This window comes from Anas acuta, chromosome 4 (genome assembly GCF_963932015.1).
Source record: "Anas acuta chromosome 4, bAnaAcu1.1, whole genome shotgun sequence".
NCBI lineage: Eukaryota > Metazoa > Chordata > Aves > Anseriformes > Anatidae > Anas > Anas acuta.
In genome coordinates this window covers 8277886-8566243 of record NC_088982.1, presented here as the reverse complement: position 1 = coordinate 8566243, position 288358 = coordinate 8277886, and the positions used below count along the sequence as shown (strand labels likewise).

Here is a 288358-nt window from a genome sequence, read left to right as displayed (position 1 = left end):
TCAGCTTGAGGAAAGTGATGTTATAGCATCAAAATTCTTTAAAACTCAGCCTAGTGCTGCAGGGACAGGGCACATGGGCTTTACTCTCCCCAGGAAAATCTTTTACATTGCAGTAAGAGGACTGTATGAAATCCACACAGCAGAATAAACACACTGAGTAAACAAAGAACTGTTGGTGTAAAACAGGCCTGAGTCGCCTTTGTGCTTTCCAGTGAGTTCATGAAGAATCCCACGTGGGCATATATGAGTGGAATTTGTGCCACAATGTTGAGGGAACAGCTCTGATAATGATTTCAGCATAAACAGAAACGTAAGGAGTTCAAAGAAAGCATTCACACAAGCCAGACTGAACAAAAAATCCATCATTTACTGGGGACTTACCTGCCAAGAGATATTGCATGGAAAGCCTAAGGATGGATGTAGAGAACTGAAGCTTTAATAATGGGTATTAATGAACATCATCATTGATGGTAATTCTTTTTTATCTACCAGGGACAGGACTGTGTTTACACACAGACCAAGCAACTACTTCTGTTTCCTAATTCTACAAAGCTCCTTCATGGATGGTTGCTCTGTGTTGCAACTGCTCCTTTTGTTGTTGCCTTTCTTCTCCATCATCTTTGAGTTCAGTGAAAAACTGGGCCTGATATTTCAGGGACCCAGTTATTTCTCCTTTGCCACCCACCTTGGGGATGGAGCATGTGATACAGGCTTGAGAAGATTGGGCTCTGGATGGACTGTGGGTGCAGGAACCTCAAAAGAAAGAACTTGTTTTTTTGTTTTCCTGTTATATACAGGTACCTCCTGTCCCACACAAGATATGTTTACCATGTACTTCAGCCCCCTCCCAGGAATAATGACAACAATTAAGTGCTTGTCTTACAGCCTTCTTATGTTTCTCATCCCTCCCCTCTGAAGTTAAGGGAAGAAAGTTCATAACTTCAGCTTCTTCTCTGGACATTTACATTACACAACGCAAGCACCTAAGTTTGTCTGCACTGTGTTAGACCAAAGGTCTTTCCAGGGGAGCAAAAATAAAACTAAATATTTTATACATGTTATACATATATATACTTGCTGCTATTATTTTTCCACCTCTAGATAACTTTTGCCACCAATAACACTCTTTAAGTGGCTGCTGCCTTTTTCCCTTGGCTAATTGAAGCACCTGCAAATGAGTTTCCCCTTAATTTTCAAATTGGCAAGTACCAATTAGCAAAGGATGTTTCTAGACCTTCTGTATTTTCTTTGGAAGGGACACAGCACAAAGCCTGCCTGACATTTCCTATGTTTTGAATAACTCCAGCTGAGGAGCACCGGGGTTACTCACAACCACCTCTTCCACCTGCATTACGCTGCACAGATCTCAAAAGCAGGTTCTGGAAAGCTTGTAATATTCACATGCCATGCTGGATGAGAGTGGGGGGAATAAGCCCTTTTCTTGCACCAATGTGCTCCCCATTCCACTGATTTGCCAGGAGCTCAACCAGGCTGCAGAAGGCAGGTATCTCCTTTCCCCTCCTCCCTTTTCTCTCTCCCACTGAGTTCTTGCCTAGGCAAGGACTAAGCAGAACATTTTTTAGGGGAAGGGTCTCCCTTCTTCTCTGCCAGGAGAAGCAAAGGCAAACTTTCCGTCTTGTGCTACCTCCACAGTAAAAAATAAATAAATACATAAATCCTTTTTTTTTATTATTATTTTATGTTTCTCTCTCTGCCTCAGGAAAGTCACAACAGCCACAGAGATTTTCTTCTTTTAAATTACCTTTGAGCTCTGGAGTTCCTGTATGCCTCCTTCAGCACAGCAAGTGCTTTCTCTCAGCAGGGTGAGATCTGTCTTCTGGTAGCAAACAGCAACACCAGCACCCTGCACAAGTCTCACAGCTGCAGGAAGAGGTCTCCTCTCCGAGCTCCAGCCTGGAGCTGACATGGCTGGTCTTTGGGAAGATACCTACACAGTTTGTGACTATTGCTTAGAAAGTAGGGAATGTGTACTGGATGCTCAGATTACCCAGGAGTTACCTACAGACCAGTTCTGATAGAAGTATGTGATTTCTAAATATGAGATTTCCATCTGGAGGAGGGATTTCATGGGGCTTTCAGAGTATGTCACAGAAATATATGGGCAAGGAACACCAGCCCATATACTCACCAGATTCAGCTAATTGTACTACCTGCCTTTGATGTCACCTAAAAAGGATCTTCGTTACAAGCAGGCTGAATTGTGTTCCTGTTTCTCAGAACAAAATCCAGAGACGTGCCTTCACAGAGTTATCCTGAGACTCGGCTCAAAATGACTACCTTAGAAAACACACGGAAAACACCCAAAGAACATTGTCGCTCAGGTGTGAGAAGCTGTGGAGGTGCGTTGCCAGGTTTTATCCAACATCTTGCCTACCCAGAGACTGCATCGTGTTAACATGATTATATTTCTCCTCTCCCAGGGAGAATTTAACTGTACATCGTTACAGCCTACCATTTTCACTCCACCTTGTGTACAAATACACTGTGCCCAAGGCTACCTGCAGCAGCACTGCACCAAAACAAAAGAAGACACAGCTTGGTTTCGAAAGGTCATGAAAATTGCCTTGGCTCCACAGCAAAATGGTACTTTAAGTCTTATGAAGCAAAGAAGACTTTCTGATTTAAGGCCTACTGCAATTAAATCCTTTGGTAAAATACACAGGTTTTTTCCAGCAAATGGTGAATCCATGGGCTCTGAATTTAAACTAACTTCATGAGCAATAATAAATTAAATCTATCTACCTCAAGTTTTTCTTCATGCTACCATATTAATTACAAGGAGCTTTATCATAACCGTCACGTACAGAGTATGGAGTCCTTAGAAATCTCACAAAAATCATTGCAGTACTTTTAATTTCAAATAAGAGTTCAATTTTATACTTCATTAAAGAGGAATACATTCATAAATTGAGCCCAAATACAAGATTTCTTGATTTTTTAATTCAAAATAGCACTTTGGCCTGATTTTTCCACCTTGTTAAAGAGCTGATATATATTGCTAAATGAGTGCTATCATGTTCCAAATAAGAAACAGAGTACACCAGATAGTGCAATACATCTTGCCTTTTTATTTGTTATAGACAAAGAGGAGTACATATAGTCAGTGCCGAAACTTGCAATGTCACTCTGATCGCCTGGGGAGCCAGAGAACATCCACTCATCACTCATTCCACCATTTTATCATAATAAGCTGCGAATATCAAAAGTTAGCTCCGAGCAAACATTTTTCTAAATGAAAACACAGCCAAAGAAAAGTGTTTGCTAATAGGATTTTGCAAGATTCTTTAAGTGACCAGCAGAATAAGCGTGTTCAGTAGCAACACAAAACTATAGACATGCTGCTGTTCCCAAAAGGTGAGCTGTGCTGGAGTTCTGCCTCCTACAAAAAAAAGTTAACTCATGACCTGTGCATTGCTTATGTTCAAATCTAGGTGGGGATAAAGCAACCTAAGGCTGGTGTTTTGCAAAGCGGTTGTGTTATGCCTATCAATTTATGTGTAAAATGACACAGCCTATGCTGATAACCTCTGTTAGTGCCCATCAGTCAGCTACCAGTGCTGCAGTGGAGTGCAGCAATGCTACAAGAAGCAATGTGTTGCTGTGTCGTGATGTTTCTTTTGTACACGATCTAGGTCCTGGTGACCTATAAAGGGTTTTTCTAGAATACTACAAAGGACAAAGCAAATTTCCTGCTTGAAATGCAGGTGCAAGGAAGCCTTTCCCTGCTGAAAAACACAAGCCTTTCAAACAACTTTGGCAGAGTGTACAGTAATACACTCCTTTGTGTTACGGAGGGTGACTGCACACAAAATAATAAGTTGGCAGTGGCTCACGGTTCCCTATGCCTGCAGTGGTGGGATAAAATGGAAGAGAAGAGGTTTGGAAACATACAGAGGTTACTAGCTACTGTCATAACTTACTGAGCTGCCTGACAGCAAAATATCAGCCACTTAGGGAAGATGAACATGTTAATAAAGGTTGGTAAAATAACTTTGAAAACCAGTGTTGTTGATGCTACTTCCATACTCTTGCTTGTATAAAATTTCTCGTCTGTACACAGATGCTCTGTCTGATCTACCGATCTCTGCTAATTACACTTCGCGGAGGATATTTGAAGTCCTATGAAAAACCTTTTATTATCTACAAGAACTTTCCACTGGGGGCATCTTCTGTTCCCTATCCTCCCAAAAAAGGAAAAATGTAAAACAAGGAGAAAGGGACTGCTATTTTTCCAAGCATAACAAGGCGCAATCTTGTCTACTACTGCTACTACACCACCTAATTTTTTCTGTCCTCTCTCGTCTCCCACTGATTGCAGCAGGCATATTAATAGCATCAGCACTGTAACCCATCCCTACTGAGTGAAATTCATCCCTGTGTAGAGTCCGTGCAAGAGCTGTGGACCATTTTGCTGGAGCTGAAATATTTTTTAAATACCGTTTGCAGGAGGCTCCTGGGTGTGCAGGCGTTCGGCAGGCTGCCTGCCAAAACTCTTTGCAGAGGCCAGCGAGAGTGGTTCAGCCCAGTATGTGATTTGCTTAATGAAAGACACTTCTCCAGAAGATTTTGGCAGACACAATCGGTTCAACTGCCAGGCAGTATTCATGTGATTATAAATGTTAGCGATCACATTAGATACTTAATAAATCCCTCCAAAAAGATCACAGCTACTGGGTGGCTTTGAAGAAATTAACGTTGGGAGGCAGATTACTGTGCTTGCTGTGCACTGGACTATTGATACAATTGGGAACAAATCCCTTCCCTGGGCTGCCAAGCTGTCAGTGACAGCTATTAATTTCTACATAAAACCACAACTACTTGTTTGCAAATTTTTAGCTAAGCATCGTTGTGAAGTAGCTTCCTTTTCATGTTGGGGACACATTCTAACAGAAATCTATGAAAGAATGTGACTCCACTGAGTTTCACAGATCTGTGGTGACTCACATGGACTGAGGGGTTGGCCCGAGAGTCTAAGGACAATTTTTGGCTTGAAATAGCAAAAAAGTGAGATGGTGTGTCCTTGCATAAAACCCATGAGTGAGTCGCTGGCACTGTTTTCTTCTTTTGACATTTCAGCAGATGCAATATCACATAAAGTACTGATAAAACACGTCAAAGCAAAAATGATCTAACTGAGCTGTACCTGTTTGGATAGAAATTGTTTTTCTTGTGGTGGGGCACAACTTGCACTCTGTATCTTCCTGTAATTTATCGAACAGCATTTTAAAAATTAATAAATGTCCATTGGCCAAATCCCAGTGCCCATTTCAGAGTATTGCAGGGAAGCAATCACACAGGCCTCTCTTCTCTGCTCTCAGGAGGAGGGATTCTGTCTGAAAAAAATAAAAATTAAAAAATTAAAATGAATATATCACTTTAAAAGAGTTTATAATTGATTAGACCTAATCCCTCTGCACAGCTGTAGTCAAGGTGCTGTGCTGAGTGAAAAATCATAGTTATTACTGCTGGTTTCCATCCAGAAAAATGTGATATGAAATAAGTATATTCAGAACCAAGAGGCATGGAGAGTGTTTTTGTAATCTGAATGTTTTCGTTTTCATACTTAACTTCCAGGGTCTAGGCTGTCAAAATTATTAAAGCGTCCTTTATAAATGCTGAGCAAAAATTCCACTTTCAGCTGCACTGCTCTTAATTCCTTCCCAGTGATTGATGGCTTCCTGTTGACGATGTCTTCAGTACTGTATAATTTAATTGCGCCAGATAGCATGTGCTAAGGAGCCAGTTGTGCTCTCAGTTACACTGCTGTTTCTCCAGAGTAACTCTGGGTTCAGTCCAGCTGTCAGTCTAACCTCGTTGCCTGCAACTCGCAATCGTTCAGAGCAGACCTTAATTTGTTGCTCTTATTTCATCCTGAGTTAGTTTACTGACAGTTGTAAGTATAAGTACAATGTAAGGATAGTGTAAGTACAGTGTGAGTATGAAAGACTTATTGCCAACTCCATTTGGAGCCATGCCTCCAGAACCCCATCAAAAGCTTAAAAACCATTCCCTATATACATCATTTAAAATTACTTGCTCTTGGTTTTGGAGTGTCTTAGTGGACAAACATTTCCAAGCTTTTTTTTTTTTTTTATCTGTATCCAGGAAAAATGATAATGTCAGATCCTCAAAGATGTTTAAATATCATTTATTGTTATAACTTAGATCTTTTGTGGGTCCTGGGGTCCTGGTCTCACTTTTAGGGAAACAATGGTCGATTTTCCCAAGTGGCACCATCATTTCAGAAGCTGAGTCTCTTGCAAGGCTCAGAATGAAATTGATGGTGCAAGCAACTCACTTTAGCTAGTGCAATCATGACTGCAGAGAAACTTCCTCCTGAGTACAATTTGTGGTTTTCAGCCTGTGGTCTGCGGTCCCTTAAGTATTTTGTAGACTAACTTTGAAGAGTTTCTTGAGAAAAAAATAAAGTAAAATAAAGTAAAGTAAAGTAAAGTAAAGTAAAGTAAAGTAAAGTAAAGTAAAGTAAAGTAAAGTAAAGTAATCAAATCAAATCAAATCCAGGCTTAAATTCACAATGAATGGGTTTTCCATCTGCACTGGAAAAGAAAAAAAAAAAAAAAAGAAGAAAAAATAAGGGAAGAAAAAAATACAAAAGCCTGAAACCTGCTTGTTAACAAAAGATGAAAGAGCTCTGTGAAACATGAGGTCTTCAGTCTGCCAGCATTCCCCTTGCACGACACCTCCTGACAAATTAAAAATGGCAAAGGCCCAGCTAATGAAGACACCCGGTTCCCATAGGAGTCTCTGGGCACTTCTGAAGAGTCAGGCAGAGGCTGTTTTTGAGCTGCTTTTCCCTTCCTCCGCAGCCCTCTGTCCTTTCCATCCCAAACTTTTTGACACCCACCTTTGCATTAAAGAGGAACTTGTTCACTTGCCTTGTCTGCTTTCACTCACCGGCTTGGTGCAATGGCAGGCGTTATTAAACACTGCTCCCCGGGCGTACGGAGCAATCCTGCATGAGTGAATGCTCTCATTGTTGGAGCCCGGTGGAAACAGAATCACCCTAATGTCACGCAGGCTTCCTGGCTTTCACCGTAATGCCAGCAAGCTGTCAGTGTTGCCACAGACCCTGCCTAGGCATCACTCATGCCTGCTTGCAGGCAGGAAGAGCAGCCCTGGGACCACTCAGCTGTGAACTGAAGGACTATGAGAGCGAAGCATCATTTACCAAAATTAATTGTGGCCCTGTTGGCATTGGCTGAGGGAGTCTCGGGTAGAATAGTCCTCTGTGAGGTTTGCCTTTGGAACAAGAAATTTAAAGACTCAGGAGTTGTTAAATGAAGTTATTTTTGTATAAAACTCGAGAAGATAAAGTTGGTCAGCAGCAGCCAAGCAGCAGCAGTTCGGTAAGGATATGGAGGCTGTGCCTTTCAGAGAATGGAAAGCCACAATGTGCCACTTAGAGAGCCTTGGCCACTGCATTTCATTTTAGTATCTCTGCACCATTTAGTAATTTATATTTAAGTATCTCTTCTAGAAAGGTCTTTGGAATCTCAGTAAGGAAAAGATGGAAAATAATACACCCTTTCTGATGCTCCAGGTAACTGGTTATGTTTGGTTTGGGATGGACTGTTCCTGTGCCCCTTGTCTGGTCGTACTGACAGCTGTCTGAACCAGAGCCTTGTCATCTCAGGCCTGTCCAGGTCTTTGCAGAATGAGCAGTTCATGAGTTTATGAGCAGCTCTGGGGCCATCTTCTCCCTCTACGCTTTGACTCTTACAGCACAGCATTGCTCTCAGATGGGTTCTCCTCTCACTCCAACCCCAAATAGCCAACAGAGACATCAACATAGGTCCGAATATCTCTGTCAGTGAGATTAAGGGATTGTGCTGGCTCTGCTGCACTCAGAAAATCTGCCCAGTGCAGCCTCAGCAGTAATTTAGTACCTCCTGGTCATGCATAGGTACCAAACATGTCAGCTGAACCTAATCCAAAGCCCCACTGTGGACCACAGCAGCCCAGCCCAGCTGCAGGGCTAAAGCCCCTCTATTTGCAGCCTGACACCTGACAGTGAGTATTAGGCTAGTGCAGGGGAGACTTTTGCGATGTAACCCACGCTGCACGCAGATCTCTGGCCTAATCAGTTTGCTATTGATAGCTGAAGGAAGCTCCAGTCACTCTGACCTTATCATGCGGGGCCCTACGTGATTGCCCAAGGTCACAAGCACCCAAATGCAAAGCAACGTAATTGCCCTTCGGTGGTATAGTTTGAGACATAATTGATTTACATCTCCTTGGCTGACTCTGCTGTGAATGACAATTGGAGCTGAGCGTGACTTTGAAGGAGCAAGGAGCACTTCCCTGCCACCAACAAACAGCACTGGCTGAAGGCACTGAGCAGTCACCCAAAGGAACTGGCAGATGTGGCTTCACTCTGGTTTCTCTCCCCAGAAGTTGCTTTGCTGTCATGCTGCCAATGTTCATGGAGCTGCTAGGGATGGAGAGGTAGGGCAAGACATATGAAGGGTCTTTATTAGAGGTGAGAGACCTCCCGCCCCTTGCTAACTTCAGACAGCATGGAAACCACTTGTGGGTTTTCATTAAGTCCTATCCCAGTGTTTGTGTATAATTAAGAACTAACATAAGTAGGTATGGCTAAAATCAGGGCACTTAACACACCCCCGTGTTTTGTTCATTGGGACCTCTGCAGCACAACGCAGGCAGGTGCAGCTGCAAAATGCCCTGTGTGCTGTGATAGCTACCCAAGCAAATGAACCTCACCCTTCTTCATGGAGAGCATCAATATATGAGCAAGAAAGATATGTGCTTGCCTTTCCTCTCTGCTAGCCCTGCTTGCAGCCTTCTTGCACTCCCATTCATCTGCTGCTCCTGCCCAGCGGATGAACATCCACAGCTCAGGAGCAACGCTGTGGGATAAAGAATAAATCATCTTTCTCATTCTCCTCCCCTTCATGCATCTTCTTTGCTCTTCTATTTGATGCAGGAACTGTCTGGGGTAATTCTTTAGCCTGTTATGCAAGCAGTTAGGCTAGATGATCTTTCCTGAAGCTCTCCAGCGCGTGGAAAATAATCTGCGCTTGGAACAATCCTATTTGCCGAAATGGAAGTGAGTCAGCAGAGATGTCGTGTCTGCTGTGTGCAGACAAGCAGACCTGGCCACTCGAAGATAAAGGCTCAGTCAAAGCATTTCTAGAGGAGCACATACCCGTGTGTCTAGATTATACGCCGTCTTCTTTAAATCCTGCAACGCCCTCTGCATGAACTCAAACGCATGGCAGTCAACGCAGGGACGGCCTGGGGAAAGGTACAGAAAAAAAAGACATCACTGTCACAGCATGAAATCTGCCGTGTGGCAGTACAAAGAGGGAAGGCTCGGAGACCTTGTAATTCCAGGAGAAAACCCATGTCACCAGGACCCACAACAACATCTGAGCGAAGTTAGGGCCGCCTGTGGACAGGGCTCTGTCTGTTGCTGTGCAAGTGCTCACGTGGGGAGTGAGGACCAGCAAAAGCACAAGAGCATTTTGCTACGTGGGCTTTTCTGAACAGAGCCCAGGCTTGGTTCTGCGGGGTGCTGTGTGCCTGCAGCCCCCAGCCTCTCTCCTTGAAATGGAAATCCTCTCCTCCTCCTTGCACACGGGTTAATCCTCCGCTGACACGCTGAAAATAGCAGCTTGCAGTGGTTCAAAAATCAGACAAGCAGCTCTGTTTTTACAGGAGCTCTTACAGAACAGCTTGGCAAGGGTTGCTGCCAGCTCTGTATTTGCTTCCTTTCACCTGCTGCTGTACTTTTTCTCTGCCAGGAATGCAAAGCGTCCCCCTGGCTCTGCAGCTGATGCCAGTGTGTGTGCACAGAGGGGCAGGGCAGGGAGAAGGCAGAGCGGAGGAGGAGGAAGGGATGTGACAACAACCAGCCTGGCTCGCTGCGTGTCCTGGGCATTTCTACGCTACCAGAATTTGCCCCGCACCGATCTCACACCCTTCGGTTCAGCCACAGAGTTACTGAAGTTTAATGAGTTTAACGGGTTAATGGGGTTTCAGAGGAAGAAATTGCAGACACTGGAGGAGATGCAGGGGGAATGGAAAGAGAGGAAAGTTTTTTACACTGATCCCAGCATTCCCATAGTGGGGGCAGTGCTAAAATCCTGGTCCCCAGGCAGCCACTCGTGCTGCTCTGACAAAGCAAAGTGATACAGCACAGCTCTTCAGGGCCACGTTGCAGCTGTGTATGGTTTCCTGGGCTGTTCTCCTTGATGGAGGGTCCTTCTCCAGGTGCAGCTGTGTCTGGGCCAGGGCAGCACCCCTGCTAGCAGCTTTGGCAGCGGGACAGCTCGTGTCATTCCTCTAACCAGCTGTATCCTGTGTGGGGCCAGGGCCTGGACCCGATATCTCAGGATATTCTACAAATTCTGTGATATCCCAGGATGGCAAAATGCAGCTGTTCAACCCGACCTTTCATTTTGAGTTATTTGACAGGACAGCTATACCTGGGAGGAGGAGGAGGGCAGCTGTGGAGGTGTGAGCTCTTCCCCCCACACAGCCCTGCAGAGCACACATCTGTGCCGAGCTCTGGAGACCAAACTAGGGCAGGGCTGAACTCACAACCAAGCATCTTGCACAAGCACAAAGCAACCTGAATGCAGTTCCGCCAGTAAAACAGCAGCAGCAAATCCCTACTACCTAGAAAGTCTACAGCTACAGTCTGATTTTTACCAGCTGAGCTTTTAAACTATCATACTAGCCAGGCTTTTCCAGTAGGCAATAGCAGGTACTTTGATAATATATAAGAATAAACCTCCAGCAATGTTATTCTAGGCTACCAAGAGGTTTGGAGACATCCTGAGTCTGGCTGATGTTTTTACACCTGATAAGCCCTCCAGGGATTTTTCTCACATAAATTTGCTACAGTGCTCCCTGCAGCCATAGAAACTTTTGGCATCTACAGCACCCAGTGACAAGAGATCCACGGCTCAGCAATTCGTTGTGTGACAAGCATCAGTCCTGTGTGCTCTGAAGTTAACTGGTGTCATTTCCTGCCTCTGATTTTTGCATGGAAAAAGCGGTTATTACATATTTACCATCTTTGTCCCACTTTTGACTTTGCTGGTCTCCATCGCTCCCTGCCTCAGTGTCACTTTTCCAGACTGAAGAGCTGGCCTGGCAAGCTGGCCTATCTAGCCAGACTCAGCCTCTCTTTCTGCTCTCAGTATCTTCAACAGGATAATGTGAACGTTTCCCAAAGTAACAGTTTTTAAGGGTCTGCTTTCACAAGGGGGTTAAACAAACTTAAATACGTGCTGCTGCCACTTGGAGCAACCCCACCGTCCTTTCTGTCCTTGGCTGCACCTTCCCACACCTTCCCCTGCTCACAGCAAGCAGTGACCATGCAGTTGCTTGGTCAGCTGGATTGCTGATTTTGTTTTCTCCACATCAGCTCCCGAATGCACAAGTTCTGGGGCCAGAACAAGGACAAGGGGCCAGGTTCTGGGGACAAGAAGGGTTACAGCAGCTTTAAGCAGTCGTGAAACCAAACCTTCATGTCGTAGCAAAGTACAGCAGAGTGCTATTAATTCCTTGCTGACAGCTGGGAACAGGCTATCATTCATAGGGAGACTTAACAGGTTTGTGGATTAACATAATGAGAATTATCAAGAGTCAGCTATAATTCTTTAAATGGATCCTGTCAGCACGAAGACTGTATGTGTCTTTGTGTGTTTGGGGAGAAGTTGGGGGAGGAGAGCTTAAAATATGCTTCTTGGCTTCTTCTTGGTGAAAAACTGGAACTGAAAGCACTGTGGAAGTCTCATTTACTTTCCCTCTCATGCACATGGCGTTTACTCTTTGTATTTCATGCACCTTGGCTAATGAAACCAGACTGACCAGCTTCTGTTCTTCAAATTCCACGTTTCAGCTTTCGCAGCGGGTGATCTGGGCTGTAAATGCAATGGGAGGTTGGGGAAATCACTTAATTATTTTTTAGTGGATTGCTCTGAACTTTAGAGAAAATACTCTGAAAGCATTAGTAACACCATTTCATACTTGAACAGGCTTTGCAGATGCAAAGTGGTGCGTATAAAGCATCAGGACGTGATTAATCACTCCTAATTAGCATTACTCGTAAAAGTTGGGCCTGGTTCTCTGACTAGCAGAGACTAAGTGAAGTGAAGAGTAGGAGGAGGCAGCCCAGGCCAGAGATCAGTGCCATGCGACAGCACGGGACCTCTCTGAACATCTCCTGCAGCTCCTGCACCTCCCACACCTGCAGAGAGCATTGCTGGCCTCTCACGGTGCCGCAGTGGGAACACATCTCTCCCACCAAGTGGGAGAGAGAGGCAGTAGAGCTGTTTGTTCCTGCTAAAGGCACAGTTCCATGTCCCACACTTGGGAAGAGAGCAAAGCATCAAGCACCACGCTGGTCCGGCCTGCAGAAGGTCACCTAGTAATGTCCATCATCTTATCTCTCCGTCAGGGACCTGTACTAGAGCCCCCTTTTTCTCTCTGGATCACACACGGCCACCAATCTACCTGTGCTGGCAGTATGGACGTAAGCACAGCAGCAGCACTGCCCCCAGATTGGGTCAGGGCCTAGGAGGATCAGCTCCTCGATCAGAAATAGCCAGTGACATCAAGCAGGAAAAGGTTCAGGAACGTCTGTGCTAGATCAAATCAAAGGTCTGTCTAGCCCAGTGTCCCGTTTTCCATGAGCTGCATCTCCTGTAGTACATTAGATGTGTATAGGAGCATTCCTGGACTTTGAGAGCAGCTGGCACTGATGGGCAAAGGAAGGCAGCTGGAGCACTCAGCAGCTGTGCAGCATTTTCTCCACAACTGGATGATGAGGACCACTGCAAGTACCTTGTTTCTTTACACAGTACCTTGTGTCCTTGCAGCAGCACAAAACAATTTACAATTCATGATGAGTCAGGAGCCTTTCTCCTGGCCTGGGCTCAAACACGAATACTGTTCATGCATTCATAGCAATGCTACCAGCCTCCAGGATTCAGGACAGAGCAGCGCATCTCCACAGAAACGCTCAGAGCTGCTCTTCGTTCCTCACTCTCACATACAAGAGCAAGACAAGACAAGGAATCCTTCTCAAGGGCTCATCAGGGGACTCAGCAGCCTGGCCACAGGCTATCAAAAAGATCAGATTGGGGTTGGAGGCAGTGGCCAAGAGATTTGTTCTACAGATAAAACAGGAGTTTCCACCACACAAGAGGAACAAAGAACCACAAAGTACTTTTTCTCCAAAAGGTGTTGACTTACCTACGCTAACATAGACACACAAAGGGTACACATCATTCATTTTTTAAGCACAATAGTCTCTTTGAGAAGACAAAATAGACTACTTGTCACAAAACTTATTAAAGTTAATGAATGTATGCCTAGAAAACATACACACAAAACAGAGATGAGGTCTGTGTTAGGACCAACACTTATCACTAATCAAAAGAGAAGAGATTGGAAAAAGGGAAGAATTCAGCATTCAAGGCCTATAGAGGCAGCCATGCGTGTATTTGGAAATGAATAACACAATTACAGGAGAATAAGATGCAGTGACTAAATCAGATCTTGATATAAATATTTGAGCAGTTAGGTAAAAGGATATCTCGATACAAAGTGTGCCTAAGAACTAGAGATTGGCTTGTATGCAATTACATTCCTTCCTTTTTCTTCTGTAGAATATTTTAAGTTCCCAGTGAGCAGCTACTTCAAACTCACTGTCACCAAACACCCCGAGAACACTGAGTCCATCCCCTAACATCTTTGAACTGTTGCCTCATTTTAGAGCTGAGAAAGTTTAACTGGAAATTTGCACAAAATGATGGAAGAAATTAGTACAGAGCTGTGATCCAAACTCAAGAACTGTCATATTTTGAGGTGGATTTTCTTTTTTTTTTTTTCTTTTCTTTTTTTTTTTTTTTGGTCTGCAGAATAGCAGCAGGATTTCAGAAATCTATATATATTTTACAAATATGCTGTTTGGGACAACTTCACCTGTGTCCACCTGCAGTAATTACAAGAAAGCTGAACTTTTAAATACAAAAAATAAGCCAAATACAATGCCCTAGCAGGAATAAGCACAATTTTCTTTCTAATAATATCCAGATCTGGAAGGATGTTGTGTGCATAGGGGCAAATCTGGAAAAAAAAAGCTCTCAAAAAAGCAAAACTAAAAGACCTCACAACTGAAAAGCTTTAAAAAATCTCGGATGAAAATTACAGTATGCAGTTATTGTGTTTGTTTGTTTGTTTTTCCTAAATAACTATACTTTTTGTTTGCTTGATTGCTGTTTTGATAAGCAGTGTCTTCACGTGCTTTGCTAACAGGTCACAAACTCATCGTTCCTCCCTCCCTGGTCAGGCTGTGCAGGGTACCCCCGGAGCTCACTGTGTCTGCGTGGCCATGGGGGGCTACGAGGAGGAAAGCAAGCAGGACACGGGGCAGCAGGAGGGCATGAGTGCGGCCCGGCGGTACCTACTTTCGGCAGGGATGACACTCCCAGAGTCCTGGCTGGCCCCCACAAGCCTCCCGCTTAGTAGGCCGAGCACCGAGATGAGCGGGATCGCCACCCACATCACGCCGCGGACAGACGGCAACGCCATTGCTCTCGTCAATAATTCAAGCTTTCTTCCCAGCCTGGAATGAGGAGAAAAGAGTGAGAATCAGCAGTTTGCTCCCAGCGCGCTCCGCACAGAGAAGTGGGTGAGATGGGATAAGCACGGACCCGCACGCACAAGCAAACCCACATGCATACACATGGAAACGACACACCACGGGCTTGCCATGACCCCCAAGGAGCAGTTCGCCCAGTACCTGAGCCTTCCCTTCGTCCGTGTGCCAGACCCTTGGAGCAGCTGAAGCGAGCAGGCGAGACTCCAGCACCCGCTCTGAGCATGCGTCCCCCTGCATTCCCCCCTTCCCTGATTAGGGTCATTGCCATGGAGATTTGCCATGGCAACACTGAAAAATTGGAGCTGCCAAGTGGAGGAGAAGATTTAAAGGGACCACAAATCGGGGGATGGCCACTGCTGTGCCCCTCTGCCGCCACCCCTCAAAGGCCACCTCCTTCCCTTGGCGAATGCCGGCTGCTGCCACCCCCACGAGAGGGTCTTGGGGCAATGTCTGTGTTGGTTGCTTTTCTTCCCAAGGGGACTGTGCTGAGAGATGCAGCTCCCGTCCCTTGCTTTAGCTGTAGCTCAGTGTGAGTGAGACTTCATTCTCGGAGGTTTCAGATGAGACGAAAACTCAGAAGTTTGCTTGGAAGATAAAAAGACCCAGTGCCTGCTGCTGGTGTCCTGTGCTCTGGGGCAGGCTCCATTATGGGTTTTGTTTAATTAGAGTGAAAATAAAGCCTTGAGGACATCAGCAAGGTTGGCAGAGGAATCAGACAGCACTATGTGTCCTGCACACCAGGTAGTTGTGGTTACAGCTTGGGCAAAACCTACACACTACAAAATTTTAAGGGTGTTTGCTTCACCCTCAGCTCTTGATGTAGGGTTTTACTGATAGGCTGTGTCCTGACAAAGCTCCAGCATGAACCTGCCCAGACACAGGACCTCAGTAAGCACCTGGATGAAACCAAGCCCTCAGGAAGTGGTGATGCCCTTTGGTAAAGAGAGGGGCTCTCAGTAATTATTTGCCAGGACTTTGCAGGGGGCCAGCCCAGAGCAGTGGAAGGAACTCCTACCAGAATGACACACTGAGATAATTTTTAGCCCCAAATTGAAACTGAAATCCAACTTGCCTTGTGTGGAGGGCCCAAACGAAGGTCTCAGTCAGCGGGGTCTTCATAAGGTGAGTCAGGGCACATATGTCTACCAAAATGGCTCCGCTGACTCTATGAGAAGTCAAGACTTCTCATGTAGGAGGCTGTGTGAGATGGCCCAGTTTAACACTGTCTGTCTCTTCACAGGCCTCAGATGCCTGCAAAAAGAGCAGCTCTGGAAGAGCCAGGATATAACAGAGCAACATTGTACAGTTGGACTATATACTCATCTAGGGCTGGTCACACAGTCTAGCCCTGATCTACAGTTTTAAATAACACCAAATGGAAATGCTGGCACAAAATCTAAGCCTTACACTTCCATTTACCCTGGCATATGTGTTTCTTGAGCATACCCTCGTTATGGTCCCATGGGCCATATAGCACTTTTCATATATGAGTTTAAAGAGGACAGACAATTGCCTACAGATGCAGTGACCTTTATTGAGGTGGAAGACATTGTTTGTCCTAATATTTTTTCAAGGTACCAATATATTCTTTTCTAAGGTTGTAAAGATTTTGTAAAATCATTTTTCATGGTTGCTTGGTCTTTTCAGTACATAGGTGGGACAAGCAACACAACCCACAATGAGGTAAGGAAAGGAATATGACATCTTGGGGAGGAAAGGCAACTGCAGAATTAAGCAGAAGTGTTAGCCATATGAACTGCAAAGAGTATAAAAGGGGATGACAGCAGAGAACTTGGGCAAATTTGGAATAAAGAGAAGCTGAATGTCCTGAAATATGCCATTCCCAGGATGCCAAGACTACAAGGATACCTACACATAGTTAGATACCTGCATAGTTTGACACACCCACACACAGCCAATATCCTGTTAATAAGGTCTAGATATCACAGCTTAGCTTTTCATGGTTGTATATGAAACCTATAAAGCCTATTTGTTAGAGGATGGACTGACTTGTCTTGTTTTCTGAGTGCTCAACCACCCACTATCCAGGCCTAACACTGTGATAGCACCACAGAAGGAGTACTTGCTGAATTGGACTACTGCCATCCAAACAGTACAACACCACTGAACCTGCTCCCACTTCTAGTAGTGGGGGAATCTGCAGTAGGGCCCCTTCAATCCACCTTTTAATGGGATGGAAGATGTTATTTCTGTGTTAAAACACACTACTAAGCTTAAAATAATGTCCTTCTTTAATTGGCTGGTGCCAACATAAAACAATCAGACACTGCGCTTGCAGAGTCTGTCCAGTTTCTGCCTCAAATGTGATGGTCTTTAAAAATCATGAAAAATGTTCCCAACACCTTTTGCTAACACAAGTGTGTGGTCCAAGAGGCAGTTCTCAATTCACAGGGAAAAGAGCCAGTGTGCATGGATAACTTCCAGCAATCTGTGTTGTTCTATCACCTCCAGCAAAGCTGAAGAAGAGAGAAGCATGAAAGTACTTGGATGACTCGCTTTGCTATTGCATTCACTACTGCATACCGCTATGACTAACGGGTATCAGTACTAAATTTACTTTGATGGATGAGAAGACTCCAAGACAAACACAAGAGTCCATTTGCTGTCTGAAGAAGGTCATGGTGAATCCTAGAGGACTATTGGAAGTATTTATACTTCATTTTCTCTTTCTACTGAATCCATACTTGAATATATTTTGCTAACAAAAGCTTAGTTTCCTGCAAAATAATCAGAAACATCCAGACATTTATTGGAAAGATGATTAGTGAGGAAAAACATCTGGTAGCTCCCTAAAAAATCGCTTATTCTTGCCTAAATGTTACAGATATTGAAAGTTATGTCTTTGCAGTGGAAGAAGAAAATGTATACACCTAGTTAAAATCACTAACATTAAAGGCCTGAGTTAAATATATGTGCATAAAATGAAGATTCAGGTAAGTGCTCTAATTTTAGAATTTATAATTATGGTCATGGGAACACATGGCTAAGATAGCAGAGGTTAATTCCAGTCTAGTATGAAGTGCTAAATCATTGCCTGCTAACATGGCCACAAGCCCTTTGTTGAACTCAGAAGAAAGCACAGAGACAGAAGGATCTGGGTCTGGTTACTATTACTTGAATAATGGAGTGGCAGGAGAACACAGGCACAACCCCAGAACGGCCAAGAAACAGAATCAAATGCAAATAGTGAGAAGCATGAAGCAAAAAAGCATTCTCTAAGCACATGGGGAGTAAGGAAGACAAAAGCCAAGTGAGTTTGTTCTCTGTTCAGTGGGATGGGAAAGTTAATGAAGCTGATGCCTAGAAAGTGATGCAGCACCTAGCATCTCTTTTATCTACCAAAACAATAAATAAATAAATAAATAAAACACTAAAGCACTTGTAGTTGTGGTGAGCAGGTAGCTAAGACAAGCAACACCAATGAAAATGATTCATGAAAGAACAGCTTAGCAGAAAATTTCATCAGTTATATACATTTGCAGATTTTTGCCAGGTCATTTTTCTGGGTTTCAATCTGCCTAGTGCTCTTTTTTTGCTCAGTTCTGTCAGTACACCTATCTCAGGCTATTTAAAGAAGCAACTAAAGCAATTGCTATCATCAATTATTGCTGAGAGCTCAGGGAAGATGTGAGTTCTACCAGCCATAGAAAAGGGTAAATGTGGTGAATATCTTTAAAAGGGGAAAGAGAAACTGGAAAATGACACGTGAGCCAGTTTATTTTCAGTCCCTGGAAATATTTTATAAGCAATAATCCTAACAATATTTTGTAAGTGTTTGTAAAACAAGTAGAATTGCCATTAACAGGGTATTTATCAAGAACCAAGTCAAAATATTTTAGAGTCCTTCTGTTATATGGCAACAGGCATTATGGGTAGGGAAAAGCCAAATTTAACCAACTTCTGATAGGTTTCTGAGGCTGTGTCACACAGCATTGTCAGAAGCAAAGCAAGGAAACTTCTCTGGGTCTGGATAACTGCTGTGAGTTAGCAATGGATCACCATCAGCATGGAAAGATGTATCACATGGGGGCTGGAGACGCTCGCTTAGGTCAAGGGTTATGCAGCATTTCATTAGTCACCTGGGTAATGAATAAGCAAAGTGATTATTTGGGATATAATACCAGGTCAGGAGGTTATAAGTAATGCTGGGAGAAAGGACTAGAAACCTAAATCATACAAACAGATTGAAAAAAAAAAAAGGTCTAAAAACAGATTAAAAATTGATAAGGATGAGGACAAGGTGATACACTTCATCAGCAATAATCAACAACTGACATCTAGAATGGGAAACAGCAGGTTAAGTGGCACTTCTAAGGAGGAGCTAGGAAATCATGAGCTGAAATCAGTCTGCAATATTCTGTCACTGCCAAGAAAGGCAATTACACTGGGATGTACAAAAAAAGTGTGCAAAAGCTTAGACTCTTCAGCACAAGGTCTCAGCTGTGGTACTACATCTGTTTTGGTCGCTGCAATACAGGAATGCCAGGAACTAGCAGGGGCACCAACAGCAGCAGAAATGACTTTCTGATGAGGTTTAGGAATTGTGCTCTACCAGAAACAGTTGGAAGAACTGAGGTTGTTTGGTCTAAAGAAGAGAAGCGGACATGAAATTTTCTTCAAGTACATAAAAGGCTGATACAGAGAAAGCATCATTCTGGGCATCACTGGTGGATCAGATGAGGAGTTCCAGGTTAAGCAGCACCAAGGAGGAACCCCCAACATCCCTGGAAAACTTTATGATAGGAATGTCACTGGGATGGATTGCCTGTGAAGACAGGGGGATGTTTAAACCGGTCAATATAAGTTAGATACCATTTAGGAATGGCATATTGGGATAGTTGGCCCTGCATTAAGACAAGGTGATTGTTTCTGGATTGCTTCTTCCCTGTTTGTCATGATTCTTTGATGAGAAAAATCATTTTGTTTCCCCAGTAGTTACTTCCCAGCTCTTTGTGTAGTAACTCCAGCATAAACACAGACACCCCTGGGAGAAATGTATTGCCTTCATGCAGCAGCTGAAATTCAGACTATTTCTCCTTCAGCACTGAACACGGCAAAGGCAATGCTTTTCTGGTCTGAACAGGTTAGGTGGCAAGAGTGCATTCCCATTTTGGGATGAGTCACTGACAAAGGAATTCAGAGATATTTGACTGAAGGGCAGCTGCCAGGGCCTACAGCTTCTTAACACTCCTTTAAATGATTATTTTACAGTCCTGCAGATGAGATGAGGGGTGACAGGCTGGTGCACAGTAGATGTTTCAGAACATAAAGAGAATAAACTGTTTTATTACTTTTCTGACAGGCATCTCGGGCCCTGAGAAGGACTGAAAATCAAAGCATCCTCTACACATCTTGTCTCTTGTGCCATGAGATGATTCACCTTTGCTTGATGACTCAGTATCTTCTTTAAGCACTCAGTCAGAGTTTTGGTGGAGAAAAAATGCCTTCCTCCTGAAATAATGATTTTGCTCTTGGCAACATTGCTTGACAAGTTCCCCTTCTTAGGGCTTCCTGGAAAACCCTTCAAGAAGCCAGCTGAACCCTGGTCAGACTGCAAAGCTTTGAGGCCCTGCAGCTGTCCCAGAAAAGTCCACATGACATTGCAAAACAGGGACATGGCTGCAAACCAGGAGCGTGATTGAAACTCGGCACAAAGATATCCTTTAGTGCAGGAAATAATCAACTCCAAGAGGTCTCACTCACCACAGTGAAAGATGTGGGGAAAGATCCAGGCTTGATCAATTTGCCAAAAATAAATTGAAGCCAAGCGTGACGAGCATCTTTAGATGATCCCTAATGCCTAGAATGCTCTCAGCTATACAGGAGGGGCAGCTGTCAAGCTAGTGTGAAAAGAAAGTCAGCTCATGCTTTTAGTTCCAAGAAAAAGTAAGAACAGCTGGCAAAATATCAGAGTTTTCAGAATTTATATTTGAAGGTTTGCACTGGACTCCTGCAAATTCAGCAATGATTCACTGTGCTGGACAGGGTGTAAGTTTACAGCATAGGCAAGGGCTGTGTATTAATCCTGTACACACAACCTGAATGTCATGAACATGAACAGTAAAGCTGACCTATCTGCCCCGCTATGCCAGTCTTATCCATGTCTAAAATATAAGCATGTCATTTTTTACTTGCTTGAGAACTGTATGTGAAAACTTCTGAATTAATTTGTTCTGAAAGCAGTTATATTCAGGAAGTACCTGGTGGGGTTTTTCTAAGTGCTGGTTTTGGTACATCATTCTGTTGCTATCAAAAGCAGTGGCAGAAGGCACAGACAGTTCTCTGAGCAGCCTGTATGTGCATACAGAAAGAGAAGGTGAGGTCTCATCTTGTTTTAGAAAAGCTTCTAGGACTTGTAGAAGCTTTGTTTCTTTGTTTGTTTGTTGAAGTCTGTATTTCCACCCTCCATGGGTGAAATACAATTTGATTTTCCATTGTATATAAAACAAACCATTCTTCAAATGTGCAATATACCAGCTGTCAAAAGGCATTTAAATATTGTTCAGTTCCTCCTTGAATGCAAGAATAAATTGTGCATTAGTTATATTCAGTGTTGTTGGCTGAAAACAAATACATTTCACAAGCTGGATGCTTTATTACAGTGTACATATAGTCCAAGAAGAATTCAAGAGCTGCTTAGGCAAGGAACCTTGTGTATCAAATTTACTGCATGAATGATTTGAAGGTTTGCCCTTTAATGGGGAAGAAAAACAACCCAAACTGCTCAAAGCTTTGAAATTCAATTTATTGCACTAAAGATGGTTTCCAGTGAAATCCTTGACTATAAGCATTCACAAATGCTGGTAACTTTGATTTTGGTCCCAAAGTTTGTGCCCTATATTTACCTGAAGAGTTCCAGAGTAAAACTATTCGTTACATCTTTCGCAGTTGCTCATCTTTTTAGGTTGGGGTTGAGAGCTCAACAGATACCTCATCAAACCTGGTATCACTAGATTTTCACCAGGCTGTGTCCATAAGCCACAAAAATAACAAATTTTGCCAATGTTGTTAACATAAATGAAGGTTGTTTTGCTCAAAAGTAAGTCCAGATTTGACATAGAAATGTACTTTATATTAGCAGATCTTTCCATTAATTTGGACTCGGCACAACTCTGTTATACAAACAAGCTCCTACACTTTCTGCTCATTTCTTAGAAGAGCCACTTAGATTATCTAATAATCACATCAAATTGGCATGCATTAGCACTGCTTTGCACTTAAAGCTAAATAGAAGCTGTGTTTTGTCTCTGCTTTCTCTAACAACGCAAGACCCAAACTGCTTTAATGCAACAACTAACACTTCACAGAGCAAAAACATTCTGCAGTATTTTCACTGTCCCCGTGGTGTGATTTATTCATTTTTCTGTCTGTGCTATCTGCAGGCTTTATCAAAGTCAAATATTTTATGGAGTGTAGAATTAAAACAAAGGACTAGGATAAAAATAAAGTTATAATCTTAAATATATATATGTGTATATATATATATATATATATATATATATATATATATATATGAAAAGAGCAGCAATGCTTAGAAAATACCTAACAATTATATGAAGCTTGGGGCTTATGTTTGCTTGAGCATGAATATTAAGTGTAAAGTGCAGCTATTAATGCTATTATGTTAATATTCAGAGCCCACCCCACCCCAAAACAATAACCTGCATACTAGCCTCCCTTGAAACCTGTGTCCTGCTTACCCCACGGACCAGTGAGCATTCTTTCCAGTTGTTTCGGACTCTCAAAGAAGAGTGAAGCTATATAAAGTAAAATGAGAACATTTCCAATGCTGTTCCACTTCCAGACTCTATTGACAACAAGAACAAGATTGTTTTGCCACTTAGATGACCTGAAAAGTGCAGTATCACATAATTTGATTTAAACAGCAAGAGGTGCTCAAGGCTAATTAACACAAGCTGATGTGTTAGTGGGTTTTCAGCAAGTGCATGTTCAGAGCAGAAATCATAGGATGACAACTGGAAAACAGAGGATCAAGTTGTTACATCTATTGTGGACACTGCCTCACAGCAAAGAATAATTTAAAAATAAAATTAGTATTGTCAAATTGTTCCCACTGTAGCTCTACAGCCTTGACTACCGGGAAAGGAAGCATGGGCAGACCAACACAAGAAATGGAGTATCTGCAGAAATTTGCATTTCTCTTCTCATGGCAGCCATACCTACAATTCTCTTCTTATGTTTTAAGACATTTCTTAAAATTCAGGATCTTGGGGGCCTTGAAAATACTGTCTCTGCCACTCCCCATGGCTCTATGAAGTTATAGCTCGAATGGCAAGCTGGATTAAGAAGATTAAGGAATATCTACATGGAAATTAAACTGCAAACCTCTGCTAAAAAACAAATACTGTGTTTGAAACTAGAGCAACATGCCAGAATATTTTACATTTTGATTTTTATTTAATAAGTTCACAACACCTGAAGGTGTGGTGGCCACCATCCAGTGCTATTAACAACTTCTTTGTCCCAAACAGCTTTCAGTGCAGTCACAAAACAAAAGACAGACCACATAATGCAGTACAGGGAATTAAATGGGACAAGGTGTACAGTGAGAAGGATGCATGCGTGTTCTGATGACCTTATCAAATACATATAAAACATTTTGGATTTAATGGAGATTGTTGGATTTTGAGTAAAAAAAAATAAAATCAAATAACTTCTTATAGGATACTGAGTGGCAATAGTGAGTTTTAAGTATGATGGGAAGAGGTCAGCCTGTTTGTACGAATTGTTTCCAACCCCAAACTTCCATTTTTATTGTAAGGCCATAGGGCAGGGAATGAATGCTAGATAGGAATGGGTTTGTACAGTACAAAAGGAGACCTTAATATCTGCATAATTATATAGCTTATTCCTGGAAGCAGGCAAATGTGAAGTTCCATTTCTTTTGCTTCATAAAGGAGCCCTTACTCCTGGCTTTGGAGCAGTCTCTGCAGTGTACCAGGCTACAGAAGCAGGGCCACTGGCCTACTTAATGGTGCCTGTCCTTGGACAATGGGGAAACCCAGAATTTGAGGCTTTCTGGAGGTGTTTGTGTTGAAGGGATAAAACGTGTGGCTCTCTGGAGCACTGGGAGAGTGCTTCTTTATGAGTTGAGGAAGCAGTTCATTTCTACACATACACAACCTCACCAGACCACGCCAAAGATCCTTGTAAGGCCAGTGTCTTATCATTGTCACAGACCATTATTAAATGTCAGGAAAAGTATAAAACCAGGGCAACTACAGGGGCTTCCTAAAGTGCTGTTAACCTGTAAGGACTTGTGGTTCAGGAACCTTCTGAATGAAAGTTGTCATTTTTATATTTAACATTTTGCCATAGGATTTTCAGGCATGAGTCTGAACAGCCGCTTTTTAAACACATTTAAATTTTTAGGATGAGCAACATTCTGCAATGAGGACTTCTACAACTTAAACACGCAGTAGGTCAAGAGCATCATCCTTCTATTTGCTCTTATCGTGTCACCAGCTGGTTTCAGTTCACTGTGCCCCACTTCTTGCTTGGGAGGTGACAGCAAACAGTTGTTCTCTGGTCACTCATGATTTTGTAAGTTTATATCATCTCCTTCTTCAGCCATCTCTTGTCCAGATTGAAGACTCAAGAATGTTCTTTGTGAGTATGGGTTATTCTAGTTGCCTTCATCAGCAGTTTGCCTGGTTCTGCTGTTTTCTTTTGCTTTATAAAAATGGCCTTCTCTCTTGTCATTGTGTCATATGAAACCCAAACATACGTATTCAAATCCATTAAAAGTTTCTGTTCACTTGCCCAGAACCAATTCTGGTTGCTGGGTGCAATTCCCAGGCCCCCCTGCCAACCCTTTCTGAGAACTGTGTGCCATGTTGGCTGTGTGGGTTCCTGCCCACACCTAAACCAAGCTGGTGAGTTTACAGCACCATGGTGGGCCACCAACGAGCTGAGCTTTGGGAGCTGGCTTTTTACCATGTGCACTCTTCTGGGACTCCCTCCAGGTTCCACTATGGGAACGCTGGCTTCTCAGGTAAAAGCAGGCCCTTACTCTCAGCACCTTCACCAGACAGGGAATGAGATACCGATGTTGCTCAGCACCACGTGCCCTCACCCCACAGTAGTGGGAACACCACACGTTACTCCTGCAGTGCTATCAGTTGGATCTGAGGGGACTGCAGACCTGAGGAGTATCAGGAGTTCATCAGGAGATTCCTGGGCCTAGAGAGAGGCCAGTGCCAGACTGGGAGGGGGAACGAAGGCTGCACTGAGAGGAAAGCCACAGCAGGTCCAGAGCAAAGCAGAGGAACAAAGTCAAGCTAGAACAAGACAAGGAAGACCCAACTGCTAGAAAAGCCAAGAAACTCTGAGAAAGCATTCTGCTATAACCAGGATCAGCTGAAGCCCTGTAAAGGCAGCCCAGCACCTGGCAGAGCAGTATTTGTGTCACCTCTTTCATCCACTCCCATTAAAGTTACACTGGTTTAGTTAAAGAGTTACGCAGGCAGGAACCTTCTTCCAAATTCAACTGGAGAGGTTTTGGCCTTCTGGAAAGGCTGCCAGCAAGGCTGCAAAGTCATGGTCTTATTCTCCTTTTTTTGCTCTTCCCATTTGATCTGCTAGGCTGGAGTTATTTAGAGATATGGTGGGTTAAGAATGGAGTGTCCAGGGAAGAAGGGTAAGAAATTAAAGGTTTTAATTAAAGAAGACAACACTCTTACATGGCATGTCAGAAATTCAGCACAAAGGTATAAGCTGTTTTGGTCCAAGTACAGCACACGTATACCTCCTCGTAACACATACCTCTTTACAGCTGATATAACTACAAGATGCCTGAACGTGGCCACACCACAGACAACAAACAAAAAGGACTTCCATCATCTTTAATAAACAGGCAAAACCTACAGAGACCACAATTACCTGTCTCAATATAATTGGGGAAGTTGCCACAGAGGTATGCTCATATTAGAGACCAAAACCAGCTGCTGCTGTCTCTAGAGCACCGCTGGCCATATTTATCCTGTGGGTTACACTTGGCCAACTCTGATTTAAAAATCAAAGCATGTAAATTTCCCCCCCCCCCCCCCAGTCTAATGCCAAGTAGCAGATTTACCGAACTGAGCCTTTATTGGCAACCCATTGGATATGAAAAGAGGACTTAAAAATAAATAAATAAATAAATAAATAAAAATAACCAGAACAGACAAATACATTAGACACAACCCCCCAGTATCCCAGTACAGTGGGTTGTACGTGCTTGCAACATGAACCCCATAAAGCTGTATTTTATACAGCTGCATTTTAAAAACCGCTGAACAGGTGATACAGTTGGCCTCCTGGATTCAGTTCAGCAGATTTGCAGCTACACAGTCACACAGATTTCTCTTTTCCACCTGAAGAAGCAGAGTTTCTGTCTGTAAGAGGGGGGGACAAAAGCAACATCAAAAACAAAGTGTCAGCACTATGAAACTAATTAGCTCCCAAAGAAAAACCCATTTTACTTTTGTTCTAAGATTTGGGCTTGGTTTTATGAGATGATGCTTATGGTAACAAATAAGAGCTATTGCTTACTGGTCTGCAAAGCAATTTAACTTCTGCATGATTAATTCTCTTACTGACAAGGCAGTACTTCCTGTGACATGGAGAAATTCAGCCTGGTGCATATTTATGTTTTTCTCATTAGTGCATTCAATATGAGTCTTGAAAGTTACACAGAGAAAGTGAGGCATAATTTAACTCTGTTTTAACTTCTCTTGCTTCACTACTGTTGTGGTTAATATGCTGTTAGGGCATAAAAGAGAAAATTAGTGCTGAGCAAGCATATGGAAATCATAGTTCAAACATGTGATGAGATCACTGGCTTTAAAGAAAGGGGTCCCAAACCTGTAAGAACAGAAGCTTGCCCAGCTGAAATGGGGTTCATCCACACCAAGACTGGTGCCTGCCAGCAACAAGGGTGAATTGGGATCTTTCCCACTGAGAACCTTCCCAAGACAGAGCTGGGTATGATCTGAAAGGTCCACAACTTCTCAGCCTACCTGTGCAAGAGAGGGCTGAAAACAGGGCAGGGACAGCACGACTGCCTAAGGGAAATGTGGGAATCCTTCCCCTCTAGCGCACACATGCTTTGCTTTGCTTGTCTGTTTGGAACACTTCTGATTTCAGTAGATGCATGATGGAGCACGGAGCTGCCTGACACCGACATCGTATCTTCATCTATTATATGCAGTCATCTCTGTCTGTCATGGGCTGGAGCTGTATCTGGGAATCAGTCTGATCAGAGAGAACCTCCTTATTGCTCTGGGACACACCAGCTGGGGGAAGTCTACTTGCCAAATTGATCTCTACTGGTGTAACCAGTTGCATGAAAAAGGACATTACCAAGACTACCAGCTCTAAATCCACCTTTATTCTGCCTGCCTTGTGATTTTGGTATGAGATGGGAAGGCCATGTGATTAAAGGCTGTATCTTAAAAGCTGTGATATCTATGGACCCACATCAACGACAGGTCCTTAGAGCACAGCTGGGCATAAACATCTGCTTATAACCTGCCTTCTTAGTACAAGATGAGGCATTTATTGGTGAGTTTCCTTTCCCAGCTGATAACTCACTAAACATAGCCTTGTCTTACTATATTAAACCAGATATCACTTTTGATTATTTCAGCTGCCCTGCAAGACTGGAAAGATCTGATCAGACTTTGCTAATCACCTAAAAGACACTCAATCACCACCTTCTAACCATCACCTTGACATCATTTGCAGTGGTTTGAATAAGGGAGGTTGACAGCATGCCAACAGCTTTGGAGTTAAGCCCCAGGGCTGCTTACCACCTTATATATCTTTAATAACATTTCCAAGACTTTGTTTTTACTTTCATGGGCACATCTAACTTAATGGGCTTTGAATGTTCCAAATAACCACTGACAGTTTAGGAAGAAATAAAGAACAGAATGAATGGCAGTAAATACAGCTTTACTGACTGTTTTGTGAGCATGATCACAAAACCATTTACACAGAGATTGGTTATTATCCCCCAGTGGGTTAAAGCACATCAAAGGGAAAAAAAAAAAAAAAAATCAGGGCAGGGCTCAGACTCTCAACCTACAAAAAGAGATCTAAGTTCCAGCTAAAAATGCAGTTTCTCAGCTTTTTTAAGGTGTAGCACAATGCCCACTGGTTAACTCTGAAAAATGGATTGGGATTTTGAAAGTGTTTATAGCACAGACATACAGTGAATCGTGTAGCCCACGGACAGGCTTTGTCTTATGGGAGTTGTTTTATCACCTGCTTCCTGCTGGCCTCTGTCTCGAGCAGCTTGCTAATGCAGTAGGGAGCTGGCTGGGGGCTGGTGGAATGGTTTTGATGGTAACAGCTCCCTCCCAACAGTAAAAGAGCCCTCTGCTAGTTCATGATCAGAGCTGCACCTGCCAGGTACTGCGCTTTGGTTACGTGAGTGGAAAATCACAGGTATTCCTGTAAAAGATTGCCTAGAGTTGGTTACTGCTGTTAAAACAACTAATCCATCTGGCAGCCTGCTCCCAGAGGCAGCAGCAACAAAAGCAGTATGCAGAGGTGGCAAATAGATCTGGTATCTGCCCAGGCAGCAGCCAGCCTCTCAGAGGGGCTGGGACCCTTCTCTTACCACATGAGTAAAAGGCAGCCAGTCTGTCAATCAGTAAAGGATCAGCACACCCGTGTAGGTTACAGGCATTTCTAGTCCTGTAAAAGGAAGAGGATATAGCCTATGGCCTACATAAAACACTGCGTGACCTATGGTAGAGTCAGTTTGCTTTGTCAGACACCATGCAGATCAACACAGAGCCAAATTAACTGTGAAACCTCTGAGTTGTGCAATAAAATGATACCGTCTCCACTGTGCTGAATTGCATAGTGAGACTAGCAGGAGGAATTAAGTGGGAATTTTCTCTCTGAGCTTTTGGGAATCCCTCCCCCTCCAACACAGTTAGGAGCTGCTTAGTCATCATCTAAAATTCCTGCCTGCAAACAAAAGGGAGTTTTTCAAGGAAATGAGTGTCTCTAGTGGGAATATTAACAAAGGGCATTGTATTTTCGGGACAGCAACATTTGCCCCACTCAGCAGCAAAGCAGACCAAAATAGTCAAACATAAAATATATATGTGGCTGAAAGTAATTGTCCTAAAACTCCCAGTTTGCATCAAATTGGGCCACAGAAGAATAATAAAACTAAGTACTGAAACAGTGTAGAAGGCAGTTATATGAGCCAAGAAGTCCTCAACTATTAAATATTTCCATGCCTTTTGAAGATGTAGGCAGAATTCCTAGCTTAGTGACTAGAATAGGCCTGTCCTACCCAGAGGCCTTCAAGGATCTCAATATGGCCTCAATTATTTAGATTTTAAAGTGGCAAGGAAGTGATAGATTTGTAATGAGAATTTATCATGGAGCCACATTTTCAGCCTTGTCAAATCTACAGCTGCAAAACTCAGCTATAGGACATTCCTCTCAGCTGAGCATTTTTATATCCTTGTTTCCTCTCCTTGGCTGTCTTTCATTTTTATTTTTACTTTTAGATATTAAAATACAGTTGCTGTTCTGGGGGCTATGCAGCTCAGTCTTCATTGTTACCATCCAGCTTTGGATACCTTTATTTTATAAAGCTTTACGCTTGGTATGAAAGCTGTAGGTGTCACAAAGGTCACTGCCATAGCCAGACAACCAGAGAAGATTTTAGTAGTTGAGATATTTTTGAATCAAGATTTATAAATTCTAGCAAAAAGTTGAAAAGCTTGTAACAGAAGGAAAAGGTGTGCTAGAACCACTTTTCAGCACAATCTGAACATCCTGTTTTGGCTGTATACAGTACTCAGCAGATGTATGCATTAACAGGATTTCTCCATGAAGGAGCCCAAAATACATCTGACCTGTATTTATTGAACAGATTTTGTTTAACTGTAAATCTGCTACATACTAATTTGGTTCTGCTCGAATGTTTGTTTCTTATAGTACATCACAATTCAAGGCATCTTTATTCCTACAGCTGCATTTTCATCCAAATGTCATGGACCCTGCTTGGAGTTACTTCAAACCATTCTTCAAAAATGCCAGTTTGCAGGCTTTGAACTGTGAATGACCTTGTCCATAGATAAGAATAGCAAAAAAGTTTGAGTGCCTTCTGCTGAAAAAATCTGTGCAAGAGTGCAGATATAGCACTTTAGCAAAAGTGTACATGGGAGGTAGGGGAAAAGATACCCTCCCAAGACACTGCTATCTGACAGCAGCTGGGATACAGCTAGTCACAGATTGCAGGCTGCAGTAGCAAGAGACAGATTCAACTTCACTCACAGAAGGAAGATACCAACCTTGGCAAATTCTCCACTCTGACTGCAAGCCAAACAAGTTTCATCCTCAATGCTGCTCTACTTTGTGGTATTTTTCATCATTATGGAATCAGAGCAATGTGAAAAATATCTATGAGATGATGTTTCCTCCCTTAGCCTCTCCCCAGGGGCAGAAGCATGTTATTTTATTTTAGTATGTTTTTTTTTTTGTTTGAGCTGACTCTCATTTTCGGTAATAAATGTAAATGATGCTGTGACCTTACTCCCTCTGACATAAACACAAGGGTGTGCACTCAGCATTTGGAATGAGAACAGCAGTGCTAATGGCTCTAACTTGGCCAAGAGAAGGATAAAGAGCTAAGGACTGTCAGTTCACTTTTATAAACTTCCTAGTTTCTCTGATAACGTGATAACCCAAGTGAGAAGAATTCCACATTACTGACCAGAGAGGTGAGATGTAATTACCCAGCATCACCTTAGAATATAGGACAGTACAGTTCAATGACAGTGTCTTGTGCAAAAATCATACAATTTATCTACTCCTACCCACAGCACTTTCTTTCATATTAAGAAAAAAAAAAAAGTTGAATGTTTCCTTACCCGTGTGTCTAAATTATACGCTGTCTTCTTTAAATCCTGTAGAGCCCTCTGCATGAACTCAAACGCATGGCAATCAACACAGGGGCGGCCTAGGAGAGCATTTAGCAGAGAACATAGCATGAGCTATTAAGAAGGAGTAAACAGTGATCTTGAGCATGATGAAGAACTACAGAAAAAGGTCCACAATGAATACCGATGTATGTACTCTTACACAATCCAGGTTTTTGCAAAATGGACCATCACGATGGACCATCCAACGTCTCAGTGGCAAAAGAATTACATTAACAAATTTGCATTAAAAATATCATGTTTTCTTCCCTTTTCTTCCTCCTTCACTGCTGTTCCCTTCGTCCTCCTATATCTCTTCTCCTCCCCCTTTCCACTATCTTTCTTCTCTTGTCACAGTTCACAGAAGTGTGGAAATGCTAAACCCATAACTCGAGTCCTCCATTTTGTTCCGCTAACCCTGACCACATGCTCAACCTCATCTTCTCTAAAGATGATCTCTACAACCACGGTCCTGTTCCCAGGAAAAATCTGTCTCCTAATCTCACAAATTTGAGCATTAAATAGAAAGCTAATGGAATACAATTGAGATCGTTATCACTAAGACAGATCACTAGGACTCCAACTTTGAATATGATACAGCTTTGTCAAAAGCTAGTGAAGCAAGCAGCAGATAAACACAATGCCCTGTGATTAGAGGGCACTGCTGATAAACAAAACGGCTGCATTTTGGAATAATTGCAGTGTTTAAGATATCTAGATAATCCACACTTAAAGTCACAAGGCTTGCTTTGCTTGATCATCATGTATCACAAAGCTGCTCTGTAACAAATAGCAGTACAGAGACTGAACAAATCCAGACACGATAAAATGTCTCAGAATCATCAGCCTCTACACATGCTCTTATTTGCTTCTCAGTGGCTGTGCCTCTCTGACAACTTCATAGGCAATAACTGCACAAGTGAGGAATTCTGAGCACAGGCTTAGCTTGCTCTTTGAAGTATGGTAAGGAAGAAAGGATAAAACCTAAAGTAAGGGTATCCTGCAGTGTCTGTCAGCCTATTCTGCAAACACTTGATACTTGACTGATTACTACATGCCTCTGATAAGCTGGCCTCCAGCTCATGACCTGTGTGCTAACCAGCAGAGAGGGATCCTGGCTGCGGGAGAGAAGGAGTCTGCCAAATTCTTTAACTGACGAGGGAAAAGAGAAAAAAAAAAAAAAAAAGGAAAAAAAAAAAAAAACACCAAGCAGCACTAAAGACTTCCTCTCCCATCATTATACTACCACCCAGCCTTAGTGTTATCATTTATGCACCAGACAAAAGGAGAGGACAGCACTTTCCACACCAACAACTTGATGCATGGACCTGTCATTATGTTTATGACATAAATTAAACCCAACACAGATTAGCAAAGGAGAATTAGGTGGTTGAAGGCAGCAAGGCTAAGAGCTGACAAGTTGTGCTTTCTTGGCATCTTCACTGTGAAATTTTAAAATAAAAAGTACTGATTTCATCAGACATTACCAAGAATGAAAGATGTAATGAGGGGGCAACATCAGTTGAAAAAAGTAAGTCTCAAGAATGTCTCTGAAAAGCAAAGAGGGTGACTCAAGGCATAGAAAAAGCCAACACAATGAAAGGGCTGCACAAAATACAAGGTGCAGAACATTGCCAGATTTCAGGTTCAGCAAGACAGCACCAGGCAGGAGACAAGAATAAGAAACTAGAGAGCCTTGGATGCAGGAGGAAACCAGTATGAAAGTTCAGGTTGTGGCTTTAAAACAACATAAGTAAGACATTTCCAAAACAGTTTGAATTATTTGGAGAAGCTTCAGTGATGTGGTGTCCTGCAACATTAAAGCTACAGTACAGGTTGCGTGAGAGGACTGTAGGGTGGTACATACTTTCAGCTGGTATGGCTGTTCCTGCTTCTTGATCAGATCTAACAGGCTCCATGAGGAGTAGTGCAGCCACAAGAACGAAAGGAACTGTAAGGACCACTCTTCTCAGAAGGCAGGGTGCCAGCATCTCGGGAACGGGTGCTTCTCCCTTTATCAAGAGACACAAACAAGTCAGGGAGGAACATTATAGATACCAGGGTTTTGTTACAAAGAACTTTATGTTCCTGATAGCTAAAGCATTGTCAGACTTCCTTTAAAAGAAAAAATAATAATTAAAAAATAATAATAATAATTTAAAAAAAAAATAAAAAGGCAATCAGAAGATCTATAGCACAGTCAGCCGTTCTCTGTACTTTTCCAATACTGCACGTAACACACATCTGGGAGAGAATGTCCCTAGACATGGAGGAGAAAATTAGAAGTCCCTAGACAGCTTTTATTTTTGTGTGAAAGCCAGGGTGCCAGAAACTTTACCCACTCTGTGACTCCAGTCTTTTTTTCTAACTGTATGAACAGAGACCAGCACATGAGTTTGGGCAGCTGGTCCACTGTTAGACCTTGAGATCAAGCCTCTAAGGATTATAGAGCTACCTGAAATGGATCTCTCCCTCAAAATGAGTTTTTTACCCACTGGCTTGCTTTATTGGTGTATCATCTATTCACTAGAATAATAACCAAAGCTAACCACTATCATTAACTACACACAACACTGATCATAAAAACTTACTCCATTATGAAAATAGCTGAAGGAAAAGACTTTTGTTAAACTTCTACAAATTCATAGGCAGAGTGGTAAATAATCAAAAAAGTTTCCCTTCCCGATCTGAGTTTCAGATTGTTTGCAGCCATCCATTTGTTCCTGAATATCACAGCCAGCCCACACCATGTCCGGACAACAGGTACAATCTGGTCCCACAACACCCACCCTTTCGCACAGAGGTAACGTGTTTGATAAGTACATAGGCTTCAAATGAAGTGTTTTCTTGATCCAACAAGTAAACTGTTCAGATCAAGAGGAAACACAGAAAACTTGGATTGGTTTAAGCTGCAAATGCCTATTTGAGATTTCAATCACAAGCCTCAAGCATCCTGGCGAACTACTAGGGTGGTCCTTAGTTCAGCCAAGTTTACCTTCCGGTCCTGTTTGTTCAAAGGAAAGAAGAAAAAAAAAATCAAATAGGGTTGTAAAAACACAATAAAATCCACATGAAGATTTTCTTTAGCTAAGTCCAGGAAAGCAGTACAAGAGGCTGTTTCTTCCTGTTTTTGAAGTACATATTAATTGAAAGATGTTGCACAAGAATGTCAAACCCACATGTGCTGAATGCAGGAGTACAGCCTTCTCCAGAACAGCCTGTATTTCACATTTGGAGGTGTAACAGAGGGAGGCAGGAAGGGAAAGGTTTTTCCTTATCTTGCCACAACAGAATGAAACGAGGCTGCTCTTCAATACGTGCAAAGCCACTGTTTCAGACACAGCTAATTTTGCACAAACACTTGCAGCATGTGCAAACCAGCAATTTATCCAGGAAAGGTGAGCATTACACATCTCCTTTCTGTGCACTTCAATCTACATGTAAGGACAGGGATGTTTCAGAAGCAAGAAATACACATGCACAGAGTCACAAACACATTTGGGCCCATAGCAAGTAACACATCTGGTAATGTAATTCCTGGAACACCAGAACTGGGTTTCCTATTCCTCCCACTATTTAGAAGTGATCTGATGTGATGTTTTTTCTTATTCCTTCAATCCTTAAAATAAAGGAATTTAAATCATAACAAGTGGCTTGTTGGTTTGTGTTTTTTGTTTTTTTGTTTTTTTGGTTTTTTTTTTTTTTTTTTCTGTTTTAGTTAATGGTGACCTGTGATCAAAGCAAGTACAATCAAAGGCACGAGGCTTTGCAACAGGATGCAGCAGAGTGTTTCTGAGTAACAGCACGTCAGGATAACACCAGCCTCCTTTGAAAGTACCTAATGCAGAAGCCTGCTGGTCAGTAGGACGGGAGGCTGTTCTCATTGTGGACTACCAGTGCTATAGAGGTTCAGAAAACAAGGCGGATACTGTTAAACTTTTTCAAGGTACCTTACACGTTGCCCACCCCAGCCTCAGCTCAGCTTCACACGTGAGCCCTGCTGCAAAATAATTGCTCCCTGAGTGCAGCCATCACCTCAGGCCACATCTAAGTCCTGCCTCCTAGGAATATTGTGGGAATTTGCTATCTGCAAGGAACAATCACGACAGGCTTCCAGGGTGGTCTCTCGCAGCAATGCATCTGGGAACGGAGACAGATGTGTGCGAGGTCTTCTGTGAAAGAGAAAAGTCACCCCCTCCAACAAAGGAAAAAAAATCGGTACCTGATCTCTCTCTCGCCTTTGTGATGCTCTCTTTGAAATGGCCGCTGCAAACTGCTAACAGAACAAGTGCAGCTTTTCTGAGCATGTGCACTGTCTCTTTTTAACCTTCCCTGAAAGAGGTTATTACTATGGGGAGATTTCTGCCATGGCAACAATGCAGAGCACTGCAGCACACAGCACAGATTTAAAGAGGAACAGGCTGTGTCTCCTACGGCTGGGGAAGGAGGTTTCTGCTTTGACACGGGAGTCTCGGCACTGACTGACCTGCTGTGGGTACGGTTTTTTAAGCTGGGCCATTTGATTCACCTTTCTTCATGTCCACAGAGTGGTTTTCCCCCGGTCTGCTCAGCTGGATGTGGTGTCTGATTCGAGCAACTTGCTCTCTCGTGCCTGAAAATAACCATGACGAATGACACCTGCGTTATGGGAAGCAAGGGAAAGCTATAGGATTGCACTCGGGAACTGCAGGGCATGTCACAGCTGAGGTTTTGGTGAAGGCCAGGAATTGTTCAGCCCGTCTGCCATGGGAGTGGTTCTGGGTTACAGGGGTTGTACCACTTGTGCCTGGATGTTTCCGCGATCCCAGGCTCAGAGCTGTCAGAAACAGCTGCAAGTGTGCAGGCGCTTAAACTCCGTGGGGGGCCCTGAGTCTGAATTCAGAGCACACCTTACCCCCATTTTCCAGCCTGTTCCCCTCCCAAGCCTCACCAGCTCCATCCTAAAGCACACTGATGGCATTCCTGCTGAATGCATACAGGAGCGGAGCACAGATCACAGAGTGCTTCTGTCAAAGCAAAGCTGACTTCAGGGGTCTCATCTCCTCCCCAAAACACACTTCCCACCACAAATGAGGCACTGCCAGTTGGTGTTGAAGAGAGAATGAGCGCAGCTGAGGGCAGGCGCAGTGCTGGGAAGCATGAACAGCCCTTCAAAGGGGCTGTGCCCTCTGTTTGCTTTTAGCCAGTTCAATAGGGACTCGGTCTTAAATGCTCTCAGGGCAAAAGCTGGGGGCACTCAGCCTTGGGAAGGTCAGGCACACAGTCTTTGCCATCAGCAGAATTATGACTAAATTGCTGGCTAACATTTTTTTCTTTTCCATGTGCTCTAAATCCCATCTCTCCTGTACAGCCCTAGGGGAAAGTTTTGTTCCCATTAATTCAACTTTTGAAGTCAGATGCTCAGATTTCCGATTTCTCAGTGTGTAACTCTGGTGTGATGCAAAGTTACTGCATCTGTGAGCAGTGTCAAGGGAGGATTAATGATAGAGCTTCCTTTCTTATACATCACAAAAACAGAAGGAAGGGGAAAATATTTTTTAGAGGCTGTTCTTTTGGGCAAACAAGATCTAGCATTGGTCTTGCAGAGATAACCATATAGGATTTGGTCTGATTAAGTATCTGCCTATACACAAATTACAAATGCAAAACTTTATTCATGATCACTGGCAGCCATCTAATCTCACTTCTTGGCCTGTCTTCCTGATAAATAGCATACATACACACATATATACATACATACGTGCCTTTTCTTAACCTGTGCTCTTGATCATTCCCAGCAAATCTTATTCTCCCAAGTCCCATCCTTTTTCTGTCACAACAGGAACATCTAGCAGTGAGCCACTGGTAGCTTGCTTGTTATCCCTGATTTATTTTTCCAGAGCTTCCGACTACTTACTAAATTTTAAAAAAAAGATAAATCTGCTTTTGTCATTCCTAGCTGCCTTGTCCAAAATCTACTTGTCCTGCTTCCTTTTTGGCGCTTTCACCACATTTGCTCTTTATTCACCTTTCCCCATTCTGTACCAGGTTGAGCACCACGTTCCCTCTTCACAGAAGCTCGTGTTTTCTCAAATGAAAAAATATCAGTTTACCAAAGTGGAAGCTTTCCACAGAGGAAGAAGACACCCCACTTAAGGATATTTTCACTTGAAAAAAAAGTTTAAAAAAAATCATTTGACATTTCAAATTGATCATTTCTGGCTTTCTGCTTCAAAATTATTTCCTTCTTAAACCTACGCTAAACAGAGTAAAAATACATTTCATGCTTGGTTAATGAAACCGAAGAGTGGGAGCAGCTCTTACCTTAAGGGTATTGGAGCCCATCCCCACCAGGACGGTACAACCACGATAAAACCTTTCCTAGTTTTACTTCCCTCTCGCAGGAGGCGTGGGTGGTGCAGATGCAAGCCCTAGGGTACCCAAAACTGCAAGCACACACCAGGACTGGGGTGGCACAGCAGTGCTCAGTGGGGATTTTGCTGGCTGTGCCCGAAGCTGCAGTGATGGTCACGTAGCAGCTCGGGCTGAGTGTGAAAAGTGACATTTGGGTGGAAGCTGGAAGGTCCCAGCTCCCCTGCTGCCCTGCGGGGATCATTCATGAGGTGAGCAGTGAGATTTTATAGTTTCTTTTTATGATGAAGTCGAACGTAATGGATTTCTGTTCGAGATCCCCAGCAGCTAGAAAACATCAAAGCAGTGCTTCTGAGATTTCAATTTTTCATCTTGATAGCACATGTTTTGATACTATAAATATTTCTGTGGGATTGGGAGGAAAGCTTGAGCCTTTTCGTCTAAGCCTCTTCACTGCTTGGTCTCTCCTTGGCTCTTAAATCTAATACTCTGTCATGGCAGAAAACTTTCTTCCCTCACTAAAGATAACAGATTCTGTCACTTCTCCTGCAGACACTTCCATGCTTTCTCACAGCCTGCCCTCTCAATCACGGCAAAAATCTCCCCACGAAGGTACCATCTTGTCCTCCATCAGCCCCCCTTTTCAGCTTTACCTCTGCCATGAATCCTGCGGAGTGCGGCCACCTGGCAGAGCCTGGGGAAAAAGCTGGCTGCGACTGCTGACGGCATGCAAATGTGCTCGTTATACCAATATCACACTGTCTCACACCTCTCCCCGGCTCCCCCCTCGTCGTCCCACCTCAACGCCAGCCTGCGAACGCTGCAGGGCAGGCGCCGTGTTTGCACTTGTTGGCGCAGCACCGCGCGGCTGGAGTGTTGATTGAGGCTCTCGGGCAGATGCGAGGGATAATGATGCCAAACTCCCTCGTGCTGATCGCTCTGTCCCGCTCTGATATCCGAGCTATTTGCAGAGCAAGCCTCTTATTCTTCTTCCAATTTAAAGCTCCTGGGAAGTGTCAGAGTGGCCAGAATGAGAAACAAAGCCTTACTTTGTTCCCTGAACAGGTCTTGCATGTGTTGGTAGCAGCAAATAATTGAAATGGTCCTTACTTCCACTTTCCCCACCAGTAATTTTAGGAATGATCTCCTTGTCAGTGACTGCGATTCCTGCAGTCCCTATCTGTCCAATTATGGCTCATCTGAAATCCCCAAAAGTCTTGAGTCTCAGTGCAGCCCAAGTCTGGGCTCGTGTCCAGTTCTGACTTTTCCATACGGCTCTCGGGGAGTCCTGCCCTGTCAGAACTGCTTACTGCTTTTTGGATGAGATGCTACACTGAGGTCAAATCTTTCAGCTTCTCTCTGGGAGCTGGGAACCATTTAAAGATCTCAAGGTAATTTTCAAGACGGGTTAGCGTTTAGCTGAGCTATCCTTGCCTTGCACCATCCCTATCCACTCATCTTTGGGGAAATAAACTGTGTTCCAAGCTGTACTTGAGCTGTTTGTAGGTACATAATAACTGCAACTTTAAGTAGTTTGCTAAGTCCACAGAGATGTCTCAAGTACTTTGCAGCAACTGTACAAATACCAATGCATGTGAATGGGCTATGCGTTGAACTGGAGGGGAATAAACTGCTATTTTTCCAAGATTCCCATTCTAGAACCAGACTTCACAGTCCAGAGGCCTTTTCTAACACAGGTTACACAGCCTTCTCTTAACTGAGAAGCAGTGCAGCACTAGCCAGTTTCCTTGAAGTGGCTGCTTTGAAAAATAGCAACTGAGGAAACTACAGGAAATGAGATTGGTGAAACTGGAAGGATAAAATGACCCTTTCTGTCCCCAAAATTATTTGTTATCCAAAGTTATCCAAGGATGCTCAAGCTTCAGAATCCAGAAGACCCATAGTCGGGGGCTCCAAATTCATTCCCTGCTCTAGAAACCAACTCATTTGCAGCCAGTCACCTGAGACTGATCCAGGGTGACTTGTGACAGCAATACCCGGATCTCATTAATGGTTGATAATTTTGACATTAAGATCTCTGTGACTCAATGGCTTAAAGATGGATGCATATTTATGTTTGAAAACAGCACAGAATCATAGAATCATAGAATGGATTGGGTTGGAAGGGACATTAAAGATCACCTAATTCCAGCCCCCTGCCATGGGCAGGGACACCTCCCACCAGACCAGGCTGCCCAAAGCCCCATCCAGCCTGGCCTTGAACACCTCCAGGGATGGGGCAGCATCTTTAACTTGTGTTCATTTTTACAAGATATTGTAAGCTGACATATGGCTTCTCCTTTCTACAAATTTTCTCCTCTTTTTTACAATTACAACACTACAAATTGCAAGCTGGTTAGTACAGTATTATTGCAATGTTACACTAACCAGGGCTGCAGTTACCAGCTGAAGGTTTACCCATCTATTCAAAATGTCCTGTGGATGAATTCCTTATTTGTGGATGAGTGATGTTTTTAGACACTGACCGGTAACAAGAGAGCAATTAATATTCCTTAAGTGTCATTACAATGGTCACCATCTTGGCTGAGATGCTGGAGAATAGCCAGAACCACCACTGTTCATTCACTGTCCACTCCCAACGCCAGTTAGAATACAGTGGTAGCTCATGTCCCAGCAACATCAAACTCATCTTAAGAAACACCATGGCAGTCCTGCAGCTCTGAGACTATGCAGAGTACATTCTAAGAGAGCTCAGAACAAATCAATCTTGTCGAAGGCAGCTACAGAAGAAATATGTTGAATCCAAAGTTGGATCAGAATTAGGAAATGCTGCAACAGTTTCCTCTTCATAAATTCAGCAATCTCCTGGGAGGCTGAAATGCTGAAATGCTCCACTAGAATGCTCCCTTTTCTCCTGAACTCTTTCTAATCTTCACATCTACCCACTTTAAAAGCAACAAAAATCCCTGCCACAGGCGAAAACATGTATTGTAAGGGGATGAGGATGTTGAAGGGAAACAAAGATGCCACAATGACAGGGGCATTAGAAAAAAATCCTCTAAACCAGATGGATATACTAATAGAGAGCAGAAAATCTTAGAAAACTGACAAGCCGGGAAAAGCATGAACAAAAAATTATAAGCTGTCCATCCATACAAAGAAAAGGCTTCTTGTACTTCCAGCTTTCCCTACAGAAGGACAGAGATCCATCTATAACTCAGCCACCAACACAAGAAAGAGATAATGATAAATTGAATCTTGCCAAGTAGTTTGAAGGACATGTGGGGAGCAGACGTACAGGTCAGATTGGAGGTAGATCTTTTTTTGTGGAGAAAAGAGCAGGTATGGTCATGGGAGATGCAGACAAAAGTATCCAGGTGAAATTAACATAGCTGCAATGCAACAGTGGCAGAAGATGAGAAAGTGGGTTGGGTAGGGGAGAGACAAAAATGCTATTTTGGCTGGAAAAGTGGAGGAGAGATCCATTTTCTTATATGTTCCAAGTCCTCAGACAAGATTGGTATAGTTGTGTTTGACAAGAATGCTTTATATCTGGTGTTGAACGAGAAATATTTTTTTTTCTAGACTTTCTCAAAAATGTCAACAGTGATATACAGCACTCTGAGGAAGAAGCAGATATCCTGACTTCAAAGGTCTAGAACTGATCCATGGATGACAAAATGCTGCTGCTGTGGGTTAACACTGCTATCCAGCTAAGTGCTACACAGGCGCTTGATCACTTCTTCATGCCCAGGGGGACAGAGGAAAGGAAGACTAAAAGCAAGAAGAACTTGTGGGTTGAGATTAAAATTACACAACAAGTTAAGAAGAAGTAGAAGAGAGAGAGAAAACAAAGCAAGTGATGCCAAGGTGATTGCTCGCCACCTCCCACAGGTAGACCAATGTTCAGCCAGTTCCTGAGCAAAAAGATTGCTAACTCCTAAACCTCACCTCCACCCTCTTAATAGCTGAGCATGATGCCATTTAGCACAGGACATCTCTAGTTTGTTCAGGTGATCTGCCTTGTAGTATCCCCTCCCAACCTCTTGTGCAGCCCCCAATCTATTCACTGGGGAAGCAGAGAGAAACAGGCGGCCTCCACGCTGTGCAGACAGTGCTCAGCCACAGCTAAAATATTAGTGTGATACCAGCGCTGATTTTGGTCACAAATCTACAACACAGCACCACAGGAGCTGCTGTGAAGAAAACTAAATCCAACACAGCCAAACCCAGTACAGTTGCTTAAGGGACATTAGGATAACACATCATAAAGAATTGGATGCCATCATATAACTTTGCTGCATGGGGTATTCTGCAGACATGTCCCCTTACTGTGGCTTCTATGGATTACTGTTTTTAGAAACGTAAACCGCAGTGAATCAGGAGAAACAGGATTTTCACTGTTATGCTGGAACCCAGAACTGTCAGAAAGCCTTAAGCATGTCTGTCTGAGAGGCGAATCTGCCTGCCAAAACAGCTGAACGCTCCTTCCAAAACTCAGCACTGACTGAGTGGGAAGAGGGCAGATGCTTATACAATTTTAATAGCTTGAAAGAGTGCTTATGTTTAAAAGTAGGAGCAGGTTATTTACGGTTCTGCCAAATTTTCAAGGTGAGGAGGAAGAGAAATCATTGAATGGGTTCTTAGAGGTGTGCTCAGGACAGTGTAGCAGTTGAGAGAAACGGAAAGCAGTATTTGTCAGCCAAGCTCTTCCCTTTCTTACTTTGCCCATGCTCCTTTCACCTTTTCCTCATCCCTTACACAGCTTCTGCTGTAATTACTCTTTCTCTTAGCTCTTTGTCCACTGTTAGACACCCTTTGTGTGTCAAGCCCTTGATACTCTCCTGTGAGGCCTAGCTGCAGTGTGCAAACACTGATCCTTGGCTCAGGCCATTGACCGAGTGCAGTGTTGAGAACCAAAGAAAGAGCTGTTTGTGCCCCTCTCCATCACTTTACCCCTCTGCCAAACTGTTATTGCTCTCTAGAAAGATGGGTTGTAGTTGATAGTTTGGCATACTATGCCAGAATGGATTGGAGTGCTTAGTAAAGGCCAACGTGGAGTGTCAGTGAATGACTACGAGCTCATCCCATCTGCCAGAAATAGCATCAGCTCAGCTGGCATTCTGCTCCTAACATGGTTTGCTTCAAGAAGTACAGACCATAAGCAAAAATGTAAATGGATCTAAAAGACAGAGAAAGACTTCTTTAAAGTGCCCTGCAACCACCTTGATAACTTCAAACATGCATGGAAGTCACTTACAACATTGCAGAGACAGCCTGTGGTATGGGTTCCCTCACTGAGATCACTCAATAAATCAAAATGGGTGTTGGGACTGTGCTGAATCAATGTACATTAGATATGTGGGGACAGTAAGACACATACACTTTTCTAAAAAGAAAGGTATAGGCAGTGGAGGGCTGAGAAAAAAACCTGCCCAACTCATCTCCCCCAAAATAACAGCTGGTTCTAAGCCCTAGGAGGCCCTAAATTAGCTGAAAAGGCCTTAATTAGAGGTTCTTCACCTTTTCCACACTCAGGCCTTTCTAGGATTTCTATCTATTTTTAGGGATATGGGAAAGACAGGGTAATAACCACTTGGTTATCCCTTTTCATTGCTTCTGGATGAGGAGCCTGCAAGGAACAGCTTCTTCCTGGGAATGTGGGCACCCCTCAGTACCACCCTGCATTATTTCAAGAGCTGTGTTTGGGTCTGTGATAATGCACAAACTAATTCCCATCTCCCGACCTCAAAACAGGAAATAAAAAAATAAGGCAGAGCTTTCAGTTGCATAAATATTTTTTTCTTGCCAAGAAATCTTCTCTGGGCAGACATCCTGCATTTTTATCCCCAGAGCAGTATTCTCTCCTCAGAAAGCAGGTATCTTAGCTTACTTTCCCACTATGTTCTGGAAATGGCATTAGGAGGGGAAAAATAAAATATGTGAGTGTTTAAAGATCCCATGATTCAAAATTCTTGCAATGTCTATGCTAATGGTGCATTTGTGATATGCTGATTTTGCTAACATGAGTTAAAGTCTAATCTAATACGACCCTGAATCACTGTGGGGCAATGTGCTCACACAAAGAGCAATGTGGCTGTCATAGGGGGAGATATTTTAATAGGCAACTTGAAGCAAATATTTTTCAAGATTAAAAAAAATAATAATAAATTAGTGGATTTATGTCAACTTTACAATACAGTTGAAACAAAAAAGGGTTTTGCAGTAACATTAGATGAATTACCCCTTTAATAAAGAAGTACCAGGGCTCCTCTACAGTGTTTGAAAAAGCATGCACGATACATGGCAGATAAACATGGCTGGAGCATTCTTGGTTGTTAAAGCTAAATTACAACTTTCACTGTGATCCTCACTTAAACTCCCCCATTGCTAATCTTTTCATACACTGTCCTGGCACAGAAGTAAATTTAGGGAAAGCACTTTAAATGTAACTGATGCACTGATGTGAGAATAAAACAAGCCTACCATTCCTCATTGGTTCCAGTGGGTTTTCTGAGCCTGAAACACTCACACTTGGCTCATCTGTTTTTGTATTTAAACATGAATGATTTTGAGTCAAAAACAAAGAACATCTGCTCAGCAATTTTAAAGCTAGAAGTATTTAACATTTTTCCCTTGATGTGCATGATTTGATTCAGTGCCCTATTGCATTGATGTTACTGGAGGGGCTTCACGCGTGATTTAGAAGGAAGATCAACAATGCAGGACACCCAGGATGGCAAGCAGGCAGACAGCATGCTGTTGGGCTGGTGCAGGGCCAGGAGCCACAGCAGCTTCAGAGAAGGATTTGTGAGAGGCAGTAGCTGTCAGCTCCTGGTTCAAACTGAGTTCTGAGCCCAGCAAAAGGAGCTGCTGCCTCCCAGAAAAGTGAGGAACCTCCCCGTAGCCACCAAGATGTGGAACCTTTTTCCCTTGAGAGGTAGAATTTCCTGGTTCCAGCCAGGTTTCTGCAGGAATAAAAACCCTCTTTCCAAGGAGACAAAAATTGAAGCCGTTAATTTTAGGGCTTCAGACTAGCAGTGTAGCCCTCTTTACCCTGGACCTCAGGAGTGCTTTTCCTCATTATAATCACTTAGACCTGCAGACCTGCTTTTCTGCTGCAGGCTTGCTGAAACAAAGCTAAACTAAACTAAAAAGCATGCACATATTCTGAAATGTAAAAAGACTTAAAGAGAGGAAAAAATGTGCTGATTTACCATCAACTATTTTATATTTTGGATTGTTTTTACTTAGCTGTTTACTGGAAAGTGTCAGATATAATTTTATTTATTTATTTATGTATTTATTTAAAGAAAGTCTGTAATTAAGCACAGTCAGGAGTCATCAGCTTATTCAAAAAGCCTGCTGTTTCCCACTAACTAATAGCAACTACCAAAACATTTTATTTTATTTTTTTATTATTTTTTATTTTTATGGGCTAGGCCTAGCTTTAATTGTGAAACTATCTTTGAGGGCAAATGCACTCACTATACTTTGAGATCCCATCTTTGTGCTGTAAGATGTTGTATTGGATAATTAGTTTTCTCCAAGCTGGAGCTGAAAACTGCTTCTTTCCAAACACCTAACTTAACAGAGGATTAGACTGTCACCTTTTGCATGAAAATGAGCTTTGGATATTGACTGTGTCATGAATCACCTTTTAGCTTGAGATCAGCCATTTAAATTTAGCACAGGTTGCACTTTTTTTGCTATCTAGGTGGAAAAGAGACTGGGTATTGTGGTGTGAGATGTTTCTGAATTACTGAATTCTGGCTTTTCTATCTAACCAGTGTTAAACTGCAAATATCACTGCAGAAAAAGAAGAGGTAAAAATGTAGCAGAAATGGTAACTCTCCAGAATAAAGAAAACATAGTCTTAAGACCCCATCTTCACCTAAGACAGCCAAATGATAAAAAATACGTTTGTTGCACCAGCAAAACCAGCCATAAGAAAATGTTTGGGCACTGTTCATGTCACACCATATTATGTTGGCATTTCTATTTGACACACAGACTTGTCAGTTTTGAGTGTAGCTGTGAACTACAGATGCTTTTAAAATAAGGGATAGAGGAAAATAGATTTCCATTCAAAACAGAACCTGTGTTTAATGTCTATCTCAGGTCTAAAAAGGTCTGGGATTTACCGGTCATACAGACAATTTTCCAGCTGCACTAACGCTGAGAGAGAGAGGAGAACATACTGAAGTATCCTCTGTCCATTATTTTTCAAGCTGTTTTTGGAATCTCTGAACAGAAATATTTCCTCTGTTTCTACAGACCAGCTGTTCAACAAGAGGTGGGAAATACAGGGAGCAACAGGCAAGCAGCTTTGAAATCTGCTCATGTTGGCATGGCAGAATTGTATTAACTCATCCTTTGGTTGACATGTAAGAGACAATTCACAGAGGAATTTCCCACCTGTGCACGTGTGAGTACACAGAAGAAAATTAGTCAGTCTCTTTTTGCCATCTATCCAACGGTCAGCATTTAACAAAGTGTGTCTGGAGAGGGGCACACTTCAGGCTGAGGAACAGACTTGCAGTGGCTGCTGCAAGGTGCATGACCTTTATTTTGGTTATCATCTCCCTTGGGAGCAAATGTAGGCGTTGTGGAAAGGTGGCTGAACTGAGGACAGATCAAACGGAAAGGCAAACGGCAGGCACTGACATCCCAGCAGCAGCCGTGTACACAACAGAGAGCTCCAGAGGTTACTGCATAGCAAACCACCCACTGGTGCTGTGCTACTGAGGAGCATCTTGATACAGCCACAACAAAAACCTGCAGCCTCCCTCAGAGGCATCTCTGCTTATGACAAACCCAGGCTGAAGCTTGGAAATCCTTCTCCATAAGTGCTTTTACACAGCCTAGTTGCTGTGTGTATTTTAGTACTTTGCATTCATGGGCTAACATGAACTATAATTTTCCTATAAGCATTATTATTCCTCTACTACTTTTATGAGGGAGAATGTGGTATTTGGGGAGCTTTTTAGTTAAGTGTGTGCTACTTCTGTGTGAGCAGGCCAAAAACTCACTTATCTATTCCAAGGGATGAGTAATAATTCAAGATGATCCTCAACATCTAGAAGATTTTTGTCTTCAGTCTGTGAGCTGCTCCCAAGAAATGCATCTCCATCAGCAGTTATGATTGAGACAAAGGATTGCACATCCTCAGCCACCTCAGTGACCTTCCCTGCATCTGTATCTTGCTTCACAACTCCAGCTTCCACATCTTTCTCCTTAATTCTCCACCCAGCCCTGTCTATGAACTGACTTTCTCCATTAAGTCAAGCCTGTAGTTGTGGACAGCAAAGACAGGCTGTACAGTGCCGCATGGGATTGCTGCTCACCACTACCCATACTTGCAGGCTGCAGCAGACGGATGAACTAAGTATATTGTGTAACTTCAGAAAAGCTCCTGGATTCAGACCGTATGGCTGCTGCGGCTTGTACTTTAGGGCATTTCTTTATAGGCATCTGGTGAGCTGGGGGTTGAAAGTGACCCTGAAGTCTGCCATAATGATTAGACATATTCTTAGTTTCCTGTACATCTGTTCTCCAGCTGACAAATGGGGATAACTGAAGTTCTCACCTCTCTCAAGCACAGATAGGCTTTATTTGCCCTGGTGGTAAAATGCTTCGTGGTGCCTCTCAGAACAGTACTGTTTACTCCAGCCAACAACCCAGAGCAGTGTCTTGTACAGTCCCAAAAGCAGCTGGGAAATCATGACTGAGACCCTGAGTTTGAGTATGGGGAGGCAACACAGAGAGCAAGAATCAGTCTGAAATGCTTGCAGGTGCCTTAAGATGGTAAGGACACACACTGCAGTGTTCTGTAGCAGTTGTGTTTCCTGAGGACTTGTGGCATCATGCCAAGCGTAGAGTATCCCTGCAGATCTGAGAGCAGGTGATGGTTCAGTCTGCCTTCCTCCTCCTCCACATCTCTGCGCCAGCCAAAATGGAAAATGGATGTCTCTGGGTATCTTTCCAGAAGCCTATGCAACTGATGCACTCATGCAGCAAAACTCAGCTGGTACATTCATACCCTTTTCACCTTGGTATTCACACTGTAAAAGTATTCACCCTCCCTTTGCTGCTCCTTTGGATGCCCACCAGCATTTTGTTTAGTTAAGAAAAAAGGAAGTCACTAAATAGGAACAGAACTGAGTTCAAGTCTGACAGATCAATAGGATGTCAGATACCATTGGTACAGGTTTCTCAACTACCATTATCATTGATAAAAGCGTTAGGCTCTATTGCTAGGTGTTCTCCTGAAGTTACACCACTGAGATGAAATTTAACCTCATAATCCCAAAAGTCAATCAGACCGTCATTGAAACAACAGAATAAAATCACCAATCCTTGTTCTATTCCTGTGTCTCTTTAAAGGTGATAAACAGATGAATTCACATTAGATGTCATCAGTGTTCCTTAGTCAGCATGATTGTTCTGGACTTCCTGGCATTCCTACAAACTGAGCATGTAAGGTTATTTAGGGGCTTTGAGCTAGGATGGATGGAAAGGGAAAGCAGACAATATGCTGCCACCTTTTGGTTAGAGAAATGAGAACAGGTACTATCTGGAAAGATCTATCTAGTAAAAAAATTAAAAATCTGTGCTTGTTTTCTGTAATGAAACAATCTGAAAGTCCGTATAGTGCAAGAAGCACTCCATCATGTTCTGAACTCATGCCATAAGCTTAGCACATGTATTTCACATTTGTTCAGCCCTGTTTCAGCTAATTAATACTTATCAATAAATAATGAATAATTTATCATTTTAAATATACAGGGTTCATTTTTTTCACCTGACAATAATGCTTTGAATCGCTAAACTGATTTGAGGAACATAGCTACCAAAACAGGAGGTACAAGATCTCAGGAATTCGTAGCTTGCAAAAGTTACTGCATGCTATAACTCCTGTTTGACTACTTATATAGAAATAAGTATTTAAGGTAGCCAGATATTTTCATTATTAAGCTTATTATCAGAGGCTTGCAACTTTTAACCTCAACTGTCTGAGCAAGACTTTCTGTCCTGGCTGACTGCCAAGGACCTGAAATGTATTTTGCTTGCTTGTTTACTAAAATGTGGTCTGACTGTGAGAAGATGGAAGAATGTCCATCTTAATAAAAGAAATGCAAGACTGTTCTGTCAAAAACTTTATGCACCTTTGGCTTTGACGCAGGGCCGTGAAATTTAAGAGAAGAGCTATTGATATAAGGGATGCACGGCTCGCTGCTCCTGAGAGTCACTGCACAAATGTGGACCAAGCAACAAGCCTTTGAAAATCTCAATTCAAATAAGTTCTGTAAAGACTTATGGGAACTCAAATCCATGAATGTTCTGTTACTCACAGCTCCTATGCACCAGAGGCTCTTTACGTTCACTGTGGACACAAACTCACTGCGCGTGCCCCATGGTGGGGCTCAAAAATCCATCAAACACTCAATCTTCTTTTTTCTCAGTGCTGGCACTGAGTTTTCAATCTCTTCTGCTGGCATATGGGCAGTGTAAAGGAGGAGGATCATGTCTGCCTGTACTGCAGAAAGGACAGGAGTTCTCCAAGCACCACCAAAGAAATTTTGGCAGGTCTGTATTGTCCTGCATTAGTGGCACATTGGTCCTTGAGCCCGGGAACTCTTTACAATCTGCAAGATCTGTAGAGCTCAGGGAACACTTGCCAGAGTTCTCCAAGGGCCTCTCAGGTGGAACAGCAGCACAATAGGCCCTACGGGTATCTATCTGCCCATGAGATCACCCTACACTGCTCATACAATCTGTGCAGATTGCACTTTGATGCATCTCCCCCCAAAGCAGTGCCGGTCAATCAACCACATGCAAAGCTGTGCAGCAGACCTGAACGATGCTTACGCTGCATCATGCTGTCATTGTACTTCACACATGGGTGCTTATGCAAAATGTCCCTGTCTCAAGAAAGATTTGCAGACCTCTGTTACATTAATGGTGCTACCCTACACTGTCTGCTGCGCCACAGTCCAAAATCTGGGAGTCGGAAAGAATTGTAGTGCCTTGAGGAGTTCTGTGCTTTCTTTCCATTTGGAAGAATACCCAGAGAACCACAGACAAAAAAAAAACACTAAGAATTATCTTGTTTGTGCATTGATCACTCGATGACAGTTCCAGTAGAGGCGTTCACAGCTTCACAGTCAATGTCATATAAAGATTAAGAAGCTGAAGGAGCCCTGTTGGTATTTTTTGAGGCAAAAAATTCCTACCAAGGCTGTTGGTAGGAATTTTGAGGCAAAATAGCCCCCACCTATGCTTTATGACTTCTTCAGGGGGGTTAGCTCCATCATCCGTCAGGAAGAGAGGAACTGATTTTATCTTCCTTCTTTAAAGATGAAAGTGGTGCATTGATTTATGGTGCAGTGCCTGGCTTTACCTCTTAGGGTAGAGAGCATCCTGTTATCTTAATTTTTCACAGGCCAAGACCACAACACTAGCTGTCTGAGTCAGTTATGGGAAGTGGCAAGACACATCCTTCTAGGGGTAAATACCAAGGTTCCTTCTCCTACTGGTAAGTTCCCCTAACCCTCTTGGAACCAGAATTCCCCATCTTAGCACACATCTTCCACACACCTTATAAACCTTTTTTTTTGTTTTAAACCATATTCCACTGGTAGGCTTTTAAACCATTTTCCAGCCTCGTTCCACATTGCCTCCACAAAGTTCTGGCAGGGCGTGTTCCTGCTGGCCTAGGTAGGCCACCCCATCTTTCTAGTGAGAAAAAACAATAAATTAATGTCTAAAATAGGTACTTATTGCTGCTGAAGACTTCCAGCCATGTTGGGAAATCTCTTTGAAGGAAATATACCTAGGCCAAACACTATACCACAGATCAACACAAACTAAGGGTGGCCTTGTTGGGGCAACTCTGCTGGCTGTTCGAGGAAGTGGAAGACTGGCAACACACAAGTAATGTCACAAATGGTGGAGGGATAAAAATTCACGTTTGGCTGTTAGCTACCCACAACCCCTGTTGACATGGGCACCATGCCATAGCTGAGGTGCTCCTTGCACCGTTCCAAGCCATCCAAAGCAACTTCCCATTTGGCTTCCTGACTCGTCACCTGCAGCTGGGTGATCCAGGAGAAAGCCGTAGGAAACGGAGGCCCTCTGGGAATGTCTTGGGCACTGCACCCTCAGCATTAGCACAGCACCCTGCTAAAAAGACTCACTTTTTGTTTCCCCTTATTTCTGTCTGCAATTTTCCTGTCATTTTTAGGGCAGTATATCTGGTTTGTTGGTATGGAGCTATATATAGCTACAGAGTATGATAACACTCAGTGGAATGGGCTGTGGTATGGAGATGAGTCAGGACTGTGCAATAAATCAGATGTTGTCCAGAGGATCCCAGCTCTTCTGTTGCAGAAAAGTGAAAAATAGAATCGCTGCAGGAAGAAAAAAGAGTGCTTGCTAGCTATGGCATTTGTACACTGCTTGGAAGGCCTGGATTCTATTTTTGTCTCTAACACAGACTACTAAATTAGCCACTTAAACAAACATTTTTCTTGGGTGGCCATGAACTGGGTGCTAGGTTTTGCTGGAAGCCTGGATTCTATAACCTTGTGCTTTTATGGCTAAAAATGTAGCTGCAGTGTAATGTAATTAGCTGTAATGCTATCTTCTCCTTATTTTATGAGGGTGTTATAAAAATACATTGAATTATGTTTGTGGAACTCTGCAAAGCTCCTGCACTGCTGTATACCACTGAGAAGTCTGTAACAAAATTAGTAACTCTGTCTTCAGAACTGGGTTTGAATGGTAAGTATTAAGGCATGGAGCCAGTCCCAAATTAAACAACAAAGTGCAAACAAAATATTGAATAGCTGCTGCTCATTAAGCAAGGATCGTCGTTTTTGTGCGCTGAATGAATGGGCTCATGTTGTTAATGCCTACCTATTAATCAAACACAAGGGGGGGCAAACCAAAGTTCTGCAAACAACATGGATTCTGGTATTTTCTAACTTCAGAATGCTTGACTTAGCAGCCTTAAAACCTTTAGTATGATTTTCTTTTGTGGGTAATTTAAAGATACATGATGTAGAAAAACATTAAGAAACATAAAAGAAATCCCTGTAAATTAAAAGTGCATTAATTGACATTTCTTAGACACCCAGAAGCATCATCAACATACACAGAGGCTGTAGTGGTGTAACAATTTCATCTCTAAATCTGTTACCACACATACTGTTTTAATCCTGAATATTATGGGTTAGTTTATACCTATACATTTATCAAGGCAAGCCTTATCATAATATTAGGATTGTGAAAGGGTCTAGTTTAACTAAGCTTCTGCCAAAAGGTAACAACACAGTGCAAATTTTTGTGTAAATAGACTTAAAAAAAATAACATGAGACATTTAAAGAAATAGAGAAAATGTAAATGAATATAGAGCATTTTGCTATTTAAGCCAATTATGCCCTCTAGAGCATCACACTGATGTAATTATGCCTGTAGCTAAAATATTTGGGTATCTATGACCCATGCTTCAGTACATAAGGTTGACATACTCAGCCCTGGGTCTGTGGCACTGCATTGAGTTGATGTTAACAACTTCTTCTTTGTATTGATCCACAGAGGATATGGATTGTTTGGGCTCTCAGCAACAGATCGTGCCCCTTTAAGTTCAAACTGTAGGAGGTGAAACACAATCCCAATACTTCAGCCAAGAGGATGTGATCACACTTGTAAATCAGCATATTAGAACACCAAGTATTTTCATGTTTATAGATTTACACAGAAGATCTCTCTCTATGCCTACTTTCATCTGTCCTCATGCCTCACAATGCTGCCAGGAATTTATTTTCCAAAGACCTTTAACTGAGTTTACTCAAAGATCTGCATGTGTAACTGAACTGCCCTCCTCTGAGCTTCCTTCCTGCATTCCTGCAATCTCTTCTGAAAAGTTGGTTCTGGAAACAATTTTGTAAAGGTTTGTATGTGAAACAGCAGGAACTAGCACATAATCCGTGAACATTTTGACAGTGAAAAAGCAAAAGTGAATGTCAGTAAAACAAAAAATCCCTTACATCCACCATTGTTTTCATGTGTATCACCAACCTGTGCTTGCCTGGGATCAGCTTTCTTCTTACTTGCTAATTTCCTGTTCTGCATTTTCCTGCCATATTGTCAAATGTGCAAAGGAATGGTTTATCCCTTCCTCTCCACAATCAGTATTTTAACACCTTATTTCCTCAATTATTGTCGAAAGGTTCTGTGTGGGCTACATGTTGGTACCATGATATTTCTACTTCAATTTCAAGGCTTGCATTTTATGTGTTAGGATAAACAGATATCTTTACAAGGTATCTGGCAGTTTTGCATTTGGCAATTTGCAAAGAAGCTGTTGCCTAGTTCTATGGTAGAGTTATTTTCCTTGTTTTATATCACCTGATATGTAATTAACATCCAATTGCACTACTGGGCTTTCCTCATGTCAGTGCACAAACTATCTATTACATCTAGTCACCGTGTATTACACACTCATAATTACTCACTGAGACAGTGCAGAACCTGAGAGTCAATTATAATTGACGGTCAGATTGCTCTGTGTTTAGAGTCTTCCTGCTATGCTGACTTTCTAGCCATTAAACTCAATGCTGGCACCCCACTGATTGAAACAAACAAAAACAAACAAACAAAAAAGCAAACAAACAAAACAAACAAACAAAACAAACAAACAAAACTAGGATTTTAAGAAATAAGGTGCAAATTGCTATCGTTAACTTTTTGAAAAACATTTACTGAAATCAAAATATTTTGTAATCACCCTTTTTAAATTTTCCTCCTTGTTTTTCTCTTCCATTTTTTGCTCTTCTCCCCTCCTCCATCAGTTTGAAAACCTAAGTCCATAATGGCTCCTTTAACAAAGGCCTTTAGAGCTGTAGATCAAAAACTCTTCTTTGTAAGTGTCAATATAATCCATTTCAAAACATTTTCCTTCAAGCTAATTTATATCACCCGCCAGCAAAAAAGGGATTAACAGATTAAGCTGGATTTAAACATTCCCCTCATTAACGCAATTGCAAATTGGGAAGAGTGCAACATTCTTTTTAACTCCAGCTGTCTCCTCATTGGTTTAGCCCAGTTAAATTTCAGAAGTGGAAAATCATCAATCTGGTGCTGGAAAACTGAGTTAAATCCATTTTAGACTTCCTAAGCTAGACTTCCTACCTAGCACAAAGCACATCATTTCATTTATCCTACATCTTAGCTCTCACTTTGTTAAACAGGGTAACGTGTACAAATTAATAAAAATAAATTAATTTATTAAGTGAGTTTATTAATTTCCAAATAAATTAATTTATTAAGTGAGAATCTAATTTATCGGGTATTATGAGTAAGTAAAATCCAATCAGAATTAGAACTGTACCTACAGATACAAATAGTGCATGTAAACCTTTTTTTTTTTTTTTTTTTACATGAAACACTTCAATATGGTCAATAAATATTAACAAAGAAACAGACATATGAAATGAAATAATAACATATGTTCCTTTGGAACCCTTCCTTCACAAATAAAGCTTAAGATAATTTATAACTGACACAGATTAAAAGATTTATAATCATTTTCACTGCTCTCCACATAGTCGTAAAACTAGCAATTTTTTCCCTGTTTATTTGTTGTTTTTTTTTTTTTTTTTTCTCATGGAAATGAAAAAAATAAAAATACAAAAATTGAAAAAGTGATTGTAAGAACATATAGATGGGTAAAATAAAATATACTGTCATAAAAAAAGAGCTTGAAAATGTTTTAGTCTATTTTCTCTTTAAGTGCCTACAGTTCAAATTCACAGTACCCCTTAAACTAAGAGAGATGCTTTGATTCCATAAGACTCCTCAGTTATGCACATGCTGTCATGCTTTGTTTTCCACTATAATCTGTTTTTCAAAAAGACTCCAGTCCTCAAAACAGTATCTAAACTGACGCTAGATATCTTCATCACTAATTGAGATTGACTATCTGTTTACTCAGACAAGCAGGAAAGCTTGCATGCACTTGAAATTTATTGTGGGTGAATTTGTATAATTAATGATTCACATCAGTTAATTCCCTTTTTAGTGAATTCTCTGGCTTTGTATGCACTATTATTAGATTTTCTTTGGAAAAAGTATTACTCAAACAATGCCCATTAATCCAAGCATGTCTTAATGAATCACTATCCTGAAGCTACTTTTTTGCAATTGCTAAGTGATAAAAAAATAATAATAATTAAAAAATATATACTTTTCTGTCTACCTGGAGCATCCTGGGTACCACACTTACTGATTGCTTCTACAACCCGACCTATTGGTGTTCCAGCTCCCGACATCTTCCCACCGCAGCAGGCCTGTGTTTGTCCAGCCAAGCCTCGAGCGTTGGTGTGGTCAGGTTCTCAGGTCCTGATCTCATTGTCCTCAGAAGAGAAGCACATGCTGTCCCACTGGATTTCTGCCCAGCAAGCTGTACAAATACAAAAGCGAGTATCAACAAATGAATTGAACAGCCTGAGCAAAAGCAAATTCAGCAATAAATGATCTCTCTCTTAATTATAAGAGAAAGAAATATACCAAAAGCAAAACTGGCTGGATAACCACACTCAAATGGAAAAGACCAAAGGCTGACTAGCTAGCAAAGAACACAGCGTTCAACATCTTGATTAGGGGCCCAGACCATGACACAGCGTGCACCGAGCGAATTTATTGTCACCAGATTAGGGAGCGGGTGACGTGAGGACTGGCAGAGCTTCATCCAGAGAGATCTCAATAAATCTGAGAATTAGGCAAACAGATACTGCACAAAACTCAACAGAGCAGAACAACCTCAGGCATCAGGACAGGAAGAAGCTGACTGGTGAGCAAAGGACAGGGATCACGGTGAATGTCAGGCTGGGCATGAGCTGATGGTGGCCAACAGCACACTCACTGCAAATCACGTGCACCACTGAGAAACTGGACCCTATTGAGAGAGGTGTGGCAGGGAAGGTATTTACCCACAGTCATTAAAACAGAGAAATTAGGAGCAACATTTTTCACAGCAGCTGACAAATTCTACTTTAAATGTTTATCTGGTATGCATAGAGAGAAAAAGAGCATGTTTTCATAGTAATGGGTGTCATCTACTTGGGAAATTAAAAGGTAGAAATCCTGGCCAGAGCAGCAAGTTTCTAGAATAGCTTTCTGACTTCAGTGGCAGAGAAAAACAATCAAGCCAGCTGCAAAATGGAGTTGAACAGTTTATAAAAGGACTGGTGCAATAATGTTTCCCGTGACAGCAAGTGGTGTTGCAGGTCTCTTTCAGACCTACATTCCTGAATTTTGCATGCACAAAAAGAGTGATAAAACGTGAAAGAAGAGAAAGAGTAATTTCTGAAACATGAAAAAGGGAAGAAAAAGTGAGAGAAAACTATGGGTTTTGGCAAACAAAGACCCTGGAGGTAATGAAGAGGGAAGCAATGGCCTGATGCTACCTGCCTTTAATACTCCTTATTTTGGAGCACTATTTAATCCTCACAGCTGGCAAGAAGCATTATTGCTTCTAACAAAACAGCAACATGACATTTTATACAGCATAAGGCATGGGAAATCAAGTAACAGATGACCCTGATTCATTCCTTGAACCCCTTATCTACAAAGCAAGGCCTACCATTTGGTCTGATCATTGTATGCAGAGATTTTTTGAGGCACCACACATGCACAAGTAAGCAGCTTTGAAAGAACAAGTTTACTGCATGCAGCACTTTGTGTTTTAGGTCATAGTGGCTTTTAAAACCCCCTAACAGTTATTAATTTTGCAAATTGTTATGTTTGATTTATTATATTTGTACTGCTTATTGTGATTGCATTCTTGTTTATTAAAAAGTAATTGAGGATGTAATTGGGCTCTGCGTTAGTTTTATATTTTAAATGATTATTTTAATACTTCATTTTGTTACAGAAACACACTAAACTACTTACTAAAATCAAGAGTGAAAGAAAGGCAGGGTAGGAGGTAGCAAAGGCAGGTGAGCGACCCTGCTAACACCAGTGGAAGCAGCAGCAGTGGCTAGAGGCAGAGATGCCCCAAAAATCTACAGCAATACTTTTCAGCCAGACCCACCACCCCAACAACAACCAGCCTTTTGAGGACCTCTGAAGTCAAATGCGGGAAGCAAATAAAAGACTCTGGTGAAATTTGGAAGTGCCACTGATCAGGCCCTACCCTAATGACTGACGTGCTAACACCACACTGATTAGCTACTGATGGGGATAAAGGGAAATGGGGAAGGGGGAAAAGCAGAAAGCAGTTTTGAGAGATGGCTGTATTTCCTTGGGATGGGACCTAGGTATGCAGCTTTGCAGACTTCAGGGAAATTGTTTCATCGCTGCTGATAACCTTCAATTTTCAGGCCCCACTACCCACAACTAGAGAGCAGAGCCCAGGAGTGGCAGCATATCAAATAAAACTGCCCTAGAACAGGTTATAAAGGAAATGCCTGCTTTGAGTTCCACCTTTCACTCTTCATAAGCACTTATTATCTTAGGTTTGAAGCCACTACACCGCTTTTAAGTTTATTTGGAAACAAAAGAAAATTGAAAACACAAAGAATTGTGTGACTGAAGTAGTAAGTGAGAGTGTGCAATGACAATTTAAGCATAATCTTAGATACAGATAGCCAGATGGAGCACCTCTGCAATAGTAGCTGCCCAGGGGATATTTCCAGGACACTTTTCAGAACTACAGCAGTACTTTCATCTGTATTTCTACTGGAATAAAGTTATATCTGGTTTAAAAGACTTTGTCTGACAGGGAAGGCAGCTGGCTGTGTCACAGCTGACACAAGAGGTTACCACAAGTACGCTTACCATTTGACTTGAGGAAGTCAGATAATCCTTTTTTTTTTTTTTTTGGCTGAATAAACTCTCAGTGTTGACTTTCAGATCTAGAGCAAAGCTTTAAGATGAGTCAAACAAACTGGCCCCCTAAAATGAAACATCTGCACAGACTGAAAATGTATGACCTCATTAATAAGCAGCATTTTATGAAGTGTTGACAGGTATTAAACTGAGAGCAAATTCCATTTTATAAAATCAACTATGTCTTAATGATAATCTAATCGAATATGTAAAGCGGTGAAATGGTATTTCCTTAAAATGATGGGCACCTTAGACTCACTGGCAGACCTCTGCTGCCAGCTAACATAAGGTCATTTGCCTTTTACTACTATTCACTGCATCAGTGCCTTTGACAGGTTAAACCTCTAAGGGTTTAAAAATTCAAACAAATTGTGTGTCAAATAGATACCACACAATAAAATTTGTCCCTTCATTATGCTTCTAAAACCTGGGAAAATCGCACTTTAAAAACATACTAAAGAATTGAATGAATTAAAAAGTTGCAGTGTTTAGAACTTCAGTTACACACATGGATGTAAAAATAGAACTGCAAATAAACCTAATTTTAGGTTTGAAAAGCTCAGTTATTCAAATGTAGTGGAAACGTTTTCATGGGGAAGGGACAGTGGACTATATAGTAGTACACAACTGCTTTGTCTACTCTCAGGCTGGCTCCTGCCACCCTGGTATGAATCACAGTCTGAACCCTTTCTGGCTCTGAAGCTGCCATGCTTGCCATTGCAGGATGGGATGCCAGTGGGAACTTAGTTCTGCTGCTAATGCTCATGTCATGTTTACTGCACATGCCTCAGTGCCTTCTAAAACACAGCAAAAGCAGCTTCCTGTTCACTGAGAGCTCGATGCCAAGCTGAAACCTCTGCCTGCCAGCGCAACACTCTTGGTGTGCAGCTGAGATGTGCTGCTGCTTCCCCCTCAATGAGGAAAACTCCAGGCACTATCGCTGTAACTTCTTTCTGAGTATACACAATTACTCTGAATCTGATGGGTAACACAGCACTTTTGTCCTAATCCACCCGCTATATATGTTTTTCAACAGCTACCGAGACAAACAGCAGGATGGGAAACTCCTGGAGCACTCATTTTGTTTACTCACCTTTGTCTACATCTGTTTTTATTTGAATATTCTCACAACTGGGAAAGTGAATCTAGTGTGTCTGCCCCCAGTCTCTCCTGCAGCATGCCTCAATTTTTCTCAACAATATGATGTTAAACATCACCAACTTTGAGTACAGAAGTTGCAACTTAGAGGAGAAAACATCTGAAGAAGATTATCTGTGTGATGCAACATCATGTGGGGTGTTAAGGACTTCCAGAGAAATCAACCATATCCTCTCTAGCATCAGGATTCCCTAAGGAATGAGCACTCTCATATTTGCCATACTACTCTGAAAACCACCGTTCACACTAAAAATTTAGATAAAAAAAATATTTAAAGCTTTCTTATATTCAAGCAGAAAGTTGAGGTAGCTAAACAGGATAAAAGTCCGCTCTTACAGCTAGCTGGCACTTTGTCTTAATCTCCACAGCATCTGTATGCCCATTCAGTTAACAGCTGATAGGGACAAATTTGCAGGTCATAGGACTGCAGCCAAATTGACTATGCAAAACCTCATATTCCAGATGCATCTCACATAACAGGCTCCCTTTTCAAATCACTCTTCAGATAAGAACTTAAAGTGATTACACTAGCTCATAAAAAACAGCCATGCAGCCCAGTGCTTTAAGCCTCAACAGTGGCCAAAAATAGATGCTTCAAGGAAAGCATGGGAACAAAATATGGAATAATCAAGCTTCCACCAGTGTGCAACTTCAGCATTGTTCAATTAAGTTGGTACCTAATCCCCCACAAAATTTACCAGAACAAAATTACCCTTTCAAAAACATTCAGTCCGTGTGAACTGGTAGAGCGATGCAGTACAATTCCACACCGTGCACTACGGAGTTGGATTTGTCAAGGTCCGGAGCTTAAAAAACATTTGTGTTAACTACTGCTTGAAGACAACTGTAAAATGGCTGTACTGTCTCTCACAGATTATACATTTTCAAAAAGCTTTTTTTTTTTTTTTTAAAGGCAGAATTAAGGATGAGCTATTGAAATTATGCCTCACTGGCAGATTTGGGGAATTCCGCCACCATTGTGCCACTTTGCAGTTTTTATTTTCAGAATGCTTTCTCACAGCAGAATGTATAACCTTCAGTATAATCAGACCTGATTCTGTGAGACACTACACACACTATAGGAACACACGCTCACCACCCCAGGTAACCTGCACCCCAAAACTCATTCTGCTGTGCAGCAGTGTCAGTGGACTCAATGGGATTTTGCACTATGGTTAAGCAGATGCATAAATTTTAAGAATATTGGTGTCTCCTCTAAACGACTGGGTGTAATTAATGGATAGTAAAGGTTACTAGTGATGGTTACATGTTATTTATATGTCTAAACTAATACTATTACATTAAAGATGTGTTTAAAAAAAAAAAAAAGAAAAGCATGTTATGTGCACACATTTTCAATGATTGGCCCTGAAAGAAAAAAAAAAATCTTATTGTACTCATATATAATTCATTCACATAGAACTTTTTGCTCTAAAACACTTCCACACTGATAAAAATCAGGGTAACATAGACCCTGAGCAGCCAAGACCAAGAGCTGTAATGAGAACAAAGTAACCTATTCTGTAACAGCATTGAGGAAATATAAAAGAGCCCCAGCAACAACTGCTCTGCTTTCCTAGAGAAGTCAGGTTGTAAACAGCCTCCTTTAGAGGAAGAAAGTTGCAAAGAAAACATTTTCATTCACAAGCTTAAAACGGAGAAAAGTGAATTTGCTGTGCACTTCTACAGCTCCTTTGCTTTATCTTCAGCTAGAAAGACACTAAAATGAACCGTTTATGCCACACTCAAATAACTCTTAAGTCTTCTGGGATTTAGGCAATTGATTAATTTTTCATATTTAAATAACAATGAGCTGAACCACAAGGGAATATGAACGTACGCCTAATAACCCCCAATGTGAGTAGCTACCGCTAGTCTATCAGGCGGAGGTAACCTCCTACATCCCAGCACTAAAATCTCCGGGGAAAACGATGAAAAAGGCACTCAGCTCCACTTCTGTCAAATGACAGCCTTACAGGGAAGTTTCATCATCCAGCAATCACGCTGGCACGCTGTGCTAGCCGGCTGAGGTAAAAAGAAAGCCAAAGCGGCTGACAGAAGGAGGGGAGCGATGAGGAAGCCAGAAATGAGGGAGGTGGGTGCGCTTTGAGATGTTATTAACCTTTAATTAGACATTAATAGGAGACGCGGGGTGCCGGGTGGGGGACATGGGGTGTGTTTTCAGTAGGGGCAAAGCAGAAGCACGGCTGATGTGGGCCTTTTGTGAGGCGGGAGGGAGGACATGAGGGAAGGAGACGTGGTGCCACCTCCGCCTCCCCTCGCTGCGCCGGAGGGGCCGGCCCAGCCCAGCCCCAGGGAGCGAAGGGCGGGCTCGCAGCGGGGCCCTCAGCCCTTCTCCCTCCGAGAGAAGGACACCGAGCCGCTGAGGGGCCGGCCTCTGCCTCGGAGCGAGCCGCGGAGATCGGGCACCCCGCTCCCGGCTGCCGGAGCCGCTGAGGAAAACCGCGAGGCGCAACGAGCCGGGGCCGCCCGGCGCCATCTTGCGTTACGGCAGCCATGCCCGTGGCGGGCGCCATTTTGCACCCGAGAGCGAGCCGCGAGCAGCCGCGCTCCGTTCCCCCGCATTGGGCGCCGCCATTTTAGGTTACGGCAGCCCCTCCGCCTATCCCTAGAGCCCGGCCTCGCAGGGCGCCGCCATTTTGGGTTACGAACGCGGCTGCGACCCGCAGGGGTCCTCACCCCCCTGTTCCCTCCCCCTCCCTTTAGGTGTCCCCGTAAGATGCCGGTGGAGAACCCCCTCTTTTTTCGGCCCGCTCCCAAGATGGCGTCGATGCGGGAGAGCGACACCGGCCTGTGGCTGCACAACAAGCTGGGCTCCACGGACGAGCTGTGGGCGCCGCCGAGCATCGCCTCGCTCCTCACGGCCTCCGTCATCGACAACATCCGCCTCTGCTTCCACGGCCTCTCCTCGGCCGTCAAGCTCAAGCTGCTGCTGGGGATGCTGCACCTGCCCCGCCGGGCGGTGGATGAGGTGAGAGCCCCGGGGGGGGCGTGAGGGGAGATAAAAGGAGGGGGGGGGTGGGGCGGCTGTGCCTCTACTGCCTCCCCACTACGCGTCTTCTTCTTCATAAATTTGCGTTAAATGCTTCCTCGAGGGTAGGTGGCCGGGGAGGGGTGCGCGGGGGGGCTCTCCCCGATGTTTTTCTGTGGAGAAAAGAGGAGGGAAAGGAGGCCTCAGTGAGGCCTGCAGGACAGGGGGCTGTGGGGTGAGGAGAAGCGCTCGGGTTTCGCTTGAGCAGGGCGAGAGCGCTCCTCAGGCGTCGCTGCCCCCTGCCCCGCAGCCCTGGGCTCCTGGAAGCAATTTTGTGCCCAAAACCTCGCTCACCCCCACACAGGCTGTGTTTTGGGGCAGTTTGTATGCTTCTGGCGCTGCTTTAGAGGAGAGGGCTTTTCTGAGCCCGTTCCAGAATGAGGGGAAGGAGCAGCGGCGTGTGTTAGGCTTCCTGAACGCCTTCCTTAGGGCTGGCAGCTGTGTAGGTGTCCTGAGCTAAACATCTGGGGTTTAGGAAGGACAGCAGCAAGTGCTGAAACTTTGGGGATGGGAGATTTAGGGTCTGTGATGAGCAGTGTTTTTTTCACCACCTTCTTGCACTCACATCATAGTTGAGGGGAGCACTGCTGTTTTTGCTTTTTTACCTTCCTGAGAACAGCTGGTGCTTTTCCTTTGCTCTCCTACCCCGGCTAATAAGCTGGCTGGCTGAAGCCAGAGCTGGCACTGTAGGTCCAGAAGATCTCTTATTCACTTGGCCCTGGACCATACTTCATCTGCACCTGGCTTGTTCCTACCAGCAGGCAGCTACTGGTGTTTGGGGCAATAGCTGAGGAGTGGCTGAGGAAGCTTAACATGAATCAGTCAGGTTTAAGGAATTCCTATCCTACTTGTGCCATGTGTGTGGTACAGTTTCCCATAACAATTATGGAGATAGTGCACAGTTAATCTGCACCTCAGCTCTGCTTGCACCAGTCTCTTGTGTAGGACACAGATGCTTAGACTTTACATACATCTGTACTAGACAGGGTGTGGAAAGACTACGTAATTCTGCTTATTGCATTTGGTGTACTTCTAAGCTGCAGATGCACAGACATGAAGTGTAAGCAGTAGTTTGTGGCAAGACAGACCCCTACATGCACTGTATGTTTGTGTGGATCTTTGTAGTTATGTGTAAATGCTGTCACTTAAAAAAAAAAAAAAAAAAAAAAAGATGAAACACTGAGCAAAAAAGTTTTTTTTTTTTTTTTTTTAAATACTATATTTATGCTTAGTGCCTGTCCAGAGCACAAGCTGTCTTACTTGTACGTGACAGATGCAGTGGTGTTTTGGACAAACAAAATAACCCAGGGTAGGAAGAGAGGGATAGGGAACTCCATAGGCTCACATGAACTGTTGGATGTGCAAGATTCTTATGAAGTAGTGTGAAAATCCAAGGAGCTTGGAAAAAATAAGTATTGCAGTGTGCAGAAAAAAAGCCAACAAATCAGTGGTGGTTTTTAGGCCTAAGAGAAAGGTCCCTATGCTTTGTAAAATTCCTTCATAAATAAGTCAAATGCCAGCTCTCTGAGGGAGCAACACTGAAGCAAACTAAAATAATTTGTTGAAGTGCCCTGTGTGTTCACTGGATACATAAAAACTGTCTTTAAATTGATTAAAATTAAGGACCAGGTAGCCAGCAGCTGCACTTGATTTGTGCTTTTGTTAACCATGGAGATGAAGTGTATCTAAATAAGAGCAAGTCGGTTGCTGTTCCTTTTTATAGATAATTACAGTGATTAGTTGTGTTCCAAATATAAAGCTCTTGTTACTGCTGAAACAAAAGATGCTGTGAGATTTTCCACTTCTTTGTTTGTGAAGTCAATCACAAATTTAATCTTTTCATGGTAAACAGAGCATGCTTGATCAAGATGTAATCAAGTCAGTCAAGGGATTTACTGTATCTTCAGCCCTTTACAAAGTACCTGTAACGTTTTAATTATTTGGAGGGAACGTGATTCTTTACTAAGAGGAAGAGCTTAAAAAGCCCTCTTTTTAAAAAAGAAAAACCAAGGAGGCAGAAACATTTAACATTGTTAGTAGCTCTGCTATTATCATTATAGTCTTCCTTCTATAAATTACTTTAAAAAAAAAAAAATAATTGCTTGTGGAGCCAAGCTGCTGACTGAAGGGGATGTCTTATCAGACACCCGTGTGATGAGTTTGATAACAAGTCTTCATAAATAAAACCTATTTATGTAGCTTACTGTCAGTGCTTGGGCTATTTTAGCTGGCATACCTGTAGCTGGCTGTCTGGAAGTGGAATTCTTCATTTGGAAATCATTCCCATATCTGAAAGTGATTTAACTTGACTATGAAGTTATTTTACTAGTCCCTTTGGGAAGTAATGTGCGTGTTTTCCATACCATGTGCCCAGTCTATAGATCGCGTGTGAGGAGCACTGAGCTGGCATTTGGAAACTTAAAATAGTATTAGAAAATGTTACATCAGCTTTGTAAAGCTTTGAGGATCTTGATAGAGGATGCAGGATATACTTCTGGTCATGGTAAATGATACTTCCCTCTCTAGATAACAGATTGAACTTAGTTCTCCTCAAAACCTTTTTTTTGTTCTCTTTATAATAGCGTTTTAACTGGCACAGAATAGCATGGAAACCATTTGGAGGCAGACATCTGAGTAAAAATTGATGTGGTAATCAAGAGAAGTGTGGCATTACTTGGTTTAGAAGGGATTTAATTGGCTTCTTGTCCTTTCTAAATCTCTGTGAAGGCTGCAGTCTAGACAAGCAAATCTTCAATGAGCTTTCAGGAGAGCTCAGACCTTTGCTGAAGTGTTATGTTTCTTAAATGCAATACCCTGCAGTTTGGTACTATGTTTTCATTCCCTGCTCTAAATATTGTGTATATATTAGTGACTTAATCCTTGTAATACTCCTGTGGGATAAGTAATAAACCTAAATTTTTATCATGCTGTGAACCTCATTACAGCTTGTTTGTTCCCACTGACTAATAAGGATAATTGGCTCCCATTTTCATTTTAATAGTTAAGTGTGTTTTGTAGGCAGCTATCAAAAACATCCTTTCCTGCTGTAATTCTATGGGCAGAGTTTGTGAACTCCCAAATCTCCCTGCCTCCCAGCTTTTTTCTGCTAAACTGTTTCTAGATGATTATGCTTGTCTGAAATAATGCCTAATGCTCAGCGTAGTGGTGACCAGGGTTTCAGTGGTGATGTTGGCAGCCACTTCTGTTTATTTTGCATATTATATTCCTTTTCGCCCAGTTCACATCCATGACAGCAAGGTTTTTTTTGTTTTGTGCCAGGGTTTCATTTATTTGTTCAGGGTTAGACTGATGTTCCAGTCGGGTCTGGAATGAGGAGTGGGTGCTTCTGTGCTCTGTGAAAGCAGCTTGCAAGTAAGGTACTGCCTGCTCTTCTGTGACTGGAGCTGTGCAGAAGAGAGCAAAAAATCTGTTTTTTGCTTGCTTGTATGAACCAGGAGTCCCCTATCCACGCAAGTGAGAATTGTGGGGCACTAGTGCAAAGGCATAAGCAGGTGCCTGGCACTCACTTTTCCCTGTTCAGAACAGCCAGGCTGCTACGCAGCCTTCTGGCCCACGTTTAAGGTCCATTTTTCTGAGCTGCAGTATGTATTTTAATCTAATATTACTCCTGGCCACTATACACTTTGTCGTCATTAAAATAATACATATACAGGAGTGTGATTTGATCCGTCCTAGTTTTGTAGCACATAAATATTAATGCTGTGCTTCCCATCCAGTGCTTTTAGCTTAATGAAAATGCTCTGTAATTGCACAGGTACTTATTAAATATGACCTGTGGCCCCTGAAAGATTAGAGCTTGATAGGCTTTGTTAGCCAGCTGTTGGTGCAGTTGTTTAAAGGCATAGTCCCGTGTTAATTTAGGCCTAATAGCAAGCAAATTAGTGGGAATGCTTTGCAAGAAGCCTTGCTGGAGCTGTGACTTGGCGCATTTCTAGTAATGTTTCCTCTCTTCACCCATTCCCACAGTGCTGTTCCTATGCTCTTCCTGCACAGCCGTTATTAATCTCCCTTTGTCTCTGTTCCTGGGCTTTTTGCATCCTGCCTGATCCTTTCTTGGTATGTTTCTCCTCATGTCCTATGCCAGCAGGCTGAGAAAAATGCTTAAAATTCCTGAGTTTTAGATGAGAGAAGTGCCAGGACGTGTTGCATCCGATCTTGACATTCATGCCTAACGAGACAGTGGTGGAGCCTATCAGGATCTTCCTGACCTAGTGTTACAATCTTACTCGATTACGACTTCGGGTTTATGGCTGTGCTGAAAAGTAACAGGGGAAAAAAAAACATACCTAGGATTCTCTATTGCTAAACTGCATTTCATGCATTCTCAGACAACAAAAGGGTTTTTTTCTGGCTACCAGTTGAACAGCAAATTGGGAATGTGTATTTAAATTGCAGCTTGGAGGCAAACCTGCAGCAAAGCTCAAATCCAGGCTTGTCAAAAGCAAACCTGTGTTGAGGCAAGGTCTCTGGGTCGCTCACAGTGCACGGTGCAGAGTCCTTCGCTTGCCTGTGCGTGGCAGGGGCTGTTCTCTTACCATCTGCTGCAAGGCTGTGTGATAATGTCACTTGTCCAGTGCTAGGTGAACAAATTCTTCCTGGGCTCCTTCCTTGGAAGAACCAAAATCATGCCTAGCATCAGGTTGTGGCCTCGGACTGTCCCGAGGGCAGTGTGGATGTAACTTGCCTGGACAGCAGTGCCGTAGGAACATGTGTCATACAGGATGGAGCTCTGAATTTTTGGGCTGAGAGTGAGTTCGGTGGAGCAGATATGAAGGCTAAATTAGGAGGGTACAGGAGACATCTTTCTTCCAACTACTGTCTGAGTTTTTGATGGAAAAACTGCATTCTGTGCATTTATCTGCGCATCTGTGGTGCCCAGATAAAAGCTGGTCAGCAAGTTAGAAATTAATCACAGCTTCAGCAGCTGTCCTTGCCTGGTTTGAATTTTCAGGTGTTTTGTGTAAAGCAGCCCTGAATCCCTAGGGGACAGATATGAGAATAGAGGACTTGGGGTAGTATTCACACCCATGTTCATCTGCTGCAGGAGAAACAACTTGTGACAGGCAGTGTAGGCTTAGAACAGAGACCGACAAATCTGTGTGGAGTTGGGAGGGATTTTTATGTTTAATGAGAAAGAAAAGAGCCATGGAGGACACCCAATGCTAGAGCCTTAGAAGTTGATCCTCTCCCTTGGGCAAGCGTTGGCTAAATTTGCCAGCACGCCGACCAGTGTGAGGCCGTGGTTATGCAGTCACTTAAATCCAAAGCAAATCAATTGTGCTGCTGAAAATGGCAAATGACTGTTGTGGTGTCAACTTTCTGCTCTGCTGTTCTCCCGGTTCTAATGTCTGACTAGTGAGCCACGCTGGGGGCTGATTGAGCTGGGAGCCACTAGGTTTGCAGCTGGACAAACTGATCTGCATTTTTTGTGTTAAAGGACAAACTGCCCTCTAAAAGCACTTTTTTTTTTTTTTTTTTTTATACCTGACTAAAGTGAGAGGGCACTAACATTGACATTTCCCAGTTCCCTTCACCCACACAATGTTTGTCTATCTCTGACTGCTGAGGTTTAGGGGGGGGAATGGAGAGCAAAACTTCAGCTTCATTTCTTAGGGTTACATGAGTACAGTAAACTTATTAGATCTCCTCATAGGAGAGAAGGCCAGCTTGAGATAAGGGGAAATAAGTACAGCATTAAGGTGAAGGCAAATCTTTTGCTTGTCTCCCTCTGTTCAGAAACAGGTAGACGTAATAGGCCACAATCAGCTGTGAATAGTCAAAATTCAAGTATTTCCTTATACTTCATCATCAGTTCTGTAATGCTGATACCATACACATAGTCCATATAAACACTTTCAGTGACTTTATTCTGATGTTTGTGGCTTGATAGGTAATGCACTACATCTCGATCATCTTAGTTCTGTGAAGCCAATACTTAGCTTACATGAGCAGTTTTCTGAAGAAAAACAAGTGTTAGGTCTTTATTTCAGAGTTTTAAGCTGAAATTTAATGAATTAAGCAAATTACAGAATTAAACCAGCTAATTTAAGAAATAGCAATTCACTCTGTAAAATTCCAACCACAATCACTAGATTTTATTTCATAATGCTAGCATACGTGTTGATCAGTAATTCAAAAAATTACCATGACTATATATTTCATTAATTTTACATTTCCCCTTTTTCAAGATAGGTGCTCAAAAGGAAAAATTCCCTATAGAAGCTTAGGGTAAATGGAAAATCCAAACTACTCGTGGCATTAGAGGGCTGGGTGTGCTTCTGTAATAGTTTTTGTCAGGTATTACAAATGTTATTAGCATGAAACAATTTTTGACCCAATCTTAACTAAAATTTTGAGGACTTGGCTTACATTTGTGTGATGTGGATACAGCCTGTCTGCTATTTTATTCTGTAGCACAAGAGGGGGTTCATCTGAACTTAGACACCTATTCTTATTTGTGTTCTAGTTGAATATTGTTATTACTGGTAGTAATCTGTGGGTACACTGGGTGTGTAAGTGGGCCGTAGAATGTACAGGGACAATGCTGTAAAGATGTGTCCTGTTTCTAGTGAAAATGTTCTGTGCTGAAGGAAGCTTTGAGCTGCTAAAAGCTCAAAGGACACTTGTTAGATTGACCAAATACAGTATTTACTAAGAAAAATCTTGGTTAATTCTTCGCTTCATTCTGTAATTAACATATAACTGTGTTGAAGCCATCTCCCTCTTCCCTTCCCCTGTAGTAAAACATTGTGCATGTTTATACTAGTGTCTTTAAATATATATGTATATAAAATTAACCCAATGACAACCTGTTTAGAACTGCTTCCAATTGGCTGATTTTCTTTTTCTTTTTTTGTTAGATGAAAGGGGCACTGACTGAAATTATCCAGCTCGCTACCTTGGATTCAGACCCCTGGGTCTTAATGGTAGCTGATATTTTAAAATCCTTTCCAGATACTGGCTCCCTTAACCTTGATCTTGAAGAACAGAATCCCAATGTTCAAGATATTTTAGGAGAGCTTAGAGAAAAAGGTAAGTGTCTGTTGTAGAAAGCTACAGAAATATGATACCTTTTTTCAGGAACAGGCTTTCTCTTCACAGGGAGTGAAGCTACCCTACTGTCTTAACAGTGTTGGTATCGGGACAAGCAGTATGTCTTCTCTCATAACTGCCACAGTTCATGACCTGGCATGATACTGGAACTGTGGCATTTGAGGAATGGTAACCTCTTAAATTATCTCTTAACAAATCATCAGAACTTGCACCGGGTCCCTTGGTGTTTGTGAAGGGCGACATACAAGTTAATGTTGTTTCACCAGTGCTGTAGACAGCCTGTATGTGCGGCCAGGTAATACTGAGTTACTGCAGCTTCATAAGCTAAACTGTTAAACACTGTTCTCTTGTATTTTGTGCTAAGGCCAACAACGAGAAAGGTTTCTGCAACACCTTTGTGGGACAGGTGGGGTGTCTCTGCCCCAAGTTTTCATCTAGCCAACAAATGATAGGTGCTGAGGGAAGGACTGGTCAGAAGGAGCATTAACTTGCTGTCTGACTAGCTGTGGATGGTCCAGTAGCTGGTAATACTGGCCCAGGCACTTGCACATTTTCTGCTTCAAACAACGTTGTAAATGCTGGTGCAAAGCCACTCGTACTTCAGTGGGTTTGATTTAGCAAATCGCCCAGAAAAAGCCCTTAGGCATCAATGATCAGAAATGGGCTTGGAGTTATTATTGGAATATCACAATACTGGAATGCCTTGGAGGTGGAAGCATCGTTTTTTCCACTATAAACAAATGATCATTTGTCTGTTCACATTCTTGGTTTTGACTTCTGTTCAGTAGTTTTCAAAAACTACACAGAAAGGAAGAATCTGGGAATTTCATCATTATCTTTTTGCTCTAACAATGGTAGCTCATTTACAACTGCTATAATTTGTCTAGGCAATTAACATGAGAGCACTTATGAACCTAATGTTAAAAAAAAAACACCTTATTAACTGGCTATATACTGTTTTAATTAGAGCTAAATTACTCCTGGTGTTTAATTGAGTAATCTAAAACTTAAAGCACCTGTAGAGTCAAGTAGTAGAATGTTTTGTAATTAGCTATCAGATGTTTATACCCATGTGTACTGTGTTAACTCTTTATGCAGTAAGTGAATGTGAAACATCAGCTATGTTGCCGTTGGAATGCCAATACTTAAACAAAAATGCCTTGACAACACTAGCTGGGCCACTTACTCCCCCAGTGAAACACTTCCAGCTGAAAAGGAAACCTAAAAGTGCCACTCTCCGAGCTGAACTCTTGCAGAAGTGTAAGTAGTGTTACAGCTAGTTTATAACACTGAGTAACAAGTTAAGCTGTGAAAGGAAAATTCATTCTTAGCTTTACTCTTCAGTAAAGGTATATATGGCAATATTTTCTGTTCTAAGAGCTTTTTCCCCCCCATGCATGCACCCTTGATAAACAGGCATGTGTGGGGGAGCAGGTGCAAGTCATTCTAGCCATGATTATATTAAAATGTTACCCTTGATTGAAATGCTCTTCAGACTTAAAAGGGATACAAAAAGCTGTATCTTTTTAAAGCACAGATATATTCAGTTATGGGTATATTTAAGTCAGTTGTGAAGACTTGTGAGGGATAGCTTTGGTTAAAGCTCCTGAAATGAAACTGGTATGACAGTTTTATTTTGCCATATGTTTCTGCAACAGGGAGCAAGAGCTGCTCTGCTAATTAATGCTTTCTTTTGCTTGGTATGTTTTTATGGAGGGGTGAAAGCCAACAGGGTTTTCACTAACAAAAGACAATGTATGTATGCATGTAGGTAATGGTAGCTGATCTGAGTGATCTTAGTTTATTTCACCTGCTGCTGTATTGCTGCAGTTTGATTCCTGCTTGCTTGTGGCTTGAGTAGTTGTTGTTTTTTAATAATAAAAAAAAAAAGCTACAAATCTTATAGAAAATTTCTTACAACATAATTATTTACATATTTATTGAATTCATTGTATGTTCTCATTTATTTTCAGCTTAGACCATCTTGTCAGTTGTGCAGTCATATTGACTCTGCATTTTGCCAAATACTGTGTAACTTACATGAATGCCCCGTTTAGTTAAAACATGTTTCTTCTTGATATTCCCACCCTTTAAATATATCAGTTAATATTTTATGAGAAGCCAAAAATTGTATTTGTCCAGCACAGATTTTGTAGTAACTGAAGTTTTGGGTTTTGTTTTCTTTTTGTAGCAACAGAAACTGCACAACAGCTCAAGAAGACTGCAGGAGTGCCTTTTCATGCCAAAGGCAGGGGACTGGTCAAAAAGATTGATACAACAAGTATGGCTCACTTGTGTCACTTACCTGAAAGAAAATCTGATAAAATAATGTTTGCTGAAGAGTAAAAATACGAAGTCTATTTTCTACAAAAACTTAACTTACAGAGAAGTAAAACATGTATCTCCTTCCTTTCTTTACAGCTGTTTAATTTTTTAACAAGTTTTCTCAAAAAGAACAAGAGTTGCTATCTAAAAAAAACACCAGAATATCTGTCATGCTTATTTAAAACATGTGCAGATAGATCATGCTTATAGACTTCAGTAAGAACTTGATTTGCATCATTCCAGGAATAACTCCTGACTAAGCCATGTTCTTCCAAAAGGGAGCAGAGTGAGTGGATCACAGTGATCTGCTGTGGTCTCTGAAATATTGTGAAGTAGATTGAGACTAGCTTATACGTATTCATACAATCCCACATAGATAAAGGGAGGGGAAAATACTCTTAACTGTAGAGCATGGAATAACTTGTGATTACTCCCAAGGAGGCTAGGAATAACTTGTGATTACTCCCAAGGAGGCTAGCTTAAATGTAACAGATAAGAAAACCACAGGTAAATCTCAGTCAAACAGATCCAAGCAAGGGCAAGGAACGTTCAGTTAAGAGCCAACCAATCATTGTGATATTCATGTTTTCTGAGCGTTAAGTAACACGGTATTTTAGTGGAACACTGCTTACTGCAGCTAAGCACGCACAATGCCTTCTAATTAACATACATGAAAAAGATGTATAATAATCAATACAAAACTGAAGAAAGAGTTTTAACTGTTCACTAAGTTTTAACTGCCCCATTTTTTTCTATAAGTTTGAGAGCGAGAAGAGGGTTTGAAATTAGTAACACTCTAAATCACTGCACAGCTAGATTTTTTTCTTGTTTCTGGCCACCAGTATGTTGCTGAGGTATAAAACTTGAATAATTTCTCGGTGTGGCATCTAGAAACAACAAGACACCTTCTTGATGCATTTTAATGTATTCAATTTGAGCATCAAAGTGTTTAGCCACGTTTGTACTTCCTACACAAATGCAAGAAGTGCAGTTGAAATTGGACCTAAAAATTGTCCCAGTGTAGAAACTGACCATTAGTTCTATGACACTTTCTATTCTAACTTTTATTTCAGCCATTTAATATTAAAGTGGTCTTTTGGCCTTTAAAGCCGGGTGGTCTCTAGAAATAGCAGTTATGGGACCAGCTGGGGTTTCCACTCCTGTAACTTGCTCATATAGGTCAGAGTTGTCCTGGGCTGAAAATGTTTTCAGTAAAATATGTAGAGGGATTCAGGGTATACAGCATCAAACTAAAATTCTGTTTGACCTAAAATGTTGACCAAATTGTAGGGTATGAGGAGATTGTCAGATGGGTCAAAGACCTGACAAATATTTATTTGACTAGTGGATTTTTTTTTAGCAGTTGATTAAAGATTGCTGGTTTTAGCGCTCATATGAAGTGTGAGATAGAGGGGTAACTGTGAAGTTGAGGGGGGAACAGCTTCTTAAGTGTAGAAACTTTTTGCTTACTACTGAGGCAGCAATTTTTCTGCTTGTGGTATAGAGCCAAGTTGGATCCTCCTGGTGTAAACAGCAGCTCCAGAATTCTAAACCCTTGTGTAAAGCAGTAATTTACACTTCCGTTGGGTTACAAAAGCCTTTAAGTCTGCAGAAGCAATCTAACAGCACCAGCCAAATAGCATCTTACTCTGAGGCAGCATCCAACCTTGTGGTACTTTGAAACTATATATTAGCTTCTCTGAAATCTAAGGTGTTAGGGTTTTTTTTTTTCCTTTGCCTTAAAAGGCAGGGATGGTGGAAATTGGGAGTCTTTGAGGTAAAAAAATAAATAAACAGAATCATAGAATATCCTTCTGGGTTCCTTCCAACTCAGAATTGAATGTAGCTCCTGACTCCAACAAGACCACCCAAAAACACAATTATGTTTGAGAGCATTGTCCAAGTGGTTCTGGATCTCCAGCAGGCTTGGTGCTGTGACTGCTTCCTTGAGGAGCCTGTTCCAGTGCTGCATTTACGCATTTATATTCAGAGGTGCAAAGTGGGAGAACCAAGCATTAACATACGAATGGGACTGATGCCACTTCTAATAAGAGTGGTGATTTGGGACACTGGAAGAAGCCAGGGTGGTTACCCTGCAGCTTATTTAACTCCCCAGGTGTGGCTCTCATGACTGTGCTGTCTTGCACAGTAACTGTGCAGCGTTTGATGGTCAGCCTCTGTGTTCTGCATTGGAGTGGTGGCACCCTTGATGGGGGAGTATTGGTGTCCCCTTCAGCTACAATGTGCTGCTGGAGTTCTCCTGCCTTCTTAGGTGTAAGGGTAGGCGATTAAGTTCTATGGTTTATAGAGGTAGGAAGGTTGGTCATCCTGCAAAAACTGGCTTAGGACCAAAACAGCCAGTATTCAACCAAGGCATTGTGAATCTTGTTTTTTTCATGATGTCCTGTATATCTTAACATCTACAAATGGATCTGATTCTCACAGAATCACCTAGGTTAGAAGAGACCTCCAAGATCACCTAGTCCAACCTCTGGCCTAACACTAACAAGTCTTCTGCTAAACCATATCCCTAAGCTCTACACCTAAATGTCTTTAAAAGACCTCCAGGGATGGTGACTCCACCACTTCCCTGGGCGGCCCATTCCAATGCCTAACAACCCTGTCGGTAAAGAATTTTTTCCATATATCCAACCTAAACCTCCCATGGCACAACTTTAGCCCATTTCCCCTCGTCCTGTCGCCAGGCACGGTGGAGAATAGACCAACCCCCACCTCACTACAGCCTCCTTTAATGTACTTACAAAGAGTGTTAAGGTTGCCTCTGAGCCTCCTCTTCTATGGGTTGAACGATCCCAGCTCCCTCAGCTGCTCCTCATAGGACTTGTTCTCCAGACCCCTTACCAGCTTTGTTGCCCTTCTCTGGACACACTTGGGACACCTCCATGTCCCATGTTCTGACCCCTTTAGTGCCAATACAGCCTGTGCTATGTTGAGACTGCTTAGTGAATGTAAATGGTAAGCTCAATGGAAAGAGAGAAGCTTGCAGGAGCACTTGTTAGTCAGTTACAGGAACTTTAACCACCTCTGGCCAAAATCTTTGATTAGATACAGTCTTACCAAGTAACTATATCTTAATGGTCAAAGACTGACTTTGGCAATAGTCAGACTCAGAACATCGATGCCTAATACTTTTTTTGTGTGTTTGAATTTTGTTCTTTGTAAATAAGGAAAGTATAAATGTATGTTTGGAAAGTGTATTTTGATAGCAGTGAGCCTATTTGATTTACTTCATTTAGAATGTGAAGAAAAACATTCAAGGCATGTAACTGTAATAAAAATTACTTATTAAGCTTTGGGATTGTGAGCATTAGCCTAGGGAGTGACTCTTACTCCTTGTTTGAAGGGTAAAGCCCAATCTGACCTTTGAAAAACATTTAGCAGAGAGTTCCACATTAGCAGCTTTTGAAGTTAAGGGGGTGGAGGGCTATTAAGAAAGGAAAAAAGTTGAAGAACTCTTTATTATTTTCTATGTAACTAATGAAGCAAGTATTACAATTGTTGCCTTTTTTGATCTTCCTTAAGCACCACTCAAAGGAATACCAAAACAAGCTCCCTTCAGGAGTACTTCAGCACCTAGTGTATTTAGCCCTTCTGGAAACAGGACTCCCATTCCTCCTTCACGAACACCTCTGCGCAAAGAAAGAGGAGTAAAGGTAGGTGAGCTCTTCCTCAGTCACTTGCATTCCCCTCAGATCTCCTCCCAATTTGGAAGTGAGTTTGTAATGCTATTTTAAATCAAGTATCAGTACGCTAAAGAAAAAAAAATAAGGATAATGTTTAGATACAAATTGACAAAAATGTAATAACTTACTGTTACTCTGCACTTTTCAGCTTTTAGATATCTCTGAGCTAGATATGGTCGGTGCTGGCCGTGAAGCAAAGAGAAGAAGAAAGACATTAGGTTGGTATAGAACACTGCTAATGTACTTAGAAATCAGATCTAGGTTTATAGTGCTATTTTATTCTTGATTTGTTAAAATTCATTTTTAGGTAAGCTTCCAAGAAAAAAGGGCAACAAAGAGCCTGAAGGGAGGAATTCCACTTTTTTTTTCCCCCCAGTGCCACTAATCATAATGCATGTGCCTTGTTAAAAACTTGTGCTTTGCACAACAAAGATGGGTGTGAGACTAGCTTCAGGTCTGAAATTGCACTCAGATTTTGATATACTAATTTCTGCTGGTTGCACAGCCATGGAAAGAAATTCAGAGTAATCTTGGAAAAAATATCTATTTCCAAAATTGTGGACAGGATTTTAAGAATTGAATATCTCATATACTACTCTTGCTCAAGTGATAGTGCATTAAATATCAGGAAGATAGGGTAGCCAATTTTCTTCTCCCCAGAACAACCTTGTATTTGTTTCCAGAAACATCTAAAATCTCAGAATAAAATCATAACTGCAATTAAAAATATATATATAGTTTTTACTATCAGAAAATAAGCTAGTTCAGCCAAATTGCTTAGCTACTCTATCTTGATGTGTGTTTACATTGTGGTTCTTTCCACTATTGTTTTTTAAATTGTGTATGAAGTTCATGTTCATTGCTGTAACCTTTCAGCATGTACCTCTTAAGAATGATTTAGCAGAATCTGAAAAAAATTGGTTTTATATTCTTGTTTAAATCTAATTCACTATTTAAGAAAACTTCCTTGAACTGACTTCTGTTTCTATGTAATAGATACAGAAGTTGTGGAAAAGCAAGCCAAAGAAGAAACAGTAGTAGAAAATGCTACTCCAGACTATGCTGCTGGCCTTGTGTCTACACAGGTAAAGAAAAAACATCAAAAAAAAATACCCCAAAACCAAATAGCAGTGTAAAGATGAGGAAACCATGGTGCACGTTATTCTAAAACACTAATGGTATTTTTCTAAGCTGTTGAAGGATACCTCAATATTAAAAACAAAATATTTACATAATTATTTCAAAATTCTACTCCACTGTCTTCAAAAACGATTTAAAGCAGGATCGAGGTGAAGCTTTTGATTTTTCTTGTTGCTCTTTTAAGTTTGTGGTGGAGTATGGCACTTACAGTAACTGAGGATTGTTGCCTCTTGTCAGAGATCCCAGATTCAGGGAACTTTCCAATACCTGGTGAGGTAGAGTCACGTTGGGAGCACCTGCGAGTTTTACTCTGCTTCCTTTGTGACCCCAGTGGAATGGTGTGCACAGACACAGTGAGGAGTACTTGTCATTGGGCCATGCCTAGGAGGAGTAACTGAATATCTATAGCTAAGTAAGAAAGACTGGTGCAGCTTTACTTTTCTTTAATTGTATCTCAGGACGTAGCTTTTGCAAGACCGTGAAAGTGTTTAGATAGTATCCATGCAGTTTTTTCAGATACCTGTTCTCCATGTCCATTACTAAGAAACAGGGCAGAGGAACTGAAGGCGGTTTCATTGCTGTGCAGCCTGAACTGTAGTGGCTGCAAGCACTCCCTGGTTTGCAAGTGCAGACTCCATTGACGACACTGTTTGGGAGCTGCTGTCCGTAGAGAGTAGTGTCAGTCAGTGCTAAATATTGCTAAGAATCATGGTCATTGTACAGAACTGAGTACCTGTGAGTCTTTTAAATCTTAGTTTTACTTAGTAAAAATAAAACATATAAGATAGGTCGTTAATTTTAGCATCTCTGACTCCAGCAGCTCAACTCTGCAAAAGTACATATTCCATCACAATAGTACCTTTTTCTGGCTCAGCTGTGTTTTTGAAAGCAACTTTGATCTGAATTATGAGAAATAAAAGCTGCTTTTCTTCCTCCTAAGGTAATTCTAATGTACAGAGTTCATATAGGGAGTTAGGGCAAGTATGACATTTGAACCTTAAGAGAGGAGTCCATAATTAAGTTCCCATAATGAATATTCTAGCAGTACTAATTCTGAAGCTGTATTTAAAATGGAAAAGCTGCACATAAGTACCTGCATTATGGCCATAACACTTTTCTGTTTTACAGAAACTTGGCTCATTGAACAATGAGCCAGCACTACCTTCTACAAGTTATTTACCTGCTACTCCCAGTGTGGTGCCATCTTCCTCATATATCCCAAGCTCTGAAACACAGCCAGGTAAAAGATACTTTTTTTTTTTTTTTTTTTTGCTATTGGAACTTAATACTTCTAACTCTATATAGTTTTACTGTCTAACTTTTCACAAACATACAGTCCCTCAACTCTGACCTTCGTAGTCTAAAAATCCACTGCAGGACCCAGCCTTTAGGTTAAATGACAGGTCTGTACTTAACCAAATAAAGAAAATGCTTGTTCTTTTTATGTCTTAAAATGACTGCTTTGCTTGCTTGACTTAATTTACTGGTTATTTTTTCTTTTCCTATAGTGGGAAATATAATTTTTTCTTTCCCAAAGAAATACCAGTAATGTACACAAAGATAGAGTATATAGTCAATATAGACACAACCATATGCATGCTATTTGCAAGATGGATAGCTGCTTTCAAGAGTTGCGTGTTCCTAGAAGCAGATATACGTGTATGTTTGCTTTCACATAGGCTTTTCCTTTATCCTTCTACTTTGTCTGGTAGCTAATACTTGAGCTCCCTCATACTTGGAGAAGGGCTATGTTTCTTTCAATGTTGGAAAACTGTCAGCAGTAAAAAAAAAAAAAAAAAAAAAAAAGCAAAACTCTTGTACAATACTTTGTTTCTCCATCTTGTATTTTTACACACTTTCCTTTACTTTTCCTTCCCTGCTGGATGTAAAGCCTTAAAGGAACATATCAGTTTGCAGTAACAGATATGCATGACTGGGATTCATTACCCCAGTTTGTAGCTACAGAGAACCGATGTTGCAGTCTAATGCACAATTTTAACAAGTGCTTGTTGATATCTGGTGCTGTAACATTTGCCTTTATGTGAGCTGTGGTGTGTTGGTCACAATAGGAAAAAGTCTATGTAAAAACTGATCGTTTAGCTTGGCTCTGAAACAGTTGAGAATCTCTCTGAAGGTCCATGCAAATCTCCCTGGCAGAAAATTGGCATCTCTGGAAGGAGCGCAGCCAAAAGCGCATCAGTGTTGTCAGCAGTTAGTATTATTTTCCAGAGCGTTGGCAATGTATTCGACAGCAGAAGAAGCCTAGTTTAAAATTCTTTGTTCCTTGTTTTTTTTTTTTTTCTAACTTTTATTTTCTTCTGGAGCGTGGGGTATCTAGCTTTCCATATGGGCATGGAATATGAAACTCTTTTCTTAATGAGAGACACAAGATCCTTGGAGTTGGTTTCATGTGATCTGAGGTTGCATAATTGACATATGTTACTTTATGCAAGTCAATTATTCTGACATGAGAGGAAGCCTATAATAAAACTTAAGAGATTTGTACAAAACTAGTAGGCAGCTAATTGTTACAATGTTTGTACAAGTACCCAGTGTCCTGTTCCACTTCTTACTGGGTAAGAGCTATATTTCTAAGACAGATGCTATATCTGTGCCTAGATGAATAAATGGTAGACCCCTCAAAAATGTCTAAAATTCGATCTGAGTTATCAGCTGAGCTGTGATCTGTATTTGCATTTTAGTCTGTTGTGAATGTGGTAAAAATTGGTTAGCTTAAACCTCATGAGAGTCATGGAAAGTACTAAAGTAGCTGTGTCTCTGTCAGAAAGCTGCAAAAAAAAAAATTGTCCAGAGCATGCGCTGGGTATCAGCTGCCTGCTGGACAATGCAGTAACCTGTGAAATCACAGTGACTTGATCGTATAACTTACCTTCAGCTGCAGTCAGGTTTGGAATAGTAACTCCCCTGGATGGTTAAGTACAGGTGAATAAATGAACTTTGAGGAAAAAAATCAGAATTAGGACTCCTCAATATTGAGGGGCTTGGGCCTTCTTAGCAGTTAGTGTTTAAATGAATTATTTTGGAGACTGCATTTAATTCTCTGATCAGTTGAAGTATTTATGTATTTTCAGTATTTGTTACTGGCTGAGACTTAATTACCACTTTCTTTGGAAGCTACATTAGGTTAAAAAAAAAAATAAATCTGTCTTTGGCTTTTACATAACAGTACAGCAATAATCTTGCTAGGGTCAGCACACAGTTGTTGTAGCAATATAAGTTAAAAGTAGATCAGTTTAATAACTGATATCCATTAAACACAAATGTTGGTACTATACAGAGTAATTCATATTGGAAAGCTACTCACTGTTGTCTAATTATTGAAGACAAATGAGTGGAGGGAACATCAGCTCTTGAGTTTTTCAGATGGGTATTAGGCAGCATATTGAGTCATGGTGCTAAAATGAAAAAATTGGAATTTTTAGATCTCTTTATAAAGTCCACTGGTGTTGCTGATACCTGTTTGTGGATTATAACTTTTTTTGTTGTTGTCCTGATTGTTCTTCACAGCTGGCTCTGCACGAGAGGCCTTGCAGACTAACAGGCAGACTGAAGAGCCTGCAGCTCCAAATGCTACCACAACTCTTCCTGCGCAATTCAAACAAAGAACACCCATGTACAATAGTAACTCTAATCCTCCTGCAACTACACCTACCTCACCCCTAACACCTACCACACCTCCTGCCATTTCCCCTGCAGCACAAGCACCACAAGTGGCCCCTCAAACTCAGCAACAGCCACCACCGAAAAAAAGCCTCTCTCTTACAGTAAGTAAAAAACAAAAGCCATTCTTAACTGCTGCTTTGGATGTAGATCAGAATATGCAAATTGTTATTGTTGGTCTTACGGGATATGTTGACAATTCATGGCCTTAGGTTCATGAAGTGATTGAAGCTGCTTATCTGCAACCAAAGATAATGAAAATATTTTTGTGGCTTCATTAACATGTTAATCGCAGCTTTAGTTGTGCAGCGTCAATGTTACAGATGCCTTTATTTACAGCTGCTTATTATGTGACACAATATTTTGTTCCTTTTTACAAAGAATTTTGGGAGAAAGGCATATTTCCAGCAGAGCTGTTGCATGGCCACTAGTGTATGTTAAGCTGCTAAAAGGGATCATGTTGCAGTGGTAGGAGAGAAGGTCCCAGCAGAATAAAGGCAAAAGCCTTGATTTATTTTCCCACCCCCCCACTGCACATCTTCTGAAGCCTGAGAGCGAGAAGGAAACTAAACAGCAATTACTTATGTGCTGCAGCTTCTTATTGCTGGTATGTTTGTATATTATGAGTGTGCTTCAAGTTAAGCAGGTAATCAATTTAAGATGCAACTGCTTTGAAGCTTTCACTGAGCGTGCCTTTAAGCCTAGCTTGCAGGACCTGCACTTCAAGAAGCTACGTGACTTTTTTTAAAGTAAAGCAGAGCTACTGAAAAAATTCTTTGAAATTACAGCAAGGCTGTTTGGACTGTAGAAGAAACATTAAAAAAAAATAACCTGAGGTCATAATACAGAATGGATAGTGTAAACATCAAGACTCTTAACACTTGTTTCTGTAACTATTTAAAGAATCTTCTTTTCTCAGTTTGTTTCAGAATTCAGTTGCAGCTGCAAGTGCTAGGAGTAAGCATTAAAGAGGGCAAGGTTTGAGGTTAAGGATTTTGTCTATTTTATGCCTACGTACAAATATTTACCTTATTCTTTTTCTTGTCTCTTTGCCAAAAAGGTACTGTATTAATACAGTGTTTTCCCCACTGGAATTCATATTTATTGTATCTGTTACAGAGGGAGCAAATGTATGCTGCACAGGAAATGTTCAAGACTGCAAACAAAGTCACAAGGCCAGAGAAGGCTCTTATACTTGGATTCATGGCAGGATCCAGAGGCATGTATTGAGACTAAATTGCTTTGCTTTTTAATACTCCAATCTGAAATAGAGCGTAGCATTTCTGAATGTACATATGTGAGTGCAAGAGTCTTGCTTTAGCACACTGTGTATGTGCTAGACACTGTTTCACTCTGAACTGTATTTTTAAGTTCTGGCTACCTGGAAACAGGTCTCTGGGCCTTTGGTCCAATAAGAATTGAACTGTCCCAGCAGCCCCTAAACGCAGAACATAGAACAGAACACATGCAGTATCAGTGCTCAGGAGTTGAGGAAAAATAAGCCAGCCAGTCAGAACAATGAACAGACTGTGTCCTCGTCTTCTGTCTAGAAGACTGGTGGATGAACCTTCTTTCGTGGCAACTCAAGGTAACAGTTGCCTTGTAAGAACCTCTTCGTGAACTCCAGAGTGTTAGAAATGTAGTAGCTGTTGTCTCAGGCACTCTGAGTAGCTACAGGTGCTATGAATCACAGATCAGCTGTCTTGTACTATACTGGCCTTGATACACGAAGGCTGTTTTACCCAGCAGACTACTAACTGTAAGATGAGAATGGGTGTAAGAATCCTTAAGTGAACTCTCATCTGCACTAGCTCTGGTTTCTAATCTGGTATTTGATGCATCTTATCACTAGAGTGCTGGAGCCTAAATGTGGCTCGTGCATTTGGATTAATGTAGTTATTAATGTGTTATTCAAGATGGCCAGGATAGAGTTACTGTGGTAATCACTGGGCTTAAAGAAAGTTTTATATATCCTGCATTCATGAGGGTGCTCTTAGTGCAAGATGCTGCTTCAGAATGCAGTGGCAGGATGTACTTTAATACATGCAGTGATCTTTTTGTAATGCAAGGTAGAATATTACTTTTGAAAGTGTGCACCTGTTACCTGTTTATGTGAAATACATAAGTATATAATAATATGAGTTCCTACAGTAGTGGTGTCAACACCTTTTGAAATTTGAATAAATATCTGTCAAGTGTGATATTCTTGAGTTCCCGAGTGCCAGTTCCCAATAGCTTGACATTTACCATTCAATACTCGTGCTGAAATGGAAAATCTTACGAGTGAGTGATTTCAGTGAAGTTATTTGGGCCTCCACAACTGCTGAAAACTGATGAGCTTTTTAGCTGTGAAATGTATCCCAAAGAGAACAACTTCGGTAGTTCAGGTTTACCAAATCCTATCTAAACATAAGCTTCCCTTATATTTCTTAAGGCAGACAGACATGATATTGGCATGCTTCTGACCCCCTTTTGCTGTTTTCTAGTTTGTTCTTCTAGTTACTTTAGCATTGGTTGTTCATCATCTGAGGTTTGTTTTTGTTGTACTTAAAATACAGTCTGTGATGTATGCAATGTAAAAAGTCTGTGTGGCTACATACCGTAGTGTCATTACTTGCTATTAGGTTTGGGTTTGGATTTTTCTGGCATGAGACTTTAAATCTCCATCAGGTGCTCTTTTTCATGTTGCTGCAATGTATAACTTGTTTCTATTCTTGTTTTCACAGAGAATCCTTGCCAAGAGCAAGGTGACATCATTCAAATCAAACTCAGCGAGCATACAGAAGATTTACCAAAGGCAGATGGCACTGGCAGCACCACTATGTTGGTTGATACAGTCTTTGAAATGAACTATGCTACTGGTGAATGGACCAGATTCAAGAAGTACAAACCTATAACTAATGTCTCCTAAGAGATGCAGCAGCAGCAGACTGGACCAAATCAAGCTTAGAGTCAACCAGCTCATAAAGTATGTTAACTGTACAAAATGGCATTCATGTGTACATTTCTTATTACCCTCCAGCATAGAAGTTGTGGCTCTTTGACCTAACTGGGCTCAGTGAATGCAGAAGAAGATGATGTCAAACCTTTTTTTTTTTTTTTAATACGGTAAAAGGAAAGGTGATCTTAGGGGGCAAGTGGTTGGTGGCTTTTTGTTTCGTTTTCCTACAGTTTGAGATGCTGGAGGAGGAGATCACAGCTGAAAGATGACAGGTGGGAGCAGTTTACTTCTGAGTACCACAAGAGAAGACTACTGCACAGTCATTCACAGTTTACCATTTAAACGAGGGCACAGATCTTTATTGTAAAAAAGTATTTTCTCTGGCTACGTGGGTTCCATTGTAAGAACGGACGCTTAAAGCACCACAGGTCAATGCTTGGTTGTTTTGTAATTCGGCTGCAGTATAACTAAATATTGCGAATGTCTAGTGGCTGATGGTACCCACTGTCTGTTTAGCCTCTTTATGCTTGGGTCATAGGATGGGATTGAGCAGCTTTAACTTGCTATATTGTCAGTGTCCATGCCCAGCACGACTTAATCTATATTTGGCATTATTTGAGATCCAGAGAAACTGAGTATCACAACTTTTCTGGGGAAAAAAAATAGCAAAACTAGGCAGAAAAATGAAAAGTAGCCGTGGGTTGTTGCTGTGTGGGAGTGATAGCTCTTTGCCATGGAAGTGAGTGATAGCTCTTTGCCATGGAAGTCTGAGGGTAGAAGTTGGACTGTGGCTCTTGCATGGCAAGCCCTCTGAACAGCCTGGGAGCAAACAAAACTAGTACATCTCAAGACTGATTGCAGCTGCTTTTTTAAATGCCCCTTCAAGTGATTGACATGAATAAGATGGTTAGCAAAACAAAACTTGTCTTGAGGCAGTGTTAATTAATGTATGTTTGTTTGGTTAAGCAGTCATAAGTTGCTTGATTACCAAGCCCTGATCCAAAAAGCTTTGAATGAGTATAGCTGTGGTTCTTACCAGTGCAGTTATCACTATAATCACTAATGTGGCTACAAATATACTGGCGTATAAATGTGCCTTATACTTGTCCCCTCCTAGTAGAAGCACATTTTTATCTTTGACTGTTTTCACACCACTGGTTTAACCTGACTTTGTGTAATTATAGCTTGCATTTATTGAGAGGGTTTGTGTACATAGTTCAAGGTTCATTGTTTGGAGACTTGTTTTCATTCTTTGATGGAGACTTGGATTAAATGCCTCGTTTCTCAGTACTTGTATGTGGAGCTGTGCTTAGTTGGGAATGGTGCTTAGAAGGAAAACATACAACGAGTAGCCTAACGGCTTTCTAATGCTGAGGGGGTACCTTGGGCTGACTTAGAGGTTTCTGTTAAAGTGGAACTCTTAGGACAAAATGAGGCTTTTCTCTTTTCTGAAAAGAAAGCAGACCAAATCCCATAAGTACTTGTATACTAACAACGATGTTTAGGTGATTGTTTAGAATATTTTATATTGGGGAATTTTTATTGCATTCTTATTTTTAGTTTTTCAACCTGTTATCCAACTGAATGTGGAAAGCATAAGTAACAAGAGAATCTGTATTCTACGGCGTTTTAAGATGTGACCAAAATTATAGATTTCTTAACTATATTTGAGCAAATACACAAAATGTTCTAGCTCCTGTAGTGTGCAAGTTATTTGATGGTACCTGCTACCATTATGGAGTGTTGTGCATGTTTTAGGGTGAAAGTTAGGTTCCACATATAACTGTCACAAGGGGGGCTCTCCACATTATTAGCCCGTTTCAGAAGCAGTGTAGATTGTGATTCTGATTGTGTTTTTTTTCTTTAAGCAGCTAGAAACCAGCCTGACAGGTGCGGATGAGTAGTGGGTTTTAGTTTTTAGGATGAGTTCAGTATAAATGCGTTATCATGGCTATAACTTATTTTGTTATGTTACACAGTAAGGGCTAAGAATAGAATATAAAAAGATTCATCTTTTAAAAGAAAGGTTTCAAGGAAAGTGACATTCCTTTTCTTGTCTGCATTCAGATTTTTAAAGTTTTTTTTTGTGATGACCAGTTTCCTGTAAAGTAAATATGTATGATACTTCTGTCTTAACTGTTCCTGCTTGCTAGAGAAGCTGCAAGTACCAAATACAATTAAAAAAAAGACTTTTAGAAAATTGGCTGGCTTGAGGGGCATGTACTGTTGTTATAAATTGCTGTTTCAAGACTCTTTGCAGTTTGGTAGTGACAAAGTGCTGCTGTGTGATGACTCCTTTGGCTTACTTGAGATTAATGGAGGTACCTCACTAAACTTTCAGTCCGCACAAGTCTGCGTTTCAGACCTGTGGCGTTGGGATGGGGAGAGCTGTCCCTCTCCTCTTCAAGAAGTCCTTCTAGGATGCACTTGAGTCATCCAAGTGCGGTAGTGCGTTGAAAGCCTACCATGCTGCTGCCTAATCTTTGCTGCATAACAAAGTTGGTCTCCAGGCCTGTTTGTTTGAAGTCAGTCACGCAATAAATGGGAATTTTAAGTAGAAACACAGTATTTTTAATTCTGTTAGGTCATTAGGATGAAGATGACACTGCAAAATAACTTATTTTTTAAAGTGACTTTATGACCTTCAACACCATAGCATTATTTCAACTTTGATCTGTGAATCTAGAAAGGTTTTTTTAAATGCTTAAAGAAAGGGAAGCTTTTGCAATGTTCTTAAAATGATACGGTAAGAAGTAACTACATGGAGCTCCGGTTCAGAGAATGAAATCATTGAACCCATGGCCTGAAAGTAGCGTGCCAGACAACTCAGAAAGGGCAACATCAACACTTAAATTCCAGTATAATGGAGTTGTTGCATACAAAACAAAATCTGGCCCTGGAACTTGATATTTTTTGTCTTAAATATTCAGTCATTGTTAGCTGGGTTCTGTACAGTGAAGCTCAATGTGTGCTGCAAGACTAAATAAAAACATCTGTTGCCTCTAGAATGATTTGCTGATGTACCAACGAGTTGACCAGAGAAGTAGTTCAGAGTCTTCTTAGAGCTGTTTGTGTCCTTTCCCTCATCCCAAGCATGAAGCTTTAAGAAATAGGAAGCCCAACCTTTAAGTGTTGCTGGACCGCAGCAAGGCAGGATGTCCCAGCTTCTCTTGTCCTTGCTTGTAAAGAAGCACCTACCTGTCTGATGTGCAAGTCAGGGCACAATGAGTGGAAATATGGCTTATAGCAATGGAAGTGGCTTGTGTTTATTTCCTGTCCAAATTTTTAGTTCTTGAAGGGGGGGTGGGGGGAAAGAACACATCTGCATACACAGGCTTCTTGAAGAACTTGCCCTACAGCGAAGTCCGGGTTTCTTTAGGCTCCATTTTTCTTTTATGAGTGCCATGAGGACCAGAAAGAGTGAAATTGTTTTAATGAAGGCGAGCCCAAGGAGGATGCTGAGCAAGAGTCCTGATTACAGATTCCTTCTTCCTTCTAGACAGAACACTTTTCCTGCTCTAGTTCTCTGTAGTTATCTCCATACAAAGCTGTCCAGACTTAGTATGGTTAACACTCTAGTGTTGGGCCAGTATTCTGTGGGTTAACTTGATTTCTCTGTGGGTTAACTTGTTTCCTCACTGGTAGCTTTGCCACTTAACCTTTCAGTTAAATACCATAGGATACTGGATGCAATGGAGAGGAGCCTCTGGTAGTTGCTTGACACCTTTGTGTGAAATTGTAATTTGACTAAGTCATGTCAAAGTGCAGGTTGCTTGTCTAGTTGCAAGGAGTGTGAGACTTTGACATTATACAATTGAAGAGTGAATCATATTTTCATAGTATGATCTGACTGGAAAAAAAAAAAAGACTAAAAAATGTTGAGCCAGAGCCCTCTGGGAATCTGGTGCCTTTAACGAGAAATGTCATTTTGTGAATTGTTACATCTATCGCATAGCCCGTATGTTTTCTATTGTTTTTTTTGTACAGTTGTAAATTCAAAATATTCTGTCTTTGGGTACGTATTTTCAGTGTAATACAGTATGTATAATAAAAATTTAGATTTTCTAAGGAAATGGACTGATTACTCTTTTAATTAACTTCTGCTTATTATGCTGACAGTTGAGCTAATAAGTACCACTAGCCTGAGACCAAATAAATGACATGATGATGATGTGCATCCATTTTAGATTTGTCACATGAAAATGTCAACTTTGAAATGCATCTACCAGAGGCAAAGTTGACATCTGCTAGCTTAGCTGGTTGGGATATTTGTGAGTAGGAGGTGTGATCAAAATACCTGCTCTTGCTTTTTGGGTGGATTCAGTGAAAGCTGATTAACCTTGGGCGATGTGCCCCCGCAGTGTGGGTGTGCATCTACTTGAGCACCCAACCACAGCCTAGACTTGGTGGTCCAAGGAAGAAGAAATGCTATGCATGGATGGCCTGCACGGTAAGAAAGCGTGGAATAAACACTATTTGCTGAACGCCTTCTTTGTCTAATTTATGGCAGTGACTGCTTCTCTCAATTTTAGCGTGCTGTGGAAGATTTTTGTGGGTTTTGTTGCTTTTTCTCCCAGAAACTGTTCATGCTCACAGATGCCATTTCTGTGGTCTAGTTTATTCCGTGATACAGCATGAGGACTTACCTTTCAGTGTTGAGTTATAAGGACACGTGTGGCTGGCCTCGTTCCAGCTTTATGAATGGCCTTGTGACATGGCTCCGCTACACTTTCCTGCGCTTGCACAGTGCCAGGCATAGTCTGAGGTTTTTCTCTCCTGTGTCACTCCGACCTTATCGAATAGCTGGGAAGGAAATTCTGTTCCAGGTCAACTGCTCTGTTAAAACTCTTGTGACAAAGCTTTGAGAGTAGGTTGAGGTGCACATTTTGCCTATTTCATAGGGCATTTGCTTTGTGAAGGATTTCTTGGCACCCAAAAGAGTGACTCACTAATCCATTTTGCATGAGTAAAGATGTGCCAGGTTGCCTTGTCTTCCTGAGAATGGCCTATTCAGAATGAGACCCATCTATTTTCAGTCATCTGTGTCACTAGACATTTTGGAAAGCATAGCTGGCTTAGCCAAGTAGTTGGCTTTTTTAAAACGTCTAGGATTCCGTTCTAATACCAAGTCTCGTGATTTTAAGACCTGGACTAATGACTCAGATACTGTCCTAAAGCTGTCCGGTATTCCTGACAGCTTCTGATTGAGCTCTGACATGTTTGATATTCTCCTCTCACATTTCCATGCACATCTGAGTGTATCTACATGTCTTGAGAGCAGGAAAGGAAAAATAAGACAAGAAACAAAACTTGTGATGGTTCCAAAGCAGAAGAGGTAACTGTTTTCAGAACCTGTTGTGTTTCAGGATACCCACATCATACCAGACCTGGGAAGATTCCTCCAACTGCCTTTAAGAGCTTGGTTTCTGAGTAGCGTTCGCTATTTGCTTCTTCCTGGTATTTATTTGTGCTGTTTTTCATGGAGGAGACAGGTGATGGACATGCCCTAGGAGTTATTGCAGGAGACATCTGACATCTTCACGTTGAATGTTCAGGGGTTTGAATCCCCATGGGACATACAGAAACACGAGCAATGTGCCGAAGAGTCTTCAGTTGCTGTTGAGTGATCGATCCTTCGTGACGCGGTAATGCCATTGGTGTCTCAGCTGTATCTGATCCTTGAGAGCTGCTTGGAAATCGCTTCAGATAACTGCGCTTTCTCCCTTTTTACTGGGAGACTTCCATTTATTTCATTAAATCATTTTTTTCTGTAGATTCTGCTGTAAAGCAGCTGACCAATGTATTATTATTATTATTATTATTATTTTATTTTTTTTTTACCCCAGAGCACTGAGTACATTTAACCTGCATCCTTAACACTGACTATACAGAGGAGACTGACACTGGTCCATTCTGGAGTCCTACACATCGTTTTTTAAGACCCCATTTTTAGCTGATGGGAGCTAATTGAAGAAAATATTTAGTGTCTGGGAGCAGTACTGCTGAATTCAGTTTTTGTACTGTCATGCCTTTGCTTGGATAAACTCAGATCTGCTGCGGTAGCATACCTTTCTTCCGGCTATTGCCACTGTTTCTAATTCCCTCTAAATCCAGAAGATAAATAGCTTTAAAGGAAGAGTTTTGAGGTATTTGATTGTAATAACCCATTACTTGGATTCCTCCAGCCTCTCTTCTGTGGGTTTTGTTCTTCCATCTGCACAACAGATTATGAAGGTTTCTGCTGGTGCAGCTTAAAAATATCACGCTGCTGTTTTGTGGTTAGGATGCTTTTAGTCTTGACGGAAACGTGGTGATGTCTTCACTCTTCAAAGCTGTGGTGCCATCATGTGGCCATTCGGTCAGGCACAGGTTTTAATCTGTGTTAGAGCACAAAAAGCACTTGTGTACGTGCCTTGGGATGTGTTGGTGGTTTTGCCTTGCTTTTCTTTCCTACCAGCGTAGAAGTGTCCTGGCCCTCCTCTAGGCACAAGGTAGGTGTTAAGGTCCATGAGCAGCACATGGCAGAACTGCTTCCCTCCCCCTGAACTGAAGGAAATTCCTGGTGGCTGCCTTTCTGCTCGTCAAGGTCATGGTCTGCCTAGAACTGCTGAGGAGTCTGGTCGTACTCCTTGAGCAAAGGCTGTGCTCCTTGGGAAGCTCATCCACTGCCTATGCTCATAACAATCCTGCAGGTAAGTTACTGAAGAGCTTTCAGAGGATAAATCATATTTATATTGCTGAATCACAGACTTTTGATGGGTCATTGACCTGAAAAGCTCTGAGTTCCTGTGCTGTTGTATGAGAGTTGAATTGTATACCTGGGCCTGGAAGAACCCTGTATCTGAAGGGGGGGTTCTGGATTCCCAGTTGCTTCCCAATCCAGCAGACAGGCATAGAGTTTCCTGTGGGTGTCAGGAACTTCCAAGCGCTTTTTCCTCTATAAAAGAGGGAGCACTGGCCAGAAGGTACCATCTCTGTATGCAGCCACAGTGTAGTATGACTGTAAAATGCCCACAAGGGTGAAGAAAACCAGTTTTCCAAAAAAGCACATATCTGAAGCCAGCTTGCACTTCGTAGCCCCTTATCTGATTATCTTGCTGTTTCCCAGGCAATAGAAGTGGCAGGATGTCCCCAAGGTACCCAAGGCTCAGTGACAGGGTGCAAAGCAGGAATGTGTTGCCACACTTCACTGATGTTTGAGAGATGCTCTCCCTGCTCAGGGTTTCTTATTTAATAAACAAGCAGCCTGCAAACAAATAAGTCACTTGGATATCTAACACCAAAGGGATTTGCGGTCATTTGGTGATGGGTGGCAGTGGGTACAAACTGCTGGTGTGTTTGAGCAGCAGGCCCTGCTCCTGGAGGAATGCCACCACTGTGAGGAGCAGGCAAAGCCTTGAAAACCCCAGGGTGAGGGTAGTACCTGGTGCGTTTGGGGACACGAGGTTCACCACCTCTGGAAGAGCAGCTGAGCTGATGAGAAGAGGGCCCTGCGCCAGCCTCGGGCCTTGCTTTTGATCAGCCACAGCGCTGTTCTTTATTTATCCCCTGCAAAACAACCAGCAGAGGCATTTTGTCTCAGTTGAGACCAGCCAGGGCAGGCCAGAAGTTTGTAAATTAACCAATTTGTACTTCCTTGCCCTGAAGTTGCACCAGCCCCTGCCTGAAGAATGTTTTAAACTTGTCTGGTGATTGAAGCAACTGCGGGAAGCGGCCTGCCTCCCCTCCTGCTGTGCTCGGGGCTTTGTTGAGGAGCACGGGAAGGGTTTGTGGGTGAGGGCAACCCCTTCCAACGCCTGACTGCTCTTTTTGAGCAGAAATGTCTCCTTATTTCCAACATAAACCTCCACTGACACAACTTGAGGCTGTTCCCTTTGGTCCTATCCCTGGTTACAGACCCTGTCAGGAGCTCTGGGTACCACTGAAGTCCCTCTGTGCAGCGGGACTACACCAACAACAACCACCTCCAACACTTCCCTCTCACAACCTCCCAGCCTGCACAAGGTGGGAGAACACCCAGCACGTGGGCTGTGTGTGACAAACTCACCCAGGCCCTTGTGAGGAGTGCTTGGGGTTTGTGTCAGAGCTCACAAAGCTCAGCTTGTGCTTTGCTCTGGGGGGCTGCCACAGCTTGATGGCCCAAATCACGCAGGTTGTGCCTCCTTCAGCCGAGTCTCTGTGGCTGTAAATGAGGCACAAACAGTGAGCAGAATAGCTGCTGGTACACACACACAGGAGATGGGATGGGGCATCACCCCAAACCCATCATGAGGATCGCTGGCTTTGATCCTGACAGCAACAACCTGGCCCGTCACGTTGGGGGGCGAGTGCTGAGCTCACCAGGGCAGGGCTTTGGTTGTGGCGCAGCTCGTCTCAGTTGAAATGGGAGCTGCTTTGAACTGGAGGGTTCTTCCCAGGGTGTTTTTCTTCTTGCAGGAAACCCTGGGTGTCTAAAAATGAAATCATTTCGCTTGAGGGAGATCACGGGGGCCTGGCCAGCCGCCAGGCACAGCTCTGCCTGTTCCTCTTCCCTCAGCCCGCTGCGTTTCTGCACCCCACGAGAAGAGGGGAAGGCCTGCAGCTCTGCTCAATTTTCAGTTTGCATCTCACCTGGAGGAGGCCAGCAGCGCCTCGGCAAGCCCTGCTGCTGCTGTCCCCGAATATTAAACCCCCCCTTTGTTGGGGGGAGGCCGATCTGCCTGAGCCGCATGATCAGCATCAGCTGACGGTGCTGGGCACGGACCCGGGGCGGGATAAGCAGTTAGCTGTGGGAGATCAGCCGCTGGGCCTGCCTCTCGGCCAGCTCCCTCATTCCTCGGGGGAAAAATGGGTGCCTGGCCCTCGCCTCTGCTCTGGAGCTTGGCCACGGCATGTCTGACAGGTGAGGCCTGCTGGGGCTGGGTGACACACGGTGACACTGTGCCACCGCTGGGCTTTGCCACTGAAGGGTGGGCAGAGGGAGGGAGGTGCTGGAAACAGCGTTAAAGATGCACAGGGCTGAAAGCATAATATAAAAACCTACTTTTTAAAGAAAAAAAAGGTGTGTGTGGGGGGGTCTAGTTGCTCTGCAAATTGAGGACTTGCACAAGTGGCCTTTGCACCGCCTTACCTCAAACCCAGAGGAACAGGATGCCCTGGCACGTTCACTTTCATGAGGTGTTTTTGGTAACTCGGACTCCTTAAGAGCCTGAATATTTTTGTAGTTGTGCCTTTGTCAGCCACATTCCTTGCTCTCCTCCTCCTGCACTGCTTTGCTATCAAATAACCGCGTTCTTATAACTGATATTTTGGCAGCATGGGATCTCCAAAACTTGTTGCGCTTGGGGCTTCAGACCAGGTTTCTTTCAGGGCATGTCTGGCCACGTGAAACTTGGAAACTTCTTAGGGTATGGTGCTGCCCTGCGACCTTCCCCTTCCTGCAGTCCACCACTGGTCAGGGACTGGTGGGGGTCCATGGCCACCTGCCTCATTGGGGCAGGGACCCACCAGCTCTGCCAGAACGGTTTGTGCTTCACAGAGCTCCTTGGCTCCTTCCCATCTGACCCCCTGGCAGCCCTTCTCTTGAAATTAAATCGGGGAAACTCACCGTTTCAAAAGCCTGTTATTCAGCTGTTTAATTCACCAAAGTAGTGTTATAGTCACGTAGATAACCACTGGCTTGGTTGCGTATGGCTTGAAGGACTGGTTCCTCCCAAATAGCAGGCAGTGCTGTTGTGCAAGGCTGGGAAGAAAAACTAAGGGGCTGTCCCTCCTATTTCTGCATTTTGTGAGTTCTCAGCCAGTGCCCATGTGTATGCAGGTCGGCGGGGTTGCATGTCCTATAAATCAGGAAGGGTTAGCTCTGCAGTCAAGGGTTCCAATAACCTTCCTTCCGTGACATCCTTGAGGCTTTTTTGAATAAAACACCATGCCAAGCTGTCACAAAAAGACATCCCTCACGTGTCTCTGGAGGTACTTTTGTTGATTCAATGTCTTAAAAAAATTGTCTATAGAAAGCAGAATCCCTGATTCCTGCCGTAAACACGTGAAAACTGTAAGTGAGGAAAGGTGAGAAAACTGTTTGGAGAGCTGAGCAGGTCAGTTGAGTATTGCTTTTTTCATACCTGTGATGCTGTAATTGGTAAAACCAAACATTTAGCTTTTTTTTTTTTTGTCTAGATGCTCAAAATTATTTTTTTCTAGCATCACTACTTTTTTTTTTTCCTCCAAAAGTTGTTTAAACAGCTTTATGAAGTGCTGGCCACTGATGGCTACTGATGTTTTGGAATGATTATTAATTATTTAATATTTTATGATTATTCTAATAACACATTATGAAAGGACAACTTTCACTAAAATAATCCTCCTTAACAGTGCCACCACTTAACAGCAGAACCAACCAAACAGTGAAAGCTTATGAGAAAGTAATATTCAACTAAAATACCTTGCTTTTAAACAACAAAACCAGACGTGGGTTAGCTGTGTGCAATCCAAAATAACAAAATCCACTGCAGAGTCTCTGGCAGATGAGCGTTTGGGACAGGTTGCTGTGCAGGAGATCACATCATGGTCCTTCTGAGAGCTTTTCCTGGGAGGACTTTATGGTGCCCTCAAACTGCTTCTAGTGTTTACTTTGAGATTAGCTTAATGAAGATTAGGGCTGACTCGGCTTGCTGCCAGGCAGGAGAAAAGAGAAGCAGACTGACTTCAGCCCCTAAGGCAGGGGAGGGGAATTGCCTGTCTCTGGTCAAAGCAAGGCCAAGAGCTGCGTAGACCAGTGCTGGTGTCTCTTGGATGTTGATCTTGGACAAACAAGTATGAAGAAAAAAAAACACATCACTGTTAAATTCAGTGGTTCTGTTTTGGGAGATAGAGCCAGAAAACGTGGGCAGTGGCCCAGACAGCTGGGTGTTCATCTGCTGCCTTTCTCAGGAGTTGTAGAAAGACTGGGTCTTCTGAAACGCTGAGTACAAAGCGGTCAGTATATGCTTAGGAGGGAGCACTTTGAAGAGGTTGTTTCCTTGTGATCACAGCTTCATAAGGACTCTTTTATTCACTGACCTCTTTTTGCCATAGAAGCCTAAGTGGTGCTGCTAGCCAGCTTCATCTGCGTGTTGCTGTTTATGCTGGGGTAGCACTAAGCACCAGTACCCGCGGTGCTCAGCATCATGTGGGCAGACACGGCCCAAAGAGTGTGAAATCAAAGGCTTGAGGAGAGCTCAAAGAGCTGGCTTGGGAAGGACCTTGCAGTGACCTGTGTGTCCGCAACCACCACATGGTGTGGCTCCAAGCTCTCATCCCTCACCTGCATCTTGCCGTTGGGTGTCAGCTGCATTCTCTAGTCTCCATCACCCTCCTAAAGCAGCTTCTTAAAATAATCCTTTTGCTTTCCCCTTGGAGGCCACCTGATTTTGGCAGCCCCTCGCCGTGGTGGCTGGAGGAGCCCAAACCTTGTGTGATGGGGAGTGAAAGTTCTGGGAACGCGCTGCTGGGCCCTGAGTCACCCGTTTGGTCCTGAAATAAAACCTGACGTAACTTACAGCTCTGAGGTGACGCACTCCAGAAACAGCTTAATTGCCTGCTGAGTTTGATGCCTTCTTATAATCGCTATTCCTGGCAATTTAACAAATCCTTTACTTTCAGAGCTACTTGTTTTTTCCCAGCTGCCTCTAAGAGAGTAGCTGGGCGTATCTGTGAACCTCTGGCTTCCAATAACTAACAAGTCTTATTAAAAGAATTAAAGGGGGGTGTGTGTGCCCTTGAACTGCTTATACCACACATTAGCACTTTGCCATAAGAGGGCAGGTGAGAGGAAAAAAAGCAACGGGCAGCCATAGCTGCAGATTGATGCTATACAAAGCTGCATGTTTTCAGAAGCTGCAGTTATTTGATGGAGGAAATCCCTGCCCTGAATTCCCGACCCAAGCTGATGTGAGTGCTGTGGTGGCATGAATGGGCTGGTTTTGTTTTGCTTTGTTTGCTTAGTACGGCACTGCTAAATGAAAACCGACCTGCTCCTTCTCTTTTGTTTAGCTCGATGGGCTTTTCCTCCGTTCTGAGACTGGAAAACATCCATCTCCCATGGTCATGTGCTGAGAGATTGCTGTCATCAGCAGATACGAGTTCAGTCTATTATGGATTACAGCAAACAACTTGAACGGCAGTAATACCCCAGTTCTCTGAAGATGATGGCTTTTTGGCTAAGAAGCCACCACTGCTCTTACAGGGGAGGGATTTGGGAATCAAATCAAGTCTCTGCCCACGGGCAGGTTCCCTTTGGGTTGCTGGATGCATCTCCAGAACAGCTTAAAAGAAATCCCAAACCCGTGACTTTTTTTTTTCTTGATCCCTTTAACCAAGATGGGATGAAACAGGCAGCAACTTGACAAGCATCTTAAATCAGATTGCTGTGGGATCTCAGGGTGAGCTGCCTTCAGCGGCTGCCCCTAGCAAAACCAAATGTTTCGGGCAATTCTTACAGCCCCTTATCTAGGAGTGTCAGAGCTCCTCAGCATGGGGCTTGGATGATCTTACAGGTCTTTTCCAGCCTACATGGTTCTAGGACTCTAATGCATGTCCTTTATAAGTCTCTCGTGTGCCAGTGATGTTTCTATATTGCTCTGTAATGGAACATAGAATAAGGCAGTTTCTAGGCATCAAACAGGGACCTGTGGGTTAAGCAGTTGTTAAAAACCTAATGGGATGCCTACATTAATTGGAGAGCAGTAATCTGACCAGTAATTATGTTTTTTCCTGTTCTTAGATATTGCTTTAGGCCAGCTGACCACTACCCAAGCCCCGATTGCATCAACCCCGCTGCCTCCCAGTGCCACCACGACCTCTGCCTCCACACCCCCAGCTGCTGGGGGGGTGGCCACCACCGCAGACCTCGGCACGGCCACAGCCGTGCCATCGGCAGACCCCAGCACAAACACACTTGCTCCAGCTCTGCCCACCACCCTGCCGGTGACTGCGACCATCCCTGGGATCACGACCACCTCTCACGCACCCACAGCCACATCCACCGGTGCCTCGGCCACCCCTCCAGATGTCACCACGTCTCCTGGGGCTCCGCCAACAGCTCCGTCCCTCACCACCACTGCGCCCTCCAACTGCAGCAGAGTGAACGTGACAGCGTGTGCCCCTTGCTCCCCAGGGACGTTTCCCAATGATGGTAAGAGTTTGTGCTTGCCCCAGCTCTTCCGTGCTAGGTGGGAAAGTTGAGAGGTCGGGGGAGGTGAGAGCAGCACATGGTGTTGGGGGCTTGGATAGGGAGCAGACATGGGAGTGAATTTCTTGCATCCTTCTGAAGTGAAAGGCGTGGACGTGGCTGCCTTGTGCTGTTGGTCTTCCTGAGGTTTCCCCAGCAGGATGGAGAAGTGGTGGGATTGCAACCACGAAGTGTAACACAAGTGCAACCTCATTTACCAGCAGGAGGATGTTTTTTTTTGACAGAGGGCCAAAGACAGGAAAAGTCTCAAACTTTTCTCAAAGTCTCAAACTCTCTAGTGGTTGAATGGGAATGAATCCCTGCTACAGAAACAGCTTTTTCCCTTGGGCTTGAGAAACCACCCAGGCAACCTCTGTTGCAGTGAAGAGTTTACTTTATTCAGAAGCTCTTTGCATGTTGCAAAGTATTTGTTTTTTCAATGTCCCCACCCAAAAACCAAAACAAAACAAAAAAATAAAATGCAAGCCATGCACTTCCCCTGCTGCTGGGCTCTTTCCAAGAGAGGCATGAGCAGAGCTGATGCTCTAGGGTAAATCTGCAGAGGACAGGAGGCAATTCCCACCACCCTTGTGTGCTGGATGTGTTACTGCAGGACCTTGTCTTGCCCATGCTTTGTCCCTGCAGTGCCAAGGGCTGGTTGCTGCAAGAAGTGGGACGGTGGATCTGATATGTGCCGTTACAGCAAATCCCACATGATTGTTCTGCGTAGCTCAGATCTGTTTTGTGGAGCAAAGACTGCTGGAGCTTATGTCTGGTGGGAATACTGCCTTGCCTGTGCTCAAAGAAAAGCTGGTTCTACTTATGGCAGATTCTCTGCTCTTGGGGTTTTCTGCTTCAGTTCTGCTTCCTGCAAATGTAAATTTGCTAAGGAATCAAAAGAAGTGTGTTTTTTCTTTTTGCGTGGTGGTGGAAAGTAAGGAAAACCCTCCTCTCCCCTCAAACTGAAAGAGGAAAAAGCAGTCTTGGTCTTCTCACCAGAAGTCCATGTTGACAGAATTGAGCCCATTGTCTTATGGCTGTTCTCCTGCTCACTAATGGAGCACAGCACCATCGCTAGCATTCATATCATCATTTTCCACCCCTTAAGATGGTCTTGCTGGAGGACCTGGATCTCCATTCATTGCCCTGCCCCATGCTGACCAGCCCAGGGGGCGAAGTTCAGTCTCACAGCCCTGTTCCCCCATCTCTGTCCCTTTCAGGTGCCTGGAGCTGCTCGTGCTGCACAGGGGGCTTGTGCACAGACCCTGGTGCCTGCGTTCCCTGCCCAGTGGGGCACTACCAGCCCGCGTGGGGACAGCAGCAGTGCCTGCCGTGTCCGCGGGGACACTACGCCAAGTAGGTGACCCAGGGTGGTGGAGGTGGCTGGTGGCACAGAGCAGGGGCCTTCTCCCTCAAAACCATTCCCGGTCTGCATGGCAGCCCCAGTGGCATTGCTTCCAGTTTTTGTGGTACTGGGACTTCTCCCACTGCCCCTGGGCCATGAGCAGCTCCAGCTGATGCAGAGCCCTGTGTTGGCTTGGTCTAAGCCAAGTATTTGCTTTCTTTTTTTCCTCCACAAATCTTGCTCAGCCCTGGGGTTTCCAAAGGGATTAAAGAGCGTGTCCTTGTTTTCCTCCAAATCATCCCTGCGTGTGTTAACAAATTCTTAAGCCCACATGCTCATTGTTGGGGATTTGGCTCTGTAATGCATGCACCAGATTTCCTCCTTCTCTGCCTTTCCATTTTCTTTCTCATCCTCCCAGAGGCCTGATGTGTTACATCCCCGTTCCCACAGTCCCTGTTGTTTAAGGTCAGGACTCCCACACACCAGTGCCTGTGGCTGAGCTCCCTTTTCGGCTCTGTGACCTCTCAGCAGTGGAGCAGCTCCCCTTAATTCAGACTATGGGAGCTGAACACCATCGAGCACCTTCCCAATGCAGACCAACCTGCCTAGAGTGTGGATTTGAGCCTGACTCTAAACCATGTTTTATTTTAAACCTGTCTAAAATCTATATTTTAAGGCCCAGAACTCAGAATCAGAACCTTTCCCTATAGCTCGTATATATTTCCACATAGCTAATGTTAATAATAGTTAATTTTTTTTATCACTGGCTCCTTACCATTCAGGCAATTTCAGGTTGTTATTTTTCTGCCTGAACTCCCTCATTTAAATTTCCCTGCTTTTAGACTTGTTAGTGGAGAAAAAGAGCTATATTCCACTATCTTAAGCATGGAGGACCCCCGATGAGTGAAAATCACCCTAATCTCTGCTCTGTTCCCCCCAGCACCACGAGGAGCACCGTGTGCTCGCCCTGCCCACCCGGCCATTATGCGAACGAGTCCGGGGCCGCAGCCTGCAGAGCGTGCCAGAAAGGTAAAGTTTGGGTTTGGTTTGTATTCAGCCCAGATGAGCTCGCATCAGACTGGGAAAGGCTCTTTTGTGGGGCCAGATGCAATTACCAGGTAGCTTAAAAACACTGGAGAATAAACAGGTTATTTTTTTCAGGCCAAAAATAGAATAGCAGCTCTCCTCTCTTACTGTTATTGATGTTTTATTAAAAAGGAAAAAAAAACAGGTCTCAGACCAAGTCATGTTCCTGTTTGCAGCTAGCTAATACTAACACCGCAAGGAAAGCCTATTCCTGAAAACCAGGAAATAAATTTAATGAAATTTGGTTATAGCATAAAGGGGTGAGGGGGGTCAAGAAGGGAAAACATTTCTCTTATTTACAACAACAAAAAATAGTCTAAAACATGGTGGTTTTCTATTTTTTTTTTTGTTGTTTTGTTTTGTTAGGCTGCCTCCTGCAGTCTGAATATTAAGTGTAACACTCCCCTTACCTCCCAGACATCGCGAGCTGGGTTTTCAGCAAGCTCCTTTTTGTACCTGGACGTATGCAACATGAGCCTGGTACAGCGTGTTCGCAGACAGCGTGACAACACGTTCAGAAGGGGCCAGCATTTACTTATGCAAAAGCCTAATTAACACATGCAGCGCAGCAGCTATTCTGTATCCAAATTAAGAGCTCCTTCTACACACACAAGTGGTCTCTTGAAAAGCCGTGCTCAGAACTTCTCAGCTCACACCTCAATCTTGGCTATCGTTTGGGGAGTTTGGGAGGCAAAAAGCGTTTTAGGCAGCAGTTGGAGACTGTCACTGGTGACAATGGTGCAGCATGTCACTGCCTTCACTTGGCAAATTTGTTCAGTGTGCTAGACCGCAGGAGGACTCCATGAACGTGGCCCCCATACTATGCAGTTATCGGTTTAAAAAGATGCATTTTCCTTGCAGAGCGTGGGAGGAAGTTTTTCTTTCCTCTTGCTCATCTGTAGTCCGTGGTACTTCTTTCTATGCCTCCTCTCCTCTTCCCTGCCATGCTGGAGGGAGTCCATTTCATAGAATCACAGAATGGTTTGGGTTGGAAGGGACCTTAAAGATCATCTAATTCTGTCCCCCTGCCATGGGCAGGGACACCTCCCAGCAGCCCAGGCTGCCCAAATCCCATCCAGCCTGGCCTTGAGCACTGCCAGGGATGGGGCATCCACAGCTTCTCTGGGCAGCCTGTGCCAGTGCCTCATTTCTTTGTGTGCAAAATGAAGATGAGCAACTGTCTGACAGTGTGGGGACAGGGACGGTGGAGGAAAGATCCTGAAAACTTGCTCGTTTTTTTTTCTTTTCTCTTCCAGGTTATTTTAGCTCCCAGCAAAATGCAGCTGTTTGTCTGCCTTGCCTGCCTGGATCGTTTTGCAAGTAAGAAATCCCTGCGTGACCTTGGGGACAGGATGGGGTGGCATATCTGGTAGCAGCCACTGAGCTGTGAGAGCCAACGTGCTGGCCAGAGAGGTGTCCCCCTGGCTCCCAGCTGGTGCTGAGCTGTGGTGAGAGAGGGGTTGTGTGATGGGGGGAGCATCCTGACAGCTGGGTAACCCCAGAGTGAAGAAAAAGTGGGCTGTTGGCTTGTGTGTCCTGGGATTAGCTGGCTGCAGGCTTTGCAGCCAAAGCAGATGAGCCCGTGTCACTTCGTGCTCACTTGTCCCACGTGCTGCAGCAGATCTTGGCCGAATTTTGAGTAAATTGCCACAGGAATGGACACTGGGGCTTATGTGGCTACGTAGTGGGTCTGCCACTCCTAAATCCCTTCAGCACCCATCGAGCAGCTCCACACGAGTTTGCTAGGGAGCAGCAACAGCTGGGACACTGAGTTCTGACTTGTTTCATGCAAACAAGCAACCAAGGAGAAGCCAGAAATGCCATCATGTGCCTGACCCTTAGACATATGGGGGAAACCACACGGGGGAGAGACACCACAGCTGCCTACAGGATGGCAAAAGCTGGCAGACAGAGGAGAATTCAGCCCCTGGCTGTGAGCTGATATAAAAGCAGGCGTCAGCAGGTCGGCTTGGTCTCAAAGCGTGCTGGTCATATGGTGTTGTCTTGCTCTGCTCCTCTCCCCAGCACCTCCAGCTGCTCAATGTGTCTGGCCTGTCCCGGTGGGCACGAGGCTCTGCATGAGGCAGCCGAGGCGTGCGCGCCGTGCCGGGCAGGTGGGTAGCACTGGGGGGCTGCGGTCACAGGTCACAACAATTTCAGTGCATTGCACAGCTTTGGGCAGTGCAAGGAAGCAGGGTATGTGTGGCTTCAGCAGCAGAAGGGAGGATTTCTTCCCCAAACTTTTGTCTTTTGACCCAAAGGGCATCGCTCCCTGCCATCCTGAGTGCCCCGGCTGATGTCTGTGGGGCAAAATTCTGCTGCTGCACTGATGGAAAGATGCTGGGAGGGTCTCTTTTTGGCCCTTGCTAGTGTGCCAGGATGTGCTGCGCCAAATCTTCCTGCTCCTGTGGTTAATGCTGGGCTGCAGAGCACTGCCACCAGCCTGCACCATGGAGGGAGCACTGGGGATGCTTTAACCATGCAAAGCAGCATTAATCGCTCTGAGACCCGTGACTTTCCTGACCTGTCACTCCCTCAGAGCTTCGGAAACTGAGCTGTGTGTTAAACTTTGCTTGGCAAGTTTTGAGCAGCTGGAAAAGGTGTTTGAATCCCAAATTAGAGGGGATGAAATGCTGCTGACCTCCAGCTCCAACCTTCCCTCTGCTTTAAAGCCGCAGCTCAGCACTGAACCCAGCTCCCACTGTACTCCTCAAACGCACTGCTTCCACATCTGAAGCCAGGTGTCATTTGGTCCCTTTCCCTGCACTTATTCTCCTTTTCCTGCCCCTTTGCCACCCAGCAAGAACCAAAGTCCAGGCTCAGCTTTTGTCATGCACATCAAGTATTTCGTGCTCTTTCTCCTTGCGGCTTTGAAAGCAAACTCATCCATATGCAATTTGCAAAGGCCCCAGGGTCTAGTCCCAGATCTTAATTTTGTGCTTGTTTGCTACTTAGGTATGTTCAAAGGTCCCGGTGACACCGCGTGCAAGCCCTGCGAGCCAGGAGAATACCAATTGCAGCAGGGCCAGGAGAGCTGTGACGTGTGCCCAGAGAACCACTACTGCCCGGTGAGTCTCCTCAGGCCGCTTTGGCAGCCTGGCTTAACAAATACAAACGTCCCGTGACGAGCTAATGCACTTTTAATTAACGCCATTTTTAGCTGAGCCTATTTCCTTTCCTTAAATACCGACAGAGCCCTGACAGAGGGAGCCGCTTGCAATTATGACACCGGGAGCCTGGCTTTGTGCCACCCTTGGAGCTGCCCGGCCTCGGTGGGCTGTCAGGGGACGGGGTATCCATTAACTGGGCTGTTTGGCCTGTGGACTGGCTGGATAATGACACCTTCTCCCTTCACCCTGCTCTAAGTAACACCACAGAGCCTGTCAGGCCGAACTGAACAACTGCAGGTTCATTTTGGGGTTGTTTTCCTCTAGTGCTGACGTGCGCCACCCCTTCACACTCATGATTTGGGGTGGTGTTGGTGTCTCCCAGCTGTTTGCAGCACTGTCTGTCCCCTAATCCCCTTGGTTTCTGCACAGCCCCCAGCCCACACACACAGAGTGGTGCAGTTACCTGCTGGGCGAGCACATGGGTGGCTCCACCTCAGCTCCTGAGGGGGAGGAAAGGAGAAGCAGCAGCACCACCAGCACCTGATGCTGGCGATGCTGCTGTTTCAGGTGGCTGGCTGCTAGTTCTGCCTCTCTGCCCCAGTTTGTGTCCACCAAGGGCTTCATGTGGGGGCTTGAGTCACTTCTAATCTCTCTTCTGAGCCAGCAAGGCAGTGAGTACCTTATAAAGCAGATTTTCACAGTGTGCCCCAGGCCCAGAAGCTCTCATTATGGAGCAGAGGCGATGCTTACACTGCTGCTGAGAACTTGCTTTTTCTCTCAATTAGAGCCCAGACGTGAAACCAACCAAGTGCCCCCCTGATGCCTTCTGCCCCGCGGGCAGCACGGAGCCGCAGTACTGCATGGAGGCCTTCCTCTACAAGGTGGGCAGCTCCTGTCAGCTGGCACCGCTGGCCATCGTCCTCCTGGCCCTTCTCTCAGCAGGTGAGCATTGTCATCTCCAGCCTCGGGTTGTGCCAGCAGTAGGCTCTGGGTGGTGTATGTTACAGTTCCTGAAATCTGGGTTTCTACTAAAGGTCCTTCTGGTTGCTCATCCCTTTAAAAGGAAGCAGCGAGCTGGCGTGCCTTCTGTGGCTATCAAAAGTGGCTGCGGAGCTCAAAGCCATCCCACTGCCCCATATTCCTTAATTTCCCTGTATCTTTACAGCACAGTGACCTATGGTGTCACAAATATGAAGTCAGTGCTGGAACCAGACTGCAGTCACATGGTGAACAGGCTGAGTGTGGTTTAAATGCACGAACCACCCTTTAACACGTGCTTCTCACCCTACACAACTTCTCACTTTCATGTGCTGCTCTCTATGCAAACGCGAGTCCTTTCCCCGTTTATAAGGAGGGGTAGTGCTGAATATTACAGCTCGTGGGATAATGAACGTTTGTTGTCCTTGGGAAGCAGCTCTGTCTGCGTACAGCCTCCAAAACAGGAATATCTTGGCTGCCCAAAGGTAGGAAAATGGGTGATTTCCTCCCATGTATGAGACTTCAGGTTTCCTAAAAGCATCCCCTCTGCCCCTGTGGTATTTTTCCAGTCAAAGACCACCCATTCAGTGCAGTGACTGGGGGAAGCAGGCAGTGGCATGGAAAACAGGCACCTGCTGCACTTAGCTCATTAGAGGGCATCCCACAACCCAATGTGCATCCCACAATGATGAGCAGGCATTTGTAACCTTAGCAAAGGAACAATAAGAGTTGTGTAGTTCTAAATGACTTGCTACCTCTGATTAAACTTTCCCCCAAACTTTATGATGCAAACTGAGCAGCTGTTACTGACTGTGAAAGGATCAGCAGAGCAAGCTGGAAGAGGGGTGTTCAAGCTGAGGCTGATCAGTGTGCAGGGACATGAAAAGAAATCCCATGTTAAATGCCACTTCCTCTACCAGCTTTTTTGCCACAGTGTTTTTATCTCCTCTGGGTAATCTAAGGCATTAAAGCCACCTACCCCTGAGTTTCTGTGCTTGAACCCCACTGTTCCGTGCCTTCTGAACACGTGTCCCCCCGTGTGGCTCACTGCTGTTAAAAGGCAGAGGAGAGATCAAGCAGGTGCATCACTCCCTGCTAGGAACAAAAGAGAGCAGAGCTTCAACACCAAAGCAGCATTAGCTGCTCCCATCAAAGTCCTCTCTTGGCAGATGAAGGCTACATGGATATAAGGAGGAGAAAATCACTTTACACTGGGCAGAGGCTGTGGGGGCTCCTGGGGGATCTCCAGGAGTCGCCTGGACATGGGGCTGGGCCCCCTGCTTGGGGTGGCCCTGCTGGGGCAGGGCTCAGAGCAGAAGGCCCCAGAGGTCTTGGCTATCCCCGTGAGGCTGTGAAAAGGGCAGCAGAGGCCGGAGGAGCTACGGGGCTCCTCCCCAGGAGGAGTGGACGAGGGTCCCTCTCGGCTGGGACTTGGAGCCACGCGACAGCTCCCGCACCTCGGGAGCCTGGATTCCGCTGTGCCAGGCTACGGTCCAAAAATCTGCCCAGACAGATGCCATCTGAAGCAAGTATTAATTAGAAAAAGTAGATTAAAATGAAGCATATGAAAAGCCTACCCATGCAGGAACAACGTCCAATTAACCGGCGTTTCTGACAAACGAGGCTGAGGGGGTCACAGAACAACATTCCTTACTCAAGTCCTGCGTGGCAAAGTGTTTGCTAAGAAAAGGGGCAAAAGAAACAACCCACGCCGGAACCCGCGAGCATTTCACGGCTGGGCTAACAGATCAGTTGTTTGCAGTGAGACTGTCTGCTCACACAACCTAAATTTGGATGTATTTGTCTGGACATATTGCATCACAGCGACAGATTTGTGCTCTGCTGTTAAGATCACTTTTCCTTGATTATGCTTATGCCAGAAACAAACAAAAAAATGTCACAGTACTTGATATTTGCCAATTATTTCCATGTCTATGCCCAACCTAAAAGTAATTTTTTCTGACAGTCCTGATCTCAGTCTAGACTCAAAGTTAATCTAGGTCAGTTACTTCTTGTGCTTCATTATAAGCACTGCACAGAGCAAATGCATCTCTCAACAAGGTCTTTCAGAGGGGTGGCACAAATGCAACAAGTCTGCATTGATAAGATGCCAGGTGGGTAATGACAGTGCCACAGAGCAGAGAGTAATGAGGAACAGAAAAACAAGTAACAGTGATTTCATTAAAACCCGCTGCCATTCTCTGTGGCTTTCAGGGTAAAGCTGAAACTCCAAAGCTGAGCTGTTACAGCTAGCCAACTCTTTTTTGTGCGCAAGCGTAGGAGGAGAAAAAACTTCGTTCCTGTAAGATAATACAGCAGTCAAAAAGCACTAGAACAAACCCCACCTGACTCTTCTCCATTCTCATCTGAAAATCAACCATCGTTCCTTATGTTCCAGGTGGAATCTTTACCATTTTTGTGATAATACTGAAAAGAAGGCACGAATCTAGCAAGAACTCATTGAAGTCCCTGCTGCTGCCCAGGAAATCGGAGTGGCACGCAACGTACGGCGTGATGGAGCACACAGAGCCCGTGTATGCTGGCTGGTAGCAGAGGAATTGCTAACGGCAGGCACATGTCTGCATATGTGAAAATGTTTAACAATCACCAACCCATTTCTACATAGCCAAAATAAGTGCAGAAAAATACAATTCAAACAATTTTCAGCTGTGACTACTTGTGCTAATCAACTCAGCTGAGTGATGTTTGAAAACAGGCTGAACAGCACAAGGCTTCCCCTTTAATTCTGGGTTTCACTTACAGATAAAGTCTCCTTTTCTTTAGAGAGAGAAAAGCCAAACTCCCTCTTTCAGCAGTCAGCTCAACAACTTGGGCAAAGACTGACTGCTCCAGTTATCAAGGTCTCCACAGCACAAGTGTTTCCACCTAAGCAGGACCTAAGATGAATGTATTCCTTTAAAGAATGTGCACATGTATTTACTTACTTACTATTCTCAATGCTTTACCATTACTTTAAACAAGGGTAAAATAAGGAAAAGGATCCCAAAGCATTCCCCTTCCTCTCAGATGTGGGAAAACACATGCAACTGAACTAATGGCTGATTCCTAGACAAATACATCCCTTGTGTTTCCTGCTGCAGTCTCTAACACGGTGCCTCATCCTACAGAAGCAAAGACAAACTTTGGGCAAACCTGGCAGGAATTTTCTTTCTTAGCCAAGCCACACAGGTAAGACATGAAACTGCACGAAGTCCTTTGGGGTGCAGCTCCTGACACAAAACCTTCTCCTGTACAGCCAGCTCCGGTGACAATTCCAGCTGGCTACAGAGATGTGATTTATATTTCACAGCAACAATTTAAAACCTTGTCGGTGTCTGTGTGGCTGGCTACCTCTTTTTAAAACTGCTGTATTTTCCCTATTATGTTCTTTCTCATTACGTTTTGCGTTCTGCACCTTGTCCTCGTTGCCATTTGATCTCAGCAGCCCAGCAGGCAGGCAGAAACGCTCATCAGCTGTAATGGGGTCATCAGTGGGGCCTCTCTTCTTCTAGAGTGAGATTCATTCACAGACCAGGTGCACTGCAAAACCCTGCACGGACCAGCCAGCTGTGACACGTGCACAAAGCCGTGCTTCATTAGCTCCGAGAGCTCCCGTGAAAGCAGCACTTACTATTAAAAGAGCTAGGCTTTGAAACGAGTGTGCGTGGAGGTGGCAGCAGGTGTTACTTCTCACTTCAGTCTTTTCCCTGGACTTAGGCAGCAGCAGTCAGCTGAAGGAATGCAGCTGGCGGGGGGTTAAGTGGCTGCTGCCCTCCCCTGCTCATTCTCCTCACCCCAGGGGAGGTTACTGTGCTTTTTAATAAAAAGGAAAAGGAAAAAAAAAAATCACTTCTCTGCTCTCTTTTGGCTATGTCAGATGAGTAAATGAACTGGAAGAGAGGTGTCATTCTTTGTGGGTGGCAGGAATGCAGGCAGTAGCCTCGTCACCTGGATCAGCAGCAGCAGGGACAGTATCTCTAAACCACACACCAAGCTCAATCCCATCCCACCTCGTTATCCTTCCCCTGAGGATTGCCCCAGCCCCCTTCTGCCCTAGAACCATCCCTCAAACTCGTTTTTGTCCACCTGCTCCCAAGCCCCATTTCTCACTGAAGAGAGAAATGGTTACCCTTTGTTACCTCCTGTCTTCATTCTTCAGTCCCTTCTCCCCCTCTCCTCCTCACCCCCAGCTACCTGCTTGAAAGCTGCTGTCCCTTAGGGCTTCCCCAGCTCTAAGAAATGCCAGCAGCGGCCACTTGGGGACAGGGTGGGGTCTCCTCCTCATGGCTCACGTGCTGCAGTCCACAGGGGCTGCAGGAATGATGCCTGCAACCCTCTTCTGTCCTCCAGAGAGTAGGGGGATGTCCCTGGAGAGCTCAGGGATGGGGTAAGACCCAAACTAAAATCTGGCTGAAAAGGAAAAACGCGGTTGAATTCAAACCTGGCCCAACAGGAGCAGCAGCAGTGACAGCCAGCTGAGCCCAGCCCTGGTGGGAGTGCCTGACTGCAGCTCGAGATGGTGCAAGTCTGCAAAATTAGAAGCAACAGAAAACAGCACCCTAACAGGAAAAACTGGACTGCAAAAAGTGTCAATATTTATGTGATAAGCAATGCCGTGGAAACAAGTCAAAGCACAATCACCACCAGTTCCACATAAGCTTTAAGTGTTATTTCCAGTGAGTCTCTTAGGAAATCCCGGAGTGCAACTTCTCACTAAGAAAGAACAACATCCAGTTCGCTCACTGCCAAGCCATACCTGCAGATCATGTATTTGATTAAAAAATAATTAACACATTTTTTTTAAAGCTGAGATTTTTTTTCCCAAGAAAAAGAATTAGCAACCTCTTAAATAACTAGGAATAAATTTTAATATTTAATAAGACACTGAAGTTTCTCAAGCAGTCAGACATGGAATAATGTGACTCAACAATGTGGAAAAATTGCATTAATGTGTCTCTCAAGGTATTCTGCTTCTCAAAGTAATTCAAATAAAAAAGCCCCTAAAAATTGACCATGAACACAAAGCTACAGAACAAAACAGACATTTAATCTGATTATTCTTCCTAGACTGTAAGCAAATTCATCTAACATATTCAAAAGAAAATTGTTTCCATGCTTGCTCACGTGATGAAGGAACAACAAATTTTGAATTTGCCTATTATGTACCAGCTTGGACAAGTCTGCTGGAAAAGGAAAGACATCTTTCTATTTCTATGGGTGAGACACAAATTACATAATTTAATGCCACATAATATGCCATACTTAGACGTTATTTAGATGAATTTATAACAGAAAATCTTTAAGCTGTTGATGCTAAGAAGCATTGAGTTGCATCATGAGAAAGCTCAATTTTTCCAAGATTGTATTTGAACAGTGGGAGAAAGAAAATAGTGAAACAACTTTTCTTTTGCCATCTTTTTAAAACAATACTTCAGTCTCATTTCCCAGTGCTGCAGAGTAAGGTATAGAAGCCTTCATTAAAAAACACCCTTCCTGAATCAGACGCTAAAATTCTCCCAGATCACCTTCTGAGTGACCGAGCTGAGCTCGCAGGGTCAGTACTTATTAAGGAAGAACATGGTCCACGTTTCTGTTAAAGATCAATTTCCAAAGTATGTAATCAGCAGAAGGAACAAAGTCCTAGCAACTCAAAAGCAAACCTCTAGTCTGGAGTCTTTTTGTCTGCGATGCAAGCCTTCATTGGCCCGAGGAGCTCAGTAACAAAGAGTAGAGAAGAGGTAGAAGGAAGCAGAAAGTCAAACAGCCACTCGCTAAGATCTGTTTGTGTAAATTTAGCATTACGAAGGAGTGCTGAGAGCGATTGCTTTGAACACTGACGTCTTTATTTACCCACAGACAGATACAAAATGGGTGGCTGTACTGCATCCTGCCGTACTAAATGTGCTTGTGACCCCACCTGCAAGGAAGGCGGGGAGTTGTAGGCTCCGCGACCGATCTGAAAACTGATGGTTTTTCTGCAACAGTGCCAATCAATAACTGATCAATGAAGCTGATGGCTTCTGGAAGTGGGTATCTGCCTATTAGGACTTTGGGCATAACTGTTCCAGGGTGCCAGAGCTGTTATACCTATGTATGAAGAGAAAAAGCAATAAAAAGACTAACAATTTAACAAATTATAAAAGCAGTGGAATGTAAAGGTAAGATTTTATAATAACTTATTTAAAGGTATTCTTATAAAGCCTTCCTTACATGGTATAGTATTCAAACAAATAATGGTCCCAATGACATAAAATTCCTTCATTTTGTTTAAAAGTGATGAGGAAAATCTTTCTACTTTACTACCTGATTTCACTTTCCTCCCCTCAAAAAGCAATAGCAATGTACATTACACAATTTTTTTGGTTTTGATTTTAAGCACAGGCCTATGCTTCAGTCTCGGTATTACAAATATCTATAGTAGAGGAAAAGTTTCTCCTCAAACTCAATTAAGAAATCTTCATTTTCTTCCTTGAGTGCAAGGCTTGGTATACCAGTTCTAGAATACAAATATTTAACACTTTCCCCCTACTTCAAACTGTGCTATTTTTTTTCATAATTACTTGGGGAAAATAAAAAACAACATCTTCCAACAGTGTTTATACAATGGATTAAAAGAACAAAGCAGTTGTTTGGTTACAAAATAGAAATTAAAAGAGTTCAGGACAGGGCAAAGCTACATTTAAAACCTGTTTCAGTTAATATCTCCTAATAAAACCAAAGTTTTAAGTGTTGGGAACAAATGGGGATTTCAGTTAATTTCAACTAAATCTGCAGTCAAATCCTGAAAAAATACGTTTGGAAGGAAACATACACTTTTAAGATATAGCAAGGCTTCAATTTCAAAAGGGCTACACAGAGTTTCTGCACTAGTAAAGGCAAACTAAGCTAGAACATACACAAATCCTAAATGGACATGAAGGCGCACATTGTGTTTACATAGGCTAGATAACAATGGCACAAGTCAAAACTTACTTGTAACGCTGCCTAATCACACACCAATGACATGCACGGGGAAGAAAACAGGTAAAGACATTTTTCTCTACCATTTTTTCCTAGTTCTACCATTATTTCCATTAAAACTAAATCTTGTGTATTCATCTCACCGTACTGTGAGAACCTACTGGGAGCAAAGTGTTCAAAACAGCTTTGCTGATAAAACACAGTGGCGATAAGATAGTCAAGAGCAGAGCTCCTAAAAAAAGGAAGGCATGATTTCAAACAGTCTGCCAAGTCAAGTAGCCAGTTTTACATAAACTGCATAAAAACCGAACAGAATTGGGCTATATTTCACACCATAATTTTTCCTTACATGGTTCATCAAAAATCTACTTCACTTTTAATTAGTTGTTTTGATAACTTAGTTTTTGGACTTCAGTAGCTAGTCAAGTTGCACCTTCTGTTTCAGGGTTTCATTCATGATTTTCTCTTTTGTTCCTTGTTGGGCATTTTTTTCATTGCACAAAGTTGCAATGCTTAGAGTTCAAGCATTCCAAAGAAATGTTTGCCTCTGCATTTTACTCGACATTAAGGAAAAAACTTTTTTTTCCAGATAATAGGTTTTCTATGATTTGTTTCTATTAAGACACAAAAATCACAGAGTATTGGGCCTAGAATGCAAGACGATATCCCTTTAAATCCAGACTTGTACAGCTCTGCAAGATCAAGTCAAGTTTTGCTGGAATGAAATACAGGAAAAAACAGTATAGAAAAAAATCTCTTACGATGTAAAATTTCCACTCTCTGGTACAGGGTGTACAGGGTGTGCCTTTCCCACCATGCACTATATTTCTTGGTGGAAGGATATTTAAAAAAAAAAAAGGTTGTTTAGGAATCATTGGAGAGCAGTTTTATAGGAGCACAAACAAATTGTTTTGTGTGTGGTGACAGCGAGATACGCACCTGGATCGTGAATGGCATTCAAGCACTTGCTCTAAAACACACAAGGCAAGCAAATCTCATTGGGACCACGGACCAAGCTATTTCTTACTTAAAAGGACTCAAGCTAATAACTTCTTTCAAGGATATACTATTTTAAACATCTGTTGGTTGACAAATACTATCTTAAAACCTATGTTTACGCCTACCTGGTTTGCTTTTAACCTACCTCCAATCTGAAAGAATATTGGAGGGAACCTTTTACATTCGTAACAATTCAAGTGTAACTGTAATGCTGAGTAATAAGTTTGGTTTGTCCTGAAATTTTCTGAACTATGCAGTTCGTTATCAGTGCAGAAGCAGCAGAAGACTGCTGTGGTTGGCTCAGTGGATTTATAAAAAAAAAAAATAAAACAAAACAAAAAAAATCCCCCCCACGTAACCTTTACAGAATATACGTAAAATTGTGTCCTTCCCTGGTCATATTCACAACTTATCTACAAGATAGTGTTGGCAGTAGAAACTGCAGTCCATGACTATTTGCATTCAGCTCTCATCCATCTGTTCCTCTGCTTTCTCTTAGGCTTCAACTTGTTCAGTTTTTTGCGGGGTTTCTCAGTCTTCTGAGTTTCAACAGAATCCACCCCAAGAACATGTTCAGAGCAGCATAACTGTCCATTCAACGTGGAATTTAGTACTGTCCCGTCTTGGTGTTCCTTGCAGAAAGAATTTGGGCAGAAGTGGCAGAAAGAAACAGAAGGTTTGCCACAAACATCACAGTGGTGCCAAGGACACTCCCACTTTCCTGTGACCAAAACCAAAGAACAAATTACTAGGGAGTAAAAAAATGTCATGGTCTTTCATAGAAGTTTTGTGTTTTAGCATCTAAACAATGCACGACTTCTTTCAAAGCTAGATGAGACAGGATTACTGTGGCTAATCTCAAAAATAAAAATGCTAAATCATAATTCCAAAGCTCAACTGACAACAATAAATAATGGACTCGACATCCTTTCATTTAAATGCAGCAGTGAACTCCAGATAGAAGAAATTATTCAGGCTTTATTCCATAGCATTTTACAGAATTTGCAAGCTGGTAGAATACTCTACATCTAGTCATCTGCTGCCTACCATTACAACGCTCGCCTATTTGTTGCAGGTTTTGCTCAGGGTTGGCCAATGTGCTTCATCTACAGAAATTCTTGTCCCAGCACATTTTAGCAGTCATCCTTTTACTTGTTTCTGGGATAACAGGCTTTGCCTGCAGAACCGGGTACCTCCAGTAGTATCTGGAATTGCAACCTGATGTCTACTGCCCTTAAAGTTTTCCTACTCGTCTTATTCCAGATGCTGCTGGTATTCTTCTGGCTTGAACTCAACTGGCTTGATATGCATTTCTGAGATATAATCAACTTTCCTGTGACAGAGCCACACTGAGTAGGTACATCACCCAATAGGCGCAATTGCCTACGTTCATAAAACCAAAGGTTGATTTTAACAGAGAAGCAGGAGAAAGGCCATCATCGTGCCTCCACATTGAGGAAGAGCTCCTACACTACTCATGAGTGAAGTTCCCACCATCCAAAAAGAATGTTTTCAAAAAAGACACTTGTAAGAAGGTTCCTGTGCAATTAACAGGGTACCTGCGAGTTACTTATTCACACAAGCTTAACAGGGAGGTGACTCACCAAAAGGACGTTTCACCAAACCAAGACAGGAGAGATGATAAGCTTTAGTACAAGATTTCCTGTCACACAGCACCAGTTGGCCTCCATCACCACAACGGAAACAATCATCTTCAGATTCCTTCTTCCCTTCATTTTTCGTTCTGCGTCTCCGTGTTCTCTTTTTGGTCTTTTTGCCTTTTTCTTCTGAGGCATTAGTGGAAGAATTCTGAAAGATTAAGTTGCAAATCTGTAAATGCCAGTTTTGCAAAAGACAAATATTACACAAACAAGCAAAACTGTTGGCATTCCTGGCAGACAGCACACACAGGCAAACGTTTGACTTGATACAGACCTGTCTAGAGCCTCATGGTGCCTATCCATGTTAATAAAACCCACTCTAACTCTTATAAAAAGACAAATAGAAACCACCTCTTGTCCCTACAGTTCCTTCCTATTGGTAAGCTCTTCCACTTTCTTATGACTTAAAAAAAAGTCTTCCAATTTCCAGTCTAATCTACTTATAGCTAATTTGCCTCTATTTTGTAGTTGCACTGCCAATCACTTCAATATTCTTTTTTTTTTTCTCTTCCAGTTATGAATAAATTACACTGGAATTATTAAAACCAGCATCCAATTCTGTTCTTTGAAAAACACACAGCAGCGTTTCAGGAACTGTAACTGTGTACATTACGTGGCGTATTAACTATGTACATGTCCTTCTGCTGGAGGACAGGTTTCAAGTTAACCTGACATGAATCATACAGGCCATTTCGCAACAGTTTTACGTCTCCCCTGCCTCCCCACTTCAAAACTCACAATTTTTTATTCTTTAGTTCAACTTGAACTGGAAGAACTTTAATGCCTTTAGTGCACATTTTAGATTTAAACTGCAAAGTCAGAAAAACCTCACTGGCTATAGTTGAGCTCTGAAGGATAGGGTTTACCCAATAAACACTCAGTTTTGTGCTACCATCTCTCCCTGAATTCACTCTAATGAAGCACTCGAGCACCTGTGGTCAGTTTGTTCTTAGTTCCTAGTTCCTATAACCTTTCCCCTCCTTCATACTTCAGAGGTGACTGGGATTAACCAGAGGTTATTCCCCTCTGCACCCCCTTTTATTGCTTCTGATTCCAAAAGCTAGTGCCAGTAGCTAGCAATGTTTCTTATTCAGGAGCTAAAGTGATTATCCCTTATCATAACATAAAGCTGGTCTACCTAGACATACCCTAAAAGAAAAACCAAGGCGACTAATTTGACAAGACATTGTCAACGTATCTTGATATATTACTTGCCTTTGGTCTGTCCCCAAGAAATCCACTGCAGTTTGGGGCGCCACATTTGCAGACTGTTTTTTCATTGCCCAGACAGTCAAGGTTGTAATTGAAAGTCAGCTCCGTCCCTGAGTGAGATGAGACACACTCTTTTATTATGAAGGACAAGGTAATGAAGCCTATCAAAATTATTACAAACAAATAAAGGTTTTATTATCTGTCTTCTGGTTCTGTACTTGCTTGTCGATTTATTATCGTAAGATATTTTCCCCTTTACTGCTCACAAGCACTGACAATGATTAACTAGGTACCAGTACTGCACGATGTCTTATGCAGTTACATTTTAAAACAAGCTAGTTTGACTTTACAAAACTGCATGTGCATAGTCTGCACATTATAGATATCCATATATATGTAGCTGTTGATATAGATATAGGTAATATAGCTGTATACAGACGTGTGCATGTATGCATTTCAATATTGTAAAAACAAACCAGAACATACATATTTTCAAACATATTTTAAATACTCACTCTAAGTTTATCTTCAGTTGAAGAAAAGATGCAGAAATACTGTTTGAGATCACTGAAACAAAAACTGCTCTACTCTTTTGACAGACAACACAAAGTGACTGCACAGTTACTAACTAGGGGCTCTTTGGTGTATCATTACAAGTAAGCAATAAAAAGCAGACAAAGAATTCACTATTAAGAAACATCACAGTAAAAGGAACACCACAAAACATCTCTTCCATGTTCTATACAAAAATATTTTACTGAATCAGTTAAACCATGACCTCGTACTGATTTAGCATATCCATGTAAATGTTTAGCTTAGTGAATTAAAATAAAACCAACACAAACTGAAATACCTGCAGGAATGTCACACACGGCAAAGAGGCCGACACGAGTGTCTCCATTTACTGTCCATTTTAGAGTTTCACAATTTGGTTGGCAGCTGTGATTCATAAAACGAGAATAGTTTCCTTTGGGGCCAGCATCAATAATACGGTCCTGGAGATCAAACCAGCAACAGAGTGAATGCTTTTCTCCCTCCCATCACAAAAAAAGCATTTCCATAAATTATTTCAGTAGTTACATTCAAAACAAACATGGTTTTGCTACCCAGAAACTTAAAAGCAAACCAATATTACATGTTGTATTGAAAACTGTAGTGTCCCAGGTGGCCTGGAATGAGACACTCCCAAAGCAATACTCATGATCTAGCTCACCTTGTCCCAGAACCCATCTCAGCCACATGGCAGGATAAATGTTCTTGTGAGCACTCTGCTGGTCATGTAAAATTCCCCTCACTCCAAAAAGCTTTAAAACTCAAAATCAGTCCATTTACCCTTTACTTTGCATTCAGAAAGCTGTTATGCATTTACAAGTACTGTACTTTATGGTATTTACCAAGTCACTGCATGGCTACTTGCAGAGATTACCAGATTTCCACCAGCTTTCTTTCCCCAGATCAGCCTATTTTGAACAAAAACAAGTTCTTGGTAAACTAAAGAAGTCCTATCCCTAGACACAATTGCCTTTTAAGTTCTACCTCCGCCAAACATACCAGACACTAAACAAATAAAATAAAACCTTGAAATATCCAGAATTTGAAACCATGTTTCATTGCAGAGCTGTTTGAGAGAACTTTGCTTATTTATGAAAAATATTGCACCATTCTGTCACTGAGGCAGAACTACAGTATTTTAGTTATTAAGGTTTGCTTCCAACTCATTTTTATAATGCACATGCAGAATTTTCATGACTACGTGCACATACATTCAGCCCCCCTAACTGCATTTATAGGTCAACCTACAAATGGCACAGACATTTGTGAAAGGCAGAACCACGATGGTTATTTACTAACTACAGCAAGAGTCAAATGCACATTCAGTTCAGATATTTAACGAGCTGACATTGTGTGCCAGCTTAGTAGAAGGGTGAGTAACTTAAGTGTTTAAAGAAACATGGTTTCATCCTTCTTAGGCTGTGCAATAACTCCTTGGTTAGAGGGCTAACAAAACCTGTATCTGTAGAAATATAAAGCAGTACAATCTTGGGCAAAAGAAATGATTAGGACTGCAAAAATATGAAGCCAACTCTTCTTTGCTTGGGGATACTTTCATATATATGGAACAGCCTTAGAACTATATTCCACAGTACTCACAAGTGAGATTTCTTTTTTAGTTGAAGTTCTGGGAAATGTATTGCTAATTAAGTCTTTCAGCTACAGCATTATTTCCCAAAACTTCACACTTTCTCCTAAAACTAGGCAGATAAATACTTTTGCTATACTTTATTTCAAGCAGCAAAGCACAAAAGGTACAGACCTTAACATGTACTTTATTACATTACCTACTTAGAACCAATGAGATACATTATAGATATGTATAGAGAGAAAAAGGAGCAAGCAGGCACAGAAGATACAACATTGTAAATACATGAAACAGTGGAACATCACAGGTGAGTGTTCAAACACACAGGAACATCAAGTGTCCCGCGAGTTGATCAAAAGTAGGAAGAGAAGTCAAAATAGCATTAGTTAAACAACAGAAGGAGATTTAAAATACTCTACCTTATCGATAGTAAGCATATAGAAGTGAGTAATGTCATTTTCATGTGCATATTTGATTCTTGCCATACATTCCTCTTCATCAATGAGCTCACCAACATACTCATTCACAAACTCTCCCTGAAAGATACCAAGTACCACTGGTAAAGTATATACCAAACCCACAGAGGACATCACAAGTTACCAAATCTTTGCTAGGCAAGAATGATTCATACCTTTTTAATGTCCCTCTTTGCAACCAGACCCCACCCTTTGCCATCCGTTTTGATGATCTTCGTCTCAGGGTATTGACGTTTCGTAAAGCACTGGTTTTGGCATCGTTCTCCTGCTGGGCAAACTTGTGGATGACACTCGTACATCAGCATCCGATTGAGGCACTCGGAATCGAAGCCACAAGGGTTTTCATCTGTGGGTTTGCAGTTGCACTTGGGAATCTCAGAAATGTCAGCAGTGTATATCTGTACTTTACCACAAGGCTTATTCACCTGAATAAGACATTAAAATTGTTCAAATATCACTTCAAAACTTTAAATATATTGTATGAGTTATTACAGCTGTTACTAATTTGCTTTTGCAACATTAGGTGTTTCAACAGAAACAAAATTTCATAATTACTTGGCTCTAAAGAAAGCGCAGTTACCAACGCATCATTACAACCTCTCCTCCCCATCACACCATTCAGCTCTTACTTTCCAGTGCTAGCCTAGACCTCTGAGTATAGAGCAGATCTTCCTCAAATTTTACCTTAATATGCTTGTACGGTGGAGGTTTACGTTCGCTTTCTTGGGTTTCTTTGGCTTCTCGCTGTAACTTTATTTCTCGAAATCGAGCTTCAGCTTCTTGCAAAGCTAAAAGAGATTGTTGTATCAAAAAAAAAAAATTAGAATCACTCCTGTCGAGTTGACCTGCTTAGTACCATGTGTGTTAGAGAAACATGCTCTAATTCCTAGCTAAACCATTAATTGGCTTCCAACCAATGCTTCTGGACTGTTAATGCTCTTAACAAATTTATCAGTTCTACTGCCTGAGTTATATTCATTTGCTTTTCAAAAAGCCTAAGTCATCAGAAATAATTTCAATCAGATGTTATGTTTTTAAAAATCATGATAATAATGCTTTAGTTCAAAGTTAGTAATAGTGACTACTGGTCAAAAAAGTTTTGTACTTCAATATTGTAAAACAAATGCACAGAAACAGTCCTGAGGCTACATGTGAAGAAAGTAAAGCATGCATATCGCAATTTATTTTTCTTTATTTTTAGCTATGTACCATTTTTGAAGACTTTTCCAATTCCTTTAATTCCCTGGTATCTACTCCCTCTGTCTCCCTCCATATAGGGGAACACCCGTGCTTGGTGTGTCCAAAAGTAATCCTTGGAACCAAAGAAAAACACAGGAAATTCTCCGATTTCGTGCTTCATTTTCTGGATATTTGGGGGAACGTTTTTTGGATGGCAAACTTCTGCAGGCCACCATCTAGCACAGAAGTACAAATAGAAAAGCACAGCAATTTAGTAAAGCTTTTTCAGCAAGTTTAACAAAATCACCTTGAGCGGCAGTAACTTATAATTTTTTCCAAATATAGGATGAAAAAAACCCAAAATGCCTCAAACTGAAAACCAAACCAAAACACCCTGAAGTAAACTTTAAATCCCTTCCTCCCCACACTACAACTCACTGGGCAGAAGAAGAAGATTAGGCTAGAAAACAAAAGCCCACACTCAGATCTGTAGGACTTTCACTTGTCTGCAAGATAAGCATACACATAAAGCTCCTCACATCTGGTTAGCAAAAGCATCTTTAACAAAGTCTGCGATCTCTGTAATTGTCAAAGATTAAGAGACAGCTGATAACAGCTATTAATGCTTTCCAGGGTAAACCCCACCCACCTCTATCTCACCCAAATCTCAATGAAGTGTAAAACCTTGACAGCTTGATTGACTTATCTGCCAGTCAGGAAGGTAGCAATTTAGCCAATTACAAGTTATACAAGCTTAATTATTTGAAGAGATCTCTGAAACAAAAGGGGTTGAAGGCATCCTTAGTAGAAGCACACATCAGGAGACTCAGGAGGAGTCCTGTGAAGATACTGCCATGGCAGAGAGCAACAGTAAAGCTTTAAAGTCTTGGGACTGGGGTGCTAAGAACAGCAACAGCTCCACGTGAGATGGGATCCCTCGTTCAGAGAAATGAGAAGTGTGTGTGCAGCAAGGTTGGCCTACAGAAGAAACCAGCTATATGACACTTTATTAAAATACTCTACTATTACTGTAAAAGAAAATAAATTGTTCATCAGACCTGTAATTTCCCAGTTTAACCCAAATAATATCCTGGAAATGGAGTTTCTTCCCTGCCCTGCAGTCGTTGCAGTACCAGCTCCCATCTGGCATTTCAATGTTTAAACAGTCTGGGTGAAACGCTGCAGGACATGACTCGCAGCACAACAAGCTTCCTCCTTCCGAGAAAAAAAAAAAATATATTGAAAAACATCAAGACAAAAAAAAAGTTTTGCATTCCAACCAGATTCAAAGCAGTGCGGTACATATGTGGTAGGTTCAGCCAGAAAAAAATGGTTAAAACCATGCCAGTCTGCAACAAACATATCATTTAGTTGTGTACCGAAACCAAAGGATCCTGACTCATTTGAATGCCTGGCAGACTCGGGTTAGTGATACATACAAATTAACAAGCAAGCTAGTTACAAAAAAGCCAGAATAATGTACCACAAAGTAAAATTACTTCATTTTAATGATTATAATATATTTAACATAGTTTAATATATATTAAGAATTTACTGTATGTAAAATTTGGACAACAAAAATTAAGCCTAATCAGATTTCTCTGATGTTTTTTTTCCTCGGGAGAAGAGGTGGGGAACAAGATTGTTAGTTTGTTCCATGAATTAACAAGTAGAAAGTTAGCTGCTGCTTAGCAAGCTGCTACGCTGCATGTTAATTTGTTAACAAATCAGGTAAACTCTCGTTGCCACAGTTTAATCAGCACTACGCGTTTTGTGGTTCTCAATATGAAATAAATTTATTATACAACATAAAGGAAAACATCCTTAATTAGTGGCCCGCCTGGCAACAACTACTACGGATTCAATTTGCTGTCTGCTATTAAACTGAAAGCAACTCTTAAAATATTTATGTTTTAATATTACATATTAGCAATAAAGAAACACAAAAAGAGCTTCAGTACGTTGCACACAGGAAAGAACAGAGGACTTCTCATTATGCGTCTCTGGCAAAGAATTAAATTAGGCTTCTGGTTGCTGGACAAAGTCCAAGTGAAAACATTCTTTAGTAAATTATATCTGTAAAAAAAAAAGGATACTCAAAAACTTAAAGCAGCACAAGCCAACCTGAAGTTATTTCAATATCTAAGGGAGTCAAACACTTTTCTAATAACTTTGTGTAGACAGATTAGTAAATAAAATGTAAATTGAAGAATAAAGCATTTTGCTGTTACATATACGTAAGAGCTTTGCATCAGTTTACCTTTTGAACACACAAAGCACCAGCTCACATTGACATGCGCATGATGACTTTTCCCTTTCATGGCAGTGAAATGATTCGTACAAACAATGCTGTTGGAAGCGATGACTGCACATCCTGCAGCAATGCAAACGTCTCCAGCATGGTATGCAACAGGACAGCGAACACAACGCATCATCTTTCCTAGCAAAGCAGAATACTGCCATATTATTTTTGAACAACACCCATCTCTTATTTGATCTAAAAAACTCGTATTATTACCCGAGGTAGCCTATATACACAAAAAAATATATCAGCTACATCGTCAACATCTGCATATTTACGTTCAGCAACAATACTGTTTTAACAAAAGGTTTTTAAAGAACATTATACTGAGTTTAAAGCACTACACTATTTAACCGTGAAGGCTTTAGCTGTGAACAACCAAGTAGACAAGCTTTCCTCAGTCATGCAGTTTTGTCTACACATGTTGCCCCAAGCTAAAAATACACATGAAATCACATCTTCACATTCAGCAATGAGCATTTGCAGATTTTGCCCTTGCTCTGTGTGCCCTGTCTCTCACTGACTACCATATATGCATTTCATTCTCTCTTGAGAAGAAAACATGCCTAGCCATAGATAATTTAAAGCTAGTTTAAAAAGACCATAAACAAGGTAAATACTAACATTGACAACAATTATGCAATTATTATTATTTAAAAAAAAATCTGAATCAATGGTACACGTATGCCTGAAATTGCAGGTTGGAGCTACTACGTGAACAAATTCCTTACCTTAACAGACCGTAAACAGACTTAATTTATCAGGCATTAAAATGTAAAAATGAAACTACCTTTTGAAATTCGTGGATGGGAGGGGTTACTAACATGACAACTTAGGCAGCTGTGGAGAGGACATCGAAAACCCCTGTTCTCAAAAACAGTTAGATGGAATTTTTTCACACAGGCTTCATGGTAGAATTTTCCACAGTGAGAGACGACACAGCGTTTCAGATCTGCCTTTCTCTCTTTACACACAAAACAGGTATGCACACCTAGTGGCAAAAGTAATGAAAATAATGTAACTAACTTTTCATCCAAATGTGTATTTAAAATGCTTTTTTTTTTTTTAATCACACATTCACATGTAGGGGAGGTGTTGTGTTTTCTTTTAAAATGAAAGCAAATTATATTATTGGATAGAGCAGTTTATTTGCTTTAACTCTTCAGCATTAAATACTGATCTGTTTAGATACAGGAAACATAAAATCAAACAAAGCAAAAAATAGTTACAATGCAAACCCACTGCAGTTAAAGTGTACGCAACACCCAAAGCCTCACTGATCTGCTTTTATGTTCTTATTCATAAGCAACAGTATGCCAGGACAACTGAATTTTTTGTTAAAGCAATGAAACTGGATGATTGGTTGTCTGTGATCCTGTATAATTCAAAGCAGGTCCACCAACCTAGGACAAATATCTGCCAATCTTTTCTCTGGACTGCTTGGATCAACCTTATTTTGAAGCAGTCTTTTTCCAGCAAGGCTCACCACATGTTCTGAACTGAACTTATGAGCAAGAACACAAATGTTTTATGTAATATTTTTGATTAAAAACTTCCAAGCAGTTATTATAGGATTAAAAGCAAATGAAATTAATAGCAATAAGGTAGTCTTTTAATAGGAAAAGCAAGAGATTGATACAGACACACAAAGAACTGAAAAAGGACTTAATGTTTCACTTGCTGCTTTTTAGGTCTTTTTTAGGATTTCTTAGGTCTTTGTGACAGACATTAATTCTACTCTATAATTGTAGTCAGCAAAGAATCTGCAATTATGAAGGCAGTGGAATTCAGAGCAAATCAGCCAAGTTGCAAGAGAGCTCTCACTGAAAACAGAGTGAGCTTCCTAAAACATGGCAAAGTTACAACAGCAGTAATGAATTCCCACCCTGTCAGGCACCACGGGATAAGTATAGTTTATTCACAGATACATACTCTGTCCAGGATGATTTCCTGTAACAATGTATGAGAAAACTACAACTTTTTTTTTCTTTTATTAATAGAAAGGGACAAACTTGCCTGATGTACATTCACTACAAATGAATTTTCCTGCAGGTCTTCCAGAGAGCCCAAGGCAGCTTACATGAAAAGCTCGATAGCAAAGTCCTTCACACAGTAGGAGATCACCTGTTTTTTCACACAGCTTTTACAACACAAAGGCATTGAATGTTAAAGAAAAGTTCATATGTGGAAAAAACTGTTTTCTTTATTCCTTGTCATATATTGCTCCTCAGAAATTTCTTTTCCCATTGTTGAAATCAAATTTAACAAGTGAAGACAATTCTACAAGCATCATCACATGCCCTTGCTTCCAGTAGAAACAATTATTTGTCATTAAACTGCTTAAACTGCTAGAAACACCACTCATAGAAATATGGTTCATGAGTAAATACAATTTGACAGAAAAAAGGAAAAGAAAAAAGCTCTAAGAATTTTTTCCCTGAGCACACTGATGCATCTGAGTCGTGTTAAAAAGCATCCTCATTTTCCTTTTCTTTGACAAAAAAGAAATTAATCTAGGAGGCACAATTAAACTTCTATGCCCAGGCTGTTAGCAATGACACATGCATAACTAAAAATGAACTCGACAATAATGCTGGCAGAATTTAAGTGATTAGCCAACAATTAAAGATAGATATAACCTCATCATCACTATGTACAAGAAGAAATAGAAATATAACTCCTTGTCCAGTCTCCTAGAAACAAACATAATCTGCCCAGAGGTATTGTGTTATCCTTTCGTAATCTAAGAACAGTGTTAGAATAGTTTCAGGAAGGCTTCTGCTTTCAATATACAGGCTTTGCTCCTCGTGCAGTGCTCACTCAGAAGTGCAGAACCAACTGTGTTATATTTCCTTCACTTTATGAACAGATAAGCAGCTCTTCCCAATCATTTAACTAGTTACACGACAACATTCATGCACTTACTCTGAGGTACAAATTATGCTTATTTTACAGACCTGGAAACTAAAACAGAAAGGCTAAGTCACGTATTTGAGATCAAGGAAAAAGAAATCAGGGATCAAGAAAAAAGAAATTAGGAATGAAGAATTCCATTTACTGATGTGGGGACCTGATCACTTATATCTCCTCCGTGAGACATGCACAATAAACCTGTTTCTGGCCTAATGTCATTTTCACCTTTAAAAAGACCTTTTCTAGGAAACCTCAGAAACCACAGCTCCCTGCCCCAGCTAACATCTCTCACCTGACACACATATTCTTTTTTTGTTCCCGCTCCTCGCTCAGATTTTTTGGATGATATAGACACTTCAGTCTGAGTTTCATCAGCACTTTCATAGGGAGACTCTGAGCGCTCATCTCCTTGGCCATCGGAGATCTGAAGATTAAACATACATGTTAGAGAAAGCAGTCACGTATGGTGCAGTTTGTTTAGAATATCAACTGAAGGAAGTAGCAGACGGCAATTCAGGCTAACAGACTGAGGCACATTCTTTTGGGTTTATTTCCCCACCTTTAAAGGAAAAAATGGATTAAAACCAGAGTATGTATTTGTGCAAGTCTCTGCAATAACAACCATTTTCACAAATTCAACAGCTGCTAAAGCAAAATACCAAGACTTTGTAATATGGCATTTTATTCATACCCAGTTCTATGATCTAGTTAGTCAGGAGTGCCCAGCCAGTAACACAGGGACATTTTCAAGATTCCTTGATTAAAGTTTGAATATGTGCTTTACGAGACACTAACAGTTCATTTCAGAAACTTGGTAAAACTTTACACTGCATATGAAAGTCTCCTACCCAAATATTCTCCTAGAAAGTGGGACCAATATGTAGAAGAAGAAAAAAAATATGTTTGTAGAATGTTATAACCAACAATGAATTCAAAAAGATGACTCTGTAATGGATAAATCTTATATAACAAATCTAGATGTGTTAGAGGATTTTTTTTAATATCCATAATTTACTTTAAGGAAAAGAAAGTAATACTTAGGAGAAAATATAGGGCATTTTTCAGTTCAATAGAATTTAGGGCTGGAACGCAGAAATGAGTCATTTGTCTTATCTCTTGTTACAGCATAAAATGCAGAATTTCAAATTGCTGCCCCCAGACTGAACTCAAAGAACTGTTTGGCTAAGTACATTCTCCAGGAGAGCATCCCAATTTGCATTGCAAAACAAACCTGCCACCTCTCTTGAAGCTTATTCTAATGGCTATTCACACATACCATCAAAAATACTGCCTCATGCCCCTTTTGAGTTGTCTAACTGCAAATCACAGGTGATGATTCTTTCTCAAGGGGTTTCACCTACATTAGAATTCCTTTGGAACCAGATTTTTTCCTCCTGTGGAAGCAAGCTGCAATTAAACCCGTTTCAATCCTATTTGGATTGAAGACCACATTTAGCCAGAATGAGGTCTCAATTTCTCACTACGGATTTTTTTCCAGCTTCAAGAGGATTTTAGTGGGTTTTCTCTAAACCTTATCTGTACTTTACAAAGGCTGTTGAAAAATCAGGCATGAGAACACCACAAGCCTCCCAAGTACTATATTCAAAGCAAATCAACATCCTGCTCCTCTCCACTACTTCTGTTCCCCTTGCTCAGGCTCTCCCTGAGCATTTTCAACACAGCACTGAAATTCACTGTAAACTGCTCAAGAGATCATTTTGCCAATAGCTGTTTGTCAGGACACAGACAAACTATACGAAGAATTTGCTTTCTGCTTTCAGACATACGATCTTGTATTTATCTACAGTAAAGCACATTTGATTAAAACCTGTCCTGCTCACCTGCATGGAGACAGCTACATGCAACCTCCCTATGAGCCAATCTCCACACCGTGTGCAAATTTATTACAAGTGATTTATTTTGAAATCAGAGATAAAAATGTGAAGATGTATCAGGCCTAATACAAGTCTTTATAAAATCCCTTTAGAAATGCAGGCTTTGAGAGATTATTTCTCACCATTGCTTCCAGCTAACTTGCATTCCTTCAATTACCATTTGCTCTCTTTGACTTTGTATAAGAATATTTCACAAATTGGATCATATTGACTTTTTTTTTTTTCCAGATTACTTGCAATGATTTAAATGCATTTTCTCTGTGCAAATTCATTCTACTGAAGTGATTCCTGCCTACACTTTACCTATGAATATTTCTACAACTGGATTGATCTTGAGATTCTGCCAGAGGGTTTTAGAAGTGGGTTAAAAGAAACTGCACGTAAAATCATTGCTTTGTTCAGATACCAGGAAACCTCTGTCCTCTGAAAAGAGAGTGGAAATAGCAAACTGCAAACGCAGCTGCACCCTGAGCAGCCAGTTTTTGCTGGGAAGCGGCAGATTAAGAAAGGTAGTACTGGAGTTAAGCAAAAAAAACAAAAATGTTTTCCCTTAGGGTTTATTAAGTGAAGTTACACAACACGCTTATTTCTGTTTAAACTATTCCCCCAGAAACGCTAATTAGTATAAGCCGTGCACTGCTGTAACTCTAAGGAAAGGTAATCCTGTTGACAGATGACAGCCCTTCAGAAACCCCTCAGATATGGGGCACAAAATCACAAACGTACAAATCATAAATTGAAAACCATTTGCCTACAAACCTGGAATGTTACTGCCTTAGTTAATGCAATAGCCCTTCATTTACATTAAACGGCTCCTGAGCCAAAGCAGCACTGGCAAGAATTAAACACTACATCCCAAACACAGCCACAAAACCCAATTTCTAGCAGCCTGTTTAAGACAAAACTTGGCAGTTTACAGCAGCCTATAGATTAATGCTGGATTTCAAGCCTGAATACCGACATGCCTAGCATGAAGCAAATACCTTTAGTCATAGAGCTATACAGCAACCAGGCTGAGAGTGTCCTGTGAGATGAGTGTGATCTGCCCTTTGTGACTGCCCGGAGCCCCCCCGTGCTAAAAACAAGATGCTCACCAAGCGCCAGCTCTGCACTAAGCAGGGATACCTGCTCGTGGGCTGCTGCAGTGCCTAAGAATCAATACATGCATAAGCTCAGCATCAGGCTTTTATTGCCTTCTGCAGGCTGCTGCTACAGAGCAAAACCACTGCCTGGCTGCTGAAGCTACCTGAAGGTTTATCACATCCAACAGTCATGTTACACGTAACTTGTACAAAACTACCATCATCACCACCCAAAGTTTTATACCAGCTCATTTTAGGGAGCTCACGAAGGAGAGGGGCTAGCAGATTCCCCCATACAATTGTTAGAGATTTTTGAGGATAATTCAGAGTTTGAACCTAGTCTCAGGCACTTCATCTCACAGGACAAACACTTTCTACCAGCCACCTCCCTGTGTAAATAACTCCCATTCTACACAGCCCTCTTTTGGGTCTGCTCCCTCTGTGGCGAGAGCTCGGCTCCCTCAGGAAAAGCGGAGGGAGACAGCGGCGAAGTGAAACGCCTGCCCGTCCCCTTCAGGCCTGCGTGGAAGGGGTTGAGGCAATTTTGGCTGAAAATGTTTCTCAGGGAGGCCTTACGGCCCGGTGGCATGTAGGGCACGGTAGGCCTGGGAAGGCCACGCCTGCGCCCTCCGCAAGCCGCGGCGGCAGGGCCAGGCCTCAGACCCAGCCGGGGCTCACAACACAAATATCTGCAGTTCACAAACACCAAGGAAAGGTGATTTACAAGACGACTGCCGCAAATCGGTGCCTAAAGTAAAATACAGCCACCTCTAAAATTAAACATTAACGCTCCTGTGGTTTGTTAGCACGGCTAGCGTGTCACGGAGTGAAGGGTCTGACAGGACGTACACAAGCACGTACCCACGTCACAGCATTGTTCTGCGAGAACCGGAACAGCTTTTGGGGTCTTTTTTTTTTCAAAAATTGCTACTTTACAAACTTCAATCTTCCTTGTGATCATGCCAGAGCTTGTCTTGTTCTTATTTTTGTAACACAATCTCCTCAGCAAAGCAAATTGCATGTAATTACCTCTTCTGATATTTAGGCCAAGGTTCAAAGGAAGCAACACTTCGATTAATGGCAAAAGCTGTTAATTAGTAATTTATAGCATTGCTGGTTGCTATTTTGGTCCTTTACATTTTGAGGAATTTCTTATTTCTCACAAAGGCAAAGTACAACTTTTAAGAAAGAGCGAATTTAGGGGGAAAAAAAGAGTTTTTCACTTTGGCTGTATAGTGACTGACAAGTTTCGGCAATGAAATCACACCCGAACTCTATAATCACCTGCATTTTTCATTAGCAATTAAAGATGTTGCAACACGGAAGACACCGTCCTTTTGCTGCAGTTAGTATTGGCACAAGCACCGGCAAACCTTACACATCACAAGGATGCCCTTAACACCGCCTTCAATTTTTAAATCTCCCAATTATTTTTAGAGTGGCTCCCGTTAGAGGCTTGCACTGGCTGAACACGGAGCAACCAGCTGGCATTTCAGACCTCAAATCCACGTCTTTCTACTGAAAACCGTGCATCTGTGAGCACAGGGGAGAGGGAAGGGATAAAACTGGCCTGAAAACCTGGTCTGACCGAAAGCACGAGGAGCCCTGCTTCCTTTCACCATCGGATTCCCAAGGCTCTCTCTCCTCTCCTCTGTACATCAGTTGTTATTCACTGCTCGCACGTGTAAGACTCAAAGAGAACACGTAAGGACACGTGACTATTCTTATTCCCCCCCCCCCCCCCCCTTTTTTAACACAACTTTTCTATAGCTTTGTTCTTGGAAAAAAAATATGTTACTGAGTAGATGGGAAAGAATTTTTGGCATCTCTGTAAATTCTTTTGGTTTCGTATTGTATTTTTGCATAACGGTTGTTGCATAACAGGCAATTGTTTAACAGCTAAACAGCAGGACGAGATTTTCTATCACTTCCTGAGCTACTCTGCCCCAGTGTTTGTGCAAAAGGGATGTTCAATGTGGACAGAGATGAGAGGACAGCCTGTGGAATAATGTCATTTCCTTCTCAAGATTAGAGTTGAGTAAGAATTTGGATTTGATGGAGGCTGTTGGGCAGGCTATGAAAGTAAGAATAAATGTCTGCAGATTCACATTTAAAACAAGACACTAAAGGGAAAAAAAATAAGGAAATAAATTGAGTCAGTTATGTGCATTTTGTGATTTTATGTTTATATTCTTAATTTTGTTTTCATTTAATCTGTCTAAAAAGATTCGCGGGGTAGGGAAAGGAAGAGGATTTGACAGAACCATCATGGAAAAATCACTTTTCAAATGTTTTTCCTACTATGAGACTTTCCTCTGCTGCAAGACTGAGAGTCTGTTAAGCACATGGCTCACTGCTCCATCAATTAAATCAATTAAAGGTGAAGGGATAACCATTAATGTATGGAAACATCTCTCACTCTCACGTCATTCAGTACATCTAGATGTTGAGTTCAACCCTACAACAACAATTTCTTAAGTATGTTTGCAAACAGGTACCTGGTTCCAGTTTCAGCCACACACTACAGCAGAAATATGAGCCAATTCCTCATCCTGGCATTTTTTTATTTTTTTTTAAATTTTTGTATTTAGATGCCATTTGGTATGTATGCTCAGCTTGCATATTTCTAGGATCATGGGGATGAACTCTGCAAGTGGCATTATTAGTTCCTCATCTGGATACGTAATTTAATGTAAAAGAAAATCAAAATTGGTACTGACATATATCAGTATGACTGGCTGCCAACTGAGAATATGATACAAGAAAGGATAGTCTGGAATTTAAGGAGTCAAATGATTCTGTGTTTCAAAGAAGTGGGTGAGAATGAAGTGAAATATTTATGTGGACATTTTCTTCATCCACTCTTTTTTTTTTCTATTTAAAATTTTCTACTTCATTCACAATTTTCCACTTCGTTACAGACAGCTCTAAAATCATGTAGCAAATCCCAGTGCCAGCAAAACCATTACATTGCAATTTCAAGGAAAAAGATGTTCAGAAATTCTAGATTTGAAAATAAATGGCTGTATTCATCCAATCTGCAGCCCAAGAATTAAAAAAAACAAACAACGTTGCCAGAGTAAGAACAAAAAATGCAACTATTCTGCTTTTCAAGCCTGATCCTCAGTCAGCTGTTGACCTGGCCATTAAATGTGGTTGTTGGTTGTTTTGTATTTTTTTCTTTTAAAGTTTGGGATTAAGTCTTTATTTTTTAAAGCTGATATGCAAAACTGTCTTTGCTGGTTCATGTTATCCTGGGGGCGGGAAGGGGGTGTAGGTGGTGTCTTTTTTTCTTTTCTATAAGTACCTCCTGCCCTAAAGGACTAGAACATCAATATTTGCTGAGGCCAAAACATATGCCCCATGAAGCAGAAGTTTCAAATACTATTCACTGTGTGTTAGCAATTGCAAAATGAAAAAAGTTCCATTACTCTTCAGTGCTTATGGGCTTCACTATGAATTCTCCTCTCCTGTAGCCAATTCAGACAAGCTTTCCCTGCCCAGTGTTTGAAGGTTCAAAATGAATTTGGAAATTTAACGTGAGAAACTTGCTAGCATTTATGCATCCATGATGCACAAACAGGAATGGGCTCCAATAGTCACCACTCTACCAGCTGCAAACTCTTTCAGATTTTTCTACCTACCGAAGTGCAATTTCATTAAAATGTATATATTCTTCCTCAGAACACTTACTTTATCAACTCATTCAGTCTTATAAAAACACTTCTTGTATTGCTCACATGTGCTTGTTTAACAGCATGTGAGTATTAAGAATACAAATTGCGGTCTTAGGGTTTTAGTCATATTCAAGACAATGTTGCTCTTCTGTCATGTTGTGCTTAAACAGTCAGAAAATCAAATAAAGGGCAAATTTTTCCAGAGCCAGAAAAGTTAACCCTCCCGCTTCCCTTTGTTTTACTCAAGCATCTCTCATTTTATAAGCCTGGCTGTAGAACATAAAATGGAAACAAAATCCACAATGTACACCTATTTTAAAGCTCGGGGTATATAAAATGAAACTAGAGCATGGTAGAAAATTCTGCTTTCTTGTTTGGTAAGCAAGTCACCTCTGCAGCAGGATCAGCAGGATCCGTACGAGAAAAGCCCCCAAACCAAAAGTAACCTACCACTCCTTCAGAGTTGTCTTAAGCTACTCAGCTGGCTTAAGTGGTGTCCTCTCTCAGGTCATCCACTATCTTTAGCAGGTATTTTTATTAAAAAAAAAAAAAAAAAGTAATTTATCATTTTAGAAGCATTTTAGAAGCATGTTTCCATGACTTCTGAATGCTGTTGGCTTTTAAACTTCACTATGTTTAAATCTAAGGACACTGCTACAATTTCAGACTTCCTGAAGTGACTTCAGGGTCAGTGATCTCCACACCACAGACATCCAGGAGGAAGTGGTCTGGTCTGGCTACGAGCTTCCTATAGAAAAATTGGAGTAGGAATGTTCTGATAAGCAAACTCTTTAGTCTTTCCACAGGGAAACACCAACTGCATTTTCTTCTTCTTAACAAAAGCTTAATGACTGGGATTTTTGTTGTTTGTTTAATCTACGCACAACTTCTATAAAAATAAGTCAATAAGCAACATATAGGTAGATCAGACTGTATTCAAAAGACAATCTATTGTGCACCCACACGGAGACAGAAAAACTGACAGAGCCAATTGAGTTACAGTTAACATTTCCTTTATTTCAGTATAAGAATTCCTGAACTGAAGAATGGTATTTTGGCCCATACTGCTAGACTAGATAAATTCTTTAAGTATGCGGTGCCACAAGTGTACACAGTACTATAAGAGCAAAAAGACGGCCTGGGACAAGGTTCATTTTTATTATTAGCAGTAGTTAGACGTTTCAGATACGGATATTATGCATTTCTGAATTTGCCTGGAAAGTTAATTAAAACTCTGAGAACATTTTAAAACATTATAAAATTGCCTACAGATACTCATGATACTTTGGTTTTGGACGTGGAATAAAAACCTACATTAGATAAACATTCAGTAAACAGATTCTCTGCACTCTGAAGCCTAGGTAATACATAAGATGAGAATAGTTACATAAGAAACTTAATTTTCTACACAAAATGTGCTGCCAAAGAACAAAATTCAAGCCTAGAACTTTTTTTCCATGTGAAAGTGGAAGCATCGTAACAAAACTGTATGACCTGGTGGGCAATGCAAGTCATTTCAACTGTTAGAGGCTTTAGCATGAAAGAAGTCCAATTACTTGCAGCGTTCCACAAAAATGAACCCCTGTCAGCTTATTGGTGCTTTGAAACAGGAAAAAGAAAAACTATAGGCATACAGAAACAAACAGAAAACAACTGTCTGCTAAGTCACAGAGAATTCCATGTGACACTAAATATTAAATTATTCTTAAATCTTGTTTGGAAGAGAAAATTATCTTTGAAGGAAGCTAAAATAAAATGCCAGAAGCACACTGATTTTTATTTTTTTTAACAACCTGCAAGGTTATCTTCAACTATTTTTTTTCTTTAGGGCAGTAGTTTCTTTAAAATAATTCCTTTCTTCCTTCCTGTTCTTAGAAACTCAAAGGCAGTTATTTTTACCTTTAGTAAGCACGCCTAGAATATTTCAGTTGTATACTGTAGGACAACTAGACTCCAGGGTTGAAAAATGGAGCTGACGTACTGTTTTGGTTGCAAGTTGTACATGTCTCATGACTGCCTTCTTCATCAAATAGCTTACCTTTTAAGATTTGTATGTGTTCTCTCCATTGTGTATACATACTAATACCCATGAAAAACACAGAAAAATCTGCCTCAAATTGATAATAAAAAAATATATCGTTTAATATGCACAAAAATAGCACAACTTAAGGCTACTGTCTTGCATTATTAGGTGTTGGAAATTTAAGAAGTTGTAGCTATAACCAGCAATTGAGTTTGTTTTGACACTGGATATTACGGAAAGTGGAAGGAATTCCCTCTAGGGAATATAAGGAACTTATGTTAAAAACAACACCTTCAAAATCTTTCACGGGCTTCTTTAAACTGCCATCTGCTGGTCAGCTCATACTTCATGAGGGCATGATGAATGACAGACTAGCTAAGAATTTAGAGTATTACATGTTCTTTATTTTATCCTCTCGTAAAAATATTACAATTCTTTGACAAAGTTCAGAAGTAGTATCTAGGCCCTGCAGGATGCTATGACACTTATCTGCTGTCAACAAATCCATCCAATTTAATGAAGCCAGCCAATCACCACAAAAATTGATTGAAAAGCTAAAGCAGATATGTCTCATGCAAACACACGAAGTGTGCTAATAATCCAGCCGCAATGGTAATGCAAAGCCTTTTTTATTTATTAAAAAATGCTGGTTACACTCTACTAGCACCTACCACATTACTGGGGAGGGGAAGGAGAAAGTAAAAGTGAAACAAGAATACACCACCTGCATCTCTTCTCACAAGTATCGTGTTTTGGATGGTTACACCAAGTCTTTTATCAGCAGTACAAAACCACTCTGAACTTTTGCAGACTTGGACGTGTTGAATATCTGCCTTACAGTAGGCCCACCAGTTGCTTATTAAGAACTGGATTTTAAGCAAAATCATATTTCACATAAAATACTGGAGGAAATCACTATTGATGCCAAGTGCCTAGAAGTAAAATTAAGTATTTTGTTTCAAGGTATGCAGGTATGAAATTTATTCATTATGTATAAATACCAAATAAAAAATAAGGTATTGCTAACTTTTGCCCAGTGACTTACAAAAAAAACTCTACTGATTCTTCTCAATACATCTTAACACAATTAAAAACCCAATTTTCTGAAAGGAGCGAATGTCTACCTTTTACTCTTTGATATGTCAGGTCTATATAAACGTTTGTCTGTTCTTAAGGCAGAAGTCCACCCCCTCCTTCCTCTTTCCCTTTTAAATTAGACACCCAAAGCAACTTGTTGATTGCAAATTTGGCCTCTATTCATATTCATTTTGTAATATTTCAAGTAAACACCATTAAAAAAATATCTCCAATAACAATAAAAAGCATCCAAAATCTTTAAAAAACACGTCAGATAAGATGATCTTTCAAACAAGAAAAAACTGAGCACACTCTTTCCTACTGAACATACCTTTCCTAGACTTCAGTTGCAATGGAGTGACATTTAAAAGGTGTGCAACTAGCAACAGTCCTTGACAAATAACAGTCATATGCAGGTTCCCTTCTGGAACCAGCTGTCCACAAGTAGTGTGGGGGAAAAAAAGAAAAAAAAAAAAAGAATGAAATAAAGAGAAAAAACAGCCAGGATCCACTTAATATTGCTGTGAAGGTGTATGTGCTTGTGGAATATGCAGTACTTTTTTTCACCTTTGTTAGAAGATCATTTAAGTCAACATTTATAGTATAATAGTGAACACAGAAATATAAAAGTTAGTCAGCAAATGTATTTAATGTTGAGAAGAATTACATCCTATTCAATTAGCTGAGCAAGGCTTTCAGCATTGCATGATTGTGTTTATGTTTTAAACTTTTTCCCTTATCACTCTGGAGAAGGTTTCCCTCTGGATGAATACTCTCAGGGCACACACAAATTAAGCCATTTAGAAAAGTGCTAAATAACAATACAAAAGGGAAAAAGGTTTTGAAAGCCACCCACAAAATTCAAGGTTTAGAGCTTTCCTTGTTCAGTAGAATAGATCAACAGTAACTTCAGAAACACATGCCTGTCATTTCTGTTTTATTTAAAGGCAAAATATACCTAATATCATAGGAAAGAAACTGGGGCCAATCCTTAGCTGGTACAAGTTCAGGTCAGTGTAGCTTTAAACCATCTAAGGATCCAACCCACTGTTACCTACTCCCCATCCTACCCAGTACCCCACCCTTCCACCCCCCATATCTCTACTGTTTGACAGGATACATTTCTGTTATGTTGACTGTGATTGTTTTGAAACATTTTAAACCTTTGAGGACAATTAATTGCCTTTCTGATTTATATATCTGTGTCTTACAAGCAGTGTAAGATGTTAATTTTTCTCTCATCTTTTGCTGTTTAGCAGTAGCTAAGTAAATTAAGAGCTAAGTTTTAAGATTTTCATCTTAGCCTATACAACCATATCCATTTTTACATGTGAATTGTTAAGATACAACCCAAAATCCTACAAAATAACCTTTTATAGGGAAAGATTTCTGGAGACTTTATTTTTTTTATAACACAATATCTAGAAATAGGAGAATCTTTCTCCGGAGATTACAGTATTTAGAGATGCATATTTAGAATCAAAAGGATTGTATTTTCCTTAAATGGGTCTGGCTGAATAGATGGTCCCAAACACAAACAGCTTAGACAGCAAGTGCTGGTACAAAAATCAAAATGGCAGAAACTGGTAAGCCAGCTTGGGAGTCTCTCGGTTGAGAGAACAAAATGAGAACAAGTATTACTTTACTTGATTGCTGCCCTGGACATTTTTTCCTGTGGGACTTTTGTTGTTTGTTTTATTAGGGCATAGGAGGGAAAATTTGGGGATTATTTTGTTTGATAGAATTTTTCAAGTTACAGTAAGATATACAGCCATTAACATGCAATCTTCCCCCACCCCCAAAGGTAAACCATTTACTGAACATAGTCTAGATATTTTAACTGCATTCATTATTGCGTCTAAGCGCCTCATGCTTTTGTTAGGGGAGATGAAAGAGTCTCTGCGATAGATAGAAGCCCTACTCCCTCATTAGCAGGCAAGTATTTTTTCTACAACTTCTGTAACACAAACTGCTTGAAGCTGTTTGTCCATGGATATTTTACTAAATCCTACCAACTACATTTCTGAACCCACCTGTGAAACAGCATGCATACTTCACCCTCATGCTGCCATTCTTTGGCTGATTTGTTTTAATAGTGTAGATGACTGGGGGAACGGTTTTAATGGATTGTATGAATACACTTCTGGTACATACATTTCATTTATTGTATGTCAGTTGAAAAGAATTACAGTTCCAAATATGCAGAGCTAAGACTATGATTAGTAAGTATCAAAAAGATACATCCTTCACTGCCTGCTTAACTCTACTGGCGATGAAGCTATTTGCATCACAGAGAAATAGCACTTAAACAGCCTGAAAACTAATTTGAGCTTAAAGGGGCTCTGCTCAGAAAACTGTCCAGTTCTAGATCAAACAGAGGATTAGGAAACTTGCTTCAATATAAAAGCTATGGCAACATGACAATATTGAGTTACATAATGTAACTAATGTAGTACACTTACATAAAGTCTGTAGAAGAAAATACAGAACACACTGGCATTTTACTTTGCCTCTAATAGAAGGTTACAATTCTAAAACTTTGTTGGTAAATACATTAAAAACCACAATAATATCTCGACGTCCCCAAATCAGACGTTCTTGTTACAATAAATGAATTTGCAATGCACACATTAACAGGTTTCACAGAGGCCAGAACTGTAACTTGTCTAGAGCACCAACGTTAGAGAATTCGCCTTTGTTTTTTGTTTTTAAACAAAAAGATTCACACCTGAAAATTTCTGTAATTAAATGGCTGTGTGCAAACACCACTTTTTTTTTACCTCATTCTCAGTTAAGGAAGCTGAAGGAGATGAACTCTTGCTAAAAGCAAGAGTTGAAGATTCTGCTGCTGAAGCCCGATTTCGCTTCTTCAGAGGTTTACATGCATCAGACAGATTTTTCGTTGCTGTAAAATAATTTTGGTTTACAAAGTGAAGTTTGGAACTTTAAAACGTTATCTCCCTGAAGCCATTTAAAATATTCCTTCATGTAAAGGAAGGAATGATTTAGGTAGGTCTTCTGGGAACCTACGTAAGGCTGAGAGAACAAGAAGTTTCTGAAACCACGTGTTTTGTCTTGACTTTAAAAATAAAGGTTTCTATTAAGCAAATACGTACTACAAATGTCTAGAAATGTTTTCCCCAAGTTATTTTACTCATTTCTATTAAAATCAAAACACCTTGTGACTTATCGCCTCTTTAAAGCAGAGGTAACAGTTACATCCTCAGATAAACTCTAGAAGGCCTATGTGATCTCATCTCAATGAGTATCACTAGTACTTTGCCAAGAGAAAGGTTACATACAGGGACCAGGTACCAGACATTATCTATGGCATGTCGCCGCTTCTACATTGCGTAGAACTTTCTGAAGCTTACTCGTCTTTGGCATTTCATTATAATACCTAGACACGCTCTTACAGCAGTTATCTTAAACTTGAACATCATTAATAAGTCTGACTTTTGGATTTTGGTCCAAGGTGATTTAGAATTCCCTCTCATGCGCCACACTGCCTCCCATCAAGCATCATTTACAAGGTCTAAAACCACATAGTAACTGATTACATTGATGGTCACTGCTCTTGTTTTATTGGGCAGATGAAGAATGACAAATTGGAGCAGTAGGATTCGTATCACTGCTTTCCAAGATCACAGGGCAATAGCTTTAATTTGGTGCCATCAAATGGTGAACTTGTGAACTGCTGCTCTAAATCAGCAATACACAATTTCAATCAAGTACAATGCTGCAAAATGGTGGTAGTGAAGGAAGAGGGCACGCTCCCCCCCCCAACTGTGGCATAGTGGCTGTAATTTGTTACTGCGTCAGCAAATTTAGGCGGCTGCCTCAGACAACCTGTTTATTTTAAAATTATTTAATTGAAAAAGTTACATTAAAACTTATTCTGACCACATTACCTGACTGGTTCTTTTGTGAAGAGGAGGTTTCTGTGACCTTAGTAGAGTTTGTTTTTGCTGTTTTGTCATTGCTTGTCTCCCTCTGTCACAAAAAAAAATATGAAAAAATAAAAAAACTCCTAATTTATGAGTGGTTGGACAAAACTGGCAATTACTTCTGGATTTATGTTATTAAAAAGAAAGTGTCTTTACAAATATCTGAATGGTAATGTAGTTAAGCTAGCCCCATTAAGTGATTTTTTTAAAGCTCATCTATAGCACAGGGTACAAACCCATAAACAAATGAGAAAAATTAAAGAACAAGGTATTCCAGCATCCCACTTATCCATCCCAAACTCAGCATATCAAAAAGGGGAGCTCTATATGAAAATAAAACATGTAAATGACCCTTACTAGTCTTTGTCTATACTGGTCAAATTAAAATCTTTAATTATTAAAGGTAAACTGCAGAAGTAGTATATAAATTTGAGAATAAATGCAGAATTTTAAGTCTCAGAGGCTTGCTTTCAACTCCACAACTTATAGCAGTGCCATTTTTAAAATTACTATGGTTAAGATTGTTCCAGCATTTCCAAAATATAAACACTATTTTCAAGGGATCATATAGAGTGCGTAAAGTCACTCCAGACTGAGAATTTATCATTAAATGTTCAGGCCAAAAACTAGGGAAATTTTGTCAACACCGTGTCAAAATTAGACACTATTCCTTACACATGATGCCACTGTTTTTTTCTTTGTATGTTACAAATTCATTCAAATAGTACGTCCCTAAAATTGTAGCCAAGTGTTTAACCCTGCCAAATGTTCAGACGATCAATAAGAAAATTCTAAAGAATTCAATATTTTTCATATTCTTTGTCTGACAATTTTATAAAAGCTGTCCAGGTGAACACCTTGAAAGCCAGAGACTGGTTTCCTTTGTAAAAATAAATATGAATGGATACTGTACTATAGATGTGCTACAATGCACTTCTACTGATGTCTAAGCTACCCTACCACTGATGCTGCTGTGTAAAATGAATGAAAATGTACAGTTCACTCAATTTATAGCAGGCTTTACAGAACTCCCATTGTGTTAATGTGCATTTTATATATGTCATGAAAGCACCAATAAACTAAATATTTTTTTCCAGAACTTTCATATATCTATTATGACATATGTGCAACAACATTCAGATTTCATACGTAAGAGCTGAGGTCAAAAAGGATAGGGTAACGCACAACTCTCATGCAAGAAGTGGTCATGAAAGATCATTAAAGTTTCACCTATCCAAAGCAATTCTAACATAAGCCTTCAAGCAAACTGTGATTAGAGGAAGGAAGGTGTATAGTTTGTGTTTGCTTTTTGGAATCTCTGTGTAGACATTTTTGCTGTTATTCGCCATATTTTTACTACCAGCACATATAGCTAGAAGTACCCACAGCTGGTGGGAGCAGGAAAAAGACTAAGAGGTTATCCATTAAAAACTGGGAAGGCAGCAATTCTACGATAACTGACCCGTCTGTGGACAGAAGCAGAAAAACCACTGCCATATGCATCTAGTTTCCAAATTGCATAGTTTTTATACATACCAGACTCCTTGTAACTAATTCTGATAAACTGACCAGATAAAGGACATCACTTTTAAAATGTATATAACAAATTACTAAGTCAGTTTGATCAGTTATATGCATCTTATGAGAATCACTTATCTCAATCATTTATTTTTTTTCCTGTCAATTATCAAACCTGTATCGTGGTATCAAAAGATACCCAAAGCTCGCCTTTGTGAACTATACTGCAACCACCTTTCATTCTACTTCTGATTAATCTGTGCTAATTGTTGCAAACAAATTCAGGTCAGACAGTAAAGAAGGAACTTTGGTGATAGTCAAAACAGGGACTTCATAGCAGGAGTTAACTGCAATAAATAAACTTAAATATTTCCCTGTATCTAGCGCATTATAGTCAATTCAAATCAATTAGACAAGTTTAAAAATTTATCCTAGAATATAAAATGGATATTCAATGACTAATCTTTTAGAGCAAAAAGTGCAAAAACCACTTTTGGCTCTTCTCTCTGCAAAGGTAATAAAACATCTCTAAGGATTATCCTTATTCCTTACCAATAGGCTAGATAAGCCTGGCTATCCGAAATTCTACATGTTTTTTATATTGAACACTAAAGAAATTGTCTGGATATCCACCTTATCAATAGAAGCAACTAAAAGAAGAGCCTATCAAACAAACGTGACATCTATAAACGCAACCTGCAGAATTAATTTAAAAAATCTACCACCTTCCTTATACTAGCTTGCTTCATTTAACCAATGTGCTACTGAGTCCTGAGGCAAGGTTTGCAATACTTAAACTATGGCATGGTGCTCTTGTAAGATATCTGAATACACCTGTGAGCTAAACTCTCCACAAATGTAAAACCTATGAAGTTCACTGGTCTAAATGCACAGCTAAATAAGCCTATGCTTGAGTGTCTCGACGATTTGGGCTGACATCCATATACCTAGTTTTAGTGACCTACATAAGGAAAACTCTCATTGTCACAATCAAGCTATACTGAAAAGAAGCTTGTGATTTGCATGATAGAGACACAGTAATATTTACTGCAGTTTCCTAACTTAAGCAATTGGGCAGCGTGTCACTAGAGTGTACTACAAGCTTCGTTCCAGTTCCTGAAAAGTAGTTTTCCCGTTTTGTTTTACTTGCTTTCCTCTCTCCCCGCACTTCTGTCTGCAAGCAGCATTCACTAACATATACAGATTCTTGTATACATTCCTGTATACACTCCTGAACTCTTATTCATGGGGAAAGAAAAAGAACTATAAAGCATGACAATAGTGAAAGGTCATGCCTCTGCACATTCCTTTGGGAAACAGACTTTCTCAGCATACATTTTCACCAGTCTACGTAGCAAGAGCATCTTGTTATATCTCCATCCTCAAAACCAAAGAAGAAAGCCCATGGCAACAAGCTCACGTTTCTCTGAATATTTACAACAGTTTGGTTTGATATACAGACATTACTTTTTTAATCCTGAAAATGGAAATGCTGACAAACTTAACTACAGCAATGTGTTTGGTGCTGCTATAAATCCACCCAAACAAACCAACAACATAATTACCTTCCGATTATTCTGTTTATCCATCCTGAGTCTTTTCCTAGGTGCTTCCTGAACTTCAAAATCTTCTGTAGGTTCCTTTGTCCTCTTTTTTTGGTTTCTTTTATTTCCATGTAAGTTACCTTGGGATGGGGGATGGGGGAAACTTACATGAAAAATAATCTAAAACCCACTTTCAAATTATTTTGAACTGATCTACTTATTTAAGTTACTTTTCTTTCAGTCATTATTTTTAAAACATGGTTAAACATTAACACAGTTCGATGACCTCTTAATGCCTAAGGTCTGGTTTCTCTTTCTGAAGGCAAGCTCTAGACATATCCAAATCAATTGCTTAATGCTCATTTTAGAAAGACTAAAGCACTAGTTTAAGATCTGAATATCACTGCCCAACATTTGTTTTGTATTGTTAGACTACACACGGTTGATCTATACAGCTTTTAACTCTTCTGCCACTTTATAATAGTGTCTCAGCACTGAATAAATGTTTACGTCTCCTTCAGGAGTTCTCCAGTTGATACTGGTGAAGTTACTGGAGACATCTATTAAAGGGCCTCTGGAAAAGACAAGATATCACCAACTGTACAGATTAATTCTCTCTTTCTGGTATGGCAATTCCAGATGCTTTCCAACAAGCTTACTTATGTTGTACAGGAGACCATAAGATCCCCTTCCTTTGTGAACCAAAATCCTAAGAACAGATTCACTTCGGTCATTTTAAACCAAAATGGACTTATTCACACATTTTTATGATAATTCACTGTGAAGTTCAAGCAGCTGGCTAAATTACAAAAGCTCAGTGACTAACCTACATACCCTTTCCATAGGTTCAGCAATTGTTTACACTTGCTCTACCTCAAAAAGACAGATGAAGTTTTAGGAAGTGGTCTGGTTCATCAGCGTGAAACAGCAACATTTTTACACTCTCCAGTACTCTCTAGTTTATGAAGCTACAGAGTATTATTAATATGAAGATTGCAAGCTCCAGGGGCACAACTATGTTAACTGAAAATTGCCCTACAGCTACAAGCATTCTATTCCAGTGGGAACAAATAGTTACAAATATTAAAAATATAGTAACTTGAAAATACAAATAATTTTCAAATTAATGTTCATATCTAAACAATCTAGGACATATTCTATTATCAAACTCTGAATCCACAAAAACAGACTGAAATGGCTCCAGGAGAACCTGCTACTTATAAAAAGCCAGAAAAAGAAATCCCACAATATTCTTCCAAGTTTAAGATAAGAGGATTTGGGTAGGGGAACGAGTCAACTGACATGTTTTCATCTGTAGATAACTATAAATGTACACAATATATGTACTAGAAACACCTGGTACAGGTACAATTTCAATTACATTTCTTGCAATATGACACTGAGGAAGGTGAACAAAATTCAGCACTACAGCGTTTAGATATTTAATTTGGGATCCATTAAAATTCTAACGTCAAGGAAGACAACATCTGAGATAAAATAAAGAGATTATGATACGTGGGCGATTACATAAAAAAATACACTCAATAGCTACTTATAATGATGAACTATTTGCACACAACACAAATTTCAATTACTTCTGGATCTTGATCTCCTTTTAGGTGAGTCTTGAAACACTTTACGTTTGGCCTCTCCAATATTCTTCAATGATGAACCTTGAGAGATACAGAATGTGTTTTTTTTTTAAACTGATATCCAAATATTTGACACTTAAATTTTAAAGTTAAAAACTTTTCAATTTTCCACAAAATGATGTTATTTCACACACACACAGATAGTTAACAAAACTGACTGCCATTTTTATACAAGTTTTTCCAAGTCTCACAAACTTTCAAACACTCCCTCTCATTCTTGTCATTGCCCAAAGCAGCACCTGTTGGTTCTAATACTTCCATAGTATGCATTCTTACAGTGCTATAAAACTATTTAAATTTGAAAAGTGATATCTATTGAAATTTGATAAAGTCCATGCAAATGCCAAACTATCTTCCTCTTTCTTTCTCAAATACATGACTCCAAAATCCTCAGATATTTTGCAAAATAGTTAAGACTCTTAATCAAAACTAAATGCTAGACAAAAGCAACAAAAAAGAAGAAAAAAAAAAGTATTTGAAATCTTGTACAACGTCCTAAAAACTTTGCGTAGCGCAATAAAATGCCAAGTGGATGAAAGATTCAGAATAAAGTTTGGAATACTTCTTCCTGAGTTGATGCTGATGAGGTAATATACTCTAGGTATTCGTATGAAGAAAAGGTGTAGCACTGATTACACTTTTAAAACCATTTCCTATATCTTCTATTTAAAAAAAACAAAAAACAAAAAAACAAAACCAAAACAAACACTCAAATTTTACTAGTAGTAACACTTCGTCTTCCCTTCCCACCATCCACTAGTAACAGGCAGTGGATGCAATGGCAGCTGCTTATGGGCAGAAGAAGAATGAGAAATCAGCAATCTCTAAAACAGTAGGTTTACATATAACAACTTTTCAGAACAATGAGCAAGAAATGTAGACTTCATGGGTTGCTTTTATTGTAACCATTGGCATTCCTTTGCTATTGGCACAAACACCAAGAATTAAAACTGGAAAACAGTGAAAGCTGTTTTCCCTACAGGTCTCAAATATGTGCTTAGTTTAACACCACTATGTATATCAAATTTAGTTAGAGTACACTAGCACAGTTTTACGTTTACCAGAGTCTTCTTCAGATTTGGGAGAGGTCACTATGGCAAACTTTGTGTTATAGCGAGCTTTCTGTTTTTCACTAAGCATGTTCCACTGCGATTCAAGCAATTCTTCAATCTCCTCACTTGACGCATCTGGATGTTCAGCAACCACCTATACATGCAGAAATAGGGTTTTATTAAAAAAAGGTGACCATTGAAACGAATGGCATATATTCTTCTATTGCTTTGGAAAACTGGATACAAAAGAGTTATCTAACATCTGCTGTAGATAGAACTACATTCAAACATTTCGTATCCAGTTTTGGTTTGTATTTATTTTTTGAATAACCACTTCTTTCTAAAAAAAAAAATAATCTTTCAGTAGATTCAGAAGTATTAGGTACCTTTTTAGAAGTATCTATTTGCCTTTTAAAATTCAGAAAATTGAGTAGGAGTAGATCTTGTGGTATGGTGATTCCAAAAATTTTTATTAATTCTGGATGAAGTTTAATTCTGCCCCATAGAAAACAGACAAGCAATATTGGAATAAATGCTTGCCTACAAGGACATCCACCAATCCACAGGAGAACTCGTTATGCATAGGGGTACTCCTTTATACCTATCTTAGCAGAGAGATTTACACAAACTAGCATCTGATGCAACATTCTGCTGTATTAATTTATCATTTTTATACTATTTATACAAATACTGGGAACTCAAAAAGCTGTGAATCTTTTCTTAATGTAAGCACAGTATGTAACAGCCATCATTATGGAAGTTAAGAGACTTCCTAGGAAGTTTATTCAACACAAACAGGAAAGCCAGTATCTAAAAACAAACAAAAAACTCCTTCAGTATTTTCATACTTTCACTTAAGGAAAAACAGATTTGATAAATCTCAGAAGTCAGAAAGCTGTAAGATTCTGAAATCTACAGCAATGAAACAGTAGCTTTAAAACCAGCCCTTGGTCCCTATCTCATTACCCAACATTCTCCAAAGCCCCACGATTTATTACTGCAGTGATGCAACCAATACCCTGAAACCACGGAGTAAAAGAAAAAGCAGGCCAAGGGAGCCAAATGTTTCAACAGTAACACCATTCAACAGAACAGAAAGACAATCTTTCTGTGGAAATAATTAACCTAACTTCTAAGAACGTGTTTTAACGTTGCATTTCCTGGTATCAAACAAGGTACAAGTGTACCAAGTGTACCAGTGAAGCTCCTCCCGGAGTTGCAGTAGTTGTTACACCTTCTTCCCACTGAGATTATTCAGTGTCTAGGAAGAAAACTCATGCTGTAAGTTCTCCCAAGTGGAGTCCTCCTGCTTCTATCTGGCACAAAATACTTGCTAGCAGAATCTAACTACCTTTGGAAGCCTCTGTTCAAGGTTTGATTAATATTGCAAAGTATCCAAAAGTTACTGAGAGGGGAGAACACAGACCCACAAGGAACGTCTCCCACAGATCTCACCTCTTCAAGCAACCAAGTTAACAGCAATTTTGACCACTGTCTGCTGAGTGTATAGCTCATTCTGCCCAACTAGGGCATCGAGTTATTTCATTTTCTAACAAGCAACTAGCTGTGCTCATACAAACAAGATGCAGTTTAGTGTCACCTCCAGTCCCACCGAAATACAAACAAAAACAACAGGCATGAGAAACCCATGGCTCTTAATGAGGGAAGCTGCACAAAGAAGGACTGCCCAACAGTTTTCTCCAAAGCCTTCACAGTGTCATACTCAATTCCTGGCATACATAATGGAAACAGTACATGTGAAAATCATGCACTTCTTTACAGTATTTCTTAAAGTCTAAACATGCTACAGAAAAAAATGGAAGATCTTTTCTTGGATCTGGGAATTAACATTACTATAGGTGTGGAAAACATGGCACTTAGGTCAGGCACGTACTGCTCATGCAAGCATATTACCTCCACTCATTTGTCTAGATGTCCAACAGATCCTTATATATGCAGAAATCTTCAATTGTGCACCCTACTAATGAACTTATTTCTTAATTTACCTTAAAACAGTCTCAATGCCCAAATCAATGAATTCATATGAACAGCAGAGCTGTCTGTCTCTCACTGAACAATACCTTTAGCCCAAGTCAGACACTTGCTTGTAACTATGATGGTGGTTGTATTTCACAGAGAAAGTCCACAAGAATGCCAGCAGTACAAGATACAGCTGAACTTCTTTGGTGACAGCATGAAATACTTAACATATCACTACAACTACGACATTGCTCCAAGCTTTCAATGCCTCCTTTCCTCAGGGAAACATGCCTACTAAAACCATTCTCCAGCAGCAATTCCAGACTTCAAGCAGCCATCATTAATTTCTGAAAATTTCAACTGTTTCTCACTGTTCTATCCTCAGAAAAGTAACACAAAAAGTAGTAATTAATATAACCAAACCAATACATGAATCCTACTACCATACAAATCTAGACTCCAAACAAAACACAGCAGGAACATCTCTACTTTTAAGATACCGTGTGATTATTAGAGGCCCTGAATGAGAAGTCTTTAGTCATTCTCTTCCATCTCTTCCCAAGTCTGTGAGCCAGAGAACCTCTTTAGGATACAGTTTTACTTTGTCCTTAATATATTTATGTAAATACCTAAGGAACCATACTCTGATCTCTCAGATGCCACCAATATAAATGGGTCAAAAAGAGATCTGCTTTTTAGCTGATGTTATCACTACATCTAAAATATCAGAATAACTAAAACAAGAGGGAAAAAAAAGTCTCTTGGATGGAAAGCAAACTACACGAGTTGAACCAGATAAGCCAAAGAGAAAGGAAAACACTGAGTGTTAGTTTGCACACAAATTCCACCTTCCACCAAAGCCACAAAACTGCCTTTTTAAAAGCAACCTGACAGGCCTGAAGAGTTCACTAAAATTAGGTAGCAGGTTTGGTGCAAGAAGCATAAATATCTAAAATTGTATTTACCTTCTTTGCTAGTCGTCTTCACATCAAGAGAAAGGAAAAAACAGGCTCTAATGATCTTAACCTGTTAGAGGGACTTTTGGCTGCAGCTGTCTGTTATCTGCTGTTTTTATAACCTACATCTGTTTCATGCACAGAAATGCTTCTATATCAGTCACATAATCGTGGATTTGGGTTTTCATGACTCATTTTATTAAAAGGTATTCTAGGTAGAAATGGTAGGATGCCCTCTCTCAAGATATATGTAGTATTTTGAAATTTATGTCCTTTTACCTATAACTCTGTGTAATACTAAACATTACCATCAGTGTGATTTTCAAGTTTATGTAAGTTTTTCAGTTTCCCAAAGTGACATTGAAGACAAATCAATTCTTCGATGTCAAATATTGTAATATGCTTTGCATTTTCCATCTATTATGTTGAAAGCTATAGTATAACCATAGAAGGGAATGAAACTTGATAACTGGCACAGTAAATAGCAATGTAACATCAGAGACACAGCATGTCTCTTCTGTAGTAGGATGAGTTCAGCTAAGAGTCCATAAAACCAATCATAAAAATCTAATTTCTTCCAGAGAAGTAATTTCATATGCCTCAATACAGCACAAGACTTCTTGCTACCTACCTTAAAGGCCAAGGAAATGCCCTCTTGCCATTACACAAGTTACTTACAGAACAACTGGAAACAGAACTCACTTCTCTCAAACATGAGACAGATGTTTTACCCATACAACTTTTCATAATGAATATTTCAAAATCTGTATTTAATAGTCTGGGTACAAAACCCTCTTGTTTCCGGACCAGCAAACTGAACTGCTAATGTTTTTCTCAAGTGAACCAAATCCACAAAAAGCTATATGTACACTGTGTTCATTTTAACTCTCAAGAGGATCTTGAGTTGCAATGATCTAAAAAGATCCTTAAGTTGAACTACTACTAATTTATTTCCTTGGAACAAAATCTGTTTTTCAACTTTTCTTCTTAAATTCCGATTTGTTAATATTTTCTAATACAAATATCTTACAATGAAGTCAATAAATCAGCAGCTAAAGACAATTAAAGTCATCTCTAACTTTCTGATCCCTTTGTGAGTATTACAGAAGAGTGCAACTAAAAGACAACATCAGAACTGATGATTCTTCCAGTGCATGGAATTGTACTGCAAATGCAGAGGAGGGCTGCTCATGATTATTGTTCAGATGTTCATAATTTTGAAGTAATGAGCTAGAACAGTGGTACTGCTTTTATGCCTCTAGCAGTCTTCATAAGAAATGTTGGTATTAAAGTAGTTATTTAATCTACCTTGCCACAGAGTGTAGTACTCTCAAAAAGGCCTAGTTTCTGTCCCAGCTGATTGCACACTGACAGTCATTTTCATATGCTTTGCTAACTGCTGAAGCTTCTTTTGAAGTTCAGCAAAGGATTCTAGGTAGGTAAATGGAGTTTTTGAAGAGTTTGAAGACAAGTGAGCACACTGTATGATTTGAGCCACGTCATCAAAAAGAATGCACAAGCTAACTGTAAGTAGATGGCCATAAACTGCATAACCTTGTTTATACTTGCCTGAGCATATCTATGCATATCTACTATATTTTATGTATATTAAAAAATTAAGGCTAATAAAAAGGACTGTTGGATTATGTAGGAAGATACTAATGTGACATGTTTAAAGTAAAATGGCACTATTTTGTTTACTCATCCACATTCCCTCCTTTTTTGTTACTGTCTAGACCAAGATTTCATGCAGGCATACCTCATCAAACCCAGAATATTATGGATTCTATCGTAGCAATTAATTTTTGTCAACTAAAGTGAAGTAAGAGCTAAAAGAGACTAACCTCATCTCTGTGCTTTTGACAAAAGACCAAAAACTGAGATACTGCATCGCCCTTTCTGCTTCGTGGAGTAGATGCTGGAGTTTTCTTTCTATTGAGAGGGGAGCCTATCCCTCTTTTGGATTCTGCCTGATCAGATGACTTTTGAGGAGTAGTATTCTTAGTCCCCGACTGACTGCTTTCTTGCGTATCATCAGTGGCAGACAATTTTGATGTCCTTCTCCTCCTCTTGTTAGGAATGCCAGACTCCTTCATTGATTTCAGATTTTCAGTCGTTTCTTCGTTTGAGTAAGATGACTCATCTATCTCCTCTAACGGCTCCACAGCAATGCCAACTTCCTTTGCCACTCGAGGATTAAGATGAGGTCTGTCCCTAATGTAGATGAAGGTGTACTTGGCCTTCCGTTCTTCCACTGTCATGCTTACTGCTTCACTTGCTTGCTTAACACCCATCTCCCACTGCGGCCGCAGTTTCCCTGAAACAGGCTTTAACATCTGCAAGGTAAGAAGACTGTGTGAGAAATTTGCTTGCTTTTGATTCCAGAATACCAACAGTAACAAAAAACAATTTCAAGAGACTAAGTGTAATGTACAATTACAATTCAAACACTCAGATGGAATTGTATTCGATAGTACTGATACCACGAATAAATCAATGACAAAGCAGAACAGTACTCAATTTTAATAAGTAATATTTATTAATATATTTAATAAGTAATAATTATCAGTAATAAGTCATCCCATGCTTCACATCTGTACGTGAAATATAAGAATACGAGACTCTGTAAAACAAACCATCTTAAAAGCTCCCTAGAATATCTATTTACACCTATACATGCTCATAACAGAAAATTTTAAAGAAATGCACATCTTGCCTTATTTGGAAGCTTCTTACCTTTATTTTCTCTGCTTTAGTGAGGGCTTGTTTTGCACTTTCCTGGCATAATTGTTCAAACTGGTCTTTTTCTTTGAATGGCACAAGGCTCTTCTCAAATATCCAGGCTCGCTCTGGGGCATCTCCAAAAAACTGAACATGATATTGACGAAAGCTCTTTTTCTGTCCTGAAAAATAATTTAATAAAGTATTTAAGATCCAACTCATGTTGTTCTCTGTACTTCTTATAAGCTGCTATAGTTACCACAATGACCAAAACACAGTACAACTGGTTTACCTTTCAAAAACCCACTTACTGGGTTGAAAGTCTCTGAGTTAAGCTATTAAGTTTGATGTAAAACCCAACCTGTTTAATACAAACAAAAATAAGCTTTTCTAAATTAACGTAAGGTTACAATCATCTCTCAGTCCTTTCTATGTATATTAACTTATATGTAAGCCTGGATCTTTCTGAAAATGCTACATGTGAAAATCAATACAAAATTCAGATTTTCAAAGCTTGGACAGCCTGTGCACTAAGCCTCATCTGCAATCTACCTACATCATATCTCTTTAATATTCTTAAATACAGAATCACAGAATTTCTAGGTTGGAAGAAAAGACCTCAAGATCATCAAGTCCAACCTCTGACCTAAGACTAACAAGTCCTCCACTAAACCATATCACTAAGCTCTACATCTAAATGTCTTTTAAAGATCTCCACAAACACACACTTCAGCTAATTTTAACAATTGCAATCACACTTCATCTTAACCAAGCTTTTAAGGAATCAAGGCAAGAATGGAAAAGGATTTGTGTGGTGGAAGGGAGAGTGGGAAGATGAAAGAACAGTTCTGAAATCTAGATGAGATATCTTTCTAAGATCGTAAAGGGGAATACTGGCTCAGTGTAATAGGCATACGATCTTCCCCTGCTAAAGATCTCAGCTATTCTGCAGGGAAAGGGGAAGAAAACACCTTCAAAATTCAGGAGGATTTCAGAGTTAACCAATTTCTAAATGGCAGATGGCATAGGTAAGAGAATCAGAATTGAGAGGTCCTTGAGCATCTCCTTCATAAAATCTTGCAGATTTGTTGTCTGCTAAGTGTTCAAATTAAAAAAAAAAAAGTTTTACTGTGATGAGCTACACTTTTGTGGTTGCCAATACTGCTAGAAAGGATCAGCTATCCACCCTACAGTATTCTGTATACAGTTCTTCAAGGTATCACCGTATGTCTAAGATGTAGTCTGTGAGGAAGAGGAAATCAGGGAAGTATTTCTGTGTGGTAAGAACAAATAACAGTTGTGGTCATCTGCAACAGATGTTTTCGAACTAGGTCTAGATTTTGCTAGGTTATTCACTCACAGCATACCTTCTGATTTAGTCAGCAAATACTTCTAGCTGACTGCCTCATACACTATTATTAGTTGGTTTGCTAGACATAGAAAGAACTCTCTTTTTGTAATTACTCAGCCAATAATTATGTTTCAAGAGGTTTGATCTTGCCTCAAGATGTGGCATCTGGAACAGTAATATGAAATCAACCTAATGAATGGTATGAGCCTACGTTTAACTAACCATTACAGCCATATATACTACATATACGAGAGCTACAAGAATGATAATGACTCATTTGAAATCAGGTATGAGACTCAAGAGGAATGGCACAGGTAAAAGTCTCAGGACTGTAGGTGTCCAAGACACAATCCAGTGGCCTAATACATGCTCCAATAAGGCACAGCAAGGAATAATTCTCTAACAGTAATTATTTTGCCCCATCAAGAAAATTCCACTTAACTAGGGAATACTGAGCTCCAATGAACTAACCTCGGATGAAATAAAGGATACATTTTGTATTTAACCAGGATGTCCTAGCTGCTGACAGAGACAGCACATGCTACATTTATGACCACCTGTTAAAATCTGCCTTTGATCATCCAACAGGCCAATTCCAAGAAGACTCACATGCTCTCTTCCTTTTGCAATATAACACTGGATGGCTGTAACTGCCTAATTAATTAGTAATAATAGTGTCTACCATTAGAATAATTGAACCTATTTTTGAATCTGCAGGTATCTTCTGTGGTCTGAATGAGTAACAGCACTCCTGGATGAAATAAAGGACATCACTGTGGATTGCTAAATACCAAGCCACCATTTTGGGCTCACAGAAGCCCACAAACCACAAGCTGCTGAAGTTCTGACAGAGCTTTCTGCAGGACCCACCACTGTTGTCAGTCACTCGCTGAGGTGACCACCTCAGATGCATGCCTGTTCTGCAGCAGAGCAAGGGATTGTGGTGAACAGGGGGGTTTCCTACAAAGAAGGTTCAGGGAGTGCTGTGACCAGGGTGGGCTAACAGGGCATGGTGTGGCAGTTTGCATGGTTGGGTGTGCAGGGGGAATCATAGAATATCCTGAGCTGGAAAGGACCCACAAGGATCATGGAGTCCAACTCCTGGCTCCACACAGGGCTACCCAACAATCAGACCCTTATGTCTGACAGCATTGTCCAAATGCTTCTTGAACCCCGGCAGCTCGGTGCCATGACCACTGCCCTGGGGAGCCTGTCCCAGTGCCCGACCACCCCTTGGGTGCAGAACCTTTCCCTAACCCCCAGCCTGACCCTCCCCTGTCCCAGCTCCATGCCGTTCCTTCGGGTCCTGTCGCGGTCCCCAGAGAGCAGAGCTCAGCGCCTGCCCCTCCCCTCCCCTGTGAGGGAGCTGCAGGCCGCCATGAGGCCTCCCCTCAGCCTGCTCTGCTTGGGGCTGAACACAACAAGGGACCTCAGCCGCTCCTTATGGGTCTTCCCCTCCAGAGCCCTCACCATCTTTGTAGGGCTCCTCTGGATGCAACATAATAGTTTTATGTCCTTTCTGTACCGTGGTGCCCAAAACTGATATGCCAACCGGACCCAACCCACAGGGATGCCTGCTGCCTCCCTGAGTACGAGACGTTGTTGGAAAAGTGACTGGCCTGGTACAGCCCTTTGATTATTGTTTTCTCATGCTGGCAGTGATGAGGTAGCAAAGAGAAGTCTAATAGCAATCAAATGGGATTTCAGGGACTTGGGGCAATTTGTTAAAGGATCAGGCGCACAAGCAGTGTTTTCCTCTATCCTTCCAGTAGCAGGGAACAATGGTGAAAGGAAGAGGCAGACCCAGCTGATCAACACGTGGCTCCAAGGCTGGTGTCACCAGCAGAATTTTGGGTTTCTCAATCATGGGGGGGTCCACACAATACCAGACCTGCAGGTGCTGGATGGGATCTGACTTTCTCAGAGCAGGAAAAGGATTTTTGTGCAGGAGTTAGCAGAGCTGACTGATAAAATTTTAAGGTAGATTTGAAGGGGAAAAGGGGTAAAACCAGGCAAGCCAGTGATAAGCTATCACTGAGAGAAGGTCTCATGCATGAAGTGGTGACTGGTGCCTATCTTGGCCACAGTAACCATGAAGTAGTCAAATTTAAAATCTTTGGTGATAGGAGGAAAACTGCCACCAAAACCTCAACCCTGGATATTAGGAGAGCAGACTTCAGGCTGTTCAGGGAACTGGTTAGTAAGGTCCCCTGGGAAACTGCTTTTGTAAACAGTTGGGTCTGTCAGTGCCGGTCAGTTTTTAAGTACCACCTCTTAAAAGCACAGGAGCAGGAGATTCCAAAATCTCTGAATCCAAGCAGGTGGAGCAGGAGGTTGGCTTGGCTAAACAGGGATCTTCTAGAGCTTAGGTGGAAAAAAGTGTATGGCCACTGGAAACAAGGTCGGGTGACATGGGAGGCCTACAGAGGTGCTGTTTGCAACTGTAGGGAAAAAATCTGAGCGGCCAAAGCTCAGTTAGAGCTGAAGCTGGCCAGTGCTGTGAAGGACAATAAAAAGGGCTTTTAAAAATATATTAACAGCAAACGGAGGACCAGAGATAACATTGGTCCATTACTCAGTGAGGATGGTCACCTCACACATAGGATAGGGATGTATACAAAGCAGAAACATTTAATACCTTCTTTGCCTCCATTTTCAACACTAATGATAGGCTTTGGGGGTCCCAGAGCCCTGAGATGGGAGGACTGTGACTGCGAGAATGATGAACTTGCAGCCAACCCCAAACCTGTGCAGGATTTGCTGCTCCAGCTGGATGCAGGTAACCATTTGGGTCTGACAGGATACATTCCAGGGTACTGGAAGAGCTGGCTGATCTCATCGTGAGACCTCTCTCAATTACATTTCAATGGTCTTGGAAATCTGGAGAGGTCCCAGTTGACTGGAAGCTGGCAAACATAGTTCCTATTTTCAAGAAGGGCAAGAAAGAAGACCCTGGTAATTACAGGGCTGTCAGTCTCACTTCAGTGCCTGGTGATATTATGAAGAAGATTATTCTGGGAGTTATTGAAAAATACCTGAAAGACAACGCAGTCATCGGTCATAGCCAGCATGAGTTCATGACGGTAATGTCCTGTTTAAAGAACTTAATTTCCTCTTATGACAAGCACACCCACCTTAGTGACCAAGAGAAGCTAGCTGATGTAATCTTTTTGGATTTCAGAAAAGATTTTGATACTGTTTCTCACAGTATCCTTCTAGACAAAATGTCCAGCATACAACTAGACAAAATCCTAATGAAATGGGTGAACAATTGGCTGATGGGTCAGGCTCAAGGAATTATAGTAAATGGGGTTACATCAGGCTGTCAGCCAGTCACTAGTGGGTTTCAGGACTCAATTTTACTGACAGTTCTCTTTAATATTTTCAAAAATGACTCAGGTGCAGGACTCGAAGGTACATTAGGTTTGTGGATGACACTAAACTAGGAAGAGCTATTGATTCCCTCAAGGGCAGAGAGACCTTGCAGAGAGATCTGGACAAATTAGAGGGCTGGGCAATCACCAACCGCATGAAGTTTAACAAGAGCCAGATTCTGCACCTGGGATGGGGCAGCCCTGGCTGTACGTACAGAGTGGGGTCTGAGAGGCTGAAAGGGAACTGGTGGTTCTGGTTGACAGCAAGCTGAACATGAGTCAAAGGTGGAGGTTCTTGGTGGAAGTTTATACCTATGTACTTCCTGAAGGTCAGAGCAAGCCCCAAATCAACTCCAGAGTAAATATCTGAAATGCTCCTCATATATATATATATATTATTTAAAAGAGATGGAATTTATTTTAAAGTATGTGGGCTCCTCTTTCTGTTAGCACTCCACAGGTTCCACTCGCAGGTATGACATTGTTTGTTTGCTAAATTTGTTTTTATAGTTTCCTTTAAAAAGCCACCATGCTTGATAATGAAGCATTAATCTTGCTCCTTTCAAGGAGCAGAATAATTTAGTTAGGAAATAAAACAGCTCTATTTCTCTCAAAATCCAGCTCTTCTATGTCACAGTAGACTAAATAGTCAAAGACTACAACCACAGGGACTGCCTGATCAACTCTGAAAGACTGCTACACGAAATATTTGCCCGAGAAGTCTGTAACAGCCATTTTAGCAATTTCACGGATTTTGAAAGGGATTTCAAGAAACCATTTAGTTTACTATCAACATTGAGTCTATCTATAATCCTAGAGATCCTCCTTCAATTTGTTCTTAAAAACCTACTGTGAATGAGATCACACAATCTCTCCAGGCAACTCATTCCAACGTGTCACTATCTTTTTCACTTCCAAGTCGTTCTTAGTATGCAGCGTAAATATTCATGGTTACAAAACTGTCTTGTTCTCAGAGTAAGAAGAATTTATGTTTTTTCTTCTTTGCATGTAACTTGTGTTATTTAAGGCCAGTTAACGTGCTTCTTCTTTAGCTCCTCCTTGTCAGCTTAAAGAGCCCCAGTTCCTTCTGTTTATCCTCTGTTCTTTATATGTAAGTGTAACTTTGGTCTTCCTGCAGGGAAAACTACATGGCGTTATTATGACTTTCAGATTCTTTTCTTCAGAAATGCAGCTTTCCACTCGTTTCCTAGCATGACTTTTTACCACTGAAAAAAAATATTTATTCTTACTGGATTGCATTTTTTTCAGACCACACCCTCAAAGTGTCAAGATCACTATTATTTCTAGTCCTACATGTTTCTAGTCCCTCCACATTGGTGGAGAGATTTGGTTCCATCAAATTAGTGTGGGATGATTTGAAAAGGTGCCTAGAAAGCTGGCTGGGCCACTGGCCTCACAACTGTTGCAATCAGAGATATAAAGTCCAAACGGTGGTCTGTTACTCGCACTTTACTAGGGCAGATCCTGTTTAACATCCTACCAAATGACCTGGACCAGAGCAGAGTGCTCCTGGGGAATAATTCCAGTCAGCACCCTACAGCCATGAGGAAAAACTTAACATGCTTGAGAAACAGGCTGACAGGAACCTCATTAAGTTCAACAAAAGCAAACACAGAGTCCTGCACTCAAGACAGGATAAGCTGACACCGCAGTACACAATGGATGCTGTCTGACTAGAAAGCAGCTATGCAAAAAAGATGTGGGGTCCCTGTGGACATCAAATTGAACATGAACCAACTTAACCTTGCATAACCTTGTAGTGAAGAAGGCCACATACTTGTAGAACATACAAATGGCAAGAATATAGCCAGCAGGTCAGATAAACCAAAGAGGCTTATTCCTCTCTATTCAGCACCTATGAGATCACATCTGGAATACCGTATCTCGTTTTGGGTTCCCCAGTACAGCGAAGACACTGACATATTAAAGGCAGTCCAGCGGAGGGCTAACAAGGTGATTAGGGAGCTGGAGCACGGTATGTACACTAAGATGTTCAAGGAGCTTTTTAAGTCTCAGGAAACCAAAACCTAAACCAAAACCAACTAAACCAGAGCAAACAACCCACTGAGCTTTAGAGAGATTTAACTGCTGTCTTCAGCTGCTTAATGAAGAAGGATACAAAGAAGACTGAGCCAGACTCTCCCTGGATTCACACAGTGCTAATACAAAAGGCTGTGCAATCCCCATCCTTGAAGACATTAAATATTTCACGGGACAAGGCCTTGTGCAACCTCGTTTAGCTAGGAGAACTTGTGACTTCTAGGGGTCCTTTCCAACCTACCTTACTTTATCATTCTACAGGCAGCACAGATAAACTTTGAAAGTTTCAGAACAGAGTAAGAAACTGCAAATGAGATGAAGAAATTGGTACAATTTCTACTTAAGAATTACATAAACACTCAGTAGTGCCAGCATTAAAATCAGCTAATGTCTGTAGATAACTATTGATTCTATGAATCACAGTAAATGAAGCTGGCTGAATTAGGAATTGCTTTTAGTAAAGCATCATCACCAGGAGCATTTAATTCCTATTAGCTTTCAATAAAATTTTTAGCCCGTGTCACTTCTCCAAACATCACCATAAAACCAAGGGGAAGTATGTACCAGCAAATAATTTTTTAATAAAACTTCAACCAATTTCACAGATCACAATGTTGATATCCTTCAGAGAATGTTCAGAGTTACAAAATAACACAGTGAAAAAACCTCAAGCCATCATATGCTCAAGAACAGTGCTTGCATCATTTTAACATTCTTCCTGACAGCAACAAACCAGTTCAGTTACTGATACAATGGAATAGAAAGAATGAAGAACAGAACTTTTCCAAAATAATGTTTATATAATCATGAAAGGAATCTGGATGTTTGTAGGATCGCTGACATACCTTTTAGTTTAGTGTAGGCATGGAGAACAGGATCAGCAGAAACCATACATGGCCACCATGGGAAACCAGACACTTTTGACCACACTAGATCTCCTATGTTATACTTCAACAGATGGACTTTGTCTTCTTTGATGGTACTCTGAGTCAAATCTTTCTTAGCAGGAGCCTTAAAAAAAGAAAAAAAAAAAAAAAAAGAAGAAAAAAATTATCACCATGTTTCTCCTTTGGATATGCACTCGGATTACCAAACATCACACAAAAAATAAACAACAAACTACAGTTTGTATTCTGTTTAAACATCCTAGTTAAATGTACAAACATATACAGTGGTAAATGGAAAGAGGAAAGAGAAATATGATGCTAGAAAAGGGTTATAGTGTTTTCTAGCAAACAATAATTATATTTCTTGTGTAATAAAGACTAAGTCCCAATTCTTGTTCTCTCACAGCATAAAATTCCCAGTTCCACTTCTGTTCTTTTTAGCTTGAAATACTGGCAAATAAGCTGTAGTTTGCCTTTATCTTTTTGAATAACTGCTGAGAGATCATCAGGAAGGCTAACTCTAATTTCAACCACATCAAACGGAGCACCGACTGATGGAAAAGCCAACCTCCCTTTGTATGGAACATTATCAGTTAAGTGCTATACAAACAAAAATTCTGTTTGAGGTTAGAATCTAGAATAGACTGAAATACCATCTTTATGTCTGAAGAATAACTACATACATAACCAGTCAAGAAAACAAAATTCTGCACCTTTTAGCTCTATTTCGACATAGTAAGGAAAGCACGACAAGAATCCTTCCCCACGTCCTTTTACAAGTTTTTTGTTTGGTTGTTTTTTTCTATTCCAGTTCTAGCAGTAGAAGTGTGTGTGTCCAGCTGGTCCTCTAAAGCTATTCTTGCTGTTGGAAAACTATTACACAACTATTTCCCATTCAATGGATAGATTTAAATCCTACAATGGAGTTTTACGCTCTCCTGTGATAGGCACACATTTTTATAGCATCATAATGAAATTCAGCAACACAGACATTTGTTCACAAGCTAGAACTATTTCACATTTGATGAAGCTAGTTACAGTTTGTCTTTTTGCCTTCATCTGTTCTATTTGACGTAAATAACGGATGCACTTATCTTTTCATACATGAAGACTGGATGTACGGAAGCACAGAACATGTCTCATTGCAGCTACCTAGGCATATTTTTATTTGCTTTTATCTTTTTCCAGTACTATATGTATGCACAACAAATTATATCATTCATCTTTTCTAGTACCAGCTCAAGAGCTTCAGGCTTTCAGTGGATTTAATGCTAGAGAAGGAATAAAAATTTGTTTTAATTAATGGAAGTGGCAAGAAGAAAGAAGGTATACTGCTAAAAGGCTGGAAATCAACAATATGGAAATGTCAGGTTACCTTGTATGTAGATTTTTAAATCCAGAGAATGCTACTATGATTAACTGCACATTATTTTCCAAGCTCAAACAACAATCTTTGACACACTCTAACAGCACAGAGATTTTTTACTATTCAGACCCAGAGGTACGTCCAGTTAGAAAGACTAAAGCTTACTGTACTGAGCAACTCCTTTCCTCAAAGCTTTTGCTTTTAAAGCTGCTCCTGGTAAACACACATGATGCTATGTCATCTGATTGCTAGGGACAGTTACTCATCTAGTGATTCAGCTTTTCTGATGAATTCAGGCTTGGTTCATGTGCCTCCAGCAAGAGCCATGTTCCCATGTCTCAAGGTTTTTGGCCCTCTAAGGAATCTGCAAGACCATCAGAAAACCCCTCCTGCTGAGCTTGCCTCAAGTCCAGCAGTCTCAAAAGACCTAAAAGATTCCAAGCAGATGTGAAAAATCAAACGCTCCTTCTAGCAGTGAAACATGACATGAAAAGTTCAGCTTAAAGGCTACAAATTAAGAAATACATACGCTGAGAACAGATCCGGAAAAACGTTAATCCTAACACACACAAACCGACTTCGGCATTGAAACAAAATAGATGGGATGCAAATATTTTTCAATGAGCTAAATTTTCAGAAATGTGAAAGTTATTCAGGATGCTATGTCTCATTTTTAATTTATGAGTCCCAGTATTCTTCAGAAAGTGCAACTAGGCTGAAAAGATTTACGACTACAATCTGAGAGGGAGCTGGCTGGAATAATGAAAAGGCTCTAGCAGTACTTCTTACTGCAGCAGAATCTGAAAGGGACGGCAGTACAGGGGTGAATATTGCATTTCAACACATCTACGAGCACCTCACAAATCTGAAGAACTCTGTTACCGGAATGGATCATGATAAAAACTTGAAAATGACAGCCCCCTGATAAAATCTGCAAATCGATGTAACATTTTCTGTATTTATGCTTTATTTTATTGATAACATGCACATGCTTTCAAAGATGGCAAATACAGCCCAGAATTCTATATACATAATTTTTTGAAGACCTCTCATATGAGGCTATTCAAAAGCCTATACACAATATTACCATGAGCTCATTCTCTTCCATCTTACATTCCTACATCATTCTGTTTTAGTTTGAGTTCCTCATTCTGGGAATTACTCTGATCCCTTTAATACGTATCTCTACAGTAAACAGAGAGGTGAAATTCCTGGCATGTTCTTCCAAGACAAGCAGCTTTGTGACATAAATGGTCTCTTTAGTATCTCCTTTCAAAAATATTTTTGAGCATTATTTCTTGAACACATAGCATCAGAAAGCTGAAGGATTAAAATTATTTAAAAAAAATCAGGAAATGATAGATACTGGCAAGCAGTCACATGCAGGTTCTACTCTAGTTTCCAGTTTTTTGCTATTGTTTAGTGTTTTTTTTTTATTTGTTTGTTTGCTTTTTTTGAAATTATTGTTAAGATGGGACAAAGAGCATTTCCAAACAAATTTTCCACCCAGTCTCCTGATGGCACGTGTGCTATCGTATGATGAGAGCTGGAGCTTCTTTCATGAGACACCTGCACTCACTGTTATTTTCAAGAATGGGAAATCACCGTTGAAGTTACAAACTGGTAGAGAACAAGTAATTGGACTTCCAGGTGTTTTTACTTCAGAAGAAAACTGGAATTGCTGTTTAGGTGAATTTTGATTTAATAACTGAGATACCCAGATCAACTCTTTCTGTGATGACACTTAAACACTTAAGGAAGCAAATTAAAATGCAAGACTCCTGGTTTAGAGCACAACTGTAAAATGAGGAAAAGAAGCTCAAGCAAGTCATACTATTTTAAAGTAATTTATTCTCCTCAATTTTTGCCTCTAACAATACCATTTTTTTTAATTTCTTGATAGTGTTCTAATTTCCTATGAGATACCCTACCCACAAATGCCAACAAAAAAAAGTCTGTATGGCTTTCCCTGCTGCAGAGGAGCATAGATCAGTCTTTACTTACTGTAATTGCTAAAATAAGTCTGGCTTGGCCTGTGTTACGCCCCATTCTGCTACCTTCTCCTGTAGTTTTGACAGAAGTAAACACACACATTTAGTTGCAGAATTTCCCCTACTTCTCCTTCATTAATTATTATTAAGCTCTGCAGCCTTTCAGATAGCTACCTCCTCATCCACCTTCGCCCCAGACTTCAAACCAGCCACACTGAACAGGAAGGAGGAAACAGCAGCGTGATGGTTGGACCAGATGATCTTGAAGGTCTCCTCCAACCTTAATAATTATATGATTCTATGAGGAAACAGCCTGGGAGCTTCTTTCTTTTCTACTTTGGGCAAGAATTTCAGTCTGGGTGGCTTTTTTCTTTCTTTTTTTCTTTTTCAAACACCAGACTGCAGAGAAGTTAACCAGACAGGATGGCTGAAGCCTGGGTGATGACTTCAGACCACACGGACCAGTCCCAGTGCCGTATACACAGACCATTTGACAGACTCCGTGCTCCTCAGTATTGCAGACGTTGGTTTCAACAGAAATCCCTGACTCTCTGGATTAGTAACCTAATGAAAGACTTGCTCTGAACGACAGCTAGACAGAACCTAAGTTTATGTTGTCTGGGGGGACTGTGGGGTGTGGAATGGAGAGATTTAATTACCATAACTGAGTTTTTCTGCAAGAAATTATGCCTTGAATAGTACCAGCATCCTTAAAAATTCATCTGGGACAGCAACGCAATAGGCTGAGAGAGACCAAAAAGGAAAGGAATATTTAACATGCTTTGCCTCTTCCCTTAACATTTCCAAGATTTGTTTGTCATTTCTCTCAGCACTTACTCAAGCGATGAGTGACAGGCAGATTGACAGGACTTTCTGACGATGCTGTCAGCATTCAACCAGCCCAAAGAAGTGTAAAGTGATGGTTTGGTCACAGAAAACATTTGTATTTAATTAACTTTGCCTACAGCTCATCAAAAGAATTCATCCAGTTTTCACTTAATTCTGGTCTGACTAATATGAGGAGACGAACATACTGTGTGTGATGGGTAATTTCAAAGCTTAAAATCATTTTTGAACAACTCAGAGAGTAATGCATTTAAGAAGAGCACTTACTGCATACAGAGCTTTACAGTTGCTTGCAGACTGTGTTACAAAAACACTGTGATCAGTTTTAAGTTGGCAAAGGACAAATGTACTCCTTTCTTGAAACCACTTTGAAGGCATACTCGGTGATGCCAGACTGAGATAAATTATCTGCTTTAAAATGATCAGTGGTAAAGAGTAAAGGTACTAACATAATAATTATCTATTTTGTGTACTCGTGCATGCACGTGCAAAGAATTATAACCCCTCAAACTTACTGCAAATTACATGAAGCATCAAAAAAATAGTATTTCACTACACAAACTTAGAAAGCTACAGAAATAATGAAAAACTTCATCTAATTGTAAATTGTCAAAAGGGGATTAGACAAAGAACACTGCTGAAAACTGGTGGAGAATTTAATATTGGATAAGAAAAAAAAAGAAAACAATTCAGACAGATGAAGACAAAAAATGTTCTCTTCTATATCATAACGGGAAAGCACAAACTGAACAACTTGCAGATATCTTCCCTTCTGTCTTCATTTTCAATTCAGTTTGTATCAAAGTAATATCAGTTTGTAATTCTGTATCAAAGAATTTCTCCTAGCCTGCACTACAATCGGCTATGCTACAAATATGCAGACTGCTGAAGGTCAGCCTGTGCTCCAGATTAAAAATTGACTAGCATTACAAAGAAACTAGAACAAAACAATCAAGGTTCTGAAATGGAACATATGCAGTTAAAATGTACTTTGAATCAAAATAAAAACATACAAACATAGACAGTCAATCCTGTCTCTTCAATATGACAAAGACAACATTGCTTGCTGACCAAGACCACGTGTTTCTCTGGGGCTGCTATCTACTTGTGCTGTGTTTCATCCACTAATACGCCCATTTCTATCATGGACTTGTGTAATAAAAATAGAAGTAAAAATGTTTTGTCTTCTCTTGCCTCTCTATCAGGAAAGACGGTGAACTACGGAAGTGGCTGTAGGACAAACTCCATTCCTTTGAGACGTTCAGGAGAGCTGGGAGCTTGTCTGGAGAGCAGGAACAGAGCAGAAGAGACTCTTTCTGTAATGTTGCTCTGTCACTTAACTTCACCAATGACTAAGTGCATTATAAGCAAACAAAAGACAAAGAATTTATATTAAAGGACAAAGATTCCAAACTTCTTTTCCTTGGAAAACTACCATCACAATTACACCTTTAGTAAAACTGCTATTGCTTCCTGAAAAAATCAAGAATGTAATTTGACAAAAGACAAACTACTGATCAGTCTTCAGGCAAAAGAACAAAGGGATGCTCCTCTCCTTAATGTGTTATGTTTCCTCTCATTTGGGACAGAGGAATGGCTTCTTCTCATACTGTGACTGAGGGCAAAAATCTTATAGAATCAAATCACCTTAAAACCCAAACTTATACTTGACTAAAATCAGTGCAAATCCCTCACTTGCCACCTCTCCTAACGGTCTCTTGCTCTGAACACCTGCAACACCCTTGCAAAATATAAATTGTGTTGTGTAGTAAGGTAAAGACTGAGGGGGAAGAGGACAACAAAAGGATCAGAACAAGAAGATGGACAAGTTATACTGGGGGTTGTTTTGTTAGCTTTTCAAATGACTAATTGTTTTATAGTAACCCAGAGATTTAACTAAACCCTGCCATGTTCAGTTTCTAGAACAATTATCTTCAAATTATCCTTTCTTCTATTACTAAGCACCTGAAAAAGGGGGATCAAAATCATGACACTGTGAAGGATTACTTCTGAAGAAGACACTATATTTGATTCTTTCTGGCACAACCAGGACTTATTTATCTTTATTCCATGTGCTCAGTTGGTGAAGCTATCAAGTAAGAAGACAAAAAAGGATGAAAGAAATCACTGCTCAACCTGCAGATCCCCTAAAAACTTCTCTGTGATGGTTGAGGCTCTTTAAAATCAAACACCAGTTTAGTGATGGTAGGTTTGTTTCCTCCATTTCTTTCCACAAACTCATCTAAAGCAGCTGATGGACAGCACGTTGCCTTTCACCACACAGGACACACCCTCCAGGATGGTAAGAAAGTGGAAGACAATAAAAAATCCACTTCAGTTTAGTCATGAATTTGTAATCTAGATCATAGATTTTAAAATACGATAAAAACTCAAATTTGTATTTCAAATCCATCACTAAACTTCTGGTTACACTTCAATTTTTTTTTTTGGCTTCGGTTCCCTCATTATCAAGTCTCAAGCAGATGAGATGTTTTTTAGATGCTTTTACATTTAAAAACCAATCTGTCTATCCAAATCAGCAATCTCCCTTTACACAAACACAACATGAGCAAGTATTTTAGAAATACTCTTAACACAGTATCTTACTAACTAGGATACAACCTTTTTTTTTTGGAGTGAAGAGTTGAAGAGAAACAGATCCAATCATTCACAGATAGATGCAGTGAGACGCAAGTTCTGGAACATTTCCCAATCCTCAGTCGTTCTGCAAATGTGGAGAGCAGTTTCGTGCAGCAGCTCTGCTGAATTTCTGCATTTACATTTAGATGACCTCTTAAATCATAAGTTACTGGCTTCTCATTGCAAGGTTCCATGTTTCAGAAATCAGTATTTAAATTAGATGACAGATTAAATTCACAGAGAGTATTACAAAAAGACTTCTGCCTACATCCAACTTCTCTGGCCTTTGCCTATGCTCAGAAGTTGAAATGTTGTATCTCAGAATATGACATAGCATGGATAGAAGATGCTATACAAGTCTGGAAAAGCAGGACTGCAGAGCTGGGAGGAAGTTTAGCACAGGAACCAGTTATTTCTGCACAATTTCCGTAAAGATGTCACATAGGACAGCAGAAGGAAAGCTGAATCATCTCAGCATACCTAGAGGTTTTCAGAAAGCCACATCCATATGTGTTGTGTTATCTGCATGTACAACGGTTTCACACATGGTTCCGATTAGAATCTGAACCAGGGCCTTATCCTTAGCACCCTCCTACACCCTTGTAGGGTTCAGTAGGTAAGAGTTCTCCCACAGCACTTGCTGACTAGATATCATCCTTTTGGTAGCTCACAAACATCCAAGGGAGCACAGGTAGATGTCCTGAATCCTCCTAATCTTGGTAGAAAAAAACAAGACCAGGTAATCCTGCCAATTGCTAACTACATTTCCAGAACGTTGTTTTCTGGTGTTCCTTAATCTCTACAATTTTTTTTTGCAACACGAGCATGTCTGAAGTCTAGGCTTAAACAAAATAAATGCTGATTTGGCATAAAGGGCCTCTGTTAGTTAACTTATAATTTGATATAGTCTAAATACCACTTTGCTTTTTGAGTAGATCTTTGAATTGAATCTCCATACATAAAAGCAGGCACAAGAGGTTTCCAGTCAAGCAATTTCCTTTGTGCTGTTACATGTAACAAGTAGGTCCTCCTCTTCTAGAGATGAAGTGCAAAAAAGAGTACCAATTACCTTGATTTGGCAATGCTGAAGCATATTTCTGAAACATGCCTTATTTTCAGCGTAAAAGATGTGCAAAACACCTGGGAAACCCCAACGAGGAATACCCCAATCCCACACAAGTAAGGCTGGTCATCCCAGTAAAACATCATCGAGCACATGCCCAAAGTGCTACAAGATTTAAGATTGAAAATTATTTTAGTTCTTTGCAAGCATCCTCAACATACATTTGAGTTTACATTATGTACAAATATAAATGCATATCTCAAGTTTTTCTATCACTGGGTACTTTGAGGCCACAGATTCACTTCCCTTCTTCACCCCAGCACAGCAGGGCTTGCTGAACAACCGTCTGGGCAAAATCCAGTTTTCCCTCTCATACCAGGCTTCTAAACTGAAGCATTTTACAAACTCCCTCTTTGTGAGAGAAGAATTCATTCCTTACTATTGACAAGTTACATTTTTAGCTGCTGTCCATTTTATGATGCCCGAGGAAACAATTCCGTTAAGTTTTCCCTAAAAGCAGTTACATAAACGTTAGCCTGGCTGGGCCTATTTATTTACAATAGGATAACTGAACAATGGCAATGGGCAAACCGACAATTAGCGTCTGTGAACAAAAGACTTTGGAGGTCCTGAGGTTCACGTGCCCTACATGAAATCTACTCCAGAACAAGGAAACTCGTAAAGGAGGCTGACACCAGTGTTACACGACAGATAAAAATATTTTGCTTTGGTTACTTTGTGTAAAAGTTACTACAAAGCATCTTTCTTTCTTGACAAAAGGGGACTGTGAGGGCCAGAAATGACATCTGGTACGGATCACTGAAGTTTCCCAAAAATCTCTCTGTAAATCTGTCCAAGTAGCACAGCCCTGAAGTGAAGATCTGACTCTCAGCTCAATGTGGAACTTAGACATGCATTATTCTGCTTAAGCAGAAAACTGAGCAGAAAGATTTCTTTCAACAGAAAGGCTTCACTGTAGCCTGGACCAAAGCAACGAGATAACCAAACTCCTCGCTGCTCCAGCCAGTAACAGACAACACACGTGTGGAGATGAGATGACAGTGTCCACTTCAATCATGACACCACCAGAGCAATGACTGGAAACAAGGAAATTATCGGGAAAAAGAAAAAAGAAACAAGCAAGAAATGTCATTAACTTCCCAACTACATGTATGTTATGGCGCACCATCAGTCCCTGAGGTGAAACAAGAAGAACTTATTGACCACTTTGCCTGCTCTACCCTTTCCACACCAGTGTCCAAAGACCTAAATAAAACAAAAACAAGTCCTGGAACGCACAAATCAATGATGAGTACAAAATAACATGACAACTGGCAAATCTTCTCTGAATCAGTTAGATTCCTTTACATCTGCCAGCTCTTGAGGAAAAGGGACGGATAGGCCATGCATGTGATGGAACACCCAGCAATAAAAGCTGGGGAAGGGGAAAGAGAACTGGGGCTCGTTATGAAAACCTCCATCCTCCTGACCAGCTGCATTGCGTGTCAAGGTGTGCTTCCAAAGATGTGGCTGAACATCACTCGCTGATGGGAAGCAGGGAGGAACTGCTTTCTTCTGGGTAAGGGGGGTGAGGAAGGGTTGTGGTGGGGTTCAGCTGCCCAGCTGGGTGAAACCACCACAGTCCCTTTGGGTGCCCGACGTGGAGATTGAAGGGTTGAGATAACAACAGATTCGACCAGAGCGTTTTAGAGGGACCTTACAATTCTCATATTTGTTTAACAGTTGCTGGTTGCAGTGTTGGCTGCTTTGCTCTTAATATTGTTCTGTGTGATCCTGTTTTATGTGATCCGTGCCATGTTCTCTCTCAGATCTGAGAGATCGTTAAAGGCTGTGCTTGTTGTTTGTTGTTTTTTTTCAGCTCACTGTGCTGTAAAGCACTGGCTTTGAGCCTAATCTGGGATTTGGGCCCTGCATTGCTCTCATCTCTGTACTTCGGGAACCGTCTCTTGGAGAACATTAACAACTACGCTCCCGTTTTTTCTCCCCTGGAAGTCAGCTGCTGGAGGTTGGAGGAGGTACCTCCTCCTCCTTTCCCCCTGGGCTACTTGCAGTAGCTTTTGGGTATCTTGAACGTCCTCAGTAGATGAACTGCAAGGAAATACAGAGCCAAAAGGGGGTCTCCTAGAAAAACTACTGCTCTAGCCAATGCTGGGCAGTCCTCCAGAGGGAACAGAAGGGCTGATACTCCTGACCCTAATGAAGGGCCTTCTGCTTCATATTTTCAAGAGTGGTACCCTGCCTCCAGCCAGCTGGAGGAAAGGGACAACTGGACTTACTGGACTGTGTGGATCTGATGGCCTGGCACATCAAACCCATAGGAGCACAAGGCTCTGGTGGACACCGGTGCGCTGTGTACCCTAATGCCATCAGGCCACCAAGGGGTAGAACCTGTCCAAAAGGGTACTGGTGGGCTTTTGGCACAGCTGCCTTCAGGACAGAGAAGATTACGCAGCGGTCTGCACTGCCTGGCCTCTCAAAAAACCCTTCTGTTGTGGGGCTGCTGAGGGTCGAAGACCAGCAGGTGCCAATCGCTGCCACAACAATGCACTGGTAATGCAAATTCTTCTGAAAATTGGTTTTGTTATAAAGTAAAGGCAATAAAATGGCAGGATGGACATCGCCATACCCCTAAGGATGTGCTCATTAAGGTAACAGCTACGTCCCCACTAACTACCAAGAAAGAAACACAAGTTTTCCTAGGATGTTCAAAGTGAGAATCCCCTCTACACACCATGGAACATACGCTGCATGGAGTAAGTGGGTAATGTTAATTACAAAACAGGCTCAAATGGGGAAGCCAACCACCCAGGAATCCTAGAAGAGATCATGGACTGGCTGGAAGGCAGAGATTTTGGAGTATCATCTGAGGAGGTAACCTGTGCTCATGAGGCACCACCATATAATGAATTATCAGAAGAAAAAAAGCATTATGATTTGTTCATAATTGGGCTGCTGCACTGAGGCGAGACATCGCTACCTGAGTGGAAAACATGGATGTGAAAGTACTGCATGTAGGCACTCATGCCCAAGAAACACACTGCTGAAGAACATCAGAATCAAGAGCAGGTACACCGGGCTACAAAAACTGAAGTGGCTCAGGTAGATGTGGTCTGGGAACATAAGGGTGAGGTGTTTGTAGCTTGATGGGCCATGAAATATCGGGACATCCGGGACATATCGGGACATGGGGAGAGATGCCACATACAGGTGGACTCATGATCGAGGGATGGACCTGACCACTGAGGGACAACCTGGAGGTCTCCCATGAGTGTGAAACCTGTGCTGTGATCTAGTGAGCCATGAGGGCAAAGCCTGGAATAGGCGGCCAGGATTTTGATACGGTGAGCTCTGGCAAATCAACTCCATTGGACTGTTACCACGAACCACCAGGGCGAGCACCACGTACTCACTGTGGTGAAAGCAACTACCGGGTGGCTGGAAACATACCTGATAAACCACACCATTGCCTGAATCACCAGCTTGGGCCCAGAAAGGCAATTTCTGGCATCATGGTACCCCAGAGAGAGCAGAATCAGACAATGGGAGTCACTTCCCAAGTAACCTCATAACCTGGGTCAAGAAGGCCAACATGGACTGGGTGCATCACGTCCCCTGTCACCTGCAAGCCTCTGGAAAGGCTGAGAGATCAATGGACTGAAAGACTACACTGGGGCATTGGGTGCTGGGGCACGAAAATACAGGGATGCAAATTAAGCAGAAGCCACATGGCTAGTTAACACCAGAGGATCTGATAACCATCCTGGTCCTGCTGAAACAACCCCCTGCACACCGCAGGAGGAGCTAAAGTCCCCGTAGTGCACACAGGGAAGGGGCTGGGGAAGGCAGCGTGGGTTGTTCCTGCCTTGGGAAACAGCAAACCCACTCATGCCCAAGGGACCTGGGTGCTCTTGGTGGGTGATGCAAAAGGACGGGGATATCACACGTGTGCCTCAAGGAGATTCAATCCTGGGAGAAACTAATCTTGGTCTGGGTTACTTGCTGTAGGAAGACACTGCAGAACCAACGACAGGTCAGCTTCACAAGCAGCTGGGTGAGTGCAGCAATGACTCGAGCTAAGCTGGTGCTGGCAGCCAGCAAGCTGCTTCTCCTGTCCTGAGGCCTAAATCACTGTTGGTTCTTATGGACAAATTGGGAGATGCCCACAGGACAGGAAGACAATCTCTGTGTGTGTGCTAAAGGACAGGGAACAGTCCTGAAGAGTATATATACAGCTGTGTGCTGGATGTAACAACAATCAGATGATGTAAGTGTAACAAACTACGTAGAACCTGAACGTGACACCAGTGACAGGGAATAAGGGGCAGAGGTTGCAGCTGGAAAAGTTCCACATTTCAGAAATCAGCCTTTAAATTAGATGATGCTTGCTCCTGAACAGCTGATACGCATATTGGGGCCCTGCTTCCCACGATGTGGCCAAACATTGCTCACTGATGGGAAGAAGGGAGCAACTGTTTTCTCTCTCTCTTTGCTTCCCCCTGGCCTTTGCTTGTTTTTTTTTTCCTCTCTTCATTTTCCCCTTAACGAAATTATCCTTATCTCAAGCCAGGAACCTTTTTCTTTTCATCATACCCCTCCCCCTGCTGGTTGTGTTGGAGTTCAGCTGTCCAGCAGGATGAAACCAGCACAAGAAGTAGCCATGTATTTTACTGAAAAAAAATCACCTGAGGGCCCTGCTTCACAGCTAACCCCTACACGAGCAGCCCAGGCTCAGAAGCAGCGTATTCCCATTGCTCAGGGTCACTGTCACTGGATGCTGAATGGAAAGCTCTAAGAATCAGACTCATCTTGATCAAGCTGGCTCTGTAAAAACTTTAGAAAACTCACACCTGTGTTTTACTACCCTCTGTAAGAGATGGGTGGGAGAGGAATGTATAGATCTGATCTGGGGTCCAGGAATCACAAATTTATTAGAGTATTTCTGGATACACGAAGACCCAAGACAAGGATTTTCAGGTACTTCTGTGACAAATCCTCTTTCTGCCACCATGTTTTCAAGACATATTGTAGAGAAAAAAGGCATAGAAACAGTTAAGAATCAACCAAATGCTTTTTTTTTTTTTTTTTTTTTTTTACAATTAAATATAACATTATAGATAATGTAACAGAAAATACATAGAGGCATTGTCATGCCACTGTATACATCCACAAGATATCTTATCTTGAATGCCTTATACTGTTCTGGCCCTTCATTCTCAAAAAAGCAGACAGTGGAACCCAAAGGGCATCAAAGTTCTGAAGAAGGATGATAAGGAGTAACATTCTGGATTAGCTTCTCTATGTAGAAAAATGGACTGGGGCTCTCCAAGCTGAAGGAAAAAAATGACCACGTTTGTGAGAAATCTATAAAGCTGTTAGTAAGAGAGATGTTTGTTCACAATCCCTTCTTCTAGTATTATGAGAAATATCATCAAGAGAAATAGGTGGCAAGCCAAAAAGGAAAAAGAACAGGCCCTTAACATCATATGTATCTTGCTCCATTACAGGATGTCACGCATGCAAAAAGTTCATACTGGCTTAAAAAGCAGCTGAGCTTTTCTTCCACGAATTCAGCCATCCACAGCTATTAACTTCAAAGTCATCGCCACAAGCTCTAGAAACCTCTGAGTCACAAGCTGCTGGAGGCTGTGTGTCCTAAGAAAGCACCGCTCCGTGCTTTGCCATCCCTATGCCTTTCCCTTGTGCAGCTTCTGCTGACCCTCACCTGCCTGAGCAGAGGTGCAGAATTAGATGGGCCTTGGATCTGACTTGTTACGGCTATTTGCATGCATCATTTCTGTCATCACACCAAAACACTTTGTATTTGACTTGGATTCGTTCACCAATGTGTTTATGAATACTGGGGGGAAAAACATTCACATTTTCCCACTCAAATATACAAAATATTTATTGAGACGACAGCTTTAAGCAAAAAGCATACTTGTTTTGGACACTTACATACAAAAACAAGAAGCCTGGTAAAGAGAGCCTTGAAAAAAAGACTTCAGCTTTCTGCAATTAATTTTGTATCCACTCCAAGACTCTCCGTAGCTTTTAATCTCTCCCAAAACAAGTATACTCTTGATGCTGTACGCTTTTGGTGCTGCTTAGCTTTCAAGTAGTTCTTTAAAATACTTTTCCTGTGAGACATTAAGAATGAATGATTTGAAATTCCAGAGCAACAATTACTGCTGCATGTTGCGAACTGCTTAGAACAAACAAATTTTCAAGGCATAGCTAAACATAATCCTTTACTAAGGGCTAAAGCATAACTGTAGCTCAGGAATCCTTCAAAAGAGGAGATAAGCCGTCATTTCTCTTGCTCCTGAAGGGATCACCACAAGAGATTTTAAGGTGACTCCCACTCCACTGGGTTTCTAGTGACAGCAGCCAGGAAGCCAGTCTTATCACTTGCCTGAAGACAGGCTCTGATACCTCAACAACAGCCTATTAAGAAAAGTTAAAGTCCAAGATATCACTTTACCCCGCAACTGCAGATCCTGGCTCCTGGGGCAGTTTAGCTGCATGTATCACAGCAAGTTATTTAGTCCTATGCAACCAGGAATTCCTACTAACTGATGCTGAAAAACAATAAATTAAGTCTTCCTCCTGGAAAAGATCTACTTGACTTTTTTTTTTGGGGGGGGGTGGGGGGGTGGGGTAGGGGGGTAATTAAAACAGAACAGGTCACTTCTGATATGTCTGTTTCCTCCACTCCTCGCAGCTATAAACAGGCTAATCAGTGTTTGATGAGCACAGCTCTCCCGTCTAACGGGGAACTTGTGGGTTTCTGCCTGGCTCTACTGAGTAGCTGCAAGTAGTGGGCAGAACATCAGCACCTTCTGTGGGCCGTACCTCTCAGTATCTAGCACAGAAACGTGAAAAACAGCAGATAATCAATCTTCAGACTGCTTCTGTTCTACCTTTACTCAGCTTCTAAATCTTTGCCATTCACTAGGAAAGGTCCCATAAGGTTATGTAGCCATCAGATATATTGGAGTTGGCCAGAACAGTTTTTCTCTGTGAAGATGAAATGGCAACAAACACGACGTAGCCTACTGAAATTTCTCCAGTAACTTACTACTGTCCCTAGGCAGCTGCTGCAAAGTCATTACAGACTGTCGAGTCAGAAGCGCAACACGCTGCCAAGTTTCTGGTACAATACTACAAGACAGAAAGCTAAGTGGAAGGTACAGCTTTTGGATCACGTACATCTTGCACAGCTGGAATCCCTAAGCTAGCAAGTACAGCAGCTCGTGGACTGTCCAGGTTTGTTACGGACACAGCATTGCTGCTTTTTGGAGCTACTGCACCCATGCTAGGAAGCCATGCCAGGAGGCTATGCCAAAAGGGCAAACTGCTACTTCTAAGCCCAGACTGTCTTCTGCAGAACAAGCTCAAATGTGTCTGCATCACACACTGAGCCCTTCTTAGGGCTAAAGAGCGCAGCCCTGCTTTGGGACCACCAGCACGAGAGCTGCAGATTTATGTACTCGCTCTATTTCCTTTAAAACAAACTCCTCTGATGGAGAGGTACCGGAGGCGGAGGGAAGTGGGTGAAATGCATTGCAGGGAGGGATTTGCCATGATTTGTACAACTTCCTCTCCTTCAAACTGGGAAAGTGAAAGCAGCACAGCTGTTCCTCGGAGGCCTGGAAAAAGCTGTGGTGTCAACAGAAACCTAAATCACATCAGAGGTGGGGAGATCACATTTATTCCCAACTGCAGACCAGCTCGCAGATAAAGTTTTGGACAACCTTCCTTTATGTTAACGAAAAATGTCCAAACAAGAAAACCCAACAACAGAGCAGTGGAACATTTGTTAAATGATATGCTTCTCACCTCAGCAAGATAGCAATCTGGTACGTCCATCAAACAGAGATATAATTACCTTACACAAAAGGCAGTATTTGAACCGTGGCAATTTTTGCTGAATAGAAGAGCGAGAGCTCGGACAACAAGAAACAGAGAGAGAAAAGCAGCCCAGAACCCAAACCAGACAATCAGGTTCTACATTAACTTATAACCTACAGTAAACAGCTATCTAAGAACAAAATTAATCAGCTTTTATTCCAAGGACATTTTTCTAACTTCCGCTTTGCGGCCACAATCAACTACACAAAACCACGGTGCAACGCACTAACATGCAGCCTTGGGATGTCGGCACTGAAATAACACAGAGCAGGGGCTTGAAACTAAAGAACGCTGATAACTGAGATATTACAGCTGTGATCACAGAGAACACCTGCATTTTGCTAGCCTACATGTGAACAAATCAGAAAAATCTCCTCCCGCACGTTCCTTAGCATGGATTTCCTTCCTTTATTTTAAACCTGAACAGTTGCAAACCCTCCCTGTAAGAGAAAGAAAAGCCCTGGACATTTTACAATTCAGGAGTTTTATCACAAAACAACGTCATGTGATCTTTAAATGTTTTTCCATTTGCCCTTTGTGCTTTAAAGTGCACCATGCAAGGAAAGAAAAAAAAAAAAAAAAATACACCAAAAGCAGAGACTTGACCCTTCTGCTCCAAGTGCTCCGAAAAGAGCAGGGTTATAATATTGCAAAGCCTGAGATCAAGCAGGTGGTTGGGCTGTTTTGGCAGGCTGGTGGCCCACTGGTTTGGCACCACTCTCCAGCCATCAAGTCCTAAGTGCTGTGGGAAACAGCATTCACACTTTTTTTCCTGACAATTCCTGGCCACAGAAGAACTGAGAGAACCCAGACCAATCTTAAATGAGGCACTCATCACAAAAAATTAAAGGCCAGCCTCAACTGGCAACCGATGTGAAAGGCATTAGAATAAACTACAGAGATGGGCATACTAAATATTGCCTTCTCTTTAATAAATAAAGCCAAACATATATGCTAGAATTGTTAATGCTAATAAATACACCACCTTTTCTTTCAATTTGCCCTTGCTCATTAACAATGAGCAAGAATTATTCCAACCACTGACCATACCCATACTTTTTACCTCCGAGAAACAATTTGGATAAATCTGAACCAATTAGTGTTAACACATTCTCTTTAATAAAATTAAAGAAAACAAACTCTTTCAAAAAATCCTGAAAATACTAATATTGATCACTCAAGGAATAATGTATTGAAATCATAAATAATGTTTTCAATACTTAGAGTGTTCACACATATTTATAAACTCATTTATTAAGTGGTTTTAATGAAAACAAGGGCAAGCAAAATCATTAATACAGCAGCAATGTATGTGGTTTTTCTCTGCATGTGTAACCTTTAGAGAGAGTAAGAATCACCATTTATCAGTAAACCTGAAGATAATGGAAATAAAAATAACATTCATTTTGCATTTAAAGTGTGTAAAAACTGGACCTTTTCACCAGCCAAAGCCTTCATCAACATTTACCACCATTGTTATACAACACTACTGAGTATATTATGTTTATCAGTGAGAAATCCACAAAAACATCCCTGCTACGTAGGTTTCTTTCCCTGAGACAAAATGAGTTTAAGCTACCTTCCTTTAAATGGAGTCTAGCAAGAAGACCTAAACGAGGGAAAAGCTCTAGCAGCACTCTTATATTCAATGTGGTAATGTGGATTTTTTTTTTAAAGTGAAATTTCCACTTCTGCTTATGTACAAAAAAGCAAACAAACAAACAAACAAACAAAAAGAACAGATTTCCTTGATCACAGAGGTTAATGACATGTAATAGAAGTATCTAGTCATTTCCACGCAGTACCCTTCACTAGGTTATAGCAAGCAAAGTCAGCTCTTTTCAGATCACAAGTAAAGGTAAGGACTACATCTGAACTGCCAAAACCAGGTACAGGCTATGCCTAAATTTGGAAGCCTCCAAAAATCCCTTGCTCAGGTGCACGTCCTGGCTAGGTCTTGGCTGCATGGCTGGATGAAGCTTCTCTTTCACTCATCCCATGTGACTACATGCCCTGACCTGCACTGGAGACTTACTTTACTTGTGTGGAAACAGAATTAGGAGGGCCTCCTAATCTAGACAAAAAGCACGGATCAGAACTACAACGCATTTATCTTTAGTTGGGACAGAGTGAGAACATCATAAAAAGTGACCTGCTCAGGTGAAGCACCTATTGAAATACTTGAAATAGCAACTGACATATGAACAAACAAAGTATCAGGATGACTAACAAACAAATCTAACAAAATAAATAAAAATGTTTTAAAATGTACCTTCTTTTCAGGGGAGCTTGAAGTCTTTGACACTAACGCTGCTTCAACAAGACCCTGCTCAAGTAAGGAGTCATATTTTATGCTTCTTTTTCTGTTTCTCCTCTCCTTGTTTGCTGGCTTTTGTTCATTTTCCTCTGACTGCGACACATCTGCACCATTGTCTCCACAAATGGAAGATTCGAAAAGAGGCTTCCCATTCATGTAGGTTTTAGTGATTTTCAGCTTGATTTCCGGAGAGCCATTCTTGATAGGAGTAGTGTTCGGTGGTGTTCCAACTCCTTTTATTTCTTGGGGTTCAAAACGCAGCTTGGCATCCTGGGCCCCAGACTCGCCGTTAAACACACGAGAAGTTAGATCTTTCAACTTGTCAGCTGGGATGAATGGAAGAGCATCGTGGCCATTATATTTTTGCATGACACCTTCCTGTAGAGTGGCAGAAAGTTGTGCTTTGCCCAAGTAGACCGAACACTCCCGATTAACTTCACAATTCTGAGTTTTCCCATTGGTATTTCCAAGGATCTCTGGTACCTGTTTCATCTTTATGTAGTTAATTTTTCGAGTTAACAGTTGAGAGCTTCTTTTGATGCTAAAGTCCATTCAGCCAGATGTTTCCAGTCTTACACTGCTGTAAGAATACAAAAAGACAAAATATCTGTAGTAATACAGAAATGAGAAAAGCTACCAAGTATTTAGATAGAGATGTCCCCAATGGCATAACATTCAGAATGAACTTTATTCAAAACTTTACTAAAAAAAGTGTTGCTTACAAACTTCATAACCAAAATACTTTAGTATCTGTTAATGTGTTACGAAAGATTCCAAGAAAAATAGATTGATAAATTGTCATTTTATTAAAATAAAACCATAAAGAAAAATTAAAAGCTTTCATTTAAATAACCTATTAACATTCTATAGCATGGGTCCTACCCACACGAATTACTCAGAGGTATTGCACTGTTCAAAACAAGAGTTAGACACAAGTTAATATCCTTAATAACAATGTAAAACATCTGAGTTTCATTCTAAGAGGTTGTGCCAGAGTCAAACCCCACAGGCTGCTTTACTGTACAACTACACCATGGACAGCAGCATCACAAGCTTCTCCACCATGTCCTACGAACAGACCCCCCAGTTTTCCACCTAAGCACACCTCCCAAGGAATCCATAGAGCTCAGTTTTCTACATAACTCTAAAGCAATGAAAACGAATAAAAGGTGAATATTTTGTATCATGAACACCAGTCCACTGGGAACCAGACCATCCTACAAGCCAGTGGGCACACTGTGCCAAATATAAATTGTCAAAGCAACTGCTGGAGTTTCAGGTTTCTAATAAGTAACACCATCTAACAGCCATTTTTCATATAGATTTAAAAAAAAATCCAACAAGCCAAATAAGCCCTAGACATGTTTTCTGAGGGTTCTAAAATCTAGCCCTGCCCATTTCAGCTTTATACCATATCAGCAAACAAATATATCTGGCAGAAAGACTCCTTTGTGCTGGCTTTATCTCCTCAATCTGGCAACACGATCACTTTCTTTTTTAAAAGTCATAAACATAGACTCTTCATATTAGCAGGTTCACTATACACAACAGAGAAATACATTGCCAGAAATGTTACAAAATCCCAGCATAATCATCATCACACCCAGGCTTCAGGTAATCCATTTCACATGTGATTAAGTCCATGAACTCCCATGACAAGCCAAAGATTCCTCAAGCCCAGTCTCATTTGCTTCCAAAAAGCAGTTAAAAACATAGTGAATAACTGCTGAATTGCCAGTTACTATGGAAGAAATCTCTTCCAAACCTTATCAACTTGTTCATTACCATACACAGTTACAATTCTTATGACTTACAGAACTCACGTATTTGATGCCTCTGTGTCTGGAGTAGCAGCGTACAAATACTTAAGAGGGAGTGTTGCGCTAGCCTGGTAAAGCTTTTGTGAGAGTGTTAAGCCTTAACTTAAAAATGAAAATGAAACCTTTTCATGCAAAAAAGGCACAACAACAACAACAAACTAAACATCAAACTCCAGGACTCCTTAGCAAATGCTCCCATCCTCCCTAACATACTGCCTTAAGGTATGTACAAGATAAAAGGGTGCATCTCCATGCAAGCTCTACTGACTCACTTGAGAGACGAAAACATGGGGACAAAGGAAGTTGCATTCTCCAGGGACAAAAGCAGCCTGAAAAGCTGGCATTAACAAAGTAGGAAGAGCCTACCAAGGGAGTCTGTGACAGAAAAGGTTCCAGTCTCTTTTTAGTCAGATGAAGTCCAAATTATCAATGAAATCTCTGATAATACAAGTGGAATTTGTCAACAGCATTAACCCTTTCAAAGAAGAATCAGAGGTAAATGGAAATTCAAAGCCCCACCAAAGCAGAACAAAGAACTCAGTAAACCAAAAGAGAACGCACATAATTCCACAAGATCTTCTCATAAAACATGGGCAATTTTTAAAGACTTCAATTCACTTAGTAATACAACGTTTTAAACCGTGATTCAGCAGATTTAACTGAAATCACATTTATTTTAAGTAACCACTGATGGCAAATTCTATAAATCTCAACAGAAAGACAAACCCATTAAAGAACATGCGAGGCTTATGGTTACTGAGACAACATTAAAATATTTTACAATTAAAATAAAATAAAAACAAAACTAAAACACCAAATTGTTGCAAAATCACGGATCCTTAATAGAGTAAACCAGAAAGCAAAGCAGAGATTCGATCTACGCATCCAAATTCCCCCTATCTAAAAAGAAAAAAAAAAAAGCCTACAAATGAGCAGCTGCAAACTCAGTGCTCGCTTTTCTGTGGCTGCGTACGCCCTCCAGTGGCTACCTCAACTGGCCAGAGCACTAAACACTGCAGCTCCCCACTTCCACAGCTTCTCACACCAGGACCAGCACCGAAAATGTCTTGTGCAACTACCTCCAATTGATGAACTACGAGGTTAAAGTAAATAAATAAATAAAAATAATAAAAATAACCTGGCTCCATTAGCTGCTTACAAGGGTCTGGATTTCTGGATCAGGACATCTGCATTTTGTAACTGTTCTGTTTGTTTTCCACCTGTAATTCTACTACTATTTTTTTTCCACATGATTAATAACAACTCTTATTCTCACTGCTTATTTCTTTAAGCTAGAAAGACATCAAGGTTGAGGCAGACCAGGACAACTCAAAAAGCAATAGCTAATCAAATTAGACTGTGTTAGTAGCATACTCAACATCAAAACACTGGATGTACTGCACAAGTGACAGTCACAGAATAGCTTAGGTTGGATCATCTTCCTGCGATCGTCTGTTGAACCCCCTGCTTAAATCAGGGACGACTCAGACCAAGCTTCTCAAGGCCTTGTCTGGACAATGACCAGTAAATAATCAAGTGAAAAGATGTGACTTAAAGTAATCAAGTTCCTCTCTCTATAGCTAATAAACCCAAGGATGGTAAATTCATATTAATAAAAATAGGAAGACCAACAAGACCATGGGCAAAAGACCCTGCATTTTTAGGGGTTGCCTTGATTTGGATAATATGCCTGTGCGTGAAGTTTGGTTTATGTATTAATACGCACTACTAGAAAAAAATGAGACTGAAAAAGGCTCTTCTAATTGCTGGAGCCTACAGAGAGAACAATTCCAGATGCACAATTTGTAAAAGGAAGGCAATGCAGCCAGGTCAATAGTAAATGGGGAGATGAAGACAAAGATGGTAATTTGAATCAGAAAGAACATCGGAACTGGTAGCATACAGGTTTTAGAATATGGAAAATAGACCATGTTTATGCAAAGAATTAATCAAGACAAATGAAAAGAGACATAGCGTAAGAGGTAGAGTAGTGGAAAAAGAGGAAGCAAATACAGTCAAGTAGCTCCATTAGGGAGCTGATACACAGAGAGCAACTTGCATGTCAGTCACCATTTCTAGGTCAACCCAATGGAAGAGATGGAAGTCGTCAATTCCCTTTGTCACATCTCTGTCCTTCTCTTAAAAAATAAGCTGTAGTGGGATTCTGTTAAAATGAAGATGTTAGAAAATCTACATTCACAGGAATAACAAAAGGCTTCAGGAAAGAAGGGCAAATTTGAAGCTAGTTAAATTTTGCACAGTTTTTGCTGTCCTAAATTGACGGTAGTAAAATATCATAAGCAAGCAGAAGGACTGGACATTTTGTGAAAAAAGGACAATAGAGCAGAAAAGAAGAAAAGGGGTGATGAAAGAAAATGATCAGCAGCAGATACAGGGAGTACCATGAGCTCAGAATTAATGTAAGGAGAGCTAGAATACAGGACATTAAAGGATCAGGAGAGGCAGATCACAGAAAAGATCTGGTTGATCAGAATTCTAAGAGTAAGGTCCAAAAGCAGCTCAGCATACGATTAGATTTTATAGTTAAATTAACTTCACTCTTGCTGGACAGCCGTATCACATAGAAGCAAAAGCAATCCCTTATCTTTTTCTAGATGACACCGTATCTACAGAAAAGGAAGCATGGGGGAGGGGAGGGAAAGGCAGGGGACAAAAGCACCACACACTAATAGCAGCTAATGAGCTTAAGCTAGTATCGCCCCATATTGTCTGGTGACCCAACAAGTACAATTTTGACTAACAAAGAGGAAAAAACACGACAGACCAGAAGTCTGCTGAATAAACATGATATTTTGGCCTGCGAACAAATAGCTTTCAGTAAGCAAAAGGAGATTTGACTTATCAGAGAAAGGTCTCTAGATATTTTAATAGGACAAGGATACGTCCTGGCAGTGGCTTTGTATGTATTTTGATACTCAAAACCAGATTTTACACAAGGCAAATTATTTTGCAGACATTTAAAATGGTTTTATTAATTACTTGAAGGTCCGTCATATGACAGGAGTCATGTGCCAAATGCAGTCAGTCTGCATGTCACATTCCTCCTTCACTGTCCAGGCCACTATCATTTGTGTGATATTTATTATTCACTTCTTCCACATCTGCTTCAATTTCAGAGATGCTTTTCTTGTGTGTCAGAAATAATGGAGTAGTCCATTCCTTCCAATTCTGCCAAAGGGAGCGAACAGAGTAAACAATCAACAACAAGCGCCACTATGAAATACCACTTCTGTTTTGTCTCAGACTTTTCTTAAAGCCATTTCTCAGGTGAATTACTTAAGGGGGGGACAACATATCTAGAAACAAATTCACAGTAAAAGAACATCCACAAAAGCTATTTTTATTACCTACAAATCAGGCTTTCAGCTGCTGCTGAAAAAGCTAATAGATGGCTACTGTGTTGTTTTTTTTTTTCTCTGTAAAGGTAACTTTGTAGTAAGCCCTCTCCATTCTCTCACCAATCTTAAGGCCAAAGGCTATTCCTATTTTCAGATCAGAAGTAGACAAAATACTTAGAGATTATCAAAGTTACAATACATTCCACTAATACATTTGAAAATCTGGCGTATGCTTATTCCTACTACCTTGTATTGAAAAAAACAGAATATCAAATAGGAGTAAAGACATACAAGATGTTCTCTGTCGTGCAGTGATTATTCTACACCATATTACAATAATGAAAAATTACTAGAGGATTACTGAACAGTAATTCTGATTTACGTTCAGAAAAAATGCCTAACCGAAAATCACATTGTGGGTCTGCCAACAGCTGTTGTAAACCAGCTCTATCCAGCAAATTCTGCTTTTCTCACAAAGTAAAACGTTACTGTAGCAGCTAATAGATAACCCGAAATCATTATACCAAATGTTCCTAACAATTTACCACTAGTATTTTCTGTTTAGAAGACCTAGAAAAGAAAAATCAAAATTAAAAAAAGGCTCTTCTGGACTACAGTTAAGTTTAAAAGCGCCTGAAGTAAAGACTTAACTAGTCTCACTGCAGATAGACAATGATTCCAGTTAACCTGTCAGTTGACAATGCTGACCTACAAAGTATTTTTGAATGAGTACAACAAAATTTCTTTATCCTTACAGCACATTATGTTTATATAGACTCTTAGCATGCCTTTGCAGAAGAAGATGAAGCATATTTTGAAATTGTGTGAAAAGGTTACAATAACCAGCATGAGTACAGTTGCACTTGCACTTGTTTGCCACCAAAAGTTTTTAAATTATCAATCTTCTCTAATTTTGCTTTTTTCTTAATGGATAACATGTCAGAACTTATTTGACATAATGTTTTCATCAACTGAAACAAGCATTTATTGCCTTCAGGAGAAGGCAATAGGCAATACGAGCTTGTACAGAACGCAAGCTTGTACAGTTAAGAATTGTACAACGGCAAGTGAAAAATTTCTTCATTCTAAATGTTACTTGCTATTGCAAAAAGCAAGTTTACAAAACTGATGAACTTTTTGTTCCTCTCCAGAAAAACCTTGTAACCAACCTCTGCTGCTGAGGATAAGGCTAGAAGATTCTACTACAGGAACTCTCCCCATTAATTTGTTGTCTTCAAAATCAAGATTTTTTTGCCACTGCAGAAGAAATTGAATTTTGTCAGTTTCACTCCTGGTACTGAAGGTGGGTGGTTAAGTAAGGTAGACAGATTTGAGCAAATTCCTGTAGAATGATGTATTTTTGACTGAAGGGAGATTACAGATCTCTTCCTCATTTCTAGGGCCACAAATCAAATAGAAAAGAGTTCCTTCTTTTCTGCTGATAAGCAGCGAGGAACATCAGTGCCTAAAATGGCAGAAACTACTGGATTTACCACCAGAATTTAATAAAGTATGTGGCCCTTATAGTTGCTTAGCAAATGGATCCAAAAAAGCCCTTTTTTCAAATGCATACTTGAGACTTCTCTGCCTCCTTGGGGGTTTCCAAATGGTTCTGCTTAAGGAAAGGCTGCTCTCCGGCAGAACAATTGACAATACAATACAGCCTAGGTGCTTACTCACCAATGAAATGATCTCTCTCTCTCTCTCTGAGGACGAACCAAATGCAATCTCAAATAACTCAGCACTTAGTTGCAGAGCTCCTTCCTCGTTCATGCTGTTTTTGTGTGTTGTTTTTTTTTTGATTTTTTTTTTTTTTTTCACCTGCTCCAAGCCTACCTTTGTTTCCCACGCCTTCTTTAATCCTACAGCTTTTTCTTTTCAGCAGCCTGCCTCTGCTCCTTGCACCATATCTTCAGGACCTGGATCCTCTGGTTCTACATAATACTCACTGCTGCAGGTTAATGCACTATAATGTTTCCTCTTCACTGTGGCCAATGATCCTGCCCTTCCTCTCATTTGTAGTGATGACAGCGTAGGAACTGCCTGATGCTTCGCTGTGTCATGAACATTTCTGATCATGCATATTCTGATGATCAAATCTGGGATGACATCAGAAAATAAGTTATCAATGTAAGCAATGAATCAAATTGTAGGATTAAGAAAATGCTATCTGCTACACCTCTACAGAAACAAACAACATTGCCCAGATCAGATAACAGCTAATTTTAATAAAGATACAACCATTTTGCCTAGACCTCTTAGAACACTTTGTATCTATTGCTGCATTACCCAGGTAGGTGGATTTAGATGCCAGAAGCATACTCTGTGCATTGCAATCGTAAAAAGCTGTATTGTGACGCTGGTGATATATGAGGCCTTGCCACCAGTATGAAGGCCCAGCTACATGAATATAGCATCAAAACCTTCAGCACAGCGCAGTATTTGCCCATGTCTTCTGGTTGTACAAGCAGCAATACACCAAACTGATAGTGCATCTCTAATGTGGTCAGGTAACGCTTGTAAAAATATATATATTTATACATACCTGGGAGGTAATGTTCAAAGAGAGGTAATACTAACTCAAATGCACTACAGCCTTTTACTGGTAGACTTGCACCTATCACCAGAACCTGCTTATATTCATATCTGATCAACATAATTGTGTCCACAATGCAATCCTGGCCATGCTGTACTAATTCTGGTGCATTTTACACATCAACTGTAACCATGTACGTCAAATTATGTTCTTTATCCTATCAATGCATTATTTCAAAGCAAAGCTAGCACACACAAATTACAGACATATAGCAGGAGCACTCAAACAAGGACTAAGCTCACAAGAGTCTCTACCATTAGACACTTACCCAACAAATCCAAATACCTACTAATAAGTGGCCTTTCTGTTTAGGACACTGTTTGAAGTACAAAGTATCTCCCTGTGCCAGGACTTTCACAGGCTTTTCCCAAAATGCATTACCACATTCTCTTGGCTCTTAGTTCCCTTTCTACATTTTTCACTCAGTCTACACGAAGAATGTCTCCAGAGCAGAGATTAGTATGACTGTTACAGGTAAAGAGACTACAAGGAAGTTTTATGTTTCTGCAGCTGTCTCGTGGCTTACCCATTTCACCTGGGGACAGAAAGATAAAACACTTTCCCGTCCAACAAGCCAATTCTTGACCTTCTTGCCCACTTTCCCAACCCTGCTTTGAGAGCCTTACAATGGGCATTTTTTTGCCACTTTTGTTGTCCTTTCACCTCGCATAGTATTAGCTCTGCGGATTAGTTCACTGCCTTATCAAACACAGCTCTTTAGAGAAATTCTGAGGTAACTGCTTCTTATCAGAAAATCTAGAGTTTTGACTGTCGAAACAAGCCTTGTTAAGCAATTGTAGTTGCTATGATTACTTGCAGAAGTTCTGAGGGCTCAACTATCACTACCACTTTGGAGCCAAGCATTCCACTGCTGAATAGATCCTGTACATGCCCTTTCTGCATTACATTTAAAGCCTATTACTTTTTATTTCATTAATTATATACCTTGTTTCTGTACTGCTGCTGAATTTCAGTCGCGTTCCAGATTGGCTCACAACATTTGTTTCCAGTTTATTCAGGAGTGCTACTACACAGCAGCTTCTGATAGCCTGCAGTTTGCATCCATAGAAAAATCACAACTTTAAGTTCATTCTGAAGTATCTGATTGAACGTTTCTGGCAACTGCTCCAGCTAGCAAAAGGATCCATATTCATCTCTTCCATCCTACACTGCTCTCCAAGGTTCATTCTTTGGCTTAAATCCCTCTGGCTTTATTACCAGACTAGAATCTGGGCATTCTTCACTACACAGATAACTCCCCAGTTTAGATGTTTGAGTGCCAGTGCAGCCAGGTTCTGTGCTCCGATGGCATCCCACCAAGGCTGGCAAGTTCCACAATTGATTTATCTGACACACGATCTCGTGAACCTCAGCTCCACAGGCTAACCCGTGCCACAGCGGGCACATTTACACTTCAGTATATTACAATGAATAAATAAATGAAATGGGTCCCGACCACTACGACAGGAGGCTGTTCTACTGCAGCTTCTTCCTAGGGCTGCTTTTATTCTTTTATCAGTCGTTTTTCGAAATGTTTCAAATGAAGTTCAGATCACATTTCTAATAAAATCTTACCTAACCTCAGCCTTCTTTCTCAAAAATATTTTTGTCACAAAATATTCACCTTCTGCTCCTCGGTGCATCTATTATTCAGCAGGGCACAACGCAGAGAACAGGACAACATTCACGCTCTGCTTTGTCTTTGATCGTGGCTAAGAAAACATGGAATTCTGAGGTTAGTCTTCAAGGCCAAATATGTTTAAAGATGATTATTAGTTTAAAACACAAGCTTCTAAATCGTTCTGTGTGTTTTAGCACAGATATGTCAGTACTTTAGTAGGAGGTACAGACCAGAAAAGGTTTCAGAAGGACAGTTAAATGCCCGTCTCCATCAGCCAACAGAACAAGACCACCCCGTGCTTCTCTAAAGAGTCACAGGGAAACCTGACAGTATCTTTCACAGACAGCACAAGAAAAATGTTAAAGCTTCTATGAAAGTCTATTCCAATTTAAGGACTCCTTATCAAGGACGTGAATAGGCTCTAAAAAATCCTGAAGTACCTTTCAGCTTGCAGAAGGGTTGGGTTTCCCCCCCCCTTTGTTAATTTTATATTTAATTATGCGGCAGCAGGCTATGGCTAGGAGGAAAGTAGCACATCATGCTATAGTTTTTCAGTCCTTTGCCACATATGTATCCTTCCTCCAAATATGGATGAATATAAAATAGCTCCAAATTGTACTGGGGAGCTGAATACCAAAGTTCAAAACAAGATCAAATTGCTATCTTGCACTAAGTTAAAAATAGGACAAGTTAAAAGGATGGGGACAAAACTAGAAACTGAGCCATCACCTGTTGAGTAACCCTTTTTAATTTAACACATGCTTTAAGTCACTTAGATATTTCATTAGTTCCAAATTATGTCAAATGCCAGAACCTGCATCGACGGTGCCCCAGGACAAAGTAATTTTGTCTAAGATAAGAATACTCTGAAGTACGCGGCGCTTCATTTTTCCATACCTAGTCAATTCAATTTCATTGCTATGAAACCCTCAAGTGAAGGTTTTCAAACATCTCCTTTCCACACATGGCTGGCTCATCACTCCGCTCTGCTATCAGAACAATTTCCATGCAATGGTATTATTGGTGAACGGTAGCAAAAAGTATAGCACAAGCCTCACTTTTGGTCCGACCATGATTATCAGGTATTTCTCTGCTGCACACAAAACACATTTTAAGAGCACTAGTTTGCGCGATGGCCTATTTCATGCTCCAGACAGAAGCAGCCTTTCAAATGCACCAGAGACTCAATAGATTAGCTGGTGCTAAAGTTTAGAGTTGCTTGGGAGCGAAGTAATGCATGATGGACTGTGCATTAACCTATCATCACCAGACACGAGGTATTAGTATATATGATCTGTTCCCAGGAATCTTGGGTATTTTCATAGTTTGCTGTTCACCAGAAGGGCAGCAGAACAGAGTACGTATGACCTAAGTTTCCCTTGTAACACGTTCTAAATACTTTCCTTCCTGCTGATGCTAGAAAACATGAAGTAACTACACTGGACACCATCAATTTGATAAAAAGATTACAAACAGTACTTGATATATCACTTCTGTAATTTCTGTCAGTGTAAACCAAAAGAAAAAACCTTTAGTACATTTATACAGCTGTCTTATTACCTCCAACAACTGCAGGTCATAGGGAAGCCAATTTGAAGTTGCAGTGAAGGTTGAATTTGGGTATTTTCTCTCTCTTCCTTCAAAAAGCGTTCTCAGAAGCAAAGCTTTTCAAGTAACCACTAACTTTATAAAATGGCTAATCGACCCATTCGACTGGCCACCCCAACTTACAGGCTGCAGGGTGACTGCTGGCATGACAGCGAGGCTCTCCTCATCACCCCCTTTCTCCCAAATCTTCCACAGTTATGCACTAAAGGAAATTTAGACTCCTGTGCCAAGCCCTGATGGGAGTTTTTCTCTCTCCCCACTTTCCCACATGCCCACTTATCCTGGTTGGCGCATTCCATCTCCACCTCCTCATTTACACCACCAAGAGGCCAGAGTACATCCTCAGGGAAGGCTTTTTTCAAAGCTATACCCTAACTGGAAAGCAAGGCTTCCTGGAAAGGCGGACTTACTTATCCGCTTAGATTCGCTTCAGTGTCGCCAGTCTTCTTCACCCAAAGCCTGGATGCAAGAGCGATACCAGAGCGTATTTACCCAACCCTAAGGCCGTTTCATTTGTCTTTGCCAAAAACCTCAGAAAGACCTCAAACAATACAGCCATGAACGCAGTATTAAAACACGCAGTCATCATCTACAGCGTTATTATTAGTTGCATCGAGCGCTTCTTTATTGATGTTTGTTTACTGACTGTTAGGGGATCTGCTGTTTCCAGCAGCATCGCTCCATGGGTGCCTCCCATTGTGCAGCCCGGTGCTCTCGAGGAGAGGCGAATTTCTTTTCCCCCTGAAAAGGCTAGGTGCTTCACCTCATTCTACAGGAAAAAAATACGTGCAATTTTCATGCATTCAACCGTCTTCTCTGCTTAAAACCTACAAGATGTCTTTGTAGTTACGTAAGGGGGAGTGACCAGAGGTGACCGAAACGCAGCACGAACCCTGCCTGTATCTTCTCATCATAAACTACGTCCTTGATCCAGTAATCTGCCCCGAGCAGGTGAACCTTTATGTATGCATGGAGTTCCAGGGTAGTCAATAGGCTTTGATCGACCACCAGGAAAGACACGCATTTATCAGCCCGGAGAAATCAGGCCTCGCTTTGGAAGCGCACTGACACCGGTGGAACAAAAAGCAGGCTCAGTGCAAAAGTGAGAGGTGAATGGGCCACAAACAATAGGACGCTGAAAAACAATCCCTTCTTTCCATTCCTGGGCTGCTCTGCTAGCGCAATGTTTTGGACGCGAGCTCAGATACATAGACACAAATACACACACACACACACACACGAACATCCACACACATCAATTTCACTGCTAAATACTAGAAAGCAACACCCCACACATTGTTTTTGCTTCCAGTCTTAAAAAAAAAAAAAGTTTTTTGGGGGTGTAATAACCAGTCTTTTGCATGCAGCTGTAATTTACATGCAATATTCTCATCTGCAAAACAACCACAGGCATCAGAAAAAAGCATACAGCCCCACAGATATTACAACACAAATATTTTTTCATTCTTACTGCTGATTTGCTGGACTCATACTGAATTAAAAGGAAATATTTTACATTTAATTTCAAATGCATTAACCACTTTAATTCCACCCCCTTTAAAATATCACGGCCTAGTTTTCTTCTGAGATTTTCTAATAAAATTTGATTAATTTATAGGTTTCACTGTACTTTCCAAATCTGATTTTTTCTGAGCATGTATGAAGGTGGAATTCCTATAATCTTCACAACAACTAGCCATGCAGTCCCCAGGAACATCCAGAGCTTTTACATTTAAATACTGTGGAAAAATGTCACATTTTCTGATGGCTACCAACTAGATGAAAATCCCCGCATGTTTTAGGAAATAGGAAGTAGATGCTTACTGAAACAACCAAAAAAAAATTGCATATACTGTTAGTACTGAGCCCTGAGTAGTCCTGCAAAACAGTGGTTTTATTCAATGATTACATCCAACAGTCAAATAATACCACACTGTGAAATTGAGGAGTTTAGTAAGGTTGATATACTGCATTTCCTGAGAAAAAATCCCACAGCAAAACAAGCAAATAATAGCTTCAACAATAAATTCACAGAGATTCTACTTACATACAAAAATGTTGGTGAAGAACCAATTTATTCTTTCAGCCCTGGCCACACATTCCATGTTTAAGGAATTTTAGTAAGCATCTGTCCACATAAACCACCGGCAAGGACTCTTTGCAAAATCTATTACAAACTTCACTGCCACCCTACAGTGTTTACAGTTACCTTCCTTAGATGTCTGAAAATGTTTGAAAGCCAAGCATATCTTCTTTTTTTTTTTTTTTTTTTTAAACACAGACCTCGTTTAGCTTACTCAGCACAGGCAGCATTAGCTCCTAAATTTAAGAATCATTATAAACCAATTTTAATGCAAATGCCAATAAGGAAACTGTTCACACACACAAAATACATGGGCAGTGACTGATACCAGCCTCCTGCCTGTTTAATGGCTGTTAGCTACAGGCCCATTTTCTCTGAAATCTGTTTAAATACAGTGTTTACTGTCTCTGCACTTCTACTAGTATTTACCCCTCCTTTCAGCCGACATATTTAAAAAAAACAAAAACAAAAAAGCAAGTATAAATACGTTCAAGAAGTGTGGCAAATTCCCTCCTCCACCCCCAGAGCGGTAAAGCCACAGCGGATGAGCTGTAACTATGGCCTTGGGAATACAAGTTCCCCAGGCTCTTTTACCACACAAATATCAATTCAAGTTGCAAGAGCCCTATCCTCTCCTCCTTAATGCAGATCGAGCCAGGCAGCCCCACAGCCTTCGCAGGAAGGTTTTCTTCCCGTTTTCCTAGCGAGCCTCTCCTCCGGTACCGGTCCAGGATGGAGCGCAGGAGGGTGTAAGTGGAAGGATCATCACACCAGTGTTTAGTGGAGGAATAAATCAAACATGGCTTCCCCCTCCATACATTTCCAGAGTTACATTCACTCCTGCTGCCGTGCGATCCCACTCCCACCCGCAGCGAAGGGGCAGGAGCAGCCCCCACCTCCCCAAACCCCCATGCCATGGGGTGGGGGGGTGACCCTGGCTGCTCCCCCCCCTGACGGGGGGAAGATTTAAATCCCAGGGGAGGGTTTTTAGGGGTGTTTTTTTTTTTTTTTTTTCCCTCCCCTTCATCGGCTTCCCCCCCCCTCTTGCTTTTGCGTTTCTCTTTCTGCTTTGCACTGATTAACCTCCCCCCCCCACCTCCAGCTCCTGAGGGGGGGGGGGGGGGTGCAGCGCTCCCTCACCCCTTTATGCTGCCCCTGGCCCCCCGCAGAGCCCAGGAGGAGGAGGAGGAGGAGGAGGAAGGCGAGGAGAAGAGGGGGGGGAAAAGGATGAAGCTGCAACAGCCGGGACTCCGGCTCGGCATCGCCCCCCCCGAGGCACGGCTCCTGCGGCAGGCTGGGGGGGGGGGGGTCTGGGGGGGATAAGGGAGGGGTTAAAGGGGAAAAGGGGGAGTTGGGGGGGGGTGGGGAGGTATTTGGGGGGGTTGGGGAGGGGATTTGGGGTGGTTGGAGGGATTTAGGGGGGGGGTTGGGGGTGAAGGGGACGGCGGCCCCTCAGCGAGGGGCAGGTAGCGGTGGTGGCTGAGGGGGGAGCGCAAGCTTGGGGTGGTGGTGTGTGTGTGGGGGGGGGGGGCACAACACAAACCCATAAAAATAAATAATAAAAAAAAAATAACACAAAAACCCCTCCTCTCAGGAAAATCAAAAGGGGAAACGGGAGGTGCCCGGTTAGGGGCGGGTAAACCGAGGGGGGGGGGCACCTCCTGTGAGGAGAGACCCCGGCCCCACACCACCACCACCACACCACCGCCTCCCTCAGGGGGGGCCGGGGCAGCGCCCTCAGCCCCAGCCCGCGGCCAGGCGAGGCGGCGACATCCCGGAGGGCGACGGAGCCACCACCAGAGCCACCACCACCAGAGCCACCGCCACAGCCGCCACAGCCGCCACAGCCGCCACCCCGCTCCCGCCTCCCGCCCGCGGGGCCTTGCGGGAACGTGCCCCGGTGCCTCCCTCTGAGGGGAAAGGGGGAGAGCAAAGCAGCCCGGCGGCGGCTCACTGACCTGTGCCCTAGCGCATCGTTCTCCCCCCGGGGAGCCGGGCGTGAGGCGGCGGCGGCGGTGGCGGGAGCTGGGCGCCGGGGGAGCTGTGAGGAGGAGGAGGAGGAAGAGGAGGAGGAGGAGGAGACGGCGGCGGCGGCGGGAGCCGAAGGGACGCGGACACGGCAACGGCGGCGGCGGCTCCTGCGCGGCGGCCCCGCCCCCTCCTCCGGCCAGAACCAGCGCGAAAAATCCCGGCCGCTGATTGGGCGCCGCCGCTGCGCTGCCCCCGGAGCGGCTGTTTCAAATCCCCCCGCACGGAGCCGCCCGCACGCGCGGCCGGGAGCAGCGCCAGCAGTGCCAGCGGTAGAAGCGGCGGCGGCGGCAGCAGCAGCAGCAGCAGCAGCGCCGGCAGCAGCAGCAGCAGCGCCGGCAGCAGCAGCAGCAGCGCGGGGCTGCGGGAGCGGCGCGCGGGCCGCCCGCCCGCTCTGACAGGGCCGGCGGCGGTGGCGGACCCAGGGGAGGGCGGGCGGGGAGGCTGAAGGCGGGAGCTGTGTGGGGCCCTCGAGGGTGTGCGTGTGTGTGGTGGGGGGGGGGGTCCCAGGTGGGCGACAGCGCGTTTTTTATCACCTTTTTCCTCATATTTTATTATATTATGTTCTTTTTTACCTCTTCATCTTTTTATTTTTTTTTTTCCCCCTCTCTCAGCCTTCTACGCGGGGGCGTCTGGTAACCGTGCCCTCCTCACCCAGCACATGTGCGCTCTTCTGAAATAAAGCCCTGATCTAAGCCAAATGTTTTGACTTTCCCCACCGCTGCACACGATCCCGAGGCTCTGGGATGGTTTGTGAGGACCGAAACGCGCCTGGCTGCGAATTACCGGGGCTGTCTTCCTCGGGAAGCAGGGCCTGGTTTATTTGTTCTCGCTCGCATCAAAATAAGTACATGTGCTTGCAATTTGCCAATTGGAAGCACAGCTATTTTTCAGGCCAAATCGTTAAATATCTGTCATGCTCTGATAGGAACAAATATTCCCATGAGCTGTCGCAGCGGGTAATGCAAAGCAGGTAACAGCAAATCCCTCTGAGCCATAAGGGGCTGAGAAAGGATTGGGGAATGTTGGCCAGGGCTAAAGGACATCGCCTGTGGGTGCTGCGAGGCCTGGCTCACCCCAAAAGGTGATCAGGAGGTAATGGAGCAGGGCAGCACCCCAGCACCATCCATCCTTGCTGTTGTCCCATTTGCTATGGAAATCCTCGAGCCACCCTGTCCAGTCCTTACTGGTAGAGGTCATGGTCTGTGGGGTCTTTGCCATGGGTTTAACGGGGGTGCAACTTCCCCCAAACAGCAGTTAACAGTCGAACAGTTTGCACTTGGTGCTAATTACTTAGTAATGAGAAACTTAATCAGGGGCTGATTAAAACTTTAATCTCAAAGTGGCTGAAGGAAATCTATCTCTAGTGATAAAGGTACTTGGACTTGTTTTTCCACCTTTCTATTTAAAAAAAAAAAAAACACATAAAGATGTTAGGAACGTGAGATTTAGCTTCTGAATGTCAGTTTTTACAGCATTAAAGAAAAATGTAGAGCTGTTACATTGTAAAATAGTTAATTTGAAATAAACATTGTGACAAATTTCTAGTTTCCATTTTTTTCAAGATCAGTTATGTGTTTACAGAAAAAGTGTTTTCTAATTAAAGATAGAGGCACTGTATCAACACAAATTAATAGACGTACAAGTATGCGGATCCTGCAGTTTTGCTACATAATGGCATATATAGGAGTGCTTTTCTTCCACAGTTGAGCAACAATGTAAGGAGAAAACAAACAAACAAACTGAAAGTATGAAGCATGTTATGTTTTCAGGGGTTCTTGCTGTTTTCTGCAGAAGATTATTTATGTAAGGAACCAGGTTAGTTACCGGTAACTGATATACTTCAAATGCACTATCTACTCTCTGCAACAAATTCTGTGCTCAGGTTTATTAACTATCTCTATGATTTTTATTTATTTTTTTTATTTCTGTCCTTACTAGTAAGGACAAGATATAAGGACTAGCATAAGATCCTCCAGATATTGCAGTTTTCATGTTTGTCTTCTCTGTCAGTTGTTTAAGATTTAAGTGGAAGGATTTTGCTATCATGGTCAAGGTGACAACAAATCTTTCTTACTCCTTTCAGCTCGTATAGATCATTGGCCTTGTCTGCGCTATTAAGATTTGCAACCACCTAATTACATCCTAATAGACCCACCATGCAAATGTACAGTGAAGCTTATGTTGGAAAGTGAAAGATGTTAACTGGAAAGGCACCGTTTCAGACTATACTTAGACATTATTGCGAATTTGTTGAAAAGCAAGGCCCTTTTAATGAGAAACTGTGTATGCAATTTTCCAACTTCAAAAACAATTGACTGTTTTCTTGAGCTCCTATCAAGATAATAAAATTCTTTTTTCCATGGCATTACCCAATGAGGTTGACTCTCTGAAAGTAGATAGTTATTTTATGTTTTTCAAAGCTGAGTTCAAAAAAGTTTTAAACTCTATTGAACAGGTGTGAACGACTGCATGTGCAGTGTAGAAGGAGGTTGTGCTAACAAGAGTCTCAGTATGTTACTTTTGAGTGATAGCCTTGAAATAATCGAAGTAAATGTCCCCTAATCTGCTTCTAGTTTCTAAATTTCCAGAACAAACCTCTTGGGAGTTTTATCCTCTTTGATAGTAATTTTGAGTTTGAAAGTATTTTTTTCAGTTTGATGTTTCTTAGGTAGCAGAACAGGTCATTGAAGCCAAATGATGTATAGCTAGAGTAGATCATAGTATTCATTTATTGAGTCATGTTTCATTTGGTATCTAAAATTTGATTGTTTTAATTTCACCTTTTATGGACATATTGTATTAACAAATAGTATCAAGATCAATATCTGTTCAACTCAAAGGAATTTAAATAAATGTAGTGTTGTGTATTGTTCTAGAAACACTTAAATGTTTTAGAGGTTATTAATTAGCTAGTAGGCGGAAGGATAATTTGCAATTAAAACACTATTTCAAGAACATTTTCACTATTTATTCAGCTATAATGGTAGGCAGTGCCCCTGACCTTAGACATATGTTATGATACATAGAAGTTCTAAGGCAGAAGGAAGGTGATTATTTTTGTTGCCATCACAGGGACCGGAGCATCTGAAAGGCTAAGTAAGGCCCACATTGTAGTCAGCATGGTTTCACTGTGTTAGTCAGAGCTCAGAAACTAATCAAATGTGTGTGGCATTATTCCATGCAACGGTGCAAAAATCTCTCCCCTGTGAGCCTGGTCAGCTCTGTTAACAAGGGGATGGGGCGTGTTTTGAGGTAACTCTCACTATGAGAAATAAGGGAGTTTTGCAGTCCCTATGCTAAAGCTTTGCCATTCTCCTGCCACAGGTCAAACATAATGGAGGGGTAGTTAGCAAGCATGCTTAATCTAATTGTAGATCTTTGTGGAAAGAACTTCATGTTTATATTTTTCTCCTGATTGCTTTCTGTTTTTTTAAGTCTTTTATTTTTGTTTCAGGTTTTCACATCAGTGTCTAGTTAGTAAATATTCTTCTGGATACAGATAATCTTGGCAGCAATGTAGAGTTGTACTGAAGTTAAGTGAGCGCAGCTGATGAGTAAATCAGATCCTCCCAACTGCACAGCCTATCCGCAGTGTTTACTGTCCTGCAGGTGAGATAAGGGATGTACTAGGCCATATAGAACCCACAAACGTAGATATTTTGTTTCACTGGCTTTTTCCACCTCTTCAGGCTAAACACTGAAGGCATTGTAGTTCTACTTCAAAACGTGAATGCACTGGGAAAGTTAATACTGCCTATTCTGTTTTGTTGTAGCACTGATGCAGAGAGATCTTCCCAGTGTTGTCCCTCATCACCATGGCTGCTCTTTCATGCTGGAAGCTGGCAGCCCATCACCTGAGCACTGGCTTCAGCCAGCAGTCCATGTTTTTTCTTAGGATTAATAGTGAGTAATGGTTATTTCCAACCTGTCTGAACCTATCCTCAGCTGTGTTAGGTGTAGATAGACAGAGCCACTGATCCTTCATTGTGTCAGTCCACGTGCCGTCAAGACTGCTAAGAAAAATCTTTATCAGCTCCTATACATTTGTTTTTGGGCAGGCAACATGCTCCATTCTGCTTAATACAAAGAAAGCAAGCTGCTGTCGTAGATTTAAGTATTAAAAACTTAATATAAACTTGTATTAACAACTTTATAAACTTTATGAAACTTCATATTTTATATTAAAACTTAATATAAACTTAAGTATAAAACTTAAAACAGCATTACAAAATACTTTAACTGTAGCATAGTAATTCTGGAATTGTAGTACTAAATGAATGCTTGGGAGCCTACAAATGCACTGGCCAATTAATCTGAATGAAAGTTCATAAAAATGGTAATTTAAAATTTCAGCATTGTGTATTAGAATTCTTTAAAATAAAGTCAAAAATGAGAAAGAACAGGCTTTTCAGACTTTTTGTATGTTTTGTAAAATCTCAGATAAAATGGAGTAATAGTATTTTTAATTGAAAGTTGATTCTTCAAGAAAAAGAAAGTAATCTGCTTAGAGAATTTCTAATGTAATTGTCCAAATGAGAGACATCCAAAGTGCAACTATACTGTATAGCTCACATACAGTTCAGAGTAAGAAATTTTAATGTCAGTGAAAATATACAGTTAAATGTGAATCTTCTTACTATGAGTTGTGCACCAATCTGTTTAGCAGGTACATTTTCAGTTAGGAAAATAATGGGATCAGATGTCACTTCTCACAAATAGTCTCTTTCTGTTTGCATCATTTATGCTAAGCAGAAGGAAGGGAAGTGTCACTGAGCGAGCAAAAGGAATGCTGAAGACATGAGGGAGTGGGTTACATCTTCAGGGGAAGGCAGAGGGCAGGAGAAAGGAAAACTGAGGATCATATCCCTGCTGTTTTCCAGTGTTGGGATGGTAAAAAACAGCTGTATACTAATTCTAAGTAGCTAACATGCTCCAGCCTAGTAAAAGGGACTTCAGTGCACTGATAAACTTGTCTATAGAAATTATGCCTCTATCTTCAGCATCGGTATGACTTACTTTAAATGTTGCTGACATTCAGAGTAAAATAAGTCTAATGTTTGTGGGAATACAAAGCTTGAGGATTTAAAACACAGTAACTCCTCCCTCTATTGACTGCATAGTATGTTATGTTTATAAACATAATCTCACTTAGAAGTATAAATACCAAAATGTGTTCATAATCATAACTATTATTTAGCATTAGAGCAAAATTACAATTTTTTGGAATATATTTGGTATTAGTCTCTAGATTTTAGCTTGTTAAGACAGAAGCTCAATTCTCAGCTTCTGAGGATCTACAACATAGGTTTTACTGTTAATTCTGTTGCATTTCAAATTATGATTTATGTTTAATCTTCACATAATTATTGTTCAGCGATAAGCGCAAAGTGCTAAGTTCTACAGCAATATAAGTCTCGAAGGCTTTCTTTCGTTTTGGCAGAGAAGTGACTATTGATATTTCCACTGTATGCCAGTGCCAAAGAATAAAGTTTGTTAAGGGTTGAATAGGCCAGATAGATAATGCTACTTCTGTTTTCAGCAGACTCTAATGCAATGTTTTATTTTGCACATATATTAATCTTTGCAGCCTCTATGCAGAATGGTGAGGGTAACTCTGTCAGTCCTAAAGGTTAATTTCATTCTTCTTTAAGGCATGCCATTATTCTGTTAACAGTAATTGCTCTTTTTTGAATGATTAATTTGATCATATGAACTGTTTCTAATTATGTTGGTGGCTGGCAATTTCCTGTACTGAGAAATTGTGGCCGTGATCATATCCCATTTACTCAGTATATATGTCTTGAGAAGAATGCTCGCTGACAGACATTTTCAGAAATATCCACTAATTTTGAGAACTGTTTGGGGAATTTATATAAGATTTCTAGCACTTGTTTTATATTGTTGTTGAGTATGTGCAAGTGTACTTCATAAGGGCTGAAGCAACTGGATTTGAGCCATAGGATGGGCAGGTTTGCAAATGAAGGCCGAACTGCTAAATTATCACCTGTCCTGTTTTTGCTGTGAAAACTGAAGGGAGTAGGATGTGTTTCTTGCACATTTAACCATGTTCTTGAGCTTGATATGCTAGCTCCTCTAAGCTATATTTGTTCGCTTCAGTTATTGTTAATGAGCCAGAGCTTACACTTTGCAAATCGGTGCAGGCGTATTATGAGACACTTGCTTGGTGAACAAGCCCTAGCAGGGAGTGAAAGGTGGCTGCTGAGCTGCCTGCGGGAGCTGTACTGCGGTTCACTGTCAGCAGCTCAACCCTAAATGCAAGAGTGATCCCACCATGGCAGTTCGTGCTCCAGCGCTGGATCTACGTCCAGTTCATCCAGTACAGAAACATCGCCCTGTTTCAGCTGCATCTACACCAGCTGAACTAAACTGTGACTCAAATTAAGACTGCACTCATCGGAGAAGAGGTGTTGGGCTTAGCCAGCATGTAGGAGGCATCCCCCATGAGTGTTCACTCACTTTGTTGTCTCACGCCGAAGCTGAGCATGGTTGTAGTACTGCTGTGCTAATAATAGCAGCATTCCCATGGACGCAAGCCATCGTGTGTTAGACACTCCTCCTCTTGCAATTGCTACAGCAACTGGGTACATGGTATCTGCTGAAGGGCTGAGGTTATGTGCATCTTCTAGGTTTGAAAATAAATTGTTTGCAGTGGTCCAAAGAAGGACATAGACTCCTGAATTCTGAGTGCCATTCAAGTGCTCAACCTGTATATCTAGGCCTCAGCTTCTTTCTTACCCCAGGAGCCTTTAGAGGGACTAGAAATGCTACTTTTGCCTTTGACTGGAAGTACGCTGCTTCCAGAATGCAGCTCATCTGAAAAACCATACTCCCGAAACAGTGATGCCTCCAGTGACCTGACAGAGGTCTTTCCAGTGCGACTAAATGCTTTGCTGCAAGATGCCAGCTTAAAGGCACGTTCTACATGTTCCTTGTTTCACGTACACTTGTAAAACACTTACATTTGACTTTTATTTGGAGTCACTCTGGCAAATGCACGTGCTTAGCGTTATGTATGCGAGTTGTCTCCTTGCAGCCCCAGTCCTCTGTGTTTTAATACAGCTGTAACCCCCACCACCTGCAGGGAGTCTGGCCTAGCACATCCTAGTCCTGCAGGACAGAATAGCTGCATGACTGTTTGTGTTCCCTGATTTGCCTGTAATGTGTCCCTGAGGATTTTTGCAGGCAGGCGGCAGACTGCCTGTGTGTCTGCTATGGATGCATGACTTATAATATGCTAGAGAACTTTACCAGCCTTCCACTGGCTACTTAAAATTGGTCTGGTGATCCCCACCCCCTGCACGAACACACACTGCCTCTCCAGCTGTATATTTCCCTCCCTGTTTGCTGTTGCCACCTCTGAGGCAGTGACATCTAATCTGTTTGTGAATCAGCTCGGGCCCTGACACGGTTTCCAGCCTGGTGTGCGAAGGTAAGCTGACTCCCTTCATGAATGGATCACGAGGTCCTGCTTCAGAGGCTCGGGCCGGGGATGGTAACACCTCCTGCTGCCCAACCACAGTTTGCTGCTGTGTGGCTGGCTGTCTTCATCTGCTTGAAGCCATTCTAAAACTAATAAATAACGAGGCATGCTCTCAGAACTTACCAGATTCCTGACTGTACAAACAGCAAATATAAATCTGAATGACACTTTGGAGGTGCTTTTTACAATGCAATATAAACATAGTGACTAAGCCTCTGGAAAGACCTAAGAGTATGCCCACGCTGGGACTGTTGCTAGGGCTGGCCCTATCTGATTTAGGAAACACCATAAAGAAGTCATTGGTTAGTGGGAAACATCTACTCAAGAGTAGTGTTTGAACAGTGCAGGTCCCAGAACAGAATTCCACTTCAATAGTGGCCAAGATTCATTTAAATATGTACTGTGGCTTGTGAGAATTAATTTCTAGGTCAGCTTAAATAATAAGTTATTCAATTCTTCCATTTCCCTTTCATGGTATTGTAGGCAAATTAATTGTATTTCAAGCATTAAATAATTTTAAAGATTTAATTTATGACCCAACTATATTTGCCTTCTAAAAACTCTCAAGGGCAGGGACTTTAAAGTCTTATATGTTTGTACGGCACCAGTACAGGAGCCCTTAGCATGTTGGTGTCCTGTAAGCAATACTGAAATATAAATGTTAAATAATGGTGTCTTCTAAAGGTATGAGCCATGTGTTCTGCAAGCTTTTGGCACACTCACGAGTGTGCACCAGGCAGACACGCACTTTGGAGTTTGAAAGATGAACCCCTTTTGAACTGTAAGCATCTCATCTCAGCGTGATTCCTAAGGAGAAAATCTTTTTCTCTTGTCCAAGCCTTTTGGATTTATGTAGGCCCTGTGGAGTTCACTGGTGGGTTTATTTGGCAGGTGGGCCTTATTAACCTGCCAGCAAGGGACTATTTGACCTGCTTAGGTTTGAACAGCTTGTAAATAAAGATTCTGTCAGGGAAGAGAGATTCTCCTGTGCTTCAGACTATTTATATCTCTTATAACTGTGGCTGTTAGAGCTTATAAAGAAACAGAAGGTCTGGGATGTGAGACAGAAAGCCCTGAGGGAGTCTTACATGTTGTATTTGGATTGCTGTGTTAATATCCTAAAATAAACACAGCATGCCAGAAAATGGGGAATACTTTTTTTTGGTAATTATTATTAATTCAAAGACCTAAATTATTGGTTATTGAATGGAGTATGGCTGAGGTTGGCTGCAGAGGACAATAAAATAACCTCTTAATTTAACACTAGCAGCTATTGGCAATCAATGGGAACCAGACATTTAATGAGCTTCATTTCCCTCTTCTTTTTTTTTTTTTTCCCCACATTGTTCTCAAGTTTCATAATTACTAGTACCAATGTTTTTACAGCTCAGGTTAATAATAAATGCAATAGGTTTGCAATAAATTGTAATCTTAATCGAAATCAAGCAGTGACTGGTACAGTCTCCATCAATGGAAAAAACTTTAATTGGGAAAAAAAAAAGTATTGTATTGAAAAGTATGTTGTGTTTCAGATATAAAAATCCTTTCAAAAAAGTCTTCTGGCCTTTCTGGTGCAGGACTGACTATAGGGTCCTCTCCAACTATCATATGTAATTTTTTTTAATGGGCATATCTATGTCAATGGAAATAATTACAATGCAAGAAAAATGTTTTATCTCATTCAGAAACCACCATCTTGGACTAGATAAGTGATGATTTCTGAGAAAGGTTTCCTTCTGCTTCAGTTGACCTACTCAGGACACCCAAATGCCACTGCAGATCAAATGTCATTGGGTTCAGCGTCTGCCAGAGTTGAGATTTTGCGTATGTATTACTTGTTTGTTCATTTGAAAGTCAATTTTGCAATATTTCTGTCTTCTGTCCTGAAAGGGCTCAATAAACGTTCTTTGATCTTAGGTTAGGTTGATCTGCTCCTTATTCAATCTCGTGATATTTTTAAATATTAACAGTCACCAGATTATAGAAAATGGGTTGAGTTTACAACCATAAGCATACTAGCTGCAAAAGTATGTAAACCAAGAGTTGCTGCTGTGGCCACAGAGAACTTGATCTCAGGGAAGGACAAGCAGGATATTACCACTGACGTGCGCTGAGGGGAGAAAGGCTTCCAAATTCTACTAAGTCACCATAACTTTGCCAGCGGAAACCACTCAGAAGAGATGCCAAGAGGGGCAACGTCCTTTCTTGTTTTGTTCAACCCCTTTTCCAAGTGGGCATCCCTTTTATGCGCTGCATCCCCTGGCTCCTGGCCCTGCAGTGAAGTGGTGCTGGCAAAGCCCTGTGCACCTGTTCCAGACGGATTAGCCGCTGGTGACAGCCCATACCCAGAATTTCCTCTGCAGATGCTAGCACCCTTCAACAAGTGAGTCAGAACCGTTTGACTGAGAGCTTTTTATAGTTGTTGAGGGTGATGCTAATCATCCTAATAAAGTCGAGTTCTTAATCTCTCATACTTAATGGTTTGCCATTGGTCAGACAACGATGCCATGATCTTCTTCGCTCCCATCCTTATTTGCTCTACCAGCACTGCAAAACACTATTAAGCTTTTATGATCATCTGTCATTATGTTGGAAAGTGAGTGTTGTCTGGTGGATAAGATGGCAGGCTGACTTCAGAATTGACTCCGCTAATGAATTCACCATAGGGAAATCTAAGACTATATTACTTCCTCTGCTGTTTTGATTTTCCTACCGATAAATACATTCATTTAAGAATTCAATAAACAACTCATACTGAAAGTCAAGCACGCCAGGACTGGTTTGCAGTACTGGGCTTTACATTAAATTTTCTAGTCCAAGGAATCAGATTTTGTCTGTATTGTATTCATATATGTTGATGTGCAGCATAAACAATTACAGTGCTAACTGCTTATAAAAATAATATGCACTTTTCTCTTTCGTCTGCTGCTAATAGGTCTTCATGTTTTAGTAGAAAATGGTTTTTGATATAAATAATTTACTTTATTGTTCATGAAAACGGTGTCCATATAGCTAAAGGGAACAAATGTCCTAAATTTAATTTCCCCAAGGTTTTTTTTTTCCTTTTCATTTTTCTTTCTACAAATACATAAAAAGAGTCAGGCACTTCCTGCTATGCCCTAAGCACAATTTTAGTTCCTGGTGTATCCACTCTAACGTATACAGGAAGGAAGGAATAATCTCTTTCAGGCTGTAGTGCTTTTGCAGTGCCTGCAGTAGCTGTAGCTCGGACTATCCATAAGCGACTAATACTGGAGGGATTGTGCAATGTTTGATCTTTGGGAGTAATAAGGAACAGGCCCATTCATAGGTGAGAATAATATGCTTGGATCAGCATTGTGCAATACACTGAAGCAGACAATGTTCCTGCATCGGGGAGACTACCATCGGCGAGAATTAACCCAAGTATTCATAGCACTCATGAAATGCAATGAATAAAAGGAATTCTTTCTGAAATAAAACCCTCCACTTTCCAGACAGGAGAAAGTAAGATCGATTAGGCACCACTTGTAAAAGGTAGAATTTGTGAACGAGGAGGATGTTAAGTGCTTCTAGAGAAGAAGGATTTGCAAGAGAAGCCTGATAAGATAAAGATTTGTCCAAAACAGGACTGGGAAGTGGCTAAGTGGGAACTGTGAGCTGAGTGTGTGGGAGGGAAAGAGGCAAGCATTCATTTCACTGCACACTAAGAACAGGAAAAAAATATGGATGGGGCGTGGGGGGGCAGATTTCTGTTTTTTAGTTTGCTTAAAATTAGGTGACATGTTGCTTTTAATTCTGTAAGATACTAAAGCTGTATTCATTTACTTGTATTGTCCAATGAAAGTTTTTGTCCCTTCTTCTCATTGTTCTCTTTATCTCTCTCAAAAGAAACCCAAGTAACAGATCCATCCTGATTCACCTCTCAATCCAATAGTTCTACTTTGGTCTAAATCCAGCCACTTTGCTTTACAGGTAGCAGCTGTTATTCTGAAGAAGCACGCTGCAGGGCCATCCTAGCTCTCACCTGCTAGCAATCAGATGGGTCCAACATACCCTCGCACCATGGAAAAGCCTTCCCCAGGTCCCTGTGCCAAGCTGATGTTAGGACAGAATAGCATAAAATAGGTTATTCAGCTGGTGAGGGAGTAAGGCAGAGCTGCCTGGTAAAGCAGTTTTTCAGCCTTTTGTGCAGTGTATCGGGAATCAGGATCTGGACGCTTCACCATAAATGAGCTGTTTACTAAACATTTCCTGCAACTTTCAGTAAACAGATTGGTTCATCCTTTTACTTATTAAGATGCTCTTATCCTTGCTATAAAAACATATGTAATCTGGAGAGATTTCTGAGTGACAGAGTGGATTTGTGAAAACATCCGCATAATGTTTTTCCACTCGCTTTCAGCCCTGTTCTTGGATTTGCTGGCTGAGACAATGTTTGGAGTGAAGTCATGTGATCAATCTGCATTTTCGTGCAGTCTTCCTGAGCTGTTGCACCACTCTTTTTCATGCTAGGTATTCTGTTGATCTACAGATCTCGGCTTTTTTTTTTTTTTTTTTTTTTTTTAAGGGTAATACATCAAAATTATACAGTGTTAAGGATTTCAGTCAGAGAGATTATGTCAGAATTAGAACATTCCCGAGTGAAGGTCATATAAATCAATCCTTCAGTTATTCCATTTTCAGTTTCATTGTAATGAACAGTACCCTGCTTGCAGTGAGAGGGCTTATGGTGCTAGAATACTGATAAGATGATATTGCATTCAGAGTACATTTTCTGCTATTGGATGAAATCTGCAATGCGATATATGACATCTGTACGAGGGTCTGTGTTGAAATGCCTTGAAATTGTCAAATTATAACATTCTAGAGATGAGCTTGCTTTGTAAAATCATTGAATCACCTTTATTGCGGAAAGAATTTAAATGATCAAAGTAATAACCAAGCTCTTGTAGTAGAAATGTAAAAGGAAAACGTATCACTCTTTCAGTGCTGGCATATTAAACAAGTTAATGGTATATTGCTGTGCCTTCCTAACACTGGGGTATAATTTTTACCTGGGTAGTAATACCTAACAATTAACACCACTTCCCATACGTTAAGTACTTGACAAATTATTTATAATAATATAGCAGCTAAGAAGCCATTTTAATTGCTTGTGGAATTGTAACACAGAAATAAGGAATTTGGGATTGGGATCAGACTGTTGGGATTTTGTGTTATGCTGCTGATTGCTCAGGTTGTTGTCTAAATTCCTCCATCATCCAGACACGCAACCTATAAATACTTGCTAATGTGTATATTGAAGCTGTGCTTGCAGGACAGTGTGAAGCAAATATTACTCCTTGATCGCACTCCTACTCACTTCACCCTGGGGAAATAGCTAAAACATGTGCATCTGCATTTATTCATTTGCTATACACAGCCCTCCACTGACATGCCAATATACCAGAGCTTGTCTGCTAGCTTATTTTCTTTTCACTGACTGCTCTTCCCACCAGCTTCTCCCTGGTTTAGCCACCTCTGATCTGTGTGTGCCTTACTCCAGCCTCCGTGCCCCCTGCCCTGCACAGACACTCAGCTGGAGGCCGCAGGAGGAGGAGGAGCTCTCCAGGGTTCTGCTTAAGCTGAGGTGCAAGCAGCTGGGAGGATCAGCATTTGGGGAGAAATACCTCCAAACTGTCCTTTGATCCAGCCAGCTGGAATCAGCTTGCAGAAGTGAGAGCTTGCCCAATGGCTAAATAGGGCAAATAGCGCACCCAAAGTGCTAAAGGCTCTCCACTGCAAGGTTAAAGATGGAAACAGTAATTTTGGCAGCTCCCCATCTACCTGCATACATCATGATGTTCTGAGCAGTGCCTTCAGTGTGCACCTTGCAGTCTTCCACGTTGTATTTCTGGAAGGATAGTTTAAGTAGACCATGGGAGGTGGGACAATGGTTGCGCTGGAGGGGACAGCAGAGTTTCAGTAACACTGTGATGTTGAGGCAGGTGGACCAGCAGCTGATGGATTCAGTTTCTGAGGATCTGTTCAGGAATGATCCCATAGTGCTGGGAACTCTGGGCAGTCCTGAAGGATGGTGGAGTGTGTTTTTTTAAATTTTTATCAGGACTTTTTAAGGAGATGACTTTAGCTTTCTGGTTGTACTGGAAATCTAACAGCATCACCATTTTATCAGCAGCTTCAACAGGGACATTGAAAGAGTCAGCCTCTCCACACTACTTGATAGATTGAGTAGGACTAAGCAGCCCGTGGAAAACGTTTGCAGAGTTTTTACACTCTTCTGAGCCTGCCGTTCTGGAGCATAAGAGCTGAGGGATGACAAGCTTAAGACAAAGCACAAGGACCAGAGAGGCTGGTGGTGATAACCATATGAAAAATAGACGAACCAGAAGGAGTGGGGAAGAGTGAAAGGAGCACAATAAGAAGTGCACCGGGATATTATGCAGCTTTTCAGGAAACAATGGCAGATGTTAAGCAGCTCATTAGAGAGGCACAAATCTCTCCAAACGGTAATACCAGATCTGGCCAACTGCAGCATGAATGTGAGCGTGGGTACACAAGCGTGGGTTGCGTGTGCCTCTGCAGTGCGGAGGCTTGAAGACAGGTTTGCCACAAGCACACGTGCACGTGAGCTGGGACACAGCAATATACAAGTAACCTTGGTGACAGAGGCAAGACTGAAACACGCATTCATAGCTCCTAGCTCTGTGCGCAGACCACTAGACTACCTTCTGTGTTTATCAGCAGCGATGAAATACAACAGCCACTGCTGCAGGCGGAGGAGGCTAATGGCAGTGACACTCTGTGCTTGCCCTATTTCTCGTACTCCTTCCCTAAGCACTCGTTGCTGGCTATGATCAGAGGTTGGATAAAGGGAAACACGCCTTTGGTCTAGCCTGGTGCAGTTGTTCTAGTTTCCATAATGCCCAGTGAAGCCCTCATCCACCCTAAATAAAGAACAGGATGTGGCACAGTAAGTTTCTTTGTTTACAATGTCTTAATAAATTCCAGAACAAATGTACTCAATTTGGAAGCAAAGGAACATTTTCTTACTGTCAGAACTACAAGCTCATCTTGAAAGCTGATAGTCATTGCTTGCTTTCTTTCCTGTATATCAATGCAAATAAAGCTCTGGAAACAAAATCTGTGAATTTCTTCTGCAGTACCTTCTCTCTGCCTTCACATCCTCTCTCAGCAGCATCTGTAATTCTTACCTTCAACAGGTTTATGAAATGTCTCAGCTGAATGAAAATGTGTTGTTACTGATAGAGGAGAAGGACTGGAATTCATCTTTTTTTTTTTTTTTTAAACAGTGAAATGGCATTAGTTATGTTGACATCTCAGTTACAAAGGGAGCAAAAACTATAATATTATTTTATCCACGTAAGGAAAGTGACACTGTTGACAATCCTGTTATGCTACATGGTGAAATTATTTTTGTATGATGCTTTCATTAAATAATGTAACCATATGGATTGCATAGATATTAGTAAGGGCACAAATTGCTCAGAAGAAATGATCGGTGATGTTAATTTTTTTCAGTTAAATTCCAGCTTATTGTCACTCAGTGATTCTTGTGTTTGCCTTAATAAAGATTCTTTTGGGGTACTAATTATTAACTTTTGAGGAGCGCCACTACCACACCAAATTGAGAAGAAGGTCAGTGCACCCAGGAATCTGGGAAAATACTTGCATTGGAGCAAAATGTCTTTCCTGTTGGTTTATTTAGACAATTCAAAGTTTTAAACAGAAAGATAGCAGATAATGATTAATATGAAGCCTGCTGCCACTGGAGTAATGTATTCTTATCAAAGCCTGACACAAAAATCTCTCCCAGCCAGATCTGTCATTTTCTATTTGGAGAATATTGGCTTGTTCATCTTGCCTTTTGAAATGTGCTTAAACAGACAAAAATTCAGAGTAGTCAGAGAAAGGAAACACCTTTGAGATTCATTTCTAATATATTTTCATTAATCTCAACGGAGCAATGGCAAGAGTATTTAGCCTATATGCTCTGCAAAGAAGAATGCAGTTCCATAGACAAAAGGCATGCTCTGGTTAAATCAATTTCTATAGCATCTTGCCTCGACATATTTGAGAGCGCTATCTTTCTCAATTAATGTCAGCTCTGCTCTGGGAATACTCTTTGGTAGTTAACTGTTGCTGTTAGAGAGCTAACTTTAGATATAACACAGCTGGCTTATGTATTTTGCTGTTAATATTTTTGGTAATGGAACAACAAATTCTAAGCAAACAACCTATTAAGCAGAATGCAGCAGAGTTTCCACCCAAATAAATCAATTTTAAGGATAAGAAAACCCAACTGTAAATTTCTTTTGACTGACTTGAGATAAAAAAAAATCAATGATAAACCTCAGGTCTTGGGGTTTCCTTTTTCCCAGATTCCCAAGTCTCTGGAGTACTGGGGTCTACACACGTGCCTCTGTGCAAACACTGACAATTTCTAGAATATTTCATTTAAAATTCATTCTTGGGCAGCTTCTTTACTTTCACTTCCACTTCTATGAAAGTCAAATAGAAAACTCTCAAACAGCCCAGCTCCTCACACAGCGCAAGAAGGGAGGAAGAGCAGACATGATGTTTAGAGAGTATCAGAAAAAAACAAAATGGATTTGAGAAAAAAAATCACAGGGCAAAGAAGAAGATGGCAATTGAAAGAAGGAGATAATGGGAAGCAAATATGAGGCAAATTTCTAACGTATGTGTCGTCATGGCTTTTTCATAGGTCACTACCCACTAGAGGGAGATGCACGGTAGTTTGTTTCCAGGCAGCTCGTGGCAGAGGTTGGACTTTGTCAAGATCTGGAGGGAGGAAGCGCTGTGGTATGAAAGCCAAAGAAGATGTGAGTTCCCTACCCCGGTACAGTTTCATGGTGCAAAGTTCTCTGTATGTTGCCAACTGGATTGAAATCCTTCCCCCTTCTGGCCTGGCTTTCATTGCACTTTTGTTCAAAAAAATCCCCGTCTCTCTTAACCTCTTTGCTCTCTTGGTGATGGCAACTCCTGGAGTGAAGGCTGGCAGCAATGCTCTGGGGCTAACTGAGCTGTCACAGCCCCCCAGCATGGGGGCAGCCATGCATGCCTGAAGCCAACTGGCTTGAGACCCACCAACGTCGACCCTTCAGTGCACCTCAGACACCTTCTTAGATGTGATTTATCCATCAGGTCCTCCGGTTTTCATTAGCTGCCCATGGGTAATCACGTGCGGTCTCTTATTCACACCTCTCTTTATTTGCAGAATGGAAAAGGCTTTTAAAAGCAGGGTCTGGTGTGTCCTTTCCTCAAGGAAAACCAAGAAGGAAAGTAGTAACAGATGCTTAGAATTGGGAACAGGGCATAGGAAAAGTAGCCTTTCCCTGGTTGTAAGAGGAATGAAAATCATTAGTTTAGGGACGTCCTGAACCAGATGTTGTAGCAGACGAGCATGTGTCAGAGACATTGTTGAGCCTACCTCCCATGAATTTGTCTGTTTTCTTTCTGAACCTATTTATTTATACTTTGGGGTTTCAGAGCATCCTGTGGCAAGAAGTTACTATGAAAATATATTTCCTTCTGTTCTTTTTAAGCCCTGCTCCCTGACAGACTGCATTAATATGGTATTACGAGCCGTGATAATAACCATCTTCTATTCACTTTCCTCCCACCTTCATTATTTTCCAGACCTCTGTGTATCTCCCTCCTGTTGCGGCACAGCGTTCAAGTCCCAGTCTGGTCCCTGTTTATGCCAGGATTTTTGAATGACATGAGGGCTTTTCAGAATTAAGCTATTAGCACTGACAACAGTCCTCTCTCTGCTCTAACCTTGCCTCTCTCCGTAAGAGCTGTTGGGTAAATAAGTACATAATGCAAACTCAGAAAAGATGCATAATTATTTCCACACACTGAAAGAAAGAAACACAGGAAGCCTGCAGTCGATAGGCCGGTGTCACAGATAGAAATGACTGGTCTAACACGCTGTGAACGAAGTCAGAGCCAAAGCAATTATCTAATGCCTGTGAACCCTCAGGGTCAACAACACTCTCTGCTACCATGCCTAGTGCCAGAAAAGTTCTCTGACAAACACCAGCCATCAAAAACACTTCTTCCTCTCGAACGCCCTGTGACTAGTTCCCCAAGTGGCCCGCGCTTACATCCCGCTCACCTTCAAATTCCATCAGAAATAGCAAAGGGCACTACTGGAGTAGTTCAACAACCTTGGTCTGAGGATTGCGAAAATCATGGCACAGCTCCGTTTGTCAGTGCCCTGATATGACCCGTAGCACAAACCAGGTGAAGGTAATTTTAAAGAAGCAGATTTGCAAAAAAAAAATCCAAATATAAGCAACACATTTACATTTCTAATCCAAAACAACAGACAGAAAGGAAAAGAAATAGGGTGCACAGGACATTTATGGACCTGGAAGAGCAGCTGGCCGGGCTCTGTAAGAAAACTAGGCACAGGTGCTGGGATTGAGCCCAGGGCCTTGATTCCCAGCTGGCACACTGAAAGAGGCTTCCAGCTCAGAGAGAGTTAGATGTCTGTTCCTTGGGAGGAGAGGCCTCGGAAAGGGGAGGAGGTTGTTCCCTTAGCATGACAAGAAAGCACTGTTGCCTGAGCCAAAGGGGAACGGAGTCTTTTTTGTTGATATCTGTTGGGTGTATTTCCTCTTTCATCTGTTGGATTAGTGATAAAAAAGGAAAACGAGAGATATGTATCGTGCCGGAGTGAGCGTGGGGCTTGTCATCCTGACTGAAAAGCAGCCTGGATGGCTTACTTTTACCTGTTGCTCAGATTAGCCCAGCGAGTCCCCCTCGCCGTACAGCACAGCTGATGAACCGCTAGATATTTGCAGCCCCCAGCTGCGCCTTCAGTTCTTACACAAAGCTCCCTCCTGAAGTTGCTTTCAGAGGAGAGTGCCCAGTTCGGGGACTTTACTTCCCCTGGATACTGTTGAAATCCAACAGTAACGCTCTTTTAGGTCAACTTTGTATTTTCTTATACACAGATACAACTTGCTAGCCAGCTTCGTGCAGCCACATAACCAGGATTAAAGCATCTAACGCGTTACTGAGAGAAAAAAAAACTAACTGCTTTAAGGTAACAGGACATTTGGGGGCGAATGCCTCCGAAGTGTCTCTAGGGGACACTATAATAGCAGTAAAGTGAATAGAGGCCTAAGACACAGGAGAGAGGTTGCTGATTACATGGGAAAACCCAGACAAAGCGTCTTCTGTTTCTGATGCCTGAAATTCAGCCACATAGGAAAAAAAGCAGGATACTGGCAAAGCACCACTGGCATGTACTAGCGCTCGATGGCTCTTTGTTATTTTTCTGTAGCTTCACATCACATTTTACCAGGTATTTCCCCTCAAGATTCTTAGATACCTACACATCAGTCCAAACCCAGTGTTGTCAGTAGAGCTGCGCCTTCACTTGCCTTGGAAGCTATCATTTTTTTTCTGTATCATAAGAACCGAGATTTTGTAAAAAGTGTATTTTCAGCCCTTTCCACCACTTTTATGATATTATCTGGCAAGCGCCACGATTTGATCCTACGAATGCCTAACTGCGCATGTTCCTTCACCACTTTGTGCCTGTTAATGTCACTACCAGCAAAGGGACATGGCATACATATGCATGCGTGGGATTGGGGCCCAACAGCTCAGGTCCTGCTGGGGTCAAGGCACAGACATCCAGACAAACACTGATTTAGAAAATTTACAGTATTAGAGGACGGTTGTAGAAAGGGAAAGCGCACTGACCATTCCAAAGGAACCAACTCCTTTTTTTTAAATCTCTTAATCTGCTTTTCATTATCTCTGTGGGGAGGCCTCTTGAGAAAAGCAGCTCTTTGACTTGAATAAAGGAGGGGCTGTGGGCTTGCATGCTGGAATGGGGAGGTCATTGTATGGCAGCACAGAAGATGGGAGTGTTAGTCAGGTCAAGGAGAACAGGATAAAAAAGTGTGAGATCTGTGTTACAGCCTTGGTCTGGATTATGTAAGGTAGCGAGTTTAAACCAGAGAAGGTAAACAAGAGAGAGTGATTCAAAGGTTAGAAAGACATATTCTGGTGGGGTCGTTCAGGCTGGCTGTTAGGAAAAAATATATGGGCCAGGACTGATATGATCAGCAAAAACAGCAAGAGGTAACAATAGCTGAGGCCCAAGAGGGCTAAATTCTGCACAGGAATTTTAAGCATCAGGCTTCAGCAAATCAACCTTTCCATCTTCAATATCTTTCTTACTCGTTCTTTTAAAAGACATGCTGAGTTCTTCCCTCCTTTGAGGCAGACAATGCCTGGAGGACAACGGGACATAGCATTTTGCCTGCTACCCAGGCATACAGCTGTGTGCATGTGCTGGCTGTAATCCTCTCCCCCTCTAAACTTGCGCTTATCACAAGCAGCCTCGGCATTGCCAAATTGCTAAAGAAAGTTATGTTATTGCCACTAAAATAGCCCGTGGAAGTAGCCCATTTTTCTCCCCGTCTTTCAGAATACAGAGAGAAAGTTTTTCCTAAAAAGGTGTGGGGACCTTCTGCTGTTTCTTTAATGGACACAGCCTGGAAGGTACCTGGCTTGTGGGACCCCCGTATTCTTCCAGCACTCCATTCATACGGTCTGACTTCACCAGGAGTTTTAAGATCCATAAGGAGTGCAGGATCAGGTCTACTAAATCTGGGATGGGGCTTCTGTGGCTGCAGGCTTTTCTTGTCTCATTTCTTGATGGGTTTATGAAAGCAGAGGTAGCAGATTTCAGGCTTTTATTGACAGTAACACAACATTTGGTGTTTTCTTAAAGACCTAACTCTGAGAGGCAGATGATGGCACAAGATTGTCAGCTTTCTGTGTTTCTAATTGCAGACAGGAACTTGCAAACCCTGCAGACTCGGAAAAAAAAAAAAAAAAAAAAAAAAAAAGGAAGGCAAAGAATAACTCCAAATGCATATTTTTAAAGCTTGTCATTCATAAAATCAAATTGATGACTTGGGAGGCCTAATAGGTTATTTTAAATACAGCATTGTTAATATTGCAGCAAAATCCTGGACTTTCTCATATCAGCTGGCACTAACAGGTGCATTTTTAACACTGGAGACTCCTTTTGTTGTCTTTTTTTTTTTTTTTTTTTTTTCCCCTCCATATTTTTGGAGGTCTAAATCAGTTTACTCATTATTGTTTCATTCTTTCTTTTTTGCTATGCCCATAGCCTGAGCCCTGTCTGCCCTCCCTCCTCTGCTTGCTCCTGCCCTGGCCAGAACCTTCTAGCTTTTTCCCCATGTCCTCCCCCACTCCTGTAGACTGCAGCGCCCCAAAACACTGCTTTGTGCAATGATTATGCATCTTTTCCGCTTGTTTGTTTCACGTAAGCTCCATCTGCTGGTTAAAACTAGTATCTGTATGTCTTTTTGCTATGAACTGCAAATGCTACCTTTTCCTCAGTTGGAAAAGCCATCGTACCCTGTTTGTGTTCCCACAGCCGTGTTCTCCTTGTCTGCATGCACGTGTCAAATTTAATTAATGACGACCCAATCTGTCATAATATCAGGCCAATTTGGGTCAAATCTTCTAAAATACACCTTTCTGACTGGAATTTGAGCAGGTAATTATCCTTGGATCCGGAGTGACCGTTTACAGCACATTATTAGTGTCATGGAAATCTCCGAGGCGCTTCTAACCGCGTTGTTCACAAAGGCACCCAGCCCGGGCTGTTTCTGTGCTGCTGCTGATGTGTAGCCACTGCTGCTGTTTTTTTGGCACATTACACACAGGAGCGAACTTGTGACCTGGACATACATAGAGAGCAAGTCTGTAATCCAGCTACCACTTGAACTTTTACCTTTGGGCTTTAACATTCACAGAGCAACAGGCTTTGTATCCTGGGAGTCTCTCCAAAATATCTGTGATTATGAATGGGAGTATTTTTCAAGAACTACCAATAATCTGTTGGGTTTCTCCCACAAGTGTAACTCCCACAAGTAACTCAGTGTAACTTCCCACACAGTAATGCCTTTTTTTTTTCTTTTTTTTCTTTTTTTTTTTCCTATATTTATGCTGAACAGTGGTGAATAAAGATGAGGTTGATCCCATATTGTTGAATCTATTCAAGGAGACAACCTGGTGATTGCCATAGAAACAGGTTCTGCACACTAAAAGCTTAATCCTACTTTTAAATACTGTATATGGACCTGTACTGCTACACAGGTTATAGTCACACTGTGTAAACATACACGGTGCTGCAGCAGAGAAATAGCAATCCTGTCTTTCATCCCATCAAATGCTGATTATGCTCCCACCTCCTCCCATTTCCAGCCCAGGGCATCACATATTGCGCACCTCCTTCCCCTTCATGCACCAAGTCTTACGTCCCCAGTGCCTTGCTGCCAGCTTGGCTTGTCACTCGGGTGCAATGGGGAACCGAAGCCATGTGTGTGAAATTAATGTGGTCCCGCCATAGATTTGGCATTGCTACACAGCCCCTTTCACGAGCTATAGGACAAACTAGCTGTGCATCTGAAGCTGGGAGTGACAGTCCTGCTAACCACCCTCCAAAAATATCCGCAGGATCCAGGAAGGGCATCCTGGGACATGTCCTCAGGGAAGGGGTGACAAACGTGGTGAACATGGAGAGATGTCACCTCCAACTGTGTAGGTATTTTTGGCAGGCCCCAGGGGAATCCCACACCCCATATGCATCTGCATTTCACACGCTAGAGCTTAATAGATGGTGAAGAGGGAAGGAGTAAGGGACAATAGCAATTAGAATTTCATGTAACTGTTTGCTATGGGGAATCTGTCGTGCTATGAAATACAGGATTTCTGGAAGAGCAAACTGCATATATAGCTAATTACCTTACAGTTCTGTTCTTTGTTCATATACACATTTGTTCCCCAATTTCCAGACTGATCTCTAAACTTCTTTAAAAGGAATTTTAAGTTCGTCTGCTCCATTTTCCAGTCTATGAAAGTAATGCACAGAGTCAGGCATAATCTTTGCTTTTAGAGATCTTATGCACATACCTCTTTAGACAAACAAAATATTCTTGCTTTTTTTTTTTTTTTTTTTTCCATATTACTGGGTTGTGCTCAAATATCATCAGTAAAGTACATGTTTTGGTGGTCCCATAAACTATAACAGGCACCATGGTTTCCTGTTATTTGCAGTTTGTTTTGTAATTGTTTAGACAGCTCTCACCTTGCTCTTGCTGATATTTAACATTTGTGGGAAAAAGTTGTTGTTTAATATGAAATTATAACCTTAATTTTCTTTAAATACTGCATTAATTTGCATCATTCTCAGATCCTTATTAAATCCAGCTAGAAGGAAGGATTTGCATTTCTTCTGTTTAGTCTCTCACCCTATTCCTGCTACAAAACACATCATTTTCAACAAGATGGCTGACAGTTTTTCCAAACAACATGGTTGCTTTAAGAATCATGTCTAAAATGGCTGTAGCAGCTTAAGTTTTTTTTCAAAATAAAACTCTAGCAACTATGTGTATCACATCTTATTCTGGGTATGAGTGTTTTTATTGTGAACTCCTAGGCTGTTGGTCTGAACAGATTGAAAGATTTTATTTTTTTTAAAGCAAAATATGACTTGCATGGAAGGCCTGTATATAACACACAATCAGTAGGTCTTGTCATATGGGAACAATTCGTGTAACTACTTGTAAATTATTAATACTTAATTTCTTTCTTAAGCTTTATTTCCCAATAGTTGGTAAGTGCACAAAATCAATTAGTGTTTCAAAACCGCATCTGTTCGGGAAATTTTCACAGTGTATTATCATTCCTTTTCATACATGGAAGAAACCCATGTAACTTCCAGGTATAAACAAACCTGGAACAAAAATTTGTACAAAAACATAACTGATTCAGTTCTGAAAAGGGTTGCGTGTACATCATCTGGCATGCTGAATACTATTGAAATTAATGAAACTATTGAAAGTCTCATTCCTTGTCTGCATAAGTGTATTGAGCCCACCATAATCATCTGTTTGCTGTCTGAAATCTCTTGTCAATACTTTAATGACTTCAGAGCATATTTTTCTTCTTGTATAGACTTCATATAATGTTTCTACATAATTAAGCAGCTTTGTTAAAGGAACAAAGCCATTAGTTGCCCCATTTCATTTAGTTTAGTTATCAGCCAACCAGAAAGAAAAAAAGAGTAACAAGAGAAGGCTACAAACCCAGTCTAGTGAGAGAAATGTGTAGATTGGGAAGTGTTTTTTTTTTTTTTTTTAAAGATTGCTGTACTAACATAAAGCACTATTGTTATATTAGACATTTTAAATAATATTAACCATTTAAATGCACTATACAGTTAAGTACTTGTACAGCACACACAGCTGTCTAAAAATCTTGCAATACATTTGGGAGCCTAACATTTTAAAAGCAGTTCTGATAATAAGTACATAAATAGTAATACCAATTAAAAATTTAATTGTCACTAAATGAAAGTAGTATTTTTGTAACCAATCAAAAGATAAGTGAGAAAAGGGTATCTAGATTCCTTTGAATATTTGGTCAATTGAAAATTCCATCGTCAGATACTCTATTTAATGAAAAATATAAGTAGTATAAATTTAATCTGAATTAATCTGAATTGTTCATGCTTAGGAGAAACCCTGAGGATTTTCTTTAAATACATAAAAGAACTTAAAATAATAATTAATTTCCTGCATTTTCCAAGTCTCAAGCATGAAAGGGTGACTTCAGACACATCTGCTTTCTTCTCCTGTATAAAACGCTGTTTTCAGTCAGTCGTATTTTGGGTCAAACCTGTGGATTCTGCCACCTTTTACAGATAGAGTAAAAGAGCACCTATATTCTTTTGAGGCTTACGTGGGCGTGTAGGTGAACAACTGCCCAGCGTTGTAAGTAACTTGTGAAATGTAAGGGGGTAAAGAAGCGTTATCTTTGTGTTTTTGGAGACCTGTCCTTGAGGCAGCCATCTTGTTGGCAGTGGGTGTCAGCCATCTTGTTGAAAAAACACAGCAGCTTTTCCCCCATTTTTTTTTTTTTTTTTTTTAGAACAAGGAAGCCATTACCACCCAAACCACGTATTCCTAATTTTCACAATTTCATTATTCTCGGATGGAATTATAATTTCTGCGGTTCAATCCTGGTTGTTTTCCATGTCTGTATGACTAAAACCTCAGCAAAACGAATGGCAGTGGTTAATGCTGTAGAAAAGTACCTATTGAATATTTGATAGCAGATGCTAACGCTGCTCAGGAGTAGGTGGGTATTTGCACAGTAACACGCTACAGCAGCCCAACTATTAATGAGGATTAATTAGCAAACGATGTTGGCTGATTGACTGCTTTATGTACAATTTTAATAAAAAATACATTTGTAAAGCTCCAGGAAGAAAAAAAAAAAAGGTGTTTTTTTAACATCACGTCCTGAGATACACACACATGCTGCCAAGCAGCACTTGACGCTACCCAAAAAGCCGGTTTTTGGCCCCAAACGAGCCAGCTACCGGCCCTGTGAGCTCTGGGCTGGGGTAAAGAGAGCCCGGGGGCTGAACCCCGCGGCGGCCCCGGCTCTGTCACATCGCCACTCCGTGACCTGCCGCTATCCCCTCAGGGCACCGCAGCCTTTTGGAGCCACAAGATCCCGGGGGTGGCTCAGGGATCCCAAATCCCCCCCCCCCTCCCCCCCCCCATCCAAACTCCCCCGGTGCTGCTGCCTGATGCCGGACTACATCTCCCAGCACGCACCGCGACACCCTTCCCTTGTAGTCCCGAGGAACTACAACCCCCGTCCCTCCCCAGCGCCTTACCGTGCCGAGGACTACATTTCCCGGCGTGCCCCGCTCCTCCGCCGACAGGGGCGGGAGGCGGCCGCCCCGGGGGCGGCCATGAGCAGGCCGGCAGCCCGCCGCTAGGCCGCCGCCGCCAAGATGGCGTCCGTGCTGCTCCGCGCCTGCGGCCGGCCGGCCCGCCGCCTGCCGCGCTGCCGGGCCCCCAGCGGTGAGGCGCCCGGCGGGGCTGAGGGGGGAGCCGGGCGGGAGCTGAGGGGAGGGGAAGGAGGCAGGGAGGGGACGGCGACGGCCACGGCGACGCCCTGGGGGGGTCCCCGGGGCTGGCTGAGGGAGAGGAGGGGGTGCAGCCCCGGTGTTTCTTTTTCGCTGATTTTTTTCATCCCTGCTTTCCTGGCGTTGTTCCCCAGGCAGCCCGGGTGCCTCCCTGAGGGAGGTCCCTCAGCCCCTTCCTTGGGGTTTTACTGTGAGGGGAATGTCAGCTTGGCTTCTTCCAAGTGGCCTCGCAAGATCTGGGAAATAAACCCCAAACCCAGCGTGCCATAACAGCTCCCATCACTAATCAGTGTGATTTATCAGCAATCCAGCTAATTTGTCAGTTTAAATTAAAAAAAACCAGCCCCGCGTTGGTTTTCACGGCGAGGTTCGGCCGTGCCCGACACAGCCCCGGCTGTCAGAGCAGGAGCCTGCACACACACCTCCTGGCAGCCTAATTATTGGCTAATTATTGGCCTCGATAACAAGCCGGCTTCTTGCTTACAGCCAGTGCTGAAGTGCGATAGTTCCTGCTAGTTGTCAGTGTGGTTCTTTTCCTCATGTTTTTAGCTATAGTTATAAAGACATTTATTTAGGCTGAGTTTGCACAGTGGCCTGAGCAAACAGCTGGGATTTGTTATCCGTCTGGTTTTATTAAAAACAGGGAAGCGATGCATCCATGCACCTTCAGAGTAGGTGGGAGCTTTGGTTCATCTGGTGGCATAGAGTAAGAAGAAATACCAAAATCCCTCTGTTGTTGTGTGTTACAAATCTCATCGTAATGGTAAAACCGAATCACCTGGTGTGTTGTAACGTACTCTGCACGTGGTATAACCAGGACTTCTTAATCGGAGTGTTAGTCCGTTATTAACACATCATTTTGTATCATTTTTTGTATAGCATCTTGCTTTACTTAGCTCATCTTCTTTGCTTTATGTGTCAGTAATCTAAGATTAAGTTAAAGCTAAGTGCTTGTAAGAATCCTAAATGATGTTCTCATAAAGATCAAGCTGTTAAGCACTGCAGGCTTGTAGTTTGGAGGGACTTACTTCGTGTTAGCCTTTTCTTTTTAAAAACTCTCAGCATTTAACAGTGCACAGATATTCTACGCTTAAAACCTTGGTTTTGATGTTCCACTGAAATGTAAAACCAAACTTTCTGATGAACTTCCTTTTCTTTTCCACGAGGAGTATGTTTATGTGTAGCTTGTCTGCCACTGTCGCATCTCTTACTTCCAAAGCAAGTTCCCCTAATTCAGGTTTCTTAAATGAAGTGCTGAGTACGGTGAGCTATGCTCACCTTGTTCAGACCCATGTGTCTTAACCTAGAAGCAAGGAGTATGGACATTGCTCTTTTCTGAACCAAGTGTGTATTTTCATTCAGGGCTGGGTCACTCTTAGGTACATGGCTAGAACATAGACTTGGCCAAAAAGAGCTCTTGTTGACAGAACTGGCAAGGTTGAAATGAAGTTATTCTGTAGCTTGTTCCAGTCACATCCACGTTTTGCATGCCCATTCACACCCGGAATGGCAGTGTGACAAGAATTGTTTGAGTCAGCATGTTTTCTTTCTTGTGGTAATTATGGAGTTTTGTTCTTTGTCCCCTTCTTTAGAATTAGTGGATCCAAGCTGGAAGAAAAATAAAGATAAGTGAAGTGAAAGGGTTGTGCTGGTAGTGAGCTCTGTTTAAGAAACTCCAAGTCAGCTTTGATCTTTTCCATGTCATTCCCCTTTGCTCTAGGTGCACCTGTCTGTAAAGGTAATGTCCTCTACCAGTAGGCCTCATTTTTGTCTTTTTGTTTGTTGTTGTGTGTGCAGTTTTTGGCTAATTTAGGCTTTGTGTGCTTCCTGGCACCAAGGTAAGGAAACAGATTACAGTGCTGGGGCTCATCTGTCAAGATTTTGACTACTCTGATTTGCTCAGCTGTTCCTTAGAGTCAGGGGCATCCTTCTGAGATGGTTTGATTCTCAGGTCGAGAAATTCAGCCTCTGCTCAGAATGCCTTCTCAGCCTCTCAGGGCTTGATTTATGAGCCAGAAGGAACTGGCTTTTCCCTGGCTTTACTTGCAGTGATAGTGGTAACCTGTTAGACTTTGATGTAACTTGAGAAGGGTGAATCCTTTTCCTTTGACTTGATAATGCCGTAGCTTGTGTGGTAATGACATCAAAGCATGGGACGTTATAATCCCAAATTACTGGGATATTTCTTTGGTAAATCAGTTTATCTTTTTTCTTCTTCCTTCCATGCATCTTGATTGCCCTACCTGATTCTGAAGGTATCTTTTTTCCTGTAATAATTAGGCTGTGTTGTTGGGGAAGGCTTTAGTGCTGCGTTTCCTCAAATACCACACTCTCTACTTCAGGTTCTGTCATAGGTTATACCTTTGATGATGGAAAAATTGACCGATAACCTTCAAAACCACCCTCATACCCTGCCATCTCTTGGCCTTGTCCAGAATTAGTAGGTGATAATCCATCCAGATCATCTCGTGTTGTGGTGTTGTGGTACCATTCAGAAATTACTTCTGCTTTCAGTGAGGTTTTTATGAGTTGCAGTTGCTTGTCCAAAGGACTCGGAGACTTGTTAAGGCAATTTAACAAGTTGCGGCAGTACCTCGTGTTGCACAGAGTTCGACTGTATGTATGGACAGTTTGCCTGAACAATTCTGGGGATGCCAGCCACGTTACAGAATTGCTTCCCACCTGTTTTTCCATTTCATCCTCTGAGTCAGGGGATTACAGATTGAGAGAAAGGAGGAGACTGTGACGTGTGCTTTGGCTTCTGCTGAAATACGATGAGGTTCTTAGGCTTTAGTACATCACATTGCTATTGTCAAAGCATAAAACCCTTCTTGCTTGGATGTTTGTGATTGTGCACGATCATCCAAAGTGTGTGTGCTTACAATAAGAAAGTCCAGTTGCTGCTAAGCACCTTTTTTATTGTGTTGGTAGCTACCTCTTAGTAAGACCAGTCTTTTACAATCATGTTCGTGAGCAATTCACTCTATGGATAAATGACTTGCTGAATTTCAGAATGAATGCTAATAACTGGTGTTTTTCTAGGTAACTTGGGAGATCGGGCATGTCTAAGCTGTACATCCTTGAGGTTGACAAACAAAATGTGAGTAAATATGATTTTTTTTCTAAACTCAGAGCTGTACCAAATTGTCAGTTAGTATACTATAATAGAACGCAGCTTTCACTCTCATAGACAAAAATGTGCAAAACATCAGTTTCAGTTTATGTTACAGACAGATGAAGAAGTCTGAGCATTTACTACTCTTCGTCTGCCTGGTTGTGTGGGGAAAAGTGAGATCTTCCTTTTTTCACCCACTTTGACCATTTTTGTTTCCCTCATGATGTGAAAGAAATAGAATATTAATATTTTGTTCTTGACTGATTCCAAGGGGCATAATGGAATATCATGGGCTCCTTGTGTACTTCCTCTGGAGGGTTCCACAGAGGAAACATTCAATCAAATCTAACTTAAAACGTGTGGTTTGGTAGTTAGGAATGTAGTCACTGGAGTTGTATCTCAGTTAAACCACGGCAGTGTACTGTATGGTACAGCCTTGATTGAGGCTCTCCTAGGAAGTGATGACCTCTTCTGAAAACGAATCCAGCTGCTACGTGTTCTTAAGACACTTATGGAGTTGGATGTTGACAGAGTTCATGCTTCGTTCCTGACCTGGCTCACAAGGCTTGTTTGAATTTTCTAATGCTTTACCTTGTAATATTGGACACCTACTGCAACAGTAGGTAGCTGCTATACAGGATACTGTATCTATATTTTATATATACAATGTAGGATATTGTATTTGCTGTTTTAATTTTGTCGTATTTTTCTGAAACGCTGTGAAGTATGAGCCTCCTTGCATATATTGAGCATTTATAATGTGTGTGTAAATAATGATTTTGAATAATGTCTTCCGTTTACATTTAATAAAAGAAAAAGAACAAAATTCTTAATAGGGTAGAAGACTGTTGCTCCTGCATGCATCACCTCAGTACCACGGTGGAGCTTCATTTATAAAGTTTCTGCTGAAAAAGGGAAACAAGATGCACGGAGATAGTCAAAGAGGAACTCTAATGAAATTGGATTTCTCTGATGCTAATTCTCTCCCCCTAACTCAGCACCTGTCCCAAGTCTACAGCCTGTGATCTCTCCAGTGTTTCCTTCAAACAGAAGTAATAGAAGGGGCTCTATGTTATTTATGGTTTTACAGATTTATTTTCAAGTGGAACGCACTTATGGTCTCCACTTTTTATTTAATTTGAGTAAAATAAGCTATGTTTTCAAAGTATTTTATGGTAGATGCAGGTTTTTTTTTTTTTTTTTTTTGCTGGCCTGCTTTTTGTCATGAAGTAAAGCTAAATGTTTAGACATCCCAGTCTTGGGATTTGTAGGTTTTCTTGGCTTTCCTAAAATATATGGTAGATGTTTCTCAACTGATGCAGCATCTGTTGTTAATCCTTGAATGCTTTCTTTTTCTTTTGAAGGACTGTACACTTTAAATATTGCACTAGTGTCTCTCCTGTTTATGCATACTCCAAAAAAGACCACTACTGTTGTTGGACTAGAGGATCTGAACGAACGTACTTTACTCTTATGAGCTCTTCTGGCTCATGGATGCCCCTAGCAGCCATAGGTGTTTTAGGTCCCCGGTATCTTCCAGTTAGATGGTGGCATTCTTCGCGTTCCCTTCAAGATGACTCCATAGTTGAAAAGTCACTGAAGTCCTTAAAGGACAAAAACAAGAAGCTGGAAGAAGGAGGACCCGTATATAGTCCAACGGAGGTGGAAGTCGTGAAAAAATCTATTGGACAGAGGATTGTGGATGAGCTGAAGCATTATTACCATGGCTTTCGGTTACTGTGGATCGACACAAAAATAGCTGCGAGGATGCTCTGGAGAATCCTTCATGGAAATACGCTGTCACGTCGAGAACGGAGACAGGTACTGAGTGAAAACTAATTTCATTGTAGTGACCATACTGATCGCTCAATTTTTTCCAACTGAATTCATTCTTTTTGTTGGGTGTTGCTCCTAGAACTAAAATTGCTGTGTTGATTTCTCTCCTTGTCCCTCCTCCTCCTCCTCCTTCTTTTATTAACTCCCTGCGTGTTCACTAAAAACTTTTGATTTGATGAATTTGACAAGTATTTCCTCGTTATGTACCTAATTTTACAAAGTAATGATTAACAATTGACCATTTTCATGGGCAATTTGAAAGTATCACGGTTCAGTGAAGTATGCAGAAATGTTTCTTTTCCTATATTTGCAGGATTAGACAAATGACAGAAATGCATATGTAGCAGTTTTCATCTCCTGCTACAGCAGCGGTGGTTGATGGTATTTGGTCTCAGCATCTTCATACTACTTATTTTTGCTCTATCTTTCTGCTGGTACAAGAGTGCATTTGGCAGCTGATCCAGCCGGAGCATTGCTCAGCAATAAATTTAAAAGTCTGTGCTCATGTAGGAGAGAAGATTGTGTATTGGGAAGAAAGAGCAACTGAGGAGAGGGGGGGAAGTAAGGACAGCGGGACTTGAGGAAGTGGCAGTTCTGGTTTGTGCTGCCTTGTTCAGAGGTTTGGGATATTGGGAAAACCAAGTGAGACGAGTTAATTCATGGTTTAAAATGGAGTCAAAAATCTTCCACAAGGCAGGACTGGAACCGTTGGCTTTCCTGCATCTTTGGTGTTTGCTGAGCCATACTTGTGTGAAATGATACAAACAAGAGAAAAATATGAATACCATGGAAATACTTCTGCTGAAAGATCAGAACTGAGTACTAGAAGGCATGAACCTATAGAATTAATATGGTATCTTTGGACAGGCATGCACTGTTTGGTCGATAGATGGGTTTGTTCACCTGACTGTTCTTTAGTACTGCCAGTTAGCGACCACAGAACTGTCTTTCTCATAGCTCTCTAGTGGCGTTTGGCCTTCCTGAACTTTTTTTTTTTTTTTGCAGAAGAGCACTTTCAAACCAATTCTCCTATTTTAAATAAAATAGGAGTTTCTTGTGCAGGTATAAGTTGGTGTTCAAGTTGATGTACTCTTCTTACAATGTACAAAGAGATGCTACAGTCTGTGTGGAAGTTGTAGGAAAAATAGTTTTAAGAACTACAGCAATGTGATTTTCTCAATCTAGGTTGTGTACTTTCTTGATGTGGAGGTAGAGGATGTCCTGTTTCTGGAACAGAATTGTGGTAGGCTTTGAACCTAGGGTCAGCGAAGAGCAAAACAGCCTACAGCTGAACAAAACCTTTGCACATGCTTATTTTAAACCTTTATTTTTCTTTAACTTTTTTTTTTTTTAATTTAGCCTTAAACGCAGACTGATTTGAAGAAGTCTAAAACAGAACTGTTGCTCCTGGACTTAAGTATATATATTCCTAAATATATTTATATGTATATATTTGAAGGACATACTGCTTTAAATGTATTAAACCATGTATGAACCGACAGTCCAGAAAAATCTTATCTTCACTCAAACTGACAAATGAGTTATTTCTGCCTGCCCTTTCCTTCCTCTTTGGAGGCAATAATGGAAAGATAGCCAAGTAATCTAACCACATTAACAAGCAATTGCAGCGTGGCTAATGCAAGGGAACTACTGCTTATGTAAACCAAAAATCAGGCACAAAATTCTCCACGTACGATTGCTGGTGGGGCTTGGACTCAACAGGGTCACTTCTGTACGCTTAGGAGACAAGTCAGGAAGAAGGAAAGCATGCAAAATACAAGCACTGGCTGTTTAAAAACTACTTTCTACAGCAGGATAGCTCAGGTCATTTAGGCTAGATGGCAGGTACTACAGAGCTTGTGGTTAAGTATATCGACCTTAACAGACCCTCCTGTCCTGGGGAGAGAAATAAGGGGAGCGTGTAGTATGTGAGCTGCAGCAGCAGATAGAGCAGTCACAAGTCCTTCATGCTGTACTGCCAAACAATGTGTGTGTAATCATGCACCATTGCGTTAGGTTATGTGCACAGATGTCTTTCTTTCAGTTTCATGCAGTTTCATGGTTTATGGAAGCCGATCCAGGACTGTGCTGCTGCAGAAGTCGCCAGTCCTGCTTGGTGCTTAAATAGAAGTGCTTCACCCCACCCCACCCCTTTTTGGTTTGTGCTAATCCTTTTCTGCATGTCTGCGTATGTATTTAGGGGTTAGTTTTAGCTGGATCAGTGGTGTGCCTTCACGTTGGGACTGCTGGTGCACATTTGACTTAATGCATTATCTCGGGCTAGTGTTACGTTAGCTTAATCCAGTTGTAAAACTGCTTCTTTAGGTTTGGATTTCACCACATACAAATACTTTCAGTATCTAAAAATAGATGCTGGATAGAAATAGGACCACTGCATTGCATTCTGTACAGTCATTTGAACTTTTTCTAGGGAAAATATACTTGTTTGTATGACTTAATTTTTTCTTCCGAACTTTCTTACATCCTTTTGAACTCCCTTGTATTCATTTATCTTCTATTGTTGGAATGAATGGAAACATGTTTGAATCCGTAAACAATAGACCAAAGCTTCCTTTCTGGGAAGCTGAATTCATTTCATACAGCAAAAAATGTCTAACTTTGCGTCTGAGAAGTGTGTGCTTTCCTCAGACCATATATAAGATCTCGGGGTGATTTTATGCCAAGAAAATGGTGACTAAAGCTTTATTGGTTTTGTACTCTACAAAGTGGTTCCACAGCAGCACACAGCTTGTACGGGCTGTTTGTTGCTGCTGTTTCCCTGGATTGGCATCAGTTTTGGGGAGGGAAAGAAAGGAAGAAGCATGTATGTACTTGTGTAATAGCATTTATGTTGCTAGTTTTTATCAATCATAACTATTAAGTCATGATGTTGACTGACAGTGCTGTGGCAGTAGTGTACATCTGGCCTTCAGTCTTTGATTTAGGAACTGCCATTATTCCCAAAAACTGCTTATTTGCTTTATAAAATGAGACAGAGTCAAGCAGGATCTGCACTCCCCCAATATAAACCAAGTTATTAAGCTTCAGAGTTCTGAAAATATGACTACAGACTGTACGGCCTAATTCATGTGCTTGTGGGTGTACAGAAATCAAAAGGGCAATATTTATTTCATGCAGTTCAAGATTTAGTAACTACTGCATCTGCCTGCTTCAGGGGGATTACTGCTCTAGAAAAGCCCTAACTTAAAAAAAATAAATAATAATAAAAAAAAAAATCTACCAAGCTGGGCTCATTACCCTGGATTTAAATGTACATTACAATTGTTATAAGGCCAGGGGGGAGGGATCTTTCATTTTATTCTTGATTACTTAGTCCATAGTAGCTCATGCATGTAAGAAGTGGTAGAGCACAAATAAAGATGAATAAAAGAAGTTAAGCAGCTTTAACAGCAACAAATGACCACCTCCTGTTTTCAGGTGCTTTTAAGAGGTTTAAATGAGATACTTGTTCAATAATCCTATTGAGACACAGTGAGGCTTTTGAAATACTTTCTATAGCATTGAAAACTGCAGAAACTCTGGCACTCTGTAGTATATAGCAACTTTAAGAAAAAGATACTAAAACCTGACTTCTTCACGCTCTTTATGTTATTTTAAATTTCCTTTCTGGCAAATGTATCTGTATTTAAGTAGCAATTTCAATGGTAATACAAAGTATTTTAGAAATATATAACATTTTGCTTACCAATATGCTTTTTTTTTTTTATTTCTTCCAGTTTCTTCGAATATGTGCTGACCTCTTCCGCTTGGTTCCTTTCCTAGTTTTTCTCGTTGTCCCATTTATGGAATTTTTACTTCCAGTAGCTCTTAAGTTGTTCCCTAATATGCTTCCCTCTACATTTGAGACAAAGTCTAAAAAGGTAAGTAAGTGAATTTGTTTCAATTTTGCTTGGAAAAACTTAAAGCTTGCCTATTAAATGTTACCTGAACATACTTTATGCCTGCTGTGCATGTCTGGGGAATCCTATTAACAAAATCCGTGATTTAATTCTTAATTAAAAGTTAATTAAGTGCTTTCTTGTAGCTAATATAGTTTTATAACCAACAAAAGCTGTAATGGCTTTTTTAAAATTATTTTTAGTGGGCAGGAAAATACATGCATCATTCTAGTTAAGATCATATTTTAATTTACAGATTATTTTATTCTGTAACAATTTCAGGAAGAATATTTGGCAACTTACTGTTATTAAGCTGTTCTAATGATTTATAAGGCTTTATATTGCTATGTAAAATCATAGTATATTATTACTAAATAAATATTTTTTAAGCCAAAATAAAATTTTATAAGGTACTAAGAGATACAGAATGGAAAAATCTACATGAGGGTTATTGGTAGCTACACATTTAAATAGGGTTCCACAGGCAGGATAGTAAAGTAAACAGTGCTGCAGTAATTACAGAATAGCATTTCAGTTTCCTGGTTTGTCGTATATCTGGAAGAGAAAACAGTTTTATTAAATAAAAGCAGGAAAAAAGCTTTGTATTTTGTCAAACAAAAACAGAAAATAATGCTCAGAAGTTACATGGAACAGCAAAACTTGACATACATTTGAGGCTGTGAAGGGATTTTTAGGATGATTGCTCCAGATGGTCCTAGTATAGGCCTAACTATGTTTCTGAGTATTTTTTATTTTTTTTTCTTCACATTCTAGTGTGGGACCTAAACTATGTTTCAGTCATATCCAACACCAATTTTAGGTTATTACTAAAGATAACCTACTATTTGGATTACAAAATATTTTTTCGTCAGTACTGGGGTGTATTTTTGATGCTGTTCTGATGATTTTGCTGTTAACATCTAGGAATGAACCAGCGCCACCCTAGGTTTCTGTTTTGTACATGCAGGTGCTTGCTTAGCTGTCAAGGCTGTTATCTTCTCTTTTTGTTGTTTTTGTTTTTTCTATTTATTTGTTTTTTGGTATCTGTTTTCTATGACTGCTACAGAGCAGAAACAAAAGCTGCAAAACTTTTTTTCTGCTTTGCATTACATTTGTCAGTTTTTGATAGTCTTTATTCTTGATGCAAGGTTTTTTGTATCTATGCTAAATAGGTTAAATATCTTCTTATACATCGTTTGGTCTAAGCTTCATTTAATTTTTCTTGTTTAGTGCTTTGTAAAAGCAAACAGACCGTTCTTCCCTTTCCCTCAGACCCTGACAAATTCTCTGTATCAGAGTACAGAATAATTACATGAGGTTTGTAGGTAGTGACCTCCCAGTCAGCCACAGATACAGTCAATCACTGGGAATTGTATATTGCATCTAAGTAACTATTAAGTTCTAATTCTGCAATAAATCCCCCTTTTATTTTGGGTGAGGTGTGAAGTAGAATGTGACCTGGATACAAGAATTGGGAGTTAGCCAAACCAAAGTTGATTACTTTCTGTTTTTTTGTTCCTAGATGGGTTCATGTTAGTAGTAGTGGGTGAGGCCACTCATGCTGTACACCACTTTGTTGGCATTGCACCTTGTGCTTTATGGAGCTTTGTGCTATTCAACCTGAATTTGTGTGATTTAAGCACTGCAGATAACTTGTCTGAGGGCAGGAGTGGTATTTAGTGCATATATTTTTGGAATGAACATTTAAAACCAAATTATTTTTTTTAACAGGAGGAGAGATTGAAGAAACAACTGAGAGTAAAGCTTGAATTGGCTAAATTCCTTCAAGACACGATTGAGGAGATGGCCTTAAAAAATAAAGCAGCCAAAGGAAATGTTACAAAAGATTTTTCAACTTTCTTTCAAAAGGTAAAAAAAAAAAAAAAAAAAAAAAAAAGCTTGATATGTTGTTTGGTCTGTGGTAATTGGCAGTTCCCTTTCCTTCCCTTTACATATCATCAACTACCTGTTCTGTTGGATTTAAAAGAGCAGGATGTAGTATTTTCTTCAGGATAGATTTATTTTTTTTTGCATGTAATACTTCACTGTTCTTAGCTTTTGTATTCTAGCTGGTGCTCTTACTCTCTCCTTAATTCTAGAAGGAATATACTTCTGCTCATTCTCTTTGCGTTCTTATCTTATCTCTTTGTTAATGAGTTAATTCTAACATCCCAAAGAGTGCGTATGCAGTGTTTACACATAGTTTTTGGCCTGGTTTTGTGAACACTGGGTGTTAAAATGCAAAGACAAATAGTTCTTTCCTAAGTACCTGATTAAAAGTCAGTGGAGGAAATGTAAATTTTGTTCTTTTTTTTGGTCATATTTAATCCTATCTTCATTTTTTTTTTTAACACAGTTTCTATACAGCTGAAATCCTTTGAGATGCTGACTAGAATTTAGGGTTTTGCTAGAATATGGGTATTATATTTGGTACAAGTTTTTTCTATTATCACACTTGCTGGAACATAGACTGCATGTCAAATACTTCCCTCATAAGTTGACCGCCTCTAGGTTTGATAGTTGTTTCCTTTCACCAAGTAGTAGGTAAGGTATTCTCTGGAGAGAAGAAAAATGCATTTATAAATCTTCTCAGGATAGGATTCATCTCAGTTCACTCACACTTCTGTTCTCTGTAATTGTGGGGCTGTTCAACTGAGACAAGGACCATCTGCTGCTGCCAGGTGCTTTTCTGAAAGTAAAAGTGTCATCTCTCTTCTTGAGAGTAGGAATGGCTGAGAGTTTTAAGCAAAGACAGGGGCTCTTGCCCTTTGTACAGAAAAAGACACAAGCCTGGAGATTTGAGACCTGAGCTTTTCAAGGCTTGTTAGTTAGCTTGAGCTTTTTCTGCTTGTGAATGTAGAGACTAAACTTTTTAAAGGGAGGGGTAATAAGTTGATGGCAGCAAGTGGGGTACTTCCAATAATGGTATTGCTGTTGGCAACTTGTGCCAGTATCTGCTTGCAAAGTCCATGTACTTTGAAGCTGCTTTGCAGTCAAGGGTTTCTGTCCTTTTTTATCTGCAGAAAATCTCAAGTGATTAGTTACCATGACTAGTACCCGAAGCATTAAAACTTCCTTCTGCAGACTCTGGGAGCATGCCACTGCCATGATTCATATTTGGAACATTTCATTTTCTTTTGAAAGAACTACTGAGAATTTAAATTCAGGGGTTAATTTCTATGGAAATTAATGACGTATCACTCCACTTTTGCTAGGGGGAGTTCCAAGCTCCTGCGATGACTAAAAGGAAGCTTCAGGCCCTGCTTTCCTTATGTGTGGGTGTGCTTTTTACAGCCATAACTTTCTCGTTTGTGCCATGGAGACGAACTTTGATGTCATTTCCCCATCCTAGAAAATAAATGTCAGTAAAAAGAAGGTTAAATGTTTCCCCACTGCTTCTGCATTGAAGTATTTGCTTCTACAGGATCCGCTGATTACAGGCTTTAACAAGTTTGCTTCAGAACTGTCTTGTTTTGTAACTCATGATGAAGTGTCAATTTGTACTCTAATGAAATAGGGTGTTTTTTTCCCCTCTGTCTCTACTTATTTTGTCTCTGCCAAAATTCAGCTTTAAGCAAAGAAGAAAATACTTTGAATATTTTCCTAAGGTTCCAGTATTAGCTCCTGTGTTGAAGGAGCTGGTGAGATGGAGTAACAAGGCCTTTGACCTTCCTTTCTCAGAATTAGTTTCTCTGCTACACAACCATCTGAGAAGTTAATGGATTCAAAACCATCCAATTCTTTATCTTTTATTAATCAGCTATTGATTAAAAAAGTTGAGTTAACAACTAAAACAAGTAGGTGCAATAAACCAGGCTATATAGATAATATTAGGATTTTAGGCTGTACTTACTATCAGTTAATTTATGTTTGCAGGGCTTAAAAAGGGTAGAGGGATTAGGAATTGTTTTTTTTGTCTATCTACTCTTTAAACTGAAGGTGTTAAGTGGCTGGAAGTTAGTCTTTGATTGTTAGGTTCTGTAAATTTTTGATTCAATAATATCGCCAATAAGCACTTAATGGTATACTTAAAATAGTATAATCAATGGCATTATACATAACAAAGTTCTACTATGCCCTGATGAGACTAAGGATTTTTTTTCCTGCTTTAAACTGTTCTTTTTGCTTCTAGTATTTCAATTTAATTACTGTGAAGTACACATTATGTAAAGACTTAACTTTGCATTTGCATAAGCATTTACATAGATCCTTCCATCTAGATTTATTTAGTGTTTTGCCCGATAGTGGTTTATGCTTTGGAGTAACTTCAAGCATATTTGCACTGAGATGCTGCAGAACAGCTAGGAATTTGAAGCAAAACAATATTGTAACAGTCGCAGTTGTGGAGAGAATTTAGGTAGGCAAGTTTCCAAATTACCATTTTATAGGGACCCCGATGTTGCAAATATTTGCAATTGGAAATTGTGGCATGCTTCTCAGTGTATCTTAACAGACTGATGCTTTTAGCATGCTTTATGTTTGCTAAACGTGGTACCAGAAAGAGTACTTGCCTACGTGACTTCTGTAGCAACTGTTCTTCTGTACTTCTCTTAGGTATTTTGGGGTATTTCAAGCCAGTGCCAATTCAGAGAAAACTACTCATTAGTATGCATATGCATCTAATTGTTGGTTTTGATTGGTTTTATCTAGCTAAGTGCATTATGCAGTGCTGTTGGGAACTGTTAACGCCATCGATTCTATTGCCTTTTATAGTAAACACTTACTTTTTGGAAAAAAAAAAAATCATGACTTCCTTATATCTTATTTCCTATTACGAAAGTTGAGGCAAAGTACCTGACAAGTGAGATCAATTCTTATTGTTTAAAATAATGTCCAAGCATGGAATTTGCTTTGAAAGGCTTTTTGTTTCTTTGTTTTTCTTACAGATCAGGGAAACTGGCGAAAGACCCAGTAATGAAGAGATCTTAAGGTTCTCAAAACTATTTGAAGATGAGTTGACTCTGGACAATCTTACCAGGCCTCAGCTGGTGGCACTTTGTAAATTGCTGGAACTTCAATCAATTGGGACAAATAACTTCCTCCGTTTCCAGTTGACTATGAGGCTGAGAAGTATAAAAGCAGATGACAAAGTGAGTCATTCGAAATATGTACTGGTTAATAATGTTTATGTGTAAGACTGGGTGTATTTATGTAAACTTTTTCTAAGTATTTTCCTGTTTTTGTCTTAGTTATTTTTGAGCTAACTTAAAAAGGCTTCAGGAGTTTTTGTAATTTTATGTCTCTCTAAAGAAAAACCTGCCATTTTTTATCTACCATTAATTACAATGAAATTAACCGTATTAAAAAGAAGAGCATTTCTGTGAAACTGTAACTTGTGAAGGAGCTAATAGAAATACAAACTCAGAGAGAAATTGGCATAACCATGATGGAGCTGTTAAGATCACAGTATAATGTTCACTGCTGTTTGAGAAGTGCAGGCTGTTTTATGTTATCACAGCAGCCTCTAGTGGCCATTGTAAAAAAAATTAAAAAAAAAAAAAAATGCAGATGATGGTTGATGGTTGTTTTTCATTTTTGAGCTGTTACATGTTGAGTTTATTTTACGTTCTGTGCAGCTGATTGCTGAAGAAGGAGTTGATACCCTGACTGTTAAAGAGCTGCAGGCAGCGTGTCGTGCACGAGGAATGAGAGCCCTTGGTGTGACAGAGGAGCGTCTCAAAGAACAGCTTAAACAGGTATGTTTTTGCAACATTGAATGCCCAGGCTTAATTTTAATTGCTAGCTATCATTCTTGTTATGATTCTGATAAGATATTTTGATTCTGTTCTTATTAAAGGCAGGGCTAAAACAGTCTCCTTAATAAGCTTTTGTCATATGTACTGTATAAGTAAATAGTAGCTTCTGGTTTTTAACTGGGCTATGATGTTTTGATGATGCAAATACATACATAGACTTAAATATGTTTTTAATTTTTCCTCTTTGTCTTGTTAACTATCTATATTACTCTAAAAAAAAACAACACTTTTATCCGAGTATATCTTAGAGAAAATAAATCTTGTCTTTTGGTTGTCTGGTTTAGAGGAAGATGCGTAAGGAACAAAATAATTCCTCAAATGTTCTGTACATCTTCAAACAAAATACTTCTTCAAACACTTCTTCAATGCAATCTCTTTAATTCTTTGCTGCTTATAGGCTGTAGCTCCTGTGCTAGGATGTTGATTGATAACTAGTGATAAAAATCAGAATTTACTCTTGTGTATATGCTTGAACTGATTTGTCAAAAGAGAAAGAAATCCAAAAGTTGAAGCCTTCTGTTTTATGTATTGTATTCATAGTGGCTAGATCTGCACCTGAACCAGGAAATCCCTACTTCACTGCTAATTTTATCCAGAGCCATGTATCTTCCAGACACCCTTTCTCCAGCTGATCAGCTCAAAACAACGCTTCAGACACTACCAGAGAGTGTTGTAAGTATGATTTGTACAGTTCATAACTAACTCTCATTATCATCACTGAAAATCCTGTTTAGAGCAGTAGATATTCTTCATTCTTTTCTTTGAAAAGCTGAAAAATGGGTAGGTTTATTTGAGTGGCCTTGGAACACACTGGTTGGATTTGGAGGGACCTGAGAATAAAGCAAATGAAAAGCATTATTTCATTGCATGAGGGTAGACAGTAGTATAGAAATATATGCAATACACTTTTACTTGAATAAAATCCAAACTACACTGTAGGCAATATAAAGATGCATACAGTGTTCGCAAGCTCTGCTGCTATGTTGATTATGGTTAATAAGACATGGAGTTAAAGTTTGAGTTGCTCTATGGATTTATTTTTCTGGATATTGGTGGTTGTTTAGATGAATTCAGACCTTTTCATGTGTAGATGGAATTTCTCAAGCCACACTTAAGAATGAAAGGTGAAACTGCTGATCATAATTTTCCACTTCATGAAGAACAGAGGTGGAAATACTCATAAACGTCACGTATCTACAATCTTCCATTGAAAATTGACTTGAGACGTGACAGGCTGGGATATGGCTCTTGACTTACTGATTTCTTGTTGGATCTGGAAGCTGTCATGGCTGAGCTCAGTTGCTCGTATCAAAATTAACTCTATCTTCAAAACAACTTGTTCTGTAGGTTTGCAGATCCAAGTGTGACTTTGGCCAAAAGCAGATTGTATGGATAAAGTTGCATTATTCTCTTACAGGACTTAAATTTTGTTTCACCAAATTGTGTGTATGTGTTATGAACAGTAACGCTAGAAAAATGCCTCTGGTTTGTGGAAGAAAGATCTATTAAAATCAGTCATTCTCTATAGTGGTGCTTTTTATGTGAATTCCATCTTCCCTATCATAATGGAGGTTAGTTATCACTTGAAATGAATTAATTTCTACCTTAATAGCAATAACAGCTGTAGAGATCCTTGAGGCGGATTTTTATTGTTTCTGTATTTCAGAAGTGGAACCTTTTATGTGGTTTACAAACCCAATTATTAGTGCACCACATAGTTCTTAAGTGTATGGTGTTTTGCTTTTTTTTCTTGGTTTACCTGATTTGTAAAAATTGAATTTATTCAGTGTTAAACTCAGCCAGGAGTTGAAAACGGATGCACAACTGTGTTCCTCTTAACATAGCTGTTTGTGGTTTTTGTTGCAAAGGTACACTTCAAGAAACCTTGCCATCAGTAATAGCTTTTACTTTATGTTTCTGCTCCAGTGTTACAATTAGATCTGCTTGTCCTGTGCTGTTTCTTTGTCACTTTAGTGTTAAATTGTTTACCCTCAAATCTATTTGAGACCAATTTCTTCTGTGATACTGTTCTCAGAATTCATAAATAAAAGGAGATGATAAAAGGAGGTGGTTTATTATGTTCACTCAGAGATTGAAACTGTTTCCTATTCTACTATACAACATACCATGAAACATTTTATGCATCTGTGTATATTAACTACTTAATTGAGAATTTCCTCAGCATAGAGGCCATGAACCAAACTTATGGAGGGTTAGATAAACTTAGAAACTGGACCTCAGAAACTGCAAAAGTAAGACTTGTGATCCAGGCAATTTCAGGAAACCCAATTATTTCAGTCTTTTGCTGTGAAAATGTTAATGTTTTGTAAAGAGAGAAATTATTTGAATAGATTATTGGTGATCTTGAAAGAAAGAGAATGAAGAATGTATTACACTTTCAGAATGGAAAGCTCTCATTTTCAGAGAAAGAATAATATTTTTCTGAAAAATGGGGAAAAAAATAGGACAGTTTTCTGGTGTTTTAATTGCATTCGTTAGCATACCTGTACTACCTATCTCAGTAACGGTATACAGACTGTTTATGTTATGTAGAAAGAGAGAGGTTTTTTTTATAGACCTCTTGCATTATTTTTAGGCCAAAGAGGCTCAAGTCAAAGTGGCAGAAGTTGAAGGTGAGAAAATAGATAACAAAGCACGACTGGAAGCAACACTTCAGGAGGAAGAAGCCATCAGGAAAGAAAATGAAGAGAAAGAGTTGGAAAGAATGTCTGAAGCTGCAGAGAAAGCCAAAGAAACCCTTCAAGTTGTAAGTTCTGTTCTCAACTGCTGATAAATAAACATCAGTGTCGTGATGAAAAGCAGCATGTTATGGGTTATTGCCTCTGTTGCACACACTGTCTGCAGTAAACTGGACATTAAGTCTACGTGCAAAAAAGGAGGGAAAACATTAAAACAGAATACAGTACAGAAGGATTCACTGTGAAACACAGAAGACTTTGCCTTACGTATCTCTGATTTCTCTTCTTAATCAGAGTAATGAAAGAAACCATTTATTCCTCTAGCAAAAGGCATGGTGGCTTGTGTTTTTTCTTGTTAATTTTGACTTTTAGTGTGTGTGTTTTTCGTTACTGTAAATTTAGTTCTTGCTTTTGGCTCTATTTGTCATGAACCAGGTGATGTCCTTGGTATAGTACTTGAGTATAAACGCTGCTGCTGGGCTGGCTTACTGGGTGCATAAAGCCTCAGTTGCTCACAGGCACAGTTTATTAAGCATGTTTGGTATTTTAATATGCAACCACTTGATATGTTGCAATTTTTTAGCATTGTTATAAGGTCTACATCTGCTTTGGCAACTACTATTTTAAGAAGCCATTCTCTGCTGATCCTAATACAGATAATGTTATCTTTGTTTAATTAAACTTCTCGGGTCCGTCAAATTTAGAAAGAGGTGGACTCAGCAGCAGATCTTGAACCAGCTGATTTGCAAGTTAAAAGTCAGATGGCTATGGATGGTGAACAAGAACTGGCAAGGGCAGATAAGGAGACCTTGAAAGACACAGCACCTGTACTGGAAGGCATTAAGGTAATCTGGAAAACTGTATGTGATTGAAAATTTGTAACCATGAAGTATTTCCTTTATCTATCTGTATTATTGAAACTAATGCCTGTTTTGGGGGGCATTTGCACTGGATACACACATAACAAAGCTATGCATGTTTATATATATAATACATAAATTTTCATATTTATAAATACATAAACCTGTGTATATGTAGTTAACATGAGGAAGGTGAGGACAAGAGTAGGTAAAGGTGAGTGTTTGTTTCTTTTCAAGGGTGTAATTCAGACCAAAGGATTAAATACAGAGATTCCTAGGTTTGAACTAAACTACTGACTTCCTCTTCTAAGCAGATACGTGCACTATACGTATACTATAAAAATCTGTAGTATATTCTCTTACCATTTCTTCAGTATATTGCTGAACATAATTCATACCACTGTTAGAAGTTAATTTCTAGGATTATCATACTTTGCGTGCTTTGCATCAGAGCATGCCTTGTTAGTCGGGTAACTGTTTGCTGTCTGGCTTGGTTTTGGCTGGATAAATTGAAAAAAAGGTCGTACAAAAACAGAATTTAGCTGAATCTTTTTGCAGTCTTTATCGTCACTCCAGTTTATGGATGTCTTTTTGTGGGGAGCTCAAAACTGTGTGCCACTTAGATGTGGCCAGGTAAAGACGCATAGTCACTCCTGTCAATCTACTGATTTTGACCCTGGTTGCTGTTAGCTTTTGCTGCCAGAGCATGCTGCTGGCTTGTGATCATGTTGCTGTCTGTTGAGGCTACCCAAATGCTTTTCAGCAGAGCTCTCATGAAGTGTTCATAAAGAACAGGCTTGCATATATTCAGGAAGAAAATAGGTTCCAAGCATAAGTTTAGAGAACTCTTCGAAAGAGTTACTCTTTCAACTCTGGATATGAATACCAAACCAAGATTTTTTTTTGAAGAGAATTAAGAAATTGAGACTGTGGAATAGGCATTTCACATTTAAAATACTCTAGCCATAGTTTTGCAATTACTGACAATAGCATGATATGAAATAGATGTTCTGAAAATGCAGGAAACTTGTAATATTGTCATACTCTTGCACAAATAAAGGAGCTTTTTTTGTAGATCTTTTTCCTAAGAATGCCAGCATTGGGCCTTTCTATATAGGTCCCTTTTTTTTTTTTTTTTTGTCATACTGGAGTCTTATTCTTTTTGTACAGCCTCACGGTAAGAAAAGTTACGTATTCAAAAATAATGCTTCTTGCTTAAGCAAGCCTCTTGTGTGTGTTTTGTAGCTTGTTTTTTTGATTATTTTCAAGTGCCTGTTTTGCATCTTGTTTAGTGGCATTTTTAGGAACATGTTTTTATTATTTGTCACTAGTTATTTTTTGTTTGCATGTGTTTTTTGAAATGTGGCAGATATTAAGATTTAGAATGTGGTTTGCCTCTCTACTGTTAAAAAATTTATTTGTATATACGGTTAGTAGTTATTACTTAAAATACTGCTGTAGAAGATTGGGTAGGTTCATTTTCATGTTCTTCTTGGGTTTGTAATATTTTTCCATAAAATAATATACGTAGAGATTGTGTAGCCCAATCCTGTTGCTCAAAGCAGAGTCAGCTGGAATGGATTGCCCAGGACTGTGTCAATTTGGGTTTTGAGTATCTGCAAGGATGGAGACTTCAGTGCTTCTCTGGCTTGCCAGCCACTCCTCTTGGTTTTGCCTCTGCAGACTTGCTGAGAGTCCAGCATGTACCATCCCGGAGGTCACTAATGGAAGTGTTGGGCATACTGTTGACCCCTGGGGTACACCAGTATTGACTGGCTTCTACTTCCTGGACACTATCATTATCTACCTGCTATTATTATAACATAATGTGTTTAATTTAAACTGCTGCCAAACAGATTTTAATGGTAACAGCAGGATTTGGGAGAGATTTATTTCAGGTAAAGATAATACAAAATAGAATAACTAAGGGAATTAAACATTTTATTTCAAACTCTTATTTTCACATTAGTGTTACCCGTTGAGGGAAAAATATTAGACTGACTTGTTGAAGATGACTAATTTTATTTTAGGCAGAGGAATTTGTTTTCAAACTGAGTTTCTTTTTTTTTTTTTTTTTTTGCTACTGTATTAAAATCAAAAGCAAGGTTGATGTTTAGACAGTAACAGGACACTATCTACTCAGTTTCAAAGGGCATGAACGCATAGTTTAAGAAGTTCCGTAGTTGTTTCTTGGAAGCGTATCATCCCATATGTTTATGGCATCCTTGTTTGCCTGTGTCTTTCTGTACTCTGCTTATATGGCTGAGAGTCTTTTCAGAACAAAAGCTGGTTTCTGGGTAGGACTAATGCAGTACTCTAACTGTGCCTACTATCGTGGGATTTTAGCATTTTTAATGAATAATTCTTGAAATTGTATTTTTGACGTATTTGTTTAGGGGTTACATTTTTATTCTCGGCATTTTAAAAGACAAATAGATGTCACAAACCAAGGATGTTCATACACATCATTACACAAGTTGTTGAAGATCACTCTGTTCCAGCTCAGCTTCCTGAACTTCGCTCTGCAAAATCTTTTGTGTAATGAATATTTCCTATATATAATATCAGAATCATTTCTCAGTTTGGGTTTTCCGTTCAGCAGAGAAGGAAGTAAAACACTTTTAAATGAGACATTTAGGTACAGGACTTCAAATAGCCAAAACACATATAATGAATCATACTACCTGGTCTTGCTACTAAAGTGCTTAGAAAGTACCATCCTTAGTATTTAAGATTAGATTTTGGAGCATTAGCTCCAAAATGCCAGTCTGTACTATGTTGACTCTGAATATAGAAAAAGAATCTGGAGTGTGTCCTTTCCTAGAGTTTTGGGGGAAATACACACGTATCTTTCACTGATCTGTATATTTTCTTTTACAGGGTGAGGAAATAACTAAGGAGGAGATTGACATGCTGAGTGATGCTTGTAACAAGCTGCAGGAACAGAAGAAATCACTAACAAAGGAAAAGGAGGAGCTTGAGGAATTGAAGGGTGATATCCAGGAATATAATGAGGTAAAGTGGGGAAGGAAGTGTTTGATTTTTTTGCTTGCTTTTTTTTTTTTTTTTTTTTAGAATTCCCGTTCATTATCAGTTTTTGTATAAATGACCCCGCATGATCAAAGATTATCTTGGATGTCTGTTAGCTTGCATTTGGTAGCTGAGTAATTGAGGTTTATACTGCTGTATGGGACAATGCAGAGCTTTATTGGCTCAATGTGTTTAAAGCCTAGTTAGAATCATTGGAGTAGTTTCCACTAAGTGAGGGTCCCTTTCCTGCTCTTATTTCCAGTGTGACCAGAATAACATGTGCTGAGCATGCTGCAGTTCTTTCTTGTCAAGCATAGATGTCACTATTACAGATGCCTTGAGTTAATGAGTAAATCAGTATTACAAAGGCTGTAGAAAGTAACATTTAAAGGATGCATGAAAATGGCTGCAGTGCTAAGAGTTTGCTCTAATTTCACTTTGGCTTTGTATGTCATTTTATTTACAATTGTTGCTAAATGGCACTTGAAATGCTCATCTCTTAGGTTAGTAGTGGCTGTTGTAGAGAATTCAGACCCACAGAAATGTTTTTCTTTCTTGTGACCATTTCTTTCAGGATTTGCAAGAAATAAAGGAGCTCTCTAAGACTGGCCAGGAAGAGGTAGTGGAAGAGTCAAAGGCAAGCAAGCGATTGACCAAAAGGGTGAACCGAATGATTGGTCAGATAGATAAAATTATTAATGAGTTGGAGACAAACCAAAAGACGGTGGATGTAAAGGTGGATGATGGTGCTAGTCCTCCTGCTGGGTAAGTATCTAGAGAGCACTGAATGTATCTCTTACTGATCATCTTAAGTCTTTCTGATGTCTGAAATCTGATTAGAAAAGACTTAGAAAATAAGTTGTTTAAAATCTCAGTATTTATTTTAAAAACAAAGTTAACAAAATTGTCCCATAGAGTTTTTTTCTTCTGCAGTGTGTTAGACACGGTTGAAGTGATGATAGGAAAGCAACAGGTATAATTTTGTCGGGTGCTTGTCAGGAAGGGGGGGGGGTTCTGAAAGCCAGGATGTTGATTAGCATCATATCATCTGTAACACATGTGGCACTAATGATGGTGCAGGTGACATCATGCCTTCAGTAATGCTGCTCAGCCAGTATGTTTGCCCTGTGTCACTGAAAAACTGTGCAAAAGTATGGTGAGCCTATTCATGTTCTGCTTCAGTAGTGAACATGTAATGAGGGGAAAAATAACAATAAAATCTGTTCTGTCTGGTGTAAGCAGACAACATCTTGAAGAGAAATGAGGGAACAAATCTAATGGAAGCAAGGAGGTAATTTTACACGGTTCCCTTCTGAAGACTTGCTTCATTTCAATTTTGACACACTTGCAAATATGATGGTAAAATTAGTATTTGAGAGGTCTGGCTAAGAAGTTTATCCCAAATAAAAGATCATTCCTTTCAAGTAAAAGCTAACAATTCTCATTTGAAACTTTTATCAACACTTCCCCAAATCTTGATGGTACTAGAGGCTTTCAGGCAGTGACATGTCACACAGTCATATGTTACCTATTATGACGATGAGATATCAATAAACTGTGACAATTTTCAATTTGTGGTTATAAATGCAGTGTTAAAATTTGTGCTTGCACAATTTTGTGTAACTCATTAAGCTTCCCAGCTCCCAAAGAGCATAACCTAAACAGAAATAAGGATTTTGCTTCATTTCCTTGCAAACTTGTTTTTTTTTTTTTTCCAGTCCCCAGGGCAAGCAGTCATTTGTTTCAGATTTTCTGTGAGATTAAGGAGGCCATTTGAAAGGTGCTATAGAGGGTTCTTGATCAAAACCATCCAAATTTATAAATTAAAATTAAAATACAGCATCTGCTTGTATTGAATATAATTATGCTTTATTTAATGCATGGCTTTGGGGAGGAGAACTTCAATTTTGTATGTGATTTGTTAGCAATTGAAAATGGTAAGTTTGAACATTTGCTTAATTGTCAAAGGTTTGTTTTTTAATGTTTAAGTCAAAGCAGTCATTATGTAGCCATGAAAAATCATAGAAGCAAAAGTGCAGGATAATTAGTGGCATTCTGAGAATCATAGAATGGTTTGGGCTGGAAGAGACCTTAAAGATCATATAATTCCAATCCCCTGCTCTGGGTAGGGACACCTCCCACCAGACCAGGCTGCCCAAAGCCCCATCTAGTCTGGCCTTGGACACTGACAGGGATGGGGCATCCACAGCTTGTGTGGACAGCCTGTTCAGTGCATCACCACCCTCTGAGTGAAGAATTTCTTCTACCTGATTTTCATTTAAAATGAAATGGCCCTTGAATAAAAATCATTCTGTGCTTAGAGATTAGGGGCATGTATGGCGCATTAAAGCCCTTCTATTTAATATTTATTCCGCTCACTGTCTCCTGTATTTCAGCTTGACCTGTGCTGGAAGATGGTTCCTTAATAAAACTGCATAAACAAGCAGAGGTTTCAGGTTGCAGGAAACAGACAACTTCATGAGATGAATAAGCAGATACTGGGAACACTTGAAATCTAGTTCTAATGTGAAATTTAGTCCTTTCCTTTACAGAGTGTATTCTTTGGTATGAGGGAATGAAGCCTGTTTTAATGAAATAGCCAAGTTGCTAAAAGCAATTAGTTGTCAAGCTTTTGCTTTCCTGTGACTTTGTGCTTTTTTTCTGCATGCTTGAGTTGTTTTGTGTAGGCCCGCCTCTCCTAAATCCACAGGGGTGACAGGTGCGTGACACTGCACCTTTGATAAATGGAGAGTGCAAAGGGCGTTAGATATACAGGCTAGGAAGCACAGAAACTGCTAAACTTTCACCTGTATTCGTGCAATAAAGCAAGTGGAACCAAGAGTGTGAATTTCTGTGGAAAGATAAAGATTAATTTGAAAAGTGCTTTGCTGATCAGTAACTCATTTTTGTTTTTGTTTTTTTGCATTCTGTTCAGGGTTAGGAATTATTATTTAATGTTTGACAAGTGACCTGCAGTGTAGTGACTTTCAGTACTGTCTCTTATGACCTTTAATCTTCTGGAGTAACTGCTTGCCGTAAAGAGATTGTGCTGCTTCTTTAGGGAGAATCTCATCAGTATTGCTGAGCTAATTAATGCGATGAAACAAATCCAGAAGATTCCAGAGGAGAAGCTAACTAGGATTGCAGAGGCACTAGATGAAAACAAGGATGGCAAGATTGATATAGATAATGTTGTTAAGGTAAGTCTATGAACTATTTAAAGAAAATAAGGCTAGCCATTCTTCAAATATTACGCCAGTTTTGACTTGAATTCATATTGATGTCTTTTTCAAGAATCCTTACTTGATGCCAATGAGTTTTCTGGGGATGTATTGTGAGTAGATTTTAAAATAAATAGTAGCATTTCCAGGACCTGTATAGCTGTTGTTTCTGGAGGGCTAGGGGGGGGAATGATTCTTACCCTGTGTCTGTTACCTGCATTAGAGGTAGGTTTGTCTTGCACATGTAAAGTTCTGTAAAATCTGGTAATTCTGTTATGCTACTTATGAATGGGAGGGAGAATGAAAAAGGAGCTTTGGATCTACTTCAGGAGTACCAGTATTTCTTCAGTCTTGACATCTTCTGCCTACTTGTGTACTTAATTTCATTGTGACCTATATCTTCTGTGCTTGAAGGACTTCAGACCATCAGTTGTACTTCAGGTCCGCTGTAAATGACTAACTTTGTCAGTGAGCTCAGCTCTTAAAGCTGACAGGGTCTATCTGGCAGTAGCAATAGTGGCCTCTGATAACTTGACCTTTCTGTCTCTTTCTGCTTCCTTTCTGCTCCTTTTAATGTAATGTCTCAGTGCTTTTTCAGAGGCATTTTTCCACTCAGTGGGTATTGTGTTCTGTATACGATACTGTGCTTTTAGACAACCCTTTATTACCCACTTTGTCCTGTTTTCTTGTTTTGCAGAACTTTCTCAGGTTCCCCCTGTATTTCAAATCCTTCATTTTCCTGTTCCTTTTCTGCTTGGTAAACTTAGATGTTCTGTACTGTACAGAAATCCTCTTTAAAGATAGAAGGCTATGGCCAGCTAAAAAATACAGTATCAGCTTTTTGAAATACATTTTTTCTCTTCACTGATACTCTGAACAGCTGTTGCATTGAGTAACATTTAGCACACAGGGTAAATGAACTTCCTGAAATCTGCATATAATGCTGGACAGTTTTAAGAACTTGGGGAGCTGTGTCAAGAACATATTTGTACAAAAAGCTGTATAAAGGAATTTGGAAGTGCATGCTAAACTATTTTTTTAAATTTTGCTCTCCAAAAGACCTACCCTCCCCCTACTTTGTTGTTTTTTGTAAATTTATGCCTTTCTATTTAGTACAAGTGTCCTCAACAAAATGAAGCCTATAATGCAGATACTATCTAAATACTATTTCAGAAGTATTAGATACTGAATCTGAGCTTTCTGTTGAAACATATAGTAAGTGGGTTTGTCTTAACAAATGTTCTAAAATACCACGTGTCGAGATCAAAAGTTTTAGATCACTTGCTTTAAAATTTGCAGATATGTGTTAGGCACTGATTGTAGCTTATATTTATTTCATGTTGGAAAAAAAAAACACACCATTCTTGAATATAAGAGAAGTGGCTGCTTTTTTCTTAACAAAAATTAAGATATAAAAATGTCTGAAAAATGTAAAAAAATACTGTTTTAAATTTCATTCGATGTTCATGTAGGTAGTAGAATTGATTGACAAAGAAGATATTGATATTGGCACCAGCCAGGTCGCTGAGATTATGGCACTGCTTCAAAAGGAAGAAAAACTGGAAGAAAAAGAGAAAGCAAAGGAAAAGCACGATAAAGAAGCTGCAGAAATAAAGAATTAAGCTTCAGAATCTGAAGCAAAGCCCAATTGTAACCAAAACTGTGTATATCTTTGTGTCTAATAGCTACATATTACTTGAGCTTTTGTGATTATGGAAAGTGTTTTAAGCTGATTCTAGTAATAAATCGTAGATACGTTTTCTGACATATGGAATGAAATTTCCGTTCATCAGAGAAATGATTTACTGTCATTCCATACAGATGAAAACAAAATATGCTTCTTCAGCAGTGTTCCTGCCCACAAAATCATGTATTTGCACTCATTGTTGTGGTACAGTGATCCATTAAACTTGCAAGTCTGCTGTATAAATTAAGTGTATTGATCATGGAAAGATGTTTTTCATTTATTTCCTTTTCATCGTTACATGGGGCCCAACCTTGCTTTGCTTCTACCTTCTGGCTCTTTCAGAATTTAATACAAGCTTTCCCTTCAGTCACAATACCACGTTTTTTGGTAACCTGTTGGTGAAGATTCTGTGGCTTCAATAGTAGCTCATTAGGTTGAGCCTTACATGAACTAAATATCACTAAGTTGTTGCCTCACTGACAGAGAATGTGACATTCTAATCACTTGTATGAATTCATGATTTTTTTTTCCTGTTGAAGGGAAAATCAGACTTATTTTTCCCTAGAATTGAAACTTCCCGTGAAGTTTGCTTCTTATGGGTGCCTTAAATTTCTTAAGACTAGGGAGTAGATGTTGTCGCTTCTACTCAAACTTCCATGAATTACTAAAGAAAGCATTAGAATCACAGGAGCCTTTCAAACAGTTTCAGAACACAATCTGTCACAGAGTAAAATGAGATAAAGTGGTTGTCTAAACAGCGAAATGAAATTAACTGTAAGGGAAAAATGTCAGTTGTGATCTTTTTGCAAAAATATTTTTTTAAAAAGCAATTATGAAGGTGTGTTGGTTGTTATTCATCTGGCAATTACTTACCATAACTAGTTCTGTTACCTCTCAATTGTCATCTCAGGTATAAAATCACTAACCAGGTACATTCAAAGTACTTAAATACTCTCATCTCATGGCCTTGCTTACTGTGCAGTCAGCAAGTGATGTCTGATATTGGCAGTGTTTTGATTACATCGGCTTCCTAATTAATTGATTGCTGTCTTTGTGTTATTAAATACTGACAGTAAGTCAAGGTTTACTTTTTAATGTCTGTCCAGAGGAGTAAATTTTTTAGTTTCAAAAACAAAATGCCAACTGTAGGAGGTTCATATTTCCTGGTAACCTGGAATTTCCCTTGTTTCTTAAAATCTATGATGAAATACAACAAGTATGACTTGAACCAGCAGGGTTATTTTTTTATCTTTTTTTTTTTTCACCCAGTATCATAGGATCTCTTGATTTTGTGTACATTATAGAGAGCACATCGTATGTCTCTGTACACAGCAATATTGAGGTGGGCAGTTAGTAGTATTAATGCTTTTAGTAGTAGTAGCATATTTTTATAGAAAATGTTGACTCCCAGATGTATTTCATCGTAATTCTATGTTCAGTATTTATCTAGATTGGCTAAATTATTTGTAAAAATTCATTTCAAGTTAGTGGAACAAAAAAGTTTGGACAGTCTCATGGCTTGCATAATGGACCATTGTATTTAGTTGTTTCCAAAGCAAAGTGTACAGTAGGATGTACAATACAAATAATTCTAGAAAAAGGGTCAGTGTTTAGTTTAAATATTGAGTTAATATTCTGTACAGTTTGAGAAGAAAGCTGCTTTTACGGTAGGTAATATGACTGTTCCTCCTGAGAATTGCTGTAATTATATCTTAAGTGTAAAATTATTGTAACAAAGCTGAAATTTCAAATCAGTATGAACTTTGCAATTAATGTACCCATAAATGAGGGGGGTTATTCTCCTGTAAATTAAGACTTACTTGGAGATTACAGCATGAAAGTTAGTTTGTAGATTTTGAAGATAGGACTGGATGCTTTTTTTAGGCCCAAACTTGTCTTAGGTGAAAAAGTGAGAGTAACTTGACAAAAAAATAAAATTTTAAAACTAATTTTACATTGTATAAATAACTATTAAAATGAATGGGCTTTTATGTACCCCAAATTCTGTATTTGCTTATCTTCAGTTTGAGAACAGCATATAACAGACTTACTTAACATTCCTGAGATGCAGTGAAGTTATTTGTTATTTGAGCTAAAAAGGTCTGCTAGCTTTCACACGACAGCAAAAGCCTCAGCATGAGGAGGACTCAAATGCACACAAGTTGAAAACAGGGAGCTAGCAGAGAAAGCTGTTTTCAAAGCGTTACGAATTGAAGTTTGGTACATCTTTAATTCTCCTGACAGTACGTTATCTGACTGTAGTGTTCAGGAGTTTAAGACACATTGCTGCTGTTCTTGGATTGTGTTTACTTTTCACATAAATTTATGGATTAAGTAAGAAGGGAGCCAAAAGTAGCCGATTCTTTTCCTATAAAGAATGTTCCAATTGAAATAATTGTGGTATGGTTACTGAAGACTTTCAGCTTTTCGACTGGTTTGAAATTTCATCATTGTATATGATGAAATTTTAATGGTTTACATAGGAAAAAAAAAAAAAACACACAAATGTATGGCTTTCAGTCACAAACGTCAGTTTTCCCCTGTTACCTAAAGAGTTTAAGTGACATACACATCAGTAGCGAGGCATTTCTGTGGGAAATCTCTTTATTCTGATGTCAAAGTAGGGAAGCCCGTGACAACTGGACTTTAACATGTTCTGCAAGCTCAGAAAGATTGGGAAGCCCTCAGTGATTGACGTTTACTCGGTTTCAAACCTTCACGAACAGCTCTACAGGTGAACCAGGCAACACGAGCAGATCGGTGGCTTGTGGACTAGCTCCAGATAACGCGCTTTGTTGTCTCTCATGTTGACCAAAACCAGAAGCCACAGTACTTTCAGAGAAAGGATGACTTCCAGGTGTACAGTAACCGGTCAGAACTTATTCCTGAGTGAATATTTAATCAGGAGATGTAAATATTTGTTTAAATAATTAAAAGGACGTGTGGGATTTGGGTGACCTTGTGACTTACACAGGCAAAGCCTCTACGCTCAGAGTTGGGTAATCAATCAGTAAAGCCGTTGTTGGGGTTGTTTCAGATCCATCTAAAATAATAAATTATTGAGATGAGTGTTTAAAAGAAAAAAAAAAAAGTAGGATGTCCTTTCTTCTTCCCCTTCAAAACAGTTATAGGACCTATTGACAAATTTGTTTCCAATGTGTTATCTCAAAAGATGGTTTTTACTGAGATTTTCATCGCTGATTGCATGATGTATGAGTAAACCTGCCTGCAAGTTAAGTACCAAAAAGCTAACTAATAGGTGGTTTGTCAGCAGGAATGCATGCAGGCAGAGAATTCGCTTGACAAGAGAGTTCATTGCACTATAGGCTTTGTCTGGGGGAAAAAGTTGCATCTTTTATACAACTCTGAAATAACTCTTGAACTTTGTATCTACATATCCTGCTAATCATTTAATCTTCAGCTACTTCAGCATGTATTTAAATCCTTTTAAATTGTTTATATGAAATTATTGGGTATATTTAATTAAAAAGAAAAATCCCACGTTCTGTTCTTGGTATGTATTCAAAGTTTTGAGTTTAAGAATTTCAGTCTATGTTATAAATTTAAGTTAAAAAAAATTCTTGTCTATGCTCTGAGCATACTGGTCCTGTGTTTGCCATAATGCAATATAATTTTTTTAAGTTAATTGGAGCTTTTGTTCTTTTAGTTTTAATAAATGTATCATTTTGAAACCTGATCTGTCCATTACTTTATTTTCTTTTGTTTTTCTTCGTTTAGTGTTAATCGATTGCTGTTCAGATGAGATTCCTGATGATAAGCTTTGAAACTAAGATGCTTGGGGTGGAAGAGGACACACAACAGGTGGTGTGTGCCTATATTTATATATACATATATATTTCTCTGTTAGCTTAATGTTCTTTACAGAGCTCACTTCAGTGTACAGCAGGCTTCTAAGCCTTGAGCACATCCCACAAAATGCTTTTTCATTAGAAAGCTGTTTGTGATTTATTGTTACCTCTCTCCCTGGAGCTTTGGCAGCCTGGGTGGGAAGCGGAGCCCAAGTCAGCAAGGTGTTCCAGTGCACGTGTGGTCCCTTGGAAATAATTGAGCCATCTCGAGCATAATTTGTATTGGAATTGCTCTCGGAAGTGTCAGTGCTCATCTTGGCTCAGCTGTGCTCAGGACTAAGAAGTGCAGAGCAGGGATGAGCCAGGCCCAGAAGATGCAGAGGTCCCGTTGCAGGGGCCTGCGTTGCAGCCAGCCCCCTGGCTTCTTGCAAATAGGATTTGGGAACACACAAACATGTGGATCTACTTTCTGGTGTCGAAGTACTCCAACAGATGGCTGAAAACAACTTCCTGTCTCGAGGTGCTTTTGGAATAACTTAATCAATAAGCTGAGTTTGGTTGTGGATTTTTGCTTCTCCACTCAAAGCCAAATGCCATATATCAAATAATGGCTGCAAAGGAACAAGTTCTGATACTTCTTAAGCTTTTGCTTTAAAATTTCCTTTAATTACAGGCTTATTTAGGGCGAATTTACGCCAGGGGAGTTTTAGGTTAGATGTTAGGAAGAATTTCTTTACTGAAAGGGTAGTGAGACATTGGAACGGGCTGCCCAGGGAGGTGGTGGAGTCACCATCCCTGGAAGTCTTCAAAAGACGTTTAGATGTAGAGCTTAGGGATATGGTTTAGTGGGGACTGTTAGTTTTAGGTCAGAGGTTGGACTCGATGATCTTGAGGTCTCTTCCAACCTAGAAAATTCTGTGATTCTGTGATTCTGTGAATAGGATTGCTGTGCAGCAGTGTGGTAAAGCAGACTAGCAAGGAAGTTGTGGCTTTGAGTTTGCAAACTCAAGGTGCGCATTGACAAGTGTGCTTGATCGTCATGACGTCCTGAGTGCCCAAGACAGGTACGTCCACTTTTGATTTACTGAGATAATTGGTTATATGAAAGAAATAGCTCTCTTTTCTAAGCATGTAATGAAGACTTAGAGCAACTGAGTCTAGTTATTACAATCTAAAGGATTGTAAAGGGTGCGTTTTTGTAACTCTTGCTTTCATGGAGTGGGAAAATAAAAGGGCCATGCCCAGGCGGGGAGCCTGGCTGCTCTGCTTGTCCTTGTAGGTGCCAGGCATGGGCCAAATCCAAGCCTCAGGAGAGCTGGGGCTGGGTGGGAGCCGTGTGGTGCAGCTCCTGATCAGGGCTGGGCTGCCAGGACCCTGCTTGTCTGGGTCTGAGCATCCCCAAGGGTGGAGACCGCGACCATTGGGCAGCCTCTGCTGGTGTTTGATCCCTCTTGGGAAGAAGAGAGTTTTCCTTGTGCTTCCCCTGTGTCAAATGAGCGTTAATCCATTCTTACAGATGATAATTGTCCACAAATATACACCAAGGGGGGTGATAATTAACATCACTAATTAGAAATTCTAGATAATGGAGACGTTGCTACAATCCAGTGCAGTGGAAATCAGGCTGCCAATGTGGGTATGCGGAAAACTGCTTGGAAAAACTTCTGACTTGATCAAATTCAGGTCTTACAGCTAATACAGGAGTATTGCTGCAAAACCTTTTGGTGAAAAGTCATTTAAATGGTGACTAAATAGTTTCTCTGGCTCAGGAGTCTTACTTTTCTCACTGCTTCTACATTGAAAAGTGTTTCTGGTATTTTCCTGAATTATTTCTCAAGTCCGATGTGAACAGGAGGATGTTTGTAGTATGTTTCTAATTCCCTGTACTCTGTGCTCACTTCCATTTTTGTGTATTATTGGATATAAATCTTTCTCAGTAGTTAAATATCCTTCACAGGTCAAAAATTCTTTGGGGGCTCATTAGCATGTACAATTTTACACTTGCCAAACCTTCTGTGGTTTTCAAACATCAGTTTCTCTCATCTAACTGGCGTAAAGGATTTTTTTTGCCGTGCAAGAGATGGATCTGATTCAGATTTGCCTCTTTCCGTCTAGTATTTCTCTTTATGTGCGTTGGCAGAGCAGAGCCCTTCATGAACGGCCTGATTTATGTCCTAGCGAAGGCTGCAGCCAGCGATTCGAGATGTCAAAGCCTCCAGTGCGTGCATGGAGCGGCCGTGCAGTCTCCCTCCCCCTGCCTTTTGTCCTGGCTCCAGGGTGAGAGCGAGCAAAGTTCTCTCTCCTTCATTTCTTACCATGTTTTTGGACCCTCTGCTGGGCAAGGGCTTCAGAGCCTGCCCGAAGGAGAGCTGCTGAAAAGAGCTGAAGATGAGCAAATAATAATAATAATAATAATAATAATCCAAATGTCAATTTACTATTAATAATAAAAAATATAAAAAGTATAATATAAAAAGTTATAAATTGAAAAAACATAATATAAATATAAATAAAGTAATTTAATAATATTCAAAAGACCTATTATTATTATTATTATTATTATTATTATTATTATTATTATTATTATTATTATTATTATTATGTCTTTTGAATAATAATAATTATAATATATAATGAATAATTTAATAATATTCAAAAGACATTATTATTATTATTATTATGTCTTTTGAATATTATTAAATTACTTTATTTATATTATATTTTTTCAATTTAAACTTTTTATATTATACTTTTTATATTTTTTATTATTAATAGTAAATTGACATTTGGATGATGATGATGATGATTATTATTATTATTATGGGAAGTAACAGCCTGTTATGTAGGAAACCTGAGAATCCCTTCAGCTTACTTCAGACTTGAAAAAATAAGATTTTTTTCCCCCTCAGCCTTAACATACCCTAAAGAAGTAAGCAAATCAGCATGTTTTTCTTCTCCCTCCTCCCCGTACCCCAATCTTTCTCTTTTCTCCATCCCTTACTCAACTTGCAGGACTAGGCAGGGACAATTTGTCGGGTCCTTGTTACGCTTCAGTTTCCCAGTACCTTGCTTTGTGATGGTGGAAGCAGAGCTGAAACAGTTACCATTAATTCTTTCTAATTCACATCTCACTAGGTGTTTTCTTGGTCCGTGTCAGCTCAGCAGCAGCCTTCATCGGGCTCCACGCTCACCTTCCTCTGCCACAAGCATGCGCCCTGGCGGTGGCTGAATTTTTTTCACCCTTCCCTTTGGATCCCAGCACAGGGAGCTGCATTTTTCACCAGCCACAAAATTTCAGGGGAAAAAAAATCTGCTCTGAGGTTTAGCCTTCAAAATCAAGAGTGGCATTGAGAGGGAAGGCACGGGCAGCCGTATTTTTAGACCTACCTACTGTGACCAGAGTTACGCACCCAAATGCCGTAACAAAAATAGCGCTGCGGTGCCGCAGTGACTCGGTGTGATTTGGTTTGAGGTGTACCTAAACCCCTTGGGGCACCCTTTTCCCTAGAAAACCCTTTGTGCCTGCTCTGGAAATGAGCTAGCTGGGAGTTGGATGTGCAAACTCAATAATTAATGGATGTCAGTCTGAAAAAAACTTTGGAATAAGTGATGGGGAGGAAGAATTAGCACAGAAAACCAGCTACATTTTAAATGCATGATGCTGCAGTCCCCGAGACCCTTGGCATGGCAAAGAGGCCAGCTGGGCAGGATGGTGAGGGGATCTTGGGGACTTCAAGGGGCAGGTGGTGGCCGCTTGCTTGGTGGCGTGGCCCGACCAGAGCGGGCTGCTGGTGGGGAGGGATGGGATGGGATGGGATGGGATGGGGCAGGAGATCCTCGCCAGGCAGAGGGTGCTGCAGTGCCGAGCATCACGCTGGGTCACACCACTCTTCTTTCCCACCCCACACCTGGTGCTTCATATCTGGTTTGAAATTACAAAACGCTTTTTGTAATTAACATTGCAAATCCTCTGCCTTCCAGCTAAAATGCTGCCGCATCCCCTCCCCGCATTCATATGACTTCTCCCATCGGATCCCATGCCTGATTTTCCCCAGCCCATATTTATTTACACCCGGGTCCTTGCTCTGAGCTCACAAACTCTGTTCCCTGCTTGTTGTCTTATTCTCTCCTCATGAAGCTGCTGTCACCCCAAGGCCACATCTGGCTGCCGGGTGTCCCCACGCTCCCCCCATTTCATACTCCATCTCCTCTCCTTGTGTCACCACGACACTGCTTGCTTGCTTTGACCTAGTATAATTGCCCACTGGACTTTCTAAAATTAATCCCTGTTTAAAACACAGCATCATTTCTAAGAAATTCTCCAAATCTCCAGTTTAAAAACTGACACTGAAGGAGAGCCAACCACAGTCCCCTGGTCAGCCCTTGTACTGGTTTGTTGATATCACGCTGTGGTTTGTGGGGGTTTTCTTGTGGACGAAGGCAGAGGGGAAGAAATCTTTAATAAGACAAAAATAAATGATTTCCCCGCCCTTGGAAAATCAAGTAACAAAAGCCAAACTGTTTCTAGTGAATTTGTCTGACACCAATTTCTGTAATTTCAGCTTCAGTTTGCTTGGTGGAAAAGCCTCTGAAGCTGTTTTCTTTGTTGAGTGCTCATATTATGCATTAATGTGTGTAACTTCGAAGCTGCACAGCTCCTCCAGAAGCTCCCTAACTTTCCCATTAGTGACCCGTGTCCTTCCTGCCCAGAGCCCTCCCCGCTGGGTCGGTGAGTGCAGCGTTTGTTACAAACTCTGCTGCACCAAGGCTTTGCTCAAGGTGCCCAGAGCTGCCTTGCGTGATGTCTCCTACCTTGGCTTGATCTGACGCCACATCCAGAGGTGCCTCCCAGCTCCTGCTGAGGATTTGGTCCCTTTGTGATGGGTCAAGTTGCTCACCTGGGCTCGCATCCTCCCACCAAGCCCCCAGCTGTTGTAAGAGCAATGCCGGTGTGCTCCATTAAGAATGAGTTACACACTCGTGATTTGGTGGCTTGGATGTGATGCTTCAAATAACTCAGGCATGTTTTAAAGAAACGTAGCTGTTGAAAGGGTATGAACTGGAAAATCGGGATAATTCTGGCTGGAGTGGCCCCCTGGTGGTCACTGAATCCAGCCTCCTGCTCAGAGTGGGGCTGTGTTTTGATGTCCTTGCCCTTTACCTGTTCTGGACGTCTTTGAGGATGGGAATCGCACAGATTCCCCAGGTCTGGGTTCTGTGTGTGACCGCCCTCCTGGTGACAATATTTTCCTAACACCTGGTGGGTTTCTCCTATGTCACATAGGAGAAATCCTATGTCAGCCTCTGGTGGGATTCTCCTATTGATCCCTGCTTTCCAGGGGGCCAATCTCCATCCTATGCTGGCACATGGGGTTGCTCCTCCCTGGGCACAGGACCCTTCGGCTTTGTAATGTTCCCATCACCCTGCTTCTCCAGCCTGCTTTGCTCCTGTGCATGCAGCCCCTGCCTGCAGGGAACGATGCCCAACACCACACTGATGAAGAAGGGTACAGAGGAAGGACCAAAATGAAAACAAGAGGGTCACACGGACAAAACACCATGTGGAATCGTTAAGTCTCACTTGCCAAATCCACGAGGTTATTCAGGGTGAAACCAGCACAATGACAGCCATGGAACTGATGGCAATTTGTGCAATTATTACACAGTGAACAAACCACCATGTGGTGTTAGAGAAGGTCTGAAAAAAAAATTAATAGGCTGTTGGTTCAAATGTGAAAGTACTAAACTCATCGACTGTGATGTGCTCTAAAAGCAGAGACCTGAGCCTCTGCATCGAAAATATAACGCTTCCCTTAGGAAGCCTTACCCAGGTCTAAGCAGAAAGCTTTCTGGCTGATGCCCAAATACTGTTGTGTTTTTTTGTTTGTTTGTTTATTTTTTTTCTAAAGTGCCGTAATTATCTCTGTTTTCATTATTTTTGGCGGTAAGTTTTCCTTTTTCTTTTCCCCACTTTGGTTAAGCGGTGGTGTGTGTGCAGCTGATGATGCTGAGAACAACGGCATTCCTGTCACTGTGAAATGATACCATGAAAAGCTTATGGGATTTTGTAGGTACTGGACTTACAAATTATAAATGACTTGTTCATTATTTACTCTGCGTGGGGTAAAACCTTAAACAAAAAGTTGTTCTCTGGTTCACCTCCACATCACTTGCTTTCTGCCCTCCACCTTTGCTAGCTTTCAGCTGTGGCAGCACAGATTTTTTCAACATATTTCGTGGTGCTGGTCACTGTGGTTCAGAAGCTACTGTACAGCAGAGCTGGAACTTGCTGGATCCTGGACCAAAGTGGATGGGTTATGGGTTTTTTGTTCGATCTACAGATTTCTGTGCTGGTTTGCCCCAGGTCTCCCTGCCCCACAGAATGATTTAAATGCTGCCTTGATAGTTCAGAGCTGCTGCTTGCTTAAAAGCACTTTGCAGCCACAGGGACTGTTTCTCAGCGGTACCTAAAGGGCTATAAAAAACAGAATAATCCCCCAAGAGGTCTGTGTTTAAATCCAGACACAGCCTGGATCCAGGTGAGGATTCCTTTGGGATTGGTGTCACAAGACAATTAAGATGCCAGGGGGTTAAAAAACATTGTCAGATCGTAATGGATCTGAATATAACACACAGTGATGCCAACAAAGACCATGGTGACATCCTCCATATCCAGCCTCAAACTCACTGGCTCCAGATCCTAAAACCTTTACTCTCGCAGTGTTTTTTTATAGTGGGACTCTAGCAGCGAGGACTGCAGGCTGCCATGTCCGAATAAACCTCCTGAGCTCCTGGTGCTGGATGGAAAGAGGCCAGCTGGGGAGTTTGCTCAAAGCCTTTCCTCGTTGGCTTTCCTCGTTGTCATTCCCCGCACAGGATGCACAAACCCCTGGAGGGGGGAGGAATAATTTCTCCTCCACAAGAGTTATCCGTGGGGCTGCAGCCAGGGAGATGAATTTCAGGACAGACGTAAGCAGGAAGGTGCGATCCAGTGCACACACGCGTAACGAGGAGGCAGCAGCTGGAGAGGCTGCAGGGCGACGGGGGAACATCTGGAAGTGATGGGGACTGCAGCCCAAGTGGGACAGCGTGACGCCGAGAGCTTTCTGGGCTGGCTCCACAGCCGAGCTGTGTTTGGGATAAGGGAGGTGGCTGCAGCGGGTGCTGAGGTCTGAAGCACGCTGTGTTGAATCTAGCCTCGGGTAATGCTCCCCACCGCTGATACTGAGGGGCTGGAGCGGGTCCAGATTGATATGGATAACGCATGGCTGGTTGCTGTGAGTTAACAGCCCCTACTTTTAGTAGGGAACCCCTACTTTTAGGAACCCCCACATTTGGGAACGTTTGCTGCTCAAATCCCGGCTCTCCCTTCTCCTCCAGAGGCTGATGTAGGCATTTAAACCAGCTCCGCTCCTGATTTAAGGTATTGCCCCAGATTAGGGATAAAAGGATTTAGGACGGGATCGTGGGATGTCTCTGGTGCAATGCCCTGCACCAGTCAGAGCAGGCTGCTCAGGGCTTTGTCCAGCTGAACGCAAGGGTTTGGCCCCAGGATGGAGAGGCCACAACCTCCCCAGACAGCCCACTTGTGATCATTGACCACCTGTACAGCGACTTTTTTCCTTTGATTTAATTGCCATTTCCCACCTTGCAACTCACCTCCGTTGCCTCTCGGTGCAATCGGTAACATTAATTATTAATTAACCAAACCCCTGGGTTAATACCCCGAGGGCAGCACGTCCCTTGGTAACCAGCCACCAGGCTTTAATTTGCTGGCACCGGAGGAGTGGAGGACATGAAGCATTCCTGCTTTTTCCAGGTGTGAACACCCCAGCAGGGCTGCTGTGTCAGCCGAGCAGTGCAGCCTGGGTTATCCCATCCCCTCGGTACCTCTCCCATACAGATTTTCTGCATGGGGCCAGCAGTGGCCCCAGGAACACCTGCATTTTTGCCAGGCGATGAATCCATCCCCATACAAAGCCAGCGTGCAGTGGTTGAAGGCGCCCCTGGAAGCCTTGGGGATGAAAAGCCCTGCAAAGACCGGAGTTGTTTATTATTATGATTGCTAAAATAAAACTTTAAGACATCTTAATGTAAAGGGCTCGTTGGAAGGTTTACAATCAGGGGTGTTTTATGAGGGGAGAAATTATTTCCAAGAACCAAATTACAGCAAGTCCCCCTCAGGACAAGGCAAAAGAAGAGTTCAAGTGTATTACAAAATCAGCATGGCTATAGCTTTCTAAGCTTTTAAGATCCCTTGATATCGGGGGAAAGGGGAAAGGAGAGTCAGGCAGCCAGAAGAGGAATCTGTCTCTATTGGGAAACCATTACAAGGATGCAATGTGGTGGCTGGGACCCAGGCAGAATTTGAATGTCATCCCTTTTCTATAAATCATGCAGAAGCATCGTCACATTTTAAAATGCGGAGCCCAGAGGGAAGTATTTTCTCTCTGTGTTGAGCTGGGATGTAATGTTGGGGACTGGAATTCAAGGGTCCCAGGCAGAGGGGTCCAGGGTGGTGTGTCCCAGCTGCTGGGGAGCAAAGGGATGAGGATGCTGCACTGGGAACATGTCTCAAGGCTGCAGCCCCTTACCTTGAGCGTTGTCCTGGCCATATGCAACGCCCAGCAGGAAAATGGGATCTTCACCATGGGTCACATTTCCTCTCTAGAGCATGGGTGGAGAGGCTGCCACCTAGACCCAGAGTCATAGGACTGCGCTGGTGTCAAATAATAGTGATGCAACTCGAACAGAAAGTTTTAGGGGCAAAAAATTGGAGTTTCCTGCGGAAATTCAAGGTGAGCAAAGGCCAGTGGGCACATCCCATGCAGCTTTCAGCAGTGATGCCACCCGGTGCTCAGCCTGCATGCTGTACAAGTAGCTCTTGCATTACCATCATGCTGCCCTGCACGCTGTCCTGCAGGAGATGGGGAGGTGGAGCAGGCTCCCGGTGGTCTCTGCTTATAAGGTTTTGGGAGCCTGGCTCCACGGAGGTGTGCAGTTCTGGTTTTACTGACAAAATCATGCTCACAAAAACCCTGTTGAGAGCTCGGCTGTACTTGTAGCAGGGCCCAGCCCTCCTCTGCCAGACCCAGTACAAATGTCTTGCCTTGTTAGAGTCTCTCAAAATTTTGGGAAATGTCAAGGCCCCTTTCTGCTAAGCACCGTATCAGAGATGCATCCCTTGCTCAGTGTCTGTGGTGTGAACAGCCAGAGTGTGAGCAATATGTGTAATCCGTTCCTGCCTTATTTACACAGCCTGCCCCCCTGTGCCTGAACCAGGGAAGAAAACTGATGGAAGGGAGACAAAGTGGTTGCTAATTAGCAATTACTTCATTAATAGAAGACATCTGCTTCACATTAGGCAGGCAGAGATGAAGAAGGCTGAATCTCACATCCTCAGTGACTAGCTGGGGGCTTGTTCCTGTGGGCTCAGAGTGCAAAGTCTGAGTCACTTTTGAAAGCAAGAAGTGGCTGTCATTTAGGAAAAATGGTGAAAATATTTTTGGTAGTTTGCTGTTTGTTTTGGCTTTTGTGATTTTTATTTTTTTTTTTCCCCAATAATCTTGCAGGCATTCCTGGGGTCACTTCAGAGGGAGGTGTGAAGGGAATGAGCTGGGGGGACGGGATTATCTCCAGGAGAGGGGCTGGAGGAATGCCAACAGCTAAATGACTGAACCACCTTCAAAGGAATTTGGAAGATCGCCTTCCCCAGCCACCAGGCTGCTTTGGGAGATGCCTTTCACTGTGTTGGGGTGAATATCACCGAGCAGGAACAGGAAAAAGACTCCAGCCCTTCTGACGCAGCAGAGGTTTCCTCCTAGAAGACAGGGATAAGGAGGATGGAGGGCTTCATGTGGGCCACTGTTGGACTGTAACACCTCAAAGGCCAACGGTGAGCTCCTTGGGCATGGCCTGGGCAGCACTGAGCAGAAGGTGTTGGGAAGTCCTTGAAGTCTGAGTTTCTGCGAGAGAATTTGGATTTATTTTTTTTGTCAGAGAATTGTGTGCAGGGTGGACAAGGAAACAAATACGTCTGAGAGAATCAACAGTTTGGGAAAATGCAAGTTAACTTTCCATGGCTGTGTTTCTTTGAAGGTATCCCCTTCCCCTAAATTTTCCTCTGCTCCTCTCAGTTGTGTTTCTGTCCAAACTTTCTTCCCCTCCAAAAGCTGGAATACTTTCATTATATTGAAATTAAATGGAAAAAAATATATATCCCCAACTAAATCTGAAAGTGATCAAAAAATTTAATACAAAAAGCCATTTTTCCTTGAAAACAATTCAGCTGGCTGGGATCAAATCTTCTCCTGTTGAAACAGCAAAATTCCCCTTGGTTTCAGGAACTGTGGGGTGGGTGCTTGGCAGATTTTGGTGCCCACAAGGGCAACAGACTCCTAATTGCATCAGTTGCAGAGCTCCTTTCCCTGATCACCACGTGGGTTTTCTGCCTATGGATTAGGCACATTTGGATTTTGGAGTTCGTCTACCAGGCACGATTGACCAGAATAATATAATAAGAGTTGCTCCAGAGCTGCTGCTCATCTGAACTCTATTTAGGAATCAAAGAGAGCATACTCCAGAGCAATTATTTTGCTTTGGAGGAGAGTATTAATTATCCCCACTGTAAAATGACTCTTATTGTGGAAGACAGTGGTCTGTGCAGGGAGCTATTCCAGAGCAGTTATTGTGGAATAGCTTATTCTGCAATAGCTATTCTGGTCAAGTTCCCTGCGTCGGCAAGCCTGGAGCCTCCGCTGCAGCACGCTGCACACGCAGCCGCTGGCTTCACGGGCTGGTATGCGGCTGCGAGCTGACGGCCCCAATAATGCTCTGATCCTGCTTGCCTCTGAGCAAGGAAGGCAGGAACTGCTCTTAGAGCTCTGTTACTGCCGCCACCGCCTGGATTTTTTTTTTTACCTCCGTTAGGTGTCATGCATTCCCTTCTGATATCTCCGTGCAGGTAGGCGGTGTTGCTCACCCCTTCTCCAAGGAAAAGTTGAGTTTTGCCGTGTTTTATCAACATTTCCCAACTTTCTCAACTTTAGGGGTGTTTTATTGACATTTCTCAGCTTTCTCAACTTTAGGGGATTTATCCCTCTGCCCAAACGGATGCACCTAGTTTTTTTTTATTTTTATTCTCAGCGCTGGATTTCCTTTTTTTCCCCCCAGATGGACGATGAGGTGAAACCACAGCAGGTCCCCGTGGGCTCTCACTAGGGCAAGACACATCCCTGTATGTCATTGCCCCATCTGTACTGGCTTCCCAGGCAGCCTTCAGCCGGCGTGACAGGGTTTTCCTGCCCGAGCCAACTTGAATCAATGTGGAGCGTAAGATTTCAGGAGACAGTATCAAGCCCTTCAGTAAAATCCAAATAGATTGCAGCTGCTCTGCGCTACATTAGCCCCTTAATTTTGCAATTCTGTCCCAAAAAACTGGGGGGAAGGGCAAAGAAAGCTGGAGTCTGATGGGATTTTGATTCCGCAAAATCAAACACGAGTCAGAGGAAGTGCTTTCCTCGGGCAGGTCGGCATGGCAGATTTTCCATGTCTGTAACTTGGGCTTCTTTCGCTACCCCTGCAAGCCCCTTTTATCCATAATTAATGATTGGCTTCTTCCCTGAATTGCAATTATCTGGGTTTTCCATGGCTAGTATAAAATTTTCTGAAGCAAATTTTGGCTCTTAAGGCTCCTGTTGGCTTCCAGAGGGACTTCTGTTCCACAGGGAAGTGTTCTTCAAAACAATTAAACGTAAGAAAAATAATAACAAAAAATCCACAGCAGCCCCAAAACAAATGATAAATAACTAGGTCTGTACTGAGCCAGTTTGGTGTCATAGATCAAGAGGGGGCCCTGGAGATGCACCAGCCCTGCACGTTTCAGCACAACGTGACTTTTCCTGGAAATTGCTGTCCCTCCAGCCTGCAGAGCATCTCTGGTGTTGGGGAATCCCAGAGAAATGCCCGTGGGTGTTGGCTATGGGTGGTGGCGGGGTTTATCACTCTCAGATCAGCTGGCAGTGTTTGTCTACACACATCTGAGATAATTTCCCCTCCCACCCTATCCTCCCAGCCTTCGTTAACAAAAACTTCCAGAGATCTAATCCCGAAGTACTGGGTGCTCTTCAGGACTCTGCCAGCCATTGACCTCAAGAGTGTTGTGGACACAAAAGAGTGAACCTTGCATCTTGTATGTTCCTTTTTATATTTTATTTTATTTTATTTTATTTTATTTTATTTTATTTTATTTTATTTTATTTTATTTTATTTTATTTTATTTTATTTTATTTTATTTTATTTTATTATTTTTTAGTTTAAGTGATGTTGCCTGCCTGTTGTCCTTCTAATGGATCTTGGCTCTGTTGTCCTCCAGCTGCTTAATGAACTCTCTTCACTCAGTCATTGCTGTGTTTCTTCGTTCCCCTCATTAGATGGGTTTTGGTCTTGTAACGATCTTTGGTATTTGCTGTTCACCACCTTTAAGTGTGTCCTGGTCTTCAAGTTCATGTTTGAAAACCAAACCAGAAACAAGCATCTCAATGGTATTAACAAGCCAGTTAATTCCTTCACGGGGGTAAGAGAAGAGCTGCTGAGCAAGCTTATTAGTTTGTGTTTGCCTTTTCCAGCAAAGAAGAAATTTCCTTTTCCCTATGAAGCTGGTTGGCAGTTGCCCTTTTCTGCTAAAATACCAGCCATGTGCCATAAAAGAATAATTCTCCAGAGGACATCCAAAGTGGTGAACTTACTGGGAGGTTATTGAGTCACTAAGGTGTTGTGGAAGGTCAGTAAAGTGTCCGTGCATCACCTATGGCAACTGAGAGGTTAAAGGGATTAAAAGTGCCAGGTGTAATAGAGAGTGAAGCCCCTAAAAGAGTCCCTGACCCATCAAGGTATTTGGCCACATGTGTGATGCTGTGCTTGTAGCCCAGCTGGGGGACCTACGCCAGCTCGGGTCCCTGGCTGAAGCAGGGCTTGCGCTTGGTACCGTCCCAGCCGAAGGAACCCGCAGCCCAAAGCAGATATTTCCGTGCACGATGCCTGTGGCTCGGCAGCAATGAAGATGTAACTGAAGCCGGGAGCTTGCTCGAGCCCATGTAGGAAATTGGATGTTTGCCGTTGTTTCTGCCGAGCGGGGCCAGGCCGTGGTTGCACGCTTCGGCATTGCGCGGGCTGCTGTGCTGATCTCAGGGCTTTCTCAGTGCAGACCGTATCAGAGTGGGGAGGGAAAGAGATTAAAGATAAAACCTTGGGAGCTGATTTCTGGGAAGCTGCTGCATTCATCTTGCCTTCCTCTGAACCACAACATCTCACAGAAACTCCACATGGGAGCACTGAGATGTCTTTGCCACCTACTGTCACGAGATACCCTCAGCAGCCAAACCCCTCTTTGGTGCTCATTCTCTCTTCCTCCAAAAAAAGAACAAAACCCTCAATAAAACCAGATTTCCTCTCCATGCTCCCAAATCCAATATATAGTTTTAAGCAGAAAAACTGTATTCCCACTGTATTCTGTATGTATAACCCAAGAAAGAAGGTTCTGTTAGAACATTTCTTAATATTAATACCTGGAACACATCTGAAAAAAAAGTTTGTTTTTTTTTCTGTTCAAAAAGAACAGCAAAAATTCAAAAGGATTTTTTTTTTTCCCCTTACTTCTGATAAAATTGAATAGTAAAGAAAGAAATGAATACCTTATGCCAAACTCAGAGGGGGATCCAGGCTGCCTTTCTGCTGTCTCTAGCTCTGGTACTGACTGTGCATGGGAACCTTGCTTAGGTGGGACCCTGTACGAGGAGAAGGTGCCTTGCTTCCCTCAAGCTCTTGGCAAACTCAAGCTTGTCTTTTCTGTGCCTCGGTTTGCCTGTCTCCAAAGCACAGGTAGTGCCACAAACCCAGCTCAGCTCCAGATGTTCAACTGAGGCCAACCAAAACAGCTCTAGTACAGTCAATGTTGGCCATATACTCATCTGCTTGCATTGCTTATAGCTTTTATCCTGCTCATGTCATCTCTCCCCTAGTGATTTATTTGTCCCTTCATGCTGTCACATCCTGATTTATGTCTTTGCTGCTGATGGCAAGGCCTTGGCTAGATGCTCTGCAACTGGTGTGCTCTATGTTATGGTGAAGGTAATTAACAGTAGCAGAGACCAAGTATAGAAATTAATAATTCTGGGGTTAAGAAAGCAATATATATATATATATATATATATATATATATATATATATATATCCAGAGCATAACAGCAGAGGTAATATTTAAAGCCATTTTTGTGGTTTTGGCATTAAACCTTCTATGTAGAGGCTTAAATATTGATTATCCCAGTCCATTTTCATTCAGAACTCAGCATGCATGTCCTGAAGGGAGCAAAAATCTCTAAAATGGACTTTTTTTTTTTTTTTCAGATGGATGGAGAAACATTAAGTGTGTGTTTTACTTTTTTATTACCCTGATTTTGATTAGTATTATGTTTCTAGTAAGGGGAGTGAATAATATTTCCCTGATTGTCACTCTGTTTAATTAAGCAAACTGCTTGCTCTTAAATCAAACTCACTTGGCTCCTCCTGAGATTTACAGATTTTAGCTGCAGTCCATGAAAGGGCTGATGACTGGTACCATCAGAAGGGGGGAAAATTTGTATGGTGAAGTGAGGTTTTTCCTTATGTAATAGTTTCTGTTCATCAGAAGGACTACCCTGTGTGCAGGTTTGAGTTAACTTGCACGTGGGTATATAGCATGAGGGATCTTGCACAAGGTGTAGGAGACACATTTCCATCCCACTGGCTTGAAACCCAAAAGTCAGATCAGGTAGGAGCCAGCACAGACCCCAGTGAGCAATGGGAAGACACTGGGATGTATCCAGCATTTTTAGAAGATCCCACTGCTGCTGTAGGATCCCTGTTTATAGTGCAGCTGTGGTGCCTTTTGTTCAGTCTGTCTCACCTGGCAGTTGGCTCAGTAGTTTCCTTGCTCATCAATTAATGAAAAATTTACCTCATTAGGTGCAGATGACTGTTTTATAAAACACCAGGAAAAGAAATAGGACCTGGGCTGCATAGTCCATGGGTTACCACTGATGGCCCAGAGCCAAGGTTAGGGTGCAAGTGTAACCCCAATGATCTGGTTCCTGCCATGGGGATGAGGAACAGTTCGGAGCAATGGTCACAGGGCCTGGGTGGTGTTCAGCAGGATTCAGATAGTGTTCAGCTGGGCTTGGGTGGTGTTAAACAGATCTGCAGCCCTCAGCACTGGAGAGGCTGGAGCATTGCCCTGTCATGCTCACCAAAACCCCAGCTGAAATGGCTTATAAGGCCAGGCTGGATGGGACTTTGGGCAGCCTGACCCAGTGGGAGATGTCCCTGTCCATGGCAGGGGGTTGGAACTGGATGGGCTTTAAGGGCCCTTCCAACCCAAACCATTCTGTTATTCTGTGATTCACCCAATAATTGCAACTGGGCCTCACCTGGAGAGGCTCAGCTCCAAACCCCAGAGCCCTGGTAGGATATAACTGGGGCAGTTTACTTCTGTGGTGCAGATCTTAATTGGAAAAGCTCTAAAGCAGCTGCAAATTGAACGTGCTGGGTAGTAAATGGAGACTGAAAGCGTGTGGGAGATTGCACCAGCATCAGGCAGCTGGCCAGGCAGAGCGTGGGCTGGCACGGACGGATCCCTGTCAGGACATGAGTAGTGACAGTGAGGTGGGAAATTTGAGACGTGAAGGATGGATTTGGTGGAAGAGCTGAGGATCAGGAGCAGCAGCAGGTGATACAGCAGCAGCAAACAATCAGGGTCTGACCAAAGGGGTTTTACAAAAGGAGCAGATCTTTTGTAAATGGTTTCCTTAATGGTTTTGGCACAGAAAGCCGCTGCCTGTTGGGGCTCAGGGGTATGATAAATGTGTCATGAGAACAAGACAGCCTCTGGTCCTGCCTCCCGATGTGGTTGTAGAGTCCCCACGTAACTCCTGTGCTGTCACTGACACCGTCCTTGCTAGCAAGGGGAAATCATCCCACAGGTGCTGCTTGGCAAGCCCGGCCCTCCCAGCCCCTCTCTTCCAGCAGCTGCACGCGCGCTTACCTTCAAGCACACATGTAGCTGCACGTCTCATTTTAATTACACTCCTGTGAAAATTTCTGCTGGACCCAGGGACCTAATCCCGCAAACCTCGCTGATCGCATCGCTGTACGTGTGAATTTATGCTTGCAGGATTAAACCCTGCCTTCAGCTATGGAGCAAAGTAATTGTTGTAAGGAGAAAATGTGCAGGGGTGGGGGAAGAAGGGCAAGGTTAAAAAGCTTGTGCCAGAAGTGAAAGAAGATCTTTCACTGCTGGTAAGTATGGATTTCTGTCACCAGGGCTTTTTGCTGGGGAAGCTGCTGTCCCAGGCTCCTTGCTTATGAGGCAGACGATGATTTACTCTGTGTGACACAGAGAAGGAAATGAAACCTGATTTTAATTCCAGCTGCGTGTGCCAGAAGCACTTCCCCCAGAGCCCGTGCAGTCCATCGCTCTGGTTTGCGAATACCCCGATAGCTGCCAAGCAGGGCTGCACGGTGCTGGGCACAGGAGCAGGCCCTGCCGTGGCCAGGAGGTGATGATCACTTGAGCTGACCCCAGCCCAAACCAGCCGGGAACACAAAAACCCTACAATTTTACCTGCTGAGGGCATTATTTGCTGTTGTAAATGATCACAATCCTCTTGCAGTCAACTGAATCACAGAATCACAGAATTGTAGGGGTTGGAAGGGACCTTCAGAGATCATCGGGTCCACCCCCAAAAATCAAGACCAGACCATTTTTCTCTTTTCCCTTCCTTCCTTAACAGTAAGGAAATAAAGTGGGATTTCCAAGGAGCAGTTTGGGGTCTGGCCTGTTGCCCTCTCTGCTCAGCAGAAGTTCATCATTTGCCTTCAATAAGTTTTTGAGCAGCTAACAGACTTGGGATGGGCATTGCAAATGTACAGAGCATCACTAAACTGCTTTAGCTGTGATGGTCTAAGGCAAAGTTGGAATTGTCATTCATTTCACCTGAATGTTTGGGGAGAAACAGGAGAAACTCTTGGACACACAGAGCTTTCTTTCTCCCTGAATCTATGTCTTCAGATACGGTCTGTGAGCCCTTCCAGGGATGGGAGGATGGAGTGCAAGCAAGGGAACAGTGTGCAGCACAAGGGCTGGGGCATGGGGAAGGCATTTTTGACAGCTTTTTCAGAGGTTTTTGCTACAGAACTTGCCTATGTTCAGTTTCTTTGCCATTGTTGTCTCAGAGCTGAAATGGGCAGCAGGAGGTGGCTGCTGTCCCATGATAGTGTGTGGCCGCTGACCTGCACTGGGTGCCTCGACGAAGACATCCAACATGCGTATTTGGACAAGTAGATGGCAGACATTTGGGATGTTCTGCCAGAAGGCCCGGTGGTTTGGCACATTTCCTGAAGCTCATGCCCCTTCTTGCTTTCATTGATGTCCGTCTTAATTATTTTATACGCACCGCTCCTCGCTGCATGAAAGGGTGTTTCCAGGGTTCTGAATGTGTGAGAAGAAGGCTTTGTTGTCTGTTATTACTCATTTAATTAGGCAGTACTGGTAACTTTATGTAAAGGAATATGAAAATAATTAGATTGCTTTTGGCCAAGCTCATTGCAAACATCAGGAGCCCCAGAATTCAGATTAATACATGTTTTTTTCTGGGGTTGCTGTAGTCTTTAGATGTATTTAACCTAGCTAATGGCACAGCCAGTGTCTCTAGGGCTTTCTGTCCCTTTGTTGTTGTATATCAATCTCTTAAATCATGAATTATGGCAATACCATTAAGAATGGCTGGGAAGCATTCCCATAGTTAAAGCTAAACTAGCCCACATGCTTTAACAATCCGCAGTGGAAATGCTTGTCACCAGTTCTGCTAACAGTGGAGCATGTAAGTCTGAAACAGAAATGGCTCTGCAGGACTAAAGAAACAAATGGAGGGCTTGCTGTTTTATTAGCTCAACAAACTACATTTCACTCCTGTCTCCATTTCCCCTTTCTGCGTAGCAATGTATACACCATTTCCAAAACGCTCACGTAAACAATGGGGAGGGAAGCCTTTTGTGTGGCTTTCACTACGTTTGCAAGTTGTGTGGTCAATATAACTCAACGGAATTTCAATGAGATTTATAATCTTTATGCATGAGGAAAAATTTCATAACTCATTTTCTCTGACCTTTTTTTTTTTTTCTTCATACAATAGCATGCATATAGAGGAAGACAAAAAGAGAGAATGCTTTGACAAAAAAGTCAAGACTATCTTTGAAGAACTCAAGGAAATTTTGCCTGGGTAGATTTATTGATTCAGTAATTAAAACATCTTGATGCAAATATTGCATGCTCCAAAATCTGTGAATCTCTGCTCTGCCTGGTGCTCTGAAGGTCTCTTCTCTCTATATTAGTCAATGTTCTGCTTTGAGTTGTACATTAGGCATTGTTTTGGGGAAGCACTTGAATTTTATTTTCATTTATAAAACTATGATGTCAATTCTTTGCTGTTTGGCTCTAGATGTTACTGAAGAAGCTCAATCTCCTGTTGTCTGTGCTGTTTCCTCATTTATTCCTTATGTCTCTATATAGCTATCACTTTATTCTGAAAGTGATGAAGAACATAGGTACTGCTTGAGTGTCCAAATTTATGTGGGCAATTAGCAATTCAAACCACTGCCTGCTTTGCATTGTGCAATGACTGTTCTCAACATTGCGTGTGTGTGTGAAAGTCTGACAGCTCTGGACACTAAGGTCTGGGCTTAAGCAAAGTGGTGAGGCTACACTGAGTTTATGCTGGGTGCTCCAGCAGATTGTGTGAATGTTGCTTTCCATCTCCCTGTTGGCAGGCAGCTCCTTGCAGGGTTAGACTCTTGCACTTTTTTTTTTGCCTTTTTTTTTTCTCCATCTCCCTCAGCAGTGTAAAGTCTGTTTTCTATGCACTCGTGGCAACTTCAGAAGAATAAAAATCCCAAACCTATAAAAATAAATTAAAAAACAAAACAAAACAAACAAACAAATAAAAAAAACCCACCAACAACAAAACACTTTGGCCATATCCAACAAGATGTGAAATTCATGAATTTACATGAAGAAAGTTCATCACTCTATGAGAATGGGATGTGGGCTGGGTAAAATCTTCCCAATTTTTTGTGTCTCTGGAATTTTGAAGGAGTCCCTGGACTTTGTATAAAAAAGGGGTAGGACTGTTATCTTGCCCCCTCTGGTAGAAGACAGAGGCCAAGCAGTACCATGTAGGCCAGAGCTGGCACATGGATCAAGTAGGCAAGCTTGGGAATTAGGAAAAAAAAAAATCTCACCCACAACCTCATGCTGATGGGACAAAAGTAAGAGGTGTACATACCACCTGAAAAAGGAGTTAACTTTTATGTGTGGTTCACAGACTACATCAGAGGCATGGTGCAGTGAAGAGTGGGCTCGTGGGCTAACCAAGGTGGGGGGTCTCCATGGCACAGAAGAACCCTTGTGTAGCAGTGATGTGCAAGGCCAGGAAATACACAGCCTTGGTGTGTGAAGGTTTATTTTGCACACAAATTTGAGTGCCTTCTGTTAAATTTGGGAGTTTGACAGTGTTTCAGCATCTGCACGCGTGCTCTCAAGCTCCTTCTGCTATTAATTAAATAGCCTGTTGAAGTATACAGGGTGGAAGAAAGTTAAAAGGAGAACGCGGAACAGGTTGTTATACAAACATCTACCAAGGGGAGTCGTGTTTTCCCTGGAATGGCTAAGTCCTGATGCATTGTGTTTGCTTATAAATGTTAGATTCATAGTAGTGTATCAGCAGAACCTGGCCAGAGGAACCTCTCTGAAGGACCCACTTGGTTAGGCTGGACAAGCCTGGTCCTTGGGAGTGGTGGATTTACAGGTGCTGGGGCAGACCATCAGAGTGAGCAGGTTTATCTGAGAGGGCTGAGGTCTCCATAGTGTTGGTCATGACTTGTGGAATATGCAGATGCTTGGGAGGGGCAACCAGTTCACGGTGGACAATGAAATGGCCACCCCAGATCTCAGGGGGTTATGCTCTGCACTTTCAGAGGATCTATTTACCCGTTGTGCTGGCAGTAGAGGGACCTGTTCTGGGAGCAAGGACCATGTTTATTCATTGGCATCCCTTTGAAACAGGCAATGAGCTTCACTAGCACTTCTAGTTCACCAGTGTAAAATGAGGCCACAGAGCTCGGAGGTGGACCCTCAAGGAGCTTCCTGCAGGGGAACCCAGACAACAAAGCTGCTGCAGGGAAGGTCCCTTATCTCGGGAAGATGCCTAGGAGCAATGGGAAAGTTAGTTGCTTGGAAGGAAGCTGAATATTGAGGCCAATCTCCACTCTCTGCTCTGTTGCAGAACACCCTCAGATGTTTCATCCTCCCCAAAATGTGAGATGTGAACTTTCTCAAAGCCCAGTAGCCACGTCAGCTCTTCCTGTGGAAAAGGATGGGACACCCCAACCTCTGTACACAAGAGCAGGACTTGGAGAAGTCCCAGCTGATCCAGTGCAGGCAGAAAGGTGACTGCCTTGGGAAACCCTGCCAGCAGTAACGGAGGCTTCTCTTCTGCCATTGGCATCAGCAGGGCCTTTTGTTTTACTCTTGGCAAACACTGGTGGTGCTGATGTCCTGGGAGAGAGGGTGCAAAAGGGAGCTGTGCACAGTGCAGTGTAGGACTGGGGTCCCTGCGAGCCCAACACGACTCCTGTGGCAGAGCTCCCCACAGGGAGAGCCTCCGGGCTGAGCCTTATTCCCATCCATGCTAGCGTAGTCCCTGCTCTGGAGCATCAGAAGAAAATACCGCTTCCAATCTTGTAATGTGCTGCCCAAGCAAATGTAAAATATTTAATCTGGCATTGCCAAAGGGGTGCTTTATGACTTATGCCAAATTACATTATATAAACATAATTAAAGGGTTAGCTTTGTTTGAATCTGTCATTCTAAGCAATAAAGATGTCAGATAATTTAGTGTTACATTCTGATACTCACCCTATTAAGCTAGTAAGTGTTTTTGTGTGCACATGTATGTGTGTGCAGGCGGCGCTCATTGGGTTAGGTTTATTTTAAAGGTAACCGAGTCCAAAGACATTGGTGATGGAGTCGGGGGACATTGTTTGCTGCCAAACTGGACACCTGCAGATCCCAAAACTGCCTGGAGGAGGGTGAGGGGTTCCTGGTGTGTCCACTATAGTGGGGCCTGGGGAGGGGAGCAGGGAGATGTAGGTATCATTGGTACTTTTGGTACTGGGCTGAGCTGGGCTTGTGCTGGGGGAGCTGTTTGCATTACATCTGGGACATGACTCCTGCAGACCCAAAATGTCAAGCTGTGATGGGTGAGGAATTAATAGTATGAAAAGATTAAAAAGTGGGATGCTTCTCTTCTGCCCTGTAGACCCTTCGTGCCTGGAACAACTCACTACACCTGCTGGTGGGTACCAATGACTTACCCAGCGTGTTTCACTGAAAGTTTACTTCTTTAGCCAAGTTTTGCTCTTGTTTTGGAGTTGGAGCAGTTGGTGTGGGTAAGTACATGCTCTTGCTGTGGGTCCCAGCCATGAGCAGCCCCAGCATGGTGTGGGATGGGGCTGAGCAGTGGCTGAAGCCCATGGCACATCCACCCTTTGCTGCTGGGTTTCTGTCATGGTTTCATCTCATGATAATAGGTATTGTGTGTGCCACTGCTCTGGGCCTGCCAGTGGGTGATGTGCTGGGTATATACCCAGCTTTTGGAGCAAAAAAACCACCTCCCTTCCCCCGGGTGCTCTATTTTGAGACCTTCATTATAGCCGCTAAGTCAATGGAAAAACAAACCCAAATCCTGTCAAGTGCTGGGACAAATATTTCTAAGGTTATTTTAAGGTTTATAAAAAAATATTAAACTGGAGAGTAAAATATACTTTGCATGATTAAGCTGTCTTAATTTTACAGAGTTGCACACATGGACTCTTTACTGGGATACAAAGTAGAGATGTGTCTGAGTCTACGACTTGCATTACCAGTATCTGAGAGCACTTATGGATTACTAGGTTCAGTTATTCTCCTCAAATCTGCTGTCAAGATAGGCTTTGTTTGAAGGTGGCTTTCTGCTTGGCTGCTGTTGAGTAAACGCACTGAGCCATAACATGCTGTTTGTTCACCTCTCCAGAACAGCAGGTACACACAAAGCTGAGTTTGTCCTTCATTCGTCATTCATATAGCATAAAGCCTTCTATTTAATATTGAGGAATTGCTGCTGGATGTCTGAACAGCCCGGGCATACTAGAGGATTAAAAAATATATATATAGTTCAATTAAACACCAGGGCAGAAATAGATTTACGGGTTTTCTGTTTCAAATTAAACTCTTAAAAGCCCCTTTCCTAAATTTCTTCCATTCGAGTTTTGGATGCAGTCCTGAATTCTGGGTCTGAAACCCCAAATTACACCGCAGTTGGAGCCCATGTCAGCGATAGTCTGGATCCAAACAGCAGATATGATCACACTGAAGCTTAGGGCCTTCTGCTTGGGTTCAGCAGAGCCCTGTGGTCCATGCAGGTCTTTGCTGGCCCCCATCTGCCTCCCCACAGCCTGTTCACCTCCAAACTGCCCATCCAGCACCTTTCTGGATAAAAATAATTGAGTATCTGGGGCCAGAAAAGGGAAAATATTTCATCTTTGCCCACCTCTGCTTTGAGCTCCATCTCAGCACATGGCACAGCTGAATTTGCCCATCAGAGTCATGCAGTGCATTCCCTCTAGTGTAGGATTTGAGCTAGCTGTAAGGACTCGTAAGGGTTAAGTCTTTTATAAGTTCAATTAATAAATTAAACTTGGTGGGAGACCTGCAACGTTTCCCAGTTGTTCTCCAAGTATCACAACAAACCCTCCTCGTTTTGGGAATGGTATCTAGGGGGGTATCTGGCTTTCTAATCTGGGGTTTGGTTTGGGCTCATCTCTACCCAAAATATTATTTTAACCACTCTTTGTATTTCATTTCCATACTTTCCCTTCAGTATGCTTTGAGAAAAGATTCTGCCAAAGACAGAAATGCTTTGAGCCCTGGAAAACATTTTTTTGCCGTGTATATGGAAGGCGGTGTTTTGCTTGGCTTAGCTTGTGAAATACATGGCACAACCTGCATGAAATATTTGAGGCTGTGAGGAGACATGAGCAATTCTTGAAAAAAAAAAAAAAAAGAAGAAGAAAGAAAGAAAGAAAGAAAGAAAGAAAAGGAAAAGTTATTTTTTTCATTCAATAGTCTCATTTGCTTAAAGCCACACCCAGACATGAGGTGTGGGGCAGAGCAGGGAAGAAGTGTTGATTTATGAACTTGTAAAATTAAAGTTCTTATAAAATTAAAGAGAAACAAAACAACCCCCCCTCCAAAAAAAAAAAAAAAAAAAAAAAAAACCAACACTCAGACTCATGGCAAGTTTTCTACATATGTGAGCAGGAGTTAAACCATTAGTGCTTGATAAAAATTCATGAGGCTTCCTGGGCAGCAGGGGGTGAGATGAAAGCTCTGCCTCATGTTGTAGGGTTGTAGGGAAGAGGGCTGCCAAGTGCCCTCTCCTCATCTGGGTGGGCTTTTCCTGCAGAGGGTCGTAGCAAGGGGTGCAAATGGGTAATGGGCAGTTGGTAGGGTCATGGCGTATTTCAGGTGGGTAGGGGTCTACAGACATTTCCAGTCCAGCCTCTGGAGGTTTCCAGTCCAACATCCATCTCCAAGCAGGGTCAGCAGCAAGTCACCACCTCCATGGGCAGGGAATGATCTGGGAGTCTCTTCTGCCTTTGGAGTGGCCTGGGTCCCAATAAAAGGGTGGTAAAGACATGGAAGAAGCAACAGTCGGCTTGGTCTTCAACACCCAGCCCAAAATAACGTAGCCCCCGGGTTATCCTGGTTCAGGTTAGCCTGGCTGGTGCTCCTCAAGGCTCCTGGTACAACCTCGATGCAGCCACCCTCCTCGCTGGGCCTGGTGAAAGCCCTGCCCTTCCACGCTGGTATCCCCCTGCAAGGAGAGATGCTGCACATGTTGTTTGCTTTCTGCTCCTTACAGCAAGCTCCTGCTGACATGATAAGCTTCTCCTAATTAAAACAGTTTGCTTCTCAGGATGTCTCAATCAGGACGGGCAAATTCCAGACCCTCACTGTGTCGTCACGCAGTCTGCAGGCCACGTGTTGGGCTGGGATGAGGCAACTTGGCTGTCACTCGCACCCTAACGCTCCCAGGGCCCTGTGACAACACACCAGAGCAAACCAAGATGCTAATCCTGCCTCTCAGGTTTCCAAATCCAAGATCTGGCTCCACGGAGCTGCAAGACAGGGCACTAGAGGAGGAGGTAGGGGTGCTGCAAGACGCAGCGGACGTGGGTTGGGAGCTGGTTCCTCAGCACCGCTCCTGCCTTCAGCCGCTGGGCACTTTGTGCTCCGGTTTGCTCGCAGATTTTTGCTTAACGCCTTGCCTGGCAGCTTTCCTGACATGCCTCCACCTGCAGGAGAACTTCTCCTGCCATCCCTGGCACAGCAGGCCCTGCCCCGGTTTGCAGTTTTTCGGCAAGGTGCTGGAGGGCCCGGGAAGGAGAGCCAGCGCTCGGAGGGCCCCGCTCGCTCCACCCAGGCACCTTTCCGCCTCTCAGCGAGCTTTTAGTTTTCCAGAGCAGATAAAATGATTAGGTTGGCAATAAAATAATAGGGTTCAGGCTCCCTGGACACCTCCGCTTGTTTGCTTCTGAGAAATGCTGATTTTTTCTTAAATTGCAAGTTGTCCTTTTGAGGTGTCCCAGAGGGCTGCCCAGGGCAGTTTCTCTAGCACAGGTGGGTCTGGTAGTGGGACATATGGGATCACCACCCTGGGCAGCTGCTCGTTTGGGAAGGTTTCTGCAGCTGGTGATGGCATGGGCCACCCATCTCCAGTGGCCTCCATACCCGCAGCATAACATCGGGTCCACAGCAGCAGCTCCGTCACCTCCCAGGCTTCTTGGATACCATTCTGCTTCTTGGATACTTCAGTCTGCTGGTTGCTTTCAAGGGTCTGATGGGTAGCACTGCTGTTTTGGAGAGGGAGGAGGAGATCTGCAGACCTTTAAAGCAGAAAAAAATGTTGCAATGAGTCTGAAACTGGCCAGAAAAACTTGACCTCACCATTCCTGCTGGTAGCCCATGCTGTGGCTGGAGCTACAGCCTGTCCTTCACAGCATGGTGGTGTGTGGGCCTTAGCATATCCATGTGTTATTTCTGGAGGCTCCTTCATTTTCCTCTGCAGGCCTCCACAGCTCCAGTGCAATCCTTGGTCTTGGTTCAATAAAGAAGGCTAGAAACTGCACTTCTTGCAGGCAGCATTGGAGAACATGATGTCCACATCAGTAATTCCTATGGTTTCTGTCCTCAAATCCATCTTTTTCTTCAGCTGGAGCAAATGTAGGTAGAGAAGCAGACATTGCACGAGGAGGAATGAGAGCAGAACCACCAGGAAGACCCCGGAGGACGGTTCCTGATACAGTCTGTCTGTGCTGGTTCCTCCCAGCTGAAGCAGCTCCTCTAATCTGCCTATCAGCCATCCAACCCAACCTCTGCAGCTTGTCTCCAGCCCGAGCTTTTATCATAACTGACAGGAAAAAATTGCCTTTTGAGTGGAAGAGACGTTCTCCCCGTCGGGCTCCGGAAGCGGAGCACGTGCGCGGAGCCCTGGCACTTCTGCGGCAGGAGTCATTAAGTCTGTTTGACTTGGATGTTGTTGGTGCTCCTGCTGCGTGGCAGGCGAGCGAGCACCGACACCAAACCCGTCCCAGCCCTGGTGCAGAAAGCTCTGAGCTCCAGGGGAGGGGGAAGAAGGGGAATGGGAAACAGGAAAACTGCTCTCGGGGAGTGAGGACTTGCCATCGCTTGATGGGGATGATTTAAATATGCTGTTAAGGCAGGAGGAAGGAGCATCGCCTCCTGTGCTCTGCCGACAAGAGCAATTTGTTGCTATTATCTAGCCAGCAGATGCTTTTTTTGGACCCGTGCACAGAAGCTGCAGGGCCCGCAGGCGGGTGGGCTCAGGGGGACCAGAAGGGATGTTTTTGCTTAGGAGAGGGGAAGTGTTGAGCAGCCAGGGCAAGTGCAGCTGGTCGCAATCAAGAAGAGCCTTCGAGGAGGCAATAAAACTCTTTGAAATTGGGGAAATGTTGTGTGGCAACACAGAAAGGCTGTGTTTGATGATCGGCTCTCCCCAGGCTTTGGGTGGGCTTTGGGAGGAATGGGGCTGGAAATGGAGCATGTGGGGACGAGCAATGGAGATGTTGGGACATATCCTGAAAAAATGATCACTCATTTAAAGGGGTGTTTCCACCTTCCTCATCTTCACTGCTAGTGATGCAGGGTCCCCGCATTTTCTCTCATTCTAGTGCATGGGCTAAACTTAACTTGGAAGAGTTAAAAATTGGGCAAAAACCCATCCAGGTGCTTCAGCATAGTGAATGAGTCCCACACGGGCACTGTTTTTTAGCCAGACAGGTTCTTCCATCCATGCTTAGTTTGATCTTCCAAAATCACTGGGTGTGAACTTTGATATTTCCACGCTGTACGGCAAGAAATAACGTGTCTGCAACAGTTTTAATCCTGGGTATTACCTCTTCTCCAAGCTTCAGAGATATACTGATATACACGCCCTGCCTTCCTGCATGCGAGTGGATAATTAGGAAGACAAAATCCTGTTGCCTGTGTGTTCGTACATGTCCTTCTGAGCAACCCCATTTTCCACAGCCATCACGTGTGGCCAGAGCACGGTTGTTATTGGGTATTCTGTGTGCTGTGCTCCTAACCAGAAAGTGAGACAGATTTCAGCACATAATCATTTTACACAACACAGTTAAATGAGGGCTCCCAAGCCCTTGCCAATAAAGGAATGAAAAGCGTGCCCGACTTTCCTTAGAGGAAATTTCAGGATAGAACAAATTGAATGTATTGGGTTGAATGGCCACGTGGATTGTTACCTTTACTTGATTTTCTTTAATATCTTTTCATGATAAAGGTAAAACTAACAAATGGAATTCTCTGATTAAAGTCCTCTTGGCTGGTGATATGAAAAATATTTAAATGTTTCTGTTTGATAGCTACACTTCCAAAATGGGGATACAGAAATGCATAGGTAATATTTCTACCACTAGTCTGACATCAGCCTGGTCCAGTTATCTGCATCTCTCTAGGTTGCTCTGTCACCGTACAGGAAAAAAACCCCTCAAATCTAAGGCAGTTATATGTAATATAACAACTTCTTCTTCTCTTTCTCTTTCTCCTTCTCCTTCTTCATTCATAAATACCTCTTTAAAAGAAAGAAAAAAGAAAAAGAAAAAAAAAAGCCTTGCATCTTCCTCCAGGTGAATACCAGCTATTGAAAGAGACATGATAAAAACCTCTCACCAGCTCAGAAATGTCGATGCCTCTGTTTCTGTTTTAAATTCTAGTATAACTGTATATATTTTTTGTGATGTTAATTAAATTATTAAGAGAGCTGGATGTAGGATGAAATGCGAGTGCATAATATGAATCCATACAGTGGTTAAACAGATCAGGGTAAAAATACACTTGGAGTTGTAATGAAATAATTCCAAAGTATCTTCCTTGAAATTAATGGGTTTATCTTGGATCCCTTCTCTTGTAAGTAGGAGGTTGGCAGCAGCTGGGATAAGAAAGTGGCTTTCTCTGAAATGCAAGAGAGAAAGGAAAGAATATAAATGATGCAGGATTGGTTTCTTAAGAAAAATCTCCTCTTACTAAAACTTTTTTTGATCTGACTTGACATTTTTTGGGAAAAAAAAACAATTCAGTCCACTTCCTCATGCTCTGTGGTGGTCGGTCATGTACAGATTGAAGACTAGCAAGCTGAACCATTCCCCACTTGGGCTTGGGGTCCCCTCTTCCTTCAAGAGAGTTCAAATCATGGTGTGCAGCAAAACCTCAGCTGCTACAGGGAACTGCAGCAAGTGCAGCCCAATCGCACTGTAGCTACAGGGATGGCTTTCTCCTCTACCAGGCTCCTCACTCCCACAGCAAAACACTGTTTTACTGGAAACCAGTCCACAAATACAAAGTAAAGACTACCTAGAGGGTGTTAGATGAAGTATTTGTTGATCCAGCTCTGCAGGCATAGCGAATGCTTGGTTATCATGGGGGTTGTAATGAACTTGTGCATGGCTATGATGTATTTGCAAGATGACGGCATAGGAGACAGGACAGTGCTATGTTTTTTGATCAAGTGCACTCAAACGGCTTTAAAGGAAAGAATAAAGTACCCCAACGGACATCTGTGATATGGTATTTTGGTTGTTCAAGCCCAGACACATGCAGATGTGTTTGTGCTTATCACAGGAGCAGTGGGAAAGCATTTAGGTCACTTCATACCTTGCTTTAAAGGTGCGTGTAATTCCAAATGCTGCAATTAATGTGGTGTTATCAGAGGTAGTCGTGTCACTTGGGTCACTGAAACGAGAGGAACCAGAACAACCCAGCCCTTCCCAGGCATTGGGCACTGGATGCTGAACAGAGAAAGCTTCAAATGCAGGTTTCCGAGCAGATGGGGTCAGACCTGGCTGGTAACTCAGCAGCCAAGTGTAGGAAATAACTTTCTTGTACTCAACAAGCAGAATAAAAGGGCGGAAAACAAGTTAAACCATTTGCAAAACCCAGTGTTTATATAGTGACAAATGTTCTTCTAAAGGGCGTCGAGGGATGTCCTCACAGCATCAAATAGACTACAAGATCAAGTTAAACCTCGATGTGTAAGAAGCCCTGGAAAGGAAAGGATGTGCTTTCAAAGCGAGCGTGCACAGCTGCTTGCGCTTGTTCTCTAACCCTTCCAAAACACGTCCCATGGGCATTCCCACGCAGCATCAGCGCATCGCTGATGCAGGAGGAAGCCACGCTGCCGACTGGCAGATGCTGCAATTCCCACTCTCTCTGTCACCCTGGGTGGTGAGGCTCCATGCCCACCCTCTCTTCATCCCCTCCAGCCCCCTCACCCTCTCTGTACTTGATATGGACACCTCCACTTATTTTTTTTATTTTTTAATTTTTTTTCATAAACACAACCATGGATGTGTGTGGTGAGAAAAGACAGCTTAGGAATACCTGATGGGTGCTGCTGGAGTAGAAATGCTCTCAAAAAGGTGAGGCTGGAGCCTTTTTGACCCTGTCTCATGTCGGGTGAGGGGCACAGGGATGAGACTGGTGTTGGGGTCACCATGAGGTCTTCCACCTGGATGTTTCCTTCAGCTCCGAGGTGTAAAGTGCTCCTGCTAGACCCAATGAAGAGAGGAGCAGAGGGTGGGATGTGCCCTCTGGGCACATGTCCACCTGGGAGGGTGGCCAGGGCAGAGGCACCCAGCATCTGGGTGTAGGGGATGTCTCTCAGGGAAGGACAGCATGGATAAGCCTTTGGGTTGACATCAGTAGAGTTGCAATGAACCAGGGGTTGCTTTCCTCTGTGCACATTGCACCTTGCTTGGGTTCAACCTGCTCTTCTCCACCTCACTGCAATTTTTGTCATGAGATTGAGCTTTGGAGATGCTAATCCAAAATAGTTCAAAACGTGCTGTATGCTTCTGACCTGTGCAATATTTCCTTTCTATATGCAGTCCCATATACCATGTCCTGCTTTTCCTGAGCATTTATTCAAGGCTCATAAATTCAGGGAAAGGCAATTATTGTGTGACATTGGTCCAACAGCTTTTGGTTTCCTAAAAACACAGTGCAGAAAGAGGAGCTGGAGATGCAGGGCTACAAAATTGAACTAAAATGCGTAGCATCTCTTTAGCATAATATTTTAATGTGAGAAACCACATGATCCTCTTATCCTAGGGAGAGATTGATAAGAGACTTGAGTTTGGCATTATACTAGGCCTAAGGGAATAAGAGCGATAAATTAACATAACAAAGATAAAGTTACATAATGGTTTCCATTCTGATTCATTTTCAGTTAATAATTTGTTGAAATTTTTGGTTTTGGGGCTGAAATATTCTGGGCTTGTTTTCCACCTGGAAAAAAAGCATCTATATGCGTGTAAACATATTTAAGCCAAAAATTACTAAATCTCCCTTCCATCTAAGGAGAGAGAGAAAATATTTCTTGTATTATTATTTCTCATAATTCCTTCTATGAATGTTGATAGAGAAGGAACAGATGGTTTTACACGCTGAAGTGTGGTCTGGGAATAGCCCGTGCAAAGCAGCCTCTTTCTTTCTGTGTTAGAAGAGTGCCGTAAATCTGATCTAACCTTGCAAGTTTGTGGCATGCTAATGTCACTGTCAGGGAACTGAGCTGCAAATAACTTCTGGAGTTCAGCTCTTCGCTTAGAGGTGTCTGTGAAAAGCTCCTCTACAGAGAAAAAATAATAAATAACGTGGTTTGTACTGAGCCTCTAAAGCCTTCAGCTAAGGAAGGCTCACCAGTGATGCTTAATAAAAAAGTATGATAAATGTATTAGCTTTTTGTATTACTATTCTAAATGTATTATTAGTATAAATGTATTATTTTAAAAAATGTATTTTTAATGTATTGTTATTAAGAAAATAATCTTTCTTAGAAACATCTGAGATAAAAAGGAGAAGCTCCTGCACAGAGCTAACTAGCTGAGCCCGCATACCCGAGGCTTTATATGGGTTATCTTGGGGCTGTGGCAGCAGTATCGTTGCACGAGCCCTTGCATCAGGCACACTCCTCAGCCTGGAGATAAGGAGGAGCAGCAGCTCATCTTCCAAAACTGCCTCGTGGGGGCCATTCTCTGCTGCATGAGGTAAACTGTGTGCGGAGAGGATGCTGTGACAGCATGGCCAAACACGTCCTGTGCCTGGAGACTGACCTCATGCAAGCTGCTGCTGTTCCTTTTGGTTTGGGGATTTTTTGGGAAGGTTTTCATTTTATTTTTATTTTCAATTTTTCTTTTCCTTTCTCTTTTTGCTTTCCTTTATTTATTTATTTATTTATTTATTTATTTATTCATTTCCAGAAAATCTCTGCAGCAATAAGCCAGCTGGAAGCGGAGAGGTCATCAGGCAGCTTCTGGATCCACAGAACCACAGCCATAGCTGTCTGTCTCTACAGAGAAATATAAAACTAATTTGAATAACTACATATTTCAGCAGGATTTTCAAAGCGGAGGGACACAGCACCGATAACCCTGGCAGTGCTGGGAGGTTTTTGCAAGGACATGCCCTCCAGCTGGAGCATCCCCTTCAGCCGAACTCTGTAGCATCCCATTGTGCACTGGCTCTCTGTGATTGAAGGAAACCCCTGTGCTGCAACTGCAGCTTGTAATGACCATTTCATTTGACATTTCATTTTAAATAACTCTTTTTTCTTTTTTAACTTGCATGAGTTAATCTCCCATCTGACTCTCCGGGGACCCACGTCCTCACGCCCCAGCTGAGCAGTCCCGTGGTGCAGCCAAACCAGCACTAACAGTGCCAACCTGCACTGAGGCTCAGCGAGGCACAGAGGGCACATGGAGCACTAGCATAAAGTCAATGTCATCGTGCTGCTGTAGTGCAATGGATTAACATCTGCACTAGGTGTTTTTTCTCGTATAGCAAAGCCAGTCAGATTTAATTTAATAAGTCTGTTCTACTCTTAGGGCCATAATTTTAAAGCCGGAGTAAAATGTTCAAGTGGTGACAGTAAAAACACTGAAAGCAGATTTGAAAATCAGCCCCTTTTTGCTTAAAGTGCATTTAAATGCAGATCCTGACATTTGAGCTGGCGGAATTTTCCCGTGATACGTAAAATTAGATCTTTGTATTTGTTTTTATTTGCTATCTGCCATTCATTTTGTTTGCCTTGGTTAAGTTTCCAATTTTCCTTTTATACAGTCTCGGCATACTGATTAAGCATACTTGGTGGGAACATTCTTGCTTGGTGCCTGCTTTGTAGGAAGATGCTTTGCTGAGCTGGACTTGCACAGATCTCAGGCAAACAGACTGTAAATAGCTGCCTTCAGTGGCAACTCAGGATACTTTTTCCCTCTTGAAATCAGATTCACTAACAAATACCACACCCCAGCTATCACAACAGATAGAGGCAGAGTAATATCCTGTATGTTTTATTTTATGGTTGAAGCAGAAAGCACAGAGCTGAATACTGTATTCTTGCTTCTGCCAGTGATGGTTTCAGGAGTTTCATCACATCACATCACATATCCCCCTGTGCCCATTCAAACTAACAGTGATTGCTCTGCACGTCATGTATCTCTTTTAGCTCATCCCTAAAAAAATCTTAAAATCATTAGACAATTCAAAAAGCAGCTGCTTCAGCACAGATTGTGCTGCTAAACTGCTATTTTGATCTTCAGCACTTCTTTTGTTATTGCTGAACGTTATTTTTTTCTCAAGGATGAACTTTTTATCAGCCCCAAATTTTTGTTGTTTGTTCTAGAAATGGATTTTAACCCCCACCTTAATCTATTAGCAAAGTCACTAACACACATCAGAAGCAGTCCCACTCCTGCACTTATAAGCCCGGTTGGGAGAAAAAAAATGAGCTTTGAGAAATAAAGTGTTTTCTTCAGTTACATTCAATTAATGTTGAAAACCCAGAATTACCTCAGAGGTTCATATGATTGATCTTTATAGACCAGTTGAAGCTGACCTCAATTCCAGTTCATATCTACACTGTGCTGACCAAATCTTGAGGCATATGTTGAATATCGAGGATTTCTCCCTGTACTTGTGTGCTCCAGGGACTTTCAATTTGAGAGCTCTTTGCTGGCTCATGGTTGCCCAAAAACTTGTCCCCTTCCCACTCTGAAACCTCAAATTGATGGAGATTAAGGCTTCATACAGATTGTGGTATCTATTCCTTAAAATAACAAATAACTATGTTTAATAGAAAGCCAATATATCAGTCTGGAAGGCTACAGCTATCATAAACCTTTAAAGGACAGAAACTGTTCTCATGAAAAGTTAAAAGCAAACAAGTTTTCTCCCCCTTAAGGCAGGCAACCCTCCACTCAAGGCAACTCTATGTCATGTGGGAAGGAGAATTTGTCACTTAAAAATATCTCTGAAGAGACCGCGGTGAGCTGTGATTTCGGCCTCAGAGGACACCAAATGACCAAGTAAACCACTTGTCTGGTTTAGCAAGTGTCTAGTATTTGAGGAGCCTGGGTTTTAGTTGGTAAATTGGCAGTCTTCCACTGAGCATAGGCAGCGCTAACACATCTGCACCCAACTCCTTGTGTGAGGGCAGATTTGCTTTTCACACCTGGCTCATCTTTCCCCTACCAGCCCTTGGGGAGTTATTTGGGGTAAATAAATAGCAAGAATGGGAGGGAGGGGATGAGGTCAGCTGATGAAGAGGTGCGTGTCTTTGTTGTAGAGGACATCAGAAATTATTTTCTTGCAGCCAGCAGTGCTGAGAAGTACCGCACACCAGTAATCCCAAGGGATTGCCTTTGCAGTTTGGAGTCCCATCTTTGCTGCAGTCAGTATCCCACTGTCACTTTGTCACAGAAACCTAGGGCTGTGTCCCACAGCATGGAGATACAGCAGCAGAGCAAAAGGGAGCACAAAGCAGATGGTTTTCTGTTTGAGTTCTTGTAGTTTCTGTAGAAGAATGCCCTTAAAAATGTTGAATGTGTATAGCATCTGCTGATGAGGCAGGGGAACAGTGGCTATAGGACTTCAATCCTTAGTGATCTCCAATCATGCTTTTAATAGGAGGTGTGCATACGGTATAATAGTTTTGATCAGTGCAGGAAGTTAGGTTTGTGGAAGGGAGGGGTTCACCTGGGACATCTCTCCACATGGTTATTTACCTCCAAAAATCTCCTCAGCAGCTGGAATTTCCCAGGGAGACTGAGGTAGATGCCAACAGCAAGAAAATTGTGTTTCTCCTTGGCCAAGCCACCCTAGAAGAGCAAAGTGTGGCCCAGGCAGAACTGTACTGTAAAAAGACCATAAGGACAGCTAGGGAACATATGAGCCTGTCAGTCATGTCTCTGTATGTGCAAAGTTGTGAAATAGGAATTGAAGAAGTGACTAAAGCCACAGGAATGAAAAGTCTGAATATGATGAAATGAGAAAATCTGCTTAGTGCAGGTCAAGAAAAGCGTTTTTGATGAACTGCCTTAACCAGGAAAAAGTTGTAGGCGAGGAAAAGCTTTGCTCTGTGCATTTCTTCAGTTGAGAAAACAAACAGAGGTGAGAGAAAGGAATGAGGTGGAGACTAAGCAGGGATATTATTGCATTACCTGTTACTGTGAGCAGCATGGCCTTGTATAGCACACAGCCCGAGATGCTGGCCACAGTGCTTCAGAAGGGCACTGAGATAAACTATCCTGGTAAGAAGAAGAGAGAAAAGGAATCTAGTGACCATGATGGAGCTTTTGGTTTTCCTTTTAGTGTGGGCAAAGAGAAGTAAGGAAAGATTCAGTAAAATTAAGCAGTGAGGAATTAAAAACCGATAGGAAGGCAGAGGCTTTCGTGAAGCATGATTTTGTGGGGTCATGGCCCTGGGATGGCCAAGAATTGATTCTGCTTTGAATAAGGAACAGATTTTTATTAAAAAAAAAATCTATCTCTAAAATAATAGATTGGTGGTTGGAAGGGGTAATAAATCTCCTGCCTCTGGGCTGAGGTCAGTCTCTAACTGCTTGAGATGTGGAGAGGATTACGTGAGAGGAAGGCTGTCCCACCACGGTGTAGGAGAAAACCCCAGCTGGCCCCAGGCAGCTGGCATGGTCAGAGGCAGGAGGTGTCTGTACCAGCCCTTTGCTTAGGAGTTAAAGAGAGTTAAATCCTGACAGCGATACACAAACCAGCCCAGCATGCAGAGCACTTCCTCGCAGGGCTGTGCAGCAAGCAAGCCCCCAGGGAATGCCGGGAGGAATGCAGCAATCAGGGCATAACTCACTGTGTTAATAACTTTTTTTGCCTCTATCTTGCGGAGAGTTTATTTTGGCAACTGTGGAGCGTGAAGAGAAAATGAATGTTCCAGTTGTAAGTATTGCATATCTTTCCTGATCTGGAGAGCGCTGCCCGGATGGGATAGAGCAGGATTGCTTTCCTGAGAATGAAGCCCAGGCCTTTCCCTTCTCTTTTCTCAGAGCCATGGATGGAGTCCGTAAAGGAAGGACAAGACTTTCCTGCTAAAACCAAGGGAAAACTTTCTTGGAAGCCCAGCTTAGCTTCACAGCAGACAGAAAATTGCAGGCCAGTATTTGCAAGCGAAATTAATCCTGGTGGAAGATTTGGCTAGAACTTGAGAGTGAATGTGGAGTTGTGTTCATCCCCAAAAAGGAGAGAGTTATTTCCACAGTGTAACAACTTACACATGTCAGAAATATTGCTGGAAGATCCTTTGGGAGATAAGGCATGGCTGTGTTTTGTTGTGAGGCAGCAAGGCAAGGCAGTTGTGGGTTGGGTGATGGTTGACAACTTCTCCTCACCTACCTACCTGCTAGGAAAACCTGCAGAACCTGGTACAGCACACACCAACCTTCGGTACTCATAGTGCATAAACATGATGCTCAAAGAAACGTACAGCATCAAAACAATCCTCCTCTTGCCACCCTCTATTGATGTGCAAAGAATGACCACCTTGCAAAGGTCTTTTGATGAACCAATGCAAAGCAACAGTTGTTTATAACATTTTGTTGCCAAAACTTTTCAGAGCTCTGTGTAAACACCATTATCTGCTCGTCTGTTTTGTGTCCCTTCATGTGGCAAAGAAGTCCAAAGGGTGCGTCCGCTCATATCAGCCCTCCTTGCCACAGTAGCAAAGGCAATGGAGCAGGCAACTTCTGCCAGCACTGTAGATATCCTCGTACACCTGCGGCTCTTGAGCAGGCAGCATAGGCCATACCATCCTTTGATGCGGGAACCAAGTTATGAGTAAACCCTGGACTGATTCTTCACCTGGGTATGTGCCTCCATACGGCAGCTACAGGACCTGCATATCTGCAAATGTGCTCATAAAAGCAGATTAACTTGAATTTTCCAGTCACCTGAGTAGCAGGTACTGCTGAGGTCCCTGAGACCAAACAACCTCACCAGGGGGGTAAAAGGTGGCAGGTAGCATGGCACACTGTGGAATTGGTTTCATGCTGAAGCCTTTGCTACCCAAAGCTTGTCTTCAGCCTGAACATGAGCAAGTCTGTACAATGAAGGCAACAGATGAGCTTGGACTTGTGTGGGCTTCAGCCTGTGCTTGATACCCAGCTGAAACATAGATGTAGGACCTGACTAACAGGACAGTGAAAATACAGGTACTGCTGATACTAGTGTCCCAAGGAAAAGCCCATGGGATAGGCCCTCAAAAGAGAAATTGGTTTAAGTGTCTCCTTATTCACCCTGCATCAACCTCCACCATTCCGGGCCTAAGGTCATAGGATGAAATTCATCAGACCTACTAGATATCCTGTGGCAATTAGAGGTATTTCCTTACATTAAGCTTTGGTCAGTGCAGAGAGAAGTTCCTATGGTCACTTTCTTGGTGTGACTGCCTCAAGTCTTCTTGCTCACATTACCCACAGCTCTCTGAACTCTCAGTCTTGTAAGGCACATTGTCTTTAAACAAGGAGCCAGTTATTGCTGCAGGCCAAATCCTTTAAGCCAAACCTGAATAACTGGTTAGTTACAGCCTTCTGTGTCTTTAGCTTTTGATGTTCTTCTACCCTTTTGTAGTAAGCAGCAGCAAGCAACAGACAGAATGGGGTATTTTCTTCTCCTATAGATGATCAGAGAATTCAGCCCCTTAAAAGAGATTTTGACTGAACTCAAGAGTAGTTTTAATTCTCATGACTGTACAGTAATCTTTAATTTTCTTTACTTCCACTGCAGTATCCAAATTTGTTAATTCATTTCTTTCTGGTGGCTGGTTCAATCCCATCCATTAGTACAGACAGGCTTCTGCCTGGGAAAGGGAAGTTATGGGTTACCCAAATCCTGACTGATTCCTCTGGGATGGGTGTGACCATAGCAAACACGACAGGAGCACAAATCTCATGTTCTTCTCCTCCACGTTTCTCCAGGACTGGGTGCCACAGCAGGGGTTGGTGCTGCAGAATCACCCCCTGCCTTCACACAGGTGATAAACCTTCCCACCTCTTGTCCATGCAGCAGCTGTGGGGGGATGGAGATCTCACATTAGATCAAACCTACCCCCACTTTAGTTATGCAAGCTTCTTACTGACTTAGGAAGGTTGTAGTAGGATGGATAGTACAGACATATAACAGAGGAATAGGCTACAGGAAGGATATAAAATACACAAGTTTTGGTGAGCTTGTTCAGTTTACCTTTCTATGAAACATCTGCTTCTTTTCAACAGAGGTAACAGGCTAGAGGCTGAACCATTACCGCAATTCCTATTTGTATTTTTGTAGCAGCGAATGGTTAATGGCAAGCACTCCTGATCACTGTATAAACTCTTGCTATCTGGCATTGAAACAAGCAGCAAAAGCATTCTTTTTTGACCGGTGGATCTACCTGACCGCTGTAGTTCACAGAGCAGCTCTGAACACTGCTGACCCCCTGGGAATGCCTATACACTTGAATTTAGGAGGCCACCTTGAATAAAGGCCAAGAAACAATGCTGTTGAGAGTGAAATCTTACTGCTACTATGTGCATTTTGTGTTCCTGGGCTTGATTTTTCAACTGATCAAATTCTGCAAACCTCCCCCTATAATTTCTTTCCCTAATAACTATGTTATCTTGGTAAGTATTTTCATTTTTCCTTTTCTTGGCAACATTATAATGATAACAATGTCATAAGCAAAGACTTTGTTTGAGGGTTGTGAGGAGCACTGACATTTTTCCAGCAGTGGACAGTGAATGGTTAAAAAAAAACTTCATTAGTTTGTTTAATTTATGTCCGAATAACATGTTAACTGCCAAATAACTAATACTCCATGGACTACTACAATTACATAGAGAAGTTACAAGAATGCCTCTGATAAGCTTTATCTTTGTCAATGTTTATGCAAAGAAAGCCACTTCAAATGAATAATTGCAAGTTTCCTCCTTCTCTGAGTAAATTACTACATTCATTGTAAATTATGTCCTCGTGAATTCTGAATTATTTGTGTTGCTGTGAAAAGCTTTTTCCTCTGTACGCTCTGTGAAACTCCCTATTATTCCATTTTCAGAAATTTTCTTTCCAGTGACTGGGCTCGCTCTGAACCTATCTGTGACGTTTCACGAAAAGTGATCACTGCAAATACTCTAAGATTGTTTCAGCTGTGGCTCTGTGTGTATATTTATCCTGAGCTTGGCTGAACCCTAATACAGATGAAATGGGGATGGTTTGTTTTCCTGTGGCTGCACCCTTTCCATGGATACTTCCACGTCCTGTAGATTTTACTCTGGTTGAGTGTTTTATTGAAGTAAAGACTGATGAATGTGCTTTTATAAAAGAATCTGCCAAAATAATAGATCATTGCTCACACCCACATATAAAATAAAGCATGTGTTGCAAAAAGCACCTGCGATTATCAGAAACAAAAACCTTTTACAAATGCAATTAATTTGTCTCTATTTAGTGCTGTCATAATCACGTATGTTTCTATTCCTGATTTTGCTGATTACCATGAACACCACAATATTTTGGCTTTGCACGGTACAAGGAAATAGCAAAATGAAAAACTGTACAGTTTCTAAAAGCTGTCATGAAAATGCTTCCATTAGTGGGTGGCCAAATAAAAAGGTATTTAGTAAACATGAAAACAGGCAAATAAGGGCATGCCTGCATGGATGGATGCAGATGTGAGCTCCTCTCTTGCTCTCCAAGCCAACTGGGCACAAGCCAGCTTCATCTAGAAGCCACGAGGCCATGTTCTTGCAGTGCTGGGCTTAGATATTATACTTTATTTGTTAGGAGTGTGCATTAGCTCCTGCAAGTAGACACATAGCTCATGTGAGCATGGCGTGATGCTGAAACCAACTCAAGTCAAGCTGGCGTGGAAGGCAGACAGAAGAGCCTGCATGTGTCTGCGCCCATCTGCGTAGACATGCCCTAAGCCAGGCTGGGTGAAAGCTGGAACCTCAATTAAAAACGATGTTAATTAATTCAATAGGCCAAAATTTTGCCTGCTGTCGGCACAAATCTGTATTGGACAAGAAGAATGTTTTTCCATTTCCTGGGCAGAAGAAATAATAGAGCTTGTGTCTTTGAAGTCAGAGATGACAAAATTGTCTTAGATTGCTTCTTTTTGAAAATGCCTTTCTTTGTGTTTTCATCTCAGATTGGGTGCCCATGTGGTTCCCATCCCCACAGAGCCTGGGCCCCCTATGGTCTTTGATGTAGCAACTCTAACAACACCCCTGTGAGAAAGAACCATGCTGTTTTTCCCGTTGGGCAGATGGGGAAGGAGGCCTGGAGACGAAAAGAAGCTTTCCCAAGGCTACATGCTTCATCATGCAGTGGCATTCTGAACTAGCTCTTCCAAGGAGTCATTAAGTGTCTCAAGTCTCCTTCTGTAATTCCCTTTGGGTCTCTTTCATCATCATCAAAAAAAAAAAAAAAAAAAAAAAGTGCTTTTGCTTTTTTTAATTTTTTTTTGCACTGACCAGGCAGCATGAGGTGAATGTGAGCAGATCCTCGTGCTCCATGGCCATCAGTAGGCACTCATGGCCAAATCATGGTGGTGTTGAGCACTGGCTTGTGATCATCCACGCAGCTTCAGTGTTAAAAAAAAAAATGCCTTGGCACAGATTTGGCCTGAATTACCACAAGCTCTCTGAGACTGGGGAGATGCAAGATCATGGGGCTGTTCCCAAAGCTCATCCTTTTGGGACGGGGGCAGCATGCACTCAGCTAGCCTGTCCTCTGTGTCCAGGGATGGGGCATGGCCCCTGGCCCTGTTTTATTTGGACTTTGGGGCATTGCATCGCTTCATCTGCAAAATGTCCCCATGGGCTCCCTGGAGAGTCCTCATGCTGGGTGGGACAGGATGGAGAGAGGAACACCGCACTGTGGGAAAACATCTGAATTACCAGTACCTTTGGGGGTGAACGATTTCATACTGATGGCCAGCAAGCAGCAAAGCAGGCTGAATTAGTGCAAAAGAGCCTTGATTAAAAAGGAGATTGCTGTAATGGCACAAAAAGTTCTTCTGTGCTGTTTTTCTACTGCTGCTGTCAGGAAAGCCAAGCTATCAAGCCACACATCCTAGATGGGATCGTGTCTTTGCTCATTTGATTACGGGTGTTCGATTCAGGAAAAGACTTTAGGCTGACGCAGTGCACAGCAGGAAGAGCTGGGATGGGATGTGATGTAGCAGGGACCTGGCTGTTTCAGGACAGTGTGGCTGGGAAGCAGGACACAGGCATCCATCTCATCTCAGGCAGTGAGAACAGGTCACCAGCACTTTGCAGGTGCACAGGGAGGTGTGTTTTTAGGGTGCTCCTTGGTTCCCAAGGTAGGCAGATGTGCTTTGAAGCAGTTGAGGTTTCTGAGCTGTTCTCATGGCTCCATTCGCCTAAGGACAGGGAACGGGGCTGGGCTTCAAACGATGGGTTGGATCCTGCCCTCTTTGAAGTCATTGGCAGAAATTCCTGGTACCAGCTACAAGCTCTGTGTGTCTGGAGGAGCACCAGAAGAGCAAAGTGCTTTGTCTTCTGCTGGCCAGCTTTACTGGCCAGCTGGGGCTGGGGAAACCCTACCATCTACACTGGACAGGCAGAGGGACAGAGCGCTCCACTGAGCTGTGCCCAGAGGTCTCATTAGAGCTCCCTGTTAATATTTGTTACAACTAATCCCTATTTACTTCCTCCCAAGAGAGCCTGTTAATAACTGATGTGAATAGCTCTGAGTCCCAGGGTGTACAGACACAGTTTAATGGGCTCAAGGCAGGGTTTGCAGTGTTGGCAGTTACAAATATATAATACCTCCTAGAATGAGAGGCAATCAGATCTGGAAGCAGTGGAAAGGAAGGAAGCAACTTTATCAGCCTCTCTGCATGGGGATGTTCACGTGTGTGTCTTCCCTGTGCTTCTGATGGTGAAGTGGAGAGGTGAAACAGGGAAGCTGGTGGTGGTTGGCCTTGATTTTCCTATGGATAAAGTGGCTCTGAATTCTTCACCTGTTCCTGTAGGCATGTCCTATTCTTCGGTATGTAAGACCTGGCACAAAGCTATGGGTATCAATACACACTTGCCAGAGGGCTACAGCCATGCAAGAAACAGGGCTGTGGGGTGTCACAGCCCTGGATATATTGCACTGGCCCAAACATAAGAAAATGGTTGCAGAAATCCACTTTACTGGCGATACTGTCAGAATGGCCAAGACACCAACCTTATCCCCTGGCTGTCCCCATGTCCTCTAATGCCATCAGCACCAACAGTGACTAGAAAAACAGAATGGGATACTGCCCAACCTTGCCTTCATTCCTCAGGGCTGCAATAGCACAAGCTGTGTGCAATGTGGCTGTCAAGGAGGGTCTTTGCTTTGTCAGATGGACAGATGATCCCAGCTGGATACACCACGGCTACACACAGTGTTAGCTTTTTTATTTGTTTCCCATTATATAAAGTACCATGCTTGTCTGATGCCACCTTGCATTCAGACCAGTGTAGCAGAAGTTTGGAGGACTGGGAACTTCTGAAGCTGAGCCCTCTGCTTATTTCTACTGCTGTTTTCATCTGTAGTGTATTCCTCCCCCCTGCCAAGACAGATTTGCTGCTATCAAAGTTCTGCAGCTGACATATTTCTAATCATCCCCTCATTGCAGCCTATCTTCTGTAAACAATTAGAGAACCCTCTCTGGGATTTGGAGTTATTGTGATAACTTCCTAATTACTTAGTTTTTTTGGCTCTTTTATTGCTTGGCAAGAAAGATTTAGTGGCCAGAAGACATTAATATGCTTGCTCTCCAAGTTCCTAGGCCTTGGTTAATCACTCCAGCTGAAGCTTGTTGATATTGGATGATTTCTGGAACTTTATTGCTTGAGCCTTTATAGTACATTTAACAAAGGAGCAATAAATGAGCTAGGTGGCGGGCATATTTCTGTGACGGAAATTGCTTTCCCTTTGGGACAGGATCCAAAGACCACTGAAGAGAATGAGATTCCTTCCACCATCTCAGTGGGTGTTTGATCTGCTTGCTGATGGAGAGTTTTGGGAGGGCTATCACCCAGCTTATAGCTCGGACTCCTTTGCTCTCGTTGCACCCTGAGATGATCTGGGTTGCACGACAATTCAAGGCAAGAAGAGTTGGTGAAAAACCCTGATATCCACAGTCTGAGTTATGTCCCTAGATCTCCCACTGGGGATTTAGAGGTACCTAATCAATCCAAGCTGTGCTCAGTAGTTCTGCTTAAGAAAGCTTTTCCCCTGAGGGCCTCCAGTATTTATATTGTTGTTCTAAACTAACTTGTACAAAGCAAAATTATTTTAATGTATTTTTCCTCAAGATGTGATGACGATTATGAAGTCCAACTTACACAGAACCAGAATGCAGCCATTAGCTAGGGTTGCCACATAAGATTACTCTAGGAACCTCAAAATCATCTTTGGTTGAGCTCAGATATATCCATCATAACAAACTGATTCAGACTAGCCTGTTTTGACTGTGAACGTCAGTCCTCTCCTTTTATCTCCTCGGGCCGTGGCATCATTATATCTACATGCTGAAAGCTTACTTTGTTAAATCTGGTTAAAACTACTTACTCATTGGACTTGGAAGGGGTCTTCTGTCCTGTTCTAGCATGCTGCTCTGAGCTAGTCCAGGGCATCATGAGCTTCTGAACTCACAAAAGCACAGGATGGGATTGGAAGAGAAATCTGGAAGTCATCTGGTTCGATGCCCCTACTCAAGCGGGGACAAAATGGAGCCAGCTGCCCAAAACCATGTCCAGATGGATGGGCAGGTTCCTTTTTCAGAGGAAAAGGGATTACTCCCACAATTTTTCAGGGCATTTTAATGTCAGTATCATATTAGTTCATGCACTGCTTAAGCCATGTTATAGCATTATTCTTTTTCTTGATTACTCCATATTAGAGTGCTATGTCAGCAAATTAACTTGTTTTCTTTCCCTTTAGCTTTCAAGAGCTTGGCTCAAACTTTTATATATGTTAGTGCTCTCATCCAGCCAAAGCTAAAGGTCACTGTGTGAATCATCTTTACGCAGGGAAACTGAGCATCCATGCAGCTCACTGGGCACCATAAGGGACAGGATTAATGGATTTTGGAAGGGGAACAGCTGAGGAAACACTGAGGTCTGGGGCCTGGAGTCATCCCACCTCCATTCAGCACCTGAGACGGTTCCTGCCTTAGGACTCTGGCTGCCTGGGATCCCTCTTCCTTCAGAAGGGAAGGACAGACTACTCTGGAGGGAAATTTGTGTTTTTAGTGGTTAATTGCCTTTTGCAGAAGAACATCTCTGCCCGTTGACCACAGGAATAGCTTCACTGAACCCTCATCTCAGCTTCACCACCTCAGAGAAGTGCCTGCTGTTGGCTTTGGGTATTATTTCCGCATGGTCTAGAGGTGCCTTTTATGACTACAAGCCCAAATCTTGGACCTGGTCTGGTGCCCAAGAAGGGTTAATCCCTTCTTTCAGTGGAAGAACTAGAGACAGCAGTAATGTACTTCTCTCCTCCCTGCAACCAGGCCAATAATTAAAATATTCATCTAGGGTATGAGAGACTCCAGTGAGTGTTTTTCCTCTGCTTGATGAGACTTGAACTTGCTTTCCCCAAAGAAATGTCCAAACCCAGCTCTCAAAGCCTCTCCCAGACTCAAAAACTTTTAAAGATGTTCCCATTTGTATAACATAATTAAATTGCCACTGGAACAGTCCAGGTCTTTCCCCTTCCCAGCTGAATGCCCTAATAACAGGGTGTAATGATTCAGGAAACCTGCCCACACAATTCGTGGCTTCTGTTTGAAGGTCTGAGCTCTCCAAACCTACCTCCATCAAGAAATCCTCTCCTGGCTGGGTGCCCAATCCCCACCAGGGTCTTTCCATTGAACATCAGGGTGTGTGAAGTGGAGGTGGTCCTCTCTTCAAACACAAGCATCGCGGACAGTACGTCAGGTCCTATGAAGAAATGTTTTATCTGGGGTGGCCACCTTGCCTGTGGGGGCACCGGGAAGCTCTCTGCAGAAGATAGCACCCATTTAAGGGGAAAATTAAAAAAAAATAAAAAATAAAAATAAAAAATAAAAAATAAGGTTGGTGTGAAAGACAGGCTCAGAGGAAACTGCTTGGCTCAGGATACTCACAAGGGAAAAAGGACCCCACTAGGAGGGTGAGCTTTATGTTCAGTAGTTCATTTTTGGTTTTCAAGCTTGCATTCAGCAAGATCATGGGCCCTCTGTACCATAGGTTTTCTGCTGAGGACAGCTTGGTGGGCCATGAAGACCGAGGCCCCTTCTGTATCAAGTATTATATTTCAGTCCAAATGAGATTTTCCTATTAGTAGTGATATAAATAAACAGTAAAAATTTTATGCAGTCAGTAAGAAGCACTGTATTTCATGGGCATTTAAGCAGGGATTCATTAATGTTCTAGTTATATTTTAAAACATTTCTTTAAGCATTAAAAAAATCAATTCGCTTTGCAGTAAAATATTTTATTTTCTGATCGGGGTGTTCTATTTTAAACGCATACATTGTGTGTGAGTTTATATATTTTTATATACATATGTATATGTATATATATAAAATATGTGCAATGTGTGTGTGTATTTTATATAATGTAGGCCTGTGTGTGTCTATGTTATATTTGGACTGTATCCACTCTGGCCTGACTGCCCTGGGCTTAGAAACTAAACTGTTGCAGGCTTGGCTGGTGCTGGGGCTGGGGACCACCTGGGAACCTGGGTGCTGCAGGGACTGGCCAAGGAGCCGTGGTTAAACACGTGGTGAATTTTAGACTGTAAAAACTGCACAAGTGGAAAGACTTCATTTGGCACTGTTGTTGCTGTTGAACTGATGGATGGGAGTTAATATATATATATTATATATATTCTATATATATATATATATATAAATATATATATAATCCTCCTCCTCATGGCTGGGTGTGGTGCCTTAGATGTCTGAAGTGCAGAGCCTCCCTACCCTCCGGAGCTTACACTCCAAGGCCTTGAACCTGAAAAAACAAAAACAAATATGCTTAATATTATGCATGTGAGAACTTGCATAACTGTTTGCAGGTCTGGAGCCTGGGGGAGCCCGGCACAGTGAGCTGGAGCACAGCTCACGCTGGGTGTCAGGGAAGCTTCAGTGTGGAGCTGTGTCATGATGAGCTGTCCCCATCTGTTTTTGGCCTTCTGTCTTGTGCATGGTGAAGATGTCACCAGTGTTGGCAGTGCCATTAGCAAAGAAGGACATGGCCTTGGAGCACTCTCTTCTGTAAAGGATCAAAGCTGCTTTTGCTGTTTC

At 41.6% G+C, this 288358-nt stretch overlaps 6 protein-coding genes, 1 long non-coding RNA gene and 1 other non-coding gene across 20 annotated transcripts; 4 read left to right on the top strand and 4 right to left on the bottom strand.

Annotated features, from left to right (window-relative positions):
* Nucleotides 1-3069: 3069 nt before the first annotated feature.
* On the bottom strand, nt 3070-14980 carry LOC137855516 (NELL2-interacting cell ontogeny regulator 1-like). 2 transcript variants are annotated; one of them, XM_068679697.1, is made up of 4 exons: nt 14822-14980; nt 14487-14644; nt 9209-9297; nt 3070-5350 (listed from the first exon to the last, which is right to left on the bottom strand). In XM_068679697.1, the coding sequence occupies exons 1-4, from the start codon at nt 14959-14961 to the stop codon at nt 5336-5338; spliced, it is 402 nt and encodes a 133-aa protein (XP_068535798.1). In that variant the 5' UTR covers nt 14962-14980; the 3' UTR covers nt 3070-5335. The 2 variants fall into 2 exon arrangements, with proteins under 2 accessions (XP_068535798.1, XP_068535797.1); XM_068679696.1 differs by having other exon boundaries at nt 3070-5354; nt 14822-14979.
* An 8117-nt stretch (nt 14981-23097) lies between these two features.
* On the bottom strand, nt 23098-37787 carry LOC137855517 (NELL2-interacting cell ontogeny regulator 1-like). 3 transcript variants are annotated; one of them, XM_068679700.1, is made up of 5 exons: nt 37659-37780; nt 35183-35266; nt 32522-32666; nt 30607-30695; nt 23098-26097 (listed from the first exon to the last, which is right to left on the bottom strand). In XM_068679700.1, the coding sequence occupies exons 3-5, from the start codon at nt 32643-32645 to the stop codon at nt 26026-26028; spliced, it is 285 nt and encodes a 94-aa protein (XP_068535801.1). In that variant the 5' UTR covers nt 32646-32666; nt 35183-35266; nt 37659-37780; the 3' UTR covers nt 23098-26025. The 3 variants fall into 3 exon arrangements, with proteins under 3 accessions (XP_068535801.1, XP_068535799.1, XP_068535800.1); XM_068679698.1 differs by lacking the exon at nt 35183-35266 and having other exon boundaries at nt 37659-37787; XM_068679699.1 differs by lacking the exons at nt 35183-35266; nt 37659-37780 and adding an exon at nt 34877-35024.
* A 22179-nt stretch (nt 37788-59966) lies between these two features.
* On the top strand, nt 59967-86014 carry NELFA (negative elongation factor complex member A). 3 transcript variants are annotated; one of them, XM_068679695.1, is made up of 12 exons: nt 59967-60119; nt 60752-61016; nt 67958-68129; nt 69249-69410; nt 70342-70431; nt 74019-74149; nt 74328-74397; nt 75176-75264; nt 76448-76559; nt 78848-79104; nt 80120-80219; nt 81727-86014. In XM_068679695.1, the coding sequence occupies exons 2-12, from the start codon at nt 60765-60767 to the stop codon at nt 81909-81911; spliced, it is 1620 nt and encodes a 539-aa protein (XP_068535796.1). In that variant the 5' UTR covers nt 59967-60119; nt 60752-60764; the 3' UTR covers nt 81912-86014. The 3 variants fall into 3 exon arrangements, with proteins under 3 accessions (XP_068535796.1, XP_068535795.1, XP_068535794.1); XM_068679694.1 differs by lacking the exon at nt 59967-60119 and adding an exon at nt 60313-60628; XM_068679693.1 differs by lacking the exon at nt 59967-60119 and having other exon boundaries at nt 60313-61016.
* Nucleotides 86015-90472: 4458 nt separating this feature from the next.
* Nucleotides 90473-105495, top strand: LOC137855513 (multiple epidermal growth factor-like domains protein 9). 2 transcript variants are annotated; one of them, XM_068679692.1, is made up of 9 exons: nt 90473-90822; nt 94684-95094; nt 96351-96486; nt 97416-97504; nt 98818-98881; nt 99587-99675; nt 100517-100629; nt 101457-101613; nt 104048-105495. In XM_068679692.1, the coding sequence occupies exons 1-9, from the start codon at nt 90768-90770 to the stop codon at nt 104197-104199; spliced, it is 1266 nt and encodes a 421-aa protein (XP_068535793.1). In that variant the 5' UTR covers nt 90473-90767; the 3' UTR covers nt 104200-105495. The 2 variants fall into 2 exon arrangements, with proteins under 2 accessions (XP_068535793.1, XP_068535792.1); XM_068679691.1 differs by lacking the exon at nt 90473-90822 and adding an exon at nt 93943-94042.
* A 1975-nt stretch (nt 105496-107470) lies between these two features.
* NSD2 (nuclear receptor binding SET domain protein 2) lies at nt 107471-212967 on the bottom strand. 7 transcript variants are annotated; one of them, XM_068679686.1, is made up of 24 exons: nt 187489-187672; nt 181843-181930; nt 172399-173023; nt 154247-154412; nt 146631-146797; nt 145739-146230; nt 140968-141112; nt 139850-139927; nt 138276-138394; nt 135157-135238; nt 134026-134150; nt 121784-121915; nt 120595-120718; nt 119369-119569; nt 118537-118716; nt 117335-117491; nt 116307-116512; nt 115782-115885; nt 115253-115522; nt 115041-115157; nt 113335-113476; nt 112485-112591; nt 111213-111417; nt 107471-110329 (listed from the first exon to the last, which is right to left on the bottom strand). In XM_068679686.1, the coding sequence occupies exons 3-24, from the start codon at nt 172993-172995 to the stop codon at nt 110061-110063; spliced, it is 4185 nt and encodes a 1394-aa protein (XP_068535787.1). In that variant the 5' UTR covers nt 172996-173023; nt 181843-181930; nt 187489-187672; the 3' UTR covers nt 107471-110060. The 7 variants fall into 7 exon arrangements, with proteins under 7 accessions (XP_068535787.1, XP_068535788.1, XP_068535786.1 ...); XM_068679687.1 differs by lacking the exons at nt 181843-181930; nt 187489-187672 and adding an exon at nt 212839-212967; XM_068679685.1 differs by lacking the exons at nt 181843-181930; nt 187489-187672 and adding an exon at nt 205207-205339.
* On the bottom strand, nt 113618-113748 carry LOC137856581 (small Cajal body-specific RNA 23). Its single transcript, XR_011096601.1, has one exon. It is a non-coding gene; the product is annotated as a small Cajal body-specific RNA 23 (non-coding RNA).
* On the top strand, nt 187727-200079 carry LOC137855514 (uncharacterized). The gene is made up of 4 exons (XR_011095777.1): nt 187727-191170; nt 191335-191464; nt 196748-196886; nt 199017-200079. It is a non-coding gene; the product is annotated as an uncharacterized lncRNA (long non-coding RNA).
* On the top strand, nt 212873-242893 carry LETM1 (leucine zipper and EF-hand containing transmembrane protein 1). The gene is made up of 14 exons (XM_068679690.1): nt 212873-213028; nt 216136-216193; nt 217573-218029; nt 221782-221925; nt 223675-223812; nt 226830-227033; nt 227520-227639; nt 228240-228371; nt 230296-230466; nt 231103-231243; nt 234139-234273; nt 234863-235053; nt 237350-237488; nt 238982-242893. Exons 1-14 carry the CDS (start codon nt 212959-212961, stop codon nt 239129-239131), a joined length of 2250 nt encoding a protein of 749 aa, XP_068535791.1. The 5' UTR covers nt 212873-212958; the 3' UTR covers nt 239132-242893.
* The last annotated feature ends 45465 nt before the right edge of the window (nt 242894-288358 follow it).

Coding starts and splice junctions, on each gene's coding strand:
- LOC137855516 (XM_068679696.1), bottom strand. CDS start 14,961: ATGGCAAATCTCCATGGCAATGACCCTAATCAGGGAAGGGGGGAATGC. Junction 14,645..14,821: donor CGGACGAAGGGAAGGCTCAG/GTACTGGGCGAA, acceptor TCCTCATTCCAG/GCTGGGAAGAAAGCTTGAAT. Junction 5,355..9,208: donor CGTATAATCTAGACACACGG/GTATGTGCTCCT, acceptor TATTTTTTTCAG/ACAGAATCCCTCCTCCTGAG.
- LOC137855517 (XM_068679698.1), bottom strand. Junction 30,696..32,521: donor AACAGCCATACCAGCTGAAA/GTATGTACCACC, acceptor ATGCTCTCCTAG/GCCGCCCCTGTGTTGATTGC. Junction 26,098..30,606: donor CGTATAATTTAGACACACGG/GTAAGGAAACAT, acceptor CCCCTCTTACAG/ACAGAAACTCTGCTTCTTCA.
- NELFA (XM_068679695.1), top strand. CDS start 60,765: ATGCCGGTGGAGAACCCCCTCTTTTTTCGGCCCGCTCCCAAGATGGCG. Junction 69,411..70,341: donor AGCTGAACTCTTGCAGAAGT/GTAAGTAGTGTT, acceptor TTCTTTTTGTAG/CAACAGAAACTGCACAACAG. Junction 80,220..81,726: donor ATTCATGGCAGGATCCAGAG/GCATGTATTGAG, acceptor TTGTTTTCACAG/AGAATCCTTGCCAAGAGCAA.
- LOC137855513 (XM_068679691.1), top strand. CDS start 93,958: ATGGGCTTTTCCTCCGTTCTGAGACTGGAAAACATCCATCTCCCATGG. Junction 97,505..98,817: donor CTGCAGAGCGTGCCAGAAAG/GTAAAGTTTGGG, acceptor TTTCTCTTCCAG/GTTATTTTAGCTCCCAGCAA. Junction 100,630..101,456: donor CAGAGAACCACTACTGCCCG/GTGAGTCTCCTC, acceptor TCTCTCAATTAG/AGCCCAGACGTGAAACCAAC.
- NSD2 (XM_068679687.1), bottom strand. CDS start 172,995: ATGGACTTTAGCATCAAAAGAAGCTCTCAACTGTTAACTCGAAAAATT. Junction 146,231..146,630: donor CTAAAGCAGAGAAAATAAAG/GTAAGAAGCTTC, acceptor CTTACCTTGCAG/ATGTTAAAGCCTGTTTCAGG. Junction 110,330..111,212: donor TTTGGTGAAACGTCCTTTTG/GTGAGTCACCTC, acceptor TTTTGGTCACAG/GAAAGTGGGAGTGTCCTTGG.
- LETM1 (XM_068679690.1), top strand. CDS start 212,959: ATGGCGTCCGTGCTGCTCCGCGCCTGCGGCCGGCCGGCCCGCCGCCTG. Junction 227,034..227,519: donor GTATAAAAGCAGATGACAAA/GTGAGTCATTCG, acceptor CGTTCTGTGCAG/CTGATTGCTGAAGAAGGAGT. Junction 234,274..234,862: donor ATATCCAGGAATATAATGAG/GTAAAGTGGGGA, acceptor CATTTCTTTCAG/GATTTGCAAGAAATAAAGGA.